At 36.0% G+C, this 259,773-nt stretch overlaps 5 protein-coding genes across 16 annotated transcripts in view; 4 read left to right on the top strand and 1 right to left on the bottom strand.

Moving 5' to 3' along the window:
* Positions 1-45,922: 45,922 nt before the first annotated feature.
* On the top strand, positions 45,923-171,204 carry SAMSN1 (SAM domain, SH3 domain and nuclear localization signals 1). 7 transcript variants are annotated; one of them, XM_039337239.1, is made up of 14 exons: positions 45,923-45,964; positions 96,744-96,833; positions 101,333-101,373; positions 104,638-104,675; positions 111,471-111,547; positions 113,211-113,334; positions 114,420-114,799; positions 150,573-150,644; positions 152,183-152,335; positions 154,427-154,559; positions 159,253-159,404; positions 160,930-161,136; positions 163,434-163,584; positions 168,371-171,204. In XM_039337239.1, the coding sequence occupies exons 2-14, from the start codon at positions 96,753-96,755 to the stop codon at positions 168,562-168,564; spliced, it is 1,803 nt and encodes a 600-aa protein (XP_039193173.1). In that variant the 5' UTR covers positions 45,923-45,964; positions 96,744-96,752; the 3' UTR covers positions 168,565-171,204. The 7 variants fall into 7 exon arrangements, with proteins under 7 accessions (XP_039193173.1, XP_039193171.1, XP_039193175.1 ...); XM_039337237.1 differs by lacking the exon at positions 45,923-45,964 and adding an exon at positions 83,081-83,146; XM_039337241.1 differs by lacking the exon at positions 45,923-45,964 and adding an exon at positions 83,129-83,146 and having other exon boundaries at positions 114,675-114,799.
* A 23,439-nt stretch (positions 171,205-194,643) lies between these two features.
* On the top strand, positions 194,644-202,047 carry HSPA13 (heat shock protein family A (Hsp70) member 13). The gene is made up of 5 exons (XM_039337235.1): positions 194,644-194,800; positions 195,704-196,044; positions 198,364-198,577; positions 198,934-199,101; positions 199,725-202,047. Exons 1-5 carry the CDS (start codon positions 194,776-194,778, stop codon positions 200,384-200,386), a joined length of 1,410 nt encoding a protein of 469 aa, XP_039193169.1. The 5' UTR covers positions 194,644-194,775; the 3' UTR covers positions 200,387-202,047.
* A 4,193-nt stretch (positions 202,048-206,240) lies between these two features.
* Positions 206,241-213,940, bottom strand: RBM11 (RNA binding motif protein 11). Its single transcript, XM_039337234.1, has 5 exons — positions 213,749-213,940; positions 209,901-210,063; positions 208,495-208,567; positions 207,796-207,889; positions 206,241-206,703 (listed from the first exon to the last, which is right to left on the bottom strand). The coding sequence occupies exons 1-5, from the start codon at positions 213,854-213,856 to the stop codon at positions 206,434-206,436; spliced, it is 708 nt and encodes a 235-aa protein (XP_039193168.1). The 5' UTR covers positions 213,857-213,940; the 3' UTR covers positions 206,241-206,433.
* LIPI (lipase I) lies at positions 213,842-238,744 on the top strand. 6 transcript variants are annotated; one of them, XM_039337231.1, is made up of 11 exons: positions 213,842-213,972; positions 217,682-217,799; positions 223,054-223,424; positions 224,736-224,844; positions 225,697-225,798; positions 226,790-226,879; positions 227,622-227,786; positions 231,167-231,262; positions 232,935-233,046; positions 234,679-234,852; positions 237,261-238,744. In XM_039337231.1, the coding sequence occupies exons 2-11, from the start codon at positions 217,733-217,735 to the stop codon at positions 237,355-237,357; spliced, it is 1,383 nt and encodes a 460-aa protein (XP_039193165.1). In that variant the 5' UTR covers positions 213,842-213,972; positions 217,682-217,732; the 3' UTR covers positions 237,358-238,744. The 6 variants fall into 6 exon arrangements, with proteins under 6 accessions (XP_039193165.1, XP_039193167.1, XP_039193164.1 ...); XM_039337230.1 differs by lacking the exon at positions 213,842-213,972 and adding an exon at positions 213,980-214,489 and having other exon boundaries at positions 217,293-217,799; XM_039337233.1 differs by lacking the exon at positions 217,682-217,799 and having other exon boundaries at positions 213,873-213,972.
* A 148-nt stretch (positions 238,745-238,892) lies between these two features.
* Positions 238,893-259,773, top strand: part of ROBO2 (roundabout guidance receptor 2) — a 908,846-nt gene continuing 887,965 nt past the window's right edge. The window contains exon 1 of the mRNA XM_039337222.1: positions 238,893-243,211. Coding sequence (XP_039193156.1) covers positions 243,125-243,211 — 87 coding nt within the window. The 5' untranslated portion in view covers positions 238,893-243,124. The remainder of the gene's footprint in view (positions 243,212-259,773) is intronic.

The following is a 259,773-nucleotide window of genomic DNA, read 5'->3' as shown; positions in this document are numbered from 1 at the left end:
AGCTCCCCATTATCCATGACTATCCTACCATCTTTTAACAGCCAGCCAGCCCATTTTTTTCTAGAATCTGCTTTGTTCTTTTTCTACTTTAGCTTTCCTAATTTGCTTTCTGCAGATGTTAGCTACTTTCTGGTAAAGCTCCTAATCGTTGCAAATTACCTCCATCATCTATTTCATATACACATATTTTTAATGCAAAACTCGGCCAAAAACTCCCTATGCATTCACAACAATTTCCAAAAAAATGTCTTTTTCTTTATTGTAATGGTATATAATTGTACTTTAAGTATCTTTGTCTTGAGAAGTTTCCAATTCTACTTTCACTTTGATCTGATTATTTTGTACATGGTATCCTGCACTGAACATTTATCTAAGGACACAGAAATCATTGAGGTATATAACTTCAGCTAATCCTTCCACATACTCTGATTTTTTTCTCTCCCAGTCCCATTCTTACTATTGAACATCAAGCTATTTTATGGATAGTTTTCTATGACATACTTACCTTCTGTTTGGATTACTGCAACGCAATCTGCATGGGGCTGTCCTTGAAGACCAATTGGAAACTGCAGCTGGATCAGAATGGAGTGGAATTCACAGTTTTGGCTACCCCATAGTTCACCCAAGCAATAACACTGCTGCATGAGCTGCACTGGCTCTTGGGATACAATTCAGAGCTGGCTATCATCTTTAAAGCACTACATGGCACAGGGCCAGTTTACTTGCATCATGACTCCTTGAGGATATCTCCTTGTCGCTCTTAATTTATATTAGGTGGGCTCATTCCAGGTTCCCACTTTAAAAGTTGCCATCTGATAGGACTTTGGACATGCACCTTTTCAGTGATCACTCCAGCACTTTGGAACAGCCTCCTGCCTAAGATTGCAAGGATCCCTTCCCAAATTTTATTTATTGTCCTGTCTCATAGACTTTTGATCAGAATTCAGCCAAAAACTGAATGCCAAAGTCAATGTTTCTTTGTAATGTAGTCCTTTGTATTTTTTTTTAATTCCCTCTTGCTACCTTTTCCTCTGTAAAGGGAATAACAATCTCCTTCCCTTTATCAGGCCTTAATCTGCCCTCACATGCATTAAACAATTTGAACAATTGGTCGCATTTGTTTATGCTGCCATTGGGACTTTGTGAACCTCATTTTGCTAAGTGCTCAAATTTACTACCAATCCTACCTAGTCAAAAACAATACTGTTACGGTTGCTATTGGGATTGGTGCTACTGCTGAGATCTACTGCACTCCAAACTTTCAGCTGCCGGTGTTCTGGCTTAACTTTCTGCTTTAATCTTTCTGGTTCTTTCTTGCTATCTCAGATCATTCAGTTCTCTTTCTCTTCTAACTCTTATTACTCTGTTTAGGTTTTCCCTTCACCTGTGTAATTCTTGAGCTTATTGTCTCTTAGCTGTACATCAACTTATGTAATTTGAGCTTATTTACTAAAAAACCTATCATTTTCCTTCTGAAAACACAAGTTTAAGAATTCTTTCCTACAAAAATATTACTATTTTTAGTATTTTCTCTAAATTTATTCTGTTAAGCAAAGTTACCAGCAAACCAACAATCAACCAATCTGTTCCAAGCTACTTCATAAGTCAAGTCATTATGGAAGATGTGCAAATATATAGGAAACTAAATATGTGAACAGAAATGTTTTCTACCACTCAAAAAACACAATTTATTGCACTTTACCTACCATCTTATTTATGCATAATTAGAAAATCAACACTTTCCCCAGTAAGAATTGAGCTCTCTTGAAAAATCTAATTTGATTTTTAAAAAATCTCTATATTGAATAGACAGAATAAACTGTAGAGCTTGCAAAATTTATCTTGTTACTTGCAAAGTCGTGTCTGACCCATCGCGACCCCATGGACAACGTACCTAAAGATCTTCCTGTCTTCTACCATCTTCTGGAATCCATTTAACTTCACGCCTACTGCTTCAGTGACTCCATCCAGCCACCTAATTCTCTGTCGTCCCATTCTTCTATTGTCCTCAATCTTTCCCAGCATTAGGCCTTCTCCAGTGAATCCTTCCTTCTCATTAGGTGGCCAAAGTATTTGAGTTTCAACTTCAGGATCTGGCCTTCTAAAGAGCAGTCGGGGTTGATCTCTTCTAGGACTGACCGGTTTGAACGCCTTGCAGTCAAGGGACTCGCACCATAGTTCAAATGCCTCAATTCTTTGGCACCCAGCCTTTCTTATGGTCCAATTTTCACATCCATACATTGCAACTGGGAAAACCATGGCCTTGACTAAATGCACTTTTGTTGGCAGGGTGATGTCTCTGCTTTTTAGTATGCTGTCTAGATTTGCCATAGCTTTCCTCCCCAGGAGCAAGCGTCTTTTAATTTCTTGGCTGCAGTCCCCATCTGAAGTGATCTTGAAACCCAGGAAAATAAAATCTGTCACTACCTCCATTTCTTCCCCATCTATTTGCCAGGAATTGAGAGGGCCGATGCCATGATTTTGGTTTTCTTAATGTTGAGATACAAGCCAACTTTTGCACTCTCCTTCTTCACCTGCATCAAGAGGCTCTTTAGTTCCTCTTCACTTTCTGCCATTAGAGTGGTATCATCTGCATATCTTAAGTTGCTGATATTTCTCCCGGCAATCTTAATTCCAACTAAGCAAGGAGAGAAGCAGCCTAGAACTAAGGTGAAACTTCCTGACAGTTAGAACAATTAACCAGTGGAACAACCTGCCTCCAGAACAGTGAATGTTCCAACACTGGAAGTTTTCAAGAAGAGACTGGACAGCCATTTGTCTGATGTGGTATAGGATTTCCTGCCTAAGCAGGGGGTTGGACTAGATGACCTCTAAGGTCCCTTCCAACTTTACTATTGTTATTACCACCCCATCCTGGTTATCTGGGACGTTGAGCTCATTCTTGTTTAGTTCTTCTGTGTAATTTTGCCACCTCTTCTTAATTTCTTCTGCCTCTGTTAGGTCCCTGCCATTTTGGTCCTTTATCATGCCCATCTTTGCATGAAATGTTCTCTTCATATTTCCAATTTTCTTGAAGAGATCTCTGGTCCTCCCTATTCTGTTGTTTTCTTCTATTTCTTTGCACTGTTCATTTAAGAAGGTATTCTTATCTCTTCTAGCTATTTTCTGGAATTCTGCATTCAATTGGGTGTATCTCTTTCTCCTTTGCCTTTCGCTTCCCTTCTTTCCTCAGCTATTTGCAAAGCTTCCTCAGACAGCCATTTTGCTTTCTTGCATTTCTTTTTCTTTGGGATGGTTTTAGTTGCTACCTCTTGTACAATGTTGTGAACCTCCATCCATAGTTCTTCAGGCACTCTGTCTATCAGATCTCATTCCTTAAATCTATTTGTCACCTCTACTGTATATTCATCAGGAATATGATTTAGTTCATACCTGAGTGGCCTAGTGTTTTTCCCTACTTTTTTCAATTTAAGCCTAAATTTTGCAACGAGAAACTCATGATCTGAGCCACAGTCAGCTCCTGGTCTTGTTTTTACTGACTGTATAGAGCTTCTCCATCTTTGGCTGCAGAGCACATAGTCAATCTGATTTCTGTGTTGACTGTCTGGTGATGTCCATGTGTAGAGCCGTCTCTTGGGTTGTTGGAAAAGAGTGTTTGTTATGACCATCGTATTCTCTTGACAAAATTCTACCAGCCTATGCCCTGCTTCATTTTGTACTCCCAAGGCCAAACTTGCCTATTATTCCGGTTATCTTTTGGCTTCCTACTTTAGCATTCCAATCCCCCATGATAAGGACATCATTTTTTGGTGTTAATTCTATAAGGTGCTGTAGGGCTTCAAAGAACCGGTCAATTTTACCCTCTTCAGCACTAGTGGTTGGGGCATAGATTTGGACTACTGTGATATTGAATGGTTTGCCTTGGATTTGAACTGAGATCATTCTGTCATTTTGGGGATTGTATCCCAGTATTGTTTTTCCTATTTTATTGACAATGAAGGCTACTCCATTTCTTCTGAGGGATTCTTGCCCGCAGTAGTATACCTGATTGTCATCTGAGTTAAATTCCCCCATTTTAGTTCACTGATTCCTACTGTAAATTTGTCTATACAGGGCAAATTTAATCTAAGCCATCTAGTCTAATTTTATTAATCAAAATAAATATATTTGCTGTTGCACTGCCTGCTAAAGCAGACACTGCCTGCTAAAACATTTGTTTCTGTATTTTACTGAGGCAGAGTTGTTTTTCATGAGGAAACGACATCTTTTGAATTATGCATTATTGGAGAAAAGAAACCTCATTTGCAAGAGATTTTAAGATCAAATCAAGGCATTCAATTACACAAACCTCAAATATATACTATACAACTTGAGCCGTTAATCTTCCCTGATACCATAAAAAAAAGCTGCACAATCTTTCATATCAAATTTCCAGCGAATATTTATGTGAAAAGAAGCGTAAAAATATAATTTTACCTTGATGACTTTTTCTCAGTTAGCTGTGCCTTCATTTCATTATGTGCCAGTGATATAAAGCTAGGTGGCAGTTGACACACTACACCACTCTAAGCAGGTCACCATCTATTCCAATGTCAATCATCTGCCTAGAGTCACAAAGTAAAAGTAGGCCATTAGCTTCTTTCCAAAAATATCAGGCTTGCTTCTTCATCGTCGTCAGGGTAGTTGATTCAACTATCACAATAATAGTAATACTGACTAAATCATCCGCTGTAAGCATAAAATATATGAGAACAACAGGTGATCTTAGTAAAACACTTTTCTGCCCATTTGTTGACAATGTTGCTGAAAACATTAGCAATTGCTTATTAATATTGCTTTTCTTTGTTTCTAGCAATATCACTTCAAATTTCACAATATAAATCCTCGATTAAGTGAATCAATACTGAAATATTTTTGTCAGAGCTTCTTTTCAACTATACCCAATTTAGGGGCCCCAAGATATAAAAGAGCTAACAACACAAGTCCCTGGACAACATACTACAAGCAACCACATACTATTACTCTTTCTCATAGCCACTACTACTAGTACTTCTTGTGAATAGTATTACTACTTATGAGTACTGCTAAAGAAAAACATCTCTTGCTCGCTGCTTTAGGTTGCTTGCCTGCTATGCTTTCCCACACCCTCAGCTGTTAAAATGACATATTTTATAGTCAATTTTGCCATGCTGACACTGAGAAGAAGGCTTAAAGAAACAAGATGAAAGCAGCACAGGTGCTGGCAATTTTCTGAGTATCTTGCTCTCTCGCACCCATGTACCAAATATATATTTTAATATCAATCAAAATATGCCATCTTGTTGCCAAGTTCATGGACTGTCTTAAAGCAATGATAAAAGCACATTAAAACCCATCAATAAAATAACATAAATAAGTATATGGATTAATAGAACAAAAAAAATATTTCCAATTTCTTAACCACCCATCTCCCTCAGAGAGGGTGGTGTACAATATAATCAATAAAATTAACAACAAAATCAGAATTATTTAAGATTAAAAAGTTTTAAAATCATAAAAATAGCATTATAAAATTTCAATAGGTAAAACATTCCAAGATTAGGAGTTAGCAGTTGTTAATACAGGTAGTGGGGGTGATGGGTTTTTCATGGTACTGGCCAAGGCCAAGGCCAAGAGATTGGGGCTTTGCTCACCTCTATTGGCAAGATGTTCCACAATGGAGGGGCAGTGGCAGAGAAGGCCCTCTGTTAGACCTTCCCTGTCAAAATTCTTTGATGAGGGTGTGTACCATACCTTTCTTGCCTGAACAAGTGGGACAGGCTGATGTGGTGGGGCAAAGCTGGTTCCATAGGTAACCTGGCTCTATATCACATAGGGCTTTATAGATGATGATCAATATCTTGAATTGGACCTGAAAACAAACTGGCACCCAGTGCAATTCAAGAGCAAAAGTGTTATATGTGCCCTTTTTTGGACAGCCAGCATGGCTCACACAGCTGCATTCGATCCCATTTGACACTTCCGGATACTTTTGGAGGGTAGCCCCATGTAAAACATGTTGCAATAGTCCAATTTTGAGATGACCAGGGCATGAGTGACCGAACAGAGGGCCTCCCTGTCTAGGAAAGGGCATAACTGGCACACAACATGGTTAGAAAAAGGTCCTTCTGGCCATAGCTGCCACTGCTCTTATAGTAGGAATTGTGAGTCAAAAAGGACTCCCAAGTTACATATCAGGTCTGTCTGGGATAGTGCAACTCCATCCAGGAACAAATATGATAAACTCCTGGATACAGAGGGGCCCACCCATAGCCACTCTATCTTACCAGGGTTCAGTTGAAGTCTGTTGTTCCCCATCCAGACCCCCATAGCCTCCAGGTGTCATGAAAGGACATCTACTGCAACACTCACTTTGCCTGGGATAGAGATATATAGCTGGGTATCATCAGTATATTGATGACACCTGGTGCCATGATGATAGATGATCTCACCCAGCAGTTTCATATACTGTAGATGTTAAAAAGGAGTGAAGATAGTATCGAGTCCTATCATAGCCCAGACAGGAGGGCCTGTAAGCTGGACTTCTCACTCCCTGTTAACACCATCAGGAACTGGCCTCAGATGAAGGAGGTGAATCAGCACAAAACTGTGCCTCCCATCCTCAATTCCCTAGGTCACCTCAAACAAATATCATAGTTGATGGTATCAAAAGCTGCTGAGCAATCAAGAAGGGCAAGGATGGTTGCACTACCTCGATTCTTCTCCTACCAGAGATAATGTACGTTTTTAACATCTAGAAGAAAATCAGTGGGAGAAGTCATTTGTTACTTTGTTGCCAAAGTGGACAAAATTTCTTAAATCGACTTAAAGTCAAACTGGGACAAAGACAAGCAACTTAAATGGTAAGTGCAGATATGCCATCTCACTTACCTGATAGATTTGTGGTCAAATATAGCAATGTCCATTTAAAAGTTAGCATAAGTTGACTGCTAAACCCCTAAAAAAGTCTCCCAAGTTTAAAGTCACTGTACACATCTCCCCACGTTCAATATTAATTCTCTTTTCTCTCTAAATTCCTTCTGTAAAATGAGCATTAGAAAATGGATTGGTCAAAACTACTATTCCCTAAGCAGGCTTTGCCTGAGGTTTAAAGCCTTTTGTCATTCTGAGGCTTCCACTGCTTTGCTGAGAGTCACCAAGAAGTTCCCTCCAGATCCTGCAGGTTTTCTCCCAAGGAGCTGTTGCTTGGAACTCAATCTCACAGCTTCCCCTTATAGGGCAAAACTCTGTTGACTCAGGCACTATGCCTGTCTGTTGGTATTTGTGTGGCATTGTTCCCCATTTTGCAAAGACATGTCAGTCCACCATGTTTTCCATCCAGGAGCCCCCAGCAATGGCTAAGGTTGTTTAGAGTATTTTCAAACTATCCCGTGCACTATTTTCAATTCCAATATCTCTTATTAGAAGTTATTTATCCAATGTAAAATATTTGTAGGTGTCCTTTATAGCCTTTTATTTCAACTGAAACATTTTTTCCTTGCTCAGGCAAGCATCTTTCCTGATTCCTCAGCCTGAAATGCAGTCCTAAATTTGAGAAATGAAAAATTATTCAGCTACCACCTGGTCAAAAATTAGATGTACTGTATTAATACATTTTGATTTGTAATATTTTCTCAGAGCTAATGTTCCCTGATGGATTTTTGATATTTTTCCAAACAACTTTTGATTTGTTTTCCCTTTTATGTTTCCATGACAAATAGGGATGATCTGGGTTGTCTGTGGGAGTTGTACATTAAAATACAAATCATCACTCCAAAGTCATTGCTGATTAATTTCTTCACTTCCACGGGAGAAACACTTCTGCACTGTAAAAGGTTATGTACTTTAGGATCATAGAACAATTGTACCTTCAGAGCATATCAGTTCAAACTATATACAGCATATTGTGGCATATATGATATGAATTCCCTGGTCAAATGCTGTGCAGTAATGACCTGAGCTATCTCAGGTTTTTATTCTGAAAAAAATGTGACCTGTGATTCTTATTATGATTTATTATTATTGGGCAGCAAAGACTTTCCCTTTGTAATCTTTCACAAGCTTTACAGCAATAATTGTACAACTTCAATAAACTTTTAAAGAGCTCTATTTTATATTAGAACACGGGTGTCAAACTCGATTGTGTCACGTGACATATCAAGATGTATCGCAACTTTTTACCCTTTGCAAAGCTGGGGTGGGCATGGCCTGTGTATGACACATCCAGGCTGCAGGCCACCAGTTTGACACCCCTGCTTTAGAAGATCCATTTAATTAAAGTTACTGTACTTTCTGACAGTTCATGGAACCACTGTTTGTGCTGCAAATCAAGATTCTTTAATTTGTCACTTTACTTCAGCTCTGTAGTCATTAAAAATCAGGAAAACTTCAACAAACATTTGGTAAACCTAACTCATTTACCAAATTATTTGCATGCATGCATACATACATACATACATACATACAATATGTCAAAAATTGTGTGTGTGTGTGTGTGTATGTATGTGCATATGCATATTTGCAACATAACTGAACAGTCTGAACAAATAAGTGAATGGAACCAGGACCAAAACAAAACAAAGTACAAGATATGTATTTCTATGAGAAATACAAGCAAGGAAGGAGCAAAACATATCTCGTGGGGGAACATTCTCCAGAATATGGAGTCTATCATAGAAAAAGCCTGCCATGTATGAAGACCTCTCTAGATATTTGAATCAGATATGCATAATTATTCTTAGTAAGATGGTAAATGAAATATTCTGGTGCTACAGTGTGTCATATAGGTCTTTCTAAGTGGTAATCAGCAGTTTGAATTGTGCCCAGAAACCTACTATAGCCTGTCCAACAGTTTTAAGACTTTTGTTATTCTGTACCAGCAGAGCTGATTTGTCAACAATCTAGGTACAATGTTTTGTAACAGCTGCAATTTTGGGGACATCTCCAGAGGTAACATCACATAGAACGTATTCCAGTAATCCAACTGAGTGAATCATGACTGGAGTTAATATTGAAGGAGTTGCCTGATCTAGATAGACTTGCAACTGATGTATTGTGACCTGTAAGTCACAAACCAACTTTCTGAGGGAGAACAACTCCGATTTAGGTCACTGAGACTGATGTTATAAAACTGTCCAGGTGTTTATTCATGAATAATGGTTTCATCTTTGTAAGATTTAATCTGAGTTTGTTCCTGTTGAATCAGTTACTAATAACCGCAACATCAGTGAAGGCCAAAGGCATAGCTGGCTGGGCCTGGGAGGTAATGTATAACTAGGATCCTTAACATAACTTAAAAGAATAACAGAGTTGAAAAGGACCTTGGAGGTCTTCTAGTCCATCCCCCTTCTCAGGCAAGAAACCTATATCATTTCAGACAAATGGTTGTCCAATCTCTTCTTAAAAACTTCCAGTGCTGGAGAATTCACAACTCTGGAGGCAAGTTGTTCCTGATGCAACTTGTTGAATGGCCTATACTAGGAATTTCATAAATATATAACACAGGAAAATCAACCCCTGAAGAACCACCTATTGGAGCAACTAAAATCAGACAAATGGTTGTCTAGTGTCTTCTTAAAAACTTCCAGTGGTGGAGAATTTACAACTTCTGGAGGGAAGTTGTTCCACTGGTTAATTGTTTTAACTGTCAGGAAATTTCTCCTTAGTTCTAGGTTGCTTCTCTCTTTGATTAGTTTCCATTCATTGCTTCTTATCTTGCTTTCATGTGCTTGGGAGAATAGCTTGACTCCCTCTTCTTTGTGGCAGCCCCTGAGATATTGGAACATTCTATCATGTCACCCCTAGTCCTTTTCTTCCTTAAACTAGATATATCCAATTCCAGCAACCGTTCTTTGTATGTTTTAGTCTCCAGTTCCCTAATCATCTTTGTTGCTCTTTTCTGTACTTTCTAGAGTCTCAACATCTTTTTTACATCGTGGTGACCAAAACTGAATGTAGTATTCCAAGTATGGCCTTACCAAGGCATTATAAAGTGATATTAATACTTCATGTGATCTTGATTCTATCCCTCTGTTAATGCAGCCTAGAATTATGTTGGCTTTTTTGGCAGCTGCAGCACACTGCTGGCTCATATTTAAGTGATTGTCCATTAGGTCTCTGAGATCCCTCTCACAGTTACTACTATTGAGCAAGATACCACCTATATCGTACCTGTGCATTTGGTTTTTCTTGCCTAAATATAGAATCTTTTTTCACCATTGAATTTCATTTTGTTAGATAGCGCCCAATGTTCAGGTCTGTCAAATTTCTTCTGTATCTTAAGCCTATCTTCTTTGGCTATTTCTGCCAGCTTGGTGTCGTCTGCAAATTTGATGAGTTCCCCATATATGCCCTCATCCAAATCATTGATGAAGATGTTGAAGAGCACTGGGCCCAGAGTGTTCTATAAAAATTCTATCCACTTCCATCCTCATATTAGATATCTTCTGTTACTTTAATTCTTTCAGTTTCTCAGTAAACCCAGAAGCTGCCTGAGATCTATTACTTGGATCTTTCTATATTCTGCATACAACACCATTCTAAAGGGCCAGATTTCCAGGCAGAGGTCTATGGGGAAAAGAATGAAAACAAAAAAGATTTCTGAGAAACAAAGAAAGTTAAAAGGACAAATATTAAGAGAAAGGGATGAAACATCAAGAGTGTTATTTAGCTCAAGCACAATGTGACCACAGTTTATGTATATTTTGAACTAGAAAGTTTTGCCTAAACCAACCATGTTTAAAAAGAATACTGTTTTTCCTATCCATACGGACAACATATACATTCTAGGGCAGTGGTTCTCAACCTGTGGGTTGGGACCCCATTTGGGGTCGAACGACCATTTCATGGGGGTCGCCAAACAACGCAGTCCACCATTTCCCCCCCTTTTCCTTAGCTGTGCTACTCCCTCTTATTCTATTGGCTTTTGAAAACCAATAGAATAGACTCTCTTGAATAGAGGCTAATTCTATTGGCTTTCAAAAGCCAATAGGAATTGTCCAGGCTGTCTCTGCCCTGCTAAGCCTGCCAAAAGTCCCATTCTGCAAATGATGCTGCACCAGTTGAGTAGTCCTCGACTTATGACCAGTTGAGTAGTCCTCGGCTTACGACCGGTTGGAGGTCGCGGCATTAAAAAGGTTGAGAACCACTGTTCTAGGGGTATAGATTTTGTTTTTCAAAACAAAACTCAACTCTCAACACTCAGAGAGACAATCACAAATTATAAAGGTTTGAGTGTGTATGTGTAGAACCAGAATAGGCAAAATGGTAATCTCTAATTTGAGATTAGAAAAGACCAACAGGACTGTTTCTGAGAAATGAAGCAATTTCCTTGACCAGATTATACAAGCATAATAGATGTGGTTCAAGGTCTGTGTTAGTGTATGTGTATGTGTGAGTGAGTAAGTGAATGAGTAAGTGAATGTATTAGCACTGCTAGTTTTTACAGGACTAGTCACCTGTTTGGCTGGTATCTTCAACAAGTGATTGTTACTGTCCAAGCTTTCATTACAAACCATCTGTTTGGCAGATGAGAAATCTTCATGTGCACAGTCCATTATGAAGATCTCAGCTTCATTTGTTCAGCTATACAGTAGTATATTTGGCAATCCAATATCTCCCTCTTTCATCTCCTTCCATTTCCCAATAAGCAATCAGGAAAAGAATGGCTAATAACAGATAGATGGTAAAAATAGCCAGAGACTTTTGAAAGCCAAGAAGAAAATAGATCTACTATATGTGTCTTTAAAGAGTGAAACTAAATACTATATGAACAAATACAATTTCATCTTATGGGCTTTAGGAAAGCCATAAAAACAGCATCAGCAATTTATAGTGTTCGACGCAGCATTTAGAGAGCCAACAATTTATTTAAATATGCCTGACACAGATGATATAGTGCTTAAAGGCCAAGAGAGAGAGATTATATTTAATGAAAGCAAGTGATATTTTGTTATCATCTCTGTTATTTGCAGGGATGAATCTGAAATTCCCAAACCATAAAACCTCAAATTATCACAAATAATAATAAAAGGAACAAGAAAGTCTGCAACAATATTAGCTTTATTGCTAAAAGCCTAACTGAATAAATTAATAATCAACCTTCCATATGAAATCACATTGAATTGAATCTCTATCCCATATTCTATTAAAATGTCCATACTATTGAAAATGGCAATTAAAAATATATAACCCCAGTTATTACACAGTTTAATTTCTTTCATGTTGTAGAGATCACTGCTCTCTTTTTAAGTGACCAATTTCTAAACATATTAAGAGCAGAAGCAAAATTTTATTCTTTAGCATTAGCCCATAGGAATCAGCTGGGGGTTTCCTCAAATATGGTTTAACTTGTTTCTCACTTACACAATCTTTATATTCAACAGCTCAGAGATGAGGAGTCTTTTAAAACAGGATGAAATCTAAAACATATGAATTTGTGTTATACATACTTAAAGGAATATTGGATATTCAGACCAGGCTTTTCTTTAGCTGTGCTGGACTGCATATGCCAAACAAAAACAAAATACAGTTATCATGACTGAAAGCATAAAATATGTAAAATCCACAACACAGAGAAAAGGGTACTCCTGGGTCTGTTTCCTTCAGAAAATTCATGGGAAATATGAGAATTATCATATAGATTAATCTTTCCTAGCTTGATCTAGAAAACTTCTGAATCACAATTATCTCCATTGACTTGATCAGCTGGCTCTCTGTTTCCTTCAAGTTAGGAGAATCTGCATAGGAGTGTCAAAATCAACAAGAGGAAAGATACAGCATTGAGATTCATAATACCTGGATCCATGATTTTACAACTGTTGATTTAGCAACCATTCAAAGTTAAGTGATGCTGAAAAAATGACTTACAACTGTTCCTTGCACTGTTGTAGCATCCCCATGATTACATGATCAAAATTCACTTGGCAACCAGGATGTATTTACAATGGTTGCAGTGTCCCAGGGTCATGTGATTGCCACTTGTGATCTTTCCCTTAAGCTTCCAACAAGCAAAGTCAATGGGGGAAGCTGGATTCACTTAATGACTGAATGATTCACTTAACAACTGAAGTGTTTTGCTTAACTATTATGGCAAAAAAGTCAAGAAATCAGGAATGACTCACTTAAAAACTGCCCTGCTTAGCAATGGAAATTTTAATCCCAATTGTGATTGTAATTTGAGGACTACCTACTGTTAGTTCTTGTACCTTATTTATTTCCTCAAATGACAGTGTTCCTGCATAATAAACTAGTAGAATGAGCTGTGGGGTTCTCCATCATATTAAGCAATGACAAGGATAGAAAATTGGAATAAATAATTACTAATGTTATATTCTGCATATTAGTCTTGTATTTAAAAGTTGAAATTGAAGAGCGGCTAGACCAGGCATGTCAAACTGCCAGCCTGTGGGCCGGATGTGTCACACCAAAACAGTGCCTACCCCATTGCCAGCAATGGGGAAAAGTCCCGATATGTCATGTGACATCACGTGATGTCGCGAATTTGACATGCCTGAGCTAGACGGTGGACCAAGCCTATCCTTAAACTAAAGATGAAGGAAAATGTGAATAATTCTGCTTCAATAACTAACAAACATATCTTTAATGTTATTTTCTTAAATGAAATTTTTCAAAAAATACAGATATTTATTCTGATCCTAACTTTTGAATAATCATCTATTCAGTAATGCAAAGTAAACCTGAAGAAAGGGTACCCATTATAATTTTTCTTCATGTTCATTTACTGTCTGTTTCCAGCAGAATAATACAGGAATTTTTTCACATCAGTTTTCTGAAGTTTACAATTCAAACAGGTGGGATTTTAAAAACTTTTCTACATTTTCTCACTGGTTCTTATTTATTATTAATAGACACTTTCCACAAAGATATAATAGCCTGGAGGACAAGATAACTGAATCTAAACATATTGACCATTTATTTTTTTCATGTCAATATTGATTTTATTTTTCTGAAAAGTATCACGTTTGGAAATTATAAATAGATGATTGTGGGATATTTGTCAGATCATTATGAATTATGTTATGGGATAGCTTTCTTTTGTCTTATAAGAAAATAACGAGACATCAGGTTAAATCTAAAATGAAAAGAAACATTTTCAATTGTTTTCTTGTCCAGCAATTTTTTCTTTATCTTTCTAGATTTTACTACTAGAAATGGGTCGGAATATATTTAAATCAGTACAGTAGAAAATCTAAAGTGCTTGTGAGCTTGTAATGAACGAGGTTTTTTTTTACATGAACCTTTTTTTTACATGAAACTTTTCAGCTTTTTAGAGTTGATTGATTACTATAGTAGAATGAGAACTTTTAAAGTGATTTTCTTCCTCAGAGGTTAGAGAGAAAACAGTCAAATATTATTCTTTACAAGATTACTCTATAGTAATCATGAATTAAATGGGCTTACTTCTGACTAGACATGAAGAGATTTGCAGTCTAAGCCTATTATTTTGAACATATATATGAGATAGTAAGCATCACTAAATAAAACAAAGCTTGCTTCTGATGAAAAGTACATGGAATTGCTTTCATGAAAAGGTAAAGTATGCTTTAAAGTATACATTTATTACTCTTTGCACAAGGAATGAGCAATGTTCTGACTTTTGTATTCTGTTTCATTAAATTCCTTTAAATAAACCAAAAAGAGTTTCATAATGTTATAATTATATTTGAACATTCCTTCTAATATGTGCATTTTTGTTTTAGTACAATGCAAGCTTAATTTTTCCATAGGAAAATGTATGTAAAATACATACGTTATTTGTTCCAAATAAACAAACATTCATTTTAGAGCAAAATTCTATTTAAAAAATTGGCATCAAAACAGGTTGTTGGTTCAATATGTATTTGGCTAGTATATATTTACATTAGTATACATTTTCATTAGATGAACAATATTTTTCATCTTGCTCTAGTATTAGTGATATTATATGAATAGAACTGCATTTGGAACACATATGATGAGACTTGCTTGTTTAGTTCTGTGAAGAAAAAAATTAAAAAGGTTTCCTACCTTCATTCAGAAATATTTAGGTCATAACTAAGTATTTAGTAAAAGCACTGTATCAGATTATTTTGAAAGGATTTTTTCATATATTCTAGCCAATGTCTTTTCAAGAATCACAGGAAGATTCTTTTATGTGTCCCCTTTTAATCTTTCATGTATTCAATGCTCAAATCCCCTTGTTATTTTATTGGGATAACTGTTTTAATTTTCAGAATGCCCTGCCAGTAGGCAAAAGCTTTTAACACAGATGTCAAAAAACCCCACAAAAAGTTAATCTAAATAATCCCAAATACAACTCCATTCTCTTCTTCCTTTTCAGAAACAATTTTCTCTGACATGTTTTTTTTCCAGTATTGTGCTAAACAGATTCACTATTATTGCATGGACAAACATGCCTCCATAGGTCACATGGCTTCCATGTGTAAATTTGAGTTTATCTCTTTATTTATTACTTGTCAGGTGGAGATTACGTCATGTTCAGAACAATCCTTTCCCTTTTGAGTTAACATGCTCAATAATCCGCCTATAAATGCACCAGCTTGTCCTTATAGGAAGGATCCCTGTTACCTTATCCTCAAGTATAAGTATATGTAATGCAAGATGCTTAAAATGTATTTTCAGTCTTGTTACTGCTGGTTGGATACTGTTGAACACTTAATGACTAAGCACTTTCATATCCTATCAGCTGTAAGAAGAAAAGAGTTGAAGTTTTGAGCTACAACTTAATGCAATCAACCCTACTTTAGAAAAAAAGGAATTACTGCTTTAGACTGCTTTAGAAAAAAGGAATTACTGAGAATATGTCTATTCTTTTTATATATAAGCAGAATTAATCATTATACACATATTGTTTGTGTATTAAAATTCAACTGAAAGGATTACGTTTGTCCTGAAGCAAGTACTGAAAAGAACCAAAGAGCTATAAAGATTACTGTATGTAGTGCTGGAATGGCAATGACAATTGTGTGGGATATTTTCTCAATAATATTATATTTTAATATTTAAAATATTTTTAATATTATATTTTACTTTTCGCAGGTACCATATATGCCGGCGTATAAGGCGACTTCCGCGAGCGCTAAAATCAGCGCCAAAGACGGGGGATCTTCTTATACGCCGAGTTGTCTTATACGCCGGAAATACTGGTAGTTTCCGGCATATAAGATGATGTTCTAGGAATGCGGCTCGGCGACAAAGACGGGGGTCGTCTTATACTCCGGGTCACTTTGTACGCCGGCATATACGGTATATCTAAAAAGGTTTGTTTCCATCATAAAGCCAACAACATATTTTAAATCCTCTAACACAGGGGTGTCAAACTGCTGGCCCATGGGCCGGATGCGTCACATGGAAGCTGCACCCACCCCAGCTCCAGCAAGGGGGAAAAAGTCACAATTCATTGTGACAAGTCACATGACACGTGAGTTTGACATCCCTGTTCTAACAGATTAATTTGCAGGTTATGTAAAATGGTGGCTGTCTGAAGCATCTTCACATGGTTCATTGGTTGCTGATTTTGGAGCCAGCAATATCATAAAACAGTTAAGGAAATATGAATAATGTATCCAGAAACTAATGTTAATGGCCAAACAAATGTGAATACTAAAGAATGTGAAATAAACTTAATTTTGCATATCATCATAAATGAGAATTGTAGCAAGTAAAACAAATATTCTCCTTTTTTTACATGTCTCTAAAATGCATATTTTCCTTGTAAGGTAAGGTCCAGAACAACCCAATGGCGGGCAGGCTATAATTCCTATAATACTTAGTTTATATATTGTTAGTGACCACATTAAGAATTATTGCCAACAAATCTGGAGGTTGCTAGGTTAAAGAAGGTTATTGGTGGAAATAAGTCATTACTGAGTCAAGGATACAGCTGATGAAAAGAAAAATATTTGCTCAGTGTCTACACATAGCTGAGCAAAGACTTCATTGGCTAATGTTTTCCTGAAGATAGAAGAGTCAGTACTGGAAATACTTGTTTTTCTCAAGCACATTCTTGACTGAATTAACATTTTTTAGTACACAGGGACTGGCAGTAATATTTATGACTTGCTCAGACTCTATTATATTTAAATAGCTTGTGATTGTTGCTTAGTGCAAACTTGCTGTTACTCTTGAAACTTCTATGCTCATTGAGATCAAAAGTGACATTTCAAGATCACATAGCATTTCTGCTCAAAATAAATTCAAAGAGTTCAATAAATTCATGATATTAAGAAACTGCAGAATCTTCTGGTAAAGTAACAATCTTTATTTATAATGAAAATCAAGAGAACAGTTCATTTTCTATACTAGTAATGCAACTAGGGATGTACTTTAGTCTGAACAAATGCTCATTAAGTAATAGAGCAGTGGCAAAAAGACATTAAGCAGATTTATATGGCATGTTATTTTTAAAAAGTCAGCAGAAGTTGTATCCTACATCTTCCTTTCCTCTTTATCATTTTGCTCTCCAGAAAAATGATGTTACTATAGCTGTTGTCTGCACTGTATCTTCATTACATTTAAAGAAAGAATGGAAAAATACAGTTCTGATTCCTGGTCTGAGAGAAAAAAAGAGGGGAAAATAGGAACAAGAAGTTAACTGGACATAGAGATAAAAAGCAGTGATAATACCAGGTGCAGGAAATAAGGACGAAAGTGGAAAGAAAAAAATATGAAATATGGACATGCTAAAGTATTATGAGGATTCCTATATTTTCTTGTCAGGAACTTGTTAACTTTGGCACCCTCAGTGTTTGCTGTCCTTAATAATGTCTTGTTACATTTCCAAATAAATATATACTTATACAAGAATGTTTGCAGAACTGGGGAAAAATGCAATGTGGTGCTTGTGATAGTGTGATCAGACTCATCATTTTTGTACATGTGTTGATGTTGTACACATTTGCAAAGGAGGGGGGTTTCAGTTGTACTGCCATGACTATCATCTTGCCTTTTGTAAACCACAGTTCCCTTCCTCACTGCCCTTGTACTAATACTAAATTATCAATAAAGGCTATTGCAGTGTATAAACAAAGCATTTACTAAACAATGTATTTTCTTACTCCAGACCTTTGTGTTGTTCTAAGATCTAACTTAACTAATGTATGAAGAAGCTTTTACAAAATGAAGCTTGTGGTAGGTTCCTTGGCAGATTCCAAATCTGTCTTATCAAACTATTTTTTTTAGGACATTCTTCTATGCAGGATGAACATAAAATGGATCTGTGCAGACTCCACTGAAATGGGAATTGCACAAGGAAAGATTATCTTAAGTATTTACATCAGAGTTCAAAGTATGATTTTTAAAATGTAAGCAAGTGTCAAGGTGAATTTGTGCTGTAAGTCTAATTTTTAAATCAGAGTTGGCAGGAACAGTAAATTAATTAATCTCAAATTATACTGGAGCTGCTAAGATGGTATGTATGACATTCATATTAATGCCGAAGTGCAGCTAATGATTAATGTTACTATGATGAACACTGAAGAAATTAATAAAGATTAGACCAATTATTACAAAGTGTTACTCACTAGAGATAGTTCAATGCAAAATATGATGTACATCATGCAGAAGGGTAATCACTTTCCCCTAAAACAATTATGCTAATAGAATGATAAAGATCTAGTAGAAAACTGAAACACTTAGAAAAGGCTTCCAAGCAATTTTGCTTATATTTTCCTTTCCTGTATGGTTTTTAGGATTGAATAGTCACAGTTCTAAAATTGCAGTTCTTTGTTATCTAAAGGCTGTAATAAATATATATACCATATACCAATTTCATAATTGTTTCTATAAGTTTATTTACTGAGTTTTCAATGTTTATACCAATCTAAACGTTGTTCCTATATAAATAATAGGATGTTTGGAATTGGTGAGATTTTCACAGAACTTCAAAAACTACTGATAATTTTTTTTTTTAAAAAAACCCTATTCTGTTATGTTTCTCATATCTGTAGTTTGATATTAACAATGGTATTTGTTAAAAATATGAAGAGTAAGACAATGTCATTAGTAAGTACTGATTAGGAATTCTGTATGAGTAGATAATTCTAATGGAAAGAAACACTTATTCTCTTTTAGATATATTTTAGCTAATTCTAAAAGAGCAGATATTCCATGCTGTATAGGTTGATGGTAATCCAAAAGTATATTGTTGCCATTTCAGAAGAGGAAATTAAAAGTATCATTTACAAATAAATAAGTGGATTCTTCCTAAATAAAGCATACAGTTTTACAGTGCAGGAACAAGGATATTGAAGCATTTGGATAATATCTGCCTTAATCTAAGATAAAATGCCATTAAATGCATCCCTGTTACCTAGAAAATGATCCCATTTCTACAACAAGGCCAGCAACCCTAGCATGCCCTTTAGACAGCATTTTAGACAGCAGCATCTATAGCAAACCAGGATGACATAAAAATGATGACATGTATACAATGCCGTTGTCACATAAGTGCTTCTATTATAGTACATGTGCCTTGATGTCTGACACAAGTAGCACCATTTGCAGATGCCCATGATTGATATCTGTGCACATTTTTAACTTTATTGGGACAAAATATTTTAGTTTTTATGCAAGCATAGCACCATCCTTATAAGTCTTATTAAAACGTGTTGCATTAATTATTTGATTTATTAAAACAGTTGCACTGTCTTTCAGGTTCATCCACAGCCTGAAATAAGGACATTAGTGCAGAAATGACTACCAGAGAAGTGCTATCCTTATGTGAAACAGTTTTCCAATCACTTCTGAAGCAGACAGAGAACTTCAGTACACTGAATAGTTATGTAAGAAATTTTGTCAAAGCTATAATGTGGACCATAAATATTTCATTTTCCTTTTTGTTAAATTGCTTCCTTGCACATTTTCACAAACTGGCCCAAGAACAAATTTGCATTAAGAAGATTTGGTAGCCAAAGAGAAAAAATGCACCCATTTTGTGGATTAATTTTATTTATGGCTATTTTAAAATCTTGACAAAAATTGAATTATTTATATTCAGACATATATATTCTTTTACTAAAACATGGTGAAACTTGTTATAGGGCCATTTCGAATCTTGGGAGAGGATAGAACCCAGAATCTTGAAGATCTCTATTGTTAATACTGTGTTGGCTAATGTTGTAAGAAATGGTAGAATAGGAAGGCGCCTCCTAAAATCCACTTTCATCTTTACAGTTTTAAGTATGTTCAGCTCCAGATTGTTCCAGCTGCCCCACAGGGCCAGTTTTTCAACCTCTTATCTATATGCAGACTCATCATTGTCTCAAATGAGACCAATGACCATTGTATCATTTGCAAACTTTAGTATTTTAACCAAGAGATCTTTTGAAATGCAGTCATTGGTATAGAGAAAAAAGAATAATGGAGAGAGAGCACACAACCTAGAGGGCGACTGTGCTAATTGAACACATATTCGATGTGATTTTACCTAGCTTCACTTGCTGCTTTCTATTTGTCAGAGAGCTTATAATCAACCAGGAACAGCTAGCTGAATCAATTTAGAGTGAAGAATTTCTGGGATGATGGTATTGAATGCCAAGTTGAAGTCTACAAAAAGGACCCTTGCATAAGTCATTGGGGAATCAAGATATTGCAAGATGTAGTGCACTTCCATATTAATAGCATTATCTGCTGATATATTTACATGGTAGGTAAATTGCAAGGGGTCAAACAGGAGATCCATGATGATTTTCAGGTGAGCCAGCACTAACCTTTTAAAGGTTTTCATAACTACAGATATTATAAAGAAATTGTGCCTAAAGGTTTGCGTCACACCTTATATTGTTGTGAAAAGGAAATGTCAAGTAATATATTCCCTACATAAGGCATGTTCTTTCATTATGTTAATGCAAGGTGACCCTTTACATAACAATCATATTATCTTTAAAGAAGTATAAACTATATTTAGGAGACATTATTTAATCAAACTTAGACAGATGGAAGGGAGCTAATAAATTTTATTATCATTCTTTCAACATTTTGCCCTGAAATGTAAAAATTGACAAGAAAACAAAATATTTCTCTGAAAATCTATTTGTTCCATGCTGTTTCTCTTTAACTCTTAGTATTGGAAAATAGGGGGTCATTAAAGCAAAATACTTGACGCTTATAGTTTGAATTATTTAAATCTTGAGGGAGAAAAGAAATTTATTAAGTAGCATAATCTAAACCAAATTTTAGAACCAATCAATTTGGTGATATAAGAGTTTTTTAATACTATTTAAACCTATAAAGACATTTGTTGGAAAGTCTAAGGTTGGACCATAGTACATTGTTTACTAATTTAATGTATATAAATCCAAAACAAAACATGAAGGGAAAATAATTCATCCTTTCCTAGTATTTCAGTTAGATTTGTATAATATTTCTTAATTTAAATCTTAGTTTTCTGCATTAAAATTTTACTTTCCATTCATTGATTCTTTCTGCCTTGAGACTGAAAAAACTCACACAGTAACACTTAACATTTGCTGACTCTGTGAAGGAAGATGCAAATGCCCCTTGATCAGGCTGTGCTAATGAAAATAAATGTACTTCTTCATTTTTATATGAAGAAAGATTATCTGAATCCAACCTTTGAAGCATGGTAGCATGTGTCTTTTACAGTCAGACTAGAAGTATAAATGTTTAGGAGGACATATGCAGAAGGGGCTAAAAATGAAGGACATGATGAAAACAATTAATGAATCAATTAAAATGTGTCCTCTAAAAAAGAGACATTTGGGATACCACACATAGTTTAATAGCTAAGAGTTTGATGCATGAATTAATCATGTATTTTTAAATAAGCTTCTAACCTGCTGTTGCTCAATTTTATGTATTGATTGTTAACTGACTTTATTGACTTCCATACTCACCCTTTTCAGTCCCCAAAATCATCAGGAACATTTGTTCTCATTGCAGTCAACTTTGAAATCCTAAGTATCCCATGTGAAACAACCAACAGTCTATCTTTGAAGTCCTTTCAATAATGGCGAATGATGAAGACACATCTTGTAAGGAACAACTCTTTATTTCATTTTCAGCCAAAACACCAACAATGAGCAAAGGCACACAGGCTTCTTTTATATGACCAGATCCCCGGACACAATGGCAACAAAACAGGCACTTTTTGCGCCTTGTGCATGCACGCAAAGCCAGCGCCACTCAGTCTGGTCCCGGGCAGCTTCTGCAATGCCCAGGACCATTGCAATGTCCCGAGCCTGCATTTGCAGGCTCAGGACACAACACCCCTCTCCCCTAGATTGAAACAATCCTGACACCTTCAACATTTTTCTTTGGGAAGAGTATCATACGTTCTCATAGTCAAAGCATGAAAGGGAATACCTGAGGTTGCCTTCAACCAAAATTCCATCTTCATTGTTTTGATGAATAGACATACCCGAAATCATGAAATAAAACAAAATAACATTTCTAGTCAATGACTTTAAGAGTATTACCCCTATAACTGGACAGCAACTTTACAAAATCTTTAAGGTATTTAGGCAGGCACTTGGCCCTTTGCGACCTCCACGGACCGGGATAATTTGCTTGGTTCCCTTGCTTGCCCACCAAACTGGTTGGGCCAAGATGTTGTTGCCCAAATGCCTCAGGTGACCCTGGTGCTGTTGTCTGACCTACCTGCTCACCTGCCAGGCTCAGCAGGTCAGGACTTTGCTGCTCCACATACCTAGTTGTCCTGCCCATCTGCTGGCTGGCTGGACCCTCTGAGCCCAAGCCAGCATCCCTTGGAGGTGGTATTCCCCAGGTCCACAATGGACCTTTCTTGGGAGCACTGTCCCTCGAACCCAAGGCCAGCAGATGGAGATTCCAGGGTAGCTACAGGGCCCCAGTACCCAGTGGACCCCAAGGCCATGCCAGCAGCGCCAGATTCAGGAGTTTCCTTTCTGTTAGCCCCCATTCCAACAGACTTCCTTCTGGGAGCAATTGCAGAATTTGGCCAGCTCCCATGCTATGTTGCAAGTTCTCTTGTAGAATGTGAGTTGTGTGGATACCCCCGGTCAGTCTCCCTGTTTGGAGCATTAACTGTTGTGTATGAATAATGTGGATACCCCTGGTGTGACTCCCTGGCTGGAGTAAGTGTGGGTGTGTGGGATGACCCCCGGCCCCATGAATTCCTGTTCCAAGCACTTGCAGAACCTTGTGATGGGGAACCCATGGCCTCATCAGCGGCCAGTGAAGGCTGATGACCTTGATCCCCAGAATGCAAATTATAACCTTCCTCCTCCCCCCCAGAGCAGAGCCAGGAGTGGAAGGGTAAGAGTCCAGCCTCGCACACAGCTGATCTATATGCCATCGAAGAACACGGCCATCTTCCAAGGTCACTTCATAGGATAAAGGTCCAGAGACGTTGCAGACCACAGCTGATACCCAGAGATGACCAGGCCCGTAGTTCCAAGTCCAGACTGGATCACCCACTTGAAGTCTCCTTGGTGCCCGCGGTTGTGACACCTGAGACGCCACCCGGTCAGGGTGCAGTCTATCCAGCTTAATGATGAGCCGGCAACTACAGCGAAGTTCAGCAGGGCTCTTTCCTGTGGCTGTGCAAGGTGTGGTGCGATGTGCAAGAAGAAAGTCTGCTAACCTGTGATGCCAGTTACCCGTAAGTCAGTTTCTTGAGGGCATCCTTGGTAGTACGCACCATTCGCTCAGCCATTCCGTTGGTGGACGGGTAGAAAGGATCCGAAGTTGCATGGTGGATCAGGTTGGCTTGAAGAAAAGCCTGGAACTCAGAAGAGGTAAATTGAGGACCGTTGTCTGAAACCAGAACATCTGGAAGGCCATGAGCTGCAAAAATTCCTCTCAACACCTGGATAGTCTTGGCAGTAGTAGTGGAGGACACAGGAACAACCTCTAGCCACTTGGAATGGCTATCAACAACAACCAGGAAGAATTGCCCCTGAAAGGGCCCAGCATAATCTATATGTACCCTAGACCACGGGGTTTGAGTTTCTTCCCATTTATGAACTGGGGCCTGAGGCATTTCAGGCCAGGACTATTGGCACACTTGGCACCCATGCACCTTAACCTCGATAGCTTTATCAAGGCCAGGCCACCACAAATGGCTGCGCGCAAGCGCTTTCATCCTGACTATACCAAGGTGTCCCTCATGTAGAGAGATTAAGATTCTAGACCTCAATGAGGCTGGGATTACTACCCTGCTACCCCATAACAAGCATCCCTTGAAAGTGGACAACTCATGCCTCTTGTGCCAGAAGTTTTGGAACTCAGTATCAGGGCACTTGTCAGGCCATCCTGACAACACTCATGTTAGCACGCATGTAAGCATGTGATCAGTAGCAGTTTCTGCAGCCACATCCCTAGCATTGAGGGGAGACTCGGGCAATTCTTGAATGGACAGAATATTAACAGCTGGAGCAGGATCAGGCTCCAGGTTTGGCAGGGGTAATCTACTCAGGCCATCTGCATGACCCAATTCCTTTCCAGGCTTATGAATTAACGTGTAGTCATATGCTGACAGGAAAATGGACCATCTCAGCATACGAGGAGACAGGATATGTGGAATCTGTTTGTTAGTGGTAAACAACCCCAGCAAGGGCTTATGATCAGTATAGACTGTGATATAAGACCATATAAGAAATCATGAAATTTCTTAATGCAAGCCACAACTGCTAAAGCCTCCCTGTCAATCTGAGCGTAATTTTACTCTGCAGAAGACAGGGTCCTGGAATAATAGACCACAGGCACCTGCGTCCCATCAGCCTTCAGGTGGATAAATACAGCTCCCACCTCATATGGAGATGCATCGCAGGCAATGCAAACAGGTAGCTGCTCAATGAAGTGAGCTAACACTGCATTAGAAGTAAGCAAGGCTTTACCCTTATTGAGACTTTTTTTATGGACTTTGGTCCACTGCCAACAGGCTTGTTTGTCTAAGAGCCTGTGTAAGGGCTCTGCTATTGCAGCTTTATGTGGCAGAAATGCATGGTAAAAGTTTAATAGCCCCAAGAAGGCTTGTAGCTCACCCTTAGACTTAGGGCTTGGGGCCTGCTGAATAGCTTTCAATTTAGATTCAGAAGGGTGAATTCCTTGAGCGTCTATCCTGAATCCCAAGAAGTCAATAGAATGGACTCCTATCTTACACTTGTCCTTCTTTAACTTAAAGCCTGCTCTTCTAAAACGAAGCAAGACAGCCCTTAATCTCTCTGCCAAGGTTTGAGACGATTCCCCAGCAATGAGAACATCATCAAAATATGGGCAGACTCCAGGAATACCCCGAAGTGTGTTCTCCATGACACTTTGGAATATGCCAGGGGCTACATTCACCCCAAATTGCAATCTCGTTACTTTGAAAGCTCCTTTATGAGTTAATGGTTCGAGCCTCAGCAGCTGCCTCATCAACAGGCAACTGTTGATAGGCTGTGCCAGGTCAAGAGTCGCAAAAATTCACACCCCTCCCTTGAGGTAAGTCAGGATGTGGCTTACTACAGATACTGGATAAGCGTGCTACTGCAGCACCTTGTTTAGTGTGCACTTCTAGTCTGCACATATACATATATCCCCATTAGCCTTTAGAGGTATTACTATGGGGGTTTCCCATGGACTAGAATCTACAGGTTCTAAGATGCCCTGCTGGAACAATTTGTCCAGTTCAGCATCAATCTTACCTTTGAGGGCAAAAGGTACCCTCCTAGGCTTAACCCTGATGGGCGTTATGGTTGGGTCTAACCATAATGAAACTGGAGGCCCCTTGTAGGATCCAAGCTCAGAACTAAACACATCTGCAAACTTCTTGCAGACTTCTGCCAGGCTCCACGTTTGCAAATTGTGCAGCCCAATAACCTGGATTCCCAGAGCCTCGAACCAGTCGAGTCCTATAAGACTCGTGTGTTCACCCCCAACAACCAACATCTCTAAGGGACCTTCAAAATCCTTGTACTGTACCTTAAGGGTGGCCTCCCCCTTAACAGACCTTAGAATTCTGAAAGTCTGTGAGTATTACATTGGATGGCCTGAGTTTAGCTCGAAGGCCACTGCTGCTGCAAATTTTCCTAAATGTGTTGAGGGAAATAATGGAGAGAGCGGAACCAGTGTCCAACTCAATGAATAAAGGAACTCCTTGCAACCTTACTTTAAGGGACAGTTTCTTCTTTAGGGGGTTATGTGTGCCTGTCCTTAAAATACTTCTGTGCATTGCAGAGAAACCCACCCTATTTTGGCTGGGGACCCTGGTACCTTTCAGACACAATTCTTCATGAGGTTGTACCTTCTGGCGATCCAAACAGATGGATGCGATGTGGCCTTGCCTGCAAATGGTGGAACGGAATCTGCAGTCAGCTCGCTTGTGGTGTCCTCTGCACCCAAAGCATTGAAGAGCTGTTGGGGCATTTTCTGTGCAATCCTTCTGTCTTCTTCCAGCTGCCTGGTAAGCTTATCCACCTCTTCTTCAGGATCTGCCTCCGAATCTTCTTGCACGTCCGCCTGATGGATGGTGATTGTCTCTGGAGGGCTTCTGCTGAGCCGCAGATTCTTTACCGCCCCACCTGCTGCTTCCTCTACTGTAACTTCTCGCAGAGCATCTTGGAAAGAGACATCTTCTTTTGCAAAGATCTTCTGCTGTAAGTCTCTGTTCCTTAAACTGCACACAAAACGATCGCGCAGCCTTTCTTCCAAGTCTTTAAACTCACACAGTCTGGCTGCTCTCCTTAAGGCTGCAATAAAGTCCTTAGCAGATTCACCTGCCTTCTGATCCCTTTGTTGAAATGTATGTCTCCAAGCAATGACGGACAGCTTGGGCTAGAAATGCTCCTTCATTAGTTTCTTTAAGTCAGTATACGTTACTGACTCCAGAGGGACAGGGGCCACCAGATTTTCTGCAATTTCAAAGGCTTCCTGTCCACAGACACACAACAGGGTTGCAGCCTTCAAGCCATCTTCTCTGATCTGGTTTACCCTGAAGTAATTCTCCACCCTCGCAACGTAGGATTCCCATCTCTCCGGGAGTGAGACATCGAATTCGGATAAACTGCCGATCTTTGCCATCCTAAGTTTGCACTTCACCACTCGCTTTTCTTAGGGAAGGGGTCTTTCAGCCGAGCTCACCCTCCAGCGATGCTGTACTGGCAGGCTGGGATGCTGATTTTAACGCTGTCTTCCCTCTTCAGGACTTCTTTGGGTGAGTCTTTAAAGCTTCCTCCTGTTTAGCTTGTAAAGCATCTCACCTTCGTCGCCAGTGTTAAGTCCTTTCAATAATGGCGAATGTTGAAGACACATCTTGTAAGCAACAACTCTTTATTTCATTTTCAGCCAAAACATCAACAACGAGCAAAGGCACACAGGCCTCTTTTATATGACCAGATCCCCAGACAGAATGGCAACAAAACAGGTGCTTTTTGCACCTTGCGCATGCGCGCAAAGCCGGCACCACTCAGTCTGGTCCCGGGCAGCTTCTGCAATGCCCGGGACCATTGCAATGTCCTGAGCCTGCATTTGCAGGCTCAGGACACAACACTATCCATGCAGTGAAAAAACAGCATCTGATTTTCACCTGCACTATGCTCTTTATCTGATGATTAAAACTAAACTAAACTAACTAGCTAACTAGTTAAATAATTAACTAACAAACAAACAAAAATTGTAGTGATTTAGAAGAGAGCTGAAAAAATAAATGAAATGCTGGCATGAAATTACTACAACTTCCTAATATGCAGAAATGAAAAAGCAGAGCAACTGGGCAAAAACACTATATCATTGAGGTTCAACTAATGCACCCAACAATAAACTGGTTTAGGGTGTTCAGTATACATAATGGTGTGGGATGAAAAGGAGACAAAATTAAAGACCTAAGAATATTTCTAAGTCGCAAGAGTTCTGCAAGGAACAGTAGGGAAAAAAATTCCAAAACAAAGGATATACAAACTGGTTATGAGGAACATTTGGAAGCTGCCAAAAGATGTCGTACAAAGCCTGGGAGGTATCCAAACTCCTGCTTATGACATATTTATTATTTTCTTATATGTAAACAATTGCACATTAAAAAAAGTTCTCAAATAGTTGCTCAGAGTCACCTTGTAGGAGAGGTGGGCTACATAGAAATTTAATAAATAAATAAATTTAATAAATAAATAAATTTGTGGAAAGACATACTGGTAGTATTTTATTCTGAATAACATGTAAACTTCTGCCCACTTAGGAACTTGGGACTATTTTAAATCTAATTTCTGGAAATAACTAAATAGCAAAGATAATTTTCCCTCATTAAAAGTTATGTTGAAGCATACCTATGGATAGTGGTCAAAATGAGTTTTGTGGGGTTGTTTTAGCTCATTTGTATACTACTTAAAGTCTCATGCTTCTAAACTTAATTTGGGTGGAAACAGTACATCCTAAGGCAACAATTTGTGATCCAAGGTACCTCAAATGGGCTAATTTGCAGAGTCTGTCCAAAATCTGGAACTCATGACTCCCATGAAATTGAAATTTGGCAAATTTTAAAAAATATTTTATGACGTAAAAGTTATCACAAAACATTTTATGATATCATATAAAATGTGATAAAAGATTTCCTGTGATCAACATCTGATATTTGACTGTGCTATCCAGTTCAAAATGGGCTACTTTCAAAGGCAGATACATCTTTGAATATCTCCCTGAATTTTTAAAAACTTTTCCAGAACATTACAGATTGCCATTGTTGAAGGCATTGAGGAATCTGGAATGGAAATATATCTGAAACATAGACTCAGTGGGTCACGGGTTATCTACTGTATCATATAATTGTTTGAGATCATCTGCTACACTGTTAATGGAACAAATGTGGATTATCAGCTTTTGGCCTATTAAAGGAATCATTTTGAAGATTGTTTTTGTTGTTGTTGTTGTTGTTGTTGTTGTTGTTGTTAGTTTTACTCATCCATTTCCATCCCTGTCCTATCCCCATCTTTCTTTTCTATAGGTTTTTGGATTATAGACCATATGGTAAGTTATGCACTAAAATTAAATTAAAGATTTTTGTCACTTATCTGTTGTAATAAATCTGAGAGTATTACTGAAGCAGTATATCCACCAAATCAACAATGCCCCAAGACTTTCTTAAGCCTTGCTGATTATAACTTATAGGAGTTCACATTCCACATACCTTAAGAGCACCAGACTGGGGCAGTTGATCCATACAATTTAAGAAGTCTTGGTTTGCATATACTTAAAATGAATTACAACTTAAAAACTACAAAGAATCAGAAATGTGATTTGTTGAAGTTTAACTGATGGAGTTAACTTTCAGAAGACACATCTTTTTTCAAAGTTCAAAATACAGAGAAAAATAAATTCCAAAAGTCATTTCTAAATGATGTGATAACAGATCAAAGGGCTTGTCTTTATTGCAATATTTTCATTCTTCTGGAACTGAATCACACTGGACTTTGGCTTTTGTTTGAAATCTTTACCTTTTAATAAGTGAACTTTTGAAATTACCTCAGTGAACAAAGGTTTCTTTTTTACAATTAAACTTTTAACCCTTGAGTTTGAACTGGAATAGGCCAAGGAGAACAGCATCATATTTTCACTGAACTTTTTACCTTTTCAAAAAAAAAAAAAATGGGACAAGTTTAAAGTTTATATTGTGAGCAAGAGGTCTCTGGTGAGTATTTTTGGTATTATTAACTTTCTGACCTCAGTTAATTAAAAGGGAACATTGAAGGCAATATGGACTGAGAATCAACTTTGAACTTTTAACCTTTCTTGAAAAAGTATTCTGTATACAAGTAGTATATATACTCACCCCATTTATTATTAACTTTTCTCAGCCATTAAATGCAAAATTATATCAGCACAACAGCAACTATTTCCGTATCAATCTTAAGTAAACCATATTTGTGAATTTATTATTTTTGGGTTTTACCTGAAAAAAATACGAATATGGATTCAGCCATTCTGTACATGCTTTTTTTAAAAAAAGTAATCTCAATGTGTAAATAAACTAGCTTTGTTTGAGAACCAAAAGGTATTTATCCCCCCCTTCCTATGACTGCAGATTTAAAAGGAAGAATGGTAGCATCACATACATGCAGAGAAGAACCTATGACATGTTGCACTTTTGTCATCCTGAATTTCTTTTCTCTTCACAAGCATCTAAAACAGAAGGGAACCCCCCCCCCCAAGAAAAAATCTGATGCAAAGAATAAAAACAAATCATGAATAACAAAGGTCAGTAATTTTATTATCTACCACCTATATTACAAGAATCTCACTAGACTGCCTCCATCTGGGAATGACTAGATAAGAGTTCAAGGATCTTGGGAGAGGTCTAGCTTATCCCTCTTGTGGGCTGCACAAGGACTCCAAGCTATCTTGATGCCTTTCTTGATGCCTCCTTCTTGCCTGGCTGGCAATTTCCCCAACATGAATAAAATTAAGCCTTCCTTTCAAAATATTGCTATATTGCAACACATTGTTTACCCAATCAAATTATCAATTTATCCCTTTAGCTGGATGTTCTTCTGATACAATGGAAAATTATTCCAATAATTTTTAAAAACTTCAAAAAGCGGGATTGTAAAAAAAATGATATGAAAATATCAGGCTCCCCAATTTGTTCCTCTGGAATGACATGAGACTATTGGTTCCTTAACAAATGAATAATCTAAAGATGAAAATTCTTGCTAATTCAATTATGTTAATGTTTATAGCAGTATGGCTTGACAATCAATAATAGGTAAAACAATGGCAATCTAGTTTATCAAGTCTATGATATCTGAAAGTTAGAGTTTAGGAATAATCAGTAAAATTAGTAGTCTGTTGTTTCTTTCCATTGTGATATCTCAGTGCTACATAACTATTAATAATGATTAGTCTTTTGATATACTGTATGTTCTCCATGAAGAGGCTTAATCACTCTTGTAAGCTAAGAAGACCATTATTTTTCAGCACTCATGGTAAAATCCCATGATGAATACAATAATGTTGAATTCCATAAATGAATTACATACTGTGTTTAGTATTTTTCTTAATTTTGTTTCCTAAATCTACTGTTAACCAGTTTGAATGACTGACTCTGATGAGTTATAACATCAGTAGAAAATGGAAATAACTTATTTGAATTAATTCTTCTATATATAGTACCTAGTTTTAAATACTTCTATTACACACACCCCTTTTCATAACAGACATATCAAACTCACAACATCACATGATGTTGCGCGACGTATTGGAACTTTTCCCCCATTGCCGGCAATGCGGTGGGCGTGATTTCTTCGTGACGCGTCTGGCCCGTAGGCCAGCAGTTTGACACCCCTGCTTTATAGTATTTTCATTATAAAGTGAGCCCCTTGTTATTTTATATACTGTGTGTGTGTGTGTGTGTGTGTGTGTGTGTGTGTGTGTAAGTGATATCAAATACAAGTAGATAAATAGGTAACATTTCAGTGGGAAGGTAACACCATTCCATGCACACCTGGCATATAGTCATTCTGGCCACATGATTACAGAAATGTCCATAGACAATGCTGGGTCCCTTAGTTAAGAAAAGGAGATGAGCATCACCCTTTAGAGTTGGATACAATTCTCTCTCTCTCTCTCTCTCCCTCTCTCTCTCCCTCCCTCCCTCCCTCCCCCCCTCTCTCTATCTATACATACATACATACATACATACATACATATATGTTTTCTGAGATTTTCGCGGGTGTTTGTATGTAGGTCTTTGGTTATTCGGGTTTTCTCCCGCGTAAAATTGGAAGTTTCTTGGTGATGTTTTGACGAAGTCCCATTCGTCATCTTCAGGCTGGTGTTTTCAGTTTCGTGCTTCGAGGAGCATGAAGCTGAAAACACCAGCCTGAAGATGACGAATGGGACTTCGTTGAAATGTCACCAACACACTTCCAATTTTACGTGGGAGAAAACCCGAATAACCAAAGACCTACATATACATATACATACATACATACATACATATATATACACACACACACACATACACACATACACACACACACACACATGCACACACACACACACACACATATATAAAGGTATATACAGTAAAAATATATATTTATTAAATTGGCTTATCACCCATATCACCATAAAGCAACTCTGGGCAGCTCACAATACTAAAATAAAACCATAAATATATGAATAAATATAATGTATATATTTATATTTATAAAATCACATTAAAATTACAATAAAATAAAAGTTATAACTAAAGATGGGGAGGGAGGGATGGAGGACAATATAAAGGGGGTAGGTGTTTAATTATTGTTTATTGCATATATCAGCATGTGTATTCAAATAAGTATTTACATATACTATTCTTCTAAAACTTTGCATATGATGCTACTGAGCTTATCACACAAATACACATCCTTATATTTACATAAATACACCAATCTGACAATAAGTAAAACAGAAAAAAAATTATAACATTCTGCTTACATTCTTTCCATAATTCAGATTGTATAGTACTTACCTTTCTCTGCTAGTACTAGTCATTATCTGGACAAGAAAGATGAAGAAATGATGGCTGGAATTCAGAAGATTAGTGCAGAATCTGCAGGATGATTTCACATTTCAGCATAAATAAAATCAACCGTGGGCACAGTTTGGTTGTCAAGCATCAACAAGATCATATGCACTGTTCATGGAATAACTTTTATAATTAACTTTTATCAACAAGTGTGAAACCTTGAGGGATCTACAGGAGGGTCAAGGATGAAAAGATTACAGAAGTAACATTGCTTGTCAAAGAGATGAATTTTAGAGAAATTCATGTCAATAGTAAAATTAACTCAGATACATTTAATCCGGGATTAACCAGGGCTCCAGAGCCATGGACAAAGTCCTGGCGCAATCTATATTTCAGGCCACAACACTGCATTCTTTCCTCACTTGCCTGGCTGGTCTAGACCTACGCAATGTTCCAGTGTTCCACTTGTCATGGTTTGATGGTGTTTCTGCCAATTGACTGGAAGTTGGGTATACTCTAACTGGCCTGAAATTACACTCCAAATCTTCAAATTGGAAAAGTGGGGAGTGGCTATCCACAGTGCCCCCAATAACACATGCTACAAACAACCTTATATCCACATATTCCCCAAATGCTCTGGCCATGGCATCATGATTTGAGAAGAGCTGTGTTTTATTGTTATGTTAATATGAATATGTTTCCATACAGTCAACACTATAGATTTGCTTACTTTTATATGCAGAGAAGCAAACAGAGAAAATTCAAGAGAAGAGGGAAGTGAGAAAAAGGAATACAGAATGGAAAATGCTAACAAGCAATACAATTTTTTTAAAAAACAATTGCTGTTGATCCAGAAAAGTTATGTCTTTTATTATTATTTATGTTATTGGGGAAGTACACTAGAGCAGTACAATCGGATAAAGATTGCAACCCTGCACATGCTTAGGAAGAAATCTCATTTGATTCATTAATTAGAATTGAAGTCTCCAAACTCCCTCAACCTCTTTCAACACTGTTACTGTAATTAAACAATTATGCTCATTTAGTTATTTCTTTTTAACTTAGGCTTTTTTTTTTGAGTGATGCCCTCAATCTGCCATTCATAGGCAAAAGCAAACTTTTTAGCTCAACTAACATCTTGCAATCTACTACTAATACTATTGTGGCAAGACACAAAACTGAAATGAGTGGATTTTGTTTTTCAGAAGACTTACATAGTATTGTGTTGCAAAAGAATAATGATCAAATCAATGCAAGGAGAACAAGAGCAATGTTTGACATAAAGGAGATTGTGGTAGCATTTAAGAGAGCAAATGGTTGTTTACAGCATTTTTTATTTATTCTACTTGTATATCACTGAGTCAGCAGACTCATGACAGTTTACACAACAATCAACATCTGTAACAGTTAAGAATATCCACAGTAAATATAAATAGACTAAAGCAACAAATACCTAATCAATGTTACAAGAAAACAAGGATAATCTATAATAGAGATAATAAAAATGAAACAAACTATAATAAAAACCAATTAGAAACCTACTGAATTTCAAAGGTATAAAACCTTTTTCCTGAGAAGACGATAATGGATGAGCTGATTCAGACAAAAGAAGGCAATCTTACTAATACCTGGGCAGGACTTAGGTCCATTTGATATTTTATTTTATTTTATTTTGTTGTAATTAAGGATCTGAAAAGATCTTTCTTTTTTTGCCTTTTTCACTTTTAAAAAAAGTTAGGATCTTAATAAAATAGATTTGTTAAGGTGTAAGACATTTAAAATATTTTTTATTTTTTTAACAGAAAAATGAGGAAAACTGCCATTGTTATTCAACAATTGCTATAACTAGTTGAGCATTACTTTTGAGGGCTTTGTGTGTGAATTCATGTACTTTTGGGGAACTTTGATTCCTGATGATTGCCTGGATTAGTCCTGGCACTTTTCTTGACAAGAGTTTCAGAAATCTGAATTTGGGGATGGTGCTGACTGTGCGAGGTGGTAAAGGTGGGCCAAAATATTATGGTAATGATGGATATAGGAAGTTAGGGAGGGAGACAGAGAACAGGCCATTCTCAGGAAATATGGGGTCATTGTCATAATGATTTCAGTTCTCTGGTCTCAGCCTTTGTATCCAGTCAGAACTTCAGAGTTTCTGGTTTTTGGCTGCTGTTTATATCTATAAGGTCAGTCTGTAATAAAGGCTCCCTTATTTTATTGTCAATGAGAGAGCAGACCTAGCATGTATAAATGAGACTTGACTGGATCTGGAAGAGTTGTAAGTGGCCTTTCCAGAGATATATCCATATGGATTCTGGGTAAGGCACCAGCTGTGATCCCAAGATAAGGGTAGTGGTATAGCTATTGTCATCTGGGAATCTCTCACTGCTTTTATGTGTACTGGTCCACAAATAATTGATTATGAGACCCTGTTCATTAAGTTGGACTCTACAGATCAGTTGCTCTTGTTGCTCTTAACCAGCCTCCTCCCTACACAGCTTCTGCTTGATTCCATTTCTTGATTGGAAATCTTGGGTTCTTCAAGGAGTAGAGTCTGAGGTGGCTGGAGTTCATGGCCACCATAACAACCATGGGATAATCCAGTTCCAACATGGATGAATACCATCTGATCTGGTATATCTAGCAAAACAGTGGCTATATGATCTGAAATTGGGGAAGCTCCTTGTTATCATAGGATTCTCTGGGGCAGGGGTATCAAACTGCCGGCCCATAGCTGGATGCGTCACCAGGAAACCACACTCACCCCATTGCCGGCAATAGGGAAAAAGCTCCAATACATCGCACGACATCATGTTACGTCGCATGTCACGTGACGTCGCAAGTTTGACATGTCTGCTCTAGGGCCACAGTTCACTGCAGAGAAATTGGATTCATTAGATTGGTTCATTCCAGCAATTGATAGACCAGAATGGATTTCAGAGGGAGCTGGGATTCGTTCCTGCTGGTCTACTGAACAGTCCATCTGAATCTGTGTTCACTGCTTGGAACAGGGGAAAGCCAAGACTTTAGATCAGCTCATGCCATACAATTTCTCTTCTATTCTAGCTTCCATCATTCCCCATGGTTCACAGAAGAGTTCAGAGAAAGACAAGGGAGACAAGACATCTAGAGCATTGCTAGTGCTCAACAAAGGAAAAACTTGAGCAAACACAGAGCTGCTATTAAGGCTTATTAAGGCTTATTAAGGCTTATTATTCTGGCAGTACATCAGCATTTCTCTGACTTTATTATGTCCATGGATCACCATCCCAAAACCCTGTTCTAGGTGATCCATGTCTTCTTGGGGAACCTCAAGGTAAAGCATGCAAAACAATTTGTTCAGCATCTATCAAACAGTTGCTTGAATTTTCTCAACTAAATGACAATCTTTTTCCAAGTCCAGAAGAGAGTCTTGCCTGGTTGATATTAGTATGAACTTGTTGGGGCTGAGGAATTAGACACAGTTCTTAGGACTGTGAACTCAACCACATGCTCTGTAGATTCTTCTAAGTAGTCCAGGGTTGTTGTGTAAGTAGATTCTACAAGTAGCAAATTTTTCTTTGAGTGATATGTCTGCTCCTTTACCTAAGGCCTTGTCTTACCTCCTCCTCCTACAGAAATCCTCACTACACCCCACCATATTGCCCAATATGGTGGTTGTTCAACAATTTCAGAAGACCTTAGATGAAATAGATTATCTGTATCCCTTTTAGTCAGGATTTAGACTGGGTAAAGGTGGAAAAAGCATTAGTTCACATTTTGGGATGATATCTAGCAAGACCTGGATGGGAGTTATGCATCCATCCTTGCCTAACCTGACCTCTCTCTGGTTTTAATATACCATCAACCATGGTATCCCTCTAGATTTGGGGGGTAAGTAGCACTGTGTTGTGCTGGTTCAGCTCCTTTCTCCAGGGTCAGTTCTAGTTGGTAAAGATTGGAGATGAGAGATCATACCACCAACACCACCCCATTCCTATACAGTACTACAGGATGCTCTCTTCATTCCTATTCAACATCAATATTCCTATTTGCCATGGGGTGAAGCATTATTAGTATGCTGATGATATTCAGTTATAAAACTCTGCCCCTAGAGAATTAAGTGATGCTGCAATTGTCTTATCCTGATGTCTGATGCTGTGAGAGTCTAGATAGTGAACAAGAGGCTTCAGCTGAGCTCTCACAAGACTGAGTGTGTTATGTCCTGAGCCTGCTGAGCTATTCAGCAGGCACAGGATGCAATTAAGACCCGGGCAATCACCGGGACCAGACAGGCTGTCTCCAGCCTTGCGCACATGCGCAAGGCAGGAAAATGGCTTGCAATGATTGGTTGATGCTGCAGGTTGCTGGGAGACTATAAAAGGTACCCGTGCCATTTGTCCACAGTTCTGTTGGTGATTTGCAATAAAGGAAGACTGTTTGTATTACTCCACTTCGTTTCAATGCCTCTTCTTTGGAAACAAAACAGAGTGGCTTTGGGTTTTAGGGCCTGCAAGTTACAAAATTATGGTATTTTTAGTGCTGGATGGGGTTGTATATGATAAGATGATATGTATCTTTTAACACAAAGTTTGTTGAACATTCTTCTCAATCATCTTTCAGTTGGTCAAAAGTCAATATCCTCATTTCCATCCAATTTTTCCGTATCATCATCTTTCTCCCAATTTTTAAAATTAGTTTCTTTTAAAAGTTAATTTGGCATGGGGAAAAGAATGATTTTTTAAAATTAGACATTGGATTCATTAAGTTTCTAACTGACTTAATTGTTACCAGATATACCAGAGTTTTAACATATAGTATTCGGATCCTAGTACTGTCCACCTAACTAAAGGTGCTATATATGTATTGCAAAATTTTCTTTCAGTAGCCTTTGGGAAACAAAGTCTTTGCAGGTGTAATAATGTGAAATAGAGCTCCTGACTATTACATTTAAAATGAGACAAAGTCAAGGACAAGTGGATATTTTTATGCGAAGTAACATCAGTGCAGATATGTTACTAATCACTGTGGATTAGAAGGAGGATGTCTACAGTATGTATCTATATCACCTTCATCCTGATATTTTATTCTTTCTCATTTTAATAAATACAGGTATAAGAATTCAGTCTTTTCATAGAAGGCATAGTCTATTTGGCAATCAAGCAATAGACATAATTAAAGATCCAAATCTCTTATTTTGAAAATGATAATTTTTATAAAAAGTAGTTGTTATGCCTAATATCATACAAAATATTGAATTTCTTGCAAAAGGAAACTTGAATTATGTTTATTTCGCTTCATGAATTCAAAAGATTAGCATTTATTAACAAATCAATTCCAAACCAATTCAAGAGTGGTTGAAACATCAAAAGACCCAAACATGTCAAACATTTTTTACATTGAAAAATATCCTCTATATTTGAGGATCATTTAGAGATCTGATGAAAATAAAAGGCTTCCCTTTCTTTTCAAAAGGGAAGAAAATTTAATTTACTCTCAAGAGTAAAGTTCAGAGTGTCTGCATTTGCTTATGAATTGTCTGACAAATATGGGGGAAAACTCCCCCCCTTTTTACTGTGAAATAATTTCCTTAGTTACCAACAAACTTCCGAGCTTCTCATTTCAGTTAAATCTCAAAAGATGATCTCATGAACCAGCTTTTCTTTGGATACTTTAAAAATAAATTCTGCAAGAATAGACAATGTGTGGTGAGATTTGTAAAATCATTTAAGAAGCACTGCCTGACATGATAAATGCTCATTAAAAATGCTAAAGCGCCTGAGAATAAAACATCAGAAATTTCTTTGGGAAGAGAATGTTATTCATAAAATGAAAGAATGAATTTTAGCCCATAATATTGATCTGATATGATGTTTTCTTACAAATCACCTTGATCACATGCAAAGGCAGTCAAGTAATGGCGGCATGAGTTTATTACCTCATAGTTGACTTCCTGCATGTCCCCAGTATTCACATGTCCCCAGTATTCACAAATTGAATGTGCATCTTCAGGAAGACTACACAATCAAGACTGCAGAATTCATGAAAGGGACAGAATTTTTTTTTTGTGGCACTTTCAGATCAAATACGAGGCTGCCAATAATGAGGAGATAATGGATGCCTCAGATAGACACTATTCTTGTAGTTAGAAACTCCCATATTTAGAAGTGATGTTGTTGAGAAAACCAGAGTTGGATGAATATACATAAGAGCAAGCTGTGTGTTTCAGCTCTCTGATGTGTAAAATCAAAATAAATGCCAAACACCTGCTGAGTGAGAATGAAGCATGGAACAAAAAGCTCTTAAAAATAAAATAAACTAACAATAGTAAAAACAATAAGTGCATATATTTTTAAACTCTATCCCATATGATTTGTGTGGTTGTAATAATTGGCAGCTACACAGTTTGCAGTATTATTAAAATGACAGCAGTTTGTGGCCAAGAATTCTTGCTTAGGTTGCCAATCATTTGCAATTCTGTTAATAAAGACTGACGATACCTAGTGCATAATATGGTTGTACTGAAAATGTTTGGTCATTAAAATACCACAGGCCTAATTCCAATCTACAAACACCTAGCCTCAATTTCTAGGAAATACAATGTTTGTTAAAAAATGTTACATGATGGTGCTAAATACCTGATCTCATCAGTCAAAAGCTTTGTGTCAATGCTGCTAATATTGAATATTCTTGTTTTGACAAAATATGCAGAACTGTCTGGTATTTTTAGAGTTAATTCAGATGACAGAGAAAAGGGAGGGGAAATAACAAAAGCCAGAGAAAAGGAACGGAAGTGAATCTCTGCCCTCTGGGCTAATTGGAAGATGTGACTTGTGACTGCAAGATAAGGGAGGAATTTAGCAAGAAAAGTTAGATATCAGCAAGAGGAATTCAGATTCTGGCATAAACCTCCATGATGTGCCGTCAATTTGTAACACTGTTATTAAAGGCTTTAGGATAAACATGCCTGGAAGTTCTTTGAAGTTTCATTAGTCGGAACCATGACACTATGAACAGTATCAATTGAAAATGCTGAGACACTACACCACATAATTTGTACATATCATTTCCTATATTATTTGTTGGTTTATAGTTGCACACTGGCCAGAGAGCAGTTCCTTCCCCCATTCCATGGTGAATGGTGGGCAACATTCAGTAGGTATTTTGTATTTTGGAAAGGCAAGGGCTATGACTGGAGCAATGGAGCAGTAATGCCCTATCCAATATAGGCAGTCAGTATATGAGCCTTCCCATTCCAGAGTAGTATTTCAAGATCATTTTTTAAAGAAAACAATGTTACATCCTTCCATAGAGGCAGATCTCTTAAAAATAACCTCTTGAGTCCATTGTTCAGAAATATCCTTCAATATGTTCAGTGTTAGAATATTTTCCTTCATTTGGTAATTGCAAGTCAAGTTTATGTGTTCTCCTTTATTTGCAATCTTTAATTTGCTCCAATGTTCAGTTTTTAAAATCTTATTTTTAAAAACAGAAAATTCAAAACAGCAGCATTTTTCTATAGGAAGAATTCTTTATAATTAATTCCAAAACTTATTTTAAACCTATCTGGACTCTTTTCTAAAATCAAAGTTTTAATCATTCTTTTGCTGATTATTTCAAAAATTTGTAGTTACAACTTTTTTTGCTTAGGATTCAAGGAAACTCACTCAGTGCTTATCATTTCAAAGGCTTCTAATGGCTGAAAAGCAATTCACAAGAATTGCTGAAAATGATTAGAAAAGAAAATATGCAAACTTGGTGTCCTTCAAAGGTGTCTACTACAATTTGAGCAAGTTGGTTATTTCCTTGTTTCTCATTGTTCTATACCAGCTGGAGTCTGGGGTCTTCTCACAAGAAACAGCTGTCTAAGGTACTTGTGGGTGATCTCAAGTCCCTCTTTTTCCATAGATGAATTATCAAAGAGCCAGTCTACTTCCTGTTTCATCATTTTGCTGTGGTCATTGGTTTCACTTTTCACAGAGTTGTTGTCAGTCTGCCATTTCTTGCTCTGAAAGCTGAGAAATTTTATTTTTATTTTATTTTAATTATTTTATTTTATTTCCATTTCAAATTCCACAAACAACTCCAAAATTATTTTATTTCCGGTTAGACAGGAGCGAGTGTTGTAATCTGTCTGTGAGGGGAAAAAAATTAAACAATGATGCATTAATCTCATGAATCTATGTTTTCTTTTAACTGCAGCTTGCCGAATAAGCCATTTTGATCTGAGTTACATAGTACTAATCCATAAACTATTGTTTAGAAATCAAAATGACTAAAATGAGTTGCTATTAAACCATATTATTGCTTAGTACAATGTATGACCTTGGTACTGGAGTAGCAAATTTATGACCTTCAAGATATTATTGAACTAATTTTCTAGACCAGGCATGTCAAACTCGCGATGTCATGTGATGACGTGCAATGTATCGGAGCTTTTTCGCCATTGCTGGCAATGGGTGGGCGTGGCTCCAGTATGATGAAACCGGCCTGCAGGCCGGCAGTTTGACACCCCTGTCAAAGACAATCTCAACATTGGGCAGAAAGTTATTGGTGCCTATAGTAATGTTGGTTCTACAAGCTATAATAACATTGGGATGTATATTTCCTTCAAATCCCACTGACAATGTAAATGATATTTTATAAGGAAAAGTATACCTTCTACTTAAAAACAACCATATAAGAGAAGATCATTCCAGAATTACATTTATTCATAATCTCAGTTATTGTTAGCCATCACTAATGCCACCAGCCTGAATTCTCAGGAATAATAAGATGATGTTGTTGTTAAGAAGATTTCAAAAACACTGTATGTCTCTGAGTTCAGCGGTTTTTGCACTACTGAGGTTACTGCTGTAACCTGGAAGAGATGACCTACAGCAGGGTCCTCAACCTTGGCATCTTTAAGACTTGTGGACTTCAACTGAGTGGATGCTGGCTGAGGAATTCTGGGAGCTGAGGTCCACAAGTCTTAAGGTTGCCAAGGTTGAGGAACCTTGACCTACAGTATATATACAGGTGGGGTATAAAATATCAGGAAACCTTGCTTTTTACATGATTACATGGGGCTGCATGCCTAGATTGAAGCCAACATGGGAATACAACTTGTTTCTTTCTATTTTTTTATGTTATTTCCTTCTCTTCCTTTTTCCTTCTGCATAGGCTCAGATGTCTTCTATTTAGTGAGGCTTGGGCCCTAATAATTATATCTTGGGCTGCGGCTTTCTGTCTAGTTTCCATCTTTACTGTGACCTTATTATATTTAGTATAAAAGATTTTCTTAATTTGCCTATTAATCTTGGTGTAAAAATGTCACATATTTTTATTGAGTCCTTTAATTTTGCCACAATAAGAATCTCATATAGTGCATTCACTTTGATGTCACAAATAATATGTATTAATGGCTGTGGTTGGTGGCTTTGAGGCATAGCATTTATATAACTTTTAACCGCCCACTCTAGATGTATAATATATTTGAAAAGAATGACTTAGATTCCTTAAGATCCCAACAAATTATGGCTAAAGGACAGGACTGATTCTAGTATTATAATATACATGCTGATAACTATGCTCTAGCTCTCTATAAATCATCTTTAAACTTCCTGTCTGTATACTCTAAAAGTCTTATAAGAGCATTCAGTTGTTATTCATTAGACTTTGATGGTTCTGGTGGAACCTTGGTATGCCATCTTGTGTACAGTAGCAGAATTATACTGGATTATTTTCTTTCATTTCCAGTTCCAAAGAATTAATATTGTTCATTCCATGATTTGAAAGTAAGAAATTAACTATTTTAGCAAAGCACAGCCTATAAAAATAAGGAAACAAATGATGGAAAGTTCTTTTTTTTCTTACGGTTAGGGTTCATTGGTTGAAATCAAGGGCAGATCTTTTGTGGCAAAAGATACACCTATTGTCATTTTGATAACATTTCAATTTACTGCTTCTGGACAAATAAAATAAAATAAAATAAAATTCTTTATTACTGGTCAGTGATTCAGAATAAATAAAATTTACTAAATAAAACTACAGGATACAGCTACATATCCAAACTAGACCACAGAACAAAGCATAAAGTACATTAAAAATATACAAAAATGCTTGCGCTATTTTGTGATCAGCAATATACAGGTTTTGTAAGTTGCAAAAACAAACTCTGCAAGCAGCATAAAATATTGAAATGAAATACTTTTTAAATAAGTAATTAATTACACTGTAAAATAAAATAAAATTTCCTTTAATTAATTTTGTACAAGAATATTTTGTACATAACACAAACTTTAAGTAAATGCATAATGTAAAATATAAATGCGGCTGCTGATAAAAAACAGGATCGCCAACATGATCGCCAACATCCGATAACAGATATGGCACAACAAGAAGAAGAAAATATAAATTATTCAAACAACATATCTGTCATTTTTGTTTACTTGATAAAGAATTCCCATGAATCATATTTAAAGTAGTTTCTTGGGATTTCAGCATTCAGAATAAGCAACGTGAGTGCTTCAGTGTCACATTTCTGTGTTTTTCATGGGACTGATAATGTAGACAAGATGTGTTTAAAATATAAATCAAGAGCAATTTAAATGAAATAAATTGAGGCCAATTGTTTATGCTCAAAAATGCATTCTTATACAGGATTTCTCTTTCTTTCTTTCTTTCTTTCTTTCTTTTTTCTTTCTTTTTTCTCTCTTCTACAAAAACTATTCTGAAGAAATGAATGGCGCTTCCTTTAATATATAGAAAGAGAGACAAATTATTATTGTGTACATTTTGGAAGAAGGTGATTGACCAGTAATTAGTAACATTCAATAGTTTTTACACATAAGAGACAACAGACTGGACTACTGGGTGGCATAAAGAACACATGGAAAGAAAAGTATAAATTCATTTATATTGAGTTGTTGCATAGTTTATCCATGCTATTTTGGAGTTTCTTGCTAAGTAGTTATAAATATTTGAAGTTCTGAAAAAAAGATGATCATGTGAACTGTTGATTGTTTCAAATTTAAATTTATTTTAAAAATAAAACCTGATTGCTCCAGGACAAAGTGAAGCATAATGTTTGATTTCACTATATAGCTGATGAAATTTTAAATCCTTCCTCACTGTCATTAAAGAGTTTGCTCGTTTTTTTTTTCAGGTTATCATTTTCTTTTTTATTGTATATTTGAATAAACTGGATTGCTTATTATTTTGAAATATTCTATGGGGAGCTATTATTATAGGATTATGCACCTTATTCATAGATAATATTGTTAATTAAGCCTGGAAAAGAATGAGTTTTATTATCCTGCAAACATAAAATATAGATAACTGATCTTACATTATAAAAGGCAATCTTGTATGAGAAATATGACTCAACCGAGCTCATAGTATCATCAATGTTTTGTATTTTAGGAATAATATATATATATATATATATATATATATATATATATATATATATATATATAAATGTGTGTGTGTGTGTGTGTGTGTGTGTGTGTGTGTGTGTGTGTGTAGGTCTTTAGTTGTTCGGGTTTTCTCCCGCGTAAATTGGAAGTGTCTTGGCGACGTTTCGACAAAGTCCCATTCGTCATCTTCAGGCTGGTGTTTTCAGCTTCGTGCTTCGAGCAGCATGAAGCTGAAAACACCAGCCTGAAGATGACGAATGGGACTTTGTCGAAACATCGCCAAGACACTTCCAATTTTATGCAGGAGAAAACCCGAAGAACCAAAGACCTACATACAAACACCCGCGAAAACCTCAGAAAACATATATATATATATATATATATATATCTGATAAGTCTAATATATATAATGGTTTTAAATTTGTTTGATGAGACCCCTGGTTCTTGTGTGAAAAACTAAGCTACTTTATATACTGTTATTGCTTTGTTCATTAATTTCCTTATAGTCACCTCAAAAAATGTATGTTTGTTCTAACTACCTATCAGCCTTTCTAGAACTGCAAAATTTGCTATTGAAATGCAATGTGCTAATGCAATCTAAGTACAGTTCTTCTGTTCTTTCAAATCTTACAAACATCAGATAAATCTCACTAATCAGATGTCCAGTTCGATCTTAACTCACTTTCTTATAGTTTGCTAGCAAAAATTATAAATGTACTATATGTATTGGATTTTTTTCTAAAAGTATTAAATTAAAAAAATTATCTATGCTTATATTTATGAGCACTCATGTGTAAGAACATTTTTAAGGTAGAAGTTACTTTGTTCAACACTTATCTCTCTGCCATCCATTTACTTCAAAATTTATCCAACAGTTTCTCATAATTAAGTATCTGGCTGTTAAAACACATTATTTAGAATCTCTAGAATCATCTTGTCAGATCTTTCTTCATCATTAATTTCTAGATCTTGTGTGAATTAAATATGTTAGCACAAAATTTACATACACTTTTAAAACTTAGCTGGGAGAGATTCTTGCTTACTCATCATTCCCACTTATAAGGAGTTTTTAGCCTGTACACACATCAGTCATCCATGTTATGAAATTTAAAATCTGGCCTTGCCATATTTTCCAACCTTGATTTCTTAACATCAAGGCTAGATAGTGAATCATTACCATATACATTTTGTACCCTTGACATTCCACCACTAATTGATTTCAACTCTCCTTTATTATATTAAGACAATGTAGATTTAGGAGCTTGAGATTCTTTCTTAATTAACTTTAGCTTTTTTCTTTCTTTTTCTCCCCTTAACATTTAAAACTGACTCAGTTATGTGTATTTAGACATGTTTTTCATACATAATCAGAGCAGGGGTTTGTAGTTGGTATAAGTGAAACATTAATACCATTCATTTAAAAAAAATCAAAGTTTTTTTTATTCTGCAGAAGTTAAATACATTTTTTTTAAAAAAACAAAATCAGCTATTCATGCAAGCAAAAATAGATAGCTCTTAATATATGATTGATTACACCTATAGTTAAATACATAGCAATAATAGAAATATAATAGGATACCCATTGTTCTATAATGACATTCATAAAACTGGTCAATTCAGCTTCAAAATATAGAATATGCTGGACATGTCCCAATCAGTTTTTCTCAGAGACATTGCTTACAAAATGTATATACAATTTACAGTGTGCAGTTCTACTATTTTAAAAATGGATGATATTGTAAAAGGATGGAACCATGTTGCTATTCATGTTATTAGCAACATAAAGGGCCAAATAGAGGCCCTTTTTAAATCACCTTTATATATAACATCGTGTACAAGGAAAGCAGAGTTGTACATTAGTACTCATTTCAAAATATTCTAGGGGGTAAAGTAACCGATCAGCTGTTTTAAAAGAACAGGGAAGAAAGGACTTTCACATGATATAGTATATGGTATTTGACCATATAAGGTAAAAGCATACATTAAAGCAATGACAAAAGGACACATTGTATTAAGTTGTGTAATCATTCAAATGCTGGTATCTGCTCCTACAGGACAGACTCAATTTTCATTGCTGAATAATGTTTTCTCTTTCATATTGCCTTTTTAGGGGCCACGATGGCTGGAAACCTGACAGCCCAGGTTTAAGACCAGAGCACCACTTGATGGGGTGAGTTCCTATTAATTGTCCCAGCTCCTGTCAACCTAGCAGTTCAAAAGCATGCAAATTCAAGTAGATAAATAGGTACCACTTTGGTGAGAAAGGGGCGTTGTCTTACCTGAACGCCTTTTCTCAGCATGATGATGGAGAATCCACGGATGGGTTGTCTTAATCTATCTGCTCCAATTAGACTAAGTCTGAAATTTAGTACCGCCCCCTCTGTGCCAACTGCACCCCAGTTTTAGGCTAAGGCGATACCCAGACTTTAGTCCGACGCGTCTGAACAAATGGGGACCAGGCCAACTGACCTAATGGGAGGGAGTGGATTCTCCATCATCATGCTGAGAAAAGGCGTTCAGGTAAGACAACGCCCCTTTCTCCAGCATGATTGGATGGAGAACCCACGGATGGGACATACCAAAGCCCTGTGTCCCTAGGGTGGGGAATTAGATTGGGCCTGGTTCCCACCCAATGTTAATGCGTGTTCTAGGACCCTGCGGCCAAATGAAGCCGTAGAAGATGCATATATATCCCTCTTGTAGTGACAGACAAAGGAAGAGGGCGATGCCCATGTTGCTGCTCTACAAATTCCCTCTACGGAGGCCTGAGTAGACGAGGCAGCTGTAGTAGCTGCCCCCCGGTGGAATGGGCCGTGATATGCCTGGGATCTCGCAGTGACTGAGACTGGTATGTCAGAGAAATACAAACTCTAATCCACCTGCGTATTGTGGTTGAAGAAACCTTCTGACCTAGTGATGAAGGGTGATAGTACACAAACAGAGCCTCTGTTCTGTGGAAAGATGAGGTTCTCTGTATATAACAATATAAGCCCTGCGCACATCCGATTTGTTCCACTGAACCTCTATCTCATTAGATGGGTTAGGACAGAAGTCCGGCAAAACTATTTCCTGAGATTTAGGATACAAGGACTTGACCTTAGGCACGAAGGAGGGGCCTAGCCTAAGGGTTACCCTGTCCTTATGGAATGTACACAGGTCCTTCCTCACTGAAGAGTAGCCAGTTCAGATATCCTTCTCGCTGAAGTTACAGCAACAAGAAATGCCACCTTCATCGATAACTGTTTAAACAAACCAGTGTCAATAGTTCAAAGGGTGCGAAACAAGAACCTATAAACCTGATGAAGATCCCACGAGGGGTATCTATGTACAGTTGATGGTCTGACGTTGTTAGCTCCTTTTAGGAAGGAGCGTATCATAGGGTAATGTGTTAAGGATTCATTGCCACAGGAAATAACTGTGGCAAGTGATGCTACCTGCCTGCAGATGGTGCTTGTGGAAAGCCCTTTGTCTAGACCATCCCTCAGGAACTCCAAGATAACTGGCATTGAAACCGCCAAAAGGTCAATTTTTCGAACTGAACACCAATTACAGGAGTCTCTCCATGTGGCATCGTATATTCTATTCGTCGAGGGTCACCTAGATTGCTGAATCATAGCTATGACCCTTGACGAATATGAGTCTCAGCCTAAGGCCTGCCTCTCAAGTGCCAGATGGTTAACTGGAGTCATTGAGGGTCTGGATGGCGTAGTTCCCCCTGAATGTGGGAGATGCGATTTGCTGGGATCCTCCATGGAGGTGATACGGAGAGCTCCATCAGGTCGGCGACCAAGAGCGTCTCGGCCAATGCGGCGCAACCAGGAGGACCTCTGCTCGTTCGCGAAGGATCTTCCTGATCGTGGCAGGAAGAAACGGCAGAGGAGGGAAGGCACAGAGCAGTTCCCTGGGCCAGGGACTGCGGAGTGCATCTGTTCCCTCTGCTGATGGAGGTGGGAACCCAGAAAGGAATCTGGGAAGTTGTGAGTTGGTGGGGGAGGCAAAAGGTCTAAGGTTGGGGAACCAAACCTGTCCACGATCTCTCTGAACACCTTCGGATCCAGCTGCCATTCAGAATGATCCACGGTTGCTCTGCTCAGTGAGTCCGCCTGCTGGTTGGTCACTCCGGATATGTACTCCGCCCTGATGGAGGGAAGATTCAGTTCCGCCCAGGACCCCAGCAATTTGGCCTCCTGCATGAGAGGCCTGGACCTTGTCCCCCCTTGTCTGTTGACATGGGCCTTGGCTGTAATGTTGTCGGTTAAAATCAGGACATGTTGGCCCTGTACTATATCGGTGAATCTCTTTAGGGCCATATGTATGGCTCTGAGTTCCAGCCAGTTTATATTGTTCCTTAGGTCCTGTTTGGACCACCGACCTTGAGCCCAGTGCGTGTGAAGGTGTGCCCCCACCCAAACAGGCTTGCATCTGTGGTAATGGTAATCCTGTCTGGTTCTAATACTGCTCCCCGTGACAGCGCCGGGGAGTCCCACCATTGAAGGGAGTTCAAGTCTCTGAAATGGAAGGAGAAGCCATGTAATTCTCTGGCATGGAGGTATGCCCATGGCACAATTTGCACGCAGGACACCGTCTTCCCCAGTAGCTGTGATACGGAGGCCAATGTGATTACTCTGGCCCTTAGGATCCGACATACAAGAGTCTGAATAGAGTTCCTTCGGTCCTGAGATAGGTAGACCGTACAATTGTCCGTGTCTATAACAGCGCCCAAATGGAGGAGCCGGGTTGTTGTATGACTTTTCTGGAAATTAACAGAAAACCCGTGCTCCTGAAAGACCTTGATGGCTAGGGCGAGGTCTGACTGAGCGTTTCGGAATGATGATGACTGAATTAGTATGTCATCTAAATAGCATTGAATTCTGATTGGAATTTGTCTAAGGTGGGCTGCGAGCACTGCCAGTACCTTGTAAATACCTTCGGTGTCGATGAGAGGCCAAATGGTAGGGCTCTGTACTGGTAATGGGCATAGCTGAATCTGAGGAATTTGCGGTGGTTAGGAAACATGTCTCAGTTAGGTCTATTGAGGTAAGAAAGTCACCTTGCCTGATGCTGGCCAGGATTGATTGAAGTGGTTGCATCTTAAACTTCTTATACCTCAAGTAAGATTTAGACCTTTCAAGTCTAAGATTGCCCTCCAGCCCCCCAAGTCTTAGGGATGACGATGAGGTTTGAGTAAAACCTTCGTCCTTCTTGGTCTTGTGTACTGGTTCAATTGCTCGTATTTGTAATAAATGAGCTATGGCATCTGACATAAAGTCAGCCCTGGACCTGCTCGTTGGGATAGGGCAAGAGCGGAATTGTCAGGTGGTTGAGAACAATTTCTAGTCTCAAACCCTGTTGACAGTGTCTAACACCCATGCATCTGTAGTGATGGCTGTCCAAGTGCTGGAATAAGGGACCAGCCGGCATCTGTAGTGGTGACTGCCCAAGTGCTGGAATAAGGGGCCAGCTGGCTTCCTATGGGAAGTGAGACTGTGAGGTCACTTGCCTCGTTCAGAGGAACGGCCCCTCGGTCTTGAAGGGGCCGCTTGGCCTGGATCTGTGGTCTGCTTCTGCATGCTGAACGATCCTGCTGTCGTTCTTGTCTCTGAAAGGAATAGAGGGATGCCTGGGCCCAGTCCCAGGATGGAGCTGGTCGAAAGGCAGCCTCCTGTAACTGCTCTGTGACATGAGTTAACCAGAGTTTTACGTTTGTCCTTACCTTCAGTTAAGTATGGTCCTAGTGCCTTACCAAAGAGATGTCCACCTGTGTAAGGTTTAGAGGCCAGACGCCACTTGGTCTTGGTGTCTGCTCGCCAATTCCTGGGCCAAAGGAACCTTCGTGCTGAGATGTCTGCAGCGATGGTCTGGCAGTGTATCTAGCCATGTGCAGAGAAGCGTCGGCTAGGTACTGGGATGTAGCCACTAACTTACCCAGATTTTGGTGAGCTCTGAGCTGGTCTGGAGGGATCCTGTCCTGGAGCTCATGTAACCCAAGGGCTGAAGCCCTAGCGAAGAAGGCCATGGACGTTGCCGCCCTTGTTGCCCAGGCTGATGCCAGATGGGAACTACGCAATGCGGAGTCAATCTTTTTATCCTCCGCCCTAAGTGCCTCATTTATGTCCCCAGGGATGTTAACATTGGGAGACAATGAGTTCAAGGCTCATCAATCTCAGGAATCTCCAATAGGGAGGCCAGGGAACGGGCAACATTGAATAATGTTCTCTCTACTGCACTGGGGCTTAAGAAGGATCCTAAGTTCTCCCATTGTTCTTGAACTATATTCAGAAAAAGGGGAGGGCAGGGAATATTGTTCTGCGAGACTGAGGGCTTGGTGTATATGGCGTGGGGACCCCTGGAGGTGGGGTCTCCTGTTCTTGGGGGAGGTTTGCACTAGTGCAGGCCCTGAGTAGCAGGGAATTAAAGAATGAATGGTCAAAGAGACCGACAGGAGGGGTGGGGTCAGAGGGAGTGATGCCCTCGTCCTCAAACAAAATCAGGCCAGATTGTTCAGCCCCTGTAGATTCCAAATCCGATGAGGGATCCTCCATCAAATCTGGAGATTGTGGATGATACGTGGCCTGGGGGGGGTGTCTGTGGTGTTGGAGGCCATAAATTGAGCCACAGCCTGGGCTATCATGGACTGGAGGAGGTTTGGGTTCAGGGCCTGGTTCTCAGGAGGGCGAAGTCCTGCTGCAGTGGGAGTGAATGTGGCCTGGGGCCCTGAGGTGTCCTGACCGGTTATACCCCTCCCTGAAGCCACTGTTAGGTTTGAATCTGACTCAGGAATTCCCCTGGGGGGAGACCAGGCCCCTGGGGCTGAGGCACTGTACGAAGAAAGGGGCTCCAAAATAGACTTTCCCATCGTGTCTGTCAGATCTGGGGAGGCCGCTCTCAGTCTTTGGCACCCTTCCTCCCTCTGTGGCTCCCTGCTTGGCCGGGCTCGCTTGGTGGTGCTCTTACCACTTGCCTCTGATTGGCAACTCCTCTTGGCCGGCTCGCTGCCTTTCTCTGCCATGATGAGTTGCTCTGGTCTCAACCTTGGCAAAACGCCCCCCTCGGCGCTGTACTTCACCAAGGGAGTCTACAGAGATACTTCAGCCCAAGAGGGGGATGGGCGGGGAGTTAATGGGCACCCCGATCACTTGGGATCGATCCGGCCCTCCCCGGTCGAACCTGCTCTCTCGACGATCCTGCCACCGATGATGTAATACTGCCTTCAGAAGAAAGTTCCAGGCAGTCTGGCCTCAGCCACACACAAAATGGCCACCAATGACTTCAGGCACACTCAAAATGGCCGCCGAGGCTTCAGCCCCACACAAAATGGCCGCCGGTGACTTCAGCCACCCACAAAATGGCCACCAGTGACTTCAGTCACACTCAAAATGGCTGCCGAGGCTTCAGCCCCACACAAAATGGCCGCCGGCGACTTCAGCCACCCACAAAATGGCCGCCAGTGACTTCTGCCACTCACAAAATGGCCGCCGAGGGCCTCAACCACATACAAAATGGCCGCCGGGGGCTTCAGCCACACCCACAATGGCTGCTGGGAGGCAATTCAAAATGGCGGCCGCCAATTTCACGCCCTAAAAAACGGCCGTTGGAAGAAGGCCTTGAGGCCTAGGGTCTAAGCTGCAACGAGCCCTCGTTCAGGTGAATCGCCTGGGCTCCTAAAGCAGCTGGTGGCATGTGATTAGGCCGGCTGGAAAAGCTGTCGTCCAAGGCCTGACAGGCCCTCCCGGCTCCGAAAATTGGGCCGCGCCCAAATTCTCACCTGCTGCTCTCTGCTGGGGCCGAGGGACCTGGGAAGGCTCCCTCCAGGCTTGATGAGGCTCTGAAAACGACCTAAATCAAAGGTTTGATCTTGCTGTCCCTAACTGAGGAAAACAAAGAAGGGAAAAGTTTCCCCCCCCCAGAGGGAGAGGATTGTGAGTCTGTCAGCCTGAATAGGCTTCAGACTGGGATAATTGATCTTTCTTCTAGATATAATCGATTCTGAATCAATAATAAAATAACAAATAATAATAATAGCCTGAGCTAAGTAATTAAATAGAATTAAACAGTTTTCTGCTCCAGGAGCGAAGACAAAACGCGTCTTGGGGCAAAGAGACTAAGTCTAAAACTGGGGTGCAGTTGGCACAGAGGGGGCGGTACTAAATTTCAGATTTAGTCTAATTGGAGCAGATAGATTAAGACAACCCATCCGTGGGTTCTCCATCCAATCATGCTGGAGAAGGTCCCAGCCAATCACAAGCTGACTCTAAAAACACAGTTCCTGTCATCCACTCATCCATACACAACTGTACAGAGCACATGTGGGTAATTTGACCATCCACTCACCCAAAAATGGCTGTACAGAGCACATGTGGATAATCTGATTATTTCGCTAACTCTAGAAAGATTTTAGCCCCTAGATTCCTGAAGTTGGTGCTGCTTCAATTGCAGTGTGTTCCCTCTTTTAGAGAAAGGTCAGTTTTCTTTTACAATTTACCAGGAGTCCCTAATAATGTAAGTCTCCTACTAATCCTATGTAGACATTTTCTACACAAAGTTTTCTCTGTTTTGATCTCTCCCTCTCTTGGCTTTTTATCCATAAAATTGTTGACATCACAGTAGAACAGTGGTTCTCAATCTTTTTAGACCGGCAACCCTGGTCATAAGCAGACAGCGCGCATGCGCGCCACTGCGCAGCATGCATGTGCAGTGCCCCCCCCCGCATGGCACGCATGCACGGCGCCGCCCCTGCGCAGCACGCATGCACGGCGCCGCCCCTCTGCATGGTGTGTGTGCGTGGCGGTGCCCCCTGCGTGGCGCACATGCATGGCGCCGCTCCCATGCGCCGCCCCTGCACGGCATGCATGCACGGCGGCACCCTCTGCACCACCCCCTGCACGGCACGCATGCGCGGCGGCGCCCCCTGCACCGGCTGAGAAAAAAAATGGCAGATCGCATTGTTTGGCGACCCCCGTGAAATGGTCATTCGACCCCAAATGGGGTCGCGACCCACAGGTTGAGAACTGCTGCAGTAGAATCAATAATCATGGAATATATTTCATACTACATGTCTCACATATGATTGTAAAAGCAGTTACTGAAACACAAAAATGACTGTCTCTATAAAGTAAGCTCAGTAGTTTTATCTTGATGGAAGAAATAACATCAGTTCCAGTTAGCATTTTCCACTGAATATACACTTTCCTTTCATGTCAGGAAATATCTCTCTTGAAAACAGTCTTCAGAACTACTGCACTAAATCAGCTGGCTAGTCATAAATTAAGACACTGTTCAGTGTGACTGAGAAAACAGGCTTCACTTCTAACTAGATCAATATACTAATATTTCAAGGCCTACTTGAGTAATCCAAAAGGTAAGGAGCAAAGTTTTAAATCTTTGAAGAATTCAAAAAAGTTTTAGATATAGAGTGATCATATCCAAAACTAGAGTAATGTAATACTAGTCCTATCGAAGCATCTACAAGATGCTGCTGTCAGGAGCATAGCCTCTAACCTACAACTACAATGTTCCAATTCTTAAAAAGAGAAAAATATTCTCTAATGTTCCAACCTGTTCAGCTTCCTGTTCCTCAAATGCTTCTGTCTCAAATACACATATTTTTCTTTAATTCCATTCCTTTTTTATTCCTCCATTTACATACTCTCTCTCTCTCACACACATGAACATACAGAGGGAAAGGGAGAGGGAGAGGGAGAGGGAGGGAGGGAGGGAGGGAGGGAGAGAGAGAGAGAGAGAGAGAGAGAGAGAGAGAGAGAGAGAGAGAGAGAGAGAGAGAGAGAGAGAGAGAGAGAGAGAGAGAGAGAATGAAGGAAGAAGGAGCAATCCTTAACCCAGGCTGGTGAACTGGGATTCCATGGGTCCTGCAATACCCATTGGAATGCAAATAAAGGTATAACAATCTACCATTGCACTGCTAGCCCCCAAACAGCTAATTGATGCTCTCAGTTCTGTTCTCAATTGGTTTGCAAAATTTCCAAAACTGGTCTTTCATTAACAATTGGTCTCTTATGACCTGGGTCTAGAATACCACTGGAGAGACCCCTTCCCCCCAAAAGCCAGAGAAATGCACTTCCCCCATTTAAGTTTCAAAAAAAATCTTACATAAGGGGGATCAATGCTACAGTATTTGCATGTCCATGAGAAAAATGGGTCCAAATAACAAACTCCTTCTAAACTCTGTAGCTTTACCTCAGTCTTGTTGGCATGACAACTTGATCTTTTATGATAGTTACTAGACTGGTTAATCAGACAAATGTTAGGAATATAGCATATCTTGACTATAGCAATGTTTTTTAACAAAGTCTCTCATGGCATCCTTATCAACAAAATGGTCAACTTGGGGTTGACAACTCAACTGTTAAGGTAGATCCACAATTCACTCAAGGATCATACTGAAAGGGTGATTATAAATGGGTTTACATTTAGTTGAAAGGACATAATGAGTAGGGTATCTATCCTGGTACTGTTTAGCCATTTTATAAATAAGGTGGACAAAAGAATTCAAAGGAATTCTTCCCAAATTTGCAGATGATAGGAAGAATGGTTAATACTTGGGAAGAGAAAAAAAAAAAGCCAGCTAAGAGAGTGGAAGAAAAAAAAAAAACTAGGATGAAAATGAACAGAAAATAATGTAAAGTGATACATCTAAGTAAGAACAATGAAATAAACATACAGAATTGAGAAAATCTGGCTCCAGAGCAGCACATGTGAGAAAGACTGGGGTGTATTAATGGATCACAAGATAAACATGTCCCAGTGGTATAATGCAGCCACAAAGAAGACCAACAACGTCTTGAAGAACAATCAAGGAGAGCATAGAGTCCAGATCATGGGAAGTAATTATCCTGCTCTATCTTGTCTTGGTTTAACCTCACTTGGAGTATTGTATTCAGTCCTGCACATCCAGTTTAAGAAGGACATGGATAACATGGAGCAAGTTCAGTGAAGGGCTACCAAGATGGCAAAAGGACTGCTGGAATGATTAAAAGACCTAGTTATGCTTACCTCGCAGAATAGAAGGGATCTAGAGGAATGAAATCCTGATAATATGGAGGAATGCTGTGAAATTATAATAAAGTTACTCTCAATATTTTATCAAAGGCATTCCGAGGTGGAGCCATAATATTATTTATATTTCTTATATAATGAAAGTAACCAAATGTATATAACTTACAACTTTGCTTTGTTCAGGGCTCTTCTGCAGTTCTTTGGCAAGGAGCCCAGTGATCACTGTCATTTGTGCCTATCAATAAAAGATACTTTATCGCATCTATCTAGCATTAGATGGAAACACCCATTTCTTTATTCAAGTCCAGGCAGCATGTGTATGCAGAACACCTGCCTATTCAAAACAAACAAACAAACAAACATTTAACAGTTAAATCAATTGTAAGACGAAAGCTCCTCTCATTCAGCAATCCAAAAAAAGATGCCTAACAAGACAGCCCTCAAGCCAATTACATTCACAAATGTCAATGATGACCTGTGAGTCCTTGAAAATATCATCACCAATATTACAACTAATGCTTCACATAGTTATATTGGACAGTCTTGATAAAGCTACAAACTTGTTAAGGTTTATGTTGGCTTTCTGAAATATAGAGCTTGGGTGCTTCTATTTTATCTCTCTGCATATACACTGAGTTCTTTTTCCATCTTCAACGTGTAAGTATCATGATGTATATTCTTTCTTCAACTACTGGGCAAAAAGGAAAAAGTATGGCATATGCCCATACCTATGCTACAAGCAACTGAAGTTTCCCATGATAACTGGATCTTTACAGCCACATGTGAGCTGTTGTTTCAGTTCAGTTGCTGACAGGATTGGCTGAAAAAATCTTCATTTATACATGAAACCACAGGACTTTTCATAAACTGTATACAAATTAGTATGTTGCCTCATCTATCAAACTAACACCACAAAAATAAAGAAGCAATGGAACAAAATGATCTATGTGTTATAAATGGTATGAGTATTGTTGCATCCTCGAGTCAACGGCGAATGAAGAGAACACATTCTGCAATTCCAACAGCCTTTTATTCTCAGTAGTTTTCCCTCCGACACAACTCTGAGGCTCGCAGGCCCCTCTGTCTCCTTTAATAGAATCCCTGGGCAAAAAGGTAACAATCTGGTGTGCTTCCGCGCCTCGCGCATGCGCGCAAAGCCGGCGCCACTCAGTCTGGTCCTGGACAGCTTGCAACAGCCCGGGACCATTGCGGCTCAGGACACAACACCCCTTCCCCCCCGGATGAGGCTTATTAACTATATAGGTAGTTATACGTGACCTCAACACAAGCGTGGTGTGCCAACCCAGGTAACCTGCACATCTGTTGCAGCCACTCACTAGCCACACTACAGTATGGTACCAGGCTATTGTTTTGGAATTAAGTGCCCAATACTCATACTTTCAAGTTTCCCCAACAACAGCAGGCACCCTCTCACTTTCCTTGCTTTGACAGCAAGGTTACAAAATCTTCAAGGTATTTGGGGATCTTTTTACTCTCTGTGACCTCCTCAGGTTCTGAGAACCCCTTATGAGTTACAATGGTCTGTGCTTCAGCAGCAGCTTCATCAACAGGTAACTGTTAATAAGTCTGTGCTAAATCTAGCTTTGCAAAAACATGCCCCCCTTTGACGGAGGCCAAAATATGGCTGATTACAGGTACAGGATATCCATGCTGTTGCAATGCCTTATTTAGGGTGCATTTGTAGTCTGCATAGATGCGAATGTCTCCATTAGCCTTGAGAGGCGTAACTATGGGGGTTTTCCATGGACTTGAGTCAACAGGTTCTAAAACACCTTGCTGGATCAATTTGTCCAATTCAGCATCAATTTTTCCTTTTAAAGCAAAGGGTACTCTCCTTGCTTTTACCCTAATTGGAGTGACAGTGGGGTCCAGCTTCAAAGAAACTGGGGGGCCTTTGTAAGTTCCTAGCTGGGGTCTGAAGACATCTGCAAACTCTCTGCAGACTTTTTGTAGGCCTGGCGTTTGCAAATTGTGTAGCCCTGTAACTTGTATTCCCAAGGCCTCAAACCAATCGAGTCCAATGAGACTCATTCGTTCACCCCCAACTACCAATACATCTAATGGACCTTTAAAATCCTTGTATTGTACTGTAAGGGTGGCCTCCCCCTTAACACACACCTTGGAATTTTGGAAGTCTGTTAATACTATATTGGATGGCCTAAGCTTGGCCTGGAACCCACTGCTAGAGCAAATCTTTCTGAAAGTGTGGATAGAAATGATTGAAAAGGCAGACCCAGTATCCAGTTCCATGACCAATGGAACTCCTTGCAACTTCACCTTAAGTGACAGTTTCTTTTTAAGTGGCCTGTGTGTGCCTGTCCTATAGATGCTTCTATGTGATGCACAGAAACCCACCCTGTTTTGGCTGGGGACTCTGGTACCTTTCAGGCGCAATTCTTCTCGGGGTTGTACCTTCTGACGGCCCAGATACACAGCTGCTATGTGGCCTTGCTTGCCACATGCTCTACAGATTACAGAACGGAACCTGCAGTTGGTCCTCTTGTGGCGACCTCCACACCCAAAGCACTTGGGTACAGCTGAAGACTTTTCTTTGCCTTCCTTCTGCTTCCTTTCTCTGGATGAGTAGAGATGATCCACCTCATCTTCAGGATCTTCCCCCGAGCTCTCCTGGACTCCCTCATGGTGTATGGAGACTGCTTCTCGGTTGTTCCTGATAGGCCTCATATTCTTGACTGCCCCACCTGCTGCCTCTTCTGCAGTGACCTCTCTCAAGGCATCTTGAAAGGAAATGTCTTCTTTTGCAAAGAGTCTCTGTTGCAAGTCTCTGTTCCTAAGCCAGCATACAAATCAGTCTCTCAGCCTTTCTTCTAAATGTTTAAAGTCACAAGGCTTAGCTGCTCTTCTCAAGGTTGCAATGTATTCTTTGGCTGATTCACCAGCTCTTTGATCCCTCTGTTCAAACGTGTGTCTCCACGCAATAACAGACAACTTGGGCTGAAAATGTTCCTTCAATAACTTCTTTAAATCTGTGTAAGTGACAGATTCAAGAGGAGCAGGGGCTGCCAAATTTTCTGCAATTTCAAATGCATCTTGACCACAGACACACAACAAAGTAGCGGCCTTCAAGCCATCTTCTCTAACCTGATTCACTCTAAAGTAATTTTCTACTCTAGCAACATAAGACTCCCATCTTTCTGGGTGAGTCACATCGAATTCAGACAGTCTCCCTATCTTCGCCATTCTTGCTCCTTACTTTAGGAAGGGGTCTATCAGCCAGCTTACCTCCAGCGATGTTGTACTGGCAGGCCAGGTGCTGAGTTTAACGCCATCTTCCTCTCTCCAGGACTCTTGGGGTAAGCTTACAAATCTTCTTCTTTGTTCTTGTCCAGTGTTGCGTCCTCGAGTCAATGGCAAATGAAGAGAACACATTCTGTAATTCCAATAGCCTTTTATTCTCAGTAGTTTTCCCTCCGACACAATTCTGAGGCTCGCAGGCCTCTCTGTCTCCTTTAATAGAATCCCCAGGCAAAAAGGTAACAATCTGGCGCGCTTCGCACATGTGCGTGAAGCCAGTGCCACTCAGTCTGGTCCCAGGCAGCTTTCAACAGCCTGGGACCATTGCAATGTCCCGAGCCTGCCTTTGAGGACACAACAAGTATCTTGTCTACATTTGTTTATTATCAGACACACTTTGATTTCACACTCTGGTTTTTGTTCCATGCACAAGGCCATTATTTGAAGGAAAAGTATAAAGCTATAACAACTTGTTGCAAATTACATTTAGATGTCTTATATTTCATAACTATATAAAGGAATATGGAATTATTTATTTTCAATAAATAAATTAGTAGATAGTTATGGTCAAAAGAAAACAAGGAAAAAACCTGTATTGGTTTTCTAGTGTCTAATTTACACACACACAGAGATAGATAGATAGATAGATAGATAGATAGATAGATAGATAGATAGATAGATATAAAAAGTATGGCATTTTGAGTTCAATTTGTCTAGAAAACAATAGACAGGGAAAGATGGCCCTGTTTGTTCAGTCCTAAAAGAGAACATTTGGTATGTTTATGTTCATTATTTTTTTATGTTAACTTGTAAATTAACTAAATTGTTCAAGGACTATAACATTGATAGTACTTTTTTTGTATCCTGCATCCTTGTCCATTTTCTATCAAATAGATATTGCAGAGCTGCACAAGATTCAGAGTGCAAAAGAACTGTAATACAAAAAATTAGCAAATAATTTGGAATATGGAAACACAAAATGGAACAAATGAAATCCTAACCACTAGAAAGAGTGAAGAAGTTTATAACATCTTGATGATGAATGTACTCATTAGTCAACAAAATGTCCAGATATGTGTAATAAAGATAACAAAGATATAGAATTTTAAATTCTACATTATACTTTGGTAATATAATTTACCTCAGATAGCAAAATTTGTTTGAGGGAGATGTGATTACATTTTATAAATTCATGAAGGATGCTCAAAGGAAGAGAAATAAGGTATTTAAGATATAAAATAATATAGGTGCAGTACTAGACATCCTACTAGATTCTGAATAAATTTAACACAAAAATGAGATGAATATTTTGAAGTTCTAGTACAGTCACATAAGGATGGCTGATAAGATAAAAATCTTGTAAGACTATAAACATTATTCCTTTATTTTGATATTATAGGAGATTATATAAAATAGGTAGCAGCTTTCTCCAACAATAATTCCAATTGGAATGCTTTCCTTTAGAAAAGGGTCTAATGTGATCCCATGATTGGCTCCTAGAAAAATCTAAGTAGAGTAAGCAGACTAATCTTATCCTCAAATGATCTCCTCCCTTCCCACAGCTGCAACTAACTCAGAGATTCAGTGTGCATCAGCTCCATTGAGCATAAACAATTGACAATGGCATGCAGAACAATTCAGCTGTCTGCCAAAACTGCATCCTGGGGTGACAAGGGAAACCACATTTTCATAGTCTCTCTAGAAAGCCTCAACGTCAACTCCTTGCCAGGCTGCCATGGTTAATTCAGAACTACATATATCCTGATTTAAAATCCTTCTTAAAATCTCTGCATCCACAGTTCTGTCTCTTTCAGCTTTTTTCCTTCACTCTTTTGGTTAATTTTTTTGTATTAACTTTTAAAAAACTGATTTGCATGAAACATGCAAAACTGGATGGATAATAACCTTGCTAGGGAGACTTCTGGTGGATCTGCGCGCGCGATGGCAGCTACTTTGTAGCCATCCTCCTGGGTAAGTGTTTGAATCGCTATGAACAGCGGCCATCAGCTGTTCAGCGGTTCAAAATCCCCCTCCCGGGCAAAGGGGGGGAAGAGGGTTGTCTGAATAGTGGTAGAGCCACTCTCATGCACCCCCAAGGCTTTTTTTGGGGGGGTGAGAGGAGTGCTCCCACGGAGTTCAGACTGTCTCTGCTTCCCAGCTGCTTTTGTCCCTAGGGACAAAACAAGCCGCTGCAACCACCTCCGCGATTAAAGTGATCTGGTGAGTTTTTTTTAGAGGCGGACAGAGCTGAGTAGAGGATTTAGCTTTTGCTTTCTTTGATTTTATTTGGATTTTAAGTTTAAAGATTTACTTTTACTTTTATATTCCCTCTTTTTATTTTTTTCCTTTTGTTGAAAGGGAAAGTAAAATGGCGATCGGCAAGCCTTTCATTTTTTTTGGGGGGGGGAAGGTAGAATGGCGATCGGCAGGCTTTTTGATGTTTTTTTTATCCTTTTCCTTTTTTTTTAATGATTGGAACGGAATGTGGATTTGATTTTGATGTTGGGTTTGGATTTTAGAAGCATTATTATTTTTGTTTAACTTCTTTGTTCTGCTTTTTGTACTTTTAAAAAAATGGAATGGATTTCTTCTATTTAATTATTTTTTTCTTCTTCCCTTTTCTTTTTTTAACTCCTTTCTTTTTATTATAATGATCTCCTTTTGAAGGATTTTTTGATTTTTTGGAGTTAATCTCTCTTTTTCTTTTGTTTAATTTTTGTAACTTTTAAGAAGGAGTAAAGATTTTTCTAAGATGGCTCCAAAGCGTTCAGTATTTTTTTGTTATAATGATCTCCTTTTGAAGGATTTTTTGAATTTTTTGGGACTTAATCTCTCTTTTTCTTTTTCTTAATTTTTGTAATTTTTAAGAAGGAGTAAAGATTTTTTTTAAGATAGCTCCAAAGCGTCCAGTAATTCCTACAGCTCCTAAGGTGGTTTCTTCTTCAGTGTTATCATCAGTGCAACAACCTAAATCAATAGCTTCACCCTCTTCCTTGGTACAGCCAATAATTGTGAAGGATTTGCAAGATATGATGGGAAATGTTATATCTCAAATTAGGGCAGAAATGAAAGAGATTTTAGAGGAAAATAATAAGATTTTGAGGCAAGAGATAGTTTTGGCTCTAAAAGGAGTTGCCTCTGTTCTTGAAAAGCTGAACTCTCGTGTAGAAGAGGTAACAGAAAAAGTGGAATTGATGGAGGGAAAATTTGAAAGCATGGAAAAAGAAATGGAAAATGAGATTCTTATGCTTCAATATAGACAAATGGAATATGCCTTAAGAATCAGAGGTTTGGGAGAGTCTGTGCAAGGAGATCTGAGAGAGATGGTTGCAAAGGACTTTGCTGTGATTTTGAATAAAGAAAAAGAGGAAATACTTAGTGAAATTGAAAAATTATTTAGAGTTAACTCTGTGGTGGCAGTGCAAAATAATTTGCCAAGAGATGTGGTAATTTACTTTGGGAAAAGATCCCTGCGCAACGAAATTATACAAGCTTTTTATAAGAAGAGATTTCAAATTGCTTCACAAGATGTTATAATTCTAAAGGAGATCCCATCTAAAATTTTAAGAAGAAGAAAGGAGTTTGCTTTTTTAGCAGATGAACTTAAAAAGAGACGAATCTTGTTCAGATGGGATGTTCCGATTGGAATGGTGGTGAATTACCTGGGGATATGTTATAGACTTAATACTGTTTCTCAAGCAAAAGACTTTTATACTTCGGTCCTGGGGGTATGTTCATCGCCATCTATTAAGTTTAAAGCTTTGGAAGAAAATAAGGTAGAATTGCAGTCTGAAGAGCCTATACTTATGAAAATTGGGAAACCTCAGTTTGAGGGGCCTCAACAAGTTGAGATGGAGGAGCAGAGGATAACCTGTGCAACATATAACTGTAAAGAAAAGGAGCAACAGAAGAAGGTTAAGGAAGCCTCACAATTATTGGTTTCTGAATCTGCGGGAGAAGTAGGATTTATAAATTTTTTGGAGCAACCTTTAAGGGTAGAATTGCAGTCTGAAGAGCCTATATTAATGAAAAATGGGAAATCTCAGTTTGAGGGGCCTCAACAAGTCAAGATGAAGGAGCAGAGGACAACTCGTGCAACATATAATCGTAAAGAAAAAGAGTAACAGAAGAAGGAGTTTAAAGAAGCCTCACAAGTATTGGCTCCTGAATCTGTGGGAGAAGCAGGATTTATAAACTTTTTGGAGCTACCTTTAAGGGCAGATTTCAAAGCACTTCTTTCGAGATTTATAGATACAAGGATGGAGATTGAATGAAAATTCTAAATAAGAAGTTTAAGTACTTAGTTTAAGTATTCAAAAGAGTACTGAGTCTGTGGGAGAAGCAAGATTTACAAACTTTTTGGAGTTAGCTTTAAGGGCAGTTTTCAAAGCACTTCTTTTGAGGTTTATGGACAAGAGAGACTGATAAGGAATGTGTTTATTGTGGATGGAATTTGTTATTGGTAAAGATTTAAATGTGTATAAGGGAATTCTAATGTTTTAAGTAATGTTCAAATTTGTGTTTTGGAGGGAGTTTATAAAGAATGATGAATAATAACATAAGTATGATATGAAAAGGTTCAGAGTATATTATAATGTGTTTAATGATTGGGGTTTTTTATTATTATTATTATTTTTAAGAGAAGATAACTTGTTTAATTAAATGTACCTAGATTTGTTTAGGATTTATATGTTTTTTAAGGTTTTTTTTTGATAGGAGAGAAGATTATGGAAATTGAATGAAAATCTTAGATAAGAAGTTTAAGTTTAAGTATTTAGTTTAAGTATTCAAAGAGTATTTAGTTTTAATGGTATAATGAAGGTTTATATGTTTATTTTTGTGTTCTAGGATAAAGAAAGAGGGAGAGATTAGATTTTATATTGTAGGTATAGATATTCAAAGAAAGTAATGTTTAAATTTGTGTTTTGGAGGGAGTTTATACAGAATGATGGATAATAATATAAGTATGATACTAGAAAATGTTTAGAGTATATTATAATGTGTTTAATGATTGCAATTATTATTTTTTAGAGAAGATAACCTATTTAATTTAATGTATTTAGATTTGTTTAGGATTTATATGTGTTTTAAGTTTTTCTTTTCTTTTTCTGAAAAATTTTAATTAAGCCTGTACTCAGCTCTGGGAAGGTTGGGGGAGGGTTTGGGAGGTTTGGGGAGGTGGGGGAGGGTATGGGAGGGTGGGGGGGTTTGGGGAGGGGATTTGTTTTGCAAAATATAAAAAACTTTCAATAAAAAAAACACCTTGCTAGGAATAGATTCAAGTAGTATTTGTGTCAACTTCCTTAGTGACTTTCCTTGTTAAAAGTGGCAAGTATTTTTCTGCCTCTTTTCCTGGGGATAATTTTTTAAAGTAAGGAGACATATTCTTGAGGGAGTATTTGACATTTGATTTTTTAAAAATATATCCATAGCATTTCTTCAGACAATAGAGTATAATTTAATTTGTAGCCATGCAGATCCTATGGTGCAGAACAGCCTTGCCAAATTTCAGACAGGTATGACCAGGGAAGTTTTGTGGAAAAGGAATGAAGATATTCTTGCATGAATGCAGGGGAGTTAATCATTGGTAATCAGGCAGTTTATAAGAAATGAACTTACTGATCTCATCCATAAAATGAATGTTTCACTTGATCAAGTCAGGTAGCTAATGCAGTTTGTGAAAAATGAAAACAAAAATCCACACAGCCACTGTTATTAGGATGACCAGTGAAGTCTGGATTGCAATTATAACTGTGAAATTGATGAAATCTAGTATTCCTTTCTCTCCTTTCATGATCCTTGCTACATTATATTTTGCATAAACAATGAAAGCTTCCTCCTCTCTTATTTTTGCCATTGTAGCCACAGAAACACTACTAGAAGCATCTCAAGTCTAGAGAAATAAATTATGACTAGGGCTTTGTTTATTCTCAGAATTAAAACTTCAGCAGATTATCTTTTTCAGCTTGCAGAGATAAATAGGTATTATGTAATATGGCAATGATCAGCATGATTACTCATTTGATCTGTCTTTCTTTTATCTCACCAGTGAATTCAAAAATTAACGGTTTTTTATTTTTATATTTGTTTCTGTGTATTTTGTGATGAAAGCACAGTAAAAATATGGTACCATATATACTGAAAGGAACTTTTTAAGAGGAACACACAAGATTCTCAGATGTGATTCAAGTTAAAATTATAATTTCTTTACATTATTGCTCAGATTACAGAAGCTGAGAATGTCAAAGAATCAAACTAAGTACGTTCCATTACTAGGTACCCTGCCATGACATGTAGTAGCTTTGTTATTATGTAGTTTTTAAAAAAAACAAAAACACGTGGCTTCTTTTAGAAGGGCTAAGAGAGACACTCAGGACTTTAGATTTTTTGAGGAACTGTTTTTTAAACTTCAGAAAAATGTTAACAGAAGATACTTCTGACTATGACTATAAGGAAGGTTATGTATGTTTGCTGTCATATAAAGTAATGAAGATGCAATTTTAAAAATCCGAAATAAATAAAGCAATATTTTAATAATTAGTACTAGATCAATCTTATAATGTGATAGTGTACATGTTTTTAAAAAATAAAATTTAATTACACTCATGCTATTGGAAGGGCTATTTAGGCCATCAACTCTCTACTTAGTAAAGCATTGGCTTGAATATATTTAATGAAAGGGAGTCCATCATCTTTCTGGTAATTGTTCACTGTTGAATTACTTTTGTTGTTATGAAGTTTCTTTTTTACTTTCTAAAACTGACATAGACCTTAAATCCATTATTTCATATGCCTTTAGCATGATCTCCTTTAGCATGAAATTCCATTAAGTGTTTGAAGAATATTATTAAGAACAAAGATCTCTGGGCTAAACTTATTCCTTCCATAAGATTTAGTTTCTAGTCTTTCTAAAATTTGGTATTTTTTTATTTATAAGTTTTATTGTTTTTTAAAACATAAATCACATAATAGTCGGTTAACAGTGTGTTTGCTTAGTTTACATTTGTAAGGAAAGATCATTAACAATTGCTTTCTTTAATTTGTAATTCACGTATTCAAATAAGTGTCTCTTTTTCTCTTAAATATTCTCTCCGGTGGGTCTGGTCATCTATATTCTTAATTTTCATTTTAATATTTTCAATATGTTTTGCTGAATCAGAGAGTTTTTCTGTCTATTTTTCTCCAACCAATTATACAATTTATTCCAGATTTCATAATAATCTGTTTCACTCTTATCCTTGAGTTCTAACGTCAACCTATCCATTTCCGCACAGGATAAAATCTTATTTATTACCTCTTCTTCCGAGGGTGTCTCATTATCCTTCCATCTCTGTGCAAAGGCTATTGTTGATTGAGTCTAAAGAATGTAAAATCCTTGTGTATTGGGACTCACAATATTCTGATATTTCTGTAGCTTGCCACCTGCACTCCCCTGTGAGTAGCCTACTAGAGTCCTACTCATATCTTCCACCCCCTTATTTATTGCTATGCAGTCAAGACTACTGTTACCACTCCTATGGCTATGCTGGTATGTAATATTTAATTCAATTTAAAAATGGAAATCTACATTGCATATTGAGCAAGCATTATGATTGACCAATTATTCAATTTTTATAAACAAACTCTTATTTGTAGATTCCCCTCTATGGGGAGAAAAGGATACAGAAATATATTTGGTGATAAGGGAAGACATGTACATTATAACATCACATAGAACATCCTATGATAAAGAAATCTTTGCCAACATTCCCACTATCTTCATGTTCTTTCTTTATCCTATAGTAGTTTTCATGAGTGAAGATTTTTTTTTTCATTTTTTTTAAAGCAGGCTCATATATCTTTCTTTCCTTCCTTCCTTCCTTCCTTCCTTCCTTCCTTCCTTCCTTCCTTCCTTCCTTCCTTCCTTCCTTCCTTCCTTCCTTCCTCAGAATATAATATGTATATCAGTTCACATTTACTCAGAAGCTTTGTGACAATCTTGGTTGAAATTATGCCTAAATTCCAAAGCCAGACCAGCCTGGTATGTCAAAGACAAGCTGTTGCTGCTGATGGATTTTTTTAAAAATAAAACTTATTTGTGAACTAATGAAATAGAACATTTCATGCTGTTCATAACACCCACACTTGAACAGATGGATTATGCACTGTTTCATGTATTCAATATACCTAATTTGTTAATATTAATAATAAATATTTGAATGGTGGAGTTATTATAACTTCTTGACATTCCAAATTATTGTATTATTAAAGCACTAGTTTGCAAAATACATACTGATACTTCTTACATAGTTCAGATACTTCTCTACAAATCCTCAAATTCCAGAGGAATGATGTGTAAGCATGTAGATATTATGTGCAACCTTTGAATTTCATCTCTAAATAATATATTCCTATTTTCACATTCTGAAAAAACATCTAAAGTTGTTTTACTATAAGTAGTCCTATAGTTATAAAAAGTATGGTAAGTGAAATAGTTGCTACTAATAATAGAATTCCACATGGATATTGGTATCACTTGACTGGATTTTAATTCTTAAAAGACATTTTTAAAAAGGCATTTAAAGTTAGGGAAATAGCATATGCAAAACTAAGAAACTAGATTTTTAGGAATGATATAATCACTTTTTTTGCCCCTGTTCTCCTCAGATTTTAGAAGACAGGTTAAGTATTTAATGTGTGCATATGTATTTCTAAAGTATTCCTGAGTAACAATACCTGCAATACCTTTCATTAATGGCTGGGAGACAATAACAGAGCTGGGCATGTATAGGAGGCTTTTTCTAATGATGCTCTCAAGGGTTACTTTTCTGATTCATTTCCAGACTGCCCAACCATCCTGAAAGCCTCTACAAGAATTAGTCAGGAGACAGAGTCACTGCATGTTCAGGGAAATGTTCTTCTATGAATCAGTAGGTAAAATCATCCAGGAATGGCAGTTTGTAGCAGAATGTAGCAAATGGTGATATGATACTTACCATATCCATGCCCTCTTCAGATTACTGTTCATCCATAGATAAAATTATTTTTACTTGAATATCCCGTATAAATAACAGAGATTTTTTTTTTGTAATTCCTTTTATGCTCTATACCTAGGGGATGATATGAAGGGAACAGGATTAGTTATATTTGACTCTGACTCAGATTGTAAGTAAAATCTTACCAATTTGTATAATATACGGATGAAGGTCACTATGTATATTTATTGCTGAACTGCTACAGAACAATCAGCCATAAAACTTCCATAACCATTAAAGACAGGAAATATTTTCAGCTATGTAACAGGTCAAAGCTAAGTTGAGTCAGGCCCAGTTAGTATTTGGATGGAAGATTTTCAGGAACCCCTATAAAATATTCCGAAAAAAGAATATTGTTTATGTTTAATTACAATGGAAACTACTAAAAACTAAAAATAGCACAAAGAATTTTAAATCATTTCCTTCTTTCCCTGAAACACATCTGTTCCTGGAAAAGATTCTAAGCCCTATGAAAAATATTTTCCTGGGAGCATAGGTAACTGCATAGAAAGAAGTACTGGTGTTTGCAAATAAAGATGGTTAAGACCAAAACATTACGATGTAAGTTCCATTCATTTGTACTATTACAAGCCAGCAAGTATATACAGTAAGGGATAGGCTTACATTATATCATGAGGATGCATGTTATGTTACTTGCCCCTTGGCCATCTTTCCATCTATCAGAAGGGAATTAATTGTAATAGTTTCTTCCACTTCTGTTAGAGGAGAAACTATATGAGGTAAGGAAATGTTCCCATTCATGAGAACAAGAACAGGATACTGTTTCATATGCAAAGTCTATCTATCTATATATAGTATGTATAAGTATGCATGCTTAAAAATGGGCCCGTACTACACAATTTACTTTTTCTGAAAAATCTTTCATTGAGTCATATAATGGAAAAAGACATATTTAGGACTACATCATAATGTCAGCTTTGCAACACTAATTTTGTTTTTGAAGAAGACATTATTTTATTTTTAATTCCATGTTCTAGAACAACTATACATCATTACAAAAAATAATGGTCTTTTGTTACATCAACAAACTTACACCCTTTAATTGTCCTCCAAGCATATATATCAAGTCAAAGTGATCCAATGAAACATTTGTATAGATTATTTTGGGGGAATATTTTAAATAACAGTTTAGAAGCTGAGACTTGGGAAACATTGTTTAATGATATAATTACAAAATGATGCCAAATATTTTATTTATATATAGTTTTCAAAGATTAAGATAACAGCTTTGTGGCACAAAACACTTCTTAAAAATATTTTTAAATGAAAAAAGGAAGCTGCATCTGAGATCAGTGATTATTTTTATTGTTCAAGCCTAATTCAGTTGTAAAATTTGAATAACAGTCTTCCATCCGTTACTGATTTGGGGAATTTAAACATGATCATTTAATGGTACTTATTTAGAGCACATAGCCTATGTCAGTTTCAATAAATATTGTGCTGAGATTTGGTTTTCAAGTTTCTCAAGACTTCTCTTTTTATCTTAATCTTAAGTTGCTCTATGATTTATTTTATAATGTTTTAGAATTTGCAAATGTAGGGTTCTAGGGCAATATCTTAATATGTACGTTTAATATATTCAAATTCTGTTTAATGCATTATCTGATCACTCTGCAGCCTTCTACCAGTCTCTGTTTCTTGTTTGAGGAAGGGAGGGGAATGCCATATTAAAATTCAATTAAAATGGGATGATGGGAAATATATATATATATCACATCCCCCTGCAACTCAGATTAACCTGAGCACAACAAAGCCCCCACCCAAACAGAACACTCCCCCAACCAATCAGAGCACAGCCAACCCCCCATCCAATCAGAGCACCCCTCCATCCAATCAGAACAAAGCCAAGCTCTCATCCAATCAGTTTATAGCCCCACTGGCAATTAAAAGGAAGAAACAGCTACGATCACACATTGCTCCTAGAAGCACGAAGCTGAAAGCACCAGCCTGAAGATGACGAATGAGACTTCATCGAAATGTCGCCAAGACACTTCCAATTTGACGCGGGAGAAAACCCAAATAACCAAAGACCTACATACAAACACCCGCAAAAACCTCAGAATATATATATTGTCAATAAGGGCGGGTTTCCAAATGGCTGGTAGGCGGGAGGTATCATCTCGCTTGTTCATGCTTGTGGGCGTTTTTCTATCTCGATGGCTTCTCTGATTATTCTGTTATTAAAATGTTCACTTTTGGCAATGGTTCTGGTATTTTTAAAGTCAATTTCATGACCTGTGGCTTTAAGGTGTTGGACCAGGGAACCAGCCATTTGGAAACCCGCCCTTATTGACAAACGACTCCCTAACACAAAAAATGATACCAGACCCGCACTCACAAAAACCACACAGGATGTCACCACCACACATCCACGCAAAAAACAAACCCAAAGCCACACCGATGACGAGGCACGTCCACAAACCAGAAGCCAGACCACAGCTGCATCATTAGCCACTTTAAACCCCTCCAATCCATACATGAAGCAAACTGACACCCCCCATGAAGAGGAGGCACGACCACGAACGCGAAGCCAAAAAATAGCAAGGCAGCCCAAAATCTTAAACCCCTCTGCAACTCAGACTAACCTGAGCACAACCAAACAGAACACTCCCCCAGCCAATCAGACCACAACCAAGCCCCTAACCATTCAGAACACATCTCCACCCAATCAGAACACAGCCAAGCTCCCATCCAATCAGTTCATACCCCCACTGGCAGTTAAAAGGAAGAAACAGCTAAGACCTCACATTGCTGCTCAAAGCACGAAGCTGAAAACACCAGCCTGAAGATGACGAATGGGACTTTGTCGAAACGTCGCCAAGACACTTCCAATTTTACGCAGGAGAAAACCTGAACAACCAAAGACCTACATACAAATACCCACGAAAACCTCAGAATATATATATATATATATATATATATATATATATATATATATATATATATATATATATATATATATATATATATATGCCATCATAAGAATGTTGTCAAAATATTGTCCTTCAACATTTTTGCCATCAAATCTCATGTCATTAAAAAAGCATAGATAAAACTTTGGTGTATCACTTCTTTTAATTTAAGGGAAATCTGTTAAATATTAAATACAAAATGTTTGCATTCAATCCCTGTAGAGCCAGAAAAAAAATCATTCTAAAATTCTAGATTGTATAATACTTCCTATATTTGTTTGTTTAAATAAAGCATGTTAAAAAGATTTTGTATGAAACTTAAGGCAGAACAGTAATTTTGTGTTCAAATGGTATGTTGTCAATTGTAGACTGACTTCTAACTACTTTTGAGGAATTGGAATATAGTACTGATGATGTGGAAGTTTTCTAAATATCTATGAATGTGTGCTTCTGTGTATGTGTGTCTGTGTGTGTTCATCAAGCAAAGTAACACCATGATCATGCTGTCCATTTAGATTGCACATGCTCAGAAGTAAAAATATTGAAAAATAATCTATATGGATTCAGTTATGACCTAGAAAAAATATATAAATGATTTAAAAGCAATTAAATAAGATGAAATAGATTTGTAAAGGTGATGAAATTGTCTAAATAGTAAAATAAGAAATACTGTACTCTCAAATCAACCAGAGACTGATCAGATTTTCAGAAATCTGGAGCTTTGAGAAGTAATAACCTAAGATACAATCAAGTTTTGTAAATAATAAAAAAGCAAAATCATTTAGTGAGAAAAAACAGCTTTTCATAATGAACTCACATTCAATATTCATTAGAATATTCAGATAATATAATTTCTAAGAAAATAATAACCATATGAATAGCACTTATTGCAGCAAAATTACTGGAGTTCTATAATGCTATGAAAACAATAGATTTATTCTTCCATGAAGTTTCACAGGCTACATCTGCTTCATTGGATGCCTGAGTTAGAAGAACATGCATACCCATGTTATTGTGCGTGGGGCATTAAACAGTGAAGAGACAGAGAAGACTATGTGTAACCTGATTAATATTTGTTTTAAAATCTGAAGATGATGTATAGGGGAGTCTCCCAATTTTATCTCTAAGCAGGTTAAATCTGGGAAGGGTGTTTGGTTGGAAGTTTAAGTGAGCAACACTATTGAATGGGGATTTGAATATGGGTTTCCCCCTTCCTATTCAAACATCTTAACCAGTGCACTACATTGGTTCTCACAAGTTATTTTCAAGAAAATATCTGACAGATTTTTAGAGCTCATTTTATTAACACTGATTTGACTATAAATAAACGGCAGTTCTCTTTAATTTAGCCAGAAATAAACTCAAAAAACCTTCAGTCCATAAGGTTTTTAAACCTTGATACTCAATCTCTGCCAATCAAATGCATGCAATTTCTCAAAAAGTTGCTTTTGGATTTTATATCTTATAGCATAATTCTGAACCATCATTCTTAGAATCACTGACAAAATCTCAAGCCTTGAGAAAAGAGCACTGGAGAACCTGGCTGTTATTTTCAAGAACAGTGCTGCCAATTCTAGGTAACTGTTAAAAATGTTAGGCATAACTTCAGATCTACACAAGGAGAATGTCTCAGAAGAGAAGGGACTAAACAGACTATTCCTCACATAATTGTAACACTTTTCTGAAGCTCAGACCACCATTTTGACTAAGGCCAGTTCAAGCTTCAAGCTATACTGGTAGATGGGTATGGTGTATAAAATGGCTTTCATGTCATCTTCTTATATAATTGTAAATATTATTCAGGACCTGTAGTGTATCTATATTGTTCATATTTACACTTTTTATTTATTTTAATGTAATAGAATTATCCAGAGTGCATAATATGCCTTGAATGAGTTCTTAATAAAAAGATGTGTGCCTAAATGATCTCCTTTCCTACCTGCACTTTCTGCCGCCCATGGGGTAACATTGGATAAATAGTCTATGTAGTGGTACTTCCAAGAAACAAGTATTTACAATGTAAAATATTTATTTAATTTATTTATTTATTTAATTTTATTTATATGCCGCCCAATCCCAAAGGACTCAGGGCGGCGTACAAAATTAAAACAATCATCTAACAATAAAACAATAAAATAATACAATCATACAGTGTGTCCGATCTTTGTTAGAAGTCTGATAGACTAGTAATTCAAATCTAGTGATTTAGAAATTCTTTTGAATGTACTCTTGATTGCAGGTGGCGATATGTTACATTGCATTGTGTTGTTTTACATTGTGCTGTTACAAATTCTTATGATTTATACAAAACATGAACACATGAAAAAAGTTTCTTAAAAAAATCAGAAAAAGGAATCAAATCAGGCTCTAATTATTAGCTAAACTCCCTAATGATGTTAATATAGAATACATCTGTTCTTTTCCTAGACATGAAAATTCTATCTACTTAATTATTTATTTAGGTGTGAAAATGTCATATTACTGCACTGAACAATGTGACTCATTAATCAGAATTATATATTTTTTACTCTCTCTCTTTCTTCCTCTCTCTTCCACAAACATACTCACCCACTCACATTACCTTTCTGATAAACTCCTAAAAGTCTAGTTCTTAATTGAAATAAAATGGAAAACTAATGGGGATTTACTTTGTTGACTAGTAAATCCAACATTCTTAAAATCAATATTCCCTTTATGTGCTGGACTATAATTCTCATCATTCTTATTTAACATGATCTTTATCCATACAGATTGTGTATTAAGTTAGGTATATGTAATACATCTATAAGGTGCCATTGGTCATCTATCATATCTGCCTTTTGGTAATAACTATTTATAAGAAGAAAAAATAAGACCAATTACAAAATACTGAGTTACACAGAATTAGTTGTGCACAACAGAACAATCAAAACAGACAAATGGACAATTTCGTTCCTATTTTATTTCAAAATGTGAACATTCTTCCTGGGTATAACTTGGCACTATCTAACTCTGTTGGCAATATATAGACAAACAGGAGGGTTGGAAAAAATATGTAAAATATATATGGTACAATTACACAATTCGAGAATGTCTCATCTATGCATTTCTTCCTTTTTTGTGAGTCATGTAACACATTTTGTGAGTCATGTAACACATTGCATTTTCACTAATAGCGCTGTCATTTAGAATGAGAAGAAAATGAATAGAAATGTACTGTAGACAGTATTATCTTACTCATATCTTTCTTATCCAGCACATGAAATCATTAGTCATTGCTTTTCCATAATAAAGCTAGTTCTCAATTGAGAACAGTTCATTTAGTGACCATTCAAAGTTAAAACAGCACTGAAAAAGTGACTTATGACTTTATTTCACATTTACAACCATTGTGGCATTTTCATGGTCAAGTGATCAAAATTCAGATACTTGGCAACTGACTCATATTTACAAGAGTTAACTGTGCTGAGTTCATGCAGCCTTCAGTCAAGCAAAGTCAATGATGAAGCCAAATTCACTGTGTTGCTAACTAGATACTTCCTAATCTAGATGTATCAGGTTTTTCAAAAAAATATATATAGCAACTGCTGTTTTCTGAAGTGAAAATAATAATCTAGGTGTTGTGGATTATTTTATTTTTTTATAAATTCTAGTGACTATATCAAGATATAATAGAATGTATTAGGTTGCAATTTTGGGATTTGGATGGTTACCCTTCTCCCATCAAATGCAATCTTAAATCAAACTGTATGGGGTACACAGTAAAAGATTGGCAGTGTACAAGTTTACTAAACTTTGCAAAAATATTAGAACACATGATTTGAATTCTTCTGAATAGAACTAATGAGATACATCTAAAACAATGGAAATAATCTCAGACAATCAAACTAACTAAATAAAGTTAGTTTGGATAAAAAGAAGAAGCAAAACAGAAATCATGCATATACCCCAAGACAAGGGTTTTCCATAAAGGAGAAGACTGCTAAACCCTTCTTTAAAAGTCTAATTTTCAAAACTCAAAATCATTTTGATAGTCATGTATTACATTTATCTAAATCCTCTATGTGTCCTGCACCATGTGGATAATATTATGTTCCATTGTTGCTGGAGTTTGGATTTTTTATTTTATCAAAGTACATCAAAGAATTCAGCAGAATTCTTTTACTGAAGTAAAAATAAGAATAATTAGTATCTTAGGCCAGGGGTGTCAAACTGCTGGCCTGCGGGCCGGACACATCATGAGGAAACCGTGCTCACCCCATTGCTGGCAATGGGGAAAAAGTTCCACTATGTTGCGCATTGTCATGTGACATTGTGAGTTTGACATGTCTGTCTTAGGCTATACAAATCTAGAATATTTAGAATTAAAAGTAACTAGTTTATAATGAAATGTTTTGACAATGCTGTTTCTCCCAACTAAAGGAGAGAGAAAATGAAATATACATTTCCTAACGGGGTGGGATATCAGCAATCATAAATTCAAATAGCAGGAGAATCTATAAAGATTGAAAGAGTTTTTATTAAAAAATGTAACTATATACAAAACATACATAAAATAGCTGTAGTTTATGAAAACTACTGTCATCTTCTACATTATTCTGTTAGTGGGAATCTATTAATGTGTATCTCTCTATGTATAGAGAGAGTGTAGATTAGGGAGGGCAATGTATTCATCACATCTCCTTTGAATCCTAAAGTTCTTTCCGGGACTGTAGACTGATCATTCTATCTCATTGGATAGACTGATAATTTAGGCAGACTCTGATTTAGTTTACCAACAAAGAATTAGTGAAAAAGTGATTAAAGCTGAAGAGGTAACCATCCTACCAGACTTCCAAATATAAACTGATAAACATTTAGCTCATAATAAGCCAGACATGGTGTAATTACAAAGAGGTATGAATAAATGATATTGCATGAGTTCGAGACAGAAGAGTAAGTGTGAAAGAACCAGACAAACTAGAAAATGTTAAAGATCTTCAAGTAGAGATTGAACAAATGTAAGAAAACAGTAACAGTGGTTGGGACACTTAGAGAAATACCAAAAGATCTGAAAAACCACTTGGACATGAGGGGAATGGACAGAATCTCTACAGATCAATTACAAAATAATTACAAAGCACCTCTCCACCAGCAATCAACACTCAGACCAAATAGATTAACACCAAGATTAACATCAGTCCAACAATCAAGTAAACAATACGCCAATCAAGAAACTGTCAAAGAAACAAACAGTAAACAGCCCAACTAAAGAACTTCTAAGCAGAATGGATAAGTGGCACCCACCAACACTGACAGGGCAAGCCACCAGAACCCACTCTTTACTAGCACTGATGATATTACCTAGTTTGGGTAATGAAATGTCAGCAAGAAAACAAGTGCGTTCAGAGAGCACCAAGGAACACCCCCCCCCCATCAATTACAAAATAGTCACATTAATTGAAGCAGTTTATATATACTGCTCACAAAAATAAAGGGAACACAAACGTATAGGATCCTATACATTTGTGTTCCCTTTATTTTTTTTGAGCAGTATATTATGCAGCAACTTTAGCTATCTGAGATTCTTGGGAAAATTATGAAAAAAGGAAGAGGAGGAGGAGGAGGAGGAGGAGGAGGAGGAGGAGTTCTTTAAAACTTACAAATAATTTCCAAGGAAACGGCCAAAGTAGTTCCAGTGTTATGGATACAGTCATACTCAAAAAAGAATTGGTATCCCACCACTGTTCCCCCTAGAAATACAAAGCAAATATCTGCTCTGTATTATGGAACAAAGAATGGTGGGTGCCACTTATCAATTATAGTTTTAACTTATTTCATGACAAATTGGAATCAATTTACAGCTATTTTGTGTAGCATATTAACCAAGTACAATTTTCAAACTCCTGGATACATTATGCTAATTCTTCACTTTTTCTTTCCATATTTTTATTCAATTGAGCTAACTGAGTAAGCTCTCCGGATATCTTTGAAATGCAATAGTTCTCCAATTCACACTTCTGAATTAACTTGCTAGCAGTCTTCAACACTTCTTGCTTCCATTAGCAACAGAGAACATGCTGCCTTTATCCACTGAAGGAATAAGTGCAATGAATGTATCCTATTTATCTTGCCTGTAATAAATTTAGCCTTTAATAGAGATATGTATTGATCATGTATTTGCTGTACAGAGTTTCCTGCATATTTAAAACTGACATAACTATACACAAAACTATATTCTTTGATTCTTTCATTTAGTAGGTCAAAGTATTTTTGTATATCACTGGGATGCTGTATTTTAATTCATTTAACATTTTAATCTTTCATCAGTTTTTCATTTAAGAGGATTTCACTGCACATGCTGGATTTGTGCAGTAAATTCATTCTTCCAACAGTTTTATATATTCATCAGAAATTCATTTAAATAGATTCCACAATATATCATATCTACTTCCAGTGTTATTTTAGGTCAGATTGTGATTGATACAAAAGTATTAAAAGACATGGTAAATATCTGAAATTAGAAAAAGTTCAAAATGTGTGCCATTGTAAGGGTATGACACTCCTCAGATATGCAAAGGGAGGGGAATTACTAAACCGTTTTTCCCCAAATCTGTGAAGAGTAGATTATTTTAAGTTCTTGTAGGAAAATCAGAATTTACATTGATTATTTTTTTTCCTTTAAGGCAAAAGATAGCAATGATATAGTATTACAGCTACTTCTAAAAATCCACCATAATAAAAACAAGCATTTGCTTATCAAAATAAGAGTAAAGGTCATTGAAATTAAACACCACAATAGAAGCTAAAATGAAATCAAATCAAATCTAAGCTCAATATCTCAAAATCTATAAAGTCAGGCAAGCTTGAACATCCCATATTTCCCTGTAAATCCTGTGGAATAACTCTGTTTTCAAATGTTTCTTGAAGACCAGAGAAGTTGGCACTGATACTGAAAGCAGCACCTTATAAGCCTCCATCCCACATATTTTGAGGAAATGGGGATGTATTCATAGCAGTTTCTCCTAGAATGCATGAGTTAGGGAGAATTCCTATGACTGCAAAATGGATCCCACAGGTACTTCTGTTGTGCACATGTATTGCTGCATGGATAACCATTAGCACTAGTGTTTCACTAAAAGTGTATCAGTGTATGAAGTAGAACACAGATGTAAATGTGTTTATTGTGGCAAGAGTCAACTGATAACCAATGCTGTTGCATTCTTGATTAACTATTTTTTTCCGGTAGTCTTCAAAGATAAATCTAGGTAATTGCATTACAATCCTATAAGTGTATATTGATGAGAACATGAATTATTGTTGCAAGATTCTTCTACTCTAGCCAGGACTGCAACTGGCATACCAACTAAAGCTGAGCAAAGCCCCCTCCCTCCCCCCGGCTATGGTTTCCACAAAGCATAAGCTACAAGCTTGGGAGGACCTGATTCAAGTATTTGATTCTTCAAGAACAATCCCATCTCTTCAAGAAACGAACTGGATAGATCAGCATATTTTGGTGAATAAAGAGCTATTTTGTTTTGCTGGGATTCAGCTTCTTTTTTTCAATTGTTTCCAATATTTGATAAAATTATGCTTAACAGTAAAAATATCTCCCTGAAAAGCCTTAGCATTAAAGTGTTTTTCCAATATTTTCCTTTATTGCCTTGTCTAATAGATTTCCTAGAATTAATCAGGGTTACCTTTTTTTAACTCCCAGGCCTAGCTTGTTGTGACTCAAAAGTTGTACTTTTTGTGAGTTGTGAAACACAAATTGAAAAGAACACAGTGCTAGGCTGCATTAACAGAGGGATAGAATCAAGATCACGCGAAGTATTAATACCACTCTTCAATGCCTTGGTAAGGCCACACTTGGAATACTGCATCCAGTTTTGGTCACCACGATGTAAAAAAGATGTTGAGACTCTAGAAAGAGTACAGAGAAGAGCAACAAAGATGATTAGGGGACTGGAGGCTAAAACATATAAGGAACGGTTGCTAGAATTGGGTATGTCTAGTTTAACGAAGAGAAGGACAAGGGGGGACATGATAGCAGTATTCCAATAATCTCAGGGGCTGCCATAAAGAAGAGGGAATTAAGCTATTTTCCAAAGCACCTGAAGGCAGGACAAGAAGCAACGGGTGGAAACTAATCAAGGAGAGAAGCAACCTAGAACTAAGGAGAAACTTCCTGACAGTGAGAACAATTAATCAGTGGAACAGCTTGCCTCCAGAAGCAGTAAATGCTCCAACACTGGAAGTTTTTAAGAAGAGACTGGACAGCCATTTGTCCGAAATGGTGTAGGGTTTCCTGCCCGAGCAGGGGGTTGGACTAGATGACCTCCAAGGTCCCTTCCAACTTTACTATTATTATTATTATTATTATTATTATTATTATTATTATTATTATTATTATTATTATTATTATTATTATACTTGAATATATTGTTTTACAAAAACAATTATAAGATATTTACACATTATTTCAAATACTCTCTTAGATTTGGATCCAGTGGCATTTGTAATGATTACAGTCAAGATGAAATGGTAGTAATGACAATTCTACCTTGAAATCTATGTTGTTTGTCTTCCATGCTGCCACTAGCTGAATCTTAAACAAACTTCAGAAATTCAAGCCCAGATTTCAATGGATTGGCAATGGACTGGGCTGGAATTTAGTCCAGACTAGGTCATTTGAATTTTTGGTTGTCTATCCACCTGCATCTTGCCTTTCTATCCCTGCATGGAAGGCAAGCATTTCTAGCTGACTTCTGTGTGGAACAGTCTGTCAATCCTACCTTTTCCATTTAGGGATTGTTCACTCATTACTAGTTTCTACACAGAGAGACTTTCCCAGATGTTTGCATACATGGATGCCTTTATAACTCTTTCCACATAGATAAGGTTATCAGGTATAAAGACATCTTGACAGAAGAAGGTTTTTTAAAATCCAAACAAGAGTTGAGACAACAAGGAATAGACATAGAATGGTGGTCTTACCTCCAGATCCAAGCAAGACATTCGAAAGATAAGCAGGAATGGGGTATATATAGTCAGGATACGGGGCTAGACAAAATGCTGCTTGGGCCGAAGAAAAAACAAATAAAGAATATTTATAAACACTTACTGAAGCATAGATTGTTTGAAGAACAGGTTAAAGAAACAATGGTGACATGGGCGATTGATCTAGGACACAATATTAATTTGGACCAATGGCAGCAAGTATGGACACAAAACAATAAAATTACACTGGCGTCACCATACAAAGAAAATCTGTATAAGATGGTGTACAGATGGCATCTCCCTCCAGCCAGATTAGCCAAAATGTATAAAGGATACTCATCTTTATGTTGGAAATGCAAAAAAGAAAAGGGCACCTTTTTCATGTTTGGTGGACATGCAAGGAAATACAGATGTACTGGTGCATGGTTTGGGAATGGGTGACAGAAATGACTATGGAAAACATCCAGTACAAACCTGAGACATAGTTGTTAGGAATCCTTGAAAAAAATGTTAGTAAAGAGGATACGTATTTATTTATTCATGTGGTTACAGCGGCAAAGATTTTATTCGCTCAAAAATGGAAAGATACGGCGATACCTAGTGGGGAAATTTTGATTCAGAAAATTATGTATTGCGCAGAATTAGATAGGTTAACTAAAAGACTAAAAAATCAGGATGAAACAGATTTTTACCAAATATGGAACAAATTCTATAGATGGTGAGAAAAAAAGTGAAGTTATTGTAATGAGATAAGTCAAGATTGAAATTAGATGTTATTGTAAAGAGTTCTATCTGTAATTAATGTCAATATGAATTGAGATGTTTGTCAAATGCTGATTTACCACGTTCAATATTTTTAATTTTTTGTTATTCAATAAAAAAATTTATAAAAAAAATAACTCTTTCCACATATTTAATTGGAATTAATGCAAATCTTTTTTTCTTTTTTTCCTTATGATACCCGCCTTACTTTGATGCTACAATAATACAATACCAAGCATTAGGAAGTATGCTGTGTTTTAATTTCCACATTCCTTTACAGGTCCATTGAAATATTGTACCAACGAAGAACTGATATCTCAGCTTCACAGAAACAAAGTAATACTGTTTCAACATTGCCACTTAAAACTATTTTAAAAATTAAAAAGGGAAGCTTTGCAGTGCTGTACAAAAATTACAGAAACACGTTTTACCATCCTTGGCAGAAATGCAAGGGACGTACCGGTAAGAGTTAAATGGAGCATGAGCTTCCAGATATGGGAATAGTTCATTGACTTACCAGCCATCATTAGAACAACTGAATTATTAGAAAGTAGTTCTTCTCACTAATGAATATAGCATCCCAGCAACAAATGTCTGCCTAGGGCAACAACAAGCTGCTACAGGAAACTGGTGTTTGTCAGAAACTGCAACTTATCAGAGCTGGGCTACTGTTAGAAGAGAACAAAGACTGGAAGGCATTTGTTCTGAAGTTCTTAAGAAGCCTTGGTCAAAAAACCGCAAACCAAGCCTTCAAACTAAGCTGTCACAATAGCTAGGTAAAAGAGAAGACGAAAGCTTTGGGCAACAAGGACATATAAAACTGTACATGTATAAGCAAGATCTAGGCTGTATGTATTAATCAAGAATATTTTAATGCTAAAAATTTAACATGGGAAGGAACATTTTTGAAAAACTAGGTCACTGAAATCAATGTGAATAATGAATCATTCAAGTTCCTTCCATTGAAAACCAAGGGGCAACTTACCTTAGATTCAATCTATTCTGTGAAAATAAATCAACATGAATCAGAATGGTATTTGAATCCATATTTTAATTTTATGTATATAATCCAAGCTAACATGGGAATTCACTGCTTCAGAGGATAACCATATACGCAGATGTAAAATTTCCTTGGCTTTTTTTTTAAACTACTGTATTTTTATCATCTTTTCTGAAGTCACTGTTGCTGATCTCAGCCATTCTAAATTTCATCTGCAGAAAAATTTAATAGCAAGCATAAGAATATCAGATGATGCTATAAGAGGTCCTTGACACTCCCTGGGGGCAATGATGGCCTTTTATAGATCTATGATGTAAAAGAAAGTGTAGTACAAGATTCAAAGTGGGCTGAGACTATATTTAAAACATTCTACCATAAAGTCAGCTATATTCATAATTTATATTATTTCAGAAGATCTAATCTAAAAACTGTCCTACAGTTATAGTATTATTACCAATTGTATCACTGAAGAAGCTTACAAATAATGAATGGTTATCCCTGATCTTGCAACCCTGATTTTCTGAAAAGCAAGCTATTAGTTTCTCCTAGCCTGTATTCCAATCAATGTTTATGATGCCCTCTGTGCTTGAAAGTCTTAATTTAACTTTCAACTGAAACAGTTTTAGTAGCTTACACTTCTGTAGGTTTCTCACCTTTTTGCTACAATATATTAAACTTATACTGTGGACTTAAATTATCTAGATTTCTTTTTTTCTTTTTTAATTTTGTAATGTTAAATTGTGCACAAAATAGCATTGGAGAATGTAGTAATTCAAGATGTTGGCTAAAAGGACAGATGGAGATGTGTACAAAGAGGATTAAGTTGCTTTCTATATCCTAAGTGTTTATTGGGGATAAGCAAGAAAAACTATGTTATTCATTATTGCCTCCGGGATTGTCAAAAGTTAACAATTTATCTTGCTGATGTATTATAAAAACGGAATGTGTGAAGATACTATTTTTATTTGCCATAATAGACTCAAACTAAAATGAAAGTAAATGGCTGCATTGCCAGAAATCTGCTAATACAAATTGACTAAACACTACAAATTAGCCTTATTCCAGGGGAAAATGCATAGGTTGACTACTAAAGACTTTGGAATTTAAAAAGGCATTTTATGTTCAATTATGTTTTAAACCCTTGATTTATTTAAGTGTTTTATGCCAGTTTCATAGCACAGGAAATAATGAACCCATCATTTCTTATCAACTTTGATTTTCACAAGTGCTATATTTAATTAGATTTAAAATTGTAATAGGACATATGATGCTGAACACTTGAAAAATGCTTCAAATTACAGAAAAGACCATCTAACAAAAAAAGTTACCATTATTTCTTGCAGGCTTCAGTTTGACTATAATGAAGTCACTTAAATACTTGTTCACTTCCATTCTGATCCACAGTACAGTGATGTCACAGGATGTGGAAAGAAGCTGATATAAACTTACTGAAGATTTCTCAAAAGTCCAGATGTTATATATGGTTATGTAAACATTGTTTTTTTTCTCCTGTAGTTATTATAGCATCTATTATTTTGTAAGCAAGCCAGGAGTTCTCCCTGCCCTTATATCAGTAAGTTAAATCTTCTAGTTAGCTATCTATATGCCTAATCCATGATCCTCTCAGCTGTTGGGCCAGACAACCAATCTGGCTATGGTTTTTAATAAAACCCACAGTCAAATCTATCCATGAATCTCTCAGCAGCATCTTTGTTCTATATACACTGTTGCATTATCTGATATCCTGATCCTATTTCTATCAATCCGGCTATTGCCATTGCTGTGTTGGAATTCTACCATACTATCACTAATGCCCCATCAGAACGAGACCACATTCTATTCTAAAACTCTCATGGAAATGGGTCTAGGATAACTTGCCATGGTCATCTTGCCCTGGCTGACTCATCCCAGCTGACTCACCCAGGCCCACTCACTGTGGGACAACTCACCATGGACAACTCGCCACAGGACAACTTGCCATGAGAGAATTCAATGTGGGATAACTCAAGAGAGGGACAAATAGAATTGCAGCTCACCCTAGCTTCAAATACTTCAAGCCTAAAGCAAGACAAGTCCTGCTGCAATTCACTTGTCCCTCTCTTGAGTTATCCTAAAGTGATTTGTCCCATGGCAAGTTGTCCTATGGCGAGTTGGCCAGGGCAAGATGGCCACAGCAAGTTATCCTAGACCCAATACCATCAGAGTTTTAGAATAGAATGTTTTAATAGATATTTACTTCAAATGATATAAAATCATCATTGTTGTTATATTCCTAATCAGGTCCTCTCCTTCAATCAGAAGGTTCATCTACCACTGCAAGGAATGGAAACATCAAAATAGAAATTGACGATGAAGGGATAGAATGCATGGAAAAGTTCACTTTCCTAGGATTGCAGGTAGCTCAAAGCGGTGAATGCAGCACAGAAATAAAATGTCGGATTGCACTGGGTCCAGTGGTGGGATTCAAATATGTGAATAACTGGCTCTCTGTGTGGATGCCACTTCCAGAAGTCCATTCTGGGCCTAGGCAACAAAAAATTAACTACCAATTCTGCTAAAGTGGTACAAACTGGCTGAATCCCACCACTGACTGGGTCACACAGCAATGATGAACATGAGCCAAATTTGGAAAAGCAAGGACATCAGCCTGGCAACCAAAGGTAGCTCTATTGTGCTCCCTATAGCTACTTATGTTTATGAAAGTTGAACCTTAAAAAAGCAAAACAAGAAGAAAATTGACTCATTTAAGCTGCCATTTCCTTATCTGGAGAGCTTCTGAAGAACTGGTCTACTCCCAGATTCTTTGTTTTTGCCATAGTGATTGTCCCCACTCTTTTGGACACCTGTTTAATTTGCTATGCCCCCTTCAGAAGTTGCAGCACTAATCTAATATATAGGTATTCTGCTATCTAATTTTTAAATTAAAGATGAAAGCTATTGGTGGACATCCCTATCCGCCTGATCTAGTTTTTTTCCCCTTGGTGTGTTTTAACTGAGTTGTTTGGAATCACTTCTTGATTTAATAAACAAGAATGTATTGGCAGTTTCCTGGGAATTCAGGGTGATATTGCCATATTATTCCAATGAACTTGGGTTTGAAAGCTTATGTTAAATAAAAAGAGATATGAGCACCTTTGATTTAAATTCTTTGATCTAATGTATTTCAGCTGCCTACTGTTTTCTTGGATTGTTAACTTATTCTGATATTATATGTAATTTTATTTCAAATTTAAAGTCTGAGATTTTCTGCATTAAGCTATGTATGTTTCCCCAGTATGTTTGAGTTTTTTTACATGCCCATATGTGATAAAATGTTCTTTTATGGCATTACTAACATTTACTAATGTATCATTAGTTTATATTGGATATGATTAATAGAGCTATATAGCATTTGTAAAACATTTCGTAATAACATGCCCTTAAGTTTTAACTTGATGTGAATTTTATAAATTTAGTCCATAATTCTTTTCATTGTTGTATTGTAACTCTTTCATTGAAATTTTGCATTTTGTTATATAGTTTTTGGTGTTTTTGCTCTGTATCATGTCTAAGTAAGTAATTTATATTATATGCTCTAATACAGATATGTCAAACACAAGACCGCAGGCTGGATTTGGTCCATGATGGGCCCAGATTTGGCCCATGGGGCCATCCCAGAGATGGTGAGGGACCAGTCCCTGGCCCTAGCCCACCAAAGCCTGGCTGGGTGCCCCCTGGCAGTGAGGCAGCGAGTGCAGTAGCTGCAGTCTGCCAGCCCCTTAGCCAGTACACTCTGGGGCTCCGCAGCCTAATGCAACCACCGGGCAGGCCCTCCAAGTAACAGATGCTCCATCTAATTCTGAGCACCAAGTATTAAGAAAGATTCAAAAACAATGCAATTGAATCAAAAAGGACAGACCATTCAAGTAGGTCCTACAAAGATTGAAGGCACGCAATACTTTAAGATTTGGAAAAGATTGTGGAGGATTTTAATAGCATTCACCCAGTGGTGAGATTCAGCCAGTTTGTACCACTTTGGCAGAACTGGTAGCTAATTTTTGTTGCCTAAGCCCAGAATAGATTTCTGGAAGCGGCATCCACACAGAGAACTGGTTGTTCACATATTTGAATCCCACCACTGCATTCATCAAACATCACATGAAAGGGATAAGATTTATTCAGACATTTATCTTTTAGGAAAGCAAATTTAATGGGAATGTTAGAAAAAATTCCCAACATAAGAACTATATTCAACAATGTAACCACTTATTTCCAGTAATGATGGTGGCCAAGTGAACCATGTCAACCATCTATTTAGAATGCTGTAATATGTATACCCTGCATAAAATAGTCAGCTGGAATCAGTGGACTAAATTGTCTCCTTCCAAGTCCATGATTCCATGATAGCAATAAGTTACTGTCCACAGAAATTGTTCTCCTGTTATCATTTTATGTAGACAACCAACTTCCATAATACATGAGGAATGGTACTGGTGAATATTCAAAATTTTGTTTTCGACCTTATTATACACACACACACACACACACACTTTAAATCTTTAACCTAATTAAATACACAGAAAAGTGGTAAAGCTTCCTTCCACATCGGATTATATATTTCCATACTTGTTTCAAATTTCTATTTTTAAAATCTATTTGGCCTAGTGCTGCATTAAAAATATAGGTACTTATTACCTAGGTTCAGTTATTTGTATATGTGCATCAGTGACAATAGTTTTATTTCACAGATGGCATACTAAAAAACATGTGTCAATAGAAGTTGTTGAAAATTTGAAAACCTGAAGGAAGCAAATGTCTCTCAGCTGTCTTTGCAAATTCAGGTCAGTGAGCTGAAGTCTGGCAGCCCAAATATGTCACAGAAACAACTGAACTAAGTGATTAAGAAAACATTAAGAAGAGAAATTGGTTCCATTTAGTGAGGAAGCCTATCTCCTTGAGACTGTTTTGTTAAGGTGTGACAGTCTTTCTATAAATGATCAGAATAACAGCATTCCACCAGAAAATTTGCATTATTAAGATTAGACATTTTGTTTTGAAGATATTCCTGGAGGATAATGGCTGCTCTACCCACAATTCATTGTAGACATCAATTTTGTCAGGTCAAATATAAATAAACCCCAGAATAGAACTTAACAATTTTCACCCAGTATTGCACAATAAAATTACAAGTTAAAATCCTAACTCGTAATAGAGCTACCTCAATAGAAAACACATTTCAGATTTTTTAAAACAGTCTTTAGACTATCCCCAGATACAATGAATGCATGCCTACTTTTTGCTGATATGAAAACCTATAATATTGTTTTATATGTATCTCAAATATTTTCTGGGTCCTCTGGTTTAGTACTGAAAACTAAATTAAATGGAGATTCTCAGTCATCCAGGTCATAGTTGTTCCAAAGATGCTTTTTCATGAGGCAACTGGACTTTCTTGTTTTTCTTTGAAGACGTTTCGCTTCTCATCCAAGAAGCTTCTTCAGCAATTCAGCTCAGACCTGAAGAAGCTTTTTGGATGAGAAGTGAAATGTCTTCCAAGAAAAACAAGAAAGTCCCTTTGCTTTGAGAAAAAGCATCTTTGGGATAAATAAAATGGTTGTATAGCTGCCATTCCACATTATATTAATAATAGTTTTAGGCCCCTTGGATGCAATTCCAAAACAACTGGAACACCATTTGAACACCATTAGCACTGACAAATTCACCATCAGTCAATTGTACAAGGCAGCTTTACCTGGAACAGCTTACATCCTGTGACGATACCTCTACAACCATCAAACATCAACATCTGCCTATCTCAGATCCTTGAGAAGAACTTAATAGGTGAGCAAAAATGCCAAATCCAATCAGAACATCTGACTAAGTGTGCAAATGAACCATAATAATCTGATGACATTACATAAAATATAAGGAAACCTACCCACAAGTTAGCTTATTTATTTATAGACATTCAGAAAGTTTCATATGGCTTCATTTAAAAAAATACACAGACACACAGCACTAATATTAATTAATAATAAAGAAGATTCACCCCAAAAACACCACATTTCCTTGGTATGAGGAAATGGTTAAGCCTCTCATCTAAAGTAATGGACCTAAACTGCACTGGACCATCATGCACCTACTAAATGTGATATATAAAATATACACTGTGGATTATATAATTTATCCTGAAATTTCTACTTAAACATTCACTAATGGAGTAGTGTTAGGTTTAGGGTTAGAAGGTATTTAATGCTCTATTATCACTTAATATATCCTGTATATATTAATGTCTCTTAGAAAAATATTCCTTTTTCTAGTTTTATTTGGAAATGCTACAAAACCTTGAAATATAGGTTGGCTTACTATGCTATTTGGAGAGAAACAAGAAGAAAATAAGACCAATGTATAAAAACCATTTGCTTCTTATTCTGTATGAATGTACATGTTCATTTTGGACAGTCACACTTCAGCACAACACTGCATTTGTCTATAAATTGGGTGAACAAACAGCCTATTGCTAAGAGTGAGTGAGGTGATCATTCCCTTTTACAGGAAATTAAATTTCTGTGTAAAGTACAAATCCTTAATTAGAAATGAATGTTTTATGAGAGATTAATTTTTCCATTATGACAATTTGTGAGGGTATTCTGAAGATGTCCTTCTATATGAACTTCAATAAATAAGACAAAAAGCAGGGACTTTTCTATGTCATTCACATGCATTGCATTCCTTCCTAAGTGGAATCTGTCTATCTGTCTGTCTGTCTGTCTGTCTGTCTATCCATTTATTTTCTACAGCTGCCCATGTCAACTAGCAAATTAGAGAGGCATACTGTTGTGTACTTTGTTCGCGTGCGAATGATGAAGACACATGGCGAATGCTGAACAAACACTTTATTCTCCTTCTACAACAACCAAGCAAAAGCAAAAGGCACGCAGGCCTTTTTATATGGCCAGAAGCCCGGACAGTTTCAACCAATAGGAACAGAGTGTTTTCGCGCCTTGCACATGCGCACAAGGCTGGCACCGCTCTGTCTGGTCCCAGGCAGCTTTTGGAATGCCCGGGACCAATGCAACATCCCGAGCCAGCTTTTGCAGGCTCAGGACACAACACCCCTCCCCCCTAGATGGAACATACTTCACGTACATACAGGTACGTCATGCATGGGAAGAGTGGCATACAGTTGCATTATTCAAATGCAAAGAGTGTGGAATCTCGAGTCTGCCCTCAGGCAACCCCCCTTCAGTATTTATTAATACAAATAATGTATCCGAAATCAAAAATAATGCAAAATAATCTACTCACAAGTTACTTCCCTTATTCAGGGGCCTCATGAGCAGGTTCTTCATGATTTGACAGCAACCTCACAAAGTCTCTCAGATGTTTGGGTGGGCACTTGGCCCACTGTGACCTTCTAAGGCCCGGAGAGATTGCCTGGCCCACCTGCTCGCCTATCAGGCTAGGCAGGCCAAGATGTTGCTGCCCTAAATCCCCAGGTGACCCTGGTGAGGGTGCCTAGCCTACCTGCTCACCTACCAGGCTAGGCAGGCTAGGACTTTGCTGCCCCAAATACCCGGTTCACCCTCCCAGCTGCTGGCTGGCTGGACCCTCTAAGTCCAAGCCAGCATACCTTGGAGGGGTGGAAGTCCCCGAGTCCACAATGGACCTCTTGGGAACACTGTCCCTCGAATCCAAGGCCAGCAGATGGAGAGGGCTGGGTAGTGGAAGTGCCCCAGTACTCTGTGGCCCCCAAGCACGTGCCCGAGATGCCACAGTCAGGAGTCGCCTCCATGGCAACCAACTTTGCTGGTGACTTCCTTTCAGGAGCAATTGCGGAATGAGGCAAGCACCCCTGATGGCCTTCCTTTTCTCTTGCTGCTTGTGATTTGTGTGGATACCCCCAGTCAGGCTCCCTGTCTGGAGCACTATTTGACAAATGTGAATACTGTGGATACTCCCGGTGTGACTCCCTGTCTGGAGTAATTATGGATGTGTTGGATGACCCCCTATCCAGTGAATTCCTGTTTGGAGCACTTGCGGAACCTTGGGATGAATCCCAAACAGCCTCAGTAGCAGCTAGTGAGGGCCTGTTAGGCCTGGGAAACTGTGACCCAGAATGCATATTATGGTCCTCCTCCCCCCCCAGAGCAGAGCCAGGAGCAGAAGGGTGAGAGTCCAGTCTCCAACGCAGTTGGTCTATGTGTCTGCGAAGAACGCAGCTGTCCCCCAAGGCAACTTCGTATGACAATGGCCCAAAGACCTTGTAGACCACAGCTGTGACCCAGAGATGTCCAGGTCCATAGTTTCTTGCCCAAACCGGATTGCCCACCTGGAGACTCCTAGGTGCCCATGGCTGTGACACCTGTGAAGCCACCTGGTCAGGGTGCAGCCTGTCCAGTTTAGTGATGAGGCGGTGACCCCAGCGGAGTTCAGCAGGGCTCTTCCCTGTGGCTGTGCATAGTGTGGTGAGGTGTGCAAGAAGGAAATCAGCTAACCTGTGATGCCAGTTACCGTAAGTCAGTTTCTTGAGAGTATCTTTGGTGGTGCACACCATTCTCTCTGCCAATCCGTTGGAGGATGGATGGAAGGGAGCCGATGTTGCATGCCATATCAGGTTGGCCTGAAGAAAAGCCTGGAACTCAGAAGAGGTAAATTGAGGGCCATTATCTGAAATCAGAACATCTGGAAGACCATGTGATGCAAAAATTCCTCTCGACACCTGGATGGTCCTGGCAGTAGTAGTGGAGGAAACCAGAACAACCTCTAGCCACTTGGAATGGCTATCAACAACAACCAGGAAGAATTGCCCCTGAAAGGGCCCAGCATAATCTATATGCACCCTAGACCATGGGGTTTGAGTTTCCTCCCACTTATGTACTGGGTCCTGAGGCATTTCAGGCTGTCATGGTTGGCACAATTGGCACCCGTGCACCTGGGCCTCAATGGCTTTATCGAGCCCAGGCCACCAAAGATGGCTGCGAGCAAGCACTTTCATCCTGACAATACCAGGATGTCCCTCATGCAGAGATATCAAGATTCTAGACCTCAATGAGGCTGGGATCACTATCCTGCTACTCCATAACAGGCAACCTTTGAAAATGGAAAACTCATGCTTCTTGTGCCAGAAGCTTTGGAACTCAGTATCTGGGCACTTGTCAGGCCATCCTGACAACATCCATGTCAGCACGTGTGTAAGTGTGTGATCAGTGGCAGTTTCTGCAGCCATGTCCCTAGCATTGAGGGGAGACTCAGGCAACACCTGAATGGAAAGAATATTAATGGCTGGAGCAGGATCTGGCTCTAATTGGTTCAGGAGTAATCTGCTCAGGCCATCTGCATGACCCATTTCTTTTCCTGGTTTGTGAACTAATGTGTAGTCATATGCTGACAGGAAAATGGACCTTCTCAGCATACGAGGAGAAATGATATGTGGGGTCTGTTTGTTAGTGGTAAACAAACCCAGCAGAGGCTTATGGTCAGTATAGACCGTGAAATGGCAGCCATATAAGAAATCATGAAATTTCTTAATGCCAGCCACAATGGCCAAGGCTTCTCTGTCAATTTGAGCATAATTCTGCTCTGCAGAAGACAGAGTCCTTGAGTAATAGGCCACAGGGACCTGTGTCCCATCAGCCTTCAAATGGCTAAGTACAGCTCCCACCCCATAAAGAGATGCATCGCATGCGATGCAAACAGGCAGTTGCTCATTGAAATGCGCTAAAACAGCAATAGAAGTGAGCAAGGCCTTAACCTCATTGAAGCTCTTGTCATGGACTTTAGTCCACTGCCAAGGAGCCTGCTTGTCTAAGAGCCTGTGTAATGGCTCTGCCACTGCAGCTTTATGTGGAAGAAATGCATGGTAAAAATTTAATAGCCCCAAGAAGGCTTGCAACTAACTCTTAGACTTAGGGCTTGGGGCCTGCTGGATAGCTTGCAATTTAGTTTCAGCAGGGTGAATGCCTTGAGCATCAATCCTGAATCCTAAGAAGTCAATAGAAGTGACTTCTATCTTACATTTATCCTTCTTTAGTTTAAGGCCTGCTTTTCGAAAACGAAGCAAGACAGCCCTTAATCTTTCTGCTAAATTTTGAGATGACTTCCCAGAAATGAGGACGTCATCGAAGTAGGGACAGACCCCAGGAATAAATATGTATGTTTCTCTGAGTAAAACTGTTTCCATAGATGTCAATATAGCCAATATAGACATTACACACTCAGGGTCCCAGTCCTGGGCACACAATCAGGTCTTCATGGTGTTAAAAAAGCTCAGCAAGGTCAGGGTTTAATTGATTGTATGATCAAGATTAAATCTCTATAGCAAATGAGGTAATTTCCATAAGCAGCAAATTTTGGAGGTTGAAATAGCAGCTTTCTGTAGAAAGACAATAGAATGTACATTTCTGTTTTTTTCAAACTGTTCCATTCAGAACTTTGGTGGAATATACTACCTCAATAGTAGCCTAGCCTTTCATGAGCCTATTCCAGATTATAAAGTAACATGTAATTCTAGTCCAATAGTTGCATGCTTCTAATCTGGAACAGAGTACTCCAAACCCTTTGACCTTTTATTGTCATTAACAGCTCAAATATTTATAGAAATTGATGTGCATAAATGCAAGAGATACTATGATCAGTTTTAGTTCTTAGAAGAGTATTGTAGGCAGAAAATATCAGGTTTCCCACTAGCAAAATTGTCATGTCTTCAAAACCTGTTACTAAATATAAAATTAGTATCTGTTAGTAATATGCATTAGTACTTATTTCATTATTGCAAACTCTTTTTTTAAATAGATTTATGATTTTACCTTGTTTACATCCTATCCTAGAATTAATGGTACATGGCAGGCCTGCCCACTTTCTCTTTTGTTATTCAATTTGATTCTTGAATCTTTGGTCACTATGAAAAAGTGATCTAATCATAAGCAGTCTAACCATGCCTAACCATGGTAAGGCAGCTTAATAACAATTTTATCATCAGAAGCACTGAGCAAAGACTCACTAAAATTTATGATATAAAATACCTGTCCCACTTGAATCTGAACAAATAGCACTTTCTACTCTAGGCAATATTTACATTCACTTTTTATTTCTATGCTTTTTTTCTGAAAAGTACATGATAGTTTAAATTCAAAAGGCACAAATTTATCCATAGGAGTATGCAACTGGATAAGTCATTACATACCTTACTTTCTGAAGTTTAGCCAGGTGATATTAACCTGTATTGCAGTTCCAATCTAGAGGTTTCCAGACATCATTAGTCAAGTTGCCTAGGAACGGTGGAAGTTATTCCAACTCTTTTGAAAAGTTTTAATAAAGACATATTTGATAATGGAATTGTAGAAATATAAATGAAGTCATTCACTATCTTTGAACCATAAAATCCATTTTAAGTCAATGAAAATTCAAGCTTCAGCATCATTTTTTCCTTTATTTCATGTCTAGATTTGTTTATAAACACTGTCAATTAATTTAGGGAACTGCTTGGGTTGAGCCAGGCAAGCCTGTATCTCATTTGATAATGGTCTGGAAATCCAGTGGATTATTGCAAGGATTTTATCCTGCTCTAATCTCTAGAGAGAACAGCTGGGAGGACCAAGAAGAAGCAACATTGTGTGGCAAGGATTCTTTTAAACAGTATAACATTTCTAAATACTGAATACCTTTGTCCTTGTTCCAAAATGAATTTTTTCTGCTTTTCACTGGTAAGTTTTTCTTTTTCTTCCTGATTCCAGTACTGAGTTTAAAAACATAAGATTGAGTCAGATGAGAGATATTAAAGATGTTAGAAAGACAATGTGTAATGTGTGTAATAAAATAAGTTTTCAAAGCAGCAAAGAAAAAGGCTTGTTTAAAAATAAATCAATGATATGGTTTGCAGATATTTTGTGAGATAATTTTGAAAGTAATTTTCATTTGATAGAAATATTGGTAGATATTTGGTAGAAATATTGTTTGCTCATAAATATGTGAACTAATTTATTCTCTAGCATGAATTAAAGTTGTAATTTCATTCCTTATAAAATGTGTTGGGAAAAAATTGAAATACACAGTTTTATCATGCTTGATAAAGAACATTTCTAAAGTTCAATCTCAATGTCATAAACTTTTAAAATGTTGATTAGGTATTTATATTGCATCTATAAAATGATATTATGTGTATAAAAAGCAGTTCCATCTACATGTGGTCTTTTATATGCCTTAAAGATCAGATCAGATCCGTATTTTGGTAGCAATATCTATTTTTAAAATGTTTTTCTTATTTCTCTATGATAAATCATATTTATATCTTGTATTATTTATTTATTTATTATAGATAAATACAGAACAGTCATGATATTTTGATTTTGTTCAGTACATGAAAATATTCTATTTCCATGTATTGATTTATAATAAAATCTTAAGACATCAAATTCTTTTACACAATAAAATAGTATCTAAACTTAATAAATTATAATTATGAGTGCATGAAACAAACCAATAAAAGATATTTCCCATAAAAGAATATTACAAAAAATGCTAGAAGTTCTGTACAAGTACAGAATATACTTTAATTTTAGTACAGAAAAATTAAATTTAATTGCAATAGGAGGGCTAGTCCCCTACAAGTATCGATATATTTTACATCAACCAGAAGATATATAAGCAAATTTTTTCTGGCTTTATCTATTGCATTTTCCCTCTGATATAACTTCATAATATTTATTAAAATATTTGTCATATTTCATGAAATAGGGACATTTGTTATAATTTAGAATTTAGCTCAGATAAATTAACTACCAATTTTTAAATACTGTATGTTTAATAGGACATATAATCCCAACTTGGATTATATTTTATCCTCGGTCATTATCTATTGTAGAGCACACCCAACTGCAAGTTAATACTTACAAATAAATTCCACTTGTTCTGGTAATCCAAGACTGACATTTTATCATCAGAAATACTTGCTGCATATTTCTAGGACCATGTGCTGATTCACTGGCAATTATACAGTACAGCAGGCTTAATTTGGAATGCACTTGTCATTTTTGTAAACTGTCTTAGAAAATATCATCTTTCAGTAGTGATTCATAATTTTGTTGTTAAAATGGTATCATATGAAAATTGTATAAAACAATGAACATCTGATTTTAAGCTGTTAGTCTTGCTTACTGACTCTGGTTATGTGGGAGTTTTAAGAAACAGGTGACTGATAATCAATTTGCTATCTAGTCGCCATAATGTATCAAATGAAGGCTCAATCTTATTCAGAATAGTTTTCACTTTTGCAAGTCAAGGTTTCTTTCAACATAGCATAAGTACCAAACTATTCCAAAGACCCTTACCTATACCAAGAGGAAAGCAACATGAACCAAGTAAATGAGTTTCTTACAAAGCTAGAAAATGAAATATCTTCCTTCTTGGATAAATGATAGATAGCATTTATTCAATTTGTATAGTCACCTGTCTTAAACCAATGACTTGCAGTAATACAATACATAAAAAATAAAAACTAGATACAATTAGCAGCCAAGTGATACTATAATTTATTGGTATCAACATAATCAGTAAACTGGGCTTTTCATATACTCAGGATCCCAGGCTTGAGCCCATAGTTAGATCTTCAAGATCTTCCAAAAGGCTATCCTAATTTCTGGAGGGAGAATGTTCCAGAGGGGAGAGAGGCTATGGCAGAGAAGGCATGACTCCTGGTCCCTCCTGGTTAATATGCTTCTTCGATGTAAAATAGTGAAGCGTCATTTCTTGGATGTAGTTAAATCAACATAAACACTTCTTAGTGTGAAATATATTTCAGCAGTTTCATAATACTGATCATTTAAATGTTTTTGGACATGTGAATCCTAGTTTAAAGGTCCTAATTCCAGCTAAACATTTAGCACATATTTAATTTTCTTATTGAAATAAGTAAAATATAATTTTAGATAGCATTTATGCATCTATGCATATACACATGCTCATACATACACATTGCCATTATCTATATGTTTTATATGCATGTTTACACAAAGCTAAGTATTAGGCGCTAGAGTTTGTGCATTGCATCCAAATTATTATGAGATTCACTGAAATTTTATTCTTTTTAACTGATTTACTGAGTTAAAAGTAAGACACAAGTATGAAACTGATTTATCTTCTGAATCAGTTCTTAGTTATTATTTTAATATCTGCTCATTTTTCACTGTGTTTGAATTATTTCTCTTTAATGAGGTAGTAAAGTAGTACACATTTCTGTGACCAAAGTGCATATCTCTAAACAAATAATTTCTATTCAGTTATTAATCCACTGATTCTGGAGCACTGTAACAATTAGTGATGCCTACTCGTAACCATATAACCAATAAATAAGAGCCCATTAACATGTATTGCAGTGCAAGGCTATATGCATTTATATGGAAACTCAGGTTAATTAACTCAATACAAAATTGTATTTTTTCCTTCTATAAGAAAGCTACAAAGCAGCTTGAAAATGCCATAGAAATTTTTTTACAAGAATTCATAAGATTTATAGTATATAAATTGAATTCAACACAGCTGTATCCATTTTTTTACTTTACTTGCCAGTGTTCCCTCATTTCCAGATATATAACTAAGTATAATAGTATTATGATAATAGTTTTTTGTTGGCTCCATGATGTTTATGTTTTGTACCAGATCTTAGTCACTGCTTAGGATTATGTCTAATATATCCTTTCTGGTTTGTTCCAAAACCAACTAATTTATATTCTAACCAATTTATAACAACCAATCTTTTTACATTCCACATATATATTAAAAAATAAACAAACTTTTTTGTTATGGCCAGAACATGAATATACTAGACCGCTATTATGGCAATTAAAGTATCCAATTGTTACAAAGGGTTTTCATTTGCATGATTTATTTCAACCTCTTGACACTAATCCCAATATTTCATTCAGATGGTCATCAACGTATCTATAGATTTACATTTCTGACCAGTTATTGTCATGCAAATCCTGGTATCACAATGTTTTGTAATATATGAGATTTTATAAGCTCCTTGGCATAAAAAATAACATCCTCCTAATTCTCCCTTCCCATGATTGTATTCACTGACTTTTTCCCATCCCACCAGTTTTCCTTATAACCATTATACTTATGTTCTTGTTCACAATTATGTACTATAATCTTCCATATTGGATTGAAGATTTCTAATTTGATCATACAAACAGCCATACATTATATTTTTTTTCAAATGTTCTTGGCATGAGCCTTTTTCACAATCTTTTATTCCTTCTCTGACAATCATGACTATTCAATAATTCCCTTCCAATATTTGTATTTGTACTCCTTGTATTTTTTCCCTGAATTTTTTTTATTTTCCAAACAGTCTGTTGCATGTTGGCTTCTCCCCTTTTAACTGGAATCCATTAAAAAGCTGCTTTGCTGCTTTTTTAAATTTTCTGTTCCACAACTCAGTTCCATTTTGATCTGACTGATTTTACCTGTATCATTTCCTAGTATTATGATGAGTCTGGGGATGTGACAGCACTCCATGAATACTTAAGTAAAATATTTTAATATTATTGAACAGACTTCAATAATATTAAATATGAGGGATTTTTATAGGTCTTCACAAATGCATTTAAGACTTGGCTCTTTCTCCATGACTTTGGGTGAGGTTAATTTGAGTCTCAACTGGTTAAGTTGAAATATATTTTAGTATGGCTGCCATTGTATTGTTTTTAGTTGGTTTTAATATATTTTATTGTTTTTCTTATGAAGTATTTGTTGATTGTTTTTCTTATTTGCTGCAATGTTTGTTTTGGATGGCCATATTAATTTTATCAATCAATCAATAGCACCTCAAGATCTTTAAATAATTTGGTACCATATTTCTTGTCTTGGAAATTTTACAAATAATTTATAATATTATAATTATTTTGTATCCTATTCTTGTGAACTAAAAATTAGATGATATGATCAATCAATGAATAAATTAGAAACAAAAATAGATACAAGTATGACACACATGATTTATTTACTTTTCAGGAGGGTTCTATGGACAGTTTGTATGAACCAGTTAAAGAAAATCAAGAATTACAAGAAGATATTTGCATGAGTAGCAGAGCTAATACACCAGTAAGTGCTTTGGTCAAGGCAGATTGACAGAAAGGTTTCATTCTTTCATAAGTGACTTATAAAATACAAAGACGACCATGTTGCAGCTAAAAAAAGGAGAATATTGATATAAGAATATTGTTTTTGTTAGACCTCAAGTGAAAAACTTTTCCAAAAGAAAGGAGAAGTAATAGAAAAGGTATGAACTTGTGATCCCTGGTCAAAGAATTCAAAAAGTGTCCTTTTGAGTTATTCTGAATTATAATGGATGGGCTGTCAGGACGTTCTCCCTGGCTTCTTTTTCCTGGGCTCCAGGGAGGACATCTTGATATGGGCATTACCTGATAATAGAAGGTAGTCCCATAGATAAAGTGTTCTAATGCATAGTCCTTCTAAGCTATCTAAGTGCAATTGTCCAATCAAGATATAACCAAGGCATTAGTGGCAGTGATCAAAGTCATTCCTGATTCTTCTTGTCTCCATGGAAAAATCTGGTCAGGATATTCCAACAGCAACAGCTTCTCTAAATTTCTATAAACTCATGCTTGGGTTATCAGAGATCATATCAAGATAGGCTGCCCAGAATAGATTTAGTTTTGCCACAGATTTCTGAATGAACATTTCATATTTGCTTTGGTAAACAGCAATTTTAACAAAAGTATTAAAAGAAAAAATAAAATGGCAATTATACAAGACAAGCTTGTTACTTGAATTAGTTTAAAAAACAAAGATGAACAATGTTTTATTTAATTTATGCTTAGGTTCCTAAATCAGTCGAAAATAGAATCCTTATAAATCAAGCCTCTTGCTTCACGCTTTTTTAAAATCTTTACATATAACAAAAAAAGAACAAATGAATAATTGGTAGAGATCCTTACAGATCTCTCTCTCTCTCTCTTTATACACACACACACACACACACACACGTGTGTGTGTGTGTGTGTGTGTGTGTGTGTGTGTGTATTCAAAGCTGTTCTTTGAACTTGTTTTGCTAAAAGTGGAATAAAAATACTTTAAGTAAGCAAATCTGCCATACTTTTGTTTTTGGTGCTTATTATAATTCTTTCTCACTTGTACTATCCAAAATATCTCCTTTATCCAACATAAACATCTTGTCCTGGTGACACTTATATTCCAGTATTCTTCTATTTTGATAAAGTAAGCACAGTTTAGAAAATTAAATATATATTCCAAACAGCTCCTCTTCAGACTCTTTAGCATCTCAATTTAATTTCTATACCTTATCCTTGGACCTCTTTATCATTCCCTTATCCTTTGCAACCAAGACTGGGATTTCTGCAGCAACCCTGCTGTCATCATTTTCAAGATTAATTCTAATGTACTTACTTGAGATTAAGTTGGATCAGAAAGTTAATACTAAATAAATGTAGTAGGATCTTGATGCCAATTTTTAAATTTAGTTAGTCAATGATATCTAGCCACATCAAAAGCAAATTATATTTAGGAATATGCATAAACATTAGGTAAATTTGTATAATCAACAGGCAAGCTATGTCTTAATACTCTAAAATAGAGGAGGAAAATTATAGTTAATTTGGATGCTATATCCACTTTCTACCAGGGAGTCTGGCTGAAGGTCTGCAGTATCTGCCTAACAGGGTATATGATATCAGATGGTTTTAAAGATAGGAGATCAGACTCTGAACCAAAAGTTCCACATTTTGGCTAATCAGGGTACTATGCAGATTAATGAGGAGAATGGCTTCTTATCTTGCATAAAGATTTTCAAGCAGAATAAATTTGAGGAATTATTGCTGCCTTGTGTATATATTGCTGCCTACCATTCATCAGTAGCTCTAAACTTACTGAGATTTCTTATATTCTCACCTCATTTTGCTTTTGATCAGTAACTAATTAAATATTATCACTTGGAAGATAAACTAATAGTATTTTTTTTAAAAAAAAATAGAAGGTTTTTTAAAGAACTATAAGGATTTTACCCTAATTGAATACAATTTTCTATTCAAAGCTACATCTGTGACCACATATCTTATATTGCAGGGGGTTGCAATGAGAAGCTTTGTGGCAGATAGTATAGAATCTGCTAAGAAATCAAAATTGTGGAGCTTTCCAAAGGAGGGAGAAATTGTTCTGAGATAGGGCAAAGTATAGCTGTGAATGTAAAGCATTCAATCAGGCCATGATATGCAGAAGGGGGAGAAGTTCATTGGGAAATAATAGGTTACCATGGCATGGGGGGGACATTAAACAAGTCAAAATATCAGATGTGACCATATATTCAGACACAAGACTTAAAGCAAGGGAGAAACTTCATAAGGAGTGTCGGGCAAAGACCTTTATAGCTTGGCTAACGTAGAGATGAATATTGTATTTCACCTGTAAAAGAGTGCCCAGTACATGTTAGCAGAAGAAAGATTAAGGACTAGAGAAAAAGGAACATATGAAATTTACAATGGCTAGCAAGGATGGAGTTGAAAAGGATCGAATAGCCAGAATGATGATAGAGACAAAATGCTCCATGAGAAATTTGCAAGACAACTATGGTTTTAAAGGAGGAATATGGGAATATCTATTGTGTCTTAAAACTATACTGACTTTTCAGCTGTTGAACATGTGAGAAAGAAAAAATGCTTTCTCTAAGTGAGCTTCTCAAGAGTAAGGAATTTCTTTCCATTCATTGAGTATTTACTGTGGCTTGAAGATAGCTATGTAATGCTGTCCATTAATATTGTAAATATTGGATCTGATTGCAAGTAATAACATTATTACTGTTCATAACCTAGGGCAGGCATGTCAAACTGCCAAAACCGCACCCACCCTATTGCCGGCAATGGGGAAAAAGTTGCGATACATCGCACAATGTGATACATCGCACATGACGTCATGGGTTTGACATGCCTGACCTAGGGTATTCTTTTTACTGGATGCCTCAAGAGAGAGGAAAATTACTTTCAGGTACCCTTACTGAGAGAAGATTTAGTGAAAGTCTTGAACTGCTAAAAGAAATTCTGCTTGGGAAAAGCAGGATGAACTGCCACAAGTAGTAATAGTAGTGGTAGTAGTATTCTGGAAGTATCTTTAATACATAAACCTGTACTCTAATAGGAGTGTATTTTCTCAATATGCCAGTGTTATTGACTTTAAAAGAGTCAGAGTTTTCTATACTTTTTAATTACCATTCTACTGGCTGTCTAGACTTTTGCAATCCAGATCTAGCAGTCTTTGTTTTTATGAAGGGAGCACATATCTTCCAGGCAGTGGTGGGATTCAAATATGTGAACAACCAGTTCTCTGTGTGGATGTTGCTTCTGGAAGTTCATTCTGGGCCTGGGCAACAAAAAATTAGCTACTGGTTCTGCGAACCGGCTGAATCCCACCACTGCTTCTTACTAAACTTGTCCAATAGTGAAATATTTGAAAGTTGCATTATAGCAAGGTCTGTAGAATCACAATTTCTTAATTCTGCCATATTGTACCTAAAGGATGTGGTCCAGTTGTGCTGAGATATTCAGTGTGATGAAAGAATTGAAAAGAAAACATATAGTACCAATAGATTTTTTTTAAAAAAAGTGAAACAGTGCTGACATTTATATTTTAAAATTGGTATTATATGCTTTGATTTTTCAGTAAATATAAAAATCCACCTGTTAAACACCAGGAGGTATTTTCATCACCCTGTCCAATCACAAACTCATTTGACAAGTGCCAACAGGATGGTAATAAATTGGTGACACTGAGAACTAAATATGAATACGCTTAGGGGGAAAAAAAATCAAGTTGGTGGATTAAAAAAAAATCAGAAAATACACCCCAAAGAAGAACACACTTTCATAAATCTTAGTAAGTATTAAATGTGCTCAGTACTGACAGTAAATTGAAATAGGAACAAAAGTTGGGGGGGGAGGACAAAAGAACTGATTATTCATCTGTCAGGAAGTAAGATATAGCATTGATTCATTCTTTATATGCTTTTGTGATTTTGTGCCCAAACATTTGCTTAAATGTATTCTTTATGAGTACTGTTAGGGATAGAGCTATGCCAGCTTTTAAAATATTTTGGAAAAAGGATTTCAGAGCTCATATAAGTACATAACCTCTACTATTTATTAAAGCTGTCTCTCCCTTGTTCCTCTCTCTTCCACTTTGCTACAAAGCTGAAAAAATATGAGGTTGCTTTAATGGATTAGGACATTAAATCAGTCATATTATTAATATAACTCTTAAAACATCGGCATCTTTTTATTCCAGGCTTCTGCAGAAGCCTGAAAAAACAGGCAGCTGTTTTAATGAAAGATTCTATATTTTCACATGTGTGTTCTGAAATACTTCCAACTATTGTTGAATTTTGTGTAGATCTCTATTTCCTTCCCTACTTTTGCATTATTTTAATTTTTCTTTATATTTTATATTTTATAAATTAATAAAAATATTAGGAACAAAAAATTATTCTGTTAAAGAAGCACTTTCTAAATAAATTTTAATTATTATTCCTTCAAACAACTTGAAAATAACCTTTTTTCCTTCTCTTTTTCTCAAAGGAATGTGCTAATGCTGAAAACACAGCAATAAAAGAAAGAAAGTAAGTGGAGATCATTTGCACTGGATTGTTCCATTTGGTATCTTAAACTTGTTCACTTACTTAGCCTCTGTTCTTTTTATGGAATGTGTAGACATTATTTCGACAAGTGAATTTTGAAAACTAAAATAAGTGCTCAGCTCACTGTCAGCTTTCTACCATTTTGTTTGCAATTATAAACATTTGTTTTCATAGTTTTGGCAGCATTACGTACTGCAGTGACGTAATTATTACAATTACTTTATACAATTCAATGCAGGGGCTGAAACAGTGTTTCAAATAGTTAATATTAATCTGATTTTGATTTACCTAAGTAGGGCTACCATGTCTAGGCTGCAAAACCTGGCTAAATACCACATGGCATAAGACATACACCTTTTTGTATCTTTATGCTGCTATCTACTAGTTGTTCACATAGTAGACCCTATCATTTAATTTCAGATGAGTATGTGATAATAAACTATTTCTCAGCAAACTTCTACCACGATATCAATAAACTGATAATCTTCTGATAAGTTTTCCCAATGCTTTTCAACTAAACACAAATCAGTTTTCAAAATGAACTGAGATTAACTGTCAAGCCATTTTATTTTATTAAGTAGTGACTTTGTTTGGACAAAGTGGTTAAGTCTTAACAAATAGTAATTGCTTAAAATGCTGTTCTGAAAGTATTGAAGCTTGTAATACTATTTTTTAAATATGTCCCATCTATTTCCACTAAAATCTCATCTCCGACATGGTTACAAATAGATTCATTCTGAACAGCAGAAGGCGCTTTAGGCCTTCCATTGGGGGTGAAAAGAAGAAACCCTGGCTTGGGCATATAGTTCAGCTGGGGAGTGGAAGGATCTTAACACATTTGAGGAATTATTCAGATAGTGAGGAAGTTCCCAGAAATTCCCAGGGTAGAAGAGTTGTATCCATAGCTTGAGAGGAAAGTTTTATAGCATTGCATCTATTTTTCATGCTGTCGGTTGTATACAAGACTTAATCTAATAGAGTGGTTAAAGACACTGAGCTAGAAACTGTGGGTTCTAGGCCTGCCTTAAACACAAGAGAGGCAGTTGCCAGCAGTCAAGGCTAACCTGAAGGCACATGTGTGCAGGTTCCACTGTAGATGTCATCTGTGACTCCTCCAGCAAAAGTGAGGTAAAGCATGTACCTAAAATCTTAGCATTATATTGAGTTAGAAAGAGCAATGGCTTGATTTAGATTAAAGCAGCTTCCTATGTTATTAACACTATAACTAAATGAAAACTCAAAAACATTGCAGTTAAATAGCAGACGTAATATGAATGTACTTCATAGTAAGATGTTAAAATATTATTTTCTGTTTATTACATATAAAAATGATCCTCTTCTCTTTTGTATCTAATTACTTTGTAGACAGCATAATCTGAGGTGAAACAATCTGTCAGATGTTTAGCAGTCAGAGAATGATCTGACCATGATAAGAAACAGATGTTAATATCCTTCCGTCTCAGAACATATCACTCCATTCTGTGATAAAAGTGAGGTGTAACATTTGGCCACCCACATGAGTCAGGGCCGTGATGATTTTGAAATAAACCAATGGTTGTCATGGTAACTATGAATACCTGATATAATTTATGAATTTCTGATTCAATGTCAGTAGAAAAGCTTGACATCCGCTATTATCTGTAGTACACTGCTTCTGGTCACATGCACAGTCTCCCAAAAGAAGACAAAATCTACTTCCCCTATGGAGCTGCTGCCTGATGCCAAATCTAAAACCCTGATGAGGAATCCCCTTCCCTTTTACTCTTATGGGTCTTGATTGGTGCAAGCCAGACTTAAATTCTCATCCAGGACTTGATAACAAGCAAACTTGACATTAAATAATAGGAGTCATAGCACAGGGAAACTGATTACCTGATAAACTGCCTCCTTAGATGATAACAGTGAACTGAAAGTTCAGAGTATAAGCTTGCCTTTTTGGTCTCTGCACATCACTATCTCAATCTGCATTGCTTGTTCGAAACCAGGATCCTTGGTAGTAACAATTCCAATTATCCATCCCATCCAGTGGTGGGATTCAAATATGTGAACAACCAGTTCTCTGTGTGGATGCTGCTTCCGGAAGTCCATTCTGGGCCTGGGCAACAAAAAATTAGCTACCGGTTCTGCCGAACTGGTGCAAACTGGCTGAATCTCACCACTGATCCCATCCTATCCCCCAGATCCTAAGGGGTTGCATTTACCAAAGCACAAAGCAACATATACATTCCCAATAATCCAGCAACACAGTCTATTCCATTTATCCCCAAGTTGGAGAGTTTCACTGCAATAATCTCTCTTCCATCCTTCTGTTCTGTACTTCACTTCTACTTTTGCCCTCTGCTTCAACCCAGTAAATAGGATTGCATCCTTCACCACACATGAGAACATCAAGTAGTATAGACAGTGTATTCCAAAGTAATGTAGCATGCATAGTTCTGCAATCCAGCAGAACTATGTGTGCTGCTCAACATGTACTGCCTCATTCTGTCTAATCATAGGATTGGCCTATCTTAGTCTGATGCTGGAAGCTAGCCATGCTCTGTGTGTTCAGTAAGAAATTCAGCATAGGCAGTGCAGAATAGACATTAAAATAATTACTTGGATTGTTGACAAATGGGAGAAGATATTTGCTATTGTCGAATTTTGAGACCCTTGTATCAATATTCCAATCCAATTACTAATCTGCAGTCCAGGAAAAAAATGCTTTAATGCATATTAAGCTACTGAGCAGCAAACTATAACCACTCTACTGCAGGTATCTCATATCAGATAATATTATTTTGCTAAATGATGTAGCGGAAATTATTTTTGTATTAAAGTGAATGAACTCTTCTCACAGCATACATTGCATAATATAAGTCAACTATTTATAAAGAATGAAGTGGAACTCAAATTAATTAGCTTCTTCCTAATTATTTGGCATTTTTGTCAATTTATAATACAGGAATAGAAAAATAATTTACTCATCCAAAGCTTTAGGATAAATGATACAGTCCTTTTACAAATTTTCTAGGATATGCATTTTTGTAGGTACGGCTTATTTAATCCAAAAGGTCATGGTGTTTAAACTGTACAATGTAATATCAAGATAGCATAGTGAAATTCTTCTTTAAATTTCAGAATAATTAAGTGAATGTTATTATGGCTGATTGCATTGTTAGCCAGATGTTTAAACTGGATTTGGCATTTTTATTCACCTATCAAGTCCTTCCCAAGTATTATTATTATCATTTTACTTTCCTTTAGGTTCATCCAGGAGCCATTGTCAGAAAATGAGGTATTTGGTCAGTAATTCATTTTTTTCTTCCATTTTAGATGTTGTGGGTTTTTTTGACATGCCATTGAATAAGCATTCCAAACCCTTTAACAAAGTGGATGCTAATTCAGAAGTCTACTGATTCAAAATTATATCAAATTTAAGTTTTAATGAAGTTATGCTCCCCAAAGACACAAGCCTATATCTATATCTTGGGGATGGGGGAGAATCTTCTTCGGTTCATAGCTGTTGCTGGAAGAACAAGTAGAAGCTTTGAGCAGTTTCAGTTGATGTACTAGTTGTAGCCCTATGTGGATCAGGAGGCACTGAGTATAATCATTCAAGCCTCTGCTAACTCACAAATAAATTATTGCAATTTGTTCCACATAAGGCCACATAAGGCTGTGTTGAAAATCATCCAGAAAAAAAACAACCATGTGATCCAAAATGCAGCAGTCTACAGGCTAACTGTGCAGTCCTAGTGATTCTCTGTTACTGATACAAAAACTTGCATTAGTTACCTGTGAGTTACCAAATGCAATTAAGCTGGTAGCCACTACCAATAAAGCCTTTGTGGATTGTGGGCTCACAAAGGAAGCTTCTGCTTGCCTAATCCAGAGAATGACTTGCCTCCAGAAACTGTAGTTTTTAAGAAGAGATTTTGTCTGAAATGTTATAGGGTTTCCTGCTTGAGCAGGGGGTCATACCAAAAGACCTCCAAGGTCCCATCCAACTCTGTTATTCAGAAGCAAATAATGTCTGCTGAAGATCTCTTCCTGCCATTTGTTATTTATTTACTTCATATACATGACACTGAGTAGCTAAAAACGAAAACAAAATAAAAGCAGTAAAAACACAACCAGTAATTAAAAACATAAATAACATAACACAGCATCAAATAGCAGCTAAGAACAAATGTAACACTTCACAGTATAACCAAAAAAGCAGACTTTCTCACATTATGAGGGCCTCAAACTTAAGAGCAAAGACAGCTTTTTTACTGTCTTGAGAAAAGGTAGCAGAGTTGGGACAAATCTCATCTGGTGTGTGTGTGAGAGAGGGGGGGAGAGGGGGGAGAGAGAGAGAGACAGAGAGAGGATGATGATGATGACAACAATGATGACAATGAGTGACAGGGCAGAAAAAAACCTTCCTTATGGGTTCTGATACTCTCTCACCAGAAACAATGGAACAGTTAAAAACCATTGGGAAATGACATTCTCATAAGTAACCCAATCTCAAGCCATGATGGTCTTTGAATGCAACTGGTAGCACCTTGAATTGTACCTGGAACTGTACTAGCAGCTACAAGATTATAGTGCAGAGATGTCACATGTGCCAAGCAACCAGCACCCATAACTTACCATGCTACTACATTTTGCACCAGCTGAAGCTTCTGAATACTCTTCAAAGGCAGCCCCAAAAAGCACATTGCAGTAATCCAATTAGGAGGTGATTAAGGCATGACTGACTATGAACAGGGCTTCCTGGTTCAGGAATGGGTGCAATTTGCATACAACATGAAGCTTGTTCAAAGACCCTTCTCTTTGAACAGGAGTTATTAGTGCAGCTGAGGCCCCAAACTGAGCATAGGATCTGCCTGAGACAATGCAACCCCATCCAAAACAAGAGATGGAAGGTCCTAAAGACTAAAGAGAGTCCTAAAAGTCAAAGCCACTTTGTCTTACAAGGGTTCAATTGAAGCATGCTGTTCCCATATAGAAAAGTATAGACTCAAGAGATCGAAGCTGGACCTCTATAGCAACACTCAGACAGCCTGACATGGAAATATGTAACTGGATATCATCTGCATCATCTCATCCCAAATGGATAGATGATCTTACTCAGTGGCTTCATATTGATATTAAACAGGAGAAGAGGAAGCACCAAGCCCTGTGACATCCAAATAGCAGGGGCTGCAGGCTTGAGCTATCATCTCCTATTAACTCCCACTGGCCCTGGAGGAAGGAAGAGAAGCAGCACAGTATGTTCCATCCAGAACCTTCAAAGCCAGTCCAGAAACATGCCATGATCAATGGTATCAAAAACGGCTGAGAAGTCAGGTAGAGTAAGGGCAAATGCAGTACTCAATTCCCACTTCACCGGAGATCATTATTATCTACTAGTATCTTACTCCAATACCTGGACCTGAATCGTTAGAGTCCAGATAATTTAGAATCCTTTGAAACTATTGCACAACCACTTTCTCCATAATCTTTCTCCAAAAGAAAAGTTGGAAACTGGACAAAAAATTATTCAGTACCTTTTGGTCCCAAGATAACTTCCTAAAGAGGGGATGGATTACAGATTACCATCATCAAGACTCAACCACATGTCACCCCGGGAAGCCTTAGTCAACCAGGAACAACATGGATCTAACACCAAGGTAGCTGAGCTACATCTGTCAAAACCCTGTCTGTTTCAACACATTCAATAGCAACAAACTCTGCCCAGATACCTAAGCCAAATAACTAACCCTTCCACAGGACCTACTACCAAGCCAAAGTCCAATATAATGTGATTCTGATGAACTTTATTAGGGATTCCTTGCAAATTCTTTACTGCAATCCTATAGGTGAAACACCAAATCATTCCCACCCAGGAGGATCTGAGTTATCCTAAACTAGACTGCCAGGCAGAAAAATATTGACATTCAGTACCATTACCAGCACAACATAGGCCTTAATAGCCATCAAGGTATGATGGAGGGAGATCAGTAGTAGTCACCTTGTTTCACACAACTTGTCCGTAAGGCTAGGGCAACCATTTTTTCATGGTTTTTAAAAGGTGAATAAAGACTGGCTAGTTTGGAAGGCTTTGGGAAGTTGAATATGCACCATGCTCAGTAACCTAATAATTGGCTGTACTATTTAAATAGTATTAATAGTGGTCATAGATGATGATCGTGATGGTGATCATGACATAATGATTCTCCCTTTTGTTATGTTTACATCATGTACATTGCCTGGAAGGGGGCACAATGGCTCAGCAGTAAAAGACACTGAACTTGTCAGCTGGAAGGCTGACAGCCCAGGTTCAAGACCTGAGGGTCACGTGACAGGATGAGCTCCCATTACTTGCCAACCTACTTAGCAGCTTGAAAGCATGCAAATGCAAGTAGATAAATAGGTACCACTTAAGTGGGAAGGTAACAGTGTTCCATGTGCCTCAATGTATAGTCATGCTGACCACATGTCCATGGAAGTGTCTACGGACAACACTGGCTCCTTCAGCTAAGAAATTGAGATCAGCACTGTCCCCTAGAGTCAGACACGACTGGACAAGGGAAACCTTTACATGGACACCTTTTAAATTAAAGCAATTAAATATCTAAATAACTGTCCATATATTTTTACTTGCTAGCCCAAACAATAAACATTATTTTTGCAATTCTGGTGCAATTTCTGCAATTCTCAGTGAAGGATGTTTAAATTATAATGTTCAAAAACATTTTGTATGTTGACAGCTTGCTTTTACAAACTGATAATTTTCTATTCATTCCAAGCCATGTGGCTGAATTGATCATAAATTTTAAAATACAGGTTTTGCTGAACACAGATATATTACCCATAGCAATCCATCATGAAAAGCCTATTGAACACTGGATTTTGCAGTTCAGCAGGATTTGCATTCTTTCAGATTCTCCTAAATAGGTGACAGTGAGCGGATAGCATTCACTTTAAATGTCCTTTCTAATAGTACAGTTATAAATTTTTCTGCACAAAATTGGCATATTTCATGACACAGTATTGTGTATAAACCATAAATATAAAGTTATCATATCATACAACATTTGGTTCCTTTTGCTGCAGCTAATTTGTCTGCTGGATAAACAGCAGCGTCCTTTATTTGCTAGGGAAGTATTTCATGGATAACAAAGTTCTAGAACTGCCTAGCATAACCTAATTATGGGGAAGAACTCTCTAAAAAGCTACTGGGTCATGCTGAGCTATCATTCTGCATTCGCTACCAAGTTTTGCTCTATAAGAAATGATTTGCAAATTTGCAGAATTATTCATAACTAAGCTGCATCTGAATGCCATCAAAATGTTGTAAAGTTTCTCTTCTCAAAAGGCAAATGTATATTAACATAACGGTAAAGGAACAGGTTACACTCAGTTAATTTGCTTCTGGGGAGAATGTAGAATTATGCATATTAGTGTAATATCTTATATTTTGGGTTTTAATTACCCATTTTATTGTGGGGGAGAAATAAATGCTCATATTGCATGACATCTACAGTATATATTTATTGCCCAAAAAAACCCCTTTCATGAAAAAAGTAGTCACGAATGTGACCAAACATGAGTATGAATGTAGATTAAATGTAGATCTAAATAATGGCTGTAAAAGTAGTGAAGTAGTGAAGTGGTAATAATCTTCTGCACTCTTTGGATTTGCAGTATATTATCAAGTGGTCTTTTTAAGATCACTTCCTTAGTTTCGCTATTTTCCTTGCTCCCTTTTCCAAATTCAACTGATACAAGAATTAATGCTTGATCTCATTGGACACTAGAATCTGATCATTAAAATCTAATAAACTCTAATCTAGTTTATTCATAATTGATGTAAAATAGTTCTGTCATAACAGTTCCCTTATCTATGATTATATAGCTGATAGAGAAGTCTGACCTGCCAAGCACTCCAAAAGAAATCTGAAGGAAGCAGATTATGTGGGCTTTAGGGTTGCTTATAATAATGAGACGGTTTTAATTACATTTGTAGGTGACCTCTTGTGGGATCATTTCATTCTGGCATTCTTTGATCTCTCAAAGGCTACCAATCATGGTATCAGTATGGTTATTCTTCTGAGGACAGTTCTGCTTGGCATTGATAATGGTAGAAAGGTCCAGTTCTAAGCTTCTGCTTTTGAGAGGATGCTGGGCTCAACTCTTTCCCTGCCCTATTTAACTTCTACATGAAATCACTAGGTAGGATAATTTGTCAGCAGAAAGTCACCTATCATGTGATATCTGATGATCATACAAATGATGTTCCTGAGATACTATCTCAGTGTCAGGAAGCCGTGCAGATCTGAATGGATAGGAAGAAGTTTCAATTCAACCCTAATAAGAATGAGTGTGGGTTTTATGGTCGTTTGTATCTAGTAAACTTCTGTCATTCATTCTGGGTTTGGTAACACTCCCCAACACTCCCTTCTGGATTTAAAGCTCCTACTTGAGAGAAATGGGTAGCTATGCCTAGAAAAGTCTTCGCACAAATATATCTTGTGCACCAGTTGTGTCTGTTCCTAGATCAGGAGTCACTGCTCATTATCATTCATACCCTAGTCACCTCTGATAGAGCTATTGCAACACAGAACATTCAAAAACTTCAGCTGATTCAGAATGTAGTGGCATATGCAATATTGTGTACATTGATGTAAACACCATTGTTTTGTGAGCTGCACTGCTGCAATTCAAAATGACATTGATGAGATAACTGTAATAACACACCTGATATGTTTTGCTAATAAGCAAAAGTGTTTAGAACAGGGTTGACAATTGAGGGTTATGAGTGCAATTCTGCCTTCCAGTCTTCTGGATGGCTGCAGGAGACTGTGACAATGTCACAAAGGGGAGGATTTTGCACAAGTTGGGAGATTTCAAGAGTTGAAATTCCCATTTTGCAAAATCTCCTCAAATATAAAGAATAATCCAAATCATGATACTGATTTTCTGTCCAGAACAATATGTATGATAACATGACATAGTTTTTGAAGCATTAAAAAATGACAGTGGAAGCAGTTTGCCTCCTAGTGGCTAGGTCTCAATCTTCCTGTTCCATCCTTAATTCTGAAATAATAAATATGTTTAAAACTGGATGTGTTGTCATGAAACTTCAATACACAGATTTTTGAGGCTGCAAACCAATGCTGGTGGTCCCATTGAGGCCATGGCTTGTGCAGCTTTTGCAGGATTTAAATCAGCCAATTCTATCAGTGCTTAGTAAAGGCATTATTTTAAGAAAAAAAAAACTGGATTACTTAAATCCCAACAGAATCAAGAACTTGCTTTAAAATATCATTAAAATCACACAGATGACAATCTCCAGAAATAGACTGAAATATTTCTCATATCAAAAGTGTATTATACTCAAGGAATGTACACTACTGAGCAAAAGTAAAGGCAGAGGATAAAAGGAAATAAAGTTAAATATAGTATACAATTTACTATACCTTTGTATTTATTTTCTTTAATTTCATTCATTAATGTATGATTGTTGTATTTACTCCCTTCATACTCCAAGTCACAATTTTCCCTATGTTGTGCTCATGACTTTAGTCAATTGATACTTTAATATGTTTTTTTAGTAAGACAGAGAAGGTGCAGTTAACCAACCAACTCATAGCAACAGAACCTGCAGCATTCCTTACTATGCTAAAGCACAGTTTGGATGCATTTTGGCTTGTAAAGTCAAGTTTAACCAAAGCATTTGGCTATTCTATGCAGTTTTTAAATCTAAAACTACCTTACACATCAACATTCTATTGCCTCATCTCACCCACATAGCAGGTACAGGCAACTGATACACTTAGAATATATTATCATCACGGTATTTTAAGTGCTGACAGCAAATCACAAAAAAATAAGCTATACTTGCAAAAATAGATTATATGAACATAATAATTCAAGGCGAAGCAGGAAATTAGACTAAAGCCACTTAATAAAATCTTCTCCATTACATCTTTTGTTTATTGTTTCAGTTTTTCTTTATTAACAGTTTTATAAAATGAATATTTAAATAGAAAATATCAAATATTTAATAGATAAGAATACATTTCTCATAATAACCTTTTGTAATTTTCATCCTTCCTGGACAGAAAAAAATGAAGATTTTCTTATAGAACAAAAGTCTTACCTACTACAAGAATCAAGGAAAGAAGAAACAGCATGCCATGTAAGTCCTTTGTCTTAATTAGGTTATATCAAATTAAGATTTTTTTCTATCTTTGAGAAATACAGTTAATTTTCTGCAATTTGAAACAATACTGTATTTAATAATGGGGTTATTGTGACTGATGTGCAGTCAAGATTTGGATGTGAAATGAAACTCACAAATCTATGGCCTTTTTAAAATTCCAATTTTAAAAGAATATTTTCCCTCTTTGCCAGATATATGTCTTGCTGTATCTACAGCACCTCATTGGCAGAGGTGGTGATGATGCAATCAGGATTTTGGATCTGCCTGTCTCCTATTAATAGCCCAACTTTTTTTTTCAGATTTTTTTGTAAGCCTGAAAAAATGTCATTGCTTTAAGGAATACATTTGCATAAAGTAAGGTTTTATGGGCTACAATGATGAACGGAAGGCTGCTGTGCAGACATGATTTCTGAAGCACCTTTTCTGAATTATTTTGAAAAGCTCCAGACTGCTAGCCATAAATCAAGATTATGGCAGATTTTCCTGATTACATTGAGTCCATATGTTGGTTTTTAGTAAGATTTTGAAAATAAACTTAGAAATGAGTTTTTGGACAAAGCAGTCATCTATTTACAGGCAGTAAGGAGTAAGGAGGCAGGACAACAAACAAGCCAGGCGGCATTAGAATCAACCTTTTTTATCACATTTGGCTACAGTGCTGCTTGCTTTCCTAATTGGAATCACAGGCTGCAAGGCAACATGCCAAGTGCAATTTGGAAGATGATCAGACTGGAAATGGACTTCAGAATGAGACGGGAAAGCAAATGGGTCAGGTTGGGACAGCATTGGCTTGTGGATGGTGATTGCCAATATGTGGCAAGCTTTATTAATTTTATTTAGTGAGATCTTTTATTTTATATGGATTTCAGGTTTTTCAGCCTATAAACTGGGGTGCCATTAAATCAGCGGTTCTCAACCTGTGGGTCGCAACCCTCCCTGCGCCACCCAGCCCACCTCCCTCATTGTTGGAGGCTGCCTTGGCCCTCTGGCACCCAGCGAGGCCCTGGGACTGGCGGGCAGGAGCAGCTCCTTCCCGGCTCACCGGGCTCCGGACCTCGGAAGAGGCCAGATGGCGGTGATGCCCGCATGTGTATCGGAGGCCAGCCGGCCTGGTCAGGAGAGGAGAAGCATGACCCAGCCATGCCCCTCTCGTGTGCAACAAGTTGGGGAAAGGTCGTGGCGGTGAAGGGCTGCACAGCATGGAAAGGGGCTGCGGTGACCTCGCCGCTGCAATGGCGCTCAGGAGGCTGGAGGGGTGGGCAGGTTCTGGGGGTGGCTGGGAGAGGGCAAGAGTGGGGAATGCTGGGAGTTGCAGTTCATCACCATCTGGAAAAACATGACACTCCAAAGATCAATCAATCCTTCCTTCCTTCCTTCCATCCAACCATCTCCTTCCCTTCCCCTTCAATCTCTCCTTCCTTCCTTCCTTCTTTCCTTCCTTCCTTCCTTCCTTCCTTCCTTCCTTCCTTCCTTCCTTCCTTCCTTCCTTCCTTCCTTTTCCCCTCAATCTCCTTGTTCAAGGTAATGTGCTGACACTGTAAACTGCTTAGAGAGGGCTGTAAAGCACTATGAAATGGTATATAAGTCTAAGTGCTGCTGCTATTGCTAATGCTACTCAGATATGCATTTATTTCTTTAGGTTACAGATTCGGATGAAAATCAAGCTGAAACAATGGGAACCTTGAAACGGTTGCAGAAGTTAGTTCGAAATAAGAAAGACAGTATACATAGTTTGGATGACATGAAGCATATATTATCATCCAGTAAGTAAAATGATTTCATTTCAATCTATAAGAAATTAAATGTATTCATAAAATCCATTTCAATATTCAACACAAATTTAGAATATAGCGAGCAACCCATGGACACAGTTCAAATAAAATGTTAAGCAACCAATAAGATTTTTGCATTTTTGTTAAAAGCAGAAAAATAAAGAAAATGCATCCAAAAGTCTTTCTCTCTGCAAATAGACATAAGTTTTTAAAAAACTACCAGCAACAACATGCAAGCATTCCCATCCCAGATTTACAAACTAGGTATACCATGCAAATAAATTATAGCTGAGAAATAAATATATTATTTATTTTACAGGAAGTATAGGTTGGTCCAGTCGAAACTGATTCTGAGCTGTATGCCACTCCCTCTCCATAACCCTGATTAAAATACTGAATTTAATCAGAAAATCGAAACCATAACATAACAACAAAAGATTCTGGGAGTAATTGCAATCAACCACCAAACATCAATTAAAACTTTAAAACACTGTGTAGAGTAGTTCCAAGTAAACTCAAAGTATTATGCATGCAGACAACAAGTTTTTCAACAGAACAATGTGTGACATTTGTTGTAGAAAATACCTGCACTGATATTTTCAATTTATTTCGGGGGAACTGACTTATCTTTTCACTTTCATGACTCTCAGTCATCCATGTAAAGATTTATTATGTAAGCTAGATATGCTAGCTGAAATCATTTAGTTATTCTTCTGATTGAACCCTTTCAACTTGTCTATTTGTATCTCTAATAGTTAATTATATTTTATTGTTTAACATGGTACATTGATTTTTTTAAAAAATGTATAATTCATATTTATGTTTTTATCTAACTTATTATATATAATCTTGGTAACATTTGAAAATAGGCAAGATATAACTATTATCAATCAGTTAATGATGTGGTTTAGATGTTCTCTGAAATGACCAGATTTTTATTATATTATTCTTTGTGTTTTTTTAGTTTATTACTTTTAAAATGTATCTGTTCTTGCAGAAGATAAATATATTAAATAAGTATGTAAAAATAAATAAATAAACCAAGCATTATTTTTTTTAAATGCATTCTTTTCAAGATATATCACCACAAGATCCTGGGTTCTCTGAAGCTGAAGCTGAAGTTCCAATTTCATGTATGAAATTAACAAAATATCAAGACAAAAAAATATTGAAAGAGAGTACAAGATTAAAGGCAGAATTTCAGCCTAGAACAGATCTTATCTCAGCATTGCTGGATACAACTTACCTTTCTGGAATTAACAATCTAGAAAATAATGACACCTGTTCTGAAATGGAATTTCAGCTCTGGAGTGACTGGAAAATTTTCTCAGATTCTCAGCTGGGTCCCTGTGATTTCTTCACCACAAGGATTGAAGAGTGGGGAAAATGTACCTGTTGTTCACATCAGTCACAACTTACAAGCTCTGTCACAGATGTGGATCTCCCAAGTTCATGGGTAAGTTTTCTTACAAATAAGAGATAATTTTATGTTATTAATTTTAATATTATCAATTGTATTAATATTGTATCAATCATTCTGCTCGAAATGGCCATCTTAGTCTCCCAATTTAATTCTTTAACTCTTTGTCAGAAAAAGAAATTTGGATTTGTAATGTTTTGCAGTTGCGACTTGAGCCTGCTTAGCGCCCCTAGTTAAAAAATGTCAAGGTGTAATCAATCAGACATCTGTCTGAAAATCGTGCTGTATATCTATCTATCTATCTATCTATCTATCTATCTATCTATCTATCTATCTATCTATCTATCTATCTTTGGTTATTCGGGTTTTCTCCCGTGTAAAATTGGAAGTGTCTTGGCGACGTTTTGACGAAGTCTCATTCGTCATCTTCAGGCTGGTGTTTTCGGCTTCGTGCTTCTAGGAGCAATGTGTGACTGTTTCTTCCTTTTAACTGCCAGTGGGGGTATGAACTGATTGGATGAGAGCTTGGCTGTGTTCTGATTGGATGGAGGTGTGTTCTGATTGGTTAGGAGCTTGGCTGTGCTCTGATTGGATGGGGGGTTGGCTGTGCTCTGATTGGATGGGGGAGTGTTCTGTTTGGGTGAGACCTCAAAATAAGCACCTTCTCCTCCTTCAAATATCTTTCTTCCTCAAGCAATATTTGTCAAATAAATATACCAAGATGGAGATGGAGAACATATTTTTGATCAGAAATAGATACCAAGAACCATCATCACCACATCAAAGGAATACCTATGGCTGGCTTTAGCGAGATAGAAGAAACAATTAAGAGAAGCAATAATAATACATTGGGAGAGGGTATATATTATCAATATTATATCTCATTCTCCAGTTTCACTGAAAATTTTTCCTTGTTTACTTATATCATGTATATTGTAGACCAAGTAAAAAAGGGCATGTTCCCTCTATTTCCATCATGCAAATAGCATTATATATCTGGGGATAATTTACGCAGTATGAAAAGAGATGTTTTACTAAGCCAGTAAAGGAATAAACTGGTCACAAACAAAGAACTCATAATCACATTTTATATTATAGAACTTAAAACTATTAAATAAGCAGGCAAATTAAATGTTTATTTATGAAAAAATGACTGCAAAGATTTCCATAATTTATTCCCAGCCTTAAAAATAATGTAATGTTGAAGTGTCCTGAGGTTGTTTTTTTTGTTGTTTGCTTTTAGTTCTAGCAACAGAATATCAACAATATTAAAATAATTTCAAATTCAAACCATTATTAGACAATTACATCTGTTTTTGCATTGCATTTTGGCTTAATATATAATCAGAAATGAATTGAATTGATCCATCAGGAGTTAAATAAACAGTAAGCATTGTCAATGAACTGGTATCTAAAGGTACCTATAGTGTTGATATTTTCCTATCATCATTAGTGAGATAGAAGGCATCGAAATTTAACAAATAAATAAAAGTAATAAATATTTTCATGATTAAAATAGCCTTATGAAAGTAATTCAAACCTTTGAATTATTTATGTATTTATTTATATTAAATTTGTATGCTGTCCAATTCCCAATAACTCAAAGAAATAGCAATAAAACCAATAACAAAGATGGGGGGAAATGAGAAAACATAGTAAGAATGATAGACTGTGTATAAATAAACCATGGTGTTTCACTCAACATCACCAAAGCCTGAGTGATGAGTCAGATCTTCATGGCCCTTCTAAGCAACAGTAGAGTGGGGGCCATCTGGATTTTGGAGAAGTCTAATTCCAAAGGGCATTTGTTAATTTCATTTTGTTGTGAACAATATTTTGACGTCCTAAGGCCACCCATCATGCTATTTTTGGTGTACATAGGACAGATCTGGTAGACAGGGCCAGGATTTTATTGGGAGCTAGTTATGAGAGATATTCCTTTGTCTGATGTTAAAATGTGTTAAGTCTACTTTAGGATACTATTTCATGATAATCTTGTTCCTGGCAGCACCGGATTTCTTGTGGCTCGGAAGTGTTAGTTACAGAGCATTTGGGACAGCTGTTGAGGAAGGTAGAAGGAAAAACAAACAATTGTTTTATTACCACTAAAATGTCATATTCTCATACGTAATGTCTATATGAGACATTGTGAGAGAGATATCAACTGAAACTCAGTTTATCACATAGAAGTATTAATGTTATAACAATTGAACACTGTAATGCTTTGATATTTAAAAAAAAAACTAATTCAATTTTAACTGTTTACTATAGAAAATGGTTCTGGGGAAAAAGGAGATTGCTAACAACAGATTCAGTTTCTCTATTAATCAGAATATGTGTTTGTTTGTCTCAATTCTAGACTGAGATGGGTAATGTCATATTCATGCCTCTAATTCTTGACTAACAAACACTTTCTCAATTCAACAAAATTTATCATGTCTTACCCTATGAGAGCTTTACATAGTTCATTTATAAAGTTGGAAGGACTCCATTTTCTTGGCTACTCTATGGAAAACTTCTGTTTTCAACTTTATGAGTTTTTTCATTCTCTTATGTATAATTATAAGTCATATAAATCATGCAATGTATTTTTAAAAGTCAGTACTAGTCAAAAATCAGATTGTTTATGAAATGATAAAGTCATACTAGATGTACATATATTTTGCTAATATGGCAGTGCTTTGATTTCCAAATATACCATCAAATTGTGGGCATGCTATTTTTGGTGTGGGCAAGGCCTCTCCAATACCTAAGAAGGACAGGGACCTCCTTCAGGACAAGGCAGCCCTGAAAAAAAATTGCTCAACCAACATCTTTAGTCCAATATTGTAAAAATCGATAAGAAGCATAACAGTTCCTGACAGTGCTATTATCTTCTTTACTTCCAGTATATCTGGGCTGACATCTGTTTTGGTCTGGGGCCCAGCAACAGGGAGGAAAAGCACATTAAGTTGGTGAGAATAGTGTGCTGACTCAACAAGCATTTTATTTTACAAACTTGTTTAACAGTAAAGCTGAAAAATCATGAGAATTGAGTCCTTAAGTTGCTGAGTAATAGAAAACACATTTTGTGTAATGTTCCAGGAGGTCTAGTGGTGTATTTAATTTAGCTTTCTTTTTTCTTTTTTTGAAAGTATTTAGCAAAGATCCTTTTTGAAAGAGAGATAAGCATGAACTGTGGACTTGCTTATTTAGCTCCATACAGTTTTCCTCAGTCACTGACAATGCTGAAGCTCAGTTTTGTTGCTGGGAAACAAATCAGCCAGTTACTGCCAAATGTCACCGACTGAACACTTGGGGAATACACTTATCATTCCCCAAAAAACTGTGGCAATTGCCAGAGTATGCTGCAAATAATTGTGGCATGTGGATAATTGAAAGCAATCCTGACATCCAAAATAGATTAAAAATTTGACTTGTCATGGGCTCATAGGTAATAAGGAATCAATGCTAGAGAACCAGGAGAAGGAGGAAGAACATGAAAGGGCAAAGACTGATGTTGGGACACCTTTTTGGGAATCTAAAGATTACATTTGTTTGATTTTTCTCCCTGACATTTTCACCATTACTACTGTTTTAAGCCAGTAGTAGACACATTAGTTACTTAAGACTGCTGGTAAGCAATTCTAGTTTATTTATTTATAGTAACTATAGATATTTAAAGGCTGCTGATACCACATCTGGAGGTAGCTTATAATGGTCTATGATATGTTTGTCACCCGCAGTATGAATAGCCAAAAACCTTTAATGGCAATTATCTTTTGATCTAACTTTCAGTGTTACCTACTTTGGTGCACTACAGAAAGTAGAATGAAATTGTTTTAATTTGAGTAGCCACACTGAACTAAAACATTAATTTTTCTAACTTCAGTCACTGTATTTACCATTTGTATGTGATGGTATTTTGGGGGAAATTTGCATATAGCCTTATTAGAGGTGTTAATGCTATTTTCATCACAGAAGTGTAAGGTTTTTTAAAAAAAACATTAAAGCAGACAATTTTATACACATACTGTGTGTATAGCAATAGGAGAGAGAAAGGATTAAGAAACTAATCTGTGTGTGAGGACCCACCCCACTTTGCATCTTAAGAAGACAGAACTCTTGGAATAATTCTTCCAACAGGAATCCTTTATTAAGAGAAAATGGTTGCAGGCATGCTAGACAGGACTTGGGGTTCAAGCTCTCCCATTCAAGGTTTTAAGGGGTTCCCCAGTAGTCCCACCCAATCAACCCCCCTTCCAGTGATAGTTTCAAGTATCACAATTCCATCCCCTTTCTTCTTCCGTCTGGATGGAGACTTCAGATAACTACATGAAAGGCAATTACTCTTCTTTGATATGTTAAAGCTTAGAGGCCACAATAAACACACATTCAGTCCTTTGAAGTGTGCTGAAGGAAGTGAGGGCCATAAAGCCCCTTTGCTCTCCCCCTTTTCTCCCTCTTATGGCAGAATCCAGAGAAGGCAGAATTGGGAGTTTCTATGTTTGATAATTAAAGATGAAATATAATTGGATTCTGACATCCGGCCCCTCTTAACAATAAGAGAGATCCACCTGAAAGAAAACACAAGTAAAAAATTTAGTTAGGCTTGTTAGGATACTCTGTGTGAAACTTCTTCAATAGCTTCGGGGCTCTGACGTGACGTTTATGGACCCACTCATTTTGTGAGGCAGGGAGGTGTTTCCAGGCAACTAGGTACTGAGTTGTTCCACGATATCTCCTAGAGTCAAGGATCTCTTTTATTTCGAAGTGTTGTTCCCCCTCCACCATGATTGGAGGTGGTGGGGGGGGGATTTTTGGCCGTAGAGGTGACTGATGCTCTCTTTTCAGCAAGCTGCAATGAAAAATTGGGTGTATTTGCCTGAGGTTTTTGGGTAATTCTAATTCTACTGTTACTGGATTTATGATCCTTTTAATTGGAAAAGGTCCTATATATTTTGGTCCAAGTTTTTTACAGGGCTGTAGGGACTTTAGGTATTTTGTAGATAAGTACACCATTTCTCCTATAATGAATGGTGTAGGCTCAACCCTTTTTTTATCGGCTTGTGCTTTGTATGCCCGCCTAGCTTCATCTAGTGATTTTCTGACTATTGGCCAGGTGTTTTGTAGGCTTTCCATCCATTCTTTCAGTGAAGGGATCGTTGGTTCTTTTGGGGTTAACTCTGGCATAGGGTTGAAACTTTGGCCGTTGGCTATTTGAAAAGGAGTGTAGCCTGTGCTGGAGTGGACTGCATTATTGTAGGCAACTTCTGCAAAAGGAAGTAAGTCCGTCCAATCACTCTGTTGGAAATTTAAAAAACATCTCAAATATTGCTCAAGTACCGACTGGCAGCGTTCCGCTTGTCCATCTGTCTGAGGGTGATGGCTAGATGTCAGTCCCTGAGTGGTCCCTAAGAGGGATAAAAATTCCTTCCAAAATGTAGACGTAAATTGCACTCCCCTATCAGAGATGATGCGTTGGGGTGCCCCGTGCAATCTGTAAATGTGCTGGATAAAAAGTTTTGCTAAGGCCTTTGCAGTGGGAATTTTTTGGCAAGGGATAAAGTGCACCTGTTTGGAAAATAGGTCCGTGACTGTCCAGATAACAGTATTCCCATTGCTTTCAGGCAATTCCACTATAAAATCCATGGCTATTTCCCTCCAGGGGGCTGAGGGACTTGCCACTGGTTGTAACAGCCCTGGCGATTTCCCTTGCAACCTCTTTGCTGATGCACAGGTTGGGCAGCTGGCAACATAACTTTCTATGTCCTTTTTTATTGATGGCCACCAAAATTGCCGTTTAATTAAGTGTAAAGTTTTTACAAATCCAAAATGCCCTGCTGATTTTGTGTCATGGCAAAGTTGCATGAAAGTTAGTCTTTGAGTTGTTGGTATATATAACTTTTCCCCTACCCAAGGCAATCCGTCTCTCATTGTGCACACATGTTTGTTTTTCTGGAACCAATCATCTGTTTCCAAACTTTTTCTGAATTCAATCCCAGTTTGGCTGTCCAGTTGTGGTTTTATTTTGGCTTGGGTTCTTGTGGTTACTGGCGCTGCCAGTTGTGATTCTGCCATTATTGGTCTAGAGTCTGTGGTTCGTGCGCTGTTATATTGGGGCATGCGAGATAGTGCATCTGCCAGGAAGTTCTTTCTTCCTGGTAAATGTTTGAGCTTAAATTGGAATTGGTGAAAATGCTGGGACCAGCGGGCTTGTTTGGGATTGAGTTTCCTGGGAGTTTTCAGGGCTTCTAAATTTTTGTGATCAGTCCATACCTGGAAGGGGATTTTGTTGCCTTCCAGGAACTGTCGCCACGTGAGTAATGCCCAACGTATCCCATAAGCCTCCTTCTCCCATACGGGCCAGCGCTGTTCTGTTTCCGTGAGTTTCTTAGATGTATATGCACAGGGTTGCAATACTGCATCATCATTTTCTTGTAATAGCACAGCCCCCACTGCCACATCACTTGCATCTGCCTGTATTATGAAGGGTTTGTCCATGTCTGGGTGCCTTAGTACTGGTTCGGCAGAAAAAAGTCTCTTTAGTCTCTCAAACGCTGCTTGGCACTCCATTGTCCATGTTAGTGGCTGGCTAGGTTTTACTGAGGATGTTCCCTTCGTTTTTAGTAAGTTAGTGAGGGGCAAGGCTATCTGTGCAAATGAGGGGATGAATTGGCGGTAAAAATTTGCAAAGCCCAGGAAACTTTGTAGTTGCTTTCTTGTGCGGGGTGGTGCCCATTCTAATACTGCTCTGACCTTCTCTGGGTCCATTTCAATGCCCTGTGGGGATATGCGATAGCCTAGGTAGTCTATCCTTTCCTGGTGGAATTCGCATTTTGAGAGTTTGGCATATAGGTGAGCGGCTCGCAGCTTCTTTAAAACCACTCTGACAAGTTTGACGTGTTCTTCTTTTGTTTCGGTAAAGATAAGAATGTCGTCCAAGTAAACAAGGACCCCCTTAAACAGGTGCTCCCTTAGAACGTCATTGATTAATTGCATAAAGACTGCAGGGCCCCCTTGTAATCCAAATGGCAAGACTTTGAATTGATAGCACCCCATGGGGCAGTTAAATGCAGTCTTCCATTCGTCCCCTTCCTTGATTCTCACTCGATAGTAAGCTTCCCTTAAGTCTAGTTTAGAAAAAATTTTCCCTTTCGATAGGTGTGACAGCATGTCTTTCATGAGGGGCAGCGGGTATAGGTTGCTTTCACTGATTGTATTCAGGGCCCTATAATCCACGCATAAACGTAAGGAGCCATCCTTCTTCTCTCTAAAAAGGACCGGGGCAGCCACTTTAGGCTTGGCTGGCTCAATGAAACCTCTCTCCAGGTTTTTCTTTATAAATCTTTCCATTTCCTCCTTCTCCTTTGGGCTCATGGAGTATAATCTGGGCTTCGGGAGTTTTGCCCCAGGCTTGAATTCAATGGTACAGTCTGTGGGTCGGTGGGGGGGAAGCTCATTCGCCCTCTCCTCACTGAAGACTTCAGCAAGGTCCCTATATTCCTCTGGTATTTCTGTTAATCTTTAATATAATTGGATTCTGACACTGTGTATATTACATAAACCTTCAACTCTCCTGCTCAACATTTCAATCAACATTTTGCATTCCATTCTTCTTTTTAAAAACCATTTTAAAATTAAAAATATAGTTTCTGAAATTATTAAATTATTTTCTGAACTATTACAATTCATTCAGAATTCCTGTTTAAGTAAAGTGTTGTACTTGTGATATTACCAGTTGCATTTTCTACAACTAGTGCAGAGGTCAATCTTTCAAGGACAAAGAGGGAATCAGGAATCAGCCTTCAAACTGCTGTAATTTTTCTGATGCATGAAGAAATAGAATAGATATGGATGGGTACTATATCTCCTGAAATGGCCTCTTTCTTCCCATTTAACAATAAATAATCTGGTGAAAGGAGCTCATGTATAAGTCTACATAAGAATGTCATTTTTGTTAATCATACAGATATTAATGGTGCACAGAAAAAGAAGTAATCTTGGAATGATCAGAGATTCTTTCCTGGTTACACTTTCCTGTTTAAATACTAGAACATGGAATGTACATTTAGATTTGAAGTTCTTAATGTCTGTAAAGCTCAGAATGTGTATTTTCAAATTGTACGATAAATGTGTACAAGTTGGATAGTCTTCTCTTTCCATTTATTCTGATTATTTTGTTGTCAGATCTCTCATTTCAGCTGACCTGTTCCTATGTAAAGGAATGAGTTATTTTTGTCTTTTCTAAGAATTTCATTTGTGACTCATTTCAAAAATAGATTATTATCTTTGACTTAAATATAAGTGAAACCATTTAAAACCTCAGGAAAAGTTTGGTTAAAGAATAAAGTATAATTGTCATTGATTTACCAATTTTTAGCTTATAATTTCTGTCTAGTTGTACATATAAGCTGTTTTAAGACGATGCAGAAGGTGTTAATTAATAATTATGTGACAGATGTTTTGTTTAGATTTTCAGATATGTATAGGAAGAAAATTAGGTGGGGAAGAAATAAGGCGATTCTACAGATATCCGAATAGAACTTAAACAATGTAGTTCAACTATGCAACTTTTAAAACAAATTCTGAAGTCAGTATTAGCCTGAAAATATATATTGTAAATAAAGGTACCAATGAATTTTATGTATTTGATGGGTGGAGACAAATTAGTGCAGGACAGTATAAACAAATAATAGTAAAAATTGACTGAAATATAGAATGAGATATTCCCCCAAAATTTTAACATTTTCTCATTGTTCTTCATGGAATTAAAAATATTTGTTTATGAGTAATCTCCATTCAGACAAAAATGAATAATTTTAATTTTTTACATGGCCTTTTTACATTTGCACATAGACACATGTTTCTGTGCAGGGCTTCAGCATGAAGATTTAAATAAATGTGAGAGGAAAAACTACATTCTGAATACTCCATTGTCCTATCTTCCACTGTGGCAAATTAAGGAAGTCAAGCATGAAGCAAACATTCTCTCTTGTTCCTTCTTAATAACCGAGACTAAAATATAAATAAAAATGGAATTTAAATAGATTAGTTATAATACTGAAAATAAAACTTGCTGATTGTAGATTGCTGCTCTACATGAATGATAAAGTTGTTAAAATGTACTTCTGATTCCTTAACTAATCTCATTTCCATTAAATGCTGCCTGTGCAGCTGCAGTCAACTATTGTTAAAGTTATCCTAAAACAAATATTGCAGTGGAAGTGTTGAAGTTGAAAGGTTAGTCTTGATCAGTGTACCCTAAGCATCTATTTCTTCACCCATTTCTTTTTTTACTTCTCTTTTTGTCTTCCTTCCTGTCTTGAATATATCAAGATCTGAAGATCTGACAGAGCTGAGCCACATCCTAAATAGAATAAGGAAGCTTTATTTAGCTGATTATGTGTATATCATTTAGTAGTGTTTTGGGTCTGAGAAAAAACCAAGCAACACTTGCCTTGTAATATTTGAAAAAATCTGAATTTTAAGATGTTGAAGAGAAAACCTTCCAATGTTTCAGATAAGGAGAAATCACAAAAAACAAAGGTAAGAAATGTTCACTTTTGAAGGCTGAATATCTGACTGAAAATCAGTCCTAAGATATCTGGATAGTGTAACCTATATAGTTTTACGATTACAGGATTCAAAAGCTTTGCTCATTTTATTCCTTCATTAAGACTGTAGATAGGTTCATTATGTTGATTTACATGGACAGCTGCTCAGATTGAATTAGGTGGCAAACATCATTGTGTGTTGATGTTAATGTCCTGAAATATATTACATAATTCTCAAATACCAAGAGAACAAAAAATGCTAGAATTTTTTTAACTTTTCTTGCTAAAATATCTATAAAGTCGAGAATATGTACCATTTTTTTAATTCAGAGAGATGTGTGTCTTTTGTTTACAAGTACTAATCTATCATTCAAATGAATATCTTTTTCAAAACCAGGTTTGTAAAGTTGAGTGTATGGTTTTCCTATAGTCTCTGGAATTACAAAATATTCATTCTCAGTTCAGTTCAAAGTTTAAAAAACAATCTTTACCAAAAGCCAATCTTCGTTCAGAATTCATTTGATTTAAAACTATTACACATGAAATAAATACAGATCAAAGCTCTCAATGTATTGCATATTATAAGCTAATTAATGTAAGAATCTTTGAGTCATACCAAGAACTTTTTATTGTTAGCCATAATCTATACTATAGGTCCATATTTTATAGATAATAACTTGCACCTCCCCTTACTGTCATCCATGGTCTATACACTTTTATAGCCTAACCTTCTGTGATACCAATTATTTTATGCAGCAGTTTAAGAGCATCAGATTTCTTTGGTTTTTTCCCTACTTTTTAAACTCTTATATAGTAGCTCTTTTTTGTTATTAAACATTATATTACAAAATAAAGAATAATTAAACATGAATTTCCAGCCCTATTACTGAAAAGGAGTTTACTTTTTCTATTATTATCTATTATTATGCATTCCACTCCATTACTTCATTGAAAAACTTAAATTTCCAGTTTTGTGTTCAATCCCTAGGGAGTAAATCATACTTCAGAAGGTAAATTAGAGGGACATTCTCTCTCTTTCTTTCTCTCTGTGTGTGTGTTTATGTGATGATGATGATGATGATATAGCTGTATAGAGATGATATACATATAGATTTATAAGGTTGGCAAGTATTCAGAAATTATTGTGTTACAAAATATGCAAATTATTAGTGGCATAAATAGGAACCCTACCATGAGCCCATAACTAAACCTGTGTTAGCTAATTTATACAAGCCAATAAATTTTGTTTGTTTTAATTAATGTTCCTTAACGATAGAGAAGTAGAACTATTATATTCAGCAAATGAACAGTTATATGATGCTAAAATGATTTTGTTTTAAAATTTAAAATGTGTGGATAATAAGTCTTTAATTTACCACTACAGTGGTAGTTTCTGGAACACTTCTAGCAGCCTGACTCTGCCTTAAAGAAATATCATTATTTTAATCATCATGAAATAAATTAACAGAATTTAAGTTTGTTGATCTGAACAGTAGAATTATATATCTCCTTAAAATTAGTACATTTTAAATGTGATTATGTTATACTTGTGTTCCCAACTTTGAGCACTACTTAGGGAAAGACAGATAACTTATGCTATTATATTATTTCTGATTCATCTATTCCACTGTTATGTCCCTTTTCCCCATTTCTGTATTACAGAAATCTGCTTAGTCTAATTTCTGTAAACAATTTTCTTCCTTTTTTAACAACCTCCGTTATAACATTACTCTGCATTATATGTTTAAATATAATTATATGTTTAAATATATATGTAACAAACACCAATTTTTTCTTATATTATTTCTTAATATTATAGATAATCTTATCTGTTCTGATACTGTCACTAAGTCCACTAGTAAAACTATGAACTTAAGTGTTGTTGGAAATAATTAATTTAGTGGCACAAGAAAGTTCAGACCTCAGATACTTTGCACTCACATAGCTCATAATGGATCTGGACTACTTGAGGTTTTAGTATGTCTCTTATATTTTTATAGGAAAATGTGTCCCTTATCTCCAATACTACTGGATTATTATGTGTCCCATTTGCCATCCTCTTCTTCTTTTTCCTTTTACCTTTCTCAGAATTGTAGCCTTTTCTGAGAGCTGGGTCTTTGCATAATCCTAAGTAGGATAATGATATATGTGTTTTTTTTCTTGACTCTCTACAATATTCTTGAGAGTCCAATACTAATATTTAAAGGTGTCAATACTCTTCCTATCCTGCTTCTCTAAATGTAAATGTTCATTTCTACAGAGTGTTACATTACTTGCACGATCTTTGATGTCTCTGTGTGTACTCTTTGTACAGATACATCACAACATTTGCATATCTTTTCCAAGGCCTTCATCCTCCACTGAGGGCTAGTTTATTATATATTTCTTGCTTTTTCTTTTACTATTGCTGGTTAATACTAAAAGGCAAAAAGCTGCTATATATTTGTTATGTAGTATAGCAAATATATAGAAAATACAAATCTTAAATTGTATATAACATCTAATATCTTTTTTTTAAAGTTATGGTAAGCTGGTATGCGAGTATTCTACAACACTACTCAGACATTTGATCTGTGCAGAGTATTTTTTTTTTGTTGGAAGAACTTAAAATCTATGCTAGAATTTCATTCACCGTAAGCACATGACCAGATTTTGAATTAACATTTTTCTCTGCAAAATGTTATAGTTTAACATTCAAATAAATAGAAAGAGGATTTTATATACCCAGTATATGTTTATTACTTGTGTTATATTAAATATTTGAAAACTGTTCAAACAAAATTATTTTTTTTTATAAAGTGGCCATTATATTATTTGTTTCAGATCATTTTGTGCAGATTTTGCTCACTGTATATAAAATATTCCAGTAAATGGAGTACTGACTGTTTGAGTGGAAAATTCCTCTATTTGTCAAATTGCATTTTGCAATTTTTCTTCTCCTAGCAATATTATTACAAGCAAACCATATAATTGGGAAATATTTAAGTACATGTCAATAGTCATAAAAAGAGTGGGAGAATTTCACAACTTACTTCCTTCTGAATCTTCCCAGTTACAGGTTTTGCACTGTAAATGTTTTGGTACAACCAGCATTATCAAAAATTATTGTCTTTTTAAATATTGGAATATATAGTTACAATAACTGTTTACTTTTATTGTCCTTCTCTTGGTTCTCTCCAATGACTATTTATTTTTAACTTGCTTTCCTACCTAATCCTTTGAATGTTTTCTCAAAAAAGCCCCTTTTTGTTCAGTGAAGATGTACTTCTAGTTAACTTTGCATAGTGTGATCTCTTAATGCTTTAATTTTATATGTTAATTTAATGCACACAAAATGACAGAGCTTTAGATCAGAAAGTCAGTTCATAGACTGACATTTTATACTACAACATGAATAAATATAATACATAAGCATATGCACATTAGAGTAAGCAAGCATGGGGAGAGTTGTGAAACAGTTGTATTCAGTATTTATGCAAAAGGAAAAAGGAATTTTTGTACTATTTAATGACATTTAAAAGACTGTCTTCCTTAACATCAGTTGAAAAGAGAGGCACTTTTTTGTTCTGCATATATCAGGAGTACATATGATATGATAAATATATTAGAGAAGCATTTATTAGAGACTACTCTTTAATTAAAGAGAATTAAGGAGAAACTTCCTAACAGTGAGAACAATTAACCAGTGGAACAGCTTGCTTTCAAAAGTTGTAGGTGTTTCATCACTGGACGTTTTTAAGAAAAGACTGGACAGCCACCTATCTAAAATGGCATAGGGTCTCCTGCTTGAGCAGGGAATTGGACTAGGATCTCCAAATTCCCTTCCAGCTCTATTCTGATTGATTGATTGATTGTTCAATCTACTGAGTTCAGGCTAGTCCCATCTTCAGCCACTAGGTAAATTTCTTTTTCTTACATTTAGTTCTTGACCTATAATATCTCAGCATCGGCATTTGATCTAACCTTTGCATCTTGCATATTCTTATTGCACAACACAACATTGCTTTTAGCTCTCTTCTGTATATTAATGTATGGCAGAGGTATATTTTATTATTTATTTTAGTGTGTCTAGTTGAAAGGAGAATAGGATATAATAATAATTAAACAAAGTAATCAAAATAATTACAACAAAACATTGTTTTTAAAAATATTATATAAAATTATATAAATATTATAGGAGCAATAGCATTATTAATTTCTATGCAGGTAGTCTTTCTCTTATGATCATAATGGAGCCTGCCCATTACAGTTGCATGTCGTGATGGCCATTAAATGAAGAATCTCACTTAATAACCCCTCCATCCCTGATCTCCTCAATGCAATCATTAAATGAATGTGCAAATTGTTAAGTGAAGCATGAGTGCCTCAAGGTGGACGAACCCTTGGAGTCTAGCCCAGGCCCAGACCACCTACCCTAGGACTACCATCCTCCCCACCCCTGAGGTTCCTGGTGGTCTACTTCCTGTCTTTCAAGATACCCCCAGGCCTTCAACCATTCAACCACACAAGAGAACGTAGGTCAAGACCTACTTCCCATCAAGCCACCAGAAACTCTCAAGACTCGGCCTGCCCCTCACCCAGCCCCAGGGCCCAGCACGATTCAACTTATCTTTTTGTTTTTTGCAGAGGATCCTGCCAATGTGATGTAATGCAAAGCTCAGGTTTTACGCATATGCTGCCAGCCTCATGGAAACACTATGCTATTCTATTCGCAAATAGTACTTCTCACAAGACTGTAGGGGGCTCTGTTTTAAGGACAAATTCCACAAATGGATCTTCCTAAAAAGCCTTGTAAATCATTCAGAATAGGAATATATGATCACCTCTGCTTTTGAGCAATAGGTTAGCAATTATAACCCCAAAAGTAGTTCAAGATCTTTCCAATGTTTTCAAATATATGGCATGTTAATTATGGTGCTGTTTAATTACAATTTTTCCCAATAGATGTAATTTTGCAATAAAATTAACAAAGAATAGAATTAATTGAAAAGAATTAATTCCCCTGCTGGAAATCTTAAAATTCTCCCCATTTCAGATATAAAATTCAGTTTTTCAATTTGTATATTTAGCTCCTTTCACCTCATTTTTTTAAAGGCAATCACTTTTGTCCCAATATAGATCCCTTTGCAATAAGCTCTAGAAAAATGCAAACTATGAAAGCAATAATAGATATTAAAAAGTGAAGAAACAAGCAGCAGAAGAAAGAAAAGTGTATTTAAAGAAAAATACAGGAAATTCAGTACCCTGGTATATTTCTGTATATGAACACTTTTAGAACACAAGAACGTGTATTTCTTTGGTTTGCAGATTGTCTTTGTTATGTCCTGAGCCTGTGCAAGCAGGCTTGGGGCATTGCAGGCATTGCAGGCATTGCTGTCGCCAGTACTTGTGCGCATGCGCAAGTGCTGGCGCGCCAAAAGTTGCAGATTGACCCGGGAATGGTCTATAAAAGAGGCCGGGAGTTTTGGGCGTTGTCGGCGTCTTTAACCTAGTATGCTGAATTAAATAAAGAAGTTTCCTGAGAACTGCAACTGCTTCTCGTGTCTTGCCATTTCGCGAAGGACGCAACACTGGCGACGAAGGTGGGATGCCTTACATCAACAGAAGAAAGGTGTAAGCTTACCCGAGTGAGTCCTGAGCGGCAGGAACGGCGTTGACTCGGCAGCTACTTGCCAATCCAGCGAGCATCGGGGGTAGGCTGGCTGATAGACCCTTCCTTTCTACAAAATGGCAAAAATTGGAAGGCTTTCGGAATTCGACGTCTCACATCCAGAGAGGTGGGAGTCCTACACAGCCAGGGTGGAAAACTATCTCAAGGTAAATCAAGTAAGGGAAGATAGTTTAAAGGCTGCCACCCTGCTGTGCGTTTGCGGTCAAGACGCATTCGAAATCGCTGAGAACATTGCAGCACCTGTTCCTCTAGACTCTGTCAGCTACGCAGATCTAAAAAAGCTACTAAAGGAGCACTTCCAGCCCAAGTTGTCTGTCATCGCGTGGCGCCACACCTTCGAACAGAGGGATCAACGACCCGGAGAATCGGCCAAAGAATACATTGCCGCGCTGAGAAAAGCCGCTAAACACTGCGAGTTCAAGGACCTCGAAGAACAACTGAGAGACAGATTTGTATGCGGACTAAGGCATAGAGAGTTACAGCAGAGACTTTTTGCCAAAGAAGACTTATCATTCCAAGATGCCTTGAGAGAGGTCACTGCAGAAGAAGCAGTGGGTGGCACCATCAAGAACATGAGGCCGATCAGAAGCACTCCAGATACTGCGTCCGTGCACCAGGAAGGAGTCCAAAGGAACTCTGAGGAGGATCCTGACGATGAAGTGGACCGTCTCTACCCCACGAAGGAAGGGAAACAGAAAGGAAGCTCTTCAGGTCTCCCCAAGTGCCTCGGTTGTGGAGGTCGCCACAAGAGAACCGACTGCAAGTTCCGCTCCGCTATCTGCAGAGCATGCAGAAAACAAGGACACATTGCAGCTGTGTGCCTGGGCCGTCAGAAGGTACAACCTCAGGAGGAATTGCACCTGAAAGGTACCAGGGTTCCCAGGCAAAACAGGGTGGGGTTTTGCGCTTCGCGAAAAAGCATCTATAGGACAGGCACACACAAGCCCATTAAGAAAAAGCTGTCACTTAAGGTGAAGCTACAAGGGGTTCCATTGGCTATGGAACTGGATACGGGGTCTGCACTTTCAATCATTTCCATGCAAACGTTCAGGAAGATTTGTTCTGGTAGCGGAACTCAGGCCAAGCTGAGGCCTTCTGACATTGTGTTAACAGACTTTCAAAACTCCAGAGTGTGTGTTAAGGGAGAGGCCACCCTTAACGTACAGTATAAGGATTTTGAAGGTCCACTAGAGCTAATAGTAGTAGGGGGTGAACGAACGAGTCTCATAGGACTCGATTGGTTTGAGGCCTTGGGAATACACGTCACAGGGCTCAATAGTCTGCAAACACTTGACCTACAAGAAGTCTGCAAAGAATTTGCAGATGTTTTCAGCCCCAGCTGGGCACATACAAAGGATCCCCTGTGTCATTAAAGCTAGACCCCACTGTCACTCCCATTAGAATTAAAGCAAGAAGGGTCCCTTTTGCTTTAAAAGGTAAAATTGACACTGAGTTGGACAAACTGATTCAGCAAGGAGTTCTAGAACCTGTTGACTCCAGTCCCTGGGAAACCCCCATTGTCATGCCTCTCAAGGCAAATGGGGACATTCGCATCTGTGCTGATTACAAATGCACTCTGAATAAGGCATTGCAGCAACATGCCTATCCAGTTCCTGTGGTCAGTCATATTCTGACCTCCCTCAAGGGGGGGGGTGTGTTTTTGCAAAGCTTGACCTAGCTCAGGCGTATCAACAGCTGCCTGTTGATGATGATGCTGCTGTAGCTCAGACCATTGTGACCCATAGAGGAGCATTCAAGGTGAAGAGGCTACAATTTGGAGTAAATGTCGCTCCTGGAATTTTCCAAAGCATAATGGAAAACGCACTACGGGGTATACCAGGGGTTTGCCCCTATTTTGATGATGTCTTAATTGCAGGAGACTCTACACACAATCTAGCTGAAAGATTAAGGGCTGTCCTGTTAAGGTTCAGGAAAATGGGCCTCAAGCTTAAGAAGGACAAATGTAAAATTGGGGTGCCTTCTACTGATTTTCTGGGATTCAAAATTGATGCTACTGGGATTCACCCTGCTGAATCCAAACTGAAAGCTATTATGCATGCTCCTAGGCCAAAGTCTAACGCTGAACTACAGGCTTTTCTGGGCCTTCTGAATTTCTACAATTCCTTTCTTCCACATAAGGCTAGTATAGCTGAGCCTCTTCACAGGCTATTGGACAAACAGGCAGTGTGGCAGTGGTCACAAAAACATGAAGCAAGTTTCAATGAGGTCAAGGCCTTACTCACTTCTAACAGTGTACTTGCACATTTCAATGAATCCCTTCCTGTGTGCATCGCTTGTGATGCTTCTCCTTATGGGGTAGGAGCTGTACTAAGCCACCTCAGGTCAGATGGAACTCAGGTTCCTGTTGCATATTACTCCAGAACCTTGTCTTCTGCCGAGCGTAATTATGCTCAAATAGACAGGGAGGCTTTAGCTGTTGTTGCTGGAATTAAAAAATTCCATGATTTTTTATATGGCAGGCATTTTACGGTCTTCACTGACCATAAGCCTTTAGTGGGACTGTTTACCACACGTAAGCAAACTCCCCAAATCATCTCCCCCAGAATGCTAAGATGGTCTATCTTTCTTTCTGCCTGTGATTTCTCCCTAATTCACAAACCTGGGAAGGAAATGGGCCATGCTGATGGCCTCAGTAGGTTACCCCTGCCGGTAATAGAAGCTGACCCTGCACCAGCTACCAATCTCCTCTCCATTCAGGCCTTGCCTGAGTCTCCTTTAAATGCCAGGGATGTAGCCGCTGAATCAGGCACAGACCACACACTTTCACGTGTCCTTTCTTGGGTTTTATCTGGATGGCCAGAGAGCTGTCCTGGCACTGAGTTTCAGAGTTTCTGGTCTAAAAGGAACGAGTTGTCCACCTTCCAGGGTTGTCTGCTTTGGGGAAGCAGAGTTGTCATCCCTACCTCAATGAGGACTAGGGTCTTAGGTTCCCTCCACGAGGATCATCCTGGCATTGTACGTATGAAGGCGCTTGCACACAGCCATTTGTGGTGGCCTGGGTTAGATAGAGACATTGAAGCTAAGGTGCACACATGCCACCTTTGCCAACATTCGCGCCCCGAAATGCCCCAAGCTCCTGTACATAGATGGGAGGAAGTCTGCATGGTCTAGGGTGCACATTGACTACGCTGGGCCCTTTCAGGGTCAATTCTTCTTGGTCCTAGTTGACAGCCATTCAAACTGGCTTGAGGTTGTACCTGTCTCTTCCACCACCACTGTAAAGATTATTCAAGTACTGAGGGGGATTTTTGCTGCACACGGGCTTCCCAGACGTCCTCGTGTCTGACAACGGCCCTCAATTCACTTCTTCCGAATTCCAAGTTTTCTTACAGGCTAACATGATTCGTCATGCCACCTCTGCACCTTTCCACCCGTCCACCAACGGTATGGCTGAACGCATGGTTCACATCACCAAGGACGCCTTGAAGAAAATTACCTACGGAGACTGGCATCACAGGTTGGCTGACTTCCTCCTTTCTTATCGCACTACACCGTCCACTTCTACGGGGAGGAGCCCAGCTGAACTTCATTGGGGGCGCAAACTGACTACCAAGCTTGACCGGTTGCATCCGGACAGACTGTCTTCTTCTTTCACACACCCCAGGGCACCTAGACAACTACTTGTGGGTGCCCCGGTTTGGACTCATAATTACGGGCCTGGTCATTCATGGGTCCCCGCTGCTATATCCAGGGTCACAGGTCCTCTGTCTTACGAGGTGTCCCTGGACAACGGTTGTGTCCTGCGTCGACACATCGACCAGCTTCGCCCTAGACGGGACCTTCCCGCTGAGACTCCTGGGTCTTCTCCAGGGGGGAAGGGGGACCCCTTTGGGCAAAGGGAAGGGTATGGGCTGCTGCCCATCATTAATGAGGAAGCTACAGACAGCTTATCCCAAGATTCCGCGAGTGCTCCAAACAGAAATTCAAGGAGCTCAACTAGATATCAGGCATCAATGCCTACTCCAGCCAGGGAGTCACCCCGGGGGCATAATCCCTACTCACCCGCATCACTCAGTACTCCAGTCAGGGGGGATACCCGGGAGCATCCCAATAAACCATTCCCTGCAAGAGAGCTGGCACACACTCCTCCTAGTTGGCCTGACACTACCCCTGTCCCTAGAAGGGGGCAAACATACAGGGAGGTGGTCGAGGAACCAAATCCCGACTACAACACCTCTGACTTCACTCAGGGGACAACTGAGTTTTGGGACAGCACTGAAAACCCCACAAGCCTGGGGACAGAACGGGAACCAGGGGACAGACAACCTCCTGACAGGTCTTGGACGGACCTTGGAGGTTCTACAGAATCGCCCAACAGTGACAGTCACTTAGAGGGGACAGAGAGCCTGCAGCTAGGCAGGACAACCAGGTCAAACAAGGAAAGAAGCCCTGGCCTGACGAGCCCGGTGGGCAAGCAAGCAGGCCAGGCATTGGAGCACAGTCCTTGGGAACCACCAGGGTGTAATAAGGGGGACAGATACGCATCACCCCTCAGTCAAGGGGTACTTGGCAGGTTTCCAGAGGTTAGGAGGTCACAGAGAGCCAGAAGATCCCCTAAGTATTTAGAGGATTTTGTAACTCTATTGGCAAAACAGAGTTAACAGAGAACATTCCTGTATACATAGGAAATAGAACACTGAGATTGATGGAAGCAAAAGAAATGTTTGGTTTAAGGTAGTATGGCACTACACTCGCAATGGGTTCTGTGTTAGTATGACATGATCAATAGTCTTAACCCGGGGGGAAGGGGTGTTATGTCCTGAGCCTGTGCAAGTAGGCTCGGGGCATTGCAGGCGGTCCCGGGCAGGTTCAAGCTGCCCGGGACCAGACAGGCTGTCACCAGTACTTGTGCGCATGTGCAGGTGCTGGCGCGCCAAAAGTTGCAGATTGACCCGGGAATGGCCTATAAAAGAGGCCAGGAGTTCTGGGCGTTGTCGGCATCTTGTACCTAGTATGCTGAACTGAAATAAAGAAGTTTCCTGAGAACTACAACTGCTTCTCATGTCTTGCCATTTCGCGAAGGACGCAACAGTCTTACTATCAGTTTAGAACTCCATAGTTGTTTCAGTATAAATAGTACTGACCTATTCAGCACCCTGGAAGATTGAAGCATGTTTAACATTGTATGCAAGGTATCTAATACCAGTTGACTTATGTCATTTTTTACTCTTAGCAACAGCACAGGTAGATTTTCTCCATGATGGTACATCCCTAACCTGGTCTTTCAAGTATTTCAGTAGTGCATTCATCACCACTGTAACAAAGTCCATCCATCTGGCATAAGCTATAAGGCTAAACTAAACTCAAATTGACTCAAGTGTATGAATTGGACAAATGTCCAGTTATGTGAATTGACTCAGTTTTTTTAAAGGCTACATTTTGTATTTAACATAAAAATGCAAATCATCTACATTCCATTTTGTGGTTATGATACAATAAATATGTGCTTGTGATGAAGTACACTAAAAACTAGTAGTTCATGGCAAAAAAAAGAAGATACAATGGTTTGAATGAAGTTATTGGATCAATCAGATTTATTCTAATTTCCCAAAATCCTTCCCTTGTATTATGCCAGATAATATAAAATAAATATTACCACCATAAGAACCATATCAACTGCTCTATAAGTGGTTATAGGTCAGTGGTGGCAAACCTATGGCATGGGCGCCAGAGGCAGCACTTAGAGCCCTCTCTGTGGGCATGCGCCCTGTCGTCCCAGTCCTAGGCCTTCAGCTGGGTTTTATAAAACCTTTTCGCTTTAGGCCTCTGCAGTTCAATCAATCAGTCAATTTCAACTTCTCGCAGGAAAAAAAAAAGATCTTGCAGAGTTGGAATTGATTGATTGATTGAACTTTTTAGTCTCACCCAGTCTGCTATTACCACCGCAGCCACGCCCATCCAATGGGCCACACCCAACCGGCACCCGACCATGCATAAGTGGGTTTTGGGTTGCAGTTTGGGCACTCGGTCTCTAAAAGGTTCGCCATCACTGTTATAGGTTATAGATAAAGAAATGTCCTAAGGTTAAATTAAGTTTTCTAACACTGCAAAAATATGCCAGAAACTTAATTTTAACAAGAGAAAAGTAAAATCAGTCAGTTATTGTTTGTTTTTATATTTTAAGCAGTAATTATGTTTTTCTCACTTGCATTTTAATCTAATTATAATGAATAGTGAAGTGTTGATGATAAACTATTGTATGTTTTTCCAGGTGTGAACTATATATAGTCATGTTTGGTGGTAAAGACAGCAAGAATGTGTGTCATGAACGATCTTTAATAAAATCTTCCAAAAAGCATTGCAACTTCTGCACAGCAACTTAAATCAGATAATATCTTAAGGTGTAGGCTTGTATGAGAAATATTTATAACCTGTGAAAACAAGCATTCACCTGCATGGTTATAAAAAGCCTGTTTCCTGTACAACCAAAATAGAGAGCAGGCACTAAAAATGAAGGGGAAAAAAGGGAGAAATCTCCCAAATATAAAAAACATTTCATTTTTGCTTCAATCCAACATGTTATACAACCTCATACAAGACGCTGGATATAGGATTTTATCTGAAATGCATCGAAATACATGAAATAAAAAATTGTGAGGTTTTTTATTGGCATCTGGGATTTTTTCTTCTTCAATTTTTTTTCTGTTTTCTATACACCATGTAAATTAAACTGGTGAGGACTAATCTTGTCTACAATTTATTATTAAAAGACACTGAAGGCATAAACCTTCCTCTAGTTTCTTATCCTGGGCATAAATATTTAGGCACAACCAACTAGAAACACTGTATCCTCTCATTTATTTCAGTGAGTCTAGGAGCAGAAATGTTTACATTGGATACTAAGGCTTTTCTGTTTTATTGATGAAAACATATTTATCATTTTAATATTTATATTTTTCTCATAAGATTGCATGTTTCTCAGGTATTTAAATGTGTTCATTTATTATACTGGTGGTCCTTGGGTTATGACCACTCATTCAGTGACTGTTTAAGCTTGTGACATTGCTTAATGAGGAGGAGTGAATTAATAGTTATATCCAATGATTTGAAGGCATATCATTTTTATCCATATTATGTAATTATTTTCATGACACACATTCTTGCTGTCTTTACCACCAAACATAGTTCACACCTGGAAAAATATACAGTAGTTTATCATCAACACTTCACTATTCATTATAATTAGATTAAAATGCATATAACTGCAAATAATTAAATTATGAATAGCAAGAGAAAAGGTGGAGGGCTAGTTCCAGAGCCTACTGTATGCTCAACCACATTGAGGTTATCAACTGTGTCATATGTATACAGCTATATATGTAGGTCTTTGGTTATTCGGGTTTTCTCCCGCGTAAAATTGGAAGTGTCTTGGCAACGTTTCGACGAAGTCCCATTCATCATCTTCAGGCTGGTGTTTTCAGCTTCATGCTTCGAGAAGCTATATATGCCGTATATATGCCCTACTCATAATGTATTCATAAAAGCAGGGCTTTTTTTCTCATATAACATCCAGAATGGAATTCCGGCACCTTTTTTGGATGGAACCTTGTAGGGTAGGCAAGGCGGGTTGTATGAAGTGTGTGAGTTCCAGCACCTTTTTTTTTTTTTTTTAGAAAAAAAGCACTGCATAAAAGACTTTGCTAGGTCAGCCTGGTAATAAGGCTCTATATGCCATCTTCACAACTGCTGACCTTTTCCTTCAAATTGTCTTTCTTAGTTAATAATGGTGGGGGAGGGGCTGAGTTGCCTCATTTGCACCATGTAACTTACACTGGCTTCTTCATTCTTCTTTCACAATCCTGTTTGAGGAATGATGTTTGTACCACTAGTCTTTAGCACTGCTGGACCCTGCTTATAGTAATCTCTAAATTACACTAATGTACTATATTAATATACATTGTTGAATATATTTCTTAGCACAACATTAGAAAACTGATAAGTTACAATAATATTATATTTGGAGTATGCAAGTAATGGCAAAATTAGCAGCAGATATTCACAACAGAATATATTATATTATATATTATGCAGCAAGGCAAGCATAAGAATTTAAAGAATGTTTTTCACAACTAAAGAATTGACATCAGAAATGCAGAAAAAATGTTTATAAATTTGCACATCAATTACAGTACAACAGAGGAGAAGTTAGAAATTAGAATTTATAATGTTTATATAATTTTTTTCTAATTATATTTAGATTTTTAAATAATAAATAGTGGAGAGTTTAACACTTACCAGAGAGATTCAAATCCTTATTCATATTGTTAAAGTAATTCAATATACCTTGTTTTTATAGTGAATATCTCATCAATAATAATCCAAGCACTAATTGTACTATTTTGGTAATTCCATTTCTTTTTCATATTTTTCTCCATTTGCTTGCTCATTTGCTCTTTTTTTCTTTTAAAATGATTGATAAACATATAATTTTTTTAAAGGAAGAAATATAGAAAATAGTGACAAAGGGATTTCAATAATCAATGTCAATAGTTCACATTTTTTTAAAAAAGGCTAAATATTCAAAAATAATAATTAAATATTAAAGCTGTTACATATAGACTTTTATATATGATAATCTGCTTTGATGATTTCACACTGAAGCTTTTCCCCTAAACTAGGGAGATTGCTATAACAATTTTCTGTAAGATTAATTCCATCACAGCTGCAAATTTAACAATACAAAATTAACATTTATGGTAATGTACTTCTATTTTCAATGCCATAAGAACAAGGTAAGAGATTCCTTTCTCCTTCATGTTTAAATTACAAAATGGAGTTCTACTTTCAATCCATGATTCCTTATTATCATTCTTTCATATTTACATCTCATCTGCTATCCAAACACAAGAATTAACAAATGATGTTTTATTTTAAAATCACTGCAGCCATCCCTCCTTTTTTTATATATTTTCATCTCGTTTTAAGAGCAAAAGGCTGTACAGCCATAAATTGTCTGTAGGAATGGCAGAAAATGGTAAAAGGAAAAATAAAACCTTAGCTTTTTAGCTGATCATCCTAGCTCACAGGTCGGCAACCTGCGGCTCCGGAGCCGCATGCGGCTCTTTGAGCCTTCCCCTGTGGCTCCCAGCCTCCTCTGCCTTTGCAGACAGAGACAGAGACAGAGAGAGGCAATTGCACTTCCCTGCTTCTCTCTCTCTCTCTCTCTCTGTGTGTGTGTGTGTCTGGGTGTGTATGTGTGTGTGTTTTGTGTGTGTGTGTTTTGTGTGTGTGTGTGTATGTGTAAAAGAGAGTGCACTCACAGTGTTCTCCGAGGAGCTGAAAAGCTTTCTGGGCGGAGCTCCTCCCTTTGCTGAGTCTCTGAAGGAAGCAGAAAGCAGGAAGGGCAGGAGAGAGCTAGCTAGCCCAGCTAGGCTGACTCAGGAATTCTGGGAGTTGAAGTCCATGAGTCATAAAAGAGACGAGGGTGCCTACCCGGAGGTTGTTGGACAACAGCTTGAAGCTTGCCAGGTGAGCAGCAGATAGGAGGGGGGGAGAAAGAGAGAGAGAGAAAGAGAGAGAGGGGGAGAGAGAGAGTGGGGGAAGAGGAGTGGCAGACCAAGGGCAGATAGAGAGGGAGGGAGAGACCCTTTTGACATCTAAAATGAAGATAACACTGCATATATCCTTTTTTTACCTGTGTGTGTATGTAATTTTATTCTCTTAAAGCATTCTTTTGGTGATCATTGTTTTAATAGTATGGATATTCCCAAGAGTCATATTTTTACTTTTATTTTTAATGTGTATATGTGTGTGTGTGTGTGTGTCTGTGTATGTGTGTGTGTGTGTATACACACACATTTACACATACACATACACACACACACACACACACACATACACATACACATACACATACCTATAATAAAGGTAAAAAAGGATATATGCAGTGTTATCTTCATTTTAGATATCAAAAGGGTTTTGCGGCTCCCAGTGTTTTGTTTTTGGTGGGAAACGGGTCCAAGTGGCTCTTTGAGTGTTTTGGGTTGCCTACCCCTGTCCTAGCTATCCACATAAATCCAGAAGATCATGGGAAGAAATACATTCATAAATTCATTCCAAGATTAACTATGAATTGATTTTTTTTTAATAAATTTGAACATTGAGTTTAAGAACAATTAAAGATATCTCAATGGAATAGAGCAATGGTTTTGTCGTGTGTATGTTCCCCATTTAGATGGCATTCATACAGTATCCATGGACAAGTCCATAACTACAGGTAACAACTCACAGATATCTCTGGAAAATTTCATTCCTAAGCAGCCATCATATATAGAAATCTAAGTTCATATGCTTCATCTGTGGATGCAGTTCATATCTACTGGCTGGAATTTGGGTTGAGGAAGTCAGCCCAGTTCCCTTTTGGTTGTGATTGCTTATGTAATTAACAGTTGAAGAATGGTTCAATTATTCTAGAGATCAATAAAATTAAATATAGAATAAAAAGGGAAACAAGAAACTCAATTCAATATCTTTATTTAATCTTCTGGCAGTATAACAATAAGGAATAATTAGAGGAATGCATTAACATGGTATATAGTAAGTTCTTTAAGGTATCAACAGCTCCTTTTTACATAGTAATTTAATGGTCTTAGATTATTTTTTATCATCATTGATCTTCAGGAAATATATTAAAACATACCTATAACTACAATTTTTAAATCAGATATCCAGTATCAGCTAACTTCTTTTGTAATTCATATTCAACAAGGTATCATGTATACCTCTTCCTTTGTTTGTGGCATGACCTTTATTTCTTTAATTTAATTCATTGTGTTTATTAATGTTCTTATTAAAGTTCTTCCCCAAGTTCTCTATAATATTTAACTATCAGCTTATCTGTACCTGATGCTTTTCCATATTTAATTAGTTTTATTGCCTTTGCCATTCCTTGAACAGTTGTGGGTGTGCTTAACATTTTTCTATATTGCTTATTAAATTCACTAATAATTAACTGTTAGTTATATTTATTTATAACAGAAATAATTCATATCAATAAAATAGGCTATATTCTGAAGGGAGCATTAAGGATAATAGTAGTTTATAATCAATATAACGGAACACATCAACAAAAAAAGGTAGAATGCTGCTCTAATTTTTTTAAATACAGAAAAGTCTTTGACAACTAGCAGATCTACTAATAAAATGAATCGTGGAGAAGAGTTAAGAGCTTGGGTTAAAAGTATATATCAGCAGAAAATAGCGAAGACTGTGGACAATGGAACATACTCAGTAGATTTTCAAATAAGTAGAGGCACATTGCAGTTTAAGGAGATACATACTTATGTCTGCAAGATTAAACTTTGCCCAACATTGGAAAAGAGATATATTACCAATGATATCAGAATGGGAACTTAAATTTTGGAAATATGTAATTATTGTAAAATCCACAACAGAAGTTTACCAGTTTAAGCAAAAATGGTTTTCATTACTTTCATTACTTCATTACAAGATTGTTCATTAGTTTAAAAATTATATTTAACATTCATCTAAACTTTTTCCTCAAATTTGAAGTTTAATTTATATAAATTATCTGAGTATTAATCATTTCTATTGTATAAATACCACTGCATCCAGTTATTACCTATATTCTATAATGTATTATTTGTATTTTATAATCCAATAAAACAATTAACCAAGGAAAAATCAGATGTCCTGGTTTCCCAATAAAACTAAATAGGCCTTTGGAACTAAAAAATTAAGTCAGTTGGGTTTTAAATGTCATTATTTATAATGTAATATATTAGAGTAGAAGTATATAAGAACAAGACTGTGAAAATAAAACATTAATAAAACAGAATGATTGTGCTTAGCTCAGAAAAGCTAGGATAAAGTCTTAGCTAAATTGAGAAATCTGTGTTTTTAGACCATTAAATCACTTTAGAAAAAAAAAGTAAGTTTTAAAAAGGAAATATTACCACTAGTTACATACTATATACCTGAGGTTGCTTCCTCTATATATTGGGATATTCATATTGTAGGTTATACCATATATCATGTGGCTTTTTCAAAGATGTTTTTACATTTCACTTCTAAACTGCATTCCAATTTTACAGGTAAGACTATGGAACCAAGATCACCCTACCTAGAAAGTTATGGACAACAGCATACACAATCAATAAGCAATTGTCTGCAGATCTTATAAATCTCAGTACAATGTGTCTTTGCAACACCTTGATCAATGAAGTAACAAAAAGAGATAAAATACTTTTATCAATCTTGGAATGATTTCCTATACGAAGGAATTAAGATCATGATTGATCCAGTATTTGAAAAACAAATCTCAATTTGCATTTAACAGTGCACTTAGCTTATACTCTGTGGAATTATTCACCCACAAAGTTCCTTCCTCCCCTTTGTTCCTAGTAGTCTCCTACTCTACTTGCAACAACATGATTTACTCATTAGCTTATCTTCCAAATATACTAATTAAAAATGTCTTTATTCCTTTACTCATTCTTTATTTATTGAAGATTATGTATATCACATCTTCACATAAAACCATAATGACTTTAAGGATAACAGAATGTCTAGATTCCACCAGTTTGGGGGCTGTGGGCTGCAGCTGTTATAAGCCCTGCTATATTCATGGCACCACTCAACCTCAGGTGATATAAAGCATGCAAAAGAGATCTTTCTGTCAGTTTTATTATTTCTAAAAAGGTTCCCCTTGAAGGAGAAGAGTGACCTTGTTCTGCTGAGCTGACATGTGCCACTGAATTAATGGCTAAGCTTTGCTTTAGGGAAGCTTGCAGAAACATTACAATGCTTGCGGCTGAGTTTACTGTGCACATTAATCAGGTAAACCAAAATGATGCATCAAACATTCATTTAAAAGTAGTAAAATTCCCCTCCCTTATCCACATATCTTAAAAAAATCTTCCTAAGAATTAGTGAATTGTTGGCCATCACTTACAGTCAAGGGCATTGTTGCATGGATGCAGTAAAACAAAAGTAAGAGTTGAACTTTTCTTATTTCAAGGTGTTAAAAATGTGAAGAAAGTTATTGAAGGGGCAGGTTGGATCTTTATCTAATGTAAACAGTATCTTCTAGAACTTATTTCTTTACATTTCATGAACATAAAATTAACCGGCATTATGATTCACACTAATACCATATTGACATGCAAGAAGTTCCATCATTTTAATGGAGACCATACAATGGATTTAAATTAGATTATCAGTTTCTTCTGTTAACAACGTTTCTTTATCTATAGTCTTTTAATAAATTGGGCTACATAAACTTTAGATATGCATAATATCTGATAATATTTTTCCTGCCAGATCATTGTATGGCTCTCATTATCAAAACATGACATTCCTTAGATATGCCATTTATAGTTTCAGTTCTCCATTCCTTGTGGTAGTCTTTTTTATAAAACGATTGAAAGTAGAATCTATACATACCATGCTATAACTCAGGCAGAATGGAGAGAGTAGCTTTAAATATATTATTATCTATACACTATACTATCCTGAATTAGCTGGAAATAGACTTATTCTTGAAATAGAATAGAATAGAATAGAATAGAATAGAATAGAATAGAATAGAATAGAATAGAATAGAATAGAATAGAAACTTTATTGTCACTTTGAATGTACACTAATTGGCATACCTTAAAATGAAATTTCATTGCATTCAGCTCTCAAAGGGTCACCACCTCCGATATACACTACATAAATATTGCAAAAATAAATAAATAAATAAATAAATACAGAATTATGCATATACCCACATATATGATATGACACAGAGAAACAACAGTTCTAGTTTGGGTTATGTATATATGTGCATGGCGAGAAAAACGAATCTTGAGAGTTTACCAGACGGATGGCATAGGGAACAAAGCTATTACAGAATCAGGTAGTCCTGCTAGAAATACTTCGAAACCTCCTCCCAGAGGGCAGCAACAGAAACAGACCGTAAAGTGGGTGTGTGGGGTCTCTAACAATGCTTTGAGCTCTAAGCACACAGCACTTATAAGCAGCATCCTAATACCAGGGAGTGAGCTTCCTATGATCTTCTTGGCTGTCCTTACCATTCTCTGTATGGACTTTCTATCTGAGGCACTGCTGGCACCAAACCAGACAGTAGTATGAAATATAATAAAAGCAACATAAATTGGAAAGGAAAGGAAATAGAAAGCAAAATTATGTTTGTAGTTTTCACAGAACAACAACAAAGATGCATGTAGATGTTTTTCATTCAAATTTACTTTGTTGAAAACTTGCAAATTTTGCTCAGAACTCACTTTAGAAAGAAAAAGCTTAAAGCAAAATGAAAATGTTTCCATCTCTTGTGCAATAATAAACTCAATCTTATCTTATTGTCCTGCAGAGGACATGCAATAAAGCATGTGCCTGTATAATCATCAGTCAAAACATCCATTGCAATTCCTAAATATTTCACAAAATAATAATATAGGCCTGTCTTTTGGAGAAAAATGTTTATTTTGTCTTTCCCCCCTTCTCCCACCTCCTGTTGGAAAAGAAAGTATTTATAAGATAGCTCTTTTGAAAGGCTGAAATATGATAATCAGATACAAGGTATATCTTGTATCCATGTTTTGCCATTTAGTATTCTGTATTCTTAGATACTATATTGTCATGTGGAAGATGATTCTAAGAAGTATTTTGACTTCTTATTCTGATGCCAGGTCTTTAGTCAAATATATACATTCAGCACTGTTTGGTGTTGTAAATACACAAAAGGACAGTTGGGTATTTTGCAATAAAAAAATGAATCCAGGCCATACGATTGAAGCCTAAATAAATAAATGTGGAAGGACTGAAGTCTGAGGATATTATCTTAGTTGCAAAGGAACACTTATGTTGATAAAAATGACTACAAGTAATCCTTGCTTACTAACTGCTTGTTCAGAAATTGTTTGATGTTATGATGGCACTGAAAAAGGAAACATTAGCAGTCTTCGAATTTGTGGCTATTATGGCGACATGATTGGGATTAGGAGGCTTGGTAACCAGCAGATATTTATGATGGTTGCAGTGTCCCACAGTCACATGATCATAATATTCACAACTGATTTCTGAGAAGCAAAGTCAATGAGTAAGCCTGCAGGAAGTTGCAAGGCACATTTAGCGATGTTGTGTGTTGGATATAGTCATGTGATGTTTCACTTTTCAAAACTGTTTCACTTAGCAAGAGTTGCTGGTCCCAGTTGCAATTAGTAAGTGTGGATTACCTGATGGTCATATATATTTGTTTGTGTTGTTAATTTACAATTGATACATATAAAACACTTGAACACAAACTATCTTTGCTTTTTGCTTTAAAGCATAATAAGATCATGGCTCACTCAGCAGCCAATCCTTTCTAAAATAAATACTGTATTTACCAAAAGTGCAATCTATTAATTATTTATTCATTCCTTACCAATTTCAGTAGCACCGATACAAAAGCCAGACTAAACTTATTAAGACTATATCTTTCACAAAATATTATTGGGATACATATAGAATTAGAATAACATAACTAGGTAAGTTTTAAAGCTGTCCTGAGTCTCACTGTAAGCAGCGCCGTTAATTTTGCCCAGTGTTGGAAGTTGATAACTCCTGGGATATGCAACATAGGAATAAAATAAAGAATTATAATATAATACTGGAAAGAGATCTGGAAACTCAGTATTCTTCTAAAATAGGATGTTTATATAGGCATTGAATAATAAAATAAACATCAGCACAAAATCACCAGTTCATTTTATTTATACATTCAGTATAAATTTTCATTCAATAGAAATTTTATCCTTATAAGATTTGAAGAAAATGAAAAGCTAAAAAGGTTTTGTGTGTGTGTGTGTCTGTGTGCATATAATATATATATGACTGACAATCATATTGATGTTTTTAGAGACCTTCATGATAAGATAAAGTATATTGATCCAAAATAAAGAACTGCAGCAAGCTAAGCAGCAATATTGTCCATGTATATTATATGCTGTTTTGATGTAAGTTCAGTCTGAACTCTAGATTGAGGTGGTTAATGTGTTTTATGTCAGATGAAAATGTGATTGTAGGACTTTTTCAACTCACTGGTTAGTGAGTTACATGCAGTTTTTATAATCAATCCAATCCTTCCAATCCAATTGTTTCTACCTATAGATGCACTCTGAGTCCCACCCATCAAATAATATTTTCTTATGAGAACTAAGATGCATGCCAACTCTGTTGTAGTGCCTGCTCTCTGGAATGGTGTCTCCCACTATTTTTTCATCAGCTACAAAAAACTTGTTTTCGCAAGCTTTGGGATATAGGATGGTGTGGAGCCTATTTTAGTTTATTTTTTATTTTTTTTACTTTAACATTGAGGGGTTTTTTTCTGGTTTGCCATGTTCTCTTTCTATATGTATTGTTTCTCTTCTATATGTAAGCCACTCAGCGTTATCAAGAGGTGAGAAGGTCTCAAATTGGCTCTAATTAATTATTAATAATAATCCATACTACAAATTGCATAGCTGCTCTAATTTATTAGTGCTCTCACATGTAATAGCTGATACAGGTATGCATGCTTTTTAGGTTAGAAGTTGAGATAGCAAATGTCCGTGTATTTATTCACACAAAAGTACACCTCTTACTCATATGCACAGAAACACACACTTAATTCTTTTCCTTTCACACATCCTTCCCAGATATTCACCCCTGAAGCCAGTGAGTAGCCTCATCCCAGACATCCATGTAATAAATTAGCTGGGAATAGAAATAGATTGCTTGATTTCCTGCTATTAATAGTAGTAGGAAGCCAGCTTCCAGTCTGATCAGTTGACCAGTAGGAAAAAGTGATCTCTGTGCCTTGAATCACAGCTTCAAAGGGGAAAAATGCAACTAAAACAAATGACTAACCCTTGCATTTTCCAGTGCACCTTTCAATCAAAAAGATCTGAGAGCTTGGAGAGAACATTTGGGCTTTCTGAGTTTTGCTTTTAATGAGTGCAAACAAGCCCTGTCCCTTTTGTAGCAATTTGTGTTTCCAGAGGCTAATTTGCTTAATGTAGCCATTCTGCCAAAAGGAATCACTTCATCTTATGGGATTCTGAATGCCAGTGTCAAAAGCAACGGGCCATTCTTGTTTCCAAGAGACTGCACTTGCTTTAAAAACGGAGCCAGTACTGGAAACAAAGAAAGTTTGCATGTTGCTATGTTAGCTTCCTGAAGTTGAAATTTGCTGAAGCTAATATTGTGGGTCACGTGCAATGCAGAAGCAAACAAAATTCATGTTTCATAGGCACATCTATACAGATGCATACTTTATGAGGCCCCAATTCTTCCATGATTTTTTTTAACTAAAATAGTGGATTAAAATGCATTTTAAAAAAACAACAGCTGAATTGATTATTTAATGGGGAGCAAAAAATTTAGGGGTCAGAATGCTGAAGTAAGCCTGCTTAATGCTCTCCTGTGCTACAAACCCATTATCTACAATGGTAAAAACCATCCTGCAATCCTTATTAATGTTTAATAAGTGCAGTGCAACACTAAGCTAAATTACATTTCAAAATGGCCCAAGGCTTCTGTTTTGAAAGCATGAGACTCTGAAGGGATAACTGATTTCCCCAAGCTCCAGCTGAGTATGAGAACAGCAACAATAAACTTTATTTCCCATTTGCTCCTTAATGTACCACTATTACACTGCCATTACAAAAAAAAAAAAAAAAAAAAACAGTTCATGGCAGGCATCCTGACCATACAGAAAGTGCAGTAACATGACATGAACTTGCTTCTTGTCTAGTTAATTAGGATGGCAGGTGATTGCTGATTTCAAACCTTTCTTACCTTCTGTTTTCCCATATCATGGAGCATGGTCAGCAGGAATGACAAATTCAGCAAACTGTATCAAACTGGCTGGATAAATCTGTATTTCTGGGGCCTGTGTCTGTAGCGCTCTACTGAGCTGTTCTTTATTAGATGTCAAGATGCTGGTCACTAGGCCAATATAGAAATCCTTAAACAAGTAAAGTGTTAACTGATTACTCCAAGAGTTTCATTTGCACTCATTTTTTTCAAATGCATAAAGAAATAAAGTTTAGTCAATCAGTGCTTTGCTGGAATATTATTTATTTATTTATACATACACGCATATCTTGCCTTTATTATTTTTACTGTTAAGGATATGGTATTAAATATGTACAAAAATATATCTTCTTTTTCCCTTCTTTCAGTAGCAGTAATGAGGAATTCATTAGAAGGGAGGCCTGGGTGCACAGGGAAGGAAAGCATAAGTTTAATTTATGAAAATAGAAACAGCATTTCCAAAGAGATTGCAGTATTAGAAATGTTCATTGAGGCCACAGTCTGGGGGAAAAGGATTCACAACACCAATCACAATCATGCCTTTCATTTAAGATTCCTTATTAAGTATTTGCATGCTCTTAATATCATAGGGTCACCCTTCATATCAGGACATGGCAGTGAATTGCAGTTCTCCAGACACTTAATCCCTTACTTAGCAACTGGATTACTTGGCCAAAGACTCTCATATACAACAACATGGCTAAGTTAAATTCTACTTCAGGCAAGACTAAAACCATAGAGGGAGAAATGGTTTGCTTTCTGCAAAGCGAAGAAGGTAAAGCATTCTAATAGTATATGCTCCAAACTTTACATTCTATGCATTTTCCTTCTAACTTTCTGAGTTAACAGACATATGGCTGTTAACTTGGTGGCCTTGAGCTGAACCACTGAGGCATATTTCTGTAAATTTCTCTCCAGCCTAGGAACTGATGGTTGCTACCTCATCAGATTCATGGTTAGCTTGGCTTTCAGTAAACCAGTCAATTAAGTGCAATTAAGAAAAAAAAATCCTGAATACTAAACATATATCCTTGACAGGAAATCTAACTGAATTTAATTTTACATGAATGTATTTCAAACTGTAGTCTCAGGCTTAATATGCAGCTTTGTCTACATCAATGGTTCTCAACCTGTGGATCGGGACCCCATTTGGGGTTGAACGACCATTTCACGGGGGTCGCCAAACAATGCAGTCCGCCATTTTTCTCCCTTTTCCTTAGCTGTGCTATTCCCTTTTATTCTATTGGCTTTTGAAAGTCCCATTCTGCAAACGGTGCTGCACCAGTTGAGTAGTCCTCGACTTACGACTGGTTGAGTAGTCCTCGACTTACGACCGATTGGGGGTCGCGGCATTAAAAAGGTTAAGAACCACTTGTCTACATGGACATAGACTTTAACATTTTATACTGCATGTCAGGCACATAATTTGTAACTACATTCAGTGGTAGGATTCAGCCGGTTCACACCACTTTGGCAGAGCTGGTAGCTAATTTTTTTGTTGCCCAGGCCCAGAATTGATTTCTGGAAACAGCACCTACACAAAGAACCGGTTGTTCACATTTTTGAATCCCACCACTGATTACATCCAGTGTTCTTGATGTCTGGGACTGCAATTGCAAAGGTGAAGTCCAAGCAATTTAAGAGAAATCTGTATCTTAATTGATATTAACTCATCATGAAAGAATTAAGTAACTTTAGGCAATTTGCTTTTGTAATACTTGAATTAAAATAATACTCTCTAGACAACTTATGTGTATTGGCTATGTTTGTTGTTTGTACTTACCATAAATAATAATTTAAAGTAAGTTTGGCAGATTTAAAGTAAGTTTGTTCTAAAGAAACATTCCCCTACTTCAGTTAGATGTACAAAGATCCCCATTTGCAAAATTATTTTTAGGCTTCTGAAAATTGGAGATTAAGTGGTCTATAAACTAAAATAAAAACTCACACTAAAGCTGAAACTAGGAAGCAGGGTCTATATATGATTGTGAGCTATATAATGTTGACATTATAATTTTATACTGCTTACCAATTATTCTGCCAACATTTTTTAGTTTTAAAGAATATGAAAGAAATTGGACTTAACAAAGATAGTAAATGTTTGTTATATGAGTAGACTGAAACATCTTCTAAACTGAAATTTCTGCAAGGATGCTACTTTGTAAAATGCACAGTAAGCATCAATTGTACAACTACCATTCTTCAGATCACTACTTCTGTTACATAGAGACTGAAATGCCAAGAATCTCTCTAAGCCCCTGGCATAAAACACTTTCAGCATCAACATGAAAGATATGAAAGATGACAAAGAAATGATTGGTGAATAGATTAAAGTATGCCGTGATTTTCATTATATAGGCAATGAATCTATATTTTTTACTTTAAAATCACTATTTTAATTATTTTTATTTCCTAAAATTATGACACTGCTTGGCAATAAGGTGAACATATGCTTTGTTATGAAATTTGTATAAATTTCATTGAATCTGTATGGTGCACAACAATACGGTTGTTATTACTTACCTAATTAATATAGCCTCACAATACTGTATGCTACTTCATTTGGTGAATGTAATTGAAATTACCTGCTCAGCAATTTGCATCCAAAATTAGAGTACTTGCAATTTCTGTTCCTGCAAAAGTCTGATTGTTTTATCTAAGATTTTTTTTGCTAGTAATCCTTGAATATATGACAAATAATTTTTCCAGATTATAGTGAGTCAGTTTTAAAGATAACAACAGCATCCAGTATCTATAAGCATTGATTTCCTTTTTATAGAGGTCAAGCAGCTTTGGGAAATTTGACCATCGCAGACATCACTCAACATCAAAACCAAATGATTCATCTGAGGTTTGTATATTGTGCAGTCTAGTTCATTTATATCACATCCCTTTGACTTTTCAACATATTATGGAAGTCATATTTTGTAAAACAATCAACTCAGCTCCATTTGAGTAAAATGTATGACTTCTAAAAAAAGAAAAAATATTTTTCTCCCAGTCTTTTGTTGTAGAAAAAAATTGCCCCTCCCCATTCCACCTTTTTCCATAATCAAAATACAAATTGTTAAACTAGAGTTTAACATCAAAGTGCCTGTGGCGTTGTTAATTATAGTAGTGGTTGGTGTTTTGAGGATCTTGAAAAGCTATGATCATACATCACCTAAGAATCTTAACAAAACCAACAAATGTTGGTTCATTTTGCTATTCTGCCAAATTTTATTCCTCTTCCAATGAGAGAAGTCAAGATCTTCTGTTACTAAAATAAGTTCAAAGCCCCTTAAAGAAATGAAGAGGGATTATTGTGGTAACAAATCTCTTGTACCAAATGCCTTGCATTATATTTCTCTTGCAGGTTCTGGGGTTACTCTGGCATTATGAATTTATTTATTTATTTGGCAATCTCTTTTACATTTTTCTCTCACTGAAGCAAAAAAAATGTTTTTAGTAGAAAAAGTGTGACTGCATTTGTGGATTCTTACTGATGAAACTCTTGCTATGATAGAAGTGGGGCTCAATTTCAGGTGATATGTTGCCATGTAGAATCCAGCATATGATTCTTATTATGACATCACTAAATAAAATTGAAAGCTTGAGATTACAGCACGTGACTTATCACGACATATCGCGACTCTTTTTGCATTGCTGGCAATGGGGTGGGCGCGGCTTCAGACGATGAAACCGGCCTGTATGCCAGCAGTTTGACACCCCTGGATTACAGGATTCTGGTTCATGTGGAAACCTGTGTGTAGATACAATTCCGACTGCAGACAGCTGCAATTATTTATGGATAGTTAGCTGTGTCACAGCATAATTTAGAAAGGGGAAGTATGGTTTACTATAGCCTTAGGCAAATATATTGCCTGAATAAAGCTTACAATTTGCACTCAAAAATAGTAAATAGTCATGTGAATCCTTATGACACATATGAGTGAACTGCTTCAATTCAATAATATATATATCTATATATATTAAAATCAATAAAATTAATGAACTCCGTATATAAAATAGCCTTTATTACTGAGCTTTCATCAATTAGCTGTTGACATCATTAGAGTAAGGGCTGAAGATTAGGACAATCTGTACATACACTTGTATGACTGTTATAATGGTCAAGGTATAGAATGTACATATGGCATGCTCACAACACGCTCTGGTGATGTCAACAGCTAGTTGACGAAAGCTCAGTAATAAAGAAGGCTATTTTATATCCCTGAGTTCATTAATTTTACTGATTTTAAAATGTCTACACCTGGGATTCCAGTATTTAATGTGTGTGTGTGTGTGTGTGTGTACACAATATGTATATATGTGTATATATAGCATGTATGTGTGTGCTTGTGTATACAATTATTAAAAGCTTTTCTTTCTTGCCCTCTTTTTCAATAGCTAGATGAAGTATGTGCCACATGTGATGGCACAGAATTGAGACAAAACAAACCCAATAATGGCGGAAGCATTGGAAAAAAGATGAGAGCCATTTCCATGACTATGAAGAAAAAGATGGGTAAAAAGTACATTAGGGTGCTTTCAGAGGAAATGGTAAACTTTTTTTTTAATTTACTGTTTTGCACTGAGGCTCAGGTTCCAATTTTTTGTTGCTTTTTTATGCAGGTTCTTGGCAAATTATATATAATTCATAATTTTACCTTTCTATAAAATGAATATTTGGCCAACTACAGCAACTATCGCTTTAATTATACAATTCACGTATATTTACAATTCCACTACATCATCTACTCAAAAAGATTGAAACAAAAATACCCTAAAAAGACAAAGCAAGAAGAGGACAGATAACACACTTTAGTTTAGTCAAGCCAGACCATTATTTTGTTGTAGCTTGTTTGCATACTTGCAGTTTTCCATATCTAAGTATAAGGTACATGAAATGAATTTAGTATAAGGTGCTGGAATTTTAAGTTCTTTGCTGCTAAGTACTGGATATGTCATCAGCTTAGATTAACTTTTTGATAAATACCTTCCATTGAGCCAAATTTTAAAAAGCAAAGTAATTGTGTTATAGCAAAAAAAAATCCTTCTGTGGATAACCCATTGACTAAATATTAGGTCCTCGAGGGATGTTCCTCTACTTACATTTCTTAGATACTCTCACACTACAACCATGCAACAACAAAAAAAATTCTGTCTTTCCATGTTTGGTTCTCCCATACTTGAGGATGTAGTCAAAATTTGATTTTTGAACAAACCATAAGTTCCTCCCAGGGCATACCTTTCTCCAAAGATAAGAGAAACATAACTCCTTCCTATCCAGATTATCCAAAATGACCAATTTCAGACTCCAAATTTTCAAATATAAGTAACTTTTTTTCGGAAATCAGATAAAACTCATAATCACAGTTTTAATGAATACTCAGGAGGTTCTGTGTAAGGACATCATGTTGGAAAGGCATGCAGCCCAAAACTAGTGATATAATTCTAATAGATGGAGAAGGAGAAAAAGATGCTTAAGACTTTTCTTGCCTCTCTCCTTCCTTCTCTACAATCTCACAGGCACTTTTTTATGTTGTGGAGGTAAAATTGCATTGGAATGTGGGAGGAAGAAGCTGCATAAAGAATAATATGATGTATATGAGTTATGGATATTATTCCTTCTTACACACCTCTTGATTCAAACAATTCCTTTCATGGAAATATTCGTAAAAGCAGTCATCTTACTGGTTACATCTATACTGTATGAATCTAGTAAATTTACTGAGAACAATAAAAATGCATATAGAACATATTCAGAGGAAATTTATGTCGATCTATATATTCTTTTTATGAAGTAGTTGTGGAATTTTATACTATATATATCCAACAAGGTACACATATAGTATGGGCCATATCTTTGTTCAAATTAAAATATAAAATAGATATAATAAAAAATAAAATAAAAAAATAATGTAGAAATGACTCAGAGAAAGTCTGTAAAATGAAAAGTCAGGATTTGTTGAAAGTGCTAAAGAAGGCTGTGGGGAATTTTTAAAAAAATGAGTCTAGCAGAAGGTAGGCAGAATAGAAAATGAATATTCATTAAGATATGTATCTCAAAATATATAAATATCACCAATTCTAAAAATATATTGTGAAGGACTGAAGAAAGAAATTACAAAATTTATGTGCATGGTTTCTGGAAATGCCACACTGATGTTCTGATAAAGAAAACAATACTAGTGATTCTTATTCAAAGGACAGAAAATAATCACCCAAGTTCCCTCTGTAAGTAAAATACATATTCACAAGTCCTACATGCAGCCTGTTGTGGGAAAAATAAAAACTATATTCAATGATTTCCCATAGAAAATCTTAAATATACTAAGACTTTCATGCAGAGAAACCAATTTGTTTTAAGGTTTAACGAGAAGAAAAAATTGGGTCAGCTTTATTTAAGAGTTAGTAACAGAGCTGTTAGTAATAGTAATTGACATTATAAAAGTTCTTGTGAAGCTATTGTTACACAATTATTTATCAAATAGTATGTAATGACCATGTAAAATCTTGCTGTTATAATATGTCCTTGTCTGAAAGCCATTAATTAATGAAAATGCTTTAAGTTAAAAAGTGGATATTGTATAATAAAGTGCAACATCTAAAAAAAAAAAGTTTTCTCTCTCTGTGTCTTTGGTTCTCAAGAATGAAGGAGCAAAAAGCTTTTCTACTTCAAATAGGGACAGTGACCCTGGAGGAGAACCGACCACAGCTTCTATGAAGGCAAGTGACTCCATGGACAGCCTCTATAGTCTTAATAGCGGCCAAAGTTCTTCAAGTAAGTAAAAAATAATTGAATAGAAAGTATGTGTGCATGTGTAACTGACTGAAAATATTAACCTTATTCAAATAATTTGCCTGAAAATAACACAGTCCCTTTTCAAGTCCAGAAATTGTAAATGATCAGCCTGGTTGGGAATTCTAGAAGTAAATATCCCAGTCTTTTCCATGCAAAAGTCATGTCCTCCAGGCAATCTAATGTTTTTTTAGTGACTCTATAAATGAGAAGAAGTTTGTATGCTCTCTGAGTAATAATAATAATAAAAATCAATGCAGACTTCCTATTTTTGTATGCATATTACAGATTCATAATAAAAAGTGGATATGGCAAATGTAGTACTTGGGACATTCTTCAAACTGATTCACTATTATTTTTTTACAAATGTAAAGTATCAATAATATCACAAAAGGTGATTGATTTATTAGACCTACAATTAGCCAGGGGAAGACAATTCCAAAGGTGAGAAAATGCATAATCTCTAAGTTGTGTCTAAACAATTAAAAATGAAGCACCGTGTTCTTACAAAGCATATATAGGATATAAAAGACATCAAAAGAAATTGTACAGTATTCCTCAATTTACAGCCAAAACTGTGATCAGAAATTCCATTGCTAAGCAAGGCAGTTAAGTAAGTCACGCCCAATTTTACAACCATATTTGCTATGATTAAGTGAATCATTACAGCTGTTAAGTGAATCATGCAGTCATTAAGTGAATCCAGTGCCCACCACTGAGTTTGCTTCTCAAAAGCTCACTGGGATGGTAATCACATGACTCTTCCATGATGCTGCAATCATCATAAATGCATGCCGGTTGCCAAGCACCCAAATTTTGATTATGTGACCATGGGAATGCCGCAATAATAATAAATGTGAGGATTGGTCATACTGTAAGTCACTTTTTCAGTCTTCTTGTAACTTCAAACAGTTCTAAATGAATATTGTAAGTTGAGGATTACTTGTAAAAGATTTCCAGGTTGCTATTTCAACAGGGAGTAACACCGCTAAGAAATGAAGGTTATATGAAACTTGGCAAAATTCAGGAGACCAAGAAAAAAATCTGTGCAAAAATGGCCAAATCAGCAATTCAGAATGCACAGATCTGCAAAGGAGCTCCTCAAAATTTTAGCTGACCCTGGAGTCGTTGTCCAATCATCTGCAATACAACATGGCTTATACAGCAAAAGTCTGCATGTAAGAGTTGTCAGACTATAATCTTTACTCAATTGCATTATAAAAGTCATTGTCTAAACTTAAGTATGTTTGAATTAGTTTGAAATGTTGGGGAACAAAGTGCTTTTGATTGATGAAACACAAATTTTTGGCCACAATACAACAAGACACATTTGGTAAAGATAAAATGAAGCATTTGAAGAACAGAATACCTTGCTGATTCTTCCTGGTTTCTTGGCCACGAAATATTATGTGGGTGGAAAAATAAATTCAACTAAATAGCACAATCCTTATAAATGTTATTGGAAGTGAGCCTTACTACTCTGAGGGTGAGCTTTAGTCATGAGCATGGTATCTAAAATTCTTTTTCTTGCAATATATAAATAAGAAGTACATGTTAGCTCCCTGTTCTATCTGATTGTCAATACACATAAAAATTATGGATGAGCTATTGTAGGGTGGGACGCAGTGGTCAAGTAGCAAAAACTGGTAGAGATTTTACTAAGATATATTTTACTGAGAAATTCTTATATAATCTTTTATGCTGTCATTCTGTCTCACAGAGTTGATTAATGACACCAAAGCATGCCATTTTATGTTTGCTTGTGGTTTTTTTTTTAAACCTAAATAATTCTTTATTCTAAAGCAGAATGGTTCACTGACATACCAACTCAATTTTCACGCCCTAGGTCTAGGTCAATCATATTTTCAAATAAACATGGTTTCTGCCAGTTCAAATGCTCAAATACAGGATAATATTTTGCAGGTGTTTATTTCTAATAATTTTAACAGGCAGTTCTAAAGGTTTGCATGAATCAGAAAATGTATTTTATTTCAGATGGAAAAAAAATATGCCCTTTGTATTTTGGAATTCTGTTGCACTATAAAGGTTTGTCTACAGTTTGGCAGACCTGAAATCCAGACCATTCAGTTTCTTTTGAATTGTGGATGAAATAAAATGTGGGATAAGTTGGGCAAGACAGATTAAATCTTATTTCTCCCTCTCTTCTTCTATGCCAGCAATACCTTTTCCTATATTAATTTAGACAACTGCTGATACCCTAGCTTTTAAGCATAGCATACCCATCTGTCCCATTTACCTCTCCAATCTTCCCAGCTCCTTTCTTTTTTCTGTCTTTTAGCCATCATTGCTGTTGGCATCCTGGGCTTCAAGTGTAGCCTATCCAATCAGTCCATCCATTTCCCGATTTTATGGGTATCCAGCTGCTAGCACTACCCTCCCCCCCCCCGCCAATATCCTTGTTCCTATTTCCTCTCTCCCCAAATGCATTTGTTATACCTAGATTAAGTGTCCTTCTATGTGTGCCTAAGCGAAACAATTAAACCAAAATCAACCATCTAAAGCTAGCAATTGATACAGAGAACGGTTAATGCATGCAATGTTTTTACACCTCTCTTTTTACATCTCTACTGAGCTCTTCACATTACTAAACGTATCTTGAAATCAATCATGTGATACTTCCAAACAGATGAATTTCTAGGACTTCTAAACATATTTCTCTCTTTAGTGGGTTTTCTGCAATTAAAAAAAGAGAGAGAAAAGCAGTTACAAGAAATCATTGAAAGGTTACAATTGAAAAAAAGGACTGTCTGAATTGCATTAATACTATGAAATGGGCTATTGAAGAATTAAACCACCGTAAAGTTTGCTTAAATATTTGTATTTTATCTCATTATTAAACACTATGTGCTATCCTATAACAGTATAGTATATTTGTTATATTAGTGCATGGAGGCATTTGTCCAATATAGATTCATGTTTCTTAGATTAATTTTATTCCTCTACTTCAATTTAATTCAGAACAAGTTTCACTGCAACCATATGCTATTAAAATTCTTGTGTATGTTTGTAACCTTCAACTGGGCAAAACAGTGCATCATAGAATAACAATTTTTGAACCAAAGTACCACAAATTGTTTAATTTACAGAATGCATCCAAAATGAAGAACACGTTATTCCTATAGGATTAAAGCATGGCAAACTTGTAACCACTTTAGTGCCACACTAAACTTCCCAGAAATCTGTAAGTTGCATGGCATAAGAGAAGATGGGAGGAACACTCTGGCCCCTGCACCCCCTGGCTGTTAGCAGGGCCCAATGGGCAAATGGTGATCAACTGTTTTGGAACTAGGGCCAAAACTTAAAATCTCTTAATAGCAGAGGGTAGCAAGTAAAGGACAAAGGAGATGTCTGCTGGCAAGTTAGGACTGGCTGAGGGCCACCAGCAATCAAAGGCTGAATCCTCGTCTCTCTCTGAAGGGACAGGACCCTTGGAGACATGCCAGGATGGAGACCAGGGATGGTCTATGGATCCCTTTGTTCCGCCTACCCCAAAGAAAGTAGTAGGCAGTTCAGCATGTCAGCCAAGGAGGTTTCAGTAGGTTTTTGCTCAGTGTTGTGAGAGAAAACAGTGCCAGCCTATATTATATATGGAAAGTAGGACGACCCAATGGGTGATGGGTTATCTAGTTTCCTTTGAAATCCTGTTGTCACAAAAGAAAGCACATGTTTATTTTATCGTTGCCCTACTTCTGAATTGCCTAACTTCATTTCCTTTTAACATTTTCAGAAATATCATGGTCTAGCAAGTCTATTTAGTCTTCTCCCAGATATATTTAAACAAATGCATTGGGTATAATTATCTGCTTGTTATGTATGCTGTTTTGGAGAAAATATATTCATAGTATCACTGCTATAGAAAGAGCATTTGAGTGGAATGCTACAATGTTTAGTTAAATATGCTGAAGCAAGATTGTTCAGTTCTGACCAAAAACAGAACCTATGAAACTAAAACTTTCATTCTGCAGCATATCCAAGTCCTTGTGTCTAAAAGTATACTCAGTATCATGTACAGTCAAAACTCATTCCCATATGCCTGAATTTAGAAGAAATATTTCACAGTTGATTGCTTAAATAATATATTTAAAATATATGTCATTGGTTTTCAGCCTTGAGAAAGATATACACTCTAGTCCTCACATCACTTTTTGCCAATTCAGGCTTTGATCATTTTAATGACATTTGTGTTTCTGATTTGTGGACTTTGAGGATCACATACTTCATCTATTAACACATCCTCATAAATAATTAGTCTCCGGTATGCATGAATAATTATGGGAAATGTTCTAGCCAAACTTAAGTAGTACTAAGTCTCATAAATTCAATAAAACTATTCCAGTGCTATATATAGTAAATTATACTCACTTTCTTGAAGCATTCAAATTATCTGAGTGGAAGAAAAACTCAGGACCTCCTATTCATTGTAGAAAAAGCTTATTGGTTTGACAGATGAATATTAACACTGCTCATATCATAGTAAACACATGGTATATAGAGACAGGAATAGGAGTTGCACACTATCTCACCATACCCCACAAAAAATAGGCTGACACTATTTGTTGTAGAGATTTTTATTTATAATTCTATCTCTTGACAGGTTTTACATGGTACCCATCTTAGACATTATGCAAAAATTAACCATTTTTATTGCTTCCAGGTGGTGTAACTTGTTGTTCAGATGCAACAAGCAACAGAGACAGCCTAAAGTTTGATGAAGAAATCAGTTATGTGGGACCATTCTGTGGCAGAGCCAGAGTACACACAGACTTCACTCCCAGTCCTTATGATTCAGACTCCCTAAAAATCAAGGCAAGATTTCTTTATTCTATAGATATATATTAATGACTTTGTGCTTTAAGCTTTTATAGATCTATTTACTAATCCTGTTGTAGTTTCTTTGCTAGTATCTGTTCACAGATGATTCCAAAGACAGTGCTATATAATATTACTTCACCTACAGCTGTGAAAGCAATAGGGGGCGTTTCACTTTTCCATACAATACTAACAAAAACAAGATGATGCTTGTGTTTGTGTCGCCAGTGAAGGAAGGTGTGATTAAGAGCTTCACTCCTGACTATGAATAACAAAGTAATAATTTTAACCTGGGGAAAAGAGACTTCTGCCTAAATTACTTTTTTTCCTGAGCTTATCAGTGATGTGAAACTAGCTGAAGGGAAAATTCACAGGCATTCCAAAAGTGTAATAATTTAATGCAAGTGTTTTCAAGTATGGGATAATCTACATGTGTTGGATCAAGTCAAAACCAATATAATGTGCTAACTCAAATACTTTGGCCTGCATTTAAAAGCATTTTTACTTGTACATGGAGATGGCAATTCTCTTTTTCTGTTTTGTCCTCCACCAATCTCTCTTCTCACCCAACTAGGATTGTGCAAATTATTTTGACTTTGAAGCAGCCACTCAGTTGTTTCCACCTTGAATCAAAATGTGTATTTCTAAAGTTTTGTTTCTAAGTTGAGCCAATTTTCTATAAATCTGAACAGTTTTTCCAGTGTTTCAGCTGCACTTGGACTATTGTTTTTGTGACTTGTGATTAGATTATTTTTTCCCAAACTTTACCTAATCCAACCCTCATAACAGCATTATAATTATATTTCTATTGGCTTGATCTGAATGGGATGATGTAGGAGTGAAATGTTGATAGCAAAGGAGGTGGGAGAAGACAAGACTAGTATTCATTCTTGAATGCCTGCCTGTGTAGTAAGTTACTGCTTGGATTGTTGTTGTTTTTTCCTTTAATTCTTTTGTACTGGGAAAGTTAAAGTTGATATAGGTGAGTAGGATGTATATTATGCACTTTATTTTGCAGGCAGTTAATTCAATTGTGTGCACTACTGTAAGTTGTACATTGTGTTACTAATGTTTACTATGGAAAATGCAAAGCTTTTAATGGTACATTCGGTTTTTTTATTTGGCTGTGGTCTTTTCACTGCATGAAAATTATAGTATCCTGTAGAGGTTAAGCTTCCTGGTGTTTTTAAAATGCAGGATCAATGTTCTTTTAAGTTAATTTCTTAATTTCTATTGAATTATAAATTTTGTATTGGTCCATGCTCTTGCTCAGTCTCTGTCTGTCTGTCCGTTTGTCTATCTATCTATCCTATTTCTTAACTGCCCATCTCCCTGTTGGCTTGGTTAATTTGTTGGTAGATCTACTTAAAAATAGAAAATATACATTAAGTATTGAGTTGCCTGTTCACTTTCCTTTACTTTTCTTTCAGTAGAAAAAACCCAGCAATATTAATCAACAATCATCTGTTATTTCGTTACATTCTTTGTTTTATATTCTATTTTTCTCATGGTCTTCTTATAGAAAGGAGATATAATTGACATTATCTGTAAAACCCCAATGGGCATGTGGACTGGACTGCTAAACAACAAGGTTGGAAACTTCAAATTTATTTATGTGGATCTGATTACAGAAGAGGAATCTGCACCCAGAAAGATAAAACCACACAAGAAAAGTAAAAGGGCCAAGCCTAATTCTCTTCAGGAATTCTTGGAGCAAATCCATCTCCAGGTTAGCTAAAACTGGAAATATGTACACTTCAGCTATTTTTCACTTTTAGTTTTGTTTTTCAGTTCTAAATTGCTGTTTATGCCCATGGCTTGCTTTAGACTAATATAGCATTTTCCTCCCCTTTGGGGGATTACTTTGTTTCAAATTAAATTAGAATTCATGGATTTTATTCAGCTTGATTGTTATGTAAATAACAAATTAGCATTCAGTATGGTTTCTTTGTTTTTTTCTACGTGTCATTCCCCCCCCAAAATTCTTGATTTATCAAATAAGTATCTATCCCTTATTTATATCAGCTAATCATCTTTGCATCCTTCACTGATTCTCAATCCTTTATCATAATTAATCAAATTAATCATGTTTTTGAGTCATTCATTTTCCATATGCACACCATAGTTTTAAACTTAAATACATGAAACTTCTGGGTGAGATCATCCATCACCATGGGTTGAGGTATCTGTAGTACGCCAACAGTATCCAACTCTATATTTCCACTCCTTGTGACCCAAGTGATGCCGTTGCTGCCCTGTTGCAGTGCCTGGAGGCTGTGGGGGCCTGGATGGGGGACAACAGTCTCTGACTGAACACTGACAAGGCTGAATGGCTTTGGGTGTATAGGGCTCCGAAATCTGGGACTTTGTCTCTGGATGGGTGGCACTACTCCAGATAGATCCGGTCTGCAACTTGGCCGTTCTCCTGGATTTGCATCACCAGCATAAAGAGTAGGTGACAATTATGGCTATGAGAACTTTTGCAAAAATTTCAAGTTGTGCATCAGTTTCAGCCTTTCCTGGATCAGGAATCCCTGTGCTCAGTCATTCAGGTCCTAGTTATCTCACAGTTGGATTATTGTAATGCATTCTACATGAGGCTACCCTTGAACAGCATTTAGAAGCTACAGCTGGTGCAGAGTGTGGTGGCACGGACAGTTCTAGAGGCCCAAAGAAATTGCTCATGTAATACCATTGATTGCCAGTCTACTTCTAGTTGCAATTCAAGGTGTTGGTAATCATCTTTAAACCCCTTCATAGCATGGGTCCAGGCTACTTGAGAGACCATTTCATCCTACTGGGATTAACCCATCCTACCCTTGCTGGCAGAGAAGACATGCTGTGAGACCTTCTCAGCCTGATTATTCTGGCTAGTGGGGTCCAGGAGAAAGGCCTTCTCTGCCACTGCATCTGCCCTTTGGAACATTTTGCCCCCAGTGTGAGTTTGGTCCCAACCCTCCTGACCTTTCATAAGGGCCTAAAGACCTGGCTCTGCCAGTTAGTTTGAGGCTCCAATGAGGGAGCATCACAGTAGAAGTGGTTGCTCGAATAACATATTCCCCCCTCCTCCCACCCTGTCTATCTGCAATTGGATCATAGTGTTTGTCGGTATTAGTATATATATTCATAGGGTGAGAGGGTGGGAGTAGGTAGGATCTGTTAATAATCTCTCTCTCTCTCTGTGTGTGTGTGTGTGTGTTTGTGTGTGTGTGTATGTGTTTGTGTGTATGTATAGCATGCAACTATCACCAGTCTCTGGATTTCTGCTGTCATATACGCCTACATAGTCTAGATGATACCAATTCCTACATCCTGATATATTTTAATTCGTAATTGTATCTATACATTCACTTTCTTGCATGTCTTCATTATTTCCACTCTAGAAAAATATCTTAATTCTAGTATATCCATTATTTTCTCTTGTTTTTACAATCAGTCTACATTTTTCTTTCCTGTCCTTTCATTTGATAATTTGTGTTCTTTACCATATGTTCTCTTACATTCTAAGTCTCATTTTTCCATATGCTGTAGTCAGCAATAAATGACCCTGTAGATATTTACCTATACAATTAATTAAGGCTTTCACAAAACTCTTTTTAATATAGAAGGTATATAGTAAGTTACTAGCATTAGTTATATTTGTGCTATTTATGCTAGGGATAGTATTGATGGGTTTCGACACGTTTTGACCAAAACATCACAACTTCAAAGAACTTTATTTCAAGGATGATAATGTTATTATGTACAAATTAGGATGTACTCTTTTAGTGATTGAAATTATGAAACACTGAACTAATGGTAGATATGACCAGTTCTCAAAATTGTGGGCATTGCAGTACCCTGTGGTCACATTACCAAAATTCATGCACTTGGCAACAGCCCACCTGCTTTTATGATTGCAGCATGTTTTTCAACTCCCCCCCCTCCATCTCCCTCACTCCTCTCTGCCCTTTTGGCCATCCTGCACTCCATGAAAGTAAATATCAATCTTTATTACAATTGAAATTTTAAATGTTTCCCTTCTAGGACTATTTATCAACCCTTTTGCTAAATGGCTATCAGACATTAGAAGATTTGAAAGATCTACATGAAAAGCATTTAATTGAACTTAACATCAAAGATCCAGAAGACAGAACAAGGCTACTTTTAGCTATTGAGAATCTGCAGGACTCTGAAAGTATGTGCTACATTTCTGTAAAAAAATAATACTGAAAGTTGTATATATACTACACAGTTGTAGATGTGACTCACAGGGCTTTAATATATTGCATGATCTGTTTACCATTTTTTAAGAGTGAAAGAAACCACAAAAATATTTTTAAAATATGTAAATGACAGTGTAAATCACTTAACTATTGTAAAGAATATATAAATATCACTGTAAAGATCAAGTTCATTTGTCACTGGCATCAATGACAAATTTCTTCTTTATTTTAATTGAACTATTCTGTGACTTGCTAAAGTTATCTTAAGGATGAAAGAATAGCTTTCCATTATTCATTGGAAATGGTGAAGGAGTATGTATTTCTCAATAACACTATGAATTATAATATTGAGAATTACACTTCCAGAGTTACCCTGTTTTCCCATCGCAGGCATGAGATGCACTGCTGAAGGAAATGGCATATTTGCTCCAATATTTTTATTAAGAAAACCATACAGATATACATAAACAGAACAATGACAATATGCTATTGTAGATGAGTCACTTAGGGTGGAAGATATCCAATGAGTTGCTGGGGAAGTACAGAAGGCAAGTATGAATAACATGGGTGTTTGTAAAATGGCTGAATTAAAGCTGAAAGGACATCTAGTTGCTGATTACCCAAAGACAATAGGAAAATTTGATGCTATAAAATATGTACATAGTCATTTATAGTGTAAGCTAAGGCAACCTTAATTTTATCAGCACAGAAATATCAAGATGAATATTTAAACGCTGAGAATCAACAAACTGAAATGGACTGGAATATGTCACAACAGCAGAGACCTCATCAAATTCTCTACTTTGTAAAGAAAATCATAGAAGAAAGGGAATAGCGACTGTTATTAACAGAACTGGGTCAGAGGTAGTGCTCATATCCAACACCAAAAATATTTACATGATCTTAGGGTGTGGATGGGCATTTTTCCAAATTAAAAAAATGCATTTTTCATGCAAAAATGGGCATTTAAAATTTTTGCAAATAAAACCTTTAGATTTTATATAGATTTCTGCCAGACATGGAGTGAAAGCTGCCATTCTTAGGGCTCGAAGAATGGCCCATGTGACACCCTTGCTCTACAAGCTGCATTGGCTTGCAGTCTGTTTTAGGGTGCAATTCAAGATGGTGATAATTACTTTTAAACAGGGGTCTTCAAACTTGGCCCTTTTATGACTTGTGGACTTCAACTCCCAGAATCTGAAGCTTTTCATGGCATGGGTCCAGGCTACTTGAGGGAGCATCTCATCCCACTGGGATTGTCCTGCCCCACCTGTGCTGGCAGTGGAGGCATGCTGCAGGCCCTGTCAGCCCGATTATTCTGGACATACAATGCTTACATTTTGCAAATAAAACTTTAAGATTTTATATAGATTTCAGCCATACATTGAATGAGAGCTGCCATATATACACTGGAGTCATAACCAATTTCAACTTCCTAGGCTCCAAAATGTACAGGGATAATATTTATGGGCATGAAATAAAGAGATGAGTGCTGCTTGAGAGAAGGATGTTAGTTTGGCATAATTCTTCATGAACTTCTAGATTGAAAAGTCAATTTGTTTTGTTGGTGTTTATTTCTAAACTTCCTGGAGCTGGAATTCTGATGGCTATTATTTCCTCAGACGATCATAGTCTTAAAGTCCTTGGGCAAAATCTTGCATCAGATATATATATTTTTATGTTCTTTTGCTGACATTGTACATGTAGCAGGAGACATGTATTCAGATTTTTAAAAATGAAGTCCTCAGTGGCAAAGTGGCTTCCAAATTGCTAAAGAATAATAGTTCTTTAACTTTATAGATTAGTAATGGAGACTAACATACACTAAATAAATAAACAAAGTAATGGAGATGTCTAGAAAAGAAAAGTATGTGAAGATGCATAATAGGTTGTTTACTGAATTAATTGTAATGAAAGAAAGGCAAGCCAATATATTCTTGGGGTTAACATTTAGCAGAATAACTAATTCTGCATGACTTTTGCAAAATTGCAGCACTGAAATCAAACCAAGTGGAAAATTGGGTTGAAAAACCTGGACATCTTTGGTGTAACTAAATATTGCATTTGAAATCAACTTTCCAAGGTCAATATTTATAATTCTGCCTGCTAAAAATGATTGTTCTAATTAAAATTGATTATGTGTACTGCTTAGAAATCAGAAGCATAATTTTATAAGATGGCTAGTTATCGGCTAGAAAAAAATATACCAAAATACTCAGAATCAAGCTTAGCCTTTCCTTCAATATATAAATGATCATTTGTATAAAACTGGATGGGACAATGTTCTCAAAAATTTGGAGGCTTATGTTTGTTTTCCTTAAAAAAGAATTTGCAATGCTGGATTGACATAGGGTCTAATTATGATATGGATTATCTTTGTGTCCAAAAGTTTAGACTCTTGGATTTAATTAATTTCACTGAAGAGATAATAAATTTATATAACCAATCACTTTAATACTGATTATATTCAAAATAAATACCAAAAACTAATAGAAATAAGTATTTGTGTTATTACAAAATACAGGTTCTTCCATAGAAAGTAATATTACATTCATAAAGCTTTTAAAATTAATACATTAACATAAAATGTGGTTCTAAATTAATATATTAGCATAAATGTGTCTCCAGGCTTCAACTGGAATTCATTTTAGAAAGACTAATCCTACCGGGGAAGCATATTTTTGCAAATTCTTCTGATTCAGTCAAGCAGAGTTCCTGATATCCATGATAATGTTCTCTGCACATGTCCTAGAGAAATTCATGGCACTTCACTAATAAAATTTATTAACTAATTCTATGGCAAAACCTTTCACCTTCTGCAGGAAAAAAATGGTTTATCTAGGACATTATGCATGCATCATGAAATGCATACTGTCATTGTTTTTATATTGCCCATAATTGTAAGTTTGCATACTAAACAGTTCCAAAACAAGTGAATCACCTTATGGTATATCGCATATACATCACATCTGCAATCACAACAAAGCTATGTCATAGACCTATTTAGTTGTAAATGAGCCTGAATTTCTAGAGCTTCATTGAAGTCAGGAAAAGCTGCAACAATTATACTTACAATATCACGTAAGCTAGGAAATCACACATTAAGGGGAAAAATAAGTTTCAAGGGTAAACCAAGGGTAAAAAATGCATACAATGAATATTTATAATAAAGGCCCTGTCAGAATGTATGTATCAGCTTTATATTTCTTCAATATCCCCATTCTAATCCTATAGACTAAAGTAGTATAGAATATACATGTCAAAATGATGCATATCATAGACTCTGCTTGCACTATCTTATATAACTCTGACCAAAAGCCATTTATCTTTTATGAAACTGTTTTACTTTAGGGAAATTACATGACTTCTACAAGTTGATAAGATAGTACATTCTGCTGATTCAGCGACAATTAGTAGTGATTTTAAAAAAAGAAAACTGATTTCTGTATCCTGAACCTTTAACTAATATTTTACAGATTAAAACTGACATTTGCCATTTGTGGTAAAAATGGTTTAAATCAAAATACACATAGCCATATGAAAATATTAATGTGTCACATCTTTGAGAAATTCAGTCCTGCAGTAGAAAGGTTCAAACTGTAGCCTGAGAGCACAATTGATTCACTGAGAATAGAATCATATTGGCCAACTGGTTGTTACCTTCTTCTTGACAGTGATTCCCAGTGACAGTGATAGTCACTTCTCTCACCCCAATTCACCATTAGGCTCTGTGACAAGTAGGCTAAAAAATAGAATTCTTTATCATATTATGCATTGTTAGCTTTCTTATAAGAATAACAGGAAGCAACCATGCAGAACAAGCCTTGGGAACAATAATAGTCTCCTTCTAGATAGTACTATTATATTTTGCTTTGAATAGTATTGCTTATTACAATCTTTCTTTTTTGGGGGGAGGGTCCTCTATTTAGTAGAGGAATTCCTTTCAAAAGTGCCAAAGATATCTTTGGAGTAACTATTTAGGATTTAATCTTGGATTGCATGATATAGTGGCTTTATACTACTTTTTAAACATTTTGGCTAAGGTAAACTTTAGTGGTGAGCTTCACTTTCTAGGATTCTTGATCAGAGGTTCTCCCTGCAATGTTTTAAAATATCATAGGTACATCTGAGACATCGATCTTCAAATCAGTCTAGCTCCCAGGCTTTACAGCAAGAGGGCTCTTCCAAAAGGATATAGCTAGCCTCCTACATCTTCACCATCATTATTCTGATACCTTGTTGGGTCTTCACTCTGGCTGCCCTCTGCTGTTCTACTACAAAATGTGGAGGCAGCCTGCAGAGGCCTTGAACAATATGCTCCTTTAATCAATCAATCAACCAATCAATCAATTACTATCCTGCCTTCATTGTTTTTACAAATAACTCAAGGCAGAGAACATATCCAACACACCTTTCTCCTCCCATTTTCTCCACAAGAACCCTATGAGGTGAGGTGAGCTGAGAAAGAATGACTGTCCCAAGGTCACTCAGCTGGCTTTCATGGCTTAGATGGGACTTACTCACAGTCTCCCAGTTCCTAGCTTGGTGCTTTAACTACTGGACCAAATGACCTCTATATAGAGAATCCCACAGGACTTGATCCATCCTATCCTGGAGAAATTCCCTGTGATTCAATAAGAAACTTTTATTTCACTAATGGAAGAACTTTGTATGCTATTTTATGCTTTTTCTCAGGTCGGGTTGAAGTAGCTTTAATCTCTAGCTGACTAGGTATTTGTTTTTTTTTTTATTTTTTAGATGAACAAGACCAGGAAACAGAACCAATGCCACAGATGTTAAACCCTAACCTCAGCCTTAACAAACTACAATTAAATGAAAGAGATTCTGGTTGTTATATCTCACCAGAAATGTCAGACAATAGTAAAGAAGACCTTGATGCAGAAAATCTGCCTGATGTCATCCAGAAAATTTCCATCACTGAATCAGATTGAAACTTGTTTACATTTTCAGCAAATTATTAATACTTATTTGGGAGTTTCAAGAAATGCACTGAATTGATTTGTTTGTACAAGAATACAATAATCATAGAGTACATTATTAATTTTGAGACTGTATTTCATTTCATCTTTTATCAAATTTTACAAACAAATAATATAAATGTTCCATACTATTATTTGCAATTTTCCTAAAATATACTAATTGGATTTTATACAGAATTCATATAAGAAATTATATTTCTACAATATGAGAATAACATTATTTTATAATTTTACCTAACATTTAAATATTTAAATTTAAATATTGTAAAAATGTATATAATTACTATCTAATTTGAAAAAAAAAACTATTTAGCTATCCTTTTAATCTAATGCTATATTTCTATAAAATACTTTTCCTAATACAATTAAAGTGTAACAAATTATTTTTTTTCATAAAAATATTGCTATGCCTATTTTAATTGATCCACAATGAAGAATGATGTATAATCAGTTAAAACAGTTTCTTTTGCTATAAATCAATGTGTGTGTGTGTGTGTGTGTATGTATGTGTGTATATATATGTGTGTGTGTGTGTGTATACAGACACACACACACTTTGTCCATATGTTTATTTTTTTCCTATATATTTCATTATATTCTTCACAGTGTAGAAGATTATTAGCAGCAAGTCTTTTTCAATATGTGTGATATACAAATAGATATTTAGTATATATTTATTGCCAAGCATTTTTTTAAAAAAGTACATATTGTCTATTTCTCAGTACTATTACATCAGCTTTATTTTGTAATGATATACAGTATAAATATTTTCTTGCAAAATAAATCAAGTATGTGGTGTGAAGTCAATGTCAACACTTTAGTGACCACACAGATAGACTTGTCTAGAATGATCTGTCTGGCTCCAGCTGCTAAGCATTTCCTAACATGCTGCTGCTGTAGCTATGTCCACCCATCTGATACCGGACATCCTCTTTCCTTTCACCTTTCCAGCGGTATTGATTTCTGGACCATTGCATAATGTGTCTAAACTATGACAAAGTGAGCCTGTATGTACTTTAACTGATAACAGAATATTGCTTTGTTCTTTGATCCATATGTTTTCTTTCTTGATAATCTATGGTATTTTCAAGAGTTTCCCTAACACCAAAGTTCAGAATAAAATAATGTCACTGAATTGTTGTAATGTAAAGATTTTTCTTAGAGAGGCTATAAAATAGCCAGATTTTTCACTGGAAGTCTATTTAAGTTCTGTAATCACACAACTTTGAACAAGTCAGGTGAATTAATTTTGCTAACTAGTTTGCATAAAGTTCCTTTAGTCTGATTTGTCTCAATTTTTCCACATCAAAATTGAACTATTATACTAACATTTATAGCTAAGAAGATGTACATTAGTAGAGTCAAACAAACATAAATTACAAATAGCTCTGCAAATAATATATTGTGATATTTGTCCAGAAGAAAAAATAGTGGAGGATAAAGCATAGAAATAAAGCTCTACAACTTAATAAAATGGATTTCAAATTGGATTTGAAATGAACAATAAAGCATATTTTCAATGTTTACAAGTGCAAATCATGTAGGGGAGAAAGTTAGTTTTTGTGATCTATTCACTTTCTGACCTTACTTGTTGAGTTAGGTTTATCTAAAAGCCTGTTTAGCTTCAGTTCTGTTAAAAATTCATGTAGTATCACCTCATGATTCCACTATCTTATGTCTTTATTTTAGTTTGCATAAATTGCTGCAGTATTTTGAAGAAACTGGAAAGTTCATAAAGCCCCTGTTTAAAAGTTTAGGGAATGTGATTGGAAATATCATTTCTCCCTGAGAATTGTTACCAACCAACTTAAAAATATTGAGATGATAGCCAAAGCGTAACCTATTGTTCTTAAAAGCAGAATAAAAGGAAAGTGTTCTTGTTTTCATAAGAAATCTCTTGTTAAATGTATGTTTTCACTATAAGCCACCCAGACTTAACTTAGGTGAGATGGGCCATCAAGAAATTAGATTTACTTATACTTTACTCTTACTATTGCACTCATTAGTTAACCAAAACTGTAAAACTGTAACAAAAGAGTTCATTGATGACAAATAGCAGTCTAATCAGGACTTATGTTCAACTTCTATAGTAGTTCAATCATATCTCTTACCTATATAGAATTGGTCATGCCACTGCCAGTTTTTACTTATTTTTACTAGAGAATAAAATAATACAAACTAAATAAGTCAGATGTTTTCAATAGTTAAAATGTTTTAATGTGGATTCTGCATTTATTTTATCTGAGGCATGTCAAAGACTGCAAAAAATAATTGGAATGGGACAATAAACTAGCCAGAACTGAAAGAAAAACAAAAAGTGGTTTTATTTTAATTAAACTGAGCTAGGGTTATATTTGGTTAATACATACTATTATATAGTATGACTATTCCCCATGTATTTAATAATCCCATTCATCCCATTTTTGTCCCATTAAAATTATAATTCATTGGCAATTGTTAGAGAAGCTATGGAGTATATATTAAACTTCCAATAAGGTCTAATTCCAAGAGCTCAGTTTGGTCAGATCTCTGATATACAAATGTTTATTGTAATTATCATAAGCAATTTAATAAATAAATGGCAGAAGCATCTGCAGCATGTGTTTTATTTGGGAAGGAGTAAAATGATTTATAAATAAGGCCCAGGCAATCATTCTTATGCAAGGATCTCAAATCTGTACACTGCATGCAACCCTCTGAATCATTTTCTTTTGTAAGCAACAACACCCTAGGACAGATGTGGTACAGAATCAGGTAGACCTTGAGAGGAAATATGTTGTCTTAGAATGTGATTGCATCCTTCTTCCATTAACCTTGGTTGATCCCATTCCAAAAGCGCTAGTTATTTTTATGGAAGAACAGGTAAAAAGATTTGTGGCTATCACTCTGTGCAAAAGATCCTCTTTAGGAATGGGATATGTCTAGGAAGAAAAAAAGAAAATCTGTTGGAAGCAAAGTATATCCTTTCCTAAATAGCTGATAAAAAAGGTATGAAAAATCAAGGTGGAAGTGCAGAAAAGCAAAGGAATATTAATTTGTGTATCCCTTAATTTCCTAACTTTTTAAATTTCATGTTTTGATTTACTGTTGAATATTTGAGACAAAGGTAAATGAATAGTGAAATCCATATTGAGTTCAGCTATGGAGTTCATACATGGAATCAGGACCAGAGGGTTTTTTTAATTGTTATTTTATTTGTTTAATGCGTAATGTTGTATTCTTCATTTTCTTGACTTTTGACTCACTTGGACTTTTGTATCAATATTTGAAAAGCCTTCAGTATTGCATGGATTAATAGTCCTTATGTAGCCTTCATGATTATTTGAGTTTGAAGCCTCTATGTTCAAGTGTTAACCATTTAGCTGAAAGGATTATCTTCAAATTGTACAAATGAAAGTCCACGTAGAACTCACCTAATTAAAAACTATTCAACTGAAAATCCTATTTATCAGAAATGAATGTTTGTCCCATCAATACCATCAACAAACTATTTATATGCGCAGCTAGCAATAAGCAAAGAGAGCTTCACATGAATGTCAATTAATTTAATTTGCTTTTCAAATAAACTGGCTCTCCATGTGTGCAGTTTAAGTACTATTCTGTGTATCCATCATATAAAGGTCAATTAACCTCAATTTCAGTTATCGGTCTTGAATAAAATAACCCCAACTGAGAAGCTATTGTTTTAATATCTGCTATTGGGACAGAAATGCAAAAATATGGGGAGAGACAGCTTTCTTCCCAAAATGTTTCATTTTGGAGGGATATGGACAAAGCATTCATTCATTCATTCATTCATTCAATCAATCAATCAAATTGTTTTATATTTCCATTGTGCATTCTCTTCAATTTTAAAAGATGTCATTGTTTAGTACATACCATATCAGAAGAAAGTTATATACAGTATTTTGTGCAAAATGTAAAGTTCTACTATAAGAAGAGTTTGAGATATAGTAATTCATATTTACACTAACACTTCTGTTGATGGAAATGTTAAAGATAACATGGATAATTCTAATTCTGTAAAATGTTTTAATCTTTAGCCTTGGATTATTAGCATTTAAAGTTGATATAAAAGTGTTTGCAATGCAAGAGAAGCTTTGAAAGCTCTTGTATGGAATCATGCAAGCAGCACTAATTGAAGGCCCATCAGTGGTTTAGAAATAATTGAACCAAAAGTAATTGGCTGAAGCCAGGATTACTGGTTTGGGAATGCACCAATTTTTAATACTGTAGACAGGTACTTAGAAAGCACACTTGACTGGAAGATTAGTTCATCATTATCTCCTGTGCTGACTTTGCTTCTGTACATCAGCAATTCCTTCGCTAAAACATAGCCATGCAGTTATTGTTCAGTGATCACATAATATTATGTAACTTCTTTCAGCAACTAGTATATTACCCAATTTAAGTAATGGCTGCCTGGTGGCTCAACTGACTGCTGCATTTAAAAAGACACAGATGAGTTAGTATACTTCTGATCATGAAATCAGTCTTCTATATTCTCCCCTCTAATTACTATCTTCCAAATCCACTCATCTCTAAATACACTACATACCCTACCTTCTTGCTTCTTCTGGAAATGGAAAACAACTTTTTATGTTTGTCTATGAAGATTCTCAGTCATCCAGGTCATGGTTGTCCCAAAGGTGCTTTTTCAAAAGGCAACTGGACTTTGTTTTTCTTTGAAGAAATTTCTTCAGTTCAGTTCTTAGTCAGAACTACAAGCTCAGCAAGCATTAGTATATTTTCAAACTTAGTCTTACTTTTTCTGAATTCTTTTTTCATATCAAAGTTGATGCCATTCAGTTTTCAGAGAGTTGTGCTAATGAGAAACTAATTTCCTTTACAAAATTCCTTTCCAATATTCCATTTTGTTGCTAAGAATAAAAACTCCCTACAATGCATTATTTAAGATTTCTTATTAATTGGCAAACACTCTAGTGAGCCATCCCAGTAGACTGATAGCTATTTGAGAGAAGATGGTATGATTAATAACTCATGTCTTATACTTTGATAAGGCTATGAGAAATATGCTATCTAAGGCAGCCAGTTTGGATTGAGGCAATACCTCCTACAAAGCATCATCATGGTCTTGTGGAACAACATTTTGATTAGCTAAGTGAAAATGAATCATAAATGTTGGCATACAGTTATGGTACAGTTTTTATCCAAGGAATGATCAATTGGTTGCAGAGTTAATGAAACATTAAAAAAGAAGATCAATGGAAGACATTATATCCTTATAAGACAAAGATGTTCTGAAACTCAAGGCCTTATGTTCTCCACCATCCTCATCAGGCACGGATTGCAATTACAAAGATATGGTAATTGGTAGCATTAAATCAAGTCCCTGAATGAGATCTGCTGTCACAGCAGCAGTCCTTCACTGAAAGCTGGCAAAGAAATTCTCCCTCTTTCCCCTGGCACAGCAGGAACATCAGCCAGTCACTGGCATGCAAACAGGCTGCATTTTCAATCTGTTATAACTATACCCTCCTGAAGCAATTTAGTTAATTATTGGAATCAGTCTTTTATAAAGAATCCCACATTTTCAAGTTATTTTCTTTAACTCAAAAATAGTAATGCATTTATATAGGCAAGATTTAGTGAGGCAAAGATTCAGAGAAATAGAAAAGACTGACTTAAAACTGTAGTCAACTCTACAGTATATGTTTACTTGAACATTGGGCGCAATCTAACAAAATGAAATCCAATGGTGAAAAAAGTAAGGTTCTACATTTAGGCAAGAAAAACCAAATGCACAGGTATAGTATAGGATAGGTGGTACCCTGCTCAATAGTAGCAACTGTGAGAGGGATCTTGGAGTCCTAGTGGACAATCACTTAAATATGAACCAGCAGTGTGCTGCAGCTGCCCAAAAAGTCAACACAATGCTAGGCTGCATTAACAGAGGGATAGAATCAAGATCATGTGAAGTGTTAATACTACTTTACAATGCCTTGGTAAGGCCACACTTGGAATACTGCATCCAATTTTGGTCACCACGATGTAAAAAAGATGTCGAGACTCTAGAAAAAGTACAGAGAAGAGCAACAAAGATGATCAGGGGACTGGAGGCTAAAATATATAAGGAATGGTTGCTGGAATTGAGTATGTCTAATTTAATGAAGAGAAGGACGAGGGGTGACATGCTAGCAGTGTTCCAATATCTCAGGGGCTACCACATATAAGAGGGAATCAAGCTATTCTCCAAAGCAGCTGAAGGCAGGACAAGAAGCAATGGATGAAAATTAACCAAAGAGAGAAGCAACCTAGAACTAAGGAGAAATTGTCTGACAGAACAATTAATCAGTGGAACAATCTACCCCCAGAAGCTATGAATGCTCCAGCACTGGAAGTTTTCAGGAACAGACTGGACAACCATTTGTCTGATATTGTATAGGGATTCCTGTCTGAGCAGGGAGTTGGACTAGATGACCTCCAAAGTCCCTTTCAACTTTATTGTTATTATTATAAAAGTAAATCCATAATAGTAAGTCCAACAATTGAGAAAAATGGGCAAATATACAGAATTATATTGGACAGTCTGGTTTGACCTTCAGCCAGTTTTATTCTCTGGCAAGTTTACTTTTTGACCACCTTTTGATTTGTTCTGTTTTGTGACCTCTCCCATGGGAGCTGCAAAAGTCAAAAGTACCACTAGATGGAAGCAAAGTTTCTCCAAGTGTCTTGTGGAATGATCTTGGAGACAGAAAGGATATGAACAGGCACGAGACAGACCTGGCTGGTCACTAAGGAATTTGGCTAGTGACCTAAGCCAGAAGAAAATGAATAAGAAAAAATAAACAATTGAATCCCAAGCAAGCTTCTCCTTTGTCTTTATGGCTATAACTGCAAGTGAACTAAAATTACTAAGGAAGTTAATGCAAGTATGAGGAGGAAACAAAAGAAGGTTGTACGAAAAATTGTGTGTATATGTGAGCAAACTTTTTCTCTGTGTGGATAAGAAAAAAAATATACTGGCAAGTTCATATCTATTTTACTCGTAATTGTTATAGATTTCTTTGGTTGGAAGTGCCTTAAGGTCTCATTGGTATTATTATTATTTTTGTTATGTCTTCATTTCATGTCCTGTTTTCTTAGGTATTATAATTGCCACCCAACCTAAAACAGAACTAATTACTAACTTTTTAAACATGCAATGTGATATTTCTTTCTCTTTTTCTCTCTCTTCTCTATTAAGTTTCTGCCTTGATCTTAAAGGTTTCTGCACTAAAGAGTATCTGATAATCCAAACATGACAATGTATAAAATCAAAGCAAACTCATCTTTTAATTGAATAATGCTTGGCTGAATCTAAACATTTACACAAATGATTATTAATTAAAGTTATGTTTGATTAAACTGTTTTATTTTCTGTTTCCTTATCTCTTTTGTTATCTGGGCACAACAGTCTTGATGTGTTACATCATGCCTCTTAGATAAATACACCCCCCCCAAAAAAAACCTGTTTTTCAGGTTGATCAAGATCAAGACACATGACATATTATGGATGACCTCATATTATGACCTCATATTATGGATGACCAGATTCAAATTTGTGTTAAATAATTGTTAAAATTATTACATCTTTTCTACCTGAAGGATTTTATACAACATTTCTAGTCAATGAGGCATAGGTTTGATGAAATAAAATACTTGAGCTGAAGACAATCACACTATCTCAAAGAAAAACATACCCATTTGATGCCATGATGTACTTTTCAGATTAGGGCAGTGCTTCTCAATTATTTTCTGTCATGCCCCCCTAGGAAGAAGAAAACATTTCGCGCCCCCCGCGCGACTGCAAAATTTTTTTTTCTGTACAGAGGACCGATTTCCGGGTCTAAAAGTCACACGGGCGGGTTTGGCCAATCAGGATAGAGCATCATGTCTATCCAATCGGGTCCTTTGCATTTGTCACGTGCGTTGGCAGTCATGTTGTCCTCCGCGTCAGGCTGCCGCTTGCGAGTGAGTCGGATGATCCGATCTAGAAATCCAATATGACAGTATTTGCCGAGGTCAAACGAGCCCCCCTTTACGGAGCCTCGCGCCCCCCCTGGGGGCGCGCCCCACTATTTGAGAAGCACTGGATTAGGGTAAGGAAGAGTTTAATCTCAGCACACTTTGTATTCATTTAAAGAATTCTGGTTTGCAGACATTATTATTTATATATCATCCAATAGCTCCTTGGACAGGAAAATGGTTTCAAGCAGCTCTGAGTAGATGTGAAATATTACCATCATGTTTTTTTCTACTTCATCCCAACTCACCTGCATATGCTATTCTGAGCATTGGGACGCAGACCGAAAAATGTTAATAAATAAATACATATTTAATAGAGACCAGCACTAGAATTAATCACTATAGCCCTTTGACTGACCCAGCTGTCTATTGATAATTGTGCCATAATATATATAGCTGGTTTTGACAATAGAAACAAACTGTTTGCAAATAATAACTTGAATAGCTGTCATGAACTGGGTATTCACACAGGACTTAAATTGGGTACCTTTGGACCAATCGGTCTATCTCAGCCCAACCTATCTCTTAGAGCTACATTTCTAAGTTTAAAATGAGAAGAGAGTCCTATAAATGTTATGGGCTATAAATACCATAAAGAAACAATACGGATGCTTGTCCCCATGATTTGAATGTCATTGCCAGCAAATTTGTGCATGTGTCATCTCTTCATCTTTTAAAAAAATGGTAAGATAAAATATTATTTATTTACAAATTAAAAAGTATATACCCTGAGCAGAACAGGTAGCCATGTGCATAAGTAATTTTCTGCATATTTTTTCTGCAAAACTGGAAACTTGCAAATACAGTATGACTTTCCTTATAGAAAGATAATTGTTCCATAAAGATTGTGTCATTAACCCAGCTCTTTCAAATGGATTTTTATGATCAAAAGAAAAGAGAAGGAATGCTAAAAATAATAACTGATTGGAAAGGTCAGCATAGTATGAAAAACTGCTAGCATTTGTAGCACTCTAGGGTTGAAGACGGGATGAGAAAAGTCTCTGAGGATGGTAGGTTATTAAAAACCTTCTTGAATGAAAAAAAAGCTACAAAAAAAGGAACAACATCTGAGAGAACTGACATTTGTAGCCATAGCAATAATTTTGCAAGTGACTAATCAGAAAGAGTCGATAATCAGAAAGATGTTCTCTGAAGTGAACACTGTTAAATTATTTCAGGGAGGAAATCAATTATCTCCAAGACAGCTATACCTCCCCAGCTCAATATCCAAATTTATGACAGCTGTGGCAACTACAGAATGCTGAAATTTGAAACCTTTCAGCAATGAAATCACTTTGGTTTCTTGAGTAAACTGATAGTTATCTTGCATTATATAACGAACTTTTAAAACATGTCTGCGTGTTGTCCATAAAAATGGAAAGTAGAAATCACACTTTAAACGAACAAGAAACTTAAGTAGAATCACTAGCATTTGATATTGAAACAAATTCTGTTTTACATGAAAAAGTGTGTTTTGGAATTGATAAAATGCTCCAGGGTTCCCAATTCCATGTATAGATGATTTATGCATCTGGAACTTCTTTTATAATGAATAAATATTTTTGAACACAGAGAGGAGATCTGATGACAATAGGCAAAAATGCTTTTTTAAAAATACATATTTTCAGGTTAATTAGGAGTTCAGATACTAAAACAGACATTCCTCTTCATATTTTTTTATTCTCAACAACCATAAAAAGGACAGTTTTGATATAGAAGAGCAGATTTGGAGAGGGGGGAACCAATAACATAACTCTCCTTAATTTCTCTGATTAAACTGGAGAAACGCTAAGAATGCTTATACACAACTTTAACTTATTTATTATTTTATACACATATGAGGGATTTAAAAAGGGAGGAAATGGGAGGTTATGTTATACACAGAGAGATTAAATGAACAAATCAACTTTATATCTGAATCTTAAGATTTTGGTTTTATTTCTGTAAAGAAGCATAATCTTTTAGCCCTCATATCCAGTGACAGTGTTATAATGTTGAATTCCACAAATTTCAGATGTGTTTCAAAGTTTTTTTTAAATAATATTTTAAATTTTATCAAAATGGTGTTTTTCTAGTCATTTCAAATGTTCCTTCTAGTGGCATCCCCCACCCACCCATTAATAATGCACCCATGGAATTTACAGTTTTACTTTGATTTCATGTTTCCAGTGAAAAATGAGCATCTACTATTTTGCAAAACTTATTAGATACACAGCTGTTTTTTGATCAATTTTCACACTTTCATGTATAGCCCCAGGTTGTGAATTTCAGCTTAGTTAATAAATAAATAATTGTCAATGTATCTAAATAATTGCTCTTTCTAAACTTTTCATCCAACACAACAAATATTATACAAGTGTAATAGTGAGAACTATAATTTCTCCTGTATCAGAAAAGATGTTCTTAAAAAATGGAAGCCTTGCATAGTATGAAGACTGCACAAAAACATATGCTGTGCCAAAGAGAGGCATCAGCAAGCATCCTATAAAATATAAGGGTACAGATTATACCTTGTTTCTTGGTCTAATTGAAGATTCTAGTTTTGACCTTTAAAGACCTTGTCCAGTATGGTGGGATCCATCAATGATTTCTTGAGAAGGGAGTGAACCAGCACTTTCTTAAAAGACAAAGTATTATCCATGTTCAAAGAAGAATTTATCCCATATAGAGCCAACCCACACAACAGCCCCTAGTCAACCAAAAGGAGAATGGATCTAAAGAATAATTGGCCAAGCTCACAGTCATAATGACCCTATCACTTCTTCAAGCCAAACAATACCATTCCTAGATAACAAGACAAGATTCTACCCCAAGCATCTGCATAAAACTACCACCATCCAACTTAGAATGGATTTGAGCAACCTTGTCTGAAAGAAACTATACAAATTCTTCCACATAGCCTTGTAGGGAGATCTCCAAGGCCCCTCTACCCAAGAGGACACATGTTATTTGAAACAAGGCTATGGCACAGCTATCTGTGGACACAATAAGGGCAGAAAAGTTATCCATCTTTAGTATATCTGTACATCATGCTCTAACTATACCTCTTTCTCTCAGAATTTCTAATATATTATACCAATAAAAATTCACTCCCTGCTTTTTATTTTTTAATAATTGCAGTTAATGCAAAATAATGATCAGTGTCAAATCTAATATTGCCTCTACTGAGATGATACATTCATTGAGTGATGGAGTTTAGTCTAATACAGCTTTTCTGCTTTCAGTTACCCTAATGCACTATCTACTATGATGTTCAAACTGAATAGCATCAGCTGAAGTGATAAACTATAGATCATTATTTAAATGAAGTTTAATTGAATAGCAAAACATTTGTTTTACATGTCAATAAAATTAGAGGAATACATATGGACAAGGAGATTCAGTTATGTCAAACAGTTCATCTAGAAATCAACGTTCTTTGTACAGACAAAAGGCTGCAACTATTTTATGAACTTACACTTGTTTAGATCTGAGCGATTTTACAATATACAGTGGCAGCAAAGATACTGTTCACACCAAGAAAACATACTTTGTGACAAAATAGTCTTATGCACAGTTTTGAAAGGATGCTTTGGCTTTTAAGAAAGCACAAGATCTGTTTTATTTCATAGGACAATTGTAAGCTATAATGATTGGCCTGATTTAATCTGTTGTCTGTAAGTGGTATTACTTTTAGTTACTTTATGTTCTGCTGCATCCTTATAAACTGCCTTGAGCCATGCAAAGCAGACAGTTTGCACATTTTGTATAAATGATTATATTAACAAATTAAATCAGACAGCCATGAAATTCCTGACAATCTTGTGTAGAGTGTCACAAATTTAATGCTTTCTGTTGTTTTGCAATTGCTACCAATAATATAGCACATTACAAAGACTCCTATAAAGTATATGGAGAATGCTAATGGGGAGTTGAGTTGAATGATAGGCTGGCAATGACATGAGGCCATGGTTATGCTTTGTCACTATACGTCAGAATCCATATCTGGGTTCTTTAGGGTTAATATTGTTTTGGGGCTTCATTCAGTTTCTTAGCCACAAGCTTCAACTTCCCTGTCTCTTGCTGACCGTAACAATATAACTTTTATTCAGCTCTTACATTCTGAATGCTCAAGGTTAACCAGTTCATCCCTTTTGTGTTAAGCATTACTGGGGTAGATTTCAGCCACCCATCAATGACTGCATGACTAGATTACAACTAATTTGCCTTTGCCATTCCATCGAAAGGAATGAATCCATATCTTTTAGATTGCGATGTCCGGTTGTATCAATTCTTTTCTGATTGTATACCTTGCTTCTTAAATTGCTTCTCTTCTGCCAAAATTAGTAGTAAGCAATATAGATAAAAAGCACACTTGGAGTGGGATGGCATATTAATTTAATAAATTATTATTTATTATTATTGTATTTCACAACTACAAGTAGTTTTCAACTTATGACCTTCAATTCACTTAGTAACCATTCAAGCTTATAATGAACCTGGGAGGGAGGTATTTACAATTTAGTTCTGAAGTTCTGAAGGCTGCCTTCCCTGTGATCATGAGACTGCATGTTGGGCACTTAGCAACTGACCCTATTTACAGCCATTTGTAGCATCCCAGGGTCGTGTTACTGCATTTTATGAGAATTCTACCAAAAACCAGCATTTACTTCCAGTTTTTGGCAAAACCGGACCATTACACTAATGACAGTGGCAGTTGCTTAATGATTGTGGCATTCAACTAACAATTGCCACAAAAAAGATCATAAACTTATGTCAGTCATGTGAATGATCTGTTTTATGACTATCATGAATTATGATCATAATGGGCAAGTTCCATAAGTCAAGGACTATCTGGTGTCTGCAGGTAGGCAGAAAAGTTAATCTCAATTGAAACAGCAATGCAAGAGAAAAGGCTATTCGCTCTATCCCTAAAAATCACAGCTCTAAATTAATTAGGATTTAAAAATTTATAGGGCTAAAATAGGGCATAGAAAAGGTATATAAAGCAAATGAAACAGAGCAAATAATTTATATATTTATAGAACAATATTTCCAATACATACATATTATCTGACATATACTGTACTCTTAGTCTAGTTAATCTGTGCAAAACTGGTTTTACAATGGAATTATATATTATCATAAGATAATAAACTCTCTGATATAGTTTCCCATGTTATAGTATGTGTATTGCAATGAAAAAAATTATGAAACCCTACAATATTGATAGCCTTTGAGTGGGAAAGTATAAGTAGTTTTAAGAATATTTTAGTAAGGTCTCTAGCAGTTGTTCAAGTACTGATTTTTTTAAAAAAGTACTTGGAGAAACTTATTTCCCAATATTATCTATTCATCTGTCCATCCATTCACAGAAAATGAAACAGCAATTCATGGTATAAGATGCATGTAGATCATATGGGAATGAGGAATTCCATAAAGAGCCAAGAGTAGGCATAAAATCATCAATCAGGTAGAATTAGAAAACAATCTGATTATATTTGTACTCTTTTGTGGTTTGTATAATAAAGGGTTATTTTCATTTTTACAAGCAGATTGTTTTCAAGAGAGGTGTCCTTATTCTGCTCAAGGGCTATAAGCTCATTCTCTGCTTTCAACAGGCAGAACAAACACTTGGTACCACATGACAATGCATAAGCAAATGATGGTGAGAAAATGAGACAAGTTGTGGCTAACATTCTTGACTGTCTTATAAGAATAATCTGACTAATGTCAGAATGATTCCATCGGCATTGACAGAAATAGCTTTAAGATCCCTCCAGGTATGTTGAAAACTTTAGCAGAGGTTATAGCTAATATATACTAGATGCCAAATGATTAGAGATTTTTAGAAAGTTATAAAGCAATAACATTAAGGACCTTGACTTATGTTGATAAGCTGAAAGTTTCACTTCTATAATTAGAAGGATGTCCACTGGAGCTGGACTTTCTGTATCTTTACAAATTGTCTTGTATTATGTCTAATAGTTTATACGTGATCATATCTAGAAAATGATAAAAAATTGATTGGTTTTTAACAATTCCAACTGAGTAATATCCCTTATTAATCATTATTTCACTATGCATTGATTAACTATATTACACTGTAAAAAAATGATGGATGTTCCCATTCTAATGACACCTCTCACCTCTGCCTGAAAGTCATGGAGGAAGCAATTGTAATCCGTAAGCAAAGAACTGTACAAACAGAACAGGGTCTAGAAGACATGTTAAACGTACATCAAAAAATAACTACTGGTAGGAAGGTAAACATAGAATGGTTAAATATTTGTTTCTAAGATAAATATATAATAAATATATATCGGTAAAACACTTTTTCCTGTATATTAATAACAGAAGTTTATTTAAATAGTTGATAAAGCTACTTGTACAATAGTCTCCTGCTAATAAAATAGGCAAGTGTTATTTCTTCTAACCGCAGGCAGAAAACTTTTAACTTTCTGAAATCTTACCAATAAAATCTAAAAAGGACTGATACACTGAATTTTCTGTCTTGCAATCAAGACCAAGAGTTGCTTGGGATCACATTAAATTTCCATCCTAATTCAGATGATGATGATGATTGTAAACAGATATAAGCATACACAAATATTTTGGGTTATATCATTCTTATTTTACTACACTTCTAAGTTGGATACCAATTATTCTTTGGGGAATGAAGGTGGTGATTGTCTGGTACTCTATTAGCTAGGGTACCTAACAATAAGAGTCCAATTTTATCATTAAAATCATTCTTTCCAATTCTCAAAACATCTTAGAACTTAGATTAGAACTTGCTAAAGAAGAGGGATTATACTGTCTTCCAGTCGCATGACTTTTTTAACAGTTACCCCTTGCTCTAAAATGATCATTTCCCCAACTCTGCTTGCCTTTACAAAAACCATTAAGACCTGACTTTTCCTCCAGCCCAATTGAATGGAATCTCCTTTTGGTTGTTTAGTTATCCCATTTGGACTCCAAGAGTATACTGGCTTGTCCTTTTTTAGTATACAGTCAAACTGTTATTATGCGTTTGTTGTCTAATACCAAGAGTCACACTGTTTGAGTTGGATGCCCTTAGAAATGCAGTCAATCAATCAATCAATATTAGCTGGAGCACATCAAAAACATTTGCAGCCAAGGCAACTAATTTGGATTCCAATAATAATGAGCTGTACTTCTTGCAGATACATGAAGTCTGGCAAAAAAAAAAGTAAGAAAAAATAGATAATTTCTACTTCTATTTTCTACTTCCAGGTTTTTGAAAGAAAAAAGTATTTTGTTTTTAAATTTAGAGCATTTGTATATATAGTACATAGTATATGTATGCTCACATGTATGCACCTTCACACTAGTTTTATATCCTATTAGACAATTGCTTGAATATTGATTCTATCACAGGCAGTAACAAGGACCTCAAAGTTGAACACTGACTTAATATGTTTCATTTACTTTAGTGCGCTCAGACAATAAGCTCTCAGTGGCTTAATGTTAAGCATGAACCTACAAACACAATTGTTTCTTCAGTAAGCAATGAGTAAAAATTATGGACAATATGTTAATTTGTCAGATGCTGTTTTAAAGGAGCTCCAGTGATGTGCAAGAGTAGTAAAAAAAAATATGTTTCAACATAAACCCTGGTGATGTTATACTGGACAACCTGTGACCCACTGGATCATTGTTTCAGAGATATTTCTATAATATCCCTGCATATTCTCTCCAACCTCCACTGTGCCTCCATGGCATCCAAATCCCCTTGCATCCTCCCCAACCCATGCTGACCCTCTCATGCATGCTCCCTGATGCTTATGGCATCTCTCTCACAGTCCCTAATCTGCACTGCACCTCTTGTGCATTCCCTCCTGCCCTACCCAACCTGCACAATGCTTCTTGTGCACTTTCGTACACTCATGTGCCCTCCCTAAGCCATGCAACACCTCTCAGAAACCACCCTGTTCCAAGTGGTGCCTACTCTTAACACACACAGTGCCTTTCACACAACCTTCCCACCCAGCAGCAGTAACTTATCTGCAACCAGGTCAGGGACTTCCAACTTCCTGCTAGCTTCCCCATTGACCTACCTTGTGGAAAGCTGGAAGGGAGCATTTGAAATGACAATCTCGTATTGCAGCTGATCACGGCTGAAGAATAGCAGCACAGCAGTACTGAAGTGTCCACAACTTTGCCTAATTTCAATCCCATGGGAAACATGGGTCTCAGATTTTGAACACATTCTGTAAATTAGCCCATATGAGGTAAATTGATTACAAAATAATGTTGTCCTGGTGATACACCATTTTGCTTAATTGATGGTTACAAGTAATATATAGATAAATGTGATCACCATATCCAGCAATATTCAGCAAGGTAGTTTAGTACCCTCACGTTACAGATTAAGAAGTAAAACTGTACCAGTGGCTTGTTAAAATAATTAAAAAATATATCACTGAAGTTAGATCGAATTTTCAAGGCTATATAACATATGAACCAAATTAAATTGTGCCATTTACTACAAGATGCAATCTTGATATACTGCATGACAGTCATTACCAATGCATATATTTTCTTAGCCCTGGACCAACTGACTGTTTTTTTTATTGTTAAAAGGTTAGCTTCTGAAAGTTTTCTAACATTTTAAACTATAAATTAGGAATATAAAAACTAGAATTGCTACTTTGCAACTTTTAAAGAGAGAAAACATATTTCTGCCTTTATATCAGAAATACTTCTCATGTAAAAAGCGCTTTGATTTCTTCAGTTGGAAGTTAGTGCCCTGTTTGGAACACTCTAAATACCTACCTATTAAGTAGATTCTGGGATCTATAGGGCAGAGCTCAACACAAGGACCCCCAATGAGCTTTGGGCTTAAGTATAAGGAATTTATAAAATATATAAAGAATTATAAATAGGGAGGGACCACACACATGGGCTAGAAATAAAAGGATATAGCAAAGTATGGGCAAACTGTAGGGAAGACTGTATTCTTATGATTTCACTTATTTTAGTACCTTGTTATTTTAAGCATGGCTAGAAATTACAGGTTTGTGTTCATTTTTTCTGCTTTTACATTATCTTACTGATTCTTACCGATTCTAGTCTGCTCTAGGCAACTGCAAATGTAGGGAGGCACTGTGGAGTGCACATGGGCTGCAGGCAAGCCAGCAAGAACTATGGGTGGGCATTATGAAGCATTTGTAAGTGCTGAGGGCAGGCATGCACTATGGAGCTGGGGCAGATGGGGGTTGCTGCAGGTGTGTACATATTGTGAGCTGGAGGGTTGCTACAGTGCTGAGACCCATTGGATCGGGGTCTTCAAATTTGGCCCTTTTATGACTTGTGAACTTCAACTCTCAGAATTCTTCAGCCAGCGTGCCTGGCTGAGGAATTCTGGGAGTTGAAGTCCACAAGTCATAAAAGGGCCAAGTTTGAAGACCCCTGCCTTGGATTGTGACCTCTGTAGTTGGGTTCCTCAGGAGAAAAAACAGACGAAGTAACATATGAAAGTAACTTGCAATCATCTTATGGTTCCCCATTGCTTGTGGGAAGCCAGCAGGAAGGGGATAATGGCGATTGCATGACCATAGCTCATGGTAATGTCGTAATCATGAGACTGGCATCCAAGCACCTGTATCACTACCATGTGACTACAATGGCCACAACTTCACAGTCTGGTCCTATGTCCCCCTTGTTCAGCATTATCATAATTTTGAATGGTCAGAGTGGTCATAACTTGAGGATTAACTGTACAATCCACCTTTCCTTAAGCTCTCAGAACACAGAGATTATACTGTATCATGTCCTCATGACATAGGGTTTTATATGACTTCCCCTCTCATTTTACACAATGTATATTCTTTGTGGTTTTCAATTACAGTGACCCCCCCCCCAGGAAGCATTAATGGAGCTGAATTTTGGTGCCTCGTGGTGATCACTAACATTTAAAAAGTTATTCATCATTCTAAAGATAATAGTTATCATGAAACCGTTTGTGAAAGTGAAAGAATGTGTTTTCCTGTCAAGTTCTAAAGGTATTTCAGACAGTGAATTTGCTACATTTAGAGGATTAAATATATAATTAGAAAATGATGAGGCCTCATATCAGTAATCTGCTCTCTAAATTATTATAGTACACATTGTACCTCAATGTCTAGCAATATTCTGACATCTAGTGGAAAATAAATATAACGGCTGCTTTATTCCTTTTTCTGTATAATGGGACTGTGCTAACTTATATGACCTGTAATTTAATCACATTCACCACATCCTACTTTGCCATAGAACACCTTATACCAGCCAATATATGGTAAAGTATAATTTTTCCAATAAATTAGACTGTTTCTTCATTCTGATTAAAAAATATTAGTGGAATCTTGGAAAAAATAATTTAGGAAAATTGATGTTTTCTTTTCTTGCTGTTTTCAAGAGAATATAATTGGCCTGGAATTACCTCCCCCCCTCCCCCTCACACACAAGACAAAGAATTTTTAAGGCTAAACATAATTTGGCAACCAATAAAGCAGTAAGGTTTTTCTTACAGGAACATATTTTGCATATCCAAGATATAGAATACAAAATACAGAATAACAGAGTTGGGAAAGATCTTGGAGGTCTTCTAGTCTAACCTATACCATTCTGTACAAATGGCTGCCCAATCTCTTCTTAAAAACCTCTAGTGACGGACTACCCATAACTCCTGAAGGCAAGCATTCCACTGGTTAATTGTTCTCACTGTCAAAAAATTTCTTCTTAGTTCTAGGTTGCTTCTCTCTTTCATAAGTTTCCATCTGTTACTTCTTGTCTTGCTCTCAGGTGCTTTGGAGAATAGTTGTCCCCCTCTTCTGTTTAACAATCTCTCAAATATTGGCAGACTGCTACTATGTCACCCCTAGTCCTTCTTTTTGTTAGACTAGATTTACAGTTTTACAACAGTTCATTGCATGTTTTAGCCTCCTGACCCTTAATCATCTTTGTTGCTCTTCTCTGTACTCTTTTGAAGAGTCTCAACATTTTTTTTGTATCACAGTGACCAGAGGTGGATGCAGTATTCCAAGTGTGGTCTCATCAGTGCAGTATATGGCACTGATATATACTTATGTGATCTTGATGCTATTCCTCTGTTGATGCAACTTAGGATTGCATTGGCTTTTCTGGCAGCTTCCACACACTGTTGGATCATACTTAAGTGGTTGTCCACTAGGACTCCCAGTTCCCTCTAATACAATGTTTCCCAAACTTGACAATTTTAAGGCATGTGGACTTCAACTCCCAGAATTCCACAGCCAGCGTTGCTGGCTATGGAATTCTGGGAGTTGAAGTCCTCATGCCTTAAAATTGTCAAGCTTGGGAAACACTGCTCTAACAGTTACTGCTGTTGAACTAGGTGCCACTTATTCTATACCTGTGCATTTGGTTTGCCATGCCTAAGTGTTAAGTCTTACTCTTCTCACCACTGAATTACATTTTGTTTTATAGGGCCCAGTATTTTTTTTATTTTTTTATATAATATTTTATTGGTTTTCCAGTTTTACATTTGAGTATTTAAAAAGCAACATGGTGACTGGGTTAATCAATAGTTCAGTAACAGAAACTTTTAGTACCGATCTCGGGTTACATCATCAAATATTTCTTCTCTTTTTCCCTTAAAATTTACTATGTCATATTTAAACTAGTACATTTCTAATTGCATCAAATTCAATAAAAACTTCATTATTACATTTATCAATGCATTTTAGCTTATATGTATCTTAATAATAATAATAATAATAGTAGTAGTAGTAAAGTTGGAAGGGACCTTGGAGGTCATCTAGTCCAACCCCCTGCTCGGGCAGGAAACCCTACACCATTTTGGACAAATGGCTGTCCAGTCTCTTCTTAAAAACTTCCAGTGTTGGAGCATTTACTGCTTCTGGAGGCAAGCTGTTCCACTTATTAATTGTTCTAACTGTCAGGAAGTTTCTCCTTAGTTCTAGGTTGCTTCTCTCCTTGATTAGTTTCCACCCGTTGCTTCTTGTCCTGCCTTCAGGTGCTTTGGAAAATAGCTTAATTCCCTCTTCTTTATGGCAGCCCCTGAGATTTTGGAATACTGCTATCATGTCCCCCCTTGTCCTTCTCTTCGTTAAACTAGACATACCCAATTCTCGCAACCGTTCCTTATATGTTTTAGCCTCCAGTCCCCTAATCATCTTTGTTGCTCTTCTCTGTACTCTTTCTAGATTCTCAACATCTTTTTTACATCGTGGTGACCAAAACTGGATGCAGTATTCCAAGTGTGGCCTTACCAAGGCATTGAAGAGTGGTATTAATACTTCGCGTGATCTTGATTCTATCCCTCTATTAATGCAGCCTAGCACTGTGTTGGCCTTTTTGGCAGCTGCCGCACACTGCTGGCTCATATTTAAGTGATTGGACCTATCTTAATAGGTCTTCATAAACAATCCGTGTCCTGTTATTAATTTCTACCTAATTTTTAATTTATGGTCAATACTCCAATTTAACCTTTAATATCCATAATTTTCAGCTTTTGGGTAGCCAAAATTTCCCTTATCTCACTTCATAAGAAACTATAATATCTAAAATATACTTTTTACCTACTTGAATATAATTTTATTCTATTTCCTATAAATTTTCTATTTCTCACCATATCAAATCACCAACTTAGTAATAGAATATCCCCTTTATTGGCTCCAATTCATTATATATATTGCCTGGGTTAGTCGATAGTTCAAACATATTCCTAATAATTAATTTTCATTTCCCTTTTAAATCTAATTCTTCGGTATTGAACAAATTAATTCCTTATTTTCCGCTAATTTTCAACTATTTTAAATCTAATAATCAAAATTCCCTTTATTTCAACGTCTCCCTTTAATCCTCTGACAATATAGAATCCCCTGTAGTAAATCAAAAACCCCAGTTTTTCAACCTAATTCTAGCCTTCTTTCTTTGCCAACCAGGCTTCCATACCAATGCTTTTAAATTGTCAAATAGATATCCCTCCATTCTTGTATATGTTGTCTGAATTAAGGCAGACCATTTGATTGCCCATTTTCTGAGAGAACTGGTTGATTTGTAATCGTTAAATTGTCGTCCTAGTGTCCCAGATCCCCATATTTGCTCTGGTATAGTTATCTTCAATTCGATCTGGTCTTCTTCTTTCTCAAATTTCTTCAGATTTGTATAAAAAGTCATTTCCATTTTTTAGGTTGTTGCTTCATTGTCTGGATGTTCAGTAAACTGTACTTGTTGGTCACTTAAGTCCTCTGTCTTGGTATTCAGTTGTTCCATTTCTGTTGTTTTCTGGATTGTTGGTTCTTTAGTTGTAATCAAAATTTGGCTTTGTACATCTAAGTTGGCATCTTGGGCTTTCTTTTTGGGTCTCATTTTCTCACAAGCTGCGAGAATAGTTTCATGTATTAATTTTAGCATGGCAAGGGTTTTTTGCTGATCTTCCTCCATCTCTATCGCGAAGTTGTAAATAGTCTTTCTAGTGAAGGCTGTTTATTGAGCAAGAGTCAGTAAAAGTTCACCTTCACAATTCAAAATTCATGGAAACCAATTTCACTGCCCAGCTGTTCTCTCACAGCTGAATCCCTCATAGATAATACCAAGGTCAGGGAAATCTTATCTGGGCTGTGAGCCAAGTCTCTTTGTAGCAAATAAGAGATTGCAATTCCAAGCTTCCCCACAAGGTGTCACCGATACCATTTAAAATTGTTGTTTTTTCAATCCCGGACTTTTCTAGATTCTTTTCCAATTTAAATTTTTTTTTGCAGATAGAAATAGAAAGTCCCAGTAAGAGTAGGAGATTTTTTGGTCCCCAAGTTCCAAAGACATATAGATCCAATTATATTAGAGTGTTCTTTTTGATGCTTTGATTACCCTGGGTAGTCAGACGCCGCTATTTTTAGAGGATGCGAAAGAAATTCCCTTCCCTCTCTCTTCACAGGGGGACAATACTTCAGGAAGCTTTTTACAGGAAAATACTTAGGGTAAAGAGAAGGTAAGATCTCACCCAGTTCCTCCGCATTGCTTTCAGAGTGCTTGTTAGTGAGTTTGACTTCGGCTGTCAGCAGCTAAGTGATGGGCCATATTGCTATGGCTAATCTTTTTCCTGTCGGTTAGAAGACCTGCCCCAGATCAAGCGGGATAAAACCGGACAGTGGGGACGGATATTGCCCCAACACATCCGCCAACGCTACAATGGCAAACTGGAAGTCGGCTCAGTGTTGAAATCTGTCAAGATCCTTCTGGATTTGAAGCCTATCTTCTAAAGTTTTTGCTATTTCCCCTAGCTTGGAATCATCTGCACATCTGATGAATCTCCTTCTAACTATTCATCTAAATTATTTATAAAGATGTTGAAGAGTACTGGACCAATGACAGAATCTTTGGGTACCCTTCCCCATTGAGGACTACACTTTTGAGTGCGATTTGTCAGCCAGTTACAAATCCATTTGGTGGTGATGCTGTCTATCCCACAGATAGGTTTGATTCACTTAGTCAAATGCCTTACTGATGTCCAAATATACTATGTGTACAATATCTATATATGTAGATATATAGATATACATATGTATATATGTGTAAGTCCAAGTATACGACATCTACAGCATTTTGCTGGTCCACTATAGATTAAAAAAAAGTAGGGGTAACTTGGTTTCTCAATTCAGTCTATGTATCTGGATTATGCACTAGAGACACAAAATGGTCATAGGCAGCCATGCAAGTCCTCTAAATAAATAAATAAATAAATGACTTACACTTCATAAATACTGGTGAAAAATGTAATTGGCCAAAGAATGACAAACTTACTTCCTGTGCAATTGGATTGTACACTGTAGATGGATACAGACTTTCATAGATGATTAATCTAAACAATTTTTTTAAAAAACAGTAAGAATAATAGAAACATTTTGGTCAATGAAGTAGAAGAAATACTGGGAGAAATGTCTCGATATTAAGGAAAAATAAAGTACAGGGAAAGTAAAATTTAGTGTACCTCAAATTTCAAGAAAAATATTAATTATAATTATTTAATAAATAAAAAAATATTTTAGAATGACAGGTTGGATTACATGGCATGACTAGCTAACAGAAAATGCAGCTCAAGATGAGTAAGAACAAGTATAAAAATTGCAACAATTCCAGTAAGAAGAAAATAAATGAGATATATTAACAGAATAATGGAATAACAGAATTGGAAAGGACTTTGGAGGTCTTCTAATCCAACACCTTGTTCAAGCAGGAGACCCTACACCAGAGGTCACCAATCTTTTCACGCTAGTGGCCCAAAGGAAAGGGAGCAACTATAAAATTTGTTTGTGCAAACAGGACCACATGTGAAAGGGATCACATGTACCCACGATGCTAGCAGCCCCATTTGTGCAGGTGCTGCTGCTAGCTCCGTGTGCATGCATGAATGGGCCGCACAACCCTCATGGCACTAGCAGCCCTGTTTGCACATGCATACATGTGCTAGCCGCTGCCTCTGCTCGCATCATGTGCATCCCTAAACATGCGCATACTGGCTAGCCTGTCCCGCGGCCCAGTGGCCATGGCCCTACACCATTAAAGTTTGCAGAAAAAGATCAGTAAATATCTGAAAACAAAAATGGTACATATAGGAGATGGAAGGATGAAGAGATCAAATATATAATTGGAAATTGGACTAGCATATGGTAAATGGTATCAGAAAAACTAAAGCAGAAAATGAATTGAGGGTGGCAAAAGATGATATGAGGAATTTCTTCAGGTACAATAAAGCCTCAATTCCATTCAGTTTACTATGAACTCTATGAAAATTTCTGTTTGGATATCACCTCCAAATAACTGACTCCAAATAGTAATAACTATTACTTCTTAAGCAATCTGGACAATTGGTGTAATTTAACCATTTCTGTCAATTTAAAATATTTAATTTATGAAATAAATTGAAACATGGAATATAAAACATCAATTATATAATTACAAAGCTGATATAAATTACAAATGATGTAATTTATATTTAATGGATATTTGGAGTTAACAAATATCATTTTCTCTAAATGGCTTGTTAAATTGACTTCTTGTTTGCTTAAAATAAAAGAGGAGGAAACCAGTGAATGTATTACCTGCTCAATAAACCAATTAATTCAGAAAAGGCTCATTTTGGCTCAATGTTCTGCAACAAGAGTATTGTTCCCACAAACAATTGTGAAGAGCAAACAAAGGAGCATAACTGAAGTGTGGTCTTTTCCAGGAAAGCTTATTTGTTTCTGTATGGATATTCAGAACAGAACATTTTCATCCCAAGATACTAAAATAACTATTGATTGTCTGACAAACTGTTATGTATTATCTTTAAAGAATTCTGGATAATGGGTGAAATAAAAAATGAATGAACGGAGAATACATGCCATCCCCACTTTAAAAAAGTGGGCTGGGGAGAGAAAATGCAGGTGACTACAGACTAATCAATCTGATATAAATAACTTGGAAGATTTTAGAGCAAATCATGAAGAAACTAATATGATGGTAAATTTTAAACGATGTAGTGATTATCCAAAATCAGTACATTTTCCTCAAGATCAAACATATTCTTCCATTAAATATATTACCAATCAAAAAATATGGTAACGTAAACAGTGATGTTATTGCCCTTCTGATGTGAAGGATGAAGCTATAATTGTTTCAGAGGGGGCAATTCTAGCATAGTGGAATAACTCCAGCCTGAGTGGAACAGATCAAGCAAACACTTAAGACCCCCACCCCCCTCACTGATAGACTCTGAGATTCACTCACTAAGTAGGAGATAAAACAACAAAAGCAGATGGGCAGAGCAATATACGTCAATTGGGCATCTAGGTAGCTCAGTATGGATTATTTATTGGGCTCACCCTCTTAAAAGGACAATTTTTCAAGTCTCAGCTCTGCCGTGTTTGCCTTCTTGCTTTCTAGTTCCACCTCATTTTGTCTCTCATCTTTTTCTTGGATTTGTCATTTGTTTCTAGATTTCTAGTTTATTAAACCTTAAATATGTAACAGCTGCTGTGCGCTATGGCTATAAACAGGACTCTTTGCTTCTAAAAGTTCTGCCTGATTTGGACTGTGGCACATATCCAGATTGCTAGCACTATGACTTCCACAAATTCGTCCAGCCTGTTTTTGATGCCATGTAAGCTAGTAGTCAGCATCACACTTCATAAGACTGTGAAAGCTGTATTTATTTATTAAGACATATCTTTATTAAAACGTATGTCTCACTTTCAGCAAAGCATGTGTTAACATATCCCATGGCATTCTGATTAGCATACTAAGTTGAGCCTTGATAGCAAAACAAGTGGCTTCTTAGAGCGTATTTATCAATACTCTTGCAACTAACCAAGCCTACTGAATAGGGAGATACATTTCAGTTCCGAATCCTATATTTTTCAACATTTCTATTAATGATTTAAGCATTCTCTTACCTCTTTATTAAATTGCACGACACCAAACTGCGTGAGACATGTAGTTTGATTAGTATCTTAATGAGACAGAAATAAAATACAAAATGTACTTTTCAAAAAGTATTGAACTTTTTGAAAACGTAACTACTCCTCACCGTTGGAATTATATCCAGATTTCCAAAGTCCAAACCTGAACGCTTTCCCGAGACGATACATATTTATATAAACGGTTAGTGGAGACACAATGTAATTTTAATATCGCAAGGCTAATACATACACTAATGTCTAAGAAATAGTGAGATGGACACCATTTACAACCACAATTACAAAGATTTAACCAAATCCCGAAAATATCAGTGCAAAGAAACGAGAAACAGGAAAAGGGTTTATAAAACGCCTGCCCATTTCACACTACATCACCGGGAAACTTCCTTCCCGTCCCATCAGACCTTTCGTGGAGAATGGTGACGTGTCTTGGAGCGCCTTCACGCAAGAAGCGCCATTGTAATCTGCGTGTTGCTGCTTGGGTATCGTAGTTTCTTCCCAATAAACTCTATTGGCGTCTTAGGCGAATGAGACTACACTTCCCAGCATGACCCGCACCACGCGAGGGTTTTCTAAGCTCTTCAGCAGAAACTAAGGTACAGTCAGCAACCCGGTAAATGATACCGGAAGCCGGGTAGCGGAGTAGCATCCGGTCCTTGTAGGACACGCCAGGACAAAATCATTAGAAATGGCCGGGGAAATGACGGTGTTGGGTAAGTATCTGTTAATTGGAGCTTTTATCTAGTTACTTCTAGTACATCGTTCCTTTCGGTGAATATAATGATTTTCTCCCTTCCGTCCTGGGGAGACAACCGAAGTATGGTATTTGAATTGAAACCCATTATTCAGGATCGTAATGTGCCAAACAAACTGGCTCTGCTACCATAAGTCATGGTAGTTGATTAGAGATTTCAGTGGTAATAGACACAAGTAGCATTCAGGTGACAGCGGAATGATCACCATCATGTTCTTTTGAACTCAGAAGGAAATGGAAGATCAAGTTGGGAAAATGGGGACTTGTGTTCCGAGGCTTAAACTAAAATAAATGTAGTGAGAAGTTTCAAAATTTATTCTTTGCGGGTTTTTCTCTGCGTTTATCTTAGTGGGAATCGATAAAGCCACAGGAAAAAAGAACATTTGTTAATCTGGGATTAGAGGAAGCAAAAAACCTTACGTTCCCCTCCCCACCCGGATGTAATGTTTAGGAATTTGTGTGTGCGTCCTATCCAGACAGAGACAAACCTTATTCGATAAATTGTAAGAATGTTTAACTCATATGGCTAAATATGTAAAACCATTTCTAAAATTCCTAGCATAGTTTCAAAATGTTTGTTTTCAAGTGTGTACTTTCTAATGATAGAAATCCGGTGTATAGTTCAGGGAGCATATTGTGAAATGCTCATTATAAATGCTAAAGAAATTTATAACTTTCCAAACAAAAAGTGCTGCACATTGAATAAAGGAGAAAAGAGGTTAATAATGATAAAATGCAATAATACATTTACAAGACACTGCCGTTGTATTGAAGAAACAGATGATACAGTTGTTTATATTGGAATGAATTAGTTGATTTTAATCACTCTTTCCCCACCCACCCCATTTTTTTTTTTTTTTAGGTTCTGCTATTTTGACTCTTTTACTAGCTGGATATCTAGCCCAACAGTATTTACCTATGCCCACGCCAAAAGTAATAGGGATTGACCTTGGTACTACATACTGTTCAGTTGGAGTGTTCCTTCCTGGTAAAGGACAAGTGAAAGTGATTCCAGATGAAAATGGACACAATAGCATTCCAAGCATAGTGTCATTTACTGAGAATGATGTGTATGTGGGATATGATGCACTAGAATTAGCAGATGCAAATCCACAGAATACTGTGTATGATGCCAAGAGATTTATAGGAAAGATCTTCACCACAAAGGAACTTTTAAATGAAAGCAGCAGATATCCATTTAAGGTAAAGTTAACTACTTGCCGATCAATGATTTTAAATAATCACTTTCTTTCCTGTTGGGGAAAAACTGGAATGCTTCCGATCTTATGAAATGTTCATGCCCAGCTGCTTTATTGAAATATGTTACTGTTATGAAACTTAATTTTTTAGTGGCTTCTTCAATTATCAATTGTATTGAATATGTGTATTTAATATGGATTATATTGTATGCATTCTGTTTGTCCCTGGCTGTAAATAATGAAGATCAGTTCAGGCATTTGTTTACAATTAAGTTTCCGTAACATATTCTGTCAGGTAGTTCCCAAACAAAATGAATGCTATTTATAAAGTGCAGAGGTAGGTTTGCTTACAAGGAATAAGCCTTGTAGTCTTAATCATATTCATTTTCTTTTAAGTTTGGGTTTGTTTTCCTTGACAATTTTTGGCAAGATTCCACGCATCATTAAATTAGTATTTGTTTACTCCAGATGCACAAAGCCCTCCTAACCAGCTCCTTATTTGTTTTTCCTTCCTTTTCTCTGCCAGTGTCCAACTAATAACTCAGGTATCCTAACAGTTATAAGGGATGATTTTACTTTTGAGTTTGTAATTGCGTTGTTCATACTTGTATGTTTAAAAGCATTTGGGGAAGAGTTTTTGTGTGTGAATATTTTTCAGAGGAAAATAGTTTGTGTATATGTGACAGTTTAATTATTTTTAATGAAATATGCTGCTCTTCTGTGTTCTGTGGGTTTTTTTGTTTTTATTATTTTGAGAGAGGAGTTAGGATATTTTCCTGTGTTAACTGTGAAGTTCTTGGTTTGTGGTAGGCAGTTTATTTAATAGGGTATGTGTTTTTCTTATGCATTTCTTACAATATATCACAATTTTCCACTTACAAAATGTGCATTTTCTTATCCTTCTTTGGAGGCAATTATGCATTTGACGTTTGCAGTTGAATTTCTCACTTATATCTTCTGCTCACATTTGTGTGAAAAAATCTGGTAACAAGGAGAATGAGGATCCTGGAATGTGCATGTGAAAATCCCTCTTTTCTAAGCTGCTCTTGACTTTTGCTCTGCGGAATTGTAAGAAAGAGGCATTAATACAAGAAAGATACAAATGATAAATAAAATAGAACATCATATTTAGATTTAGATTTGGCATATAGAATTGTATGCAAAAATTTAGGCACTCTGTTTAGAATAATCCCTAAGAAAATAGAGATGTTTGATGTAGTGGTTAAGGCACCTGGCTACAAACTAAGAGACCATGAATTTTAATAAAGCCTTAGACACAAGGCCAGCTGGGAGACCTTAGACCAATCCTAGAAACAAGGCAATGGCAAACTGCTTCCTAAAATTTTGCCAAGTACTGCAGGGACCTTGTCAAGGCAGTCACCATAAGTTCAGACTGATCCAGAGGCACCCAGATACACATAAAAAAAGAAGCGGACACAAATTCTACATAGTACAAAGTATTTCTGCAAATGTGAACATGTTTCTATTAATATGCCATTGTTTAAGATTTTAATGTATATAGCAAGCGCAGATATTTAGAGAACCTTTCAGTTAATACTTTTAATATAAAGGAGAAATTTGTAGCTCAGGGTTGAAATGAGGGGTCCTTGGTGTTCTCTATTTTCTTGCAGATGTTTCTAGGTAACATCATCAGTGCATATCAGGTATCATAATGATATTACCTAGTTTGGGTAATGAAATGTCTGCAAGAAAATAACCAAGTTCAGAGAGTACCAAGGATCCCTCATTTTTAGCAGTTCTTTTGGCAGAAATAACAACTACAAAAATTTTCTTATAGACAATTAAGAGGCTCTTTATTCTTACTTATTTCTGCAATGGTCGTAAGCGTGAGAAAGGTCACGTCACTTTTTTCAGCGCCGTTATAACTTTGAACAGTCACTAAACAAATGGCTGTAAGTTGATTACCTGTAAAGTATTGCCTAATTGTCTGTACTTGTCCAAATCATTGTTTTCTTATTTTGAGCTTGTAAGCAACTGGTCATAAATAGTATTGATTCAAATTTACAGAAGTTGTGTTTATACCCAGCAAGCAAAGGTTGTGTTAATTTCATTTTACTTGGGAATTTGTTGAAACATACAGTTTGATCAAGAGTAGCTGAACTTTGGAGAACATATATAATGTAAACAAGTGCTGAACATTGTATTAACCTAATTAATTTTTGCCAGAAATAAACCATGGTTTGTTTTCCACATAGCTGAAACCAGTTACGGTTAAATAAAATAAATATTGTACAGCTTAATATGTAAACTGGGCCTATGTTAGATAATATGTTTCGTTTTTTGCTCCTTTTCTCTCTCTCAGATTCTTAACAACAAAGGAACTGCTGAATTTTCTGTTGTAACCAATGAGACTATTAGGGTAACACCAGAGTATATTAGTTCTCGGCTTCTTTTGAAATTGAAAAGGATGTCAGAGGAGTTTCTTGGAATGCCTGTTTCCAAAGCAGTTATTTCAGTGCCAGCAGAGTTTGATGAAAGACAGCGCAACTACACAATTAGGGCAGCTCGCCTTGCAGGTGATGCACATATTTTTCACACTTTCCTTAAACTCAGTTTTCAAAGGGTCCTAAACGGGAGCAGCAATGAAAGCATAGGTTTTATTTGCAACATTTGAAGCCACAATGAAATCCCTGAGTGATTAAAATGAATCACTGTAAATACAAAGTCAAATAATCTCTATTTTAAATACATATTGTTCAACTCTTTGTTGAAAGAGTTCCAAAAGTAGACATATATTAAGTTTTCACTTAAATTACCATAGTATTATATTTGACTTAAAAAATGTACAGTATACAGTTGTTTATGCTTGAACATATATTCTGTTGACTCTATAAAGTGTGTTTGAAATTGAAATATCTTTTTATCTTTGTAGGACTGAACATTTTGCGGGTAATTAATGAGCCTACTGCTGCAGCATTGGCATATGGCCTTCACAAGGCTGATGTATCCAATGTTCTGGTAGTAGATTTGGGTGGAGGAACCTTGGATGTCTCCCTGCTAAGTAAACAAGGAGGGATGTTCCTGACTCGAGCTATGGCAGGTAAATAAATGCTTTTATTAATTATGTGCAATATTTGTTTTAAATTATCACTTACTACTGTCTATATTACAATTCGTGACTGAATAATGACTGAACACAGAGATCATGCTTCTTCCATCCAGTGTTTCTTGTCATAATATGAAAAAAGACGTAAAACAAATGGAAACATTGCATTAATCATGTCAGCTATTTATTTTATGTATTGTGCGAATCTAGTTTCTCTGGTGTTTTGAACCATGATTTAGCAAGATATGTAAATTTAATTACAGAAATTCTGCCAGTGGTATTACAGTTACCATGATTTATTCATGCAAATAAGGTAACATGTATGGTTAAATACACATGATTTTAGCTTAAATCATATCTTTTTGATATGTATTTGCAGTTTGCCAGTACACCGTATTAAATATGGACTGTTAGCTGTAATTGATGGCCTATTACAGGTTCAACTAAACAGTTTTTTACAGACTAGGTTAGCAAGAATAGTTTTGTTAAGCCCATGGCAGATGTAACACATGTTCTATCTTACTGAGACATCTTACTCTTCCCCAAGTGTTTAATGCTATTCAAGCTATATCAATTGCCCTATCAGTTATCTGATATATGTAGATTTTGTCTTTTAGGGAACAACAAACTTGGAGGGCAGGACTTCAATCAACGGTTGATGCAATTCCTCTATAATGAACTCCATCACACATATGGCTCTCTGCCCTCTAGAAAAGAAGAAATACATCGTCTCAGGCAGGCTGTAGAATCTGTCAAATTAAATTTGACAGTTCACACTTCTTCAACAATCCAAATTTCTCTTAGCATGCCAGAGAAGAAAGACCAGCATGAAAATTTGCAAAAGGATAACAGACATGAAAATAATTCTTCAGAAACTGAAATGGAAGAGCACAGGAAAGATAGCTTTTCAAAATCTCTTGATGACACATGGAAAACAATTAGCTTTGAAACAGAAATTTCCCGAAAACTCTTTGAGACATTAAATGATGATCTTTTTGAGAAAATCCTTGTGCCCATTGCACAGGTACTGGAAGAAGGACATCTACACAAGGCAGAAGTAGATGAGATTGTATTAGTTGGAGGTTCCACCCGAATTCCAAAAATACGTAAAATTATTACAGAATTCTTTGGAAAGAAACCCAACACCTCTGTTGATCCAGACCTAGCTGTTGTAACAGGAGTGGCAATCCAAGCAGGAATTGTTGGGGGATCTTGGCCTCTTCAAGTTAGTGCTGTGGAAATCCCAAACAGGCATTTACGGAAGAAAAATTTCAATTGAACTTCAGTGTTCTTGCATTAATATTTTTAATAATATAAACAAAGCAGAATTCTATTTGTTCAACTAAATTATATTGGCGTGATGCTGGACTTTCAGTGTACATTAGTTCCTCCCCATCATTGAAGAGATTCAGAAACTGGATTTTAAAAATATTTCATTTCTCCTTGAGTTAGCAGAACAGTGAGCTCATTATTTAACGAAAGCCAATGATCAGAAGCTTCATTCCTGAAACTTTATTTTATTGTCCTGCTTTAATAATGAACAGAACCTCAAGACTTAATTACTTGAATAAGGAACAAAATAATTTGAAGTAATGATGACAATAGTGTTGGTATTGTATCCTGATATTTCTCAGGAGTTTGTATTGATTGGGCTTGGCCTGACATGGAACAGTATTAATGTATATCAGTGAAGTTCCTCTTAAATGGCATTTAAAAGCACTTTTCTTAACATTGTGTTCAAGCCTGACTATGGTTTAAGTACTGTCAATTCTGTGTCTGTGTTCATTAGCACCATAAACTGGGGAGCTGCCACTCTTAATATCTAATAAGAGGCAATCATTGTACACAATGACTTCCTATATAGAAGTGGGCACTAGTTAACCATTGCTGATTATCTGACAGAATGACCTTTTTTGATGTAATACAAAACTATTGAGTAGTGTTATAAAAATGAACCTTGGGTTCATATGCTCCCCTTTTCTCCAGCAAGGCCATGAGGAGATTGAAGGTAATTGCTTCCGTTTTCAATTTATTGCAGTTTAGTGTTATGCCTTACCCCTAAATTATGGTTAATCTTAAATATGGAATACTGAAACATGCCTTCTTCATAACGACTGTTTGAGATTGGCTTGCTCCAATAATTCACAATTCAAGCTGACCATAGTTAGTTTATGGTTTAGCAACATATGGATGTCCCGTGGATTCATACAAAACTTACAAGTCTACGTGGAAAAGTAGTGTTATATCACAATGAAATAAATATATGAATTTTCCCTAATAGTCAATTCAGTTTCAGGTGAGTTAAAATTATACCTGTGCAAAATACTTTAAACTGGAGACAAATTATTTTGACTCTGTATGAGTGTTCTAATACTGTTCCAACCATACTGAAAGTTTGACCTAAAAGCAGCCTATTTTTAACCTTTAAAATATGGTGAGGTTTAGAATTTCCACTATGGTTAAAATGTTATCAGAACACTTCTGGAAAATTGAAAAAAATGTTTCAAATTTTAAATGGACATTTAAAGCTGGAGATGTTTTGAATTTGGAACATTTTTCATATCACTGCATGATAATAATGATAAACATAAACTCTGTCTACATGTTAAGATTTAACTGCTAGTCCGATGCAGGGTGAAGCTTTTTAACCATTCCATAGAATATCTTTTGAAGGACCAAATTTAGCCCATGCTGTTACAGAAAATAGCGAAGACAAAAAAAAAATTGTTTTGACAACACTCCATTCTTTTCAATAAAATGTGGGTATTTTCAGGCTGCTGATGTCATAAATATTGAAGTATATATATGTCCAGATGCATAATTAAAAAACATGGAACTATTTTCAAATACTTAAATGTCAAAAAATAAATTACAAGAAACATTGCATTGTAAATGTGACTGAAGCGGTTTATAAATTCATAAATAAAAAAATATGAAATATTTTGTGTATTCCTCTACCTTATTAAATAAGTGTGATTTTATCTGATGCATAGCCTAAACAATTTTTCTGATCGTAATGTTCAGTAAATGTAACTGAGGAAGTTATTTTTTACATTTATAATTGCCTTCAATCAAACGACTTTCAGTTGGCAGCATTTGAGTACTTTGAATAGCAGAGTTTGTTACAGTTCAGTGCTGATGATTATCGCAAGAAGTAATTTTTTGATTCTTGGAAAAAAAAAATGGAGTAGTTTTCAAGGATAATTGGGATCTGTCCTGTCTGGATAAAGATATTTTGGGAACTTCTAGTCTTTATGTAGGTATTGCCAATTATATTAATATCAACAAGACCAGCAAATGAGAGATTAGACAACCATTTGTCTGAAATGGTATAGGGTTTCCTGCTTGAGCAGGGGGTTGGACTACAAGACCTCTAAGGTCCCTTCCAACTCTCTTATTCTGTTCTATTCTAAATATTTTACCAGTACTAGTGGTTTGGGGGTTTGGTTTTAGGGTGCTTTAAACTTGTCATCATTTTTTTTATTTGGTAAAACAAATTCCTTTTCAAATGGAGCAGTCCTTCAAAGGCAATTTGTGATTCTTGAGTTTCAAGTTTATGACTATCATCAGTTTCATAAAAATATTCATGATTCAAAAGTACTGTATCATCCAGAATGTGCAATATTTAGCATATTAAGTCAGTTATTTCAGAGGGAACTTAAGAGCTGAGCAACAGGAAGGAAATTCAAATTAAACAAGCTGTGTTTGACATTCTTTGAGGGTATTGGAGAAAATTGTAACTCCTTGGAGTGGAGTTTTAAACAATAGTATCAATAATAAATTGCTTCTCCCTTCCCCCCCCCCCCGCAACGAGAAGAGAATGTGTACTATCCTTTCATAACCTTGTCAACACAAGACCACATCCTGTTATTTCTAAACCAGTAGCAATGCTTCCATATATTACTATGGTCAGGATAACACTTTTTACTAAAAAAAAACAAATAACAATTGCCAAGGCAGCATGTTGATCCTTTTTAAAAATTTGAATGTGTGCTAAGAATAGTAACTAATGATTGTATGGAGGAAAATAAACTACAAAATAAATATTACAAAAGTGTATGAAATTTAGTTGTTAAAATATATTTAAAAGAATAAATATACCTGAAGTTAACTAAAATTTTTGCCTTATAATGACAATATTTCAAAGTCATATTAGGGAGAAAAACCCCTGAAATTTTTTTAGCAAATAGGTATAAATTATTTCTGGTTTGCCTAATTTAGAATTGCATCTGTGCAATCTGACAGAAATAGTATCTTGCAATTACACCTGCTTACATACAGTATCATACCAAAGAAAGCAAAATATTCCTATCACTATTAGATTGCTAGAGCAGGTGATCAGTATCCCTAAACCTGAGCTGTGAATTACTCCATTGGTGTAGTAATGCATGAGCTACAAAAGACTGAGATTCATTTGAGAAGTTAAGAATATTTTGGGCATTGTCATGAGCTTTCTTATTTTATAATAACACTAACAGTATTAGCTATTTTCTTTTTGAAGCCATTTGGCTTTCTGTTAAAATATTTATGTATTGAAATTGCTCTCAATAGTTTCTGTACAATTAAATAATACAAGACTGCTATTCATTTCATACTTTCATTTGAAGTCTAACTCTTGGTTTGACTAATACGTATCTTGCTATCTTTTGTGCTATTATATTTCCTTCTGGATTGTGACACACAAAATTAATGGCTGGGTTGCAGACTAATGAGAAACAACTTTTCGGCATGGCAAATTATGCCTTTTTATAAGAGAGACTGCATTTATAAAATGGTGTTTTTATAGTATTTATGGCATTTTGTCTTTCAGAGACACATACCTTGGGAAAAGAACAGGAAACAATTTGGGTAATAAAGTATAATGTTGATTTTACAGGTGTTTTAAATCCTCTAATGCAGTGATTCTCAACCTTTTTAATGCCGCGACCCCAACTGGTCGTAAGTCGAGGACTACCCAACCGATCATAAGTGGAGGACTTTCCCTGCCCGGGAGCGCCGCACATGCATGGTGCCGCCCCCTGCGCCAGCCGAGGCGTAGCTGGCAAGGGGCAGCGACGGCACAGGGTGACCACCGGCTGGACCACCAGCTGGCCCAGCCCAAGGGAGGTAAGGTTCCCTGTGCCCGCCGGCCTTCCACTTCCCACTTCTGGCCCTCTTTTACTTATATTTTTAGTAGTTGCTCAGCAGGGAGGGGTGGAAACTTCCAGACAGCTCACCTTCGCTGCAGACAACTTGCAGCACCGTTTGCAGACTGGGGCTTTTGGTGGGCTTAGCAGGGCATAGACAGCCTGGACAATTCCTATTGGCTTTTGAAAGCCAATAGAATTAGACTCTATTCAAAAGACTCTATTCTATTGGCTTTCAAAAGCCAATAGAATAAAAGGGAGTAGCACAGCTAAGGAAAAGGGAACAAAAATGGTGGACTGCGTTGTTTGGCGACCCCATGAAATGGTCGTTCGACCCCAAATGGGGTCGCGACACACAGGTTGAGAACCGCTGCTCTAATGTTTATATATTACTTGCTACTTCTTTAGTTATTGAATAAAGGAATTATTTACCATAGTTTTTTCTGAAAGAGCTTTTGGCATGGTGTTATTGTTGAGATTTGTCTTTGCTCAAGTCTATCTTAAGGGAGCTGAAGTTGATTTCACCTTGGAATCTTCACTGGTCTTGGAAGCATGCCTATAATGCACTTCAGCAGGAGTGGCTTAATGTTCAGGTGACAAAACAAACAAAAACCAAATGAGCCAGCTTGGGGAAAAAAATCAGACGACTCCCAAGTAGTTTCTCATCTTAAATAGCAGAATAATTACGCTTTTATATTTAATTGGAACTTAATTAGCTAATTTCAAGGTAGCTAAGATGCCATTCAGTTGTCTCTAGGTCAATTTCAGAGAATGGGATGTAAAAGAATTGGGGTGTAGAAAGAATAATTATTATGAGATACCTATATATTCTTTCTGAGGACAAGTGTAATTGGATTGTTTATTAAGACATACATAAGAGAGTCAGGAGGTCTGTGAGGAAATACATTGTATTTCTTGCTAGTTAGAATCATATATGTAAAAGGGCAATATATTTCTTTTCTGTCTAGTTCACGCTGGCTGAAGAATTCTGAGAGTTGAAGTCCACAAGTCATAAAAGGGCCAAGTTTGAAGACCCCGATTTAGATGATGCAGTGGCTTAAGCTGTCTTTAATGGGAGGCAGGACATAGATAGAATGGAGCTCTGGGATGATGCATGCGTCATCCCCGCCTGTGTTTCACTTCAGGAAAAGCCTCTGCACCCCAGAATGGAGCTCTGGGATATATTCAACTAGGCCGGGGACAATATGTGTATATATGTTGAGGCTTTTTTTTTTTTTAATGCACTTTATGTCTTGTTTGTTTTGTATTTTTTATTTGTTTTTTTTGTTTTAAAATTTTTGGAGTTTTGTATTTTAACTTTTTTTCAAATAAAAAAAAATGTTAAAAAAAGAAGACATTTGTTTATTTATTAAATTTATTTGCTGCCATGTCACCATGGGGCTTCTCTGGGTAGCTTACAACAGTAAAAATATAAAATTATTAAAAATGTAAATATAATCAAATAATGAAATAATAAAAATACAGCATATGATTAAAAGATGGGCAGGATGAGGTTGGGTATACATATGAATTATCCTTTAAATTACAACCACTGATTATGTAAAGATATTAAATATCTGTTGAGCACTATTTGTATGAATGCAAAGAAACAGAAAACAACCTTCTTCTCTGGTGAGTTTCCAGAGATGTTTTCATGAACTTTAGAAGAAAGCAAAATATAATTCACAAATATGCAGTTGATATTTATATTGCTTTAGATTTGCTTTGAAACATATATAGTCCATGCCTGATACGTTTCAAAGAAATATAAAGCAAATCAGCAATCTTCCAATCTTGTTTTAGTACTTTTTTCTATTTAAATGACTCATCAATTTAGCATTGACAATGACAACTTGTGAATCTTATTATACCACAAAAACTGACTTTTAATCACTAACTTTATGCATTACATTGTGAATAGTATAACAATTCATTATTTTAACTATGTTTGTAATTCAGAAATTTTTCTGCTTACAGTTTGAAGGACATACTTTCTTTCAAGTAAAATGAAATGTTTTTCAAGAAACTTTATTTAATTTTCATGACTTTTTCAAAGAACATAGATTCCATTTGTGGTTCATACATACATAAATACATATATATATATATGTTTGGCATATCCTTTTATTTAATAATACATTTATTTATAAAGAAATACAATCCTATAGTCATTTAATAACTTATCTGTTTACATTTTTACTCATTTTTTCCTACATTTTTTTCTACTATTTTCATTGCTACTATCGTTGTCCCTAACTTCCAGAGTTCTTTTTCGTTTGGGAGTATCTTTTGTAATAAGATATTGACTGTGGGGTTTTGCTTCTGAGTAGACACTTTCAAAAGAATCTTGCCCAATATTCATGTAGGATGACACTGGAATACTTGGAAATTGTGAAGATGTCATCTGTGGGTAAAGAAATGGCTGTTCCAATGGAATGTATGGAACATACTGTTGTGTCAAACACGTCATCTAGAAAAAAGAAGAAAATTTTAAAACATTTGAAAACAAGTCATCTCTACCTTCATTGTGGTATGAAAAAAGAACATGTGTTGCTTAAAAATCATTTCAAATTATAAACTTGATAATGACATGATTACATACAAATGATTTTTAAAATGGTAACATGCAATAACTTCAAAAATTAAGCATGATGAGACATACTTGCAAACTGTAAATAGAATAAACTATTTGTGCATCTCTTCATTTTTGTTTACATCATTGATATAAAATTATAAACTGAAAATTGGATGGGGGGTCTGACATGTTATTAATTACTTGTATGATTCACAGAGCTATCGATTTCACAACAATGGTCATCGTAACAGTGCAACTCCACAGAGCTCGTCTAACTACCTAGCTCAAAAGTCTGGAGTAGCCACCTAGTCTTCAGAAACACTAATGAGGTCAAGACCACAGGGCAGGTGCAGACAAAGAGAACACATAATTCAGGGTAAAAGACCCAGAGTGTGCCCTCTTTGCTAGACCGGGTGGGATAAGCAGAAATAATGGGGAACAGATGGTCTTGAAAGTAGCCTGGTCCTATGCCATGTAGTAATTTATAGGTGGTAATCAGAACCTTGAATTTGATTTGAAAGCTTACTGGAAATCAGCACAGCTCAGTACACTGATATTATATAAACATATTGAGATGACAAAAACTACCTTGCCCCACTTCCTTCTAAATCAGCTGTAGCTTCTAATACTCTACCACATTCCATATTATTTTATGTAATTGTCAGGAGACATCTCTCTAAAACAAGGCAAAGCATGATACTGATAATAAAACTACATACAACAAGCACTGCTGAAGGATCCAGTCAATTTCACCTTTTATATCTATAGTATATATAGATAAAATGGGTAGAGGCCAACTGCTAATTTTAAAGTACATTTCATCTGAAAGTTGGTAATAAAACTAGATAATAAAAAAGTGCAGCCAGAAGCTGAAAAGCCACTATAACTTGGCTTTCTTAATAATTGTTTCTTGCCTATATAATGAAGGAATTGGCATACACGTGACATATTATTGGCATAGTTTTACTATCATTATGCTAAACTTACCATGCTCTGAATGGCAGAATAAATCTGATGTGGATTATTATTCACTTGACAAGGACTAACAGGTAATGGAGTATCACAATAAGTTTCTGCATACCTATTAAAAACAAGGGTTGTCTCAAAAAGTCATTTATCTATTAACATACAGAGAATCTATTTCAATTCTTTACCAATAGACTCCTAAATACTCAGCAGAAACTCTGACTCAGCGTAATGTGATTTAACCCTAGATAAATAAGTATGGAACAGTAGCAAACAGCTAAACGTGCAAATATTGGAATTCTAATTTTGCTGTAAGTTATACAGTTAAATTAACTGTAAGCCATGCAGAGTCATTGATTGAGATGGGCGGTTATAGAAATTGAATAAATAAATAAAAATAAATTCTAAGCCTATAGTCCAATACATATATGCTCATTAAAACTACATCTCCATAGCATTGGATACAGTTTATGATTTTACAAATATTTTGAAAGTGGTGTATAGTAATAAGTGCAGCTTCTGAGCCATATAGTGGTCTACAAGATTTTGATGTTTTAATCAAGATGATGAAAGTAGTATTACACTGTTCCACTACAAGGTTTCTGATGTGCAGTGTCATGAAAGCACCTGGGCTTGTGCTATGATGAGGGTGATTTTTTTCTTCCCCCAGTTTCTGTCCCCACCCATATCCCACAATGGAGACAACTGAATGTATATTACCTGTAGGTTGATGCCTGTACCTCACCATCCATATTCTGGGAAGGGCTGCTTAACTCCAGACAGTGAGTACTTCCTATAAATGAAACACTAAATACTTTAGGATTAAAAATATCACTGCATTTGTATACATATGTCTAAAATGCATAGAACCAAATCCCACAATTATATCAAAATTAATTATTAATTTGTTTTCATGCTCACTAAAAGAATATAAGCAATCCAAAATATATAAATTTTCACAACTGCTGTAACTACATTTAAATCGCAACCTTTTAATTAAAAATGTTTATTGGTGGGTAGGGTAGGGATATTCAATGATTAGTGGGAAAACTATGCCTCTGAATATTTTTTTTTAAAAAAATCACAATTTCTCAAATCAACATTCCACATCTAAGACACTGTTGGAAATTTATAATATAAGTTCAGTTTGTCCTTCAGTGGTCATATATCCTGGAAGAAAACAGAATCAAAACACTTTTCTATATTCTAGCCAAGGTAAATCTTACTTGTATCTTGCCTTTATAACTTTACAAATAATTGAAGCCGCCAAACATATCCAACACACCTTCCTCTTCCGATTTTCCCCACAACAATAACCCTGTGAGGTGGCTTGAACAAAAGAGAGTGTCACCCAGTGGCTTTCATGGGTAAGGTGGGACTTGAACTCACAAATTCCTAATTTCTAGCTTGGTGCCTTAATCACTAAACCAAACTGGCTCATTATTGATGCATGTCTTGCATGTCTAAGTGACACTGACTCTTCATTAGAAAAAAATAAGTAATATAAAAAAAATTAAGCACAATGTGCATGTGGGAGCATAATGCTTCTTTGTGGAAAAACAATTTAATGTGAGTTATAAATGGGAAAAAGTGAATATTTTGGTTTATCTTTGAGGGATTACTGAAGTGTAATTTTAGGATGATTCCTGAACATTGCTATTGTCTGATCTTCTAAAGAAGAAAATTAATTGGGGCAGCTTTGGATAAAAGATGTATGGGGTAACAATTCTTCTTTAAGATTAGGAGAAAAGCAATCTGACAAACCCACCCATTTAAGAATGTACCAAAGCACTGATTTAGAAATAAGGGTCAATAATTTATTATTACAGAAATAAAAATGCATCTAATATCAAATCACTCTTTTTACTCTAGTAAAAGTTAAATTTCTTGCCACTTTCTTGAAAGGAAATGACTATTAAAAAGGCCAGAAATATAGTATATCTGTTTTATTTTTTTAAATAAATAAACATTTAAAAATGTTAATTCAGTAAATGGACCCAAAGGACAGAAAAATATACTTTGTCATAGCAGAATTTTGTTTGACACTTTATTTCATGGGTCAGCATTTTAATGACATTTACATTCCAAAGATCTCTGAAATATTATTGGCAGGTAACTAAACCTACCAAACCGATATTGAACTTTAATTGGTCTTCCATATAAACGAATCCCATTCAGCAAAGCCATAGCATAAGGCACTGACTCTGTGTGTTTAAAGCAGACAAATCCAAAACTCTTGGGGTTTCCATCTTTGTCCTTGCATATGGTGACTTTAGATACCGGTCCAGCCTGCAAGAAACTTAAAATTTATTTTCTTATAATTCCCTTATACAAAACAAAATTGTTACTTACTCATTCAAAATCTTGATGGACCCTATTCTACCAATGTTTCCATTTTTCCTTTGTGCAGAGGGGCAGTGCATTGTAATTGTCCTTGTATGTTCACAGCTTACTTACATATCTCTTGTTTTATTCTGTTATGGGCATAATTTACATGGACCTGATGAAGTATCAAAGCAGTTAAAGAATTTTTAAAAATGCACAACAGGAAACGCTCTGCTATTCAAACAAAAGCAAACATATACTGTCATCAAATATAAGACATAACCAAAATAAATCCAAAGTAATTATAGATGTATTAATATATATTTTCCATGTTGGATTGGCAATCAATAGAAAGTTTCAACATTCTGACAATCTTGTAAGTTTAAATTCCATAGACAAATAAATTGATTGTCCAGTAACAATTATTTTAATAATCTAATTAACATATTTCCATCAGATACAAATGCTGTATCTAATACATAGAATGAAAATCTATTTCTCATTCTCCAGTAGAATGAGAAATGATGGCAACAAGCATTGCGGAGAGAACAACTTAGACTGACAATTAGTGTTGATGCATTTAGAGTTGAGCAAGATTTGATCATTATTTTGTATTGCTAAAAATATTTCCAATGATATATTCTTATAAGTAAATGCTTATGAGAGCATTTACTGCTGTGCCCAGGCATGTCTTTCATGATATTTACTAGTCTGTTTTTAGGAAATTCTAAGGAAATTGCAGAAACAATTGAAAACATGTAAACTGGTATGATGTATGAAGAAGGATGAACATTTCTCTGGAATCAACTGTACACATGTAGAATACATTATTCCTTCTTTGTTGTTGTTGTTAAACTAAATTTTCCATTTTCTTGGAAACTTAAATTTAACACTAGGTAAGTATTGTGGGCCCAACTGGCAAAAGAAAGCTCAGGACCATATTGGTTGGAAACATGGGGAAGAGGCCATCATTCTGCAGTGGATAGACACTGGCTAAAATGATGATGATGATGAAATCTTATGGACATAAATTAACTAAAACTAAAACTTATTCAGATAGTAACTTCTGAGCAATCAAAAGCTAAAGGCATATGAAGTGCCTGCTTTGTAGAATTAATTCCAAATCTGATTCTGACTGATATTACAATGAAAGTAAAATAGCTTGTGACTGGAAAAAGAGAAAAAAATAATATTTTATAGTAGTTGGTGCTAACAAAATGCTCAATTTTATGCTCAGTGTTACAGCTATATTTTTTTCATATTTTATATGCAGAAAGAAAAAAAGTAAAACATTACAAGAATGTTCAACTCTAATGTTCAATTGTAAATAAAGGGATACAATTAAATTATTATTTCAATTTAAATGAGGCCTATTGAAATACTGCATTTCATTTAATCATAGAGATAAATATTCAGTTATTTTCAGCCAAAGTTAAATGATTACTTTTAGGCATGATCAACAATTTGTTTACCTTCAGTTAAATTTATTTATCTTTCAATTTTGTACTTTTTAAAGTCAACAAAGTTATTTCAAAAAACTTAGTAACTGCTAAAGAGATAATTAAGATTTACACCAGACAATAAAAAACCCACTATTTATCAATTAATGTTATTATAAATCATTCAAATTTATTTACCAGAACTGTGTTAATTAATAAGTAGAACTGAGTGTGTTACAACATCTGGGAAATAAAGATCAACAAATATAAATCTCACTAGTTTAGCTAATAGCACATGTGAAATAAATAGCACATGCTAAATCAATAAAGATGAGAATAATATCTTAAATTTAAGATTTTTTTTTAAAAAAAATAAAATTTTGAACACAGTCAACATTTCCAAACAAGATTCAGCTTGTTTAATCCCCACTCTTAGGAGAGAGAATTTTTTTTTTTTTAAAAAAAAACACATTTCCACTCTTGGATTGCCTACTGAAGATGATGAACTTCTTCAAAGGTAGGAAGTAGACTATCAAACATTCTGAGGCTTTTTCTTTTAAACATGTAGATTCTCCCTGTTTATAAAAAAATAAATAAAAAAATCTGCTAGAGCAAGCTACATACACAGGTAGGGCTTTAAAATACAAATAACCCAATTTAAAATTCTTTTTCTTCACCCAACAATACAATATAAAAGAGTATTGGGTACATTCAGTCAAGAATAAATATTTAAGTTGTCAGAAAAACTACTATATGTGGGAAAATGAACACTTTTATACTTTATCTATTTAAGAAATGTTTTATCAAATTAAATTGCAGAAAAAAGAATAAAATTTAAATGATGTTCCAGTCTGATTAATATACCCAATTTCAATTTCAATCATTTACAGTGTAATTGAACTCACAATTTCTTCACTGCTCAATATTTCTTATTTGCACTTTACTACTGAAGTTCTTAATATTTCTATATTTATAAGAAAAAAAATTCAAGCTAAGTAGCCAAATTAAATAAGAAAGGACCACAGAGGACATTAAATGCTCAAGGCAAGAAAGATATATTTCTAGTAACAGCAAAGATTGACACATAAGCCAATTAAAGGAACTCAAATAAAATGCGTAAGGCTAAACAAACCATTACAGCAATCGAAAGTAATATCCTCCCCCTCTCTCCATTTAATTCTGAATGATGGAATAATTTACAGGGAAAAATTATAAGTAAATACGAGTGGTTATAAACTCATATTCCTCCTAACAGGCTATTATATATGCCAGAGTATTGGATTTAAGGCTGGAGAGCATATCAGATTACCTGATAATAATAATAAAAAGTCAAGTCCTTTCAGTTTTACTTGATTTTCCAAATAATTCTGTTGCTAGGAATTACCTGACATTCTGTATTTTAAGATTAATTTTTATGTCGGGTGCATTAATTTCTATCCCTTTTTAAATGTTATTACAAATTGTCTTTTTTCTATTTAAAAATACTGAAATTGCTGTCTCGATGCAACATACTCATAAGAAAACCAAGCTCCTTCCAAAAATGTTTCACTTGTCTAATATGCTATTATTTAATAAGCCAAAGTCCTACAAATCTACCTGTACTTATTATGGCTTTCTGTTTGTTTCTTAATTTAACGCCCTACCCTACATAACTTGTCTTGATTGGAAGTCATCATATTTAGCATAAAATGGGTAGATAAAATAAAACAAACATAAATAAAGATAAACATGGATTTGAAGCATATCCAAGAAAAAAAATCAAAAAAGTTTTTTTTCCAGTAACGTATTTCACAAATGGAGCATAAAACAAACAATTATAGATTTCACTTGCGCGGCGACCCAGTCAACTACTGCAAAAGATATGCCTCGGTATCTTCTGACAACATTCAGCTGCGGTAAAAACAGAGCCCTGTGACATTTTCAAACTTACTAACTGTACAGTGACATAAGGTTTTGTGAAATTATTTATGCCTTACGCTTTTTTTAAAAAAAGTATTTTGCTATTAAATTAAAAGGGGGGACGGGTATCGTGAGAAGCCATCTTTCCGCCCCAACATCCCGTCGCATGGGCAGGCCCTGAAATTCCCTCCCTTGACACCGCCGCAACACGAACACGTGCTTTCCGGCCTCAGCGGCACTGCTGGCCACGCCCACCACCTCCAACCCGACACACCCACCTCCCACAGGACCCGCCTCACCCGCTCTTGCACCTGCAAGAAAAGCTCATAGAGAATCTCCTCCTTCACGCGACCCTCCAGATTGCCCACGAAAAGGGTCCGGTCGGGCTCGTCCGCCCTATTTTGGGTTGTCATGCTCATGAAGATCAGCCTCGGCTGCCGAGAGTTCTGGTTTTGGACAGGGAAGCCGGCGAAAAGGGAGGGGCCCCGGCGAGAGCGCACGAGGCCGTAAAGCGCAGGGGTCGTGCAACTGTAGGGTAAAAAGCTTTCAGACTACTTACTGCGCTTTGCGGCAGTTGCCGGCGCGATACAGCTTACTTGTGGGAGGGCGAAAGAGTAGTGATTACAATCACTTTCTCAGACGATAAGAAGCAAGTGTGTCTGTGCATCTTTTTCACACGGAAAAGGCACATTTGCACTTTTACACACACACACACACACACACAAACACTTGAAGGGTAGACTGCAGCAGCAGAGCCGATGGTGGTATTCTTCGGTATCCTAACAACCTTCTTAACTCGGAATGGCATCTCTCTCTCTCTCTCTCTCTCTCTCTCTCTCTCTCTCTCTCTCTTGATAAGGCAGTGTATGTACTGTCCACGTTTTACTTTTTTTTTGCATTTTATTTATTATTACATTTGTATGCAAACTCAAGTACTTTGGCCACCTAATGAGAAGGAAGGACTCACTGGAGAAGAACCTAATTTTAGGAGAGATTGAGGGAGATAGAAGAAGGGGATGACAATGAGGCGGCTGGATGGAGTCACTGAAGCAGTAAGCATGAGCTTAAATTGACTTCAGAAGATGGTAGAGGACAGGAAGGCCTAGAGCAGTGGTTCTCAACCTGTGGGTCGGGACCCCATTTGGGGTCGAATGAACATTTCACAGGGGTCACCAAACCATGCTGTCCGCCATTTTTTTCCATTTCCCTAGCTGTCCTACTCCCTCTTATTGGTGGCCACACCCACTTGGGGGTCACTATAACATGGGGAACTGTATTATGGGGTCACGGCATTAGAAAGGTTGAGAATCACTGGCCTAGAGGAATGTTGTCCATGGGGTCACGATGGGTCAAACATGACTTCGCAACTAACAATGTGCAGTGTTATTTTGAACAAGGCAGTGTGCATAATGTTCGCACATCTTTTCCCAATAAATTAACTCCATTACCTAGAACACTCTGGGTTGTTATATAGTAGCAGGATAATTTTTTAATATTTGGATGAGTAATTCAAGAGAAATTTACTCTTCTTGTTTCAGATCAGTTTCATAATTGTTACTTGAATAATATGATGCTACATTGTTATTAAATATTTATTCTGCCTTTTTATGTATAATTCAAAGTGGCAAATATATCCAGAACTCTGCTTCCTATTTTCGACACAATAACTGCAAGATGATTTGGGTAGAGAGGGAGTGACTGGCTTAACATTTTCTGAAACATAAGCAGATCTACTTATTCTAGCTGTATGTGGACATACATAGAAGAATAGAATAGAGCTGCAGTATTCCAGGTGTGGTCTTACAAGGATTTTATAATACTTTGTGTGATCCTGATTCTATGCCTCTGTTTATACAGCCCAGGACTGTATTAGCTTTTTTGGTTGCTGCTGTACGCTGCTGGCTCATAGTCAAGTGATTGTCCAGTAGGACTCCAAGGTCCCTCTCACAGTTACTGTTTTTAAGCCAGGTCTCACCCAATCTGTATTTGTACGCATGGTTTTTCCTGCCTAAATGTAAAACTTTGCTTTTCTCCACATTGAAACTCATTTTGTTGGATTGGGCCCATTATTCAAGTTTGTCAAGATCTTTTTGGATCCTAAGTTTGTCTTCTGGGGTGTTGGCTTCTCCTGCCAGTTTGGTGTCATCTGCAAATTTGATGAGTTCCCCTTCAGTTCCCTCATCTAAGTCATTTATGAAGATATTGAAGAGTACTAGGGCTAAGATGGAGCCTTGTGGTACCCCACTGCTTACTTCTCTCCATGTGGGTGTAGTGCCATTGAGAACTATTCATTGAGTACGGTTTGTTAGCCAGCTACAGATCCATCTGGTGGTGATGTTGTCTATTCCACCTTTTCCTAGCTTACCAAGAATGTTGCAGCATATTATGGTCACGTGATCGAAATTGAGATGCTTGGCATCTGATTCACATTTATGATGGTTGCAGTGTTCTGGAATCATGTGATCCCCTTCTGACAACCAAAGTCAGTGGGGAAACCAGATTCACTTAACAGTTTGATTAATTTAACAACTACAGTGATTCATGTAACAATTGTGACAAGAAAGGTAAAATGGGGCAAACTCACTTAAAAATGTTTCACTTAGCAACAGAAATTTTGGGCTCAATTGTGGGTAAGTCGAGGGCTAGCTGTATGTCAGTACTTTCTACTTTGGATCTGGACATTGGTACGATTGTAAAGGAAATTATTTCATTATGTAACTCTATCAAAATTAAGCTGAGAATAAAATTAGTTTGATCCTTAGGAGCTGGCTGTAGGATTTTATTTTTATTAAAACTTTCACTGTGGTTCAAGCAATAAAAATATTAGAGACTTAGAAGCTTTTTCTTGCCAAGGTGATCTTATGTAAAGCTTTGTAATAAAGAGTTTTACTTACTTCATGGCTAATTAACCTAATTTTTCCAGTATCCTTTCTGTTAGGTGGCAGTATTCTAATAACTACATCCCAAAACAAACACTTGGACTAAAATTTTAAAAGTTCTGAAATGTATTAATTTTGAATAATGTTATGGATGAAAATTTTAAATTAAAGTTCTACAGCTGTCAAAAATTCATTTTCAAATTTGAAATATTTGAATATAAAGTAATTAGTTTAATAGAAGATTATTTGTTTTGTAAGAAGGCCATCTGTATTAATTTATATTATTTCTCAGAGTAAGCATTATTTGAGATATGTGCAAACCGTAGCTGAAGGGAGAGTCCAGCAACTGGGCCTTTGAAAGAATACTCTATATTAATTGGTGGTTGGGTTACAATTTCTGCAGCTGCCTTAGCTTTAGAATGCTTCTTGGCTGATGGCCCAGTCAGCCTGCCATTTTAATAAAGGAACAATATGAAACCTGATGAAGCTTATCAAGCCTTTCCTAAGTGTCCAATGTTTTTTTTTAAAAAAAAGATTAAAAATACCGTGTTTTCTGTCACTAGCTTGACAGAAAATCATCCCAAAGATATTCAGATACAGATAAATTGTCTCTTCCTTGCCTAACCATTCCTCAGTCTTGGTTGAGACAAAATTTGTTTTCTTATGTTATTACTTAACATAAATTATTTGATTGAATGTGTTAGTTGAAAACAAATACTTAGTTGATTTTAAAATTTCTAAGGATTACGTAATCTGCCTGGAATTTGACTTTGGGTTTTCTTTTCCATTCGCTAATATAGGGCAAGGTGTGATAATGATAAGCACTTTTACCAAAATATACTGTTCATTTGAAGCTACTAAAAGAGCAAAAAAGTCTCCATCCTAAACAATTCTCTCTCTCTCTCTCTCTCTCTCTCTCTCTCTCTCTCTCTCTCTCTCACACACACACACACACACACACACACACGTTACAAAGGAGAGCTACAATCAGTGCTGTATTACACATTAAAAAGGGAAACAAATGAACATAATCTAAAATTTTGCCTTTTACTGAAGATATTTGTAAAATCAATAGATACTTGTCAGTTGTTTTGATGAGCCTTGGAAGACATCTGATCCACACTGATACAATAGTTACATCTAGCAAGGAAACTTCTGTTTCCTGCCATATCAGCCTAATGTCAGGATAAATGATATATAATAGCACATGTTCAACATACTGTATATAGAATGTGTTTGTTTGATTAACATTCACATTCATCTATGTATAACAGTTTTCCCTTGTTTAAATAACCAATTACCAAACGTATCAGAGTTTCACACTACTCAGACTGATCTCACAACAGATGACTCATCATTTTACAGCAGAAAGAGTGACTTCTGATACTAATCTCAGCCAGTACACTAGGCCTAGCCATGCAACTTTCACAGAATGAGCAAAACTGCACTCCTCCCTCCTGTCATATCAACAAAAGCATTACAGGTACAGTATTAGCAACTGCTATAACTGAAACTACCAAATTGTTTCCTGTGAAGTTAGTGTCAATATTGCTCTTTTCTTCCAAGAAAAGGATTGATGTCAACATCTGTCTTTCCCCATTCCTTATTCCCTAGAAAAATTAGCATTCCACTGCCTGGTTTTGCTGATAAATGCTTCTCTTCTGACAGGATAGTATTTCCTCTTTGATGACGTACATTGATGATACCGTATACTTTGCTGATGCACCCTCTGAATTCTTTGTGTATTTAGCAATTTTCTTTTGATTATTTCTCTATTTCAGTCTATAGCATTTAAGTATACTGTAGCTGTCCTTCCAAGTATAATTATTCTGAGAATTACACATTTAAATTTAGAAACATACCTTTTGATTTTTCTCTATTTTTCTGGAAAAGTGCATTACTGCTTTCTTTTGACAAATTCTAAGGATTTTTGAAAAGCATTCTACCAGTCCTCATAATTGACAAATATATGATGTAGAAATCATATAAGAATCATATAAATAGATTCAGTGAGATAATATAAAAATAAATACATTTAATAGAATCATTAGATTTCAAGGAAATAACATAAAGAAAATGCAAAATAAAACAATGATACTCAAAACAGGAAGATGAAAAAATAAAGCACAAAGATTTATTGTATTGCTGTGAATAGTAAGGGGGGAAAGCAACTATAGGCCATAATGATTTATTTTAGCATTCTTAGCTTTAGTACCTATGTCATGTTAATTGGAATACCTAAAAGCTTATAGTAAGTTTATATTATTGATTGTAAGACATAAATAGTATTAAAGGTGAAAATCACAAGCTTTCTTGTAAAATACAGAACCATTGTATTTTTTCAAGGAAAAAAGGCTATCTTGCTAAACAAATATCTATGCATCATTTTGTATATTTCTGAGTATTAAAATGTGTAGATTTCAACAACCATTCAAATAAATGAAATCAAATATTTTTGTAAATGGAAATTATTATATCTTCCTGCACTCTTTATATGCCACAAAATATTACCTGTTCATAGCAGATCAAGTACTGTAAAAACGTCTGTGTAAAGTCTGGTTTTGAGAATCTGGAGGAAAGAACTTTTTGCGATTTAAAAGATATACAACCCCTGAGGAAAAGAAACAGCCTCACCTATTTAAATTGGGAGGAGGAGCTGTAGATTGCAAAAACTCTAAGACTGGACTTTAATCTGCCAAGTACCACACCTATTTTATCAGTGACGTTTAATTTAAGCAAAAACCAACATGTTACAAGGAAATAGTAATACTGTCCTTCTGTTACTTGCTGCTTTCCGAACACTGCCAATGTTGGGGTTGTGTTTCTTCATTTGGTTTGTAGCATACTGTGCAAGAGCAGGTAAGGAAGCCATTGGAATGTTACCTCTGAACGTTTTAGCCTAAACGTAAGATACTCAAATTTTAAGAAGCAATGAATAATTGTCTTAAATACAAGTATGAAAGTTGAATAAAGGAAACACTCCTGAATAGAGTTAAAAAGATTTTTAATGTAGAACAAATCAAGATATTTGAATTTCTATATAAAGATTATTGCTAGATTAATTCTATGTGGTCTCATTATTTCATTTCATCATTTCAGTTTAATACAATAGGTTTTCAGCATTAAATCAGGAGCATGGAGAAGGTGTTACATTTTCTGATATCTTGCGTTAAAAGGACATACTAAAGCTTGGAAAGTTGTTCACTAGATTCACATAATGTACTAAACCAGGTCATTGGTTTGGAGTTAACATGTTGAGCATTTTGTTATATACTTGTGAGTACTGCTGCCACTATTCATTAATTTGAACAGACATCCTACCCCAAGATAAGGACAGTTATGTAAGCATAACTATATTTTTGATTTGTAAACCATAATTTACTGCTTATTTTTCTTAGTCTAGTCAATTATGGCTTATTCATTAAACTATGTTACGTGTAATTCAAGTCACTATTAGAGGAGATATGAAAATTCATTTGTTTATATGATTTGAAAGACTTATAATTAAGAATTTAGTCAAAACTAGATTACACTGAATATACTGAAACTTGCTTTTAGGGTAGTATACACATTATTACAATAAATTATTACAAATAAAATAAATTCTCTCTTTTTACGACCCTGTAGTCCCTATTCAGGGTAGAGTCTGGGTTGATTCACAGAATTAACTGAAAAACATTGTGAAATTTTGTACTGATGTTGATTTATATTTAAATTAGTGCTTACTTTATATCCAAATGGAGCCTTTAATTACCAGGATGCCTTGCATGCATGTTTAGCCTCAAGGAATTATCTTATCTGAACAGAATGGCAAGGGGAAAGGCTGAAGTAAAAGTAAAAATGACCTTTGGCTTTAAACACCTGACCCCTTCTGCTATAAACAATAACACAGTTTAAGTATATAAAAGTTAGTTTTCTATAGCAGTACTGTGTTACAGAGTTAATTCGTCAAAATAGCAGTGTAACAAACCAACAATCAGCCATGCTTTGATGCTGATTATGCATGGATCCCTGAAGCTATGTGAATTTTGGAGTGGGCGTTGGGAAAAGTAACACAAACAAATTCTTTGTTCTCCTTTGTGGTTTGTTTGCTGTTAAGCTATATGGCTCTAGTTTAGTTTTCATAGCCAAAGGAATGATAGTTAGCAAAAAGAGGAGATATTGGAAACTTACGATGACACATTAAGATTAGAGAGGATTCTGGGGGGAAGCTGCACAATTGAAATATCTATGGATCATGTTATACAGGCTAAAGTGAACTAGATAGCTTAATGCCTGTTGAAGAAGGAATAGTGGGCTGTTGATTTTTTATCCAGAATTAGACAATCTGGGATTCATTGGGTCACCCTTTCAGGGATGTTTCCTGACTAGATTCCTCAGTGCCTTCAACAATGACAGAACTTCTCATGTTCTGCCTTCACTGGAAGAATTGAGATACATTTATAAATGTGCCTTGAAAATAACCCCAGTCAAACATTAGCACAGGAAATGTTTTATGACATTTTGTATTATGTTGCATTATTGTTTTACAATGATTTTTACATCATTAAGTGTTTTATAAAATTTAAGGTACACATTTGAGATAACTTGGTTCAGAATTATTGCCCTATGATGCCCTGTTTTGCCCAATTGAAGATTTTCAGGAACAAAAGTTGTAGACGTATATAGATATGGTTGGTTGGTTAAATTAGCTGAGCTATTACTGCTAACTAAGATTTATACAAAACTAGTGATAATGGGCCAAAGCTCACTGAAGTGTTCAAAGACATCCTGAGTAGAAGAGCACTAAAGAAAAGATGCATTATAGAATGCTTGTCTAGATGATCTGGAACTAGAGTTGAAAATGGTGGAAGATGAGATCAGTGTTTGCCTGTTAAAGGGCTAGCAAGTTCTCAATTAATTTTTCATCCTGAGAGTACTGAGAATCAGTCAATGGCAAAAGCTCTTGTTTTCTTAAACTTATAGTATTAAATAAGATAAGAGTAGTGCTAGTAATTAGGCCCTGCAGGACATACACACATGTTAGGCATACATTCTTACCACATTTTACAAAAACCTTGCTTAGTACTTTTACATTAGATTGTTGGATTATTAGTTGAAAAATGGGAAACTGTTAAAGAATGACAAACAATTGACAAAGTTGTAGCTGGTGAAACATATCTGCTCTGAGAATGCTTGATTTATATCCAAACTGCTTTTTTTTGTTTGTTTCTGAATAAAATAAGAAAAAAATCTGGAAACTGATTTTTAGTCTGTTCCCATGTTTTAACTCATATTTGTATGTCCCCGATAACAGATAGTGTGAACCTAATTATAGCTATGGAACAGAAAAAAAGAAATAAAAAGCTTTTGAAATATTTTGTAAAATATGACCAGTTCAGTGTTTAGTAAAGTTCTGCCTAAGATTCAGATGTGCTTCAGATCTCAAGAGGGCACATCACCTTTCTATTGCATTAGTAATTAAAGCAGCCATGTTTTCCACAAGAGAAATTAAACCAGCTCCTAAAGCAGCTACATCTTTTTTCAAGTTTGCTCAGACACCTGAAAACGATGTTTTAGACCAAAGGTCCCCAAACTTTTGAACACGGGAGCGGTTCTGTGGAGAGAGGTTTTTCTATGGATCGGAGGGGGCATGGTTTCATGTACTGCCTGCATTCTGCGGATGGAGGTTTTCTTGTTTGTGCGGACCGGTTTCTGGCATGCCACAGCCTGGTACCGATCCACGGACCAGGGGCTGGGTACCTCTGTTTTAGACAACAACAAAGAGGTGCTCGCTTGTGATAGTCTTGGTTGCCTTGGAACTTTTTCAATGATGCTTTTGAAGTTAACACTGGGGGAAACAGTTGTATTTACACACTTTGTGTCATTCTGCAACTTTTATTTGAAAAAGCCCTCTTTTTCTCATGGGATGAGTATAGAAAGCTAGGGGGACTGCAGACTACAAGAGCTATACTACCAAAGACAGAACATTCCAAAACAATCTTTACTATTAACAGTGGAGATGCAAGACTCTGCATGTCACCAGTAGCAATTTCACAAGGTTTCCTTCTTTAGAAAAATAAAAAAAAACAAACATACCAAATAAATATTCAGTTAAATGCTATAGAAGATTAGGTTAATTGACAATTGATAAATCTCAGATGCTTCTTGGCAGTTTATTCAGTCATCATGCCAAGGATTTGAACATTTCTGTTGAACATTTTATTTTTTTAAGAGTTATACCTGTTTATTCTTGCATGTGTTTCCCATGCTAGTTAATGAGAGGGCTGAACTTTCAAATCATGTTCTGGAATCAAGAACAAATCAGAGCTGCTTTCACCCAGGACAAGCAGAATAAATTACATGTTTTCAAAATCCAGGATCTATTCCTCAAACCATGTTAAACTGTTTATTTAAGAGCCCTAATTTCTAGCAATTATGTTGTTAATAATAATGTTATTCTCTAGTATTTTATGTTTTTGAAATTTATATAATTTTTTTTAAAAAAAGGATAAACAAAGAATAATTGGATGAACTCAGCCCAATTATGCCAGATTTATCTCTTTTCAGCATAAAAATTATTACTTCTTCAATTTGGTCTTATATAAACCAGGAATTCTGCAATTATTGTTTGTGAAGTTAAATAAAATATTCCTATTTGAGGTTCCATAGATGTCTTGTAGAAAAATGAAATGCAATATGAACTTTAAAAATAACATTGATCAAATGTTTCTTTTATTTATATTTTACAAATTTAGGTGAAGAATGTCCTAAATTCACAGATCTTAATTTTGGCAATGCTGTGATTGGCACAGATCTGAAGATGCAACTGCTTTTGTATACAAGAAGAAATAAAGACTGTGCTGAGCATCTTGATGAACATAATATAACAACTTCTATACATTTTAATGTAACCAAGAATATTGTTGTTATCATCCATGGGTATAGATTTACAGGTTCTCCCCCAATATGGATTGATAGAATTAAAAATCTTCTGCTTGAAAAACAAGACTTCAACATCATTATAGTGGATTGGAACCGGGGTGCAACAACAGTGAATTATTTTAGTGCTGTTGCTAGTGCGAAGAAAGTGGTACCCTACTTAACACATCTTATTGATCAAATGTTGGTAAGAAAGATACATAATACTGATATCAGAAAAACATTCATCTACTTGCCCAGTTAACTCTATGAATATCCTGTATATTCATTGTTGTTTCTTGTAAAAGCAGAGAACTCTGGGCTATAATGGGGGATCATTATCTATGTTATATACAATGCATTTGTATTCTTATGGAAAATGCATGAGCATTTATTCAGATTATTATAACCAATGTTTATACAACTACAGTATAACATACATTTGGTCTAGTGGTTAAGGTACTAGACTAGAAATTAGAAGATTGAGTTTTAGTCCCTCATTAGCCATGAAAGTCAGCTAAGTGACCTCAGGTCCAACTCACCTTATAAGGGCATTGTTTTGGAGACAATAGGAGGAGGAAAGTGTTTTGGATATGTGCACTATCTTGATTTATTTGTAAAAATACTAAACATGGGATACAAGTAAATAAATCTGTTCTGTTACATGCGATTTCTAAATGGATGTCTAAACTGTAGATGTGTGATCATTGCAAGAGTAACATATGGACATTCATTATTTTCACTTATTTGTAAATAAAATGTGTTTTAAAATAAAACACATAAAATAAAAATTAGTCTCAATAATTGATTCACCCAAACAGCAAGCAGCAATTGTGGCTGCTTTATATTTGTGAAGTTCTGTCATGGAATTTTACTGTGATAGAAAAATAATGTGAATGGACAGAGCATAGCTAAGTGATATTGCAGAGTATTAAAAACTCCTAGCTTTATCTCCATTTATGGCTGGGAAAGTGGAAAACTTCAACCATGAGTAATGTTAAAATGTAACAAGATTCATAAATGATATGTCTGTATACAGCACTTACTATATATTGTAGTTGTTCCTAGGAATAGTTTAATTTCAGATGGCAGCCCTGCTGGCAATACCATACAAGGCTAACTCCACATTGTCGTATCTGAGTTACTTTGCTGAAATACATAGATACAAATTTGTGTATACTGTTTCATTTCACTATATTAGAAATCAAGCTGTACTTTTCTGAAAGCCTTTTCTCCACTTTATGATACAAATGAACTTATTGTACATAATCATTAATCAGGGGATTAGATTACAACAGTAGCATTTCATTTTCTTTTTCCACAAAACAATTCATTTGTGTTTAATTATTGTACAGTGAAATGTGGAGCATCCTTATGCCACTTACAGTACAAACATAGGATGTAATCTACAGTATGTGGCACAATCACAAAACCTATTTCAATCTGTTATAGTGTATAAGGGGAAAAATAAAATTAGGTCATTCTATGACCCTCTTTCCATGCGTTTTCCTCCCCATAGGAGAATGGTGTTGCTGTTGATTCTATTTATATGATTGGTGTAAGCCTTGGGGCTCATATAGCTGGATTTATTGGGAAGGCATACAATGGCAAAATTGGAAGAATTACAGGTGAGACTTACAAACTGAATAAACTTCAAACAGTCCTTCCAGGTAGAATTTTAGAAGCTGGCTAGTTTTAGTAGGTTTGGAGCATGTTTTATAGCACAATTCTGTCATATAAAGTATTGTAATTGGAATCTATTTTCATACTTTTTTACAGATGAAAAACAAAAATAAAGATTCTGCAACTCAGCAGTGTCACCACACATTTCTATAAACAAGAAAGGCACAGGAATGTTGTTTGAGAGATGTATCTCTGCTCTAGTCATTGTTATGCCTGCTAGACAATTTTAGGGCTTTTCACAATGGTGATATATGTGACAAGTTCACAAGCTGAATTTGACTAATGGCTCAGAGAAATGGCCAAGGGAATACTCCAGATATCTGCTATTTAATACTTTACTATAGTTTGATTGAGACATCAGTGCATTGGTTTAAATGAAAATATCCTTCAAATTAGTCTGTATCTCATATAAAAATAATGTAATGTGAAACCAATGGAGGTAACTTAGACCTAAGTTCTTGATCACTGAACAAACCTTTAATTTCTTCATAACATGATGTCATGTTTTCTAACATGATGTTTTTATCAGGGTGCACATTGTAGAAACTTTCCATATAAAATTGCAACTTGTCTCTTTCCTTAGTGTCTCCTTGGTATTATCTCCATACGTATACATTAATTACATTGTCACTACATTTGAGATTTAGACTAGTAGGAAGGGGAGTGTTAATGAGAAGTTTACTTGTTCTCCAAATAATGACTGTTTTGTTGTTAACTTTTGTGTTACTTATAGTAATTACACTTAAACAATGCTTGCATGCTTTTCCTATGAGCTCTGCTTTGAATCTACTTTTTAGGTCTTGACCCAGCTGGTCCCTTATTTACCGGAAAGCTGGCTAATGAGAGACTGGATCATACTGATGCCCAGTTTGTAGATGTCATTCATACTGATACTGATGGTAATTATTACATATTTGGATTTTGAGTATTCTGTGATTGAATGATTCCCCCTCACCCCACTTCCATTTCCTGGTATGATCCCACTAGATGAATCTGTACATTACATATGTATGAGAGAATAAGTTCCATCCCAGGATGTATGCAATTATTATAAATGGAATCCAACTAGGTACTTAGGATATTCTGACTTGTGCTTAAATATTTGGCAAAAACATGCCCAAAACTTTTTCATTTGTCTCTGAATTACAGATTTTCCTGATATAGAAAACATTTTCTAAACTACAGTACCACATTGGAGCAGCTATTTTTTTTAAACATCAATTCAAAATATGTTTCTTACAGCAGATATAAATTGTTTAAGTTCATTAGAAATGTTAACTGAGCTAAGACCAGTGGGTTTAGTAATAATCCTAAACCTCAATATTTTAATATTTGTTTAAAAAAACCTATTTTTCAGATTCAAAAATATGTTTAAACTCATGATGGTGTTGTCTACAATAAGATATTAAACTTCTTTTAAATATATTAACAACAAAGGAAAAATCAGTTTAGCATTGGCATTTTGCACATCGCTATAAAAGGAAATTCCCTTTTATATAAGATTATAGCTAATATATAAAATTATGAATTTGAAAGCAAATTCATAATTTGAGCAAATATTTGAGCAAATATTAGGACGTGTAGATTGAGGCTTGTAGATTCCATTTCATCTCCTAATCAAGCTCCTTGAAGAGACCAATCCCTTATTTTATGACTAATTTCTTTGAAAAGTTTAGAGTTCCTGTGATGTAGATTAGTGATAATCACAACTTCCAGTGTTTTGGTAATATGCATTCTTAGCTCTTTGATATCTCAACGCTATTGTTTTTCTTTTTCCTAGTTTTAATGCTTTCAGAAATATGTGAGAGATTAAGCTCTAATTTTTTGTGGACAGAAGTATTGGTTAAGATGGTATATTTATTTTTTCTTCACTATGTATTTCATTGCTAGGTTTTGGTCTCAAGGATCCTTTGGGAAACATTGATTTCTATCCAAATGGAGGAACAGATCAGCCCGGATGTCCAAAAACAATACTTAGTGGTAAATATAGATAAATTAATTATTATCAGAAGTGAGGGGCTTAATTGTAGTGAAGTCATTTGTTCATTTATGAAGGCAACTATGTTAGTGTACTTTTAAAAAATTATTACAGTTGTGTATAGAATCAAATTTATCCATTCAGTAATTTTTAGTATGCTTTAACTGTTCATTGAATCCTGCTCTTGAATGCTGTATATTAGCAAGTCTAAATCTAGATTGTTCAGGCTTATAATAGGATTGAAATTTTAAAATGTGAGTAAATTTCATTTTTTTGCCCAGGAAGGACAGAAACCCTTACTGTAGTTAAAACACATGGTGATAGCCTTTCATCACTGAGAAATCAATCTGCACAAAATTTCTAGGTATTCTTGGTTGGACCTTGCTTGGAAAATGTTGGGAGAGCAAATAATCAACTTGGAAAGGGAAAAGGAGAAATGGGGGACTGAACTACAGAAGACAATTTTCCTGTTTTGAAGTAAAAGGCAAAGAGTCACTCTTTACTCTTGTTTTTTAATAGAAGATCTGTGGTGGATTTTTTGGTAGTTATATGGATATGTTCTTTTCAGAATGTAATTTAATTTAATGTAATTCCAGTGTAAGCTATAGTTAGGAGTTTCTGGGGAGTCTCTCATTCAAGTATTAACTAGCAACTGCTGCTTATTCTGAAATGCTGCTACTGTTCTATTTTGTGAAAAACAGAACATAATTACGTAGTCTTGAGTTTACTTGTTGATTCTTCTAGGATCAGCGTATTTCAAATGTGATCATCAGAGATCTGTTTTTTTGTATATGTCATCCTTACAACATAATTGTGATATAACTGCATATCCTTGTGAATCGTATAAGGATTACCAGAATGGAAAATGTGTGAGCTGTAATTTTAAATCGCTTCCATGCCCAGTAGTAGGTAAGAGTAATGTGTTTCAGACAATATTTTATGGAAAACGTCTTAGATGTCAGTGTATAGAACATTCTGTTATGTAATGCTTTTTAAATCTGGTACAGTGAAAAATTGTAGGAGTAAAGCTATCCTGTTTCTTTCACAGAAAGAAAACTCGAGTCAAATGAATGTTTTTGTCGGTTTTAAACTACAGAATAAATAATTATAAATATTATAAATATTATATTAAAGATGAATACCGTACCAAAGTCACTGCACTGCACAAGATAACTCTCATCTCCAGTTTGTAGTGGACCAAGTTTGGTCTAATGGTTAAGGCATTAGGCTAGAAAGCAGAAGATTGTGAGTTCAAGTGCTGCCTTAGCCATAAAAGTCAGTTGGGTGACCTTGGGCCAGTCATTCTCTCTCAACTCATTTCAGAGTTGTTATTTTTGTGGGGAAAATAGGAGGAAGGTGTGCCGAGTTATTTGTAAAAATAATAAAGACAGGGTACAAATAAAGAAATAAAATACCTTCCAACAAATCATTACACTGTCTGTGTCTTAAACAGTATTAGCCATTCTTAGATGGAAGTAAAAGATAAGGAGATATCTTAATTTTCAAACTCAACATTCTGAATCATTTATAAAACATTCCCAACTATTTCTCAGCTACTAACTTCCTTTTAAAAACAGTCATTTAGGAGCAATTACCAAGGAAGGTTTTCCATTAACCATAATTATTATTTTCAGGTTCCACACATTTATTTTTAGGTTAGTATTTTACAACCTGTGATTAAGGGACCACTGATAGTCCATGAATAGAGATGATCCCTGGAGCACATGATGAGGCAATAACAATAATGCTAATAATGAAGATTCCAAAACATCTTCAAGCTTCAAGCTTTTAAGCCAAAAATAAAAAAACGTTGTAGTATCTCACAATTTTGGCCATTTCAAAGTTTTTTTTTTAAAAAAAAGTATTGAGTTATTTTGGTGTCTTTTAGACGCCATTATATTCTGTTGTTCCTGCCGGCAACATTTTCAGTTATGATGTAGGAATTACCTGAGGAAAAAGTTGAGAATTATTTTGTTCATAGAATAAAATGTATATGTTCTGTATTTCCTCCATTTCAAACAAAGTACAATAAGGTTTTACCCACATGTTTCTGATACTGCATCTGAATCAAAGGGTGAGTGTCAATTTGGCTATTGTGGAAACTGAATTCTTCATGGTTAATTTTATTAACAATAACACTCCAAAGAAGGGTCAAAATTTTTATTTGTTAAGCTGGAAGACTTGATGAAATCTTAAAATTTATTTCCAAATCTGGAAACCTCCATATTACACCATCATAAAGAGTGAAGGATAGCTTAATAGAGCTGTATATCTCTAATGTTTCCTGTTGGGAATGAATAAAAAAATATGTAGATGCTGAAATATATCCCAAAAGAAATAAAAATGAAACAGGTGCACTGTTTTTAAATCACCATGCAAATGCATTTTTTTAAAAAAATTACTATCATTCCACATTAAAAGAATTAAGTATTAATTCTTAAATAAACAAATAAACATGCTGGTTTTGTATGTTGGTCATATTTTACTTGCAATGTGTATGAGCACTTGAAGTCCTACATGACCAAGCTGCATCCAGCATTGTCTTCAGCTATAACAGGCAGGTTTCCCTCCTGAAGACATTCTGCTTCATGTGAATAGAAGCTAGGATTCATTAAAGGCATTTATACTATTTACATATTCTAGATACAGTATATTTTACATGAGGAATGGCTGAAAAACTTACATTATTAAATATTCTGTCACACTGATCAAAGAATGTTTTGGCTCTTTGTTGGTTATAGAAACGTATGGGAACTTATTGCATCTTGGTCATATTTTACTTGATATTAAATCAGAAATCCTAATATAATAAATCACAGTTGAATGAACAGTTTACTAACATAGATTACTTCTCCTTTTCTCATGAAAAAAAGTAGAAAAATAGATTAGGAATACTAATACTTTAAACTGGCCTAGGACCATAGCTTGTTTGAATGCTGTTATTTCTGTACATTTGTTTAGCTGCTCAAATGAAGAAGCAAATCATAAACATGCAAATTATCTATGTGCACTTGACAGTATGCTTGATCTATTTGTAGTTTCATTACTACCTTCCATGATGTTGTAATATAAACCTGATCAGTCGGTTTGCTTGCTGAATGAGTCATTAAAAAAGCACTCACATTTCCAGATGAATTGCTATACTACTTTCTTTTCCTAATTCAAACTTCATTTCTTCATAGCTTTTGACTAATTCATGGTATTACGTAGGATCTAACAAGATAAGTGAGATTGTGAGCAGGTTTGTTAGGATCAAACAGACAAAACTGAGTACACTATCCAATATATATATATTAATTTTCTTTATTCGTAACATTTCTAAAATGGAAAAGGTTTAGTTTCTATTTCAGCCATGCTGTACTAACCAATCACTTGCACTACCACCAATTTCTAACTTCTGAAAAGAGTAGAATGTGGCAAATTGATTTATGGCCTAATTGCTTTACCAATCAAAAATCAATTGCCTGCTTGCAATAGCCATGCTTCTGCTGCTATGTCACTGTGCTGTCTGAAGCTATTGCTTAATATAAGATCATTACTAAATTTGCAAAAGAGTTAATCAAGAGTTTCACTTAAAATCTAGCTGATAACTTCTCATAGTTAACCGAACTTTTGTCTTCAGGGGTCTTTGGGCCCTCTTCCTTCTCTCAGCATCTGTGCTCAGCATAGCAATTTTACACCTTACTGTTCTATCATTGCATAGTGATCTCAGTTGTGATTTGTCTTCAGTGGATCTGAACTATCCAGGAATTTTCATTTCTTTAGCCGATGGAAATTGCAGTGCTATTTTCCTTAATAGGTATTTTTTCTTCCTATCTCTGTGCCAACTTTGGCAGTTATTTAGTCCATTCCAATTTTCTCTACCTCTTTTGAGATACTTTCTCTTACTGAAAAAACCTTATATGGTTTATTCCAGATTTTTCCTGTCCTCAGTTTACCAACTACAAATGCAGTTTGAATATCTGCAGGATCACATGTGTGGATGATAGAAAGTATTTAATGTTTTCATTGTGCCACTGAGTTAAAAAAAGAAAAGAATATGCATTTTAGCCTCAGTAGTAAAAATTGTTGCATGCCACCTTGAATCACTTGTTTTGTGAGATGGGTGGCCATATAAATTGGATAAATAAAAGTAAAATATTTTATTTTATGAGGATAGAAATGTAGAACTTAAATACCTTTGTTATATTCTGGGAAAGTTGATTTCACACAGCATCATAAAATAATATATCTTTAGTATTTTTTTGTATCTATTTGTTTATTTTGTATTGAACATATTTCAATTTCAGGATATTATGCTGATAAATGGAAGAGTCATATACTTGAAAAAAACCCTCCCATGACAACAGCTTACTTTGATACTTCAGACGAAGACCCATTTTGCAGTAAGTCATTAACTATGTTCCATGCATGTACTTCAATTTTTTTTCCTGTTATGGAGAAAAATAGGAGGAAAAAAACCAAGTGCATTTTACTATCCAGATAACCTGACATTTCCTTGATTAAATTTAGTTTTTTATTACTATTTTATTTATGAAATAGTATAATGCTCAAAAGATCTATGTGCTGGGAGAAAAGAATATTAAAAACAGGAAATTATGTGGGCATCCCAGTAAAGGATGACAAATGAGCTGATAAAAATGAGAAAGAGATGGATTTATATTAGATAATAGCAATATGAATTTCAAGAAAAGAAGTATAATGAAACAGAGATGTAACTATTTAATACCATGCATTATAAAAGGTCCACATGAGATATGTACTAGTATCTCTTACAAATAGGGCTGTGTGTGTTTCTGTGTATGTCTGTGTTGATGTTTTCAACTGATAATCAAATCATTGCATTCAAGGTCTTTGCAAGCTAGACAGAACTTGAAGCAGAGATAATAGTTCAGTATTAGGAAAATTATTAATTCTGGCTGATTCACATAACTAAAAGATGGATCTGCTTTAGAATAATTTATGTAACCCCTTAAGTTAAATACAATAGCATTATATTAATAGAAACATTTCACACTGCAAACCAGACTTCCATATATTATATTGTGCGATATCACAATATAGTCGGTTTTGTGTAATGGTTAAGGCATTAGACTAGAAACTGGGAGACTGTGAGTTCTAGTCTTGCAAAGCCAGCTGGTTGACTTTGGGCCAGTCACTCTCTCTCAATCCTAGGATGGAGGCAATATATGGCTCATAAAATATATGGTTAGGAAAATGTTACATTGACTATTGGCTATTTTGGATATGGTAAAAGTAATGCTATATTTTTTGCTTTGCTTATAGTATTTTACTTATAACTGTGAATGCAGCAAAAAAACAAAACAAAACAAAACCCTGCATGATTTTTAAAGGTAAAGGACAAGACATATTTAGCAGCAAGTAATAATTTGAATTTGAAAATGTAGCAAACTTAGAATTTTAATACTAAATTTAGCTGAATTCAAAATGAAATGACTGGCTGTCTCATTCTTGGGGAAATATGACTATGTTCTACATTTACTATCATAAATGTAATACAGAATGAGTAATTTAAAAAAAATATTTTGCTAGTAAGTACAGCAACTATTGAAAATCGAACAAAAAACAGAAAAAACTAGAATATATAGCACTTACAAAAGACATCCATATTTATAAGGGCATCAAATGTAAGATTTATATCATGATTAATTAATTAGAGTATAATAATTTTACCAGCTATTTTACCCTGCTCCATGAGAAAATCACAAGATTTTCACAAGATGCTGTTCCTGAGTTTATCTTACCATTGAAGGGGTATTTTGATCAATCTCAGAATAATAAGAAAAAGTTGCTGCTAAAAGAGTTACAATAAAATGGTTTATCATGAAGCTATTACCTACTATGATGTAGTTAGCTCTGAAATGAATATATTATTCTGACGTTCTAGCCTGAGAACGTTTTTAGTAGTCTCTTGATATATAACTTTCTGACTTTGCTTAATAAACTCAGCTCCCAGTTTTCCAGGATTCTTTTTTTCCATTCTAAAAAAGAAGAAAATAAATCAAAATAAAATTTCATTTTTTCTCTCTCCCACAGTGTATCATTATTCTTTGGATATTATTACCTGGAATAAAAGCACTAGGAGAGGTTTCATAAATATCAAAATAACAGATAATTCAGGAAATACAATAGAATCCAGAATTAATAGGTGAGATATATTTATTCATTTTGGTACTTTCTTTATGCAAAATAGTATCAGCTATAATTAGAACTAATTTGAACAAATAAAATGAGTAATTGATAAATGACTTTTGAATTAGAATGGAAATTTGAAAGTTAATATGCAAAGAAAAAAAAGATAAAAGGGGTAGAACCATAGTTGGAACGGGCAACTCTATCATTAAGTGAAGCAGTTGCAAAATTTTCTTTGTCCCCACTTTTGGAATTCCCCACCATTTGAAATGTGATTATTAATCACAAAACTATTCTTTGAGCACAGTTGTAACTTCAAATGATTGCTAAAGGAGGGAATCAGTAAGCAAGGACTATCTGTATTGAAATTGTATGTATCTTATTTATAAGTCTTATTTATATATCTGCCAATCTCACAGTCAAATGACTCAGGATGGGATTCAAAATTATACAACAAATTTGGGATGGATAGATGTAATCTGAGAAAGACAGTCCCTCAAATGATCCAATGTCACGCCACGTAGAGCTTTAAACATCAAAATGTGCTCCTTGATTTGACTTAGAAACAGACTGGTTAACAGTGCACCTTGCCAAACAAAGGTATAAAAATGTGTTTGTAAAGAAACACATAACTGCCTGCTCTGTTGCATTCTGCATTCTGCAGTAGCTGACACTTCCAGATGTTCTTCAAGGACAGTCTCATGTAGAGCACATTGCAATAGCCCAACCATGAGGGCATGAGTGACTGTGAGTAGAGCTCCCTGATTTTGGAAAGCAAGATGCAGAATACTAAGTTAAGCAAATACTATTTCAGTCAGACTTTCTTTCTGTTTTCTAATTATGCTACTTATTTTTGCTACCGCCTAATATATACCAGGAGAGGGAGGAGGAGAAAGGGAGGGACGACGAAAGGGAGGGAGGGAGGGAGGGAGAAAAAGAGAGTGCATTAAATTTACATAAGTTAGTTTATATTGGTATATGTAAATTGTATTGTGTAAATACAAGGTATTTATAGTAATTGTAAAATTCTTCATAAAAGAGGGTGCATCCAAAGGCTGAATTATTTTTTAAAAAAACTCACTTATTTCAGTGCTCAATGGAAATATCAATGCAGCAGAGCCAAAGGAAGAATAAGAAAGTGGGTGGTATAGGTTGGAGGTTGGAAGTGGCTACTGCAAGGGACTTACTTCCCTTCATGGCTATTTTTCAACAGGCACTCTCAGGTGCACTGATACCAAGAATCAGTGCTGATAGCCAAAGCTGTCTGTCTGCCTTATATGTACCAGGAGAAATTTTCAATAGGCACAAACCTGCTGCAGTAAAGATTATAATGCATGTCTTTTCTTTTCTTCTGATCTCTTGTGGACAAATAAGTGGCTAATTTTGCTTGTTCAGCTTCAGCTTCAAGGTATAATAAGACCTTTCGTAGATCAGTCCACAGTGCTGTTACAATCTGTAGTGGATGTATTTAAGAATCCAGTTGTCAAAATACATTTTTCTGCTGCTTTTGCCTGGACCAAGGTTTGTAGTTGTTTCTATATTCTGTTCTGGTTTGTTTTTTTAAGACGATTGGAACCCATTGCACGACACCTTGAGTCTTATTTTATAAAGGGGCATACATTGAATAAATCTGTTTTTTCTTCTTTAGTGATGCAACTGTATTTCAACAATATAGGCAAGCAAAGATACTTGCTGGATTTTATCTGGATTTTGGAAACATTTCAACAATTACTTTGACATTTTCTACAAAGAGTACAGTGGGCCCCAAGTACAAGCTTAGGGTTCTCGAAATGAGATTAAAATCCCTCTCACATCCAGAAAGGTAACATAGATTGTCATTTTATAATAGTTTTATGATCTAGAAGAAGAATTTAGGAAAAGACAGTTGAACCACTAATACTCTTGCTCAATGATAGCACTTACAGATGACAAAAAAGTTTTGATTGAAGGCACTGTTTCTTAAAACGGAGGCAGAAAATAAGCACAATTTCTGCTAAAACTGCATTTGAGGGGAATGTTTTCAATAGAGTGTGTCTGCCATGTAAGTGTAAGTGGTCTAAAAATACTAATTTGTACATGTTTGTCCTTGTCTATGTTGCATTGCTTGATGTGTTTCATTTGACTGTAAATAGTTCTTGTTTCAGGAATATGCTTTCCAGTCACTTTGCAGAGAGATACACATGCTCATTCTGAATATTTCATAACTATTTATTGGATTTTGGCCATTGTCAATGAAGTTTCAAGTTTTTGTGTGTTTCTTACAATTGTTACCTATTTGTAACAATCTCTGCTAGCATTTTGCACATTTTTCTTCATTTATCATTTTGTGCATTAAATTAAAATAAAATTTATTGTATAGTATCGACATTCATAATAACTATCATAGGATTTATACATAATTATGATCTTGCACTTTGATAAAATATGGGGAATTGATAAGAGAAAATTGTTTCTGCAATTATTCATAATGGCTATAATTATATAAACATAGGTTTAAAACAAGTTTTAAATTCTGTATCCAATTAGGACACAGAGAATATATAGATATATAATATATAATATAAGAATTATATTAATTTAACACATGCCAACAGTTTAGTTTAGAAGTTGAGAAAACCTTACTATCTCTTTCATTTATTTATATGATAAAATGTCTTAGAAGGATTTTTTTTCTGTATATAATGTGGGGGCAGAAAAAGGAGAACTACTTCTGCAAGAATTCTTGATTATAAATATTGATAGAGAATGTTTAGTTGTATTGGTTGCTCCATCTTAGGAACAGTCATGAAAATCACTTCTCAAATAAAGAGTGGTGCATATTATATAGAAATTAGTAGCTTGTTGAAAATTTCTTTTGTTTGAAACAGAAATACTTTTCCCCAGAATTGTTTTCCCTTAGTATTATTTAGTACATGCAATAAAATAATTGGCTAGGCAGTAAAATAATTGTTCCAAGGACATTAATTTATTTAAGTTCTGAAATGTCAGCCAGATAGCTTGTGATTAAGATACATATATTTAAACTATAGCACTTAGCAGTAGATTCCATTCTGGACTTTACCTATCTAATAGGTTTGGCTATTGGGTGACACCTAAAGAGTTTTGCAAAGACTTTTACTCTAAAAAGTTTGAAAAAATTCATTTCTGAGAGTTTGTTCATATGTCTATATATGATTTGGAAACAGTACAATATGGATTTTTTAAAATAACTCTGGATGATCAATTCAAAGGGTAAAAAAACTAAAGGTAGAGAAGTAAATAAGATTAAAATTTATTCCCATCTGTTTTGGACATGGTTTAGTACAGTGGTGGTGAACCTATAGCACACGTGCCAGAGGTGGCACTCAGAGCCCTCTCTTTGGGCACGCACACCATTCCCCAGAGATGGCAACCATCCCTCTTCAACCAGCCGCCGGCTAACTGGCCGAGGTCCCACATGGCTGGATGCATCCCAGCACCCATGCGCTCTCTGGCTTTTGTGTGCAGATGCCGATGGTGTCAGGCAGGAGCCGCCCTGGCCCCTGCCTCACCTTTCCCTGTGACAATGGCACCCCCGCCCTGCCTTGCCTTGCCTCACCCCATAGGACGAGCCTCCTGCCCACTGCCTTACCTGCCAGAGACCCCCTGGATCTGCCTCAACCCTGCCCGGCCCCCACAGACATCCCTCCCCACAAGCAACATCAAAGTGATCGCACCCACATTGGCCACACCCACCCAATCTGCCATGACCACCACAGCCACGCCAATCCAGTGGGCCACGCCCACCTGGCACCTGGCGATAAATACGTGGATTTTGGGTTGCAGTTTGGGCACTCGATCTCTAAAAGGTTCGCCATCACTAGTTTAAGTATATTATTATTATTATTATTATTACTACTACTACTATTAAATTTATTTGATGCTAGGAGGCTAAAAAACATAAAAACAGAATTAAAAAGGAAGTTTAAACAAAATGTGAAATAATAGAACAATACAACAAACAAGGAAAAACAAAACAAAGAAAATACATTAATATGACTAGTAAAAAAAATAGGCATGTGGGTAACAGAGAATGGGAGGGGGAGATGAGTCTGTTATCATATATTATTCTGTATTATATTAGTAATACGCTTAAATCAGTAGTCCTGATTCCTCTTAAAAATACTGATTAAATATAGATGAATATTACTTATGTACAATAAAAATAAAATACACTTTTTCTTGATTGCATATTTTCTTCTCTCTGTACAGGATCCAGCTATGTAGGTATGATATGATACTTGTGGAGAATGTTGAAACAACTTTTACACCTATCCCATGCTATGAGATAAATACGCAAGACAATTGATTATTTCAGGATATTGTATGCAAGAAATTAACAAGAGCAACGTGAACTGGTAACAAGTTTAATTGGCTTCCTTCAAGAAAGTTAATTTGCCAATTTTATGACTACCTCTGAAGATCACAGAATGAACTTTTAAAAGAAATTCAGAGATTTTTCATGTGCCTAGTTGCATATATTAGCAATCAATTTCTAATTAATGAGCATTCAAAGCTGTGAATTATTTTTTGAGACAATTTCAGTTTTAGTCTTATGCATAGTGAGGCTGATATACCATTGAAATTAATAGTAATAACTTCATCACTAAATGTAGGATCATAGTACACTAAATATGTTTGTTGATACTTTTATATTTGACAGATCTAATATCTTATTATATCAATATGAAATGCTACAGTTTAGAGAAATAGGTTCAGATCAGCATTTGGGCACATGAAAAAATATTCTCATTAATGGAGCATCTCTGTTCATAATGACACTGACAGGCTGCTAATGTTGCTAAATAGAAACTGAAATTGAATCAATATAATAATATGCTTTATGATGCATATGCAGTATAATGCAGATACAATTTGTAAATATTCAGAATACAGAAGCTACAGTTTAGCTCATCTTATTGATCCTAAAATCACACATAAACCATTTATTACAGCCAGTCTCCTGGTAGCATCACTCAAGCCTCTCAGCAACAGAATTATTTAATATCTTCTGAAAACCACCTTTGCATGTTCAATATATGTAGCTGCTAACTATTTACATATTGTTCATATGCATAAGAAAGTATTTCTTAACAGGTGAATAACTTGACTGTATAATGATCAATATTATTTGAGCATGTGAATATTATTCATTTAAATAAAATATTTATTAACAGAGAGCAAATAATTACAAATATCTTTGTAACTAATAGGAATGTTATATATTTTTAATAGATGTTTCTTTCAAAGATCTCCATAACAATTTTAAGAGACAAATCCATTGTGATGGGATCATCACTCACTGATATGCAAAGCAAAAAACTGAACCATTTTTTATTTTTGTTTCCTCTCCTAACTCCATTATTACATGCAGGACTTTTTTTGTCATAGAACACCCAGAACGGAGTTCCGGCACTTTTTGGGGATGGAACCTTGTAGGGTAGGCAAGGCAGGTTGTATGACGTGTGTGAGTTTTGGCACTTTTTTTTTTTTTTTACAAAAAAAAGCACTGATTATATGTATTATAAGGACTTGTATATTGCACTATTTTTAAAACTTATTTGATGGTGTATTTGCTGTGCTGTGCAAATCTTACCATTGTAATTTGTTTTATGTTTAGTGTTATTTGTGAATGCATTTTTAAACATTATTTTAAAAGTTCTAGATAAATATTGTTTTTTTGTATTTAACAGCAATTATGGGTGTATTTCCATAATTTTGTAGTTTATATTAATTTTTAATCTTATTATTTGTAAATCTTAATAAATGTTCCTTAAGGATCACAAGAGGGGGGTGATTTATGAGTAGGAACAGGGAAGAAGAATTTAAGAGGGGATAAAATTCAAAGAATGCAAAATATTTTAAATAGTAGAAATGATACTTATTTTGCTGCAGGCAAAATAAGTCAAGAAAGATTACTATTTAGTCAGACTAGTCTAGCTTTAAAGAACATGGATGATGAGGAATAATAGTGGAATGCTCATAATTATTAAAGGAAAATTGGATAAATGACCACTTATCACTTTTATTTAAATCTATTTGCCAAGTCAGGGAAAATTATGAGGGACACAGGGATGTAGCCCAAGACAGGGATGTCTTGTGAAAGGTGTGACTTGGATTGGGGAGGGCATGTGGGGGTGAAGCATGAGACAGGAAGGACTCATGGACATGTGCAAGTGGTGCTGTACTGACTGGGAGGGTACATGGGGGTGCAACATGGATCAGAAAGGGTGCAAGAAAGGGTACAGATAGGGTTGTGTAGTGGGGGGGAGACTTACCCAAGCAACTTGTAATCTTTCCTGCCAGCTTTCCCACTGCTGATGCTTCCTGCTAGCTTCCCTCAAGCAAGATTTTGCTTGTGAGAAGCTGTCAGGGAGCATCAACGATCACAACTGAGTTTCTATTTCCTCCAGCATCTCATTGACTTTTGGGAAGCGAACATGGAGCATTGAAAATTAAAATTGTGTGACTGTAGCAATGCTGAAACAGCTCTGAAGTGGTCACAATTTCCCCAAATTTCATTCCCATAGGAATAATGAGTCCTGGCATTCTGTAAGTTAGCCAATTTGAAGCACATTGGTTCAAAAAATGCACTGTTTTGCCCAGATGAAGGTTAGAAACAAACAGAAGAGGTTTAATAGTATATAGATAGTAGTTTAAAATTTAGAGCATGTTGAATAACAGTTAGAACAAAAATTGCTGTCATTTTTGTTGTACTGGGTTAATTCAATATTGCAAAATTTAAAAAGTGATAAAGATTGCAAACAATAATCTCTTTATATAGATATAATTCCAAAAATGCACTATGTTTTATGTGACATATATTATGGTGTATCAGCCACAAGGCTAAAAGCGGCTTGGGACTTAATTTAGGAAAAAAAATTAGAATATTTGGCAGCATTTATGGCAGCAAGAGGATTTCCTACCAGCATTTACACAAGAAATATGTTTTTAAATTGGCATCAAACTTCAATAAGAATCTCACACATATCTTTTAAATATTGAGTGAATTCTTACGATGCTGAAAAACTGAAGGGAATATTCTTTTACCTCTGACAGGAATGTAATATTTTAGATTTGGGGAAGAAAATGTTTAATGAAATGTCATGCATAACTAAAGGGAAGGTTAAATTTTATTTAGTTGCTTACTTTTCAACTTACATGGTTGCTCATTTGACTCTGGGTAACAAACAACAATAAAAGTAATAGCAATATAGCAATATATAAGTAGCAGCTGAAATAAACTTCAAGCAGCCATCAACCTAAATATTTCACAGTATTTCTAGTATGTTTCAAGCTCCATGCCTGGTGAGAAATTTTCAAGGCTTTACATTAGACCAACAGGGTCTAGACAATCTCTGGAGGATGCTGTTCCAAAGAAGAAGTGCCGCAACATAAAGGGTTTTCTATTTAGGTCCTGCCAGATGACACTCTTTAATAGATAGGACTCATAGCATGTCCCTTATGTTGGATGTGACAGAACTGATAAACTTAATTGGAGAAATGGTTCCACAAATAACCCAGTCCATCCCATGAAAGGCTAACCATACTAATACTAGCAAGCAGTGCAGTTTATGGAGCAGATGTGTAACATGTGTCACCACTATTGCATTTGATGTTTAACAATCCAGATGTTTAACAATCATCAGCTCCATATAAAGTGCATTACAATAGTCAATTTGAGAAATGACCAAGGCAGGAACATCGAACTAATATATTGTGACTGAGAACCTTGCCTATTTCATCAGGACTAATAGATTCAAACACCCCCTAGATAACCAAAGTAAACTGAGTCTCAGTCACCTCCATAGGAACTGCTTCCATTCTTCAAAGTTAGGATTTTTATGCATTTTTGATAGAATTAAAAAACCTCACAAAGTAAAAAAAAAGTTTCTACTTCTGACAGGAAGTTAATTATTGCTAAATAGTGGAAATAATTAGATAGTATATCAATGGATGGATGTTGTGAAAAAGTCTGAACCTTTGCTAAGAAAATCTCTGAAAAGATCAAGTCTATGACAAAGCAAGTCTGTACAAGACTATAGATATAAAATAAGCATACTGACAACAACTTGTATCAAAAATTATGGGCAAGTTAAAATCTGGCATCGCTATATAAAGTTTGGGATTTAAAACTTTAAATACAAATAATAATGAAAAGAATATTGCTCTGGCTTTTCAGCAATAATTTCTTGGATGAAACTTGCATATATCTTTCAACTACCAATTTTCAAGATGTGCATTTTACTTTTGTGAACATTTGGCTTTAGTAGCTCTTTAGAGGCTGGAACATTAAATGGGATTATTAGTGCAGAACTCATGAGGAAAACCAAATTGAAGCATGACAAAATCTGGAAAGCAATCTCATCTACAGCCCAATGACTTTCATCCCCAAATTAGAATTTGGCAGCAGTCCTTAGATTTAATTAATTTTTTGTTTGTTTATATTAGTCTGATTTTAACAGCATTAGAAGGTGCCTGTTCATTCAACAAAAATTTATCCCAGGAGTAAATTAAGAATATACAGCTATGACAAAGAGATCTCATTAGCACATACATGTAATGAGAAGTGTAAGCTGTTTTGCAGTTTTATGACAGAAGGTTTAGAAAGATTTGGAAATGTTTATTTTTGTCATTTATGAAATTTGCAGAGTGAAATAGAGATTGACATCATTATGGCAAATAAATTTATGTCAGTATCCTTAGTGAATTCAAATATAGTTTTAAATCTACTTGGACATAAAATGTTTCATAAGAGAGGTAGGAAGAAACGTATTATATTAGCTAGTTTAGAAAGAAACTATAATTATGTCATGTTCTTCATGTAAAGGACATTTGTATAGACTAAAACAATATTTCTCAAGTTTGGCAATTTTGTGATGCATCAACTTCAACTCCCAGAATTAATAGGCACTACTGTTAGCACTATTTTAATTCATTTGCACAATGCAGTATTAATCAAAAGCCTGTATTTTCATGTTTCAAATAATATGATTTTCATATTGTTGAAATTCTAAGGTAAGCTTACTTTCTGTATTAGAAAATATGACCTGGGTATTTGCTTAGACCAGCTGAAACTGAATGTTCTTATTTATTGCAGCTTAATTCAGTCCTATTGATTTCTAGCTTTAATGTAAATATGATGAAGTTTGGATCTAAATCAAGGTAAACATTTAGTTTTGAGTAAATATGAAGTAACTTATGGTGGGTTGTTTTCATTTAGCTAACAAAACATACTACCTTTTCCTACAGAATTCTAGTTACGATGTTGCTAGAAGGCAAATTTCATGGATTCCATAAATTCTGGGTATTCCTAACAATGTCCTTTCAGTCGCTTGTTAGGTTCACATTGCTTTTGTAGTTTAATTTTGTACTTAACCAGCCAATTATGATTTAGAGAAAGTGTTATATATCTAGATGTGGTTAAATTACAACTGCTGATATCTAGTATCCACTGCCAATGGTGAGGGCTAAGCTTATTTATTTCCTGGTTTAACATTATGTGTATATCTGGTCACTGGTTTATTATTCAGACCAGTTCAATATAATATGGAAATCAAGTCTTTGGAAACAATGATAACATGGGCTAAAAATTTTGGGCACATTATAGTTAGAAAACTGGCAAAATCTTTGGGAAAGAAACTATAAAATAATAATGGCAACTGCATATATATAAAAAATTCTATATAAAATGTTTTATAGATGGCATCTACCACCGGCTATATTAGCAAAAATGTTTAAAAATATGTCTAGCAATTGTTGGAAATGTAGGCAAAATATCAGGCACATGCTATCATCTTTGGTGGACATGCCATAAAGCAAAACAATTTTGGACAAAAATTCATACTTGGTTAGAAAAATGTTAAGAAAGCACATAGATTTTAAGTCAGAGCTATTTTTATTAGGTATAATCTCAGGAAAATATGAAAAAGAAAATGTATATTTAATGGTACATGTATTAATAGCAGCAAGAATTGTTTTTGTGCAGCATTGGAAATCTGAAGATGACATAATTAAGAAAATACTGGAATGTGCAGAAATGGATAGACTCACATTGAAAATTAAAGAAAAAGAAGATGCAGAATATTTTCAAATATGGGATGTATTTTACCAATGGCTGGAAAAACTGGGTAGACATTAGAATTTTATTATATGTTATTAAGGTAAGAACCAGACAACATGTTGTTCAATAAACATTTATGAATTGTAACAATAAAAAAAGTCTTGACTGGATGGAAGCAAATAAAGCATTTATTCTATTTCTTCTTTCATCATTGTCCTTCAGATATTCTTCCAAAGCCATTTTTTCTTCTTCAGCATTCCACGCCCACCTATTTGCCTTGGTAGGTAGAGTCTGTCAATGTCACTGCGTGGATGAAGGGCATGATTCATTGTCATTATTTTTCTGGTCTTCCTATCCATTGCTTTTAGTTCTGCTTGAGAACAGTCCACTGTTCCAGCTATGTATCTAATGACTGGAATTGCCCATGTGTTGATTGCCTTCATGGTATTTCCTCCATTAAGTTTAGACTTTAAGATCTTCTTCACTCTCTTGATGTATTCACCTCTAATCTTTTTGTTGACTTCAGTGTGCTTGATGTTGTCGGCTTGAAGGACACCCAAGTATTTGTAGTACTCTTCCTCATCCAGACTCTTAATGTTATTTTCGTGGGGCATCTTGATTTCTTCAATTTTCACTATTTTTCCTTGTTTGATAGTAAGTGTGGCACATTTGTCCAAGCCAAACTCCATTGCAATATCTTGGCTATATATAGATACAGTGTTGAGCAGCGATGATGATGATGATGATGATTGTCAGCCTGATGTTTAGACTGGATTTGACATTATTCTTCACCTTTTGAGTCTTTCCCAAGAAACTGAGATAGGCAAGTTTGATGGTGTTGAAGGTATCACTGCAGGAGGTAAACTGATCAAAATAAAGCTATCTTTTGCAGTTGACTTATGATGATTTTGTCAGTGCCGAAAGTGTTCATGTGGTACTTGAAATATTTTGGGAGTACACCCAAGGAACCTATTGCTATTTATTCTATCTTTGCTTTCTTTTGCCATAGTCCTTTGATTTGCAGGTGTTTGTATTTTATAATTTTCTCCAGTTCTTTCTCTTTCATTCTGCTCTGTCCAGGTACTGCCATATCTGCTAGTCAGGGTTTGGATTGGGTTTTTTTTGGGGGGGGGGTTTCTTATCAACAGTTGTTAAGTTGGGTTGTTATGTAGCAAGTGTTTGTCTATTTTAGGGGTGTCAAACTGCCTTCTTCATTTCTATTACTTTGTTTATCTTCTGGTCCCACCAGTTCTTGATTGCTGGAAAATGAATTTTTTGCAGATCTTCTAATGTACCATTGTTGTGACTATATTGTACCAGTTTCTGTAGTGAGTCTGTGCCATCTTATTGCAGCACCTAACTAGGTAGTGCACTGTTTCTTCAACCTCTTTGTAGACATGGCATTTACTGTCCCCGTCTATTCAACTCTAGCTTTATGTGTGTGAGCTCTTAAGACTTGGTCTTGTGCTGCCAAAATTAGCTCCTCTGTTTTTTTCTTCAATTTTCCTGCTTTTAGCCATTACCAAGTCTTGTTATTTTTTTACAAAATACAATACTTTGCTATACAATACTTTGCCTTGCATTTGATCTTTCTTATAGGCCAGTTTGGTTTCTCCAGTTTCAATAAGCCTTCATGGTATACTGGTTTCAGTGCATCATCTTCAAATATTCTTCCAATAATCTTTTTTCTTCTTCAACTGTCTGGTGTACTTGCAACATTCCTCACCCACTTATTCTCCTTGGTAAGTAGAATCTGTCAACATGGTTGTGTGGATGAAGGCATGATTCACTCATTATTGTTCTAGTCTTTCGGTCCGGGACTTTTAGTTCTACTTGAGTCCGATCCCTAATTCCAGCAGTGTATTTAATTACTGGAAATTCCCATTGCCTTGGTGGTATTTCCTGCACTGAATTTGGATTTCATTATCATGATGTATTCACTTCTAACTTTTTTCTTAACTTCAGTGTGCTTGATGTTGTCAGCTTGATGAATGCCCAGGAATTTGATCATCTTCATCCAGGCTCTTGAAGTTATTTCCGTAGGGCATCTTTGTTCCTTCAGATTTCAATATTTTTCCTTATGGTTAGCATATTTCTCCAGACCACACTCCATTGCAATATCTTGGCTGTATACATGGACAGTGTTCAGCAATGATTCTATTTCAGACGGTGTTTTTCCATACAATTTCAGACCATCCATGTAAAGGTAGTGAGATAAATTCTTATTTTCTCCATAACAACAACCTTGTGAAGTAGGTTGGCTGAGAGAGAATGACTATCCTAAAGTCACACAACTGGCTTTCATGACGAAAACAGGCCTAGACTTCATGGTTTCCTAGTTTCTAGACAGCACCTTCATCTCTACACCAAACTGGCTCTTATACCCTGCTTTCCAGGAAAGCTGTTAGAATATATTTTTAAATATTTTCCTTCAATATAAAACCTATCTAGAATATTAAAAATATAAACATTTTTTATGAATTAAAATTTATTGCCAGAAGAGGGCAGCCTTTACACATGTATTATAAATAAAACAACATAGAAATACATCATCCCCTAGAATTAGAATGGTGGGCATACCTCCAACTACAAGCAAGATATAGGAAAGACAAAAAAGAGTGGGGCATAAAAATAGAACCAACAGAACTAGACAAAATATTATTAGGGCCCGAGGACAAAATGATTAAAAAATATATCACTTTCTTTTAGATCAGGCAATGTATGAAGAACAGGTCAAGGAGACTATGCTAATTTGGAGTAGGGATTTTGGTTGCAGTATTGATCTGCATATTTGGCAAGAATTGTGGGAAAGAAATGGAAAACTCACTCTAGCTACCTCATACAAGGAAAATCTCTACAAGATGTTTTATAAATGGCACTTCCCACCTGTAAGGCTAGCCAAAATGGGTCCTAATATCTCGCCTTTATGCTGAAAATGTAAAACAGCAATAGGATCATATTACCATATGTGGTGGGAATGCCCAAAGTCTTGTGAGTATTGGAATAGGATACAAAGATGGCTGAAAGATATATTAATGTTGGACTTAGAGTTAAAACCTGAACTTTTCCTGTTGGGAATAACCATGGAGAAATACAATAAGGGAACAATTTATTTGCTGTTACATGTCTTGACTGCAGCTAGGCTTGTGTTCGCGCAAAAATGGAAGAGCAAAGAAATTTCCCCAGAGGAAGAACTATATAAAATATTAGCATGTGCGGAAATGGACAGGCTCACGATGGTATTGAAAGACAAATGTAGATCAGTTTATTTCGAAATCTGGGATAAATTTTACCGCTGGAAGGATTCGAGGAAGACGGGCTAATAATGTTAAGATAGAAATATATGTAATTTTAGAATAAGTATTATATATAAAATTTAGATGTATATTCAGAGATGAAGAAGCAATTGTAAAATGTGGAATAATTTGATAAGAATGTATATACTGGAATGTCACGTTATATCCAATATCTTTTTTAATTGTATTATAAATAAAATTTTGAAAAAAAAAAGAAATACATCATTTCCCCCCCCCCATTAGATTCAATATGTTGTGAACCATAATGGAGTATAAACAGGAAAATCAAATTTGCCTGATTGTATCTTAATTCACTATTTTCTTAAAATAATTTATTATAATAATTCCACAAGGTATGAATGTATCTTTGTTGATACAGGAGTACTAAAATATTTTCAGAGTTGATACAAATTTACACTTTGAATTCTTTCTTGAAAATTCTGTTCATTAATATTGCTGGGAAATTCTAAAGGTGAGTTGAAGATTCATATAGCAAAATATATGAAAGAATTTTAAAACTCTGGAAAGCTATTATTATTATCATCAACATTTATTGTTAATGTATTATATTACTCTTTATTTAATATAATAATGAAATATTTCCCAATACATTGATTTTCATTAACATTTTAAGTTACATAACATTTTAAATTACATTTTAAAATTAATATTTGTGGCTATAAGCAACCAACTCTATTAATGTTGGGCAGTTGAAACAGTTTAAATTTTTTAAATCTTCTTGTCATTACAAGTAGGATTAAAGACTGCTTAGCATGGCATCAGACAAAGTATTTAAATTCTAATATTAAGAATTAGTTTTATTGGAGGATTTATACTGGACCTTCAATACTAAAAGAAATCTCTCCAATGAAAATTGTTCCATATACATATAAATCATTAATTTAACTATGTGCTTGGCGACAATCTAATATGGCTTCCAGGCACCAATGGTCACAATGAATGCTGCTAATAAAAAATCTATTAAATTTCAGTCTCAGGTGGCCAATTAGATTTCAAACTGTTGTTCATTTATTGAAATTACACATTCCCTTACTACACTGAGTTTATTCATCTTTGCTTTTATCAACCCTAGATAGAACCAGCACACAAAAGGAAAAAGTAGGCTTGATATAGCCCCAAGATTTGCAAATTATTATAAGGGCAAAAATTATAATAAGAAATACTAAAAAGCAAAGTAGGCAAGTCAGCAAGAACACCACAGTGAAAGCTGAACATGAACAATAACTACAAAACAGTAAACTTCTTAACTATAGCCAACCACATTGTGAGTAATGTTCTGATTTTGAGATGTCTTTGCTGCCACCTGATGGCCATCTCAATTTTTACAGTACAGATCTGATCTCTTTAGACTCTGGTTGCACTATGTTTTGGTGGCCTGTTTAAAGGATGGGTGGTGATGTGATATTACTTCAGTGGCAGGCTTTACATTTCCAGACCTCTCTTTGTTTTTGTGTATGTGCTTTCGGGTATGAAAATTTTTAGGGGTAAAATTGTTGCCTTAAGATTGCAGAAATTGTGACTTTTCTCTCAACTCCTTCTGCAAGCTTTTATCCAGTCCCTGTAACACACAAGGTCCATTTCAGCTCTGCCTTCTTTAGGCGCTACTGCAGGGGGGGGGGGAATGATTTTATCAATGGGCTGCACAATGTCGACTTATGCAAAAATCATGGTTTTAAAGCTGCAAGTCACAGTTAAGATCCCACATCATTCTAAAATAAGAGTAAATCCCAGGGTATCAAAGATTATAGCCTCTCAAATGCTCAGACAGCTTCTAATAATTGCTGTTGTCACTGGATTTGCAAGCCTAGCATAGATATTTTAGTCAGCATACCCAGTGAGATATGCAGATACATGAGAAGGAAGGATGTGAATTCAGAGTGTCCCACTTAATTGAGTCACTTCACAACCATGAGCACAGAAACATAGCAGATGCTGAAGCACACACAGCTTCAACTGATGAATTATCAGAAGAGAGAAATATTGTGACAATAAGGGACAGAGATAAAAAAGATGGTATTTAGAATGGGTGTTTGTTACATTGAATTTTTAGCACTAAATACACTTTCATTACATTTCGTGCTAGCAGGTGTAATTCAGAGATGAGACGTTAGCAAAATATTCCTAATCAAAAACAACATTTATTCTTTCATTTTTTAAAAAATTACAATATTCTGGAAATCCCATATGTATAAATAGGAAGCATAACAGCGGTAACAAGAGAAGGCATTAAAAGATTAATTTATCTAAAGTATGGCAGTTGGAGTGGAGCCTGCTAATTCAACAAATGTCAGGTGCAGGTTTTTGAATAAGTACCTTATATCTGAATATAATCTGATATTGTGAATGATCAGATAATTAGTCTATCTTGAAACAGGAAAAACAGCTTTGCGATAGGAATTATGATTGTCTGAAATGAGGCCATGGTGATGTTCAAGTTCATTATTCAGCCAATAGGTCTGGCTACCAAAGCTCACAGAGTGGTTATATTGACATCAAATACAAATCTGAAACCAATGAAGGGAAAAATCCATAATCACTTCCAAGTCTACACTACTATACAAATAGAACTTAGAAAACTCAATTTATTCCAATAGATAAATAAATTAATGAAATAAAGTTCCATCAGTAGCTGTCTTCATTATCTACTAAGTCATAAACATTGCATACTTCTTTTCCACAAAGATTCTTTTTAAATAAGAAGTTGGTTATTGCAAAAAGGGACATAAGACTGAAAACAAAAAGCTGAGAGTATCTCTCTAAATGAAGCACATATTTTTGCCTACAATTCTAATACAGTATGTTTCACTTCAACATTTCTGAAATATGGCTGTGAAGAATCATACAAATCCACTAATTAAGTCTTTTACATATGACATTTCATTAATGTTCATTTTCATCATATTCTATACTTAAATGCTGTAATTCATGGATTTCTTACAGCAAGAACCTACTATGTAAGCATTTAAAATAAATATTCATAGCGTACACTGGTGCACATTTTTTAGTTGATAAAATTCATATTATTGTGCTGTGAATTATACTGTAATACACCAACAAAGACAAACATCTCAAGGATAGATAAATCATCCAAGGTAGAAAAATAGATAGAAATGAATAGATTGATAAACTGTTGCATGATTTTTCATAAATAAAATATTTCTAATTTGAGCAATAAGCCCTTTCTCCCTCTTAATTTAGGCTGTCAGAATTCTTGGGATTTATATGCAGATTTGTATTGGCACATACAGATTACAATATTATTTCACAGACTTCACAGATTACAGATTTCACAACCTGAAGATGTTTTTTATGTTGCATGAAAAATTCACAATGACCCCAGAAACTTACACACACACACATATATAGCAGTGTGTGTGTGTCTAATATATTACATACATACACACACACACACACACCTTCCTCCTATTTTTCCCACAACAACAAACTTGTGAGATGAGTTAGGCTGAAAGTGAATGATGTTAGAGCAGTGATCTGAAGATGATATGATGTTGTGATCAATCATCTGATATGGTCTTCTGATTTCCAAGTGGTTTTTGAATACCATTGGTTTCTGAAAATGGAGGACTGATTAAGCTAGATCACATCAGATATTGTATGGAATTGTTGTTGGAATTGGTTTTATGTGGGCAATCAAAGACTTTTCCAACAATATTTTGGGCATTAATTTAATGTTTCACCAAATAATTGATTCCATCATCATCTTTAAAATAATCTTAAAAGATATTGGCTGAGTACTAATGGAGAACTTTAGTAGTACACAGAAACCTAAGATTTATAATTATACATGTATTTAACGGTTAATTATATTATTATTTATTTTTTTACATCCAATAACAGTATAAATAAAAATAGATTTATAGTTCATATAGATCACAGGATTTAATTAATATTTAATTAATAAGAAAATCTCTAATACAAGTAGTCCTTAGACAACAACTACTTATTCAGCAAGCATTCAAAATTACAATGGTGCTTGAAGTTCTAGGAATTGCAGCAAGCTTTGGTCACATAATTGCAATATAAACATTCCCTATTGGCTTGCCACAAGGAAGGTCAATGGAGAAGCTGGCAGGATGCCAGAAATTACTCCCGCTTCCACTTCTTTTTTGCCTGATATGGCTGGTTTGTTCCTTCCCATGGCGCTTCCCCCCCCCACACACAGCATGTGCACAGCACATGCTTCATTATGCCTGCCTGCCCCTGCAACACCCATGTACCCACTGGCTTCCTTGCCTGGGACTTCCCATTGGATGGCTCACACAGTTCTGGGGTTACAATGGTAACTAGGTCTGCCAGGATTGCTGTTGCTAAGCAATGTGGTCACATGATGTCATGCTTTGTGACTGGAAAACTACTCATAAGCATTAATTAAGTCATGGAAATTACATAGGAAATTATTAGAATTGGAGGGGAAAAGACAGTCATCTACATTCAGAAAGTTTTCATGAATTCTGATCTGTGTAGGTTCAAACTTTAAGATAAAGTAGAAAGAAACAAGAGTTTGATGATACTAAAAAAAATCATTGCAAAAGTAATTCTTCAGTTGAAATCAGCAAACTGTCTTAACACAGTAAAATAAACTGTACATTAATTATAGTTTGTTAAATAAACTATAAATGGTTTAACACATTAAGCCATAATTCATGGCTATAAAGGCTCCATGTCAATCCAAAGCTGAAATCAACAGGTTAGTCCAGGTTTGTCAAACTTCCGGCCTGCGGGCTGGATGTGTCATGAAGAAACCGCACCCACTCCATTGTCGGCAATGGGAAAAAAGCTCCGATATGTTGCGCAACATCACATGACGTCATGAGTTTGACATGTCTGGGTTAGTCAATAAAATAACATTTTAAAAAACTAAAACAATTTGACCACTTTACATCACAGTGTGGTGCTTTTATCAATATTCTAAATAGTATTTTTCCTGCCATATATACAAACATATACACTAATTGCCAACTGACCAGATTATATTTATAAATTTATAAATATAAATTAGTGACATAATTAAGAATTGTGTAACAGAAGATTTGTGGTTTTAGCTACTTTTGCATTTTCCACAGAGCAACATATTGACTGGGGGGAAACATCAACCTATTCTTTTAAGTAACGTGCATTCTACTTATAGCTCATGATATTTCACAGCAGTTCTAGTTATGAGTCGGAGTAGTTCTCAGCACTATTATATATATTTTAGAAATCCTCTCTGAAATTGCCTCTTTGTATCATTGAAGTGTGATTTTCTATTACAATAATTTCCTAATCTCAGTGGCAGGGAATAGTGATAAAGTTGGGGAAGGTGATGATGGAGCTCCAGTAGCTATTGATACAGTACCCAATCCTGGACAAAAGTCATAGAAAGTCACAAATAATGAGGTTATTACTGGCATTATCTGTTGTGGATATTGCTATGGTGACATATTTGTGCGTCTCTGTTATCTATATCTTGCCACAGAACCAGAGAAGCCTTTATCTGTAGCTACAAGTGGGTATTGCTAACATACTGTATCTGTTCTTTTTCGTTTTGCTTAAAGATAATGTCTTTGCTGCTGTGACTGCTATTTCAACTAGTCACATGTATCTATCCTCTTGAGGTATATAACATTATGATTATTTTCTTTTAAAATATAGTAATACCATAACAACAACAACAATCTGTCTGTCTGTCTGTCTGTCTGTCTGTCTGTCTGTCTGTCTATCTATCTATCTATCTATCACATTTATGTACCATCCATCTCTGTCAAAGAGGGACTCTGGGTGGTGTACAGTAAAATGTCAAAATATAAAAAGGGGTATAATATTGAAATGTTAGAATTAATTTTTTGGATTAAAAATTTTAAAGGAAGCAAAACTAATTAAATTCTGTTAAAAATTAAGGCAAATGGGGCCTCACAGGACACCAACCAGTCCCACAACTTCAAGCTCCTTTGGTTCCCCCCCATAAGTCTATAGAATCATGTTTTAACTCCTTTTTGGAAGGCCGGGGGAGTGTGGGCCTGCCTCATCTTTTTTTTTGGGGGGGGAAAGAATATTCCACAGGATGTGGGCCAATGGCAAAGAGGTTTTTTTTTTCCTAGACCCTACCAGCTGAAGTTCTTTATCTGACGAGATTTGCATAGAACCATAGCATGCCCTCCTCGACCAGTGCACTCAGGAAATGCTGAGCATCCCTTGCCCAGCCCACATACACAAAACAGCGACAACCCCATTTTACTCCACAGTACTCACCTGCCCTCTAGCCTGTTTGTGAGTTGCCTGGAAAGTGCAGTTTTCTGGTAATTTCTCCATTGCATTTGCTTGTGGGAAGCCAACAGGAAGTTGCAAGTTGTGATTGAACCAATATCTTTGATTATATCAGCAGCAATGGGGACTACCAAGAATGCCATTGCTAAGCAAGGTGGTCACATGATATCATGCTTTATGACCTCATCACTTAGCAATAGAAATTACAGTCTCAATTACCATTATTAAGTAAGAAGTACTGTATAAACAAAGGGAAGGGGGGAATGAGAGAAAGATTTAATAAATTATAAGATTAAGTTGCCTAATCTGAATTACATATTGGAATTAAATCACCTTCTGGTTGGATTAAGCTTGTTAAGGAAGCAGAACTCCCAGATTGTATGTACAAATATTTTGAACAAATGCACAAACATAAATAGACAGTTTATAAGATATGATGCAATAATATGCAGCATATTAAAAGTCTGGGATGAATATAGAGTTAGGTTTATGGTCTCTCACTTTGCTATTAAACATTTATTTTCAAGAAGAGGAAAGCAGAAAGAAATTAGTTCAGTGGAGAAATAGCAAGTCTTATAGCCTGCAAAATTTAATTATTAAAATGAAGATGAAATCTTTCTATCTGTTTTGAATAGTAATTTATTTATTTATTTAGCTTGTACGCCACTGACTTAATAAATCTGAGCATTTTGGATGCATAAGATTCCTATTTTTACACAGCGACGAGATTCATTCACTCACCAAAATTGTTCACATTTCTGGGGAATAAAATAAAATAAAAGACTGGAATAATCATATAGCAGGCTTAGAATAGTAAAACATAAAGGAATGGTTTGATCGTGCTTATTTTAATGGTATTTTCCTTAGGCTTTACAAATAGATTTAAACAATTACAACCATAATTATGAAATAATATTATAAAATATTATTGCATTGTATCCTTAAATTATGAAAGACTGTTAACATATTGAATCAACCACAAGTGCTATCCAAGCAGTATCTATATGTTTAATTGCTAAAAAGCAGCACCCTGCCATTGAGAGTTGACAAATACATAAATTATCTGGTGGAATTCAAGCCAGGGAGAAAGCTATTTGTACTACCTTTTTTCAAGTAATCATTGGCATTTGGAGTGCTCTTAATCAAAATGTATTCCCTTGCTGGTCCTCTAATTGTGGAATCAAACATGATGTCTTTTTTCACAAGCATATGAGAATTAACAATAAAGACTGTTGATGGCCATTTTGAATTAACCTTATACTGTATTTCCATTGACTTGGCAAAACTATCTGCCGTGATGGAGGGAGGAGAGGGTTGACAAATTTCTAGGACTTTTTCTCCAATTATGTAATTTAGGACAAATAAATAGCATATGTGTGTGTATGTGTGTGTAAACAAATCCACAAATGAGTGATGCAATGGGAAAGAAAAGAAAGCAGACTATGGATGCTTTGAACTTTGCTGTTAGAGAAGACATGCAGTGAGTGCCATGGTTTGTAAAGAAAACAAATGCATATTCAAACAAATCAACTCAGAGTTTGATCATTGAAAAACAGATATTTTTCATGTCCCTTAGATATTTCTAGTACATCAGAGCTTAGATACTATGTTTGTCTAGTTTCTTTAATGGAACAAGATATCTAGAAAATACCAGATAAGGTCCAAGACAGACAGAGGTAAGGAGAAAATTGCTGATAACAAATAATCATTACTGAGTAGTTAGGCAGCAGGAGAGTAAGTAACAAGGTAGTCGTAGACATAATCAGCTACAAATCCAAGCTGTATATTAAAGACTTTGAACTGTACAATTTGGCTGTAAGAGAAAAAGGTGTCCTGATCAAACTGATTGTATTCTACAGGACTAAACAAATGCAAGCTTACTGGTTTTCCAATGTAAATTTGCAGATGAAGACTTTCTTGTTTTAATAAACAAAAAGCCTTTGGGGTTTTAGGGAAATCATATTTACTTTCTTGTAGTTGCACAACTCCTAAATTATTTATAGCAAGTCTTTGAAGTGTAAATTGTATATTTCCCTCTAAACAATTAGACCAAAAGATAAGAAACAACAATTTGCACTATAGGTAAAAGAAACTGAGAAAAGACAGCTATTTGTCACGAGAAGGAAGATTTAATTTGCATGTTTCATCCACATGGTGAGGTGTAAATGAATTTTATTTTTATCTGGATGAATATGTAAATTCCCTGAAGCTTTGCTACAGTACAACTATTCTATAGTAATAAATAATAACAACTAAGTCCAGTGTATTTGAAGGTTAAATGTCTATGGAGATTCTCAATCATCCAGGTCATGGTTGTCCCAAAGTTTCAAAGGACTTTCTTGCTGAAGAAGTTTCTTGGATGAGAAGCGAAATATTTTCAATGAGAAAAAAACCAAAGTCCAATTGCCTTTGAAAATCACCTTTGGGACATTTGAAAGTTATTTTATGAGCTTATTTCAGTGTTTAAGTAATTTCAATTTAATGATAATTACTAGTATTTCAAGAAACTCTCTCTCAACCCTACATCTAAACCTCTAAAATACTCATGTTGTTTGATTCTTTATATCATTCAATTGGGCAAAATACTGCATCATAGGGCAAAACTTGGTCATTAAAGGTACTTCAAATGTGCAAACATAGCTAAACCCATTACTCCTGAGGAAATATTTTTGTTGTTTCAGTGCTGCCCTTGAACTGCTGTGGTCAGCCACAATCATATGAGCCTCATTTTCAACATTCCCTGAAAGCTTCTCACAAGCCAATAGGGAACCTGGAAGAAACTGATTTGATTGTGGACTCTCCTAGGGTATTTGCATCTTTCCACTAGCAAAGACTTGGTTGTGGGAAGCTTGCAGAAAAGAATGGAGAAATAGTTCAGTCCTCTGTCTCATACTAGATCAGGTGCTCGTGAAATCCCTCATTCCTTTTCTAACCTGGCAGCAGCCAGTTATCTGCTGCTGGGAAGGGAAGGGGGAAAAGAAGAAAGGAAGTCAGGGAGGGAGGGAAAGAAGGAACGAACAGGGAGGCAAAAAGTATTAGAGGAAGGGAGTAACAGGAAGAAAGGAAGAGGGAGGGAAGAAAGGAGGAAGGGAGGGAGGGAGGGAGGGAGGAAGGAAGGAAGGAAGGAAGGAAGGAAGGAAGGAAGGAAGGAAGGAAGGAAGGAAGGAAGGAAGGGCAAAAAGAGAGTGAGCAAGTGTGGAAATAATTATGTAATTTGTAATTTGATGCTTAGTGAGTCGAAGATCCAGTTTAGGACTACTGCTGCCAAGACTCATTTTAAAATAAGTCTTTTTTGTGGGAGTGGGTACATGTCATTGTTTAAGATAGAAAAAAAGGTAATTTTGGGTCTATCAAACTGCCATAACCATTGGATTGATAGTAATATATATTTTTAAATGAACTGCTGCTATACATGCAACATGGGCTTTTCTTCAATTAACATATGGTTTTCATGTCATTTATGTTATGGAAGAAGGATATCTCATTATTTTTATTTATTTAATTTATTAATCAAATTTATGTCATGATAAGTGACTCCATGGAAGTGATGATATAATCAAATAAAAACCATACATATAAAAACAAGCATTTAAAATATAAAATAAATCAACATTAAAAACTAGAAGTTAATTAAAATTAAAATATATACTAACCACAGCAGAGAGTAAATGAGTATATTAACCTCAGTTGTGGATCATTCTGAACATGTCTCATTTTGGAGGGCCTCTAAGCCTGGTGACATAATTGCTCTGACAGGAACACCAGACCTGCAGTGTGGCCACTGTCCCATTTCAGTCTCTGGATGACCTGGGGTAGATTCATGGCCATCATAGTAGCCATGAATTTCAGAACCCATTTGTAGGAAGGCAGATTAAAGTCCCTGAGTACACTGATACATTACAACATCATAAGTTCTTGTAAATAATTTGATGCAAATGAAAACCAATAGTATCTAAAGAACTGTCAGCTGTTATTTCATGTTGCTGTATGTATGATAATATAATAAAATAGTGAGAAAAGAAGTCCAAGTAATCAGGCATGTAAATTAAAAACTGAATTACTAGAATATAAATTTAAAACACCAAGAATAGTTTTTGTGCTGGTTTGTTTACATAAAATATTAGCTGATTCATTAACTGAAAGAACTCTAGATGGCATTCAAAGATAAGAAACAGTTTAAAACTAGCATAAACATAGCCAATTATAATGAAAAATACAAGCCATCCAACAACAGGATAAAGTAATAATAACCAAACAAAGTCACACATGACTCATTTAAAAGCTACTGAAAAGGCAGGTCCTCATGGTTTTTCTGGAGGATTGAGCCCATGTAGACTTCAGAGAGAATATAATATCAAAGGGTAGAGTTGATCACATAGAAAATAGATCTCCAAAGTCACTGAAATAGCATTGCTTCTTGGGAATAACTCAACGCATATGAAAGCCAACATCAGCTAAAGAATTGGCAGCTATGATTTCTCATTTTTGAGTATATAACAATAATAATCTCCCAGTGAGGCTCTACCTTGATATGGATATGGGGCCTGCTTGCACAAAGGAAGATGGTGAAGTTCCACCATACTGGATAGGTCTCATTAGGCAATTAAGACAGAGAATACATCTCCCATAAACAATATGGTGAGAAGCAATTTACAGAAGCCTACACTAGAGCAGTCATCACCAGAATCAAAAATTATGTGTTGAACTTCCTGGATATCTGGTGAGAAATGGGCTACAGGACTCAGAGACAGCAGCTGCAGAACTACTTGAAGAGAGGTTGTATGTCCATCATAAATATATGAACACTGGAAATAAAGAAATAATGATATGTAGCCATATCAATGTTAATTTATACTAATGTATTGATAGAAGTAGAATTGAAATACAAAGGTATATCCAGGGCAAAGAAATCAAAGCCTTGCCAAAAGGAGCTCAGACTGGCAAACCAGGGGGAGTTGATAGTAGAGGAGGACAGCATAGCCTGTGAATCATTTTTATTACCAAGCAATGCACCCTTTCCTATGTCTTCTCCTCAGTAAGAACAAAGCTCTTCCTCCTAAACAAAAGGAATAATACAAAGAATAACCGAACATTGAGAACAACAGCACACAAATAACAAAAGGATTGCTCATTTTGACTTTTGTTTGAAAGAAATAACTAGCACAAATATCAAAAGATTGCTAATAGTGTAATATCAAAAATAAAGCACCAGCTCATTACAAGAAACACATCAACTGACTTACTCATGGCTGCAATTATAACGGAATACTTGGGATGAAAAATCAACAAAGAAAAAAAGGCCAATCAGTGCAGCACCAAAATAGAAGATTAACTTGGAAAATAAGATCATACTGAAATCAGATGAAAGCAAGCCAAAGTAAAGGAAGTAAAAGAGGTTGGAGACCAAAGAAACCAAAGAAAACCTGAGTAAGCAATATCAACTAGAGACAAGGAAGATCAAGGAAGCGCTGGAAATAATAAAACAGCAAATAACAGCCATAACCAACAAAATCACCAGCAACTTTCTAACTGGTATTGCAAGTGGTGCATCCTAACACCATTCAGTTGAAAACAAGCTGTTTCTACCTGTGAAGAAAGCAAACTGCCCAAACACTAAATGAACAAAAGATCAATTCCTAATTGACAAGATGATTTTGTAAACTCTCATGAGAAGGAAGACCAACTTGAATGTAGCTTGGATTGATTATAAAGCATTTGATTTCCTGCCACATGATTGGATAATCAAGTTTCTAGAAAGTGCAAGTAGAAACATCAGAAGCTTTAAGCAAAGATTATTGGTGCAATGGAAGACACAGTTGCTGGTCAATTATAGTTTAAGAGAAGTTAATATTGAGAGAAGAATCTTTTAAGGAGACAATAGAGGTAATATAAAATGAAGAAGCGAAAGTACTTTGAGAATTTAAAATTTAAAGTGACAAGCACAGGCCATAACACTCCAGTCTTAACAATTATTGACAAGAAAAACAAAAAATCAGGATAGTGGAAATTGTAGTACTGTAAAAGGCACCATAGAAGAGAAAGAACTGGAGAATATCATAAAATACGAAGACCTACAAATGGGAATAAAATGACTGTGGCAAAAAAAGCAAAGATAGTACCAATAGTAGGCACTTTGGGTGCAATCCCAAAACAACTGGTACCACTTGAATACCATTGGCATTGACAAAATCACCATCAGATTTTGCAAAAGGCCATTTTACTTGGAACAGCTTACATCCTGTGATAAGACTTTTAGCACCATCAAACAACATCTGCCTTTTCCAGGTCCTTGGGAAGAATTTGATAGGTAGATAAAAATGCCAAATCTAATCTTAACATCTGGCTGACTATGTGATCAACCAAAATATGGCATAATAGTTAATCTAGTTAATCTAACAGGCAATATTACATACACTGAGTTCCATCAATTCTCAAAATACTCTTTTGTTACTGTATCAAGGTTTCCCTAGCCTAATATGAATCATGCTTTATTTCAAATATTAGTCACATGAAGCTACCAAGCCAAGATATTCGAACCTCCAATATTCTGTAAGGAGAACTTAGTTTAGAAAGCAACATTATACCTTTGTTTCAGATTACAAAAGTACATGCTCTAACCCAAAACTTTTTGCATGATCATATGGACAGACTGAATGCACAAAGGACATAATTAGGGCAATTAAAGTAGAAGATCTTATTCCCAATTGTTTTTAGGTGTTAAGTGCATAGTCTATACACTGTATATGAAAAGCTATAGAGAAATCTTTGTCAATTTAATGCACAGCATAAACATTTAATAATAATCTCAGTGAACTATAAAGCTTTATATTTAAAGGATATTGGTTTGGGGAAGACTGGCATAAGAGCTTTGGCTGGGTTCCCATTATTGTTCTTGCCCTGTTTGCTGAATAATTCATAGTAGCCCATTCTCACAAAATTGAATAATAAATCATGGTTTTCAAAACACAGTTGTTGGCCTAAGATATTTATTAGATTAATTTCCTATCAAAATATTATGAATTAATGTGATGTATGAATTCAGCCAAAATCTGTAGATAGATTACTTACCACCGAGATTTTG

Source organism: Crotalus tigris, unplaced genomic scaffold, assembly GCF_016545835.1.
Source record: "Crotalus tigris isolate CLP2741 ecotype Arizona unplaced genomic scaffold, ASM1654583v1 scf7180000017672.2133156, whole genome shotgun sequence".
NCBI classification, from domain to species: domain Eukaryota; kingdom Metazoa; phylum Chordata; class Lepidosauria; order Squamata; family Viperidae; genus Crotalus; species Crotalus tigris.
This window is presented reverse-complemented; position numbering and strand designations above follow the sequence as displayed.

What these genes read in the sequence shown, in the direction of transcription:
- LIPI (XM_039337227.1), top strand. Translation starts at nt 219,064, where the DNA reads ATGTTACAAGGAAATAGTAATACTGTCCTTCTGTTACTTGCTGCTTTC. An exon ending in GCTTCCATGCCCAGTAGTAG is followed by an intron (nt 227,787 to 231,166) that starts GTAAGAGTAATG and finishes TTTCAATTTCAG; the next exon opens with GATATTATGCTGATAAATGG. An exon ending in ATAGAATCCAGAATTAATAG is followed by an intron (nt 233,047 to 234,678) that starts GTGAGATATATT and finishes TTTCTTCTTTAG; the next exon opens with TGATGCAACTGTATTTCAAC.
- HSPA13 (XM_039337235.1), top strand. Translation starts at nt 194,776, where the DNA reads ATGGCCGGGGAAATGACGGTGTTGG. An exon ending in CGGGGAAATGACGGTGTTGG is followed by an intron (nt 194,801 to 195,703) that starts GTAAGTATCTGT and finishes TTTTTTTTTTAG; the next exon opens with GTTCTGCTATTTTGACTCTT. An exon ending in GCAGCAGATATCCATTTAAG is followed by an intron (nt 196,045 to 198,363) that starts GTAAAGTTAACT and finishes TCTCTCTCTCAG; the next exon opens with ATTCTTAACAACAAAGGAAC.
- RBM11 (XM_039337234.1), bottom strand. Translation starts at nt 213,856, where the DNA reads ATGAGCATGACAACCCAAAATAGGGCGGACGAGCCCGACCGGACCCTT. An exon ending in TCTATGAGCTTTTCTTGCAG is followed by an intron (nt 210,064 to 213,748) that starts GTGCAAGAGCGG and finishes AGTTTCTTGCAG; the next exon opens with GCTGGACCGGTATCTAAAGT. An exon ending in ATTCTGCCATTCAGAGCATG is followed by an intron (nt 206,704 to 207,795) that starts GTAAGTTTAGCA and finishes TCTTTTTTCTAG; the next exon opens with ATGACGTGTTTGACACAACA.
- SAMSN1 (XM_039337237.1), top strand. Translation starts at nt 83,117, where the DNA reads ATGGAAAAGTTCACTTTCCTAGGATTGCAG. An exon ending in GAAGCATATATTATCATCCA is followed by an intron (nt 113,335 to 114,419) that starts GTAAGTAAAATG and finishes ATTCTTTTCAAG; the next exon opens with ATATATCACCACAAGATCCT. An exon ending in TAGCGGCCAAAGTTCTTCAA is followed by an intron (nt 154,560 to 159,252) that starts GTAAGTAAAAAA and finishes TATTGCTTCCAG; the next exon opens with GTGGTGTAACTTGTTGTTCA.